The following is a 288,358-nucleotide window of genomic DNA, read 5'->3' as shown; positions in this document are numbered from 1 at the left end:
AGCCCTGCCTTATTCCATTCTCTTCCACAGGTGGTGAACTCACAAACACTTTGGAGTACACTTTTAGCCTGCTTATCTCTGGATCAGGATCAACTGCCTGAAGTACCTAAACTGTGACATATCCTTTAAACTTATATACAGATATTCTTTTGTAAAGCTGACTGGATTACTCACTTTCTGAACCCTCACATTCCTCAATCCTGACATGCTGTGTGCTAAGTTGCTTCTGTCACATCCAACTCTTGCAACCCTATGTACTGTAGCCTGCCAGGCTCCTATGTCCATGGGATTCTCCAGGCAAGAATGCTGGAATGGGTTGCTATTTCCTCCTCCAGGGTATCTTCCTGATGTGGGGATCAAACCCACATCTCTTACATCTCTTGCATTGTCAGGTAGATTATTCTTCACTATTGCCACCTACAATGCCTACCTAATAAATACTAATTGGTAAGAAAATCAGACATATTTCAAACCATCCTCCTACATATGGAAAATGATATTTATGACTAAATTATGACATTTTTACAAAAGTAAATAATTACAGGCCATATTCAAATAAAGTCCCTGTTTTAGTTAGGCTATCCAAATCTTATTATAGAAAGATTATGATTTCTATACAGGCATTCTTGCTAATATACTTCAAGAACTATTGTTCTCAAAGTGTAAAGAAGCTGACATTTCTACCAATTAATTGACAATGGAAGTATCCTCAAGAAAAGATGCTTAACAATCTGTGATTTACATTTCTCAGTGGAAACCAATATAATGTTTATATTATAGCACAGATAACATTATTAGTAAAATAATTGAGCCAAATGAATCATGACTGAAAATCTGATTACCAGAAGGCACCATGCTGATATCATAGACCTCACATGCTTTCTTCTTTCATCTTGTTGCAATATTAGATTTCTACTGCTATTTAGTAGGTAGGCTTTGATTTTTCATAACTATTGCTTTGATATTATAATACATTTCTTGTGAATGATGACCCTTAAATTAATTTACTCTTTCAAAGCAGAATCTACAAACAAGGACAACTGTTTCTAATAAATTTATTTACCACTAACTAATGTGCAATTTGTTGATTGTCAAAACATTGGAAATTATGTTCTTGTTTCATACAAAATATAATTAGCCAGTACTTTCAGTAGACTGTGCAAGAGAGGAAGTGTTACAAAATTGGAATTACATACTTTGAGTTTATTCTGTCTTTGATTTTAAAAAGAATTAAATAAACTCTATCTTCTATTCAAATGAAATCAAATAAAATAATTTAGCACATTCTCCTTATATCTTGCTGTATCATTTCTGATTTGATGACAAGCAATGCAAATAAAATGAGGGCTTCCCCAGTGGCTCAGTGGTAAGCAATCTGCCTGCCAATACAGGAGATATGGATTCAATCCCTGGTCTGCAAAGATCCCCTAGAGAAGGAAATGGCAACCCACTGCAGTATACTTGCCTGGGAAATCCATGGAGATGAACATGGTGGGCTACAGTCCACGGGATCACAAAAGAGTCAGACACTACTTGAGACTAAACAGCAACCAGTGCAAATAAAGTATGTAAAAGGAACTTTCTTAGACTCTACTAATAAACCGTGATAAATACACTGATATCCATGTATATAGACATACTCTGGCCCAAACTCTAATTACTTTTACAAAACAAAAGTCTTATTTTAGCATATTTTTGTATAATGAAACTAAAAGTTAAAGAAAGAAAAGTAAACATATTCTAAAATCTTAGAGTGCAGGTCTTTACTTACATGCATGTGTGCATCATGCTAAGTCACTTCAGGCATGTTCTAAGACTTGGTGACCCTATGGACTGTAACCCACCAGGTACTTTTTTCCATGGGATTCTCCAGGCAAGAATAATTGAGAGGGCTCTAGGCACCTGTAGGATGGAGGTGGAGGCAGCTTACTGCTGGGGCAGCCCAAGGAGTTGCTGGACTCAGCCAAAGATGTGAGGTCAGGTTGCTTTTGCTTTGAGAGCCCTAGGCAGCACTTGGAAAGGTGAGCTGAAACCTTGCATGTTCCTTTCTGAACATTTAGACCCTGGACCCCTGAGGGATCTGAAGGAAGAATACTCCATGACTTCTCAGAGGCAAAGCCACAAATGGAAGGAGACTGGATCCTACCCAATTAATATCAGAATTAGTTTCAGCAGAAAGGTACAGGTATTGGCTATTCCATCTTGGTTGAAAGAGGTTAAACCCTGAGGCTTTTGAGTGAGAGCACTAATTCCAAAGCCTTGGATTACCAGAGAACTAATCCTAGGGAGTATCAAATAGTGGAGAACTTACACAAAGTAAACCACTTGAATACAAAACCCACATCACCCAACCACCAGTAGCACCCTGTGCAGGACATGTCATCTAAATAACAAGCAAAACAAAAACACAAACCCAATCATCAGCATACAGGATTAACACCTCACTCAGCCTTGAACATCAGAAGAAAAACAAACAAACAAACAAAAACTCAGCACAAATCTCACCCTATATGAAGCTTATACATAACACTGGACCAAGCTCAGGAGGGCAGAAACCAAGAAGGAAAAAATTCAACCTTGAAGACTGGGAAAAGGAGACCTCAAACATCATAAGTTAAAATAATAATAATAATGAAAAGACAGAGAAATACTACACTAATGAAGGAACAAACTAAAATCACGGAAGTCCAAATAAATGAAGGGGAAATAGGCAAACTACCTGAAAAAGAATTCAGAATGATAGTAAAGATGATCAAAACACTGAAAACAAAATGGAGAAAATGCAAGAATCAATTAAAAGACCTAGAAGAATTAAAGAATAAACATACAGAGATAAACAACACAGTTATGGAAATAAAAAAAAATACTCTAGAAGGAATCAATAGCAGAATATCTGAAGCGGAAGAAGGAATCAGTGAGCTGGAAGATAAAATGGTAGAAATAATTTCTAAAGAGCAGAATAAATTAAAAAGGATGAAAAGAACTGAGGATAGTCTCAGAGTCCTCTGGGACAATATCAAGCACACCAGCATTTGAATTATAGGGGTGGCAGAAGAAGAAGAGAAAAAGAAAGGGTATGAGAAAATTTTTGAAGCGATTGTAGCTGAAAATTTCCCCAACATGCAAAAGGAAATAGTCAAGTCCAAGAGGCAAAAAGAGTCCCATACAGGATAAATACAAGGAGAAAAATGCTAAGACACATACTAATCAAACTAACAAAGCCTAAACACAAAGAAAGAATATTAAAAGCAGCAAGGGAGAAGCAACAAGTAACATGCAAGGGAAACCTCTTATGCTTAACAGCTGATCTTTCAGCAGGACTCTGCAGGCCAGGAGGGAATGGCAAGACATATTTAAAGTACTGAAAGGGAAAAATCTACAACCAAGACTACTGTACCTGGCAAGGATCTCATTCAAAATTGATGGAGAAATCAAAAGTTTTTTAGACAAACAAAAGTTAAGAGAATCCAGTACCACCAAAGCAGCTTTACAACAAATGTTAAAGGGACTTATATAGTCAAGAAATACAAGAGAATACAAAAGATCTACAAAATCAACCCCAAACAATTAAGAAAATGACAACAGGAACATATATATCAATAACTATTTTAAATGTAAATGGATTAAATCCTCCAACCAAAAGACACAGACTGGCTAAATGGATACAAAAACAAGACCTGTATATATGCTGCCTACAAGTAACCCATCTGAGACCTCAAGACACATATAGACTAAAAGTGAGAGGATAGAAAAATAAATTTGATGCAAATAGGAATGAAAAGAAAGCTGGAGTAGCAATCCTCATGTCACACAAAATAGACCTTAAAATAAATACAAGATATTTATTCCTTACAAAAGATAAGAAAGGACACTACATAATGAGTAAGGGATCAATCCTAAAAGAAGACATAACAATTGTAAATATCTATGCACTCAATATGGAGAAGACAATGGCACCCGACTCCAGTGTTCTTGCCTGGAGAATCCCAGGGATGGGGGAGCCTGGTGGGCTGCCGTCTATGGGGTCACACAGAGTCGGACATGACTGAAGCGACTTAGCAGCAGCAGCAGCATGCACTCAATATAGGAGCAACTCAATACACAAGACAAGCACTAACAGACATAAAAGGAGAAACTGACAGTAACACAATAATAGTAGAAGACTTTGACACCCCACCCACACCAACAGATGGATCATCAAAACAGAAAATTAATAAGGAAACACAAGTCTTAAATAATATATTAGAGAAGATGGATCTCATTGATATCTTCAGGACATTCCATCCAAATGCAGAAGAATGCACCTTCTTTTCCAAATACACATGGAACATTCCCCAGGATAGACCACATCTTGGGTCACAAGCCAAATCTCAGTAAATTTAAAAAAAAATGAAATCATATCAAGCATCTTCTCTGACAACAATGCTATGAGACTAGATACCAATTACAAGAAGGAAAAAAAAAACTGTAAGAAATACAAATGCATGGAGATTAAAAAAGATGTTTCTAAATGACCAACATGTTTACTGATGAAATCAAAAAGGAAATCAAATAATTTCTATAATGAAAACACAACTGAAAACCTATGGGATGCACCCAAAGCATTTCTAAGAGGGAAGTTTATAGCAATACAATCCTACCTCAAAAAAAAAAAAAAAAAAAAAAACAAGAAAAAACATCGAATAGACAACTTAACTTTACACCTAAAACAGCTGGAAAAAGAATAAAAAAAAAAATAGCAGAAGGAGTGAAATAAGAAAGATCCCAGGAGAAACAAATGTAAAAAGAAATGAAAGAAACAATAGTAGTAAAGATTAATAAAACTAAAAACAGGTTTTGTGAGAAGATAAACAAAATTGACAAACCTTTAGCCAGACTTATCAAGAAAAAAAGGAGAAGAATCAAATCAACAAAATTAGAAATGAAATAAGAGAGGTTACAACAGACAATGCAGAAATACAAAGGATTATAATAGACTATTATGAACAACTATATGGCAATAAAAGAGATAACCTGGAAGAAATGGACAGATGCTTAGACAAGTTCAATCTTTCAAGACTGAACCAGGAAGATGTAGAAATTATGAACAACCCAGTTACAAGCATTGAAATTGAAGCTGTGATTAAAAAACAAAAAAACAAAACATAAAACAAAAGCTAAGGACAAGATGGTTGCACAAAGAATTCTATCAAACACTTAGAGAAAAGCTAATGCCTATCATTCTAAAACTCTTTCAAAAAATTACAGAAGAAGGAACACTTCCAAATTCATTCTACAAGGCCACCATCACCCTGATACCAAAACCAGACAAAAAACGAAAACTGCAGGTCAGTATCACTGATGAAGATAGATGCAAAAGTCCTCAATGAAATGTTAGTGAACAAAATTCAGTAAAACTTCAAAAAGTTCATACACCATGATCCTGATGGGTTTATTCCAGAAATGCAAGGATTCTTCAATATATGCAAATCAATGTGATACACATATTAATAAAATGAAAGGTAAAAACCTTATGATAATCTCAATAGATGCAGAAAAAGCCATTGACAAAGCTCAGCACCTATTTATAATTAAAACTCTTCAAAAAATTGGCATAGAAGGAACCTACCTCAACATAGTAAAGGCCATATGTGATAAACCTACAGCAAACATTATTCTCAATAGTGAAAACCTGAAAGCATTCCCCTAAGATCAGGAACAAGACCAGGGTGTCCACTTCCACCACTATTATTCAACATAGCTCTGGAAGTCCTAGCTTCAGCAATCAGAGAAGAAAAAGTAATAAAAGGAATCCAGCTCAGACAAGAAGGAGTAAAACTCTCACTGTTTGGAGATGACATGGTACTGTACACAGAAAATCCTAAAGATAGGGTCAGAAAATTACTAGAGTTAATCAGTAAATTTAGCAAAGTTGCAGGATACAAAATCAATACACAGAAATCACATACATTTCTATATACTAACAATGAAAATTCAGAGAAATTAAGGAATCAATCCCACTCACCAGTGCAATAAAAAGAATTAAATAATAAACTTACCTAAGGAGATAAAAGAACTGTACACAGAAACTTATAAGACACTGATGAAAGAAATCGAAGATGACATAAACATATGGAGAGATATTCCATGTTCCTTTGTAGGAAGAATCAATATTGTGAAAATGACTATACTACCAAATGCAGTCTACATATTCAATGCAATCCCTATCAAATTACCTATGGCATTTTTCACAGAACTAGAACCAAAATTTCAGAATTCATAGGGAAACACAAAAGACCCCAAATAGCCAATGCAGTCTTAAGAAAGAAGAATGGAGCTGGAGGAATCAAGCTTCTTGACTTTAGACTATATGACAAAACGACAGTCATCAAGACAGTATGGTACCAGCACAAAAACAGAAGTATAGACCAATGGAACAAGATAGAAAGCCCAGAAATAAACCCATACACCTAAAGGTATCTTATTTTTGACAAGGGAGGCAAGAATATACAATGGGGCAAAGACAACCTCTTCAATAAATAGTGCTGGGAAAACTGGACAACTACATAGAAAAGAATGAAATTAGAAAACTTCCAGACACCATAACAAAGATAAACTCAAAATGGATTAAAGACCTAAATGTAAGACCAGAAACTATAAAAATCTTAGAGGAAAATATAAGCAGAACACTGCATGACAAAAATCAAAGTAGTATCCTCTATGGACCCACCTCCTAGAGAAATGGAAATAAAGCCAAAAGTAAACAAGTAAGACCTGTTGAAACTTAAAAACTTTTATACAGCAAAGGAAACTATAAGCAAAGTGAAAAGACAACCCTCGGAATGGGAAAAAATAATAGCAAATGAGCAACTGACAAAGGATTAATTTCCAAAATATACAAGCAGCTCATACAACTTAATGCCAGAAAAACAAACAACCCAATCAAAGAGTGGGAAAAAGACCTAAACAGACATTTCTCCCAAGAAGACATACAGATGGCTAGCAAACACATGGAAAGATGCTCAACATCATTCATTATTATAGAAATGCAAATCAAAACCACAATGAGATATCACCTGACTCAGGTCAGAATGGCCATCATCAAAAAATCTACAAACAATAAATGTTGGAGATGGTGTAGAGAAAAGGGAATGCTCTTGCACTGTTGGTGGGATTGCAAATTGATACAACCACTATGGAAGATGGTATGGAGATTCCTTAAAATAGTAGGAATGAAACCACCAGCAACCCAACCCTAGGCATATACCCTGAGGAAACCAAAATTGAAAAAGACACATGTATACCATTGTTCACTGCAGCACTATTTAAAATAGCTAGAACATGGAAACAACCCAGATGTCCATCAACAGATGAATGGATAAAGAAGTTGTGGTACATATACAAAACAGAATATTACTCAGCCATCAAAAGGAATGCATTTGAGTCAGTTCTGATAAGGTGGATGAATCTAGAACCTATTTTATAAAGTGAAATGAGTCAGAAAGAAAAATATAAATATCATATTCTAACACACATATCTAGAAAAATAGTACTGAGGAATTTATTTACAGGGCAACAGTGGGGAAATAGACTAGAGAACAGACTTATGGACACAGGGAAAGTGGAGGAGAGGGTGAGAGGTATGGAAAGAGTAACATGGAAACGTATATCACCATATGTGGAATAGATAGCTAATGGGAATTTGCTCTATGGTTTTGGTAACTCAAAGAGGGGCTCTGTATCAACCTAGAGGGGTGGGAAATGGCGGGAGATGTGAGGGGGTTTCAGAAGGGAGGGCATATATGTATACTTATGGCTGATTCATGTTGAGGTTTAACAGAAAACAGCAAAATTCTGTAAAGCAATTATCCTTCAATTAAAAAAAGAAAATACTGGAGAGGGTTCCCTTGGAAGAGGGGCTCTTCCTGACTCAGGGATTGAGCCTGTGTCTGTTATACACATACATGATTTTGTATATAACCTTTGCTGCTTAATTCCTTTTCCTTTTTACTATTTCAGTTCTCCCTTATTTACAGTCTTCCTTTGATAAACAATGGGAAGTATGAACTGTCTGTGTAGAAATACACTTCCAAATCATATAAAAACTGCCCAAAGATTATCAAAGTTTGGACTAGCATTGTCAATTACCATTTATTAAGCATTCAAAATGATCTATGTATCATTCAATCACCCAGATTGTCTTCTAGACATAATATCTGCCCAGAGATTACCCATAGGTCATAAAGGAACTATTCTATAAATAAACACACTCAACCAATTTTACAATTAAAAAATCATTTTAGCATGGAGTAGACAGATAATTTGTTTCTGTAGTGCAGAGTGAACAGGGAAACTTTGCAATAACTTAGAACTAGTTCTCTTCTGCATACACAGTTTCCATTCTTTATTGAGCTGATGGTTGTGGTTTAGTCACTTAGTCATGTCCAACTGTGTCCATGGGATTTCCCTGGCAAGAATTCTGAAGTGGGTTATCATTTCCTTCTCCAGGGGATCTTCTCTACCCAGACATCAAATCTGGGGCTCCCACATTGCAGCTGGATTCTTAGCCAACTGAGCCACCAGAAAAGCCCACTTAATGAGCTGAAATTTCAGGCAATTTCAATGCCCTCTAGTCCATGGTAGGACCTTGACCTACCTTTCAGTTCCTTTGGGTTCCTTCCCCTACTCTGTAATTTTCTCCATACATGTGAAACAGTTCCTCTCTCTTTTCTCTTCTTTCTGTTAATGTTCTTCCTTCCATCTCTGTTATGCCTCCATCATTCTGCATGTTTCTTAGGCAACATGACTTCAGACTTTAGCAAAAGTCAGCCAAACCCTGATAAATAATTCATTTAAATTTAATCAATAAAATTGAGGCACTTCCAATAGCACTGCCCATTTTGTGGCCTACTTCTTCAAGCTTAGAGAGACAACCATTGGACATATGCATGAGGAGGAGAAAAGAAAAGCCATCTTTGACAGTGAATTTCAAGTAACAATACATTTCAGTCTTTAATTTATTAGTAACAGATTTCACATGTTTCTTTACATTGCCCTTTCAGTCAGAGTGCAAATGGTTATGCATATCTCTATAATCCTGTGATAAGCCCAGAGTCTCAAAAGGAATTTGAGGGTTAAAAATAAGCCACATGTCTGAATGCACCTGAAAAAATTTTCTACCTACTCCTCCATATGCAAAAGCTGCTTACTCAGACTATCAGATAATCATTAAAAAAAATACTCTTGGAAAGGATTACTGAAGTCAGGGTCAAAAGTCTCTGAAAGGGAGGCACCAGAGCTCTAAGTATAGAGAGTCTGACTCTGCAGATTCACTAACACCAGAGGAACAAAAAGGGAAGATGAAGGAAAAGTTCCCTACTAGGAGCAAAGTGTTCTCCCTTCTAATGGGAAGCGAGGTGAGCAGCCTGAGATATTTAGAGGACATTCTATTAAACAATCCAGAAGACCTACAGGTCTGTGATCAATGATTTAAGAAATAATATTAAGGAACCATTAATTCATAGTCCTGTGTCCCTTTCTCAGAGTCTATATACATCTCTAATTGTGGCAGTGCTTAAAAAGTCTGGAATATTAAATTTGTGTCAGTTAAAGAATGCTGAACAAAGAACAATATGTTTTCAAATAAAAAAGAATAGCAATTTTGAATTGCCTAGTAGAGAGACAGAGCTATTAAAAAGAAAGAAATTAAGAAAGACATAGATACTAGTAACATTTATTGGTCTTCCCCAATGGCTCAGCTGGTGAAGAATCTGCCTGCAATGCAGGAGACACAGGAGACAAAGGTTTGATCCCTGGGTCAGGAAGATCCCCTGGAGTACAAAATGGCAACTCACCTCAGTATTCTGAAAAATCCCATGGACAGAGGAGTCTGGCGGGTTACAGTCCATGGGGTCACAAAGAATAGGATACAACTAAATGATGGAGAAGGCAATGGCAACCCACTCCAGTGTTCTTGCCTGGAAAATCCCATGGACGGAGGAGCCTGGTGGGCTGCAGTCCATGGGGTCTCTAAGAGTCGAACACGACTGAGCGACTTCACTTTCACTTTTCACTTTCATGCATTGAAGAAGGAAATGGCAACCCACTCCAGTGTTCTTGCCTGGAGAATCCCAGGGAAGGCGGAGCCTGGTGGGCTGCTGTCTGTGGGGTCGCACAGAGTCGGACACGACTGAAGCGACTTAGTAGTAGTAGAAATGACTGAACACAGGCAGACTAGTCTCTATCATGGAGAAGGATAAGGGGAAATGGGCCTTCAGTATTTGTCCCCAGTAGGGTCATAATGTTTGAGAAAGTGTTTTGGGTCATCTGAGGGAGGGCATCACCTCCTCATCTGACAGTAGAGGAATGAGGTATTTGAAAGCACTGAATGTGGACAATGCTATGTTTGAGAGGACTTTGGAGAAACATAATAAAACTGCTTACAGTAACTGTGAATCTTAGAGGTAGGATTGAAACTCTCATTGGACTAGGGCCCGTGTTTTCTCAGTTAAGGATATAGAACATATCGCCTTCATCAAGCAATGAATAGCAGGTCCAAAATGTTGTAAATTTTTACCAACTGATCTCATCCTATCAACCTCATAACATTGGGTTGACTGATATGAAGAAAAATGAAGGGAATGGATGGTGAATAATGTGTGGTTTGGAATATAGGTGCTATAGAAAATACCATGGTCAGGGAAAGTTTTATTGAGGAGATTACATTTAAAACAGACACTTGAAAGTGGTGATGGATTGAACCATTGAGATTTGGGGAGGAAGAGCAAACTGGACTCAGAGAACAGCAAATGCAACATAGGAAGATTCTTACAGCAAGGAGATCAGGTGACTTTATAAATGATTATTCCTGTAAAAACAAACCTTATTAATGTGGTTTAAATATAACCATTCAGCTCTCAATCAGCAAGGGATAGCCAGGAGTTTCAGTGGTGAATGAGATGTCTCCAATCTATAGCAGTGATTGGTGACAAATAGGGAAGCTTATATATACCATTCAGAATTCGGGAAGGTCATCTAGATAACATTTATGTATTAAATATTGTGGATGGCAACAAGACTTTTAAACTTCATAAAAATGCAATTTTGGAAGCACTTATACTTAAGTGCTTTCTGGGGAAAGACATCAGTGACCTTTGCAAGTTGGAGTTTATCAGAGCTGAAGGCATAGTACCCTATTCTTATATACAAATATATGATTCTGAAATGACTGTGATGGGAAAGTGATAGGTGTGAATTGATATGAGTATAAATACTATCAGACTACACAGTGTGGCACCTTTACCCAGAAATAGAAAAATATATATAAATCATAGCTCACAGAGTACATTGCTATTATTATTTAATGACTATAATAAGAACAAGTTATAATAAGAAGAGATGAAGGTTTTCTCTGAACACAGAGCTTAAGCTAATTAAGCAGTTACAGAGCTTCCTAGAAATAGTAATGTCTAAAGAATTACCTGAATCACAGGCACTCTTATTCTACATTTATCCTGGTTTATTTCCATTATTTCTTCAATTCTAAATTCAAGTGCCACTTTTTCAGATGCTGTTTTGTATTTTCTTATAGCATAAATTATTTACCTCTTGCTATTTTATTTCATTGGACCTATTTTTAAAATAATATTTGTCATAAATTATAATTTCATATCTAATTTCATATTTTCTTTTGTCTTCTACTTTATGTCTTCACAACTAAACTGCAAATTCTGAAGATTATATACTAATTCTATCTTGATCAAAATAGCCCTTACTGAATATTAGCTCAATGTATTAAGTAAGCATGAACTTGGGCAAGACTTGAAGGCAAACATGAAAAAGGAAATTATCAGGAAGAAGGCATGAAAAGCCACAAAAGAGAGATAGTGTTTATTGCATTCATGAAACTAAAAAACATTGCATTTGAGTGAGGTGAAATGTAGAAGCATTGAAGTGCTGGGAACAAGGCTCAGCAGGCAATCACACAGGGTGTGAGGTAATGTTTGCTTATGCATTAGAAAACCAGAACAAATTCCAAGTATCAAAGTGAAATGAACAGATCACTCAGTTTGAATCATAGAAAGTGGATTGATAAGAGGCAAAAGTGGAATGGAGAGAATGAGGTAACTCATGCAATAATTTACAGAATCAAGGTTGACAAAATGCTCTCAGGACAGAGGATGGAGAGAAGTAAATGTTCTCAACAAACTCAAGAGGCATAATCAGCAACACTAAGTAAGAATTAAGCCAAAAAAACTGAAGAGAAAATTAAATTTCTATATATTACAAATGGAAACATGAAAATTTATACTGATAGAAAATATCAAAAAGAAAAATATTGCCAAATTTTACTATTAGTGACTCAGATGGTAAAAGCATCTGCCTGTGATGCAGGAGACCGGAGCTCGATTCCTGGGTCAGGAAGATCCCCTGGGGAAGGAAATGGCATTCCACTCCAGCACTCTTGCCTGGAAAATCCCATGGACAGAGGAACCTGATGGGCTACAGTCCATGGGGTCGCAAAGAGTCGGATATGACTGAGCAACTTCACAATTTAAAACAAGTTATATTTTACATGTTTCAATTATGTAAAGTTTAAAAATAAAATAAAATTTTTAAAAAAATTAAAATAAATAAATAAATAAAACAAGTTATAAAAAGGCCAACAAAATTCAGAAAAAAACAGAAAAGGAAGTTAATTACTTTATAATATAAAAATGTCATATATATTTTACATGAATCAGTAGAACAAATTAATAAACAGGTGAATGAGAGACAGAATTTTGCCAAAGAGGAGCTAAAAATATCTGATAAACCTGAACAGCTATTCAACATGAGTTATTATCAAAAACACATCTAAAATCACAGCAAAATGTGTCTACTATATTTTTGAAATCATCAACCATTAATGCAATGAAAATTTTACCAAATCACAAAAGTGGGAAGGATTTATTGCTTGTATCATACTGTATAAAATACTGATGAGATCAAAGCATCCTACATTACTGTGTATTATAAATACAATTCATTTTCAGAAAACCCATGCTGATTCCTAGTGGTTTGTTTATTCCTATTCTATTTTCCCATAAACATAATACCATTATAATAGTGTTCTTATAAGTAGCCATGATATTCATTTGAGCTATTCTACCCCTCCTTTTATCCTTCATTTCTTTATGATGATGATGGTGAAGTATTTCAGACATATAAAAAAGTATACAGCCCTTTTTTTTCAAGCACTTATTCCTCATAGACAGTAATAATATACATATTTGTATCTGTAGTTTTACTCATGTTTCATCCGATTTTCATAAAACATAGTATTTGTAAATTAATTGGCTAAACGGGCCTGTAGCCTATCAATCTCCTACATCCATGGAATTTTACAGAAAAGAGTACTAGAGTGGGCTGTTATTTCTTTCTCCAGGGGATCTTCCCAACCCGGGGATCGAACCCTCGTGTCCCACACTGCAGGCAGATGCTTTACCCTCTGAGCCATCAGGAAAGCCCAAAGCAAAATATAAATTACCAAATAATTTCTCATGTTCATAATGAGCATTTAAGAAAATTTGAGTATTGAAGAGCATTTTCTTTCAACATAGATTATAAAAATAAAAGTACTTTTGCTTAGTTAAATGGCATTCCTTTCATTATGCTACTTTTACCTGAGATTTAAAGTTTAGTCAATGAAACCCAACCTTTAATTACTATTTAATTAAAATGTCAAATTAAACACATATAACTGTTTGGATTCCCCATAAATCTCTTGAGTGCAGCAGGTGATAAGTGTTTTGCAGATGTTTACCAAGAGTAAATATTAGAACAATTGTCATCCATAAATAATCAGAACTACTCTAAAGAGGGCATTTTATTGGTGCATGAGTAAGATAGACAAAATAGGACCATTTTTTTTTTTTAAGGAAAAACTATTCTTTTCTATGAGTTTCTTGCAGAGTCTTTTTAATTCCTTATATTTTAGTAACAATAGAATCATCAGAATGGAGTTTTTCAATTAATAAAAGTTGACAATCAGTCACCCTTATACCACCAATTTCTGCTTCACTTAGCCTATGAAGAGTTAGATTGTATCATCTTCCTCATCACAAATCATCATATGGACAATCAAGGACTTAATTTTGTGTGACACCAAAGCTAAGAAGACACAAAGTCCCAAGTACTGACCCTTACATACAGTCCTCTTTGGCTAGCCCAGCCAAAACACTGGACAGTTAACTCCTGTGGTTAACCTTCTCTTAAATATATGTATATATGTATGCATGCATATATATATATACACACATATATATATATGCATGTTGTGTATGCATATGTCTGCTTGCATAGGTGTGTTTATTTAAGAAAAAAAGATTCTACAGTCTCTGAGAGTATAAGAAACAGTGTTGATGATGAAATATCATAAGAAATGTCTTAGTAAGTAGGAAAGAATTATACTTCAAAATGATCTAAACAGTGAGAAACTGCAGGATGGCAAATACATTGCAGTAAAATATAACAAGCTAAACCTACAGATCAGGCATGCATTGAAGTGTTGAAATCCTAAGAAAGCTAATATAAAATTTCTTTGCACCAGTGGATATCATTCAGTCCAACAAAAGCAATCTTCTGAATAATGGGAATAACATCAAGGAAAAGCTGTAAGTACATGGATGGATAGCTCACACTACAAATCCTACAGGGCCACCTAGTTCTTCTGTGATGCATATTATATGTACTATGGGAGAATGCCTTTCTAACAAATAAATATACAGCCAAAGTGCAGAAAAAAGAGACCACAATGCAACAGCATTGAAATATTTAGTCCCTCACTGCTCAGTGTCTGGAAAGTGACTCGGATGCTTCAGGCAGCATTGAATAATGGTAGGAGGTGGCAGTGGGTGAATGTGCCTTTGTTTAACTCATTTAATATGGTAATGAGAAACATACTGCTAGAAATAACATCTGTGAATTAGTATTAAAGGCCACAAAATGGCAAAAACAATGACAAAAACTAGATTTATTCTTATTCCAAAATGATAAACATACTATTAAGCAGCTCCTTGTTCCCTCTTTTCTAAAACCAGTTTGAACATCTGGAAGTTCACAGTTCACGTATTGCTGAAGCCTGTCTTGGAGAATTTTGAGCATTACTTTACTAGCATGTGAGATGAGTGCAATTGTGCGGTAGTTTGAGCATTCTTTGGCATTGCCATTCTTTGGGATTGGAATGAAAACTTTTCCAGTCCTGTGGCCACTGCTGAGTTTTCCAAATTTGCTGGCATATTGAGTGCAGCACTTTCACAACATCATCTTTGAGGATTTGAAATACTTCAACTGTAATTCCATCACCTCCACCAGCTTTGTATGTAGCGATGCTTTCTAAGTCCCATTTGACTTCACATTCCAGGATGTCTGGCTCTAGGTGAGTGATCACACCATCGTGATTATCTGGGTCATGATGATCTTTTTTGAACAGTTCTTCTGTGTATTCTTGGAGAAAGCAATGGCAACCCACTCCAGAACTCTTGCCTGGAGAATCCCATGGACAGAGGAGCCTGGTGGGCTGCAGTCCATGGGGTCCTGAAGAGTCGGACACGACTGAGCGACTTCACTTTCACTTCTCACTTTCACGCATTGGAGAAGGAAATGGCAACCATCTTCTGTGCTCTTGCCTGGAGAATACCATTCTTGCCACCTCTTCTTAATATCTTCTGCTTCTGTTAGGTCCATACCATTTCTGTCCTTTATCGAGCCCATCTTTGCATGAAATGTTCCCTTGGTATCTCTAATTTTCTTGAAGAGATCTCTAGTCTTTCCCATTCTGTTGTTTCCCTCTATTTATTTGCATTGATCGCTGAGGAAGACTTTCTTATCTCTCCTTGCTATTCTTTGGAACTCTGCATTCAGCTGCTTATATCTTACCTTTTCTCCTTTGCTTTTTGCTTCTCTTCTTTTCACAGCTATTTGTAAGGCCTCCCCAGACAGCTATTTTGCTTTTTTTGCATTTTTTTTTCATGGAAATGGTCTTGATCCCTGTCTTCTGTACAATGTCATGAATCTCATTCCATAGTTCATCAGGCACTCTATCTATCAGATCTAGTCCCTTAAATCTATTTCTCACTTCCACTGTATAATCATAAGGGATTTGATTTAGGTCATATCTGAATGGTCTAGTGGTTTTCCCTACTTTCTTCAATTTAAGTCTGAATTTGGAAATAAAGAGTTCATGATCTGAGCCACAGTCACCTCCTGGTCTTGTTATTGTTGACTATATAGAGCTTCTCCATCTTTGGCTGTAGAGAATATAATCAATCTGATTTCAGTGTTGACCAAAGACAGAGGAACCAGAGATCAAATTGCCAACATCCTCTGGATCATCAAAAAAGCAAGAGAGTTACAGAAAAACATCTATTTCTGCTTTATTGACTATGCCAAAGCCTTTGACTGTGTGGATCACAATAAACTGTGAAAAATTCTTCAAGAGATGGGTATACCAGACTACCTGACCTGCCTCTTGAGAAACCTGTATGCAGGTCAGGAAGCAACAGTTAGAATTGGACATGGAATAATATACTGGTTCCAAATAGGAAAAGGAGTATGTCAAGGCTGTATATTGTCACCCTGCTTATTTAGCTTCTATGCAGAGTACGTCCTGAGAAACTCTGGGCTGGAAGAAGCACAAGCTAGAATCAAGATTGCTGGGAGAAATATCAATAACCTCAGATATGCAGGTTATTGACACCACCTATATGGCAGAAAGTGAAGAGGAACTAAAAAGCCTCTTGATGAAAGTTAAAGAGGAGAGTGTGAAAGTTGGCTTAAAGCTCAACATTCAGAAAACGAAGATCATGGCATCTGGTCCCATCACTTCATGGGAAATAGATGGGGAAACAGTGGAAACAGTGGATGACTTTATTTTTGGGGGGCTCCAAATTCACTGCAGATGGTGATTTCAGTCATGAAATTAAAAGATGCTTACTCCTTGGAAGGAAAGTTATGACCAACCTAGATAGCATATTCAAAAGCAGAGATATTACTTTGCCAACAAAGGTCTGTCTATTCAAGGCTACGGTTTTTCCAGTAGTCATGTATCGATGTGAGAGTTGGACTGTGAAGAAAGCTGAGTGCTGAAGAATTGATGCTTTTGAACTGTGGTGTTGGAGAAGACTCTTGAGAGTTCCTTGGACAGCAAGGAGATCCAACCAGTCCATTCTAAAGGAGATTAGTCCTGGGTGTTCTTTGGAAATAATGATGCTAAAGCTGAAACTCCAATACTTTGGCCACCTCATGCGAAGAGTTGATTCATTGGAAAAGACCCTGATGCTGGCAGGGATTGGAGGAAGGAGGAGAAGGGGACGGTAGAGGATGAGATGGCTGGATGGCATCACTGATTCGATGGACATGAGTTTGAGTGAACTCTGGGAGTTAGGGATGGACAGGGAGGCCTGACGTACTTCGATTCATGGGCTCGCAAAGAGTCGGACACAACTGAGCAACTGAACTGAACTGAGCTGACTGAATATCTATTCACTAGTATTGTTATATGTGCTTCTACTTTACTGAATAGCCTGCTTACCAAATTAGCTCAATTTTCTATTGCAGTGTCTCAATGGGTAAAGAATCCACCTGCAATGCAGGAGACACAGGAGACTCAAGTTTGATCCCTGGGTCGGGAAAATCCCCTGAAGGAGGGCATGGCAACCCACTCCAGTATTCTTGCCTGGAGAATCCCATGGGCAGAATCTATAAGGTTGCAATGAGTCATACACGACTGAACTGACTGAGTACACACACATTTGTTTTTTCAACGACCTTTCAAGGTCTGTCAGGTGTGAAGTATTCAGCTGTATCCTCTGCCCCTGTTACACGTGTGAGGAGATAAAAAGTAGCAGTGATGTGATCATGAATTTAATAAAATTTAAACTCACTTAAGCAACTAGCATTCACATTATGGCACTTCAAAATATTCAGTGGTAATCTGGAGAAAAATATGATTTTATTTGTAATGTGTCAGGAAAAATAAGAAAATTTTCAATTTGAAATGCTGTATAGTCAATCTCTTTGATTTAAAACGTGTTTTATAATACTGCCTAGAAGTGCAAATCTCTTCCAAAATGAATGTATTGCCTTGTTCACTAAGTGGTATTTAAAGTAACTACCCAGAAAGAATAGAACTGTCATATAGTGAATGGTATACCATATAGCAACTGTACTTAGTGTTATCTATTTTTATACTACTTTTTTCCATGGTGCACTGTTTTTTTCCTTCTGTAATTGTTCAGCATTTCAGCATGGAAGTCTGAAGTGTGGGCAAATGTTAGAGGGTGAAAATATGGCTGTCTCTGTACATTCGAAGTCTGCGTTTATTACTCTTATGTTAACCATGCTATCATCCCACAAGGACATACCAACTGCAAACTTCCCTATGTCTTAGTTTTTATGTAAGAAATGTATAATGCAAAGTGATAAATTAGCAGCCAAGAGTTAAATGCTGCTAAATGTCACTCGATATCATGAGCCCTTGCACATGGGAAACTATACATTTTCCCACATAGCAGTGTATTAACTGCAAGAATATCTTTCTGTGCTCTGATGTCTTGGAAGCAAGATTCTTTAGCAGAACAAAAATTGACTGCATGCAAATTTTTCTCACACTAGTTAGGGAAAGTTGTCTACATTTTAATAATATAATCCAGGGTTGTTACTAAATCATCACATTTATACATTTTGGAAGAAGCATTATATATAGAAGAAAGTACTAAATGTCTCATAAAAATATTAAACTGTGATAATCACTGTGAGAGATTAAAGACAAATATATGATTTCTGCCCATAAAAAATGTTCAGTTAAACAAGTGAAAAATGCATGAATAAATATGCTTTTTAAATAATTATAAAAATCCCAATCTAATAATCAGCCACATTTCCATTTCAGTTCTTTGGGGATTTCAGTTTTGTCTAATTTAGAAATGCTTATAACATGCTAAGTAATATACAAGATACATTATAAAAGAATTATTCACCAATGATAAATTTATCATAAAATCAGTCTCTTGGACTGCAAGGAGATCAAATCAGTCAATCCTAAAGGAAACCAATCCTGAATATTCATTGGAAGGGCTGATTCTGAAGCTGAAGCTTCAATATTTGGACCACCTGATGCAAAGAACAAACTCATTGGAAAAGGCTCTGATGCTGGGAAAGATTGAGGGCAGGAGGAGAAGGCGACAACAGAGGATGAGATAGCTGAATGGCATCACCAATGCAATGGATATGAGTCTGAGTAAACTCTGGGAGTTGATGAACAGGGAAGCCTGGCATGCTGCAGTCCTTGAGGTTGCAGAGTCAGACATGACTGCGTGACTCAACAACAACAACACTTATGCAAGCTGAGATCTTTTTCTGTATTTTCACTTTAGTTTTATTACCATGGTTGTGTTTTATAGTGCTAGTATCATACTCTCCTAAATTATTTAAAGTTTAGAATACATTTAATTATCTGGCCTTACAGTTCTCCATTAACTTTCTTTTACAATATTTTTTTTTTAATTTGGATTTCACTTTTTTTCCCATGTGAGATATTTCTATCAGTTAAAAAATAGAACTTGGGTTTTATTGAAATTGCATGAAAAGGTGATATTCATCCAAAGAGAATTTTGTTCTAGTTATCAATTAGTGTATAACTAACTACCTCCAACCTTAGTGGCCTAAAGTGACATACATCTTATCATATCCTATGATGGACATGGGGGATCAAAAATTTGTGCCAGTCTTGGCTAGTCAATTCTGCGCCACACAGTTTCAGTTAGGGTCACTTGGTGATATTCCAGTCTGACTGAGCTGGTCTGAAGTTTCCAAGACAGTTTCATTTGCATATCTAATACCTAACAATTCACATACATAATAATTCCCTTGCCCATAATTCTAACATGGAGAGCTGGAAAGGTCCCCTTCCATCTAATCTCAGGGCTTCTCCACATGGTTTCCTTAGCAGTTTTTGAATTTCATGCATGTCATCTCAGGGTTCAAGAAATTAAGGCGTAAGCTTCCAGCTTCTTAACGGCTTGGTTTAGGAAAGCCATTTTTGCTATGCTCTACTGGTCAAAGCCATGACAGGCAGTCAAGATTCAAGGGGAAGATTACTAGATTCCGCTGCATGAAAGAAAAGGGGCAAAGCACCTAAGTCTATTTTTAATTCATCAGAGTTGGCCCTCTTCCCACAAATCATTTACATTCTTCTAACACATCAAATACAATTACCCATTCTTAGTTTTTCAAACTCTTGGTTCTGTTATAGTTCCAGATCAAAATAATGAAAACAGGGAAGTTTCCCTAAGATATAGGCTGTAACAACAACAACAACAAACACTGGTAACTGTCCAGCTGAACAATTTCTGGCTGGTTGAACTGTTTCCAGGGCATAGGTATGCATCCCAGGACTTCTCCTGGACCAGATTTCTCAAGCAAAAGAGAAACTAGGCATTCCTTAGCTTATATTGGGCTGCTAACTTACAAATATGTAACGTGATGTTGGGAGATTTTCCTGCTCTTTCCCATGGTGTGCTTTGGTCCCATGCCTAACTTTTGAGTTGAGGCTGGCTCCACTCTGCTGAAACCTTGGTGATGATATATAGCAAACAGTACCATGTCTCTCCATAGAAAAGTTGACAATTTAGAGGACAGTAGGTTTTCTCTTCCTTCTCTGCATGTAAATTATCCACACCCAAAATGGAAGCAGCAGTATATACCAGTGAGCCCCTTCCACCATTATGCAGCATTATCATTCAATGAAAATGGATTACCAATGTGCTGTCATTTTTGGATCCATTTAAAATAATTTGTTTTATCTGAAAATTGAAGAAATAGCAGGTTACATGAAAATCTAAAATTTATGGATTCGAGCAGAAATAATGCATTTGCTCTACCAGTTCTTTCACAAAACTTCAGACTTTGCAAAATTCACTGGTTTTCATTAAAATTTTTTAAAAAATCAATCAAATCAATAATGCAAATTGCTTACCAGGAAATACTGCATTAAGTCTGTAACAAAATAATTTTTCAACTGAATTTATTTTCACAGCATCTGCATAAAACCACAGATAGGGATAAAGAGCACTTTTGAAAATATGCATTTATAATCTTATCAACTTAACTACAACTTTTTTTTTAGCATTCCTGCTTCAGTCTATATATCTGGAGTTTCTCTAGTCAAAAACTCAAAGTCTATGTCCCTGGAAATGTATGGCATTTTTGGCCAATTTGAGGTAGCTTCTGACAGTGCCATTTACAATTCCTTAATTACAACCCACACAGCCTATATCATTATGTGAATTGTGCTGAAAAGACTTACCACCTGCTCATCTGTACAGAGCAGATCATATCCATGTGATTCACTGAGAACTTCATTATTGTTCCATTATTGCAATCTTAGCACTTCAAAAATGAACCATCTTTGAAAAACACCATTTAGAAAAGCTTCCAGTGCCTGAATCCTACTGGAATTTAGATTTCTGGCTAAACACTTTTTAAATTTATATTTTTGGTTAATTATGAAAAGGGGCTCCTATTCTACTTAACAAATTATTGTCGAATATGGGAAGAATCATTGCTTTTTAAAATTCTCATTTTAAAGCAGTCTTATTAATTAATCTATTATTATTTCTGAGACCATTTGAATCAATATTTTTGCCTTTTCTAGAGGGAACATTTATTTTTAAAATAAAAAGTGTTAAACACTTTTTTAAACAATAGATGTATTATTTTATTCCATGGGATGAAAATTCAAGATTAATGCCATGGAACAACAGACTGGTTCCAAATAGGAAAAGGAGTATGTCAAGGCTGTATATTGTCACCCTGTTTATTTAACTTATATGCAGAGTACATCATGAGAAATGCTGGACTGGAAGAAACACAAGCTGGAATCAAGATTGCCAGGAGAAATATCAATAACCTCAGATATGCAGATGACACCACCCTTATGGCAGAAAGTGAAGAGGAACTCAAAAGCCTCTTGATGAAAGTGAAAGTGGAGAGTGAAAAAGTTGGCTTAAAGCTCAACATTCAGAAAATGAAGATCATGGCATCTGGTCCCATCACTTCATGGGAAATAGATGGGGAAACAGGGAAAGCGTGTCAAATTTTATTTTGGGGGGGCTCCAAAATCACTGCAGATGGTGACTGCAGCCATGAAATTAAAAGACGCTTACACCTTGGAAGGAAACTTATGACCAACCTAGATAGCATATTCAAAAGCAGAGACATTGCTTTGCCAACAAAGGTCTGTCTAGTCAAGGCTATGGTTTTTCCTGTGGTCATGTATGGATGTGAGAGTTGGACTGAGAAGAAGGCTGAGCGCTGAAGAATTGATGCTTTTGAACTGTGGTGTTGGAGAAGACTCTTGAAAGTCCCTTGGTCTGCAAGGAGATCCAACCAGTCCATTCTGAAGGAGATCAGCCCTGGGTGTTCTTTGGAAGGAATGATGCTAACGCTGAAACTCCAGTACTTTGGCCACCTCATGCAAAGAGTTGACTCATTGGAAAAGACTCTGATGCTGGGACGGATTGGGGGCAAGAGAAGAAGGGGACAACAGAGGATGAGATGGCTGGATGGCATCACTGACTCGATGGACGTGAGTCTGAGTGAAGTCCGGGAGTTGGTGATGGACAGAGAGGCCTGGCATGTTGTGATTCATGGGGTCGCAAAGAGTCAGACACGACTGAGCGACTGATCTAATCTGATCTGATTAATAACTACACTTATGATATACAAAATAATACCCTTCTGTTCCTATTCCATTAACAAATGTTATCAATGTTATCTATTTAATTTTATCCAATTTGTATCTACCACATAGTTATATTTTTCCCTTTGACCTATGATTAAATGAATTATATTAATACATTGGAACATTAGTAGACTGATTGTATTATCCTTTCTAAGAACTCCCAGAAAATAATCCTGCTTGATTGTTTTGCTAGTTTTGTTTTGTTAGTTTACACACATATCAAACTAAGATGTTCACTTCATTTTTCAAACATGGAATGTATCTTTAATACTCTTTCTTGTACTATTTTCGTCTTGTTTTGGTAACAGAGGTTTCCTAGCCTCATAAAATAATTCAGAAATCTGGTATCCTTTTTTTTTACGTTTGAACTCCTTGAAGATATATGTTTAAAAAAATTCACAGCAAATTTTAAATTTATCTTAAAAATATATATATGATCTTGGTGTTTTCTATTTAAGATAGGTATTGGGCATGTTATTTCATTACATCCTTGCTGTCAGTCTAACTTTAATCTCTGCTTCTTCTTTAAGACCTACTGATCTTTATATATTCTAAAAAACCTTCTATTCTATTCTGATTTTTTCAGTGTTTTCTGAAACTATATTTACTAAATAGTTCAGTTATAAATATATAAAACTTTTACTTAATTGTGTAGCTTTAACTGTTATCCTCAAATTAACTAGGAATTTGTCTTTTAATGATTTTTTAAAAACTTTTAACTGTGCTATTTAATTTCCTAATGTTTTATTTTATCTTTATCCTTCTTATTTCTTATTTTTATTTTATGTTGTCTGTCTTATACTGCATTCATCCTCTGTGGATGCTTAATTTTTGGTGCTGTTTTCATTATTTGAGTCTTTTAGTACTTCGTTACATGGTTAAGTATATGGCAGAAGACTTTTTGAATCATTCACATTTTAAAATCTCTTTACCACTGTCCTACTACCACAGTGCCTATGAGAAGAGCAAATTGCCTAGTATTTATTTGTTCAGTTATACATTTCCATCTTAAGTTCTTTAGTTTAGCCTATTTATCTATTAATGTGTGGGAAATTTTTAGTTCAATCAGTTCAGTTCAGTCACTCAGATATGTCTGACTATTTGTGATCCCATGGACAGCAGCACGTCAGGCCTCCCTGTCCATCACCAACTTCCAGAGTTTACTCAAACTCATATCCATTCAGTCGGTGATGTCATCCAACCATCTCATCCTCTGTCGTTCCTTTCTCCTCCCACCTTCAATCTTTGCCAGCATCAGGGTCTTTTCCAATGAGACAGTTCTTCATATCAGGTGGCCAAAGTAGTTGAGTTTCAGCTTCACCATCAGTCCTTCCAATGGATATTCAGGACTGATTTCCTTTAGGATGGACTGGTTGGATCTCCTTGCAGTCCAACGGACTCTCAAGAGTCTTCTCCAACACCACAGTTCAAAAGCATCAATTCTTCAGTGCTCAGCTTTCTTTATAGTCCAACTTTCACATCTATAAATGACTACTGGAAAAACCATAGCTTTGATTAGACGGAACTTTGTTGGCAAAGTAATGTCTCTGCTTTTTAATATGCTGTCTAGGTTGGTCATAACTTTTCTTCCAAGGAGCAAGCATCTTTTAATTTCATGGCTGCAGTCACCATCTTCAGTGATTTTAGAGCCTAAGAAAATAAAGTCTGTCGTTGTTTCCATTGTTTCCCCATCTATTTGCCGTGAAGTGAAGTGATGGGACTGGATGCCATGATCTTCGTTTTCTGAACGTTGAGTTTTAAGCCAACTTTTGAACTCTCCTCTTTCACTTTCATTAAGAGCCTCTTTAGATCTTTTTCACTGTCTGCCATAAGGGTGGTGTAATCTGAATATGTGAGGTTATTGATGTTTCTCCCAACAATCTTGATTCCAGCTTGTGCTTCAACCAGCCCAGTGTTTCACATGATGTACTCTGCATAGGAATTAATGATTTATTTTCAAATAATTTTCTTCCACACAACAAATCTAGATTTATGAAAAATCTTAATGTAGAAAATTCTTTTTTTTCCCATTGTATCTTTGAGTGTTTATGCCCAGGTTTCCCTTTCTATCTCCTTCTATTCTCCAGAATAAAAATTTCTCATATTTTCTTATTTTTACAGCACTCATTCATTTTTCTGCATTATTCACAATGATTTTAACTCTGATGCGGCATTTTGTTTCCATTATTACTCACTTGTTGTTTTTGTTATTTGTCTCAAGGAGACAATTAGTTCAGTTCACTTGCTCAGTCATGTCCGACTCTTTGTGACCCCATGAATCGCAGCACGCCAAGCCTCCCCGTCCATCACCAACTCCCGGAGTTCACCGAAACTCACGTCCATTGAGTCAGTAATGCCATCCAGCCATCTCATCCTCTGTCGGCCCCTTCTCCTCCTGCCCCCAATCCGTCCCAGCATCAGAGTCTTTTCCAATGAGTCAACACGTCACATGAGGTGGCCAAAGTACTGGAGTTTCAGCTTCAGCATAATTTCTTCCAAAGAAATCTCAGGGCTGATCTCCTTCAGAATGGACTAGTTGGATCTCCTTGCAGTCCAAGAGACTCTTCTCCAACACCACAGTTCAAAAGCATCAGTTCTTCGGCACTCAGCCTTCTTCACAGTCCATCTGTCACATCCATACATGACCACAGGAAAAACCACAGCCTTGACTAGACAAACATTTTTTGGCAAAGTAATGTCTCTGCTTTTGAATATGCTATCTAGGTTGTCCATAACTTTCCTTCCAAGGAGTAAGCGTCTTTTAATTTCATGGTTTCAGTCACCATCTGCAGTGGTTTTGGAGCCCAGAAAAATAAAGTCTGACACTGTTTCCACTGTTTCCCCATCTATTTCCCATGAAGTGATGGGACTAGATGCCATGACCTTCGTTTTCTGAATGTTGAGCTTTAAGGCAACTTTTTCACTCTCCACTTTCACTTTCATCGAGACTTTTTAGTTCCTCTTCACTTTCTGCCATAAGGGTGGTGTCATCTGCATATCTGAGATTATTGATATTTCTCCCAGCAATCTTGATTCCAGCTTGTGCTTCTTCCAGTCCAGCGTTTCTCATGATGTACTCTGCATAGAAATTAAATAAGCAGGGTTACAATATACAGCCTTGATATACTCCTTTTCCTATTTGGAACCAGTCTGTTGTTCCATGTCCAGTTCTAACTGTTGCTTCATTACCTGCATACAAATTTCTCAAGAGGCAGATCAGGTGGTCTGGTATTCCCATGCCTTTCAGAGTTTTCCACAGTTTATTGTGATCCACACAGTCAAAGGCATTGGCATAGTCAATAAAGTAGAAATAGATGCTTTTCTGGAACTCTCTTGCTTTTTTGATGATCCAGAGGATGTTGGCAATTTGTCCCTGGTTCCTCTGCCTTTTCTAAAACCAGCTTGAACATCTGGAAGTTCACGATTCACATATTGTTGAAGCCTGGCTTGGAGAATTTTGAGCATTACTTTAAGCGTGTGAGATGAGTGCAATTGTGCGGTAGATTGAGCATTATTTGGCGTTGTTTTTCTTTGGGATTGGAATGAAAACTGACTTTTTCCAGTCCTTTGGCCACTGCTGAGTTTTCCAACTTTGCTGGCATATTGAGTGCAGCACTTTCATAGCATCATCTTTCAGGATTTGAAATAGCTCAACTGGAATTCCATCACCTCCACTAGCTTTTTTCTTAGTGATGCTTTCTAAGGTCCACTTGACTTCACATTCCAGGATGTCTGGCTAGATGAATGATCATACCATCGTGATTATCTGGGTCATGAAGATCTTTTTTGTACAGTTCTTCTGTGTATTCTTGCCATCTCTTCTTAATATCTATTAGGTCCATACCATTTCTGTCCTTTATTGTGCCCATCTTTGCATGAAATATTCCCTTGGTATCTCAAATTTTCTTGAAGAGATCTCTCGTCTTTCCCATTCTGTTGTTTTCCTCTATGTCTTTGCATTGATCACTGAGGAAGGCTTTCTTATCTCTTCTTGCTATTCTTTGGAACTCTGCATTCAGATGCTTATATCTTTCCTTTGCTCCTTTGCTTTTCACTTCTCTTCTTTTCACAGCTATTTGTAAGGCCTCCCCAGACAGCCATTTTGCTTCTTTGCATTTCTTTTCCACGGGGATGGTCTTGACCCCTGTCCGTGTATAATGTCATGAACCTCATTTCATAGTTCATCAGGCACTCTATCTATCATATCTAGGCCCTTAAATCTATTTCTCACGTCCACTGTATAATCATAAGGGATTTGATTTAGGTCATACCTGTATGGTCTAGTGGTTTTCCCTATTTTCTTCAATTTCAGTCTGAATTTGGCAATAAGGAGTTTGATCTGAGCCACAGTCAACTCCCAGTCTTGTTTTTGCTGACTGTATAGAGCTTCTCCATTTTGTCTGCAAAGAATATAATCAGTCTGATTTCAGTGTTGACCATCTAGTAATGTCCATGTGTAGAGTCTTCTCTTGTGTTGTTGGAAGAGGGTGTTTGCTATGACCAGTGCATTTTCTTGGCAAAACTCTATTAGTCTTTGCCCTGCTTCATTCCGTATTCCAAGGCCAGATTTGCCTGTTACTCCAGGTGTTTCTTGACTTCCTGCTTTTGCATTCCAGCCTCCTATAATGAAAAGGACATCATTTTTGGGTGTTAGTTCTAAAAGGTCTTGTAGGTCTTCATAGAACCATTCAACTTCAGCTTCTTCAGCATTATTGGTTGGGGCATAGACTTGGATTACTGTGATATTGAATGGTTTGCCTTGGAAACGAACAGAGATCATTCTATCGTTTTTGAGATTGCATCCAAGTACTGCATTTCAGACTCTTGTTGACCATGATAACTTCTTCATTTATTCTAAGGGATTCCTGCCCACAGTAGTAGATATAATGGTCATCTGAGTTAAATTCACCCATTTCAGTTCGTTGATTCCTAGGATGTTAACATTCACTCTTGCCATTTCTTGTTTGACCACTTCCAATTTGCCTTGATTCATGGACCTGACATTCCAGGTTCCTATGCAATATTGCTCTTTATAGCATGGGACCTTGCTTCCCTCACCAGTCATATCCACAGCTGGGTATTGTTTTTGCTTTGGCTCCATCCCTTCATTCTTTCTAGAGTTATTTCTCCACTGATCTCCAGTAGCATATTGGGCACCTATGACCTGGGGAGTTTCTCTTTCAGTATCCTATCATTTTGCCTTTTCATACTGTTCATGGGGTTCTCAAGGCAAGAATACTGAAGTGGTTTGCCATTCTCTTCTTCAGTGGACTGCATTCTGTCAGATCTCTCCACCATGACCTGCCCATCTTGGGTTGCCCCAGAGGCATGGCTTAGTTTCACTGAGTTAGACAAGGCTGTGGTCCTAGTGTGATTAGATTGACTAGTTTTCTGTGAGTATGGTTTCAGTGTGTCTGCCCTCTGATGTCCTCTTGCAACACCTACCATCTTACTTGGGTTTCTCTTACCTTGGGCGTGGGGTATCTCTTTTCGGCTACTCCAGCAAAGCACAGCCAGTGCTCCTTACCTTGGACGAGGGGTATCTCCTCACTGCCTCCCTTCCTGACCTTCAACGTGGGATAGCTCCTCTAGGCCCTCCTGCGCCCGTGTAGCCACGGCTCCTTGGACGTGGGGTTGGTCCTCCCGGCCGCTGTCCCTGACCTCAGACGCAGGGTAACTCCTCTCATCACCGCCCCTGACCTTGGACGCGGGGTAGTTCCTCTCAGCCATTTCTGCACCGTAGCAGCCTGGCACTCTCGGCTGCTGCCCCTTACCTCGGACTTGGGTTAACTCCTCTTGGCGGCCGTCCTTCGGGCATGGGGTCCTCCTGGCTTCTGCCCCTGACCTCAGACGTGGGGTAGCTCCTCTCGGCAGTGCTTAGTGCACTGGTCATTGCAACCCCAAGGAGACAATTAGTAATTCAATTTATTGTTTTACTAGTTCTTTCTGTTACATCTTTTTCTTCCTCCCCCTGCCCCAACAGAATCAGTTCAGTTCAGTTCAGTTGCTCAGTCATATCTGACTCTTTTCGACCCTATGTATTGCAGCACACCAGGCCTCCCTGTCCATCACCAACTACAGGAGTTTACTCAAACTCATGTCCATTGAGTCAGTGATGACATCCGGACATCTCATCCTCTGCCTTCCCCTTCTCCTCTTTCCCCCAAGCCCTCCCAGCATCAGAGTCTTTTCCAATGAATAAACTCTTCACATGAGGTGGCCAAAGTATTATAGAGTTTCAGCTTTAGCATCAGTCCTTCCAAAGAACACCCAGAACTGATCTCCTTTAAAATGCTCTGGTTGGATCTCATTGCAGTCCAAGGGACTCTCAAGAGTTGTCTCCAACACCACAGTTCAAAAGCATCAATTCTTCAGCGCTCAGCTCTCTTCACAGTCCAACTCTCACATCCATACATGACCACAGGAAAAACCATAGCCTTGACTAGACGAACCTTTGTTAACAAAGTAATGTCTTTGCTTTTGAATATGCTATCTAGGTTGGTCATAGCTTTCCTTCCAAGGAGTAAGCGTCTTTTAGTTTCATGGCTGCAATCACCATCTGCTGTGATTTTGGAGCCCAAAAAAGAAAAGTCTGACACTGTTTCCACTGTTTCCCCAGCTATTTCTCATGAAGTGATGGGATCCCAACAGAATACATGTACTTAAATATTACTGGTAACAAAAAGCATATTTCTAACATATATTTCTCTTGTAAATTCCTCCCCCTCACCCCAGAGCATCTCCTGATCCTTAGATGTTTTATGTGTTATTTAGTTTTGTATTATTATTGGACAGAATAGTTGTGTGTCTGAGGAGTATTCACGTTTAGAGAACAATTTTGAAGACAAGTAGCAGGGCAATGTTTTAGAGTTTTAGTCTTCTTGGGCTTCCATAACAAAATGCCATAGACAAAATGCTACATATAAATAGCTTTCACTATTTATTGTGTGTGTGTGTGTGTGTGTGTGTGTGTGCCAAGTAATGCCCAATTATTTGCAACCCCATAGACTACAGCTCTCCAGACTCTTCTGCCTGGAGAATTTTCCAGGCAAGAATACTGGAGTGGATTATATTTCCTCATCCAGGAGATCATTCTAATACAGACAGCAAACCCCCATGTCTTGCATCTCCTGCATTGGCAAGTAGGATTCTTTACCATTGCACAACCTGGGAAGCCTCGCATATAGTATATATATGTATGCATCTCAAAATTCTAGAGACTGGAGTTCTAGATCAGGATACCAGCATTGTTGGATTCTAGTGAAGGTCTTCATCATGGCTTGCATATGGTTACATGGCAACACGTGCTCTCGCATGTCCTCACAAGGCAGAGAGAGCAAACTCCCTTCTCTTCCTCTTCTACGTACACTAATCTCATCATGGGGATCCCATCTCTATGACTTCATTCAAGCCTAATTACCTCAAAAACGCCCCATCTACAAATACCATCACATTTGGAGTTAATGATTCACTATATATATTTGGAGGATGTATAAAAACGCAATCCAAAACATTCTACCTAGACCCCCAAAATGTCTGTTTTTCTCACAGGCAAAATATATTCATTACATTCCCAACACCCAAAAAGGAGGTTAACTCATTCCAGCATCAACCCTAAAGTCTATCATCCAAAGTCATGATATAAGGGTGATGCCAGCAAAATGATGGCATTGGCATTTCTACCTCTCTTGGTGCACCCCAAGTAGCATCAATTTAAACAACTATCTGCACTTTCATAAGAGCCAGGGTGAAAGGCAGAAATAAGAAAGGACATATTGAGGAAGGTAGGAAAGATAGATCCACACCACTTCTATTATCCCTCTCTCAAGCCTGTGAAGTCTAGCTGAAGAGAGACACCTTCCCCACAGGAGAGTAAAGTGAACCTGGCTTCATGGCAGACTCCAGGGCTAGCCAACCTGGGCACCAGGCAGAAACCCAAGGCCTTAGATGGCTCCCCGATGAGCTCCCACCAATCCATGTTCCTTCTCACACTGGCCCTTGTAGACAGTCTGAAGGTTCTTCAAAATGTTTTAAATAGAAATATATAAGATTCAACAATTCTACTTCTGGAGAGTGAAAACACTGTTTGCAAGACATATCTGTACCCCCATGCTTATTACAGTATTCTTAGCAACAGTCAAGACATAGAAACAATGTATGTGTCCATCAATAGATGAATGGCTAAAGAAATGTGGTACACACACACACACACACATACATGCAATGACATATTATTCAACCATAAAAAAGGTAAATTCTGCTTTTTGCAACAACACCGATGGGCCTTGAAGGCATTATGCAAAATGAAGTAAAAATACAGTATATTCTCACTTTTATGCAGAATCTAAAATCCTGAACTCATAGAAATAGAGTAGAATGACAGTTGTCAAGGGATAGGGAAGTGGAGGAAATAGGAAGATATTGGCCAGTGGGTACAGACTCCCAGATTTAAGATGAGTAAGTTGGGGGGCTTAAATGTACAGCATGGAGACTATAACATAATGATGCTAATATAAATGTTAATTAAATGTCACCACCCAAAAATGTGTATATATTTATATATACATATGTATATATGCAGGAGTTTCCCTGGAAGCTCAGGGGTAAAGAATCCACCTGCCAAAGCAGTAGTCATGGGTTCAATGCCTGGGTTGGGAAGATCCCCTGGAGAAAGAAATGGCAACTGACTGAAGTATTCTTACCTGGAAAATCCCATGGACAAAGGAACCTGGCAGGTTATCGTCCATACGGTCGCAAAAGAGTTAGGCACAACTTAACAACTAAAACAACAAACAACATACATGTTATATATCTTTATGTATATATATATTTATTGGAGAAGGCAATGGTACCCCACTCCAGTACTCTTGCCTGGAAAATCCCATGGACAGAGAAACCTGGTGGGCTGCAGTCCATGGGATTGCGAAAAGTCGGACACAACTGAGCGACTTCACTTTCACTTTTCACTTTCATTCATTGGAGAAGGAAATGGCAACCCATTCCAGTGTTCTTGCCTGTAGAATCCCAGAGACAGTGGGAGCCTGCTGGGCTGCCATCTATCGGGTCGCACAAAGTCAGACACGACCGAAGTGACTTACCAGCAGCAGCAGCATATATATATTTATAAAGTATAAGTATAAATATGAGTGTATTTATAAATATGTATATGAATGGAGGTGTTATTGTTTTGCAATATATATGTGTAACAAGTAATCATATTGTACAACTTGCAGTTACATATGTATGCTATATGTCAATAATATAGCAATAAGTAGAGAAAAATATTTTTAAATAATGTTCAATGTCTTTTCTAAAACATCATCTAAATCAGATATGGTTAGAATTTGAGATATGATTTGTCCTGAGGCAAAATTCCTCTCTAACTGTGAACATGTGAAACCAGACAATTTTATGTTTCCAAAATATGCTAGAATAGCATAAGATATAAGACATAAGATAGACATTCCTGTTCTAAAAAGAGACATCACAATGACAGGGAAAGATGGTCCTCCAACTCAGTACATTTCAGTTGCTCAGTCATGTCCAACTCTTGCAACCCCATGGGCTGCAGCATGCCAGACTTCCCTGTCCATCACCAATTCCCAAAGCTTGCTCAAACTCATGTTCATCGAGTTGGTGATGCCATTAAACCATCTCATCCTCTTTCATACTCTTCTCCCGCCTTCAATCTTTCCCAGCATCAGGATATTTTCCAATCAATCAGTTCTCTGCATCTGATTTGTGTCCAAAGTATGGGGTCCACTGGAGAAGGAAATGGCAAACCACTTCAGTATTCTTGCTTTGAGAACCTCATGAACAGTAAGAAGTGGCAATAAGATATGATGGGTCCTAAGAGAGTTCAAAACCTAGCAAGAAAAATACTATTAAGAATAATCCTTTTTGATTTGAGGCTCTGTCTTATTGACCTACAGGGATGGCAGCTCCATTTTTCAGACCCAGTGGGTCTATCATACTATGCTTGCACCTCTTCTAGGCAGGATTGGTAGCCCCAAGACTCTAGGACACACTTTTCCCACAGCTCAGTTGGCCCTGTTCTATGATTCCAGATAGCCATCATCTGGTCTGCTGAAACTGGGGAAATGGACCCCCATCTCCACCTTTAAAACCACAGAGGCAGCCCTGAAGATCTCTGAATAATGTTCAGGGTCATTCCTCCTTGTATTAAAGAATAAGGCACATTTGTGGCTGAAAGTGTTGATGATATGGTCTGGTATAGTCTAAGAAATCTGACAGTCTTCCTTCATTTTGTTTTTATTGTTTAGTTCACTAAGTCAGGCCTAATTCTGTTGAAACCCAATGGACTATAGCCCACTAGACTCCTCTGTCTGTGGGATTTCCCAGGCAAGTATACTGGAGTGTGTTGCCATTTCCTTCTTCATGGGATCTTCCTGACCCAGGGATGGAACACACATCCCATTCATTGGCAGACAGATTTTTTACCCCTGAGCCACCAGGGAAACCCCTCCATTTTTCTCCTCTCTGTTCCCTTCAGTTCATACTGCAGTTTTGTTGTTTTGTCTTTTCCTTGAAAGGCTGATTCAGTCCAGTATTCACACCCGCACTTCTTTCCTTCTCTTATGACTGTGTAGTCAACACTTAGCACTCTCTTCTGAACAGGCTTTCTCATTTTTTGAAACAAGAATAGGCTGAAAGTTTGTAAACCTCCAAGTTATGTTTCCTTTTTTGCTTAACAATTCCATCTTTAGTTTCACTCTCTACTGTCACATTTGATTATAAGGTGTCAGGAGGAGCCAAGACTATCCTTCAAAATTTTGTTTAGAAATCTCCTCAGCTACACATATAAAATTTTTGCTTTCAAGTTCTACCTTTCGCAAAAACACTAGAACACTGTCCAGCCAAGAGTTTGCAACATTTTAACAAGAATTACCTTTCCTCCAGTTCCCGATAACATCATTCTCATTTCCATCTGAGATCTCATCACAATCATCATTAACATGTATATATCTACCAACATTCTATTCATGACTATTTATGGAAGCTCTTTCTATAACTCTCTTCTTTCCTTCTTGAGCCTTCACCGGAAACAGTTAATAGTCGCTTCATAGAAAAGTAAGGCTTTTGTACCTCAAAACTCTTTCAACCTCTACTCATTACCTAATCCCAAAGCTGTTTTCACATTTTTAGATATTTGTTACAGCAACACCTCACTTCCAGTTGCCAAAATGTGTCTTAGTCAGTTTAGTTTTCCATAACAAAAGGGCTAAAACACAGAAATCTATATTTTCATAAATCTAGGGGCTAGAAGTCCAAAATGAGGGTGCCAGCAGGGTCATATTCTGATGAGAATTTTCTTCCTGACTTGTAGATGGCCACCTTCTTGCTATGTCCTCACATGGCAGAGAGCCATGATCTCGTCTTCTTATTATAAGGACACAAATACTATCACAGGGGTTCACTTTCATGACTCAGTTTAAACTTAATTACCTCCCTGAGGCCCTACCTACGAACTCCTTCAAATTGGGGTTCAGTTCAGTTCAGTCGCTCAGTCATGTCCGACTCTTTGAGACCCCATGAATCGCAGCACTCCAGGCCTCCCTGTCCATTGCCAACTCCCAGAGTTCACTGAGACTCACGTCCATTGAGTCAGTGATGCCATCCAGCCATCTCATGCTCTGTCGCCCCCTTCTCCTCCTGCCCCCAATCCCTCCCAGCATCAGAGTCTTTTCCAATGAGTCAACTCTTCGCATGAGGTGCCCAAAGTACTGGAGTTTCAGCTTTAGCATCATTCCTTCCAAAGAAATCCCAGGGCTGATCTTTAGAATGGGCTGATTGGATCTCTTTGCAGTCTAAGGGACTCTCAAGAGCCTTCTCCAACACCGCAGTTCAAAAGCATCAATTCTTCGGTGCTCAGCCTTCTTCACATTAGGGTTAGGGCATCAATATATGAATTCAAGGGATACACAAACATTCAGTCCCCAAAAAGTAAGGTTATTCTGTCCCTTGGTTGGGGTCAACATTCTCCTTTCCTGTTTTAAGCTCCTATGGCTGGGAGATATATATAAATAAATAAATAAATAAATATAAATATATATATATATATATATTTCAGTGATTATTGTCATTAAATAAATTAAAGGTGCTTCATGACAAAACCCTCTTCTATGGACCCTTTATATCAGTCAATGGAATTCCACTGAATTCTTGGCACATATATAAGTAATCTGTTTGCTTTACTGAAAAACTGATGCAGTGATCCCTAAAGATGAAGTAATAATAAAAATTCTTACCTCACATTCTCCACACACAAACACACACACATATATATCAAAGTTTCTGATTTGAATTTATACAGCTCTATTTAGCACGTACTGTTGTGTGTAAATTTATGACTTTTCCTAAGATCTTTTTTCCCCCAAATGTCTTAAGTCCAAATTCTTGGAATAACTCTCTTATATACTCACCACCTAAAAGGTAATCACACAAATTTTCACAAAAATATATTATTGTACACCAGAAAACTAAAATATAAAGAATATAATTTTAAATGTATTAAAATATAATATAAAACATGAAAAAGTAACACAATTGTGTTAGATTTTTTTCTATCAATACACTACTTGTGTAATAGAACTGTTTTACCCCCAAATGAGCAAACACTGCCACAGTTAACAAGGTTCTTTTTGGAAAATGTTAATATCTTTCTTAATGCAGCCTTCCAAGTTTCAAATTTTTGGCTAATCTCCAGTACCTATATAGTCTGGTATTTAATATCTCTATGTTTTGTAGTCCCATCTTTCTACTTGTCTAGTCACTAATTTTCAGTCCAATTACTGCTAATATGAAAAACCTTGTTTCAGTATACATTTTACTGTTTCAGCATTTTTGTCTTTGAAGCAAATTGCTCATAATCCAATTTGTTTATGTCTAGACTTTATATATATATATATATATATATATATATATATATATACACACACATACACACATATATGTATATATACATATATACACATATATACTTTTCTGTAGGTCTTTGCTGGTATCTCAGATGGTAAAGAATCTGCCTGCAAGGTGAGAGACCTGGATTCAATCCCTGGGTCAGGAAGATCAGCTGGACAAGAGAATGGCAATCCACTCCAGTATTCTTGTCTGGAGAATTCCATGGACAGAGGAGCCTGGCAGGCTACAGTCCATGGCTCGCAAAGAGTCAGACATGGTTGAGTAACTAATACTAACATGCTTTGCTATAAGTATCATTTCCAAAATATTTTCAGTCTAAATTCACAATTTTTTATTTTATTTCTCATTATTTTCCCAACATTCTTGCTATCATCACTCAGGTAGACCAGTATACCTGTAGGGTCACCGTTGTATTATTTATATGAAATTTACTTGCATGTTTTATCTCTCCAGTATTTTGTGGATAGGGATCACATCTCACTCATGTGTTTGCCATTTGGTGCATGGTTTGCCACTGAAAATTTTCAAATGATCTAGAAAGCTTCATGAAACATACACTACAGGCTATAGGTCCTTTATAATCGTGAACCTAGGGCTATTTGTGGAAAGAATTTATTTCAGTCCCTCAGCAGTAAGTGACAACTTGCAGCAAGCCCCAGCAAGCAATAGCTTGAAGCAAAGTTTTCTGGACCAGGGGACCTAAGCACTGGACCACAGGAGCCAGCAGTTAGGGATAGAGTCCCCAATTCTTACCTCTTTAGTCAAGAATGAATTCATGTGAGGAAGCAGAAGGTAAAATAAGTAAATAAGTAAAGTAAGAAATTTATTGAAAAGAAAAGTACATGCAGAGAGGCGCATAGGTGAGCTCAGACAGAGAGTTGTGCCTTTGGGAAGTTAAAATCCTTTATAAAGGGGCAGTTTTCTGGGTCTTTGTCTTTTCTCAAGCCAATCATTTTGCTTTTCACCCCTCCCCCTTTTCCTGGTTAATGTGTATTATGACTCTCCCCTGGGGTGTGCATACACCCCTCAGCCAAGATGAATCTTGAAGTGAAGGCTTTTGGGAGGAACAAGATTCATTATGGCCTCAAATTATCCTCTAATTTTGACTCCAAGGAGTCTTTCTGTGTAGTGTAGTCTTTCTGTGTAGCATGTGTAGTGTCTCCCTTATCCTAAAAATGGGGGAGTGGAGATTCCTTAATCCTTTACTCAAAGAGAGTTTTGCCTCTCCATCCCTGCCATGATTATTTCCTTAAGATGTTTACAAGAGACAAAGACTGGGCATTTACCCAGTCTTTCTGTTTCTGTTGTTACTTCCATTTTGGAGGGTAAAGAGGAGGCTGATTGTAAATTCCAAAACTGGAGCCCACCTATTTCTTGTCTCAAGAAATGTAAAGAGGAGGTTGGCTGATTGTAAATGTCCAACCTGAAGCCCATCTATCTCCTACCTTAGAATCAGTGATAAAGATCTGGTTCATGGGGTCGCAAAGAGTCGGACACGACTGAGCTACTGAACTGAACTGAACTGAACTGAAAAGACAAAGAAAGGAAAAAAACCATGAAAATGGAATAAAGGAAGGTCCAAGGACCAGAGTGAGAACCTCAGGTAAAACAAACAGCCCTCCTGGCCATCCCAATTTACATAAGGCAGGCTTAGGGGGAGGAGAAAAAGACATAAAAAGAGGAGCCAAAACTGAGCCATGGGCTTCTCTTCTCTTAAAGTTTTTTGGACTGGCCTGCCCTCACACTGAGTTAAAACACTGGTCCATCCATCACTTTACCTTTTTCTGTGGTGAGACAGAACCAAGGAAATTACACACTCCCCAGACATTACTATTTGGGTGTGTCAATTAGATAGTAAGCAGCATTCTGAAGGGCAGAATTAATATTAGCAGAATTACTTTGCAAAGAGTTATGGTCAAAATGAAGTTAAATATTTTAGCTATTAGACACTGAATTCTAGTAATTAACTTTAAGTGGGGTTTAGGAAAAGATCAGTGGTAGATTTATATGACCCAGCCATAAGGAAGATTTGAAACTGTGTTTTTAGTGCAAAAACTCAATAGCTCATGTGAGTGTTACTGAGTCTGAGCTTGCTCTACTTGCTGTGCAAGAGGACAATGAATGCAAGAGATGAGGTGTTAAGGCAAGCATTAAGACTTTATTCTGAAAGTAGGCTGACAGAGAAGATGGCAGACTAACGTCTCAAAATAACCATTTTGTAGGTGTCTGGATGCTAGGTTCTTTAATGATTCAGGAAAGGGGAAATGTGGGGGAAACAAAGTAAAAAGGCCACTTAATCTTGCAAATATCTCCTAAAATCGCAAGCCTCAGGCAGGGGGATGTGCTAATTTTGTCTTTCTTGCCATCCACAGGTGACAGGGTGCTGAACAAAGGCACTTTAGCTTAACAGCCAGGCAGAGGGGCAGGATTCTCTGAGGCAGGCCATTATGTGCAATTATAATAGCAAAAGATGCCAAAAACACACCTCTAGAGTGGAAGAGTCAACACTGACTCTGGTTACAAAAGCTCATTAGCAAGTCCACATATTTGTAAGGAGACTATGGCAATCTGGATATCTATCACTCTATCAATGTTTACTGCCCTATTTTGTGCATTCTCTCTGGGCTATCACTTTATATTTAAATCTTTCATACTGGGCACATATACATGTGGATGAATGGATGTGCTTCTGTTCCATTATTTACAAAAACAGGAATTGGGTTATAGTTTCTCAAGCCCTATTTTAATATTTGGGTTAAAAAAGTTTTTAAGTATCACCAAATGTTACCAAGGAAGTATTATGTGGAAAACAATTTGAAAACATTAACTTAAATCTTTACTTCATCCTCCTTTTGTACCTATCTTAACCTATCCATAACCAATGTAGTGGCTGGACCAGCCCTTGTGGGTCTTACTATGATTGGATGATACCTTCAGCAATAAAATCAGTGAATTTTAGGGAAGAAAAAGAACAAGATTTTATTAAAACTCCTGGAGGGTATAGGGCACAGGTGGAGTTACACAGTAAGGTGACAGGTAGCTTGTGTTAAGTCTCTTTAGTTGTGTTGAATCTTTGCCAGTCTCCTTTGTCCATGGAATTCTCCAAGCAAATGTTGACTAAAAAAATGTGCTCAACCTAAAAGTTGAGAGTTAGGTTTTGTTTTGTGGGAATGTTAGGACTTGAGCATGGGAAACAGCATCTCAGGTGACCCCAAGGGAGCAGACTCCAAGGCGGCAGGGGAGGAGCCAGGCTAGATACAAGTTTGTAGAAGTTCAGCTCAGTTCAGTCGCTCAGTAGTGTCTCACTCCTTGTGACCCCATTGACTGCAGCACTCTAGGTTTCCCTGTCCATCACCAATTCCCAGGTTACTCAAACTCATGTCCATCAAGTCCATGATGCCATCCAACCATTTCATCCTTTGTTGTCCCCTTCTTCTCCCACTTTCAATCTTTCCCAACATCAGGGTCTTTTCCAATGAGTCAATTCTTCAGATCAAGTGGCCAAAGTACAGGAGCTTCAGCTTCAGCATCAGTCCTTCCAATGAGTATTCAGGACTGATTTCCTTTAGAATGGAGTGGTTGGATCTCCTTGCAGTCCAAGGGACCCTCAAGAGTTTTCTCCAACACCACAATTCAAAAGCATCAATTATTTGGCACTCAGCTTTCTTTATAGTCCAACTCTCACATCCATACATGACTACTGGAAAAAAACATAGCTTAGATGAGATGGACCTTTTTTGGCAAAGTAATGTCTCTACTTTTTAGTATGCTGTCTGTGTTGGTCATAAATGTGCTTCCAAGGAACAAATGCATGGCTGCAGTCACCATCTGTAATGATGGTGAAGCCCCCCAAAATAAGGTCTCTCACTGTTTCCACTGTTTCCCCATCTATTTGCTATGAAGTGATGGGACCAGATGCCATGTTTTGGATTTCAATGCCATGGAAACCACGTAAACCATGGTTTAGTAACCCATGCCATGCTTAATTTTCTGAATGTTGAGTCTTAAGCCAGTTTTTTCACTCTCTTATTTCACTTTCATAAAGAGGCTCTTTCGTTCTTCTTTGCTTTCTGCCGGAAGGGTTGTATCATTGGCATGTCTGAGGTTATTGATATTTCTCCCAGCAATCTTGTTTCCAGCTTGTGCTTCATCCAGCCCAGAATTTCAAATGATGTACTCTGCATATAAGTTAAATAAGCAGGGTGACAATATACAGCCTTGACGTACTCCTTTCCTGATTTGGAACCAGTCTGTTGATCCATGTCCAGTTCTAACTGTTGTTTCCTGACCTGCATGCAGATTTCTCAGTAGGCAGGTCAGGTGTTCTGGTATTCCCATCTCATGAAGAATTTTCCACAGTTTGTTATGACTCACACAGTCAAAGTCTTTGATGTAGTCAAGAAAGCAGAAACAGATGCTTTTCTGGAACTCTCTTGCTTTTTTGATGATTCAACGGATGTTGGAATTTGATCTCTTGTTCCTCTGCCTTTTGTAAATCCAGCTTGAACATCTGAATGTTCACGGTTCATGTATTGTTAAAGCATGGCTTGGAGAATTTTGAGCATTACTTTGCTATCATGCGTGATGAGTGCAATTGTGCAGTAGTTTGAACATTCTTTGGTGATGTTTGCAGTAAGGGACAAGTAATCTGAATATGAAAATATTTTTGTTGATTAAAAGAAAGTTAAATCTCTCACCTGAAGAGATTTAGTGATCTTCTATGTATGGAAAGTTGTTAAAGAGATGGAATACCAGATCACATTACCTGCCTCCTGAGAAATCCATATGAAGGTCAAGAAGCAACAGTTAGAACAGGATATGGAACAACAGACTGGTTCCGAATCAGGAAAGGAGTATGTCAAGGCTGTATATTATCACCCTGCTTATTTAACTTATATGCAGAGTACATCATGCAAAATGTCAGACTGGATGAAGCATAAGCTGGAATCCAGATTGCAGGGAAAAACATCAATAAACTCAGATATGCAGATGACATCACCCTTATGGCAGAATGCGAAAGAAGAACTAAAGAGTCTCTTGATGAGTGTGAAAGAAGAGAGTGAAAAAACTGGCTTAAAACTCAACATTCAGAAAACTAAGATCATGGCATCTGGTCCCATCACATCATGGCAAATAGATGAGGAAACAGTGGAAACAAAGAGAGACTTTATTTTTGGGGGGGCTCCAAAATTGCTGCAGATGGTACTGCAACCATGAAATTAAAATATGCTTGCTCCTTGGATGCAAAGCTATGACCAACCTAGATAGCATACTTTAAAGCAGAGACATTATTTGCCAACAAAGGTCCATCTAGTCAAACCTGTGTTTTTTTCCAGTAGTCATATGGATGTGAGAGTTGGACTATAAAGAAAGCTGAGCACTGAAGGATGGTTTTGAACTGTGGTGTTGGAGAAGGTTCTTGAGAGTTCCTTGGACCACAATGAGATCAAACCAGTCCATCCTAAAGGCAATCAGTCCTGAATATTCATTGGAAGGACTGATGCTGAAGATGAAACTCCAATAATTTGGCCACCTGATAGGAAGAATTGATTCATCAGAAAAGACCCTGATGCTGAGAAAGATTGAAGGCAAGAGGAGAAGAGGATAACAGAGGATGAGATGATCAGATGACATCACTGACTTGATGGACATGAGTTTGAGGAAGCTCTGGGAATTGGTGATGTACAGGGAAGCCTGGAATGCTGCAGTCCATGGAGTCACAAATAGTCGGACACAACTGAGCAACTGAACTGAACTGAACTGAACTGGTGTATGGGAAAATTCAAGTTTCTGGGCCTGCAAAAATTCTTTCTTTCATATGCATTTAGGTCTCTGGGGCCAATCCTGCTTTCTTTATTGTTCACATACTAATTCCTTGTTTACCATAAGAGATGGTGAATTTGGGGATGGCTGTCCCTCACATCTTCTCAGTTCCTCATGCTTACCAGGGAGAAAGTAGCCAATGGCTTCCAAATAGCTGGGTTTGTTTTCCCTGGTTTCAGAAATTTGCATTTGGAAAAGGCTTGTTTACTGATAGAATGTACAGCAGAAAATATTTCATTTCACACAAGAATACTGGAATGGATTGTCATGCCCTCCTCCAGGGAATCTTTCTCCCTGACACCCCCCACCCCCACCCCCAGAGATTAGATTCACATCTCTTATGTTTCCTGCATTGGCATGCAGGTACTTTACCACTAGCACCCCCTGGGAAGCCCCTTAAAAGCACAGGTAGAGAGAGAGAGAGAGAAAATTAGGGGATCTAGAATTCTGTTTTTACTGACCTACTGTGGAAGCCTAGGTTTTCTAGAATTGACTCTACTGGTGAATTTGAAACAAAAGAGTGAGAATTAAATCTCTGGAACTGAAAAAATAAAATCAGGGCTACTAACTGGTCATTTATTGAAATCATCCAAGATCTCTAAAACAATGGAGGCTGGGGGGCTGACTCTTTACCTAGTCAGACATGTGAAAATGTGTTTATTAGAGATAGCTGCCTTTGAAGTTGATGCCTCTTTGAAGTGAATTCTTAGGCAATCAAAGCTTAAGTCAGGCACTTGCATTACAAAGAAGAAAAATCAACTGTCAAGGCTTACACTATAATCCTTTACAATATTTTTTTGCAGCCTTCCACCTCCATCAAGCCAAGAAAATTATTTTCTCAAGAAAGAGGGGGATGTTATCTTGTGTAACAAAAAAGTGAGTAAGCTAAATTTCATTATCATTCTCTCTCTCTTTTTTTAATCAGCTAATGATTTCAACTGGCAAATTTGATAATAAACTTTTAGATAAGGGAAGACCTAATCAGGCCAGAAGTAGAAAACAGAAAAGCAGATCACTTCCAATTCTTAAGGATTGTGTTAAAAATAGAGGAGAGAGAGTATGTTTCTATATTTCATGACAAAAAGAAAAAAAGAGGGTGAGAGAGAAGAGAGAAATAGAAGTGTAAATTCCTCAGAACGTATCCATCACACCTTCAGAAAAAAATGAAAGAAACCTGTACATTTCTTTAGACTCTAGGATTCCATAGGGATGTTGTGCTGAAGACAAAGGTTACTGTCTACCACTTATGTATGGGATGAGTGATCACCTTCTAGGCTATACCCTCACACCATCTCAGAGGATAGCCTCATCACAATACAGTTCTGTGTTGGCTGGAAAAATAAAATAAAAAGCACAACTTAAAAGTTGAGAATTGTGGTTTACTTGACAGGGTTACTGAAAACTATAGCTATAGACATAGCCTCTCAATTAGCTCTGAGGGACTGTTTCAAAGAGTAAAGGAGAATCCAGGATATATATATAAGAGTTTTTTCTGGGAAAAAAAATATATATAGTTGAACATCAAAAAATTAAAGCTAATTACAAAAAGCAGACATCTCAAGTTAATGACTTTCCATGCATGTTAACAAAAGGGTTAACATGTTACTTTTCCATGCATGTTAACGAAAGAGTTTCCAGGTGGCACAGTGATAAAGAATCCACCTGCCAAGGCAGGAGACCTGGGATCCATCCCTGGTTTGGGAAGATCCTCTGTAGGAGGAAATGGCAACCCATTTTAGTATTCTTGCTGGAGAATCCCATGGGTGGAGAAGCCTGGCTGGCAACAGTCCACAGTGTTGCAAGGAATTGGACATGACTTAGTGATTGAGCAAATATGCATGTGTGGTAATGATCTCAGTTGGCCTCAGCCTGCAGTGGCTTGAAGCAGGGTTTGAGTTCCAGTCCAGAGACAGAGGTTGGCTGGAGCAGTGAGAAAGTTGAATCTTAGCCACTGGTCAGTCACAAGGCCCTGTCCCTTCAGCTTTGAGAAAAAGTATTCCTACAAGGACAGAAAGTACTGAAAACAAGTGAAGTGTTTGTTAGGTTGAAAAGGAATACAGTATGAATAAACACACAGGTGGATTCAGAGAGAGAGTTGCACTCTTGTGTTAGTTTAAATCAGTTATATGTGGCATTTCTTCCAGGCTTCTTTGGTCAGTCATATTGATTATTTGGTATATTTCAGGATCTTGTGACATGTGTGCATGCAGCTCTCACCCAAGATGGATTCCAATGAAGACGTCTATGGATAGTTTTGACATCACTCCCATTTTACCTCCAAGGATCTTTCTAGTCAGGGAAGTTTCCTTGACTTCAAGAGTGAGAAACACGTGGTCTCTTATCTTTTATTTGGGAAAGCCCAGCCTCCTCTCTGGATTGAGCTTCTACTGATAGTTTGGAGTTTCTTTCCTCAATGAATGAACTCAAATTGCTTTCCCTGGGTGTCTGGGTGTGGGGGTAAGTGGGCATCTGATTCAAAAATATGCTAGAATCTGGACTTATTGGAATTATTCCTTTGATATGCATCTTAAATATCTAGGAACAATATCCTGCTTTTCTCCATCCTGAGTTCTCCTCAGTGTACACTCTTGGGGGTTACTGCAGTGACTGATGGCTATAGCCCAACATCCTTTGTTTACTGAAATGGCAGGAGACATATTTTGTCCACAGCTATAGGCATTATGGTTACTTGAAATCCAGTTTTGACTTTACCAAATGCCTAGTACTGACAAGCAGCCATTAGTCTGCAGAACCTTCTGGTGCTGCATAGAGGAGACTGAGAAAGAAGTTGATGTCAAGGCTGGCAGTCTACAGGATGTCTACTATTTCAAAGGGAAACTTTACCCAGAAGTTGAGACTGCATGGTACACAGATGAGTCCAGGATTCAGAAGGAAAAGATGGGAGACACCCTGAGAAGCTATTATGTGAGTCAGGAAAGGAGGAGCTGAGCCAATCAGGAACCACCACCAGTACCTGGACAAGGGACTGAACAAGAGTTACTAGAAAGAGTATAGCAGAGACCACTAGATCAGCAAGGTTACACCTAGAGCTCACTAGATTATCCCAGGGCTGATCTCATTCAGAATGGACTGGTTGGATCTCCTTGCAGTCCAACGGACTCTCAAGAGTCTTCTTCAACACCACAGTTCAAAAGCATCAATTCTTCGGCACTCAGCCTTCTTCACAGTCCAACTCTCACATCCATACATGACCACAGGAAAAACCATAGCCTTGACTAGACGAACCTTTGTTGGCAAAGTAATGTCTCTGCTTTTGAATATGCTATCTAGGTTGATCATAACTTTCCTTCCAAGGAGTAAGCGTCTTTTAATTTCATGGCTTCAGTCACCATCTGCAGTGATTTTGGAGCCCAGAAAAATAAAGTCTGACACTGTATCCACTGTTTCCCCGTCTATTTCCCATGAAGTGGTGGGACCGGATGCCATGATCTTCATTTTCTGAATGTTGAGCTTTAAGCCAACTTTTTCACTCTCCACTTTCACTTTCATCAAGAAGCTTTTGGGTTCCTCTTCACTTTCTGCCATAAGGGTGGTGTCATGTGCATATCTGAGGTTATTGATATTTCTCCCAGCAATCTTGATTCCAGCTTGTGTTTCTTCCAGTCCAGCGTTTCTCATGATGTACTCTGCATATAAGTTAAATAAGCATGGTGACAATATACAGCCTTGACGTACTCCTTTTCCTATTTGGAACCAGTCTGTTGTTCCATGTCCAGTTCTAACTGTTGCTTCCTGACCTGCATACAGATTTCTCAAGAGGCAGATCAGGTGGTCTGGTATTCCCATCTCTTTCAGAATTTTCCACAGTTTATTGTGATCCACACAGTCAAAGGCTTTGGCATAGTCAATAAAGCAGAAATAGATGTTTTTCTGAATAAAAACATAGATGTTTTCTGAATAAAACTAGCTTTTTTAAATTACACATTAGGTATAAGGGCGTATTTATAAAACTGAATAAAGAACAAGTGCATAAACTCAATTTTCTTTGCACATTTGAGTGGTTTCTATATAGTGTAATTATTATACAATTCTGATTTTAGAAAGCTAACCCTGAAGGAAGTAAAAACAAAAAGTGAGGCAGGGGAGAGACAAAAAGGGAAAAGTTTCTAAGGCAGGAAGAACAATGAGAAGATTTGGTACATTATGATGAGATTTACAAAAAAATACAGTAAAACAGATGAAAAACAGATGGATTGAAATTGGATTCTAACATTTTATTATTTTTTAAATTGTATGGGTTTATGATTTAATGTAATATCATAAAAATAAGTTACTGTGTGATTAGTGAAATATTTTTATCTAACCTCATGCTCATTCTTTAAAAGACAGATACAAAAGTATCACGGAACTTTTTCCGAGTTTGTTTTTCTCTTTTCATTTTTTTCCTTGACTATATGTTCCAAAGTGTAAGTTGAAGTCAGTGTCTTGACAATGTCTAGATAACAAATTTAGACTTTAGGAAAACAAAACTTGCCACCCCAAAATGTGTATCTTTCTCTTGAGAATTATTTGGGGCTGATTGTTTTTATGAAGCAAAGGGCTCAGGTAAAGCATTTACCTCCTCTCCTTAACTGCCTAAAATAATTTAGATACAGGGCTTGTTCCACCAAAACTATCATCATAAATAACTAACATATAATGAACTAGGTGACGTGGACTTAGGGAAATTTAGCAAGGTCTGGTTGACCAAAGTCCTGCCTGTGTCCATTTGTCTCTGCATGGACCAGCAAACACTTTTTTTTACCAAATATTTGCTATTTTTGATCTTCCAGAAAATTGTATTCCTACCCTTTGAAGTCCCGACCTCCTGCCTTCACCTTTTTTTTCAATGACATGTGAGCTTCAATTGCTTAACTTGTCCTTGGGCTTCCTTATCTTATGGAACCCCAAGAAGTATAAAATTATATTTTATTTTCTCCTGTTAACCTGTATCATGTCAATTTAATTATGAGATCAACCAGAAGAAAGATAACATATTTTTCTTCCCCCCACAAAGCTATATCCTAAAATTATTTAACTGAGAAAATAGTAAAAGACATTGATAGTGGATATTGAGGAAAAGAAATCAGTTGAGGTTGACTTTAGTGTTTCTTATTTGTAAAATTCAGTAAATGATGATACCAATAAGCAATCGCATAGGAGGAGTAAGACTTGGAAGTAGAGGCTAATGACTATAGACTGAATTATGTCAACTTGAAATTACCTATTACATACACAGAAGATAGTGGATCTTGGAACAGAGGAAATGTATAGATGTGGCAATGATCCATAGACTGAAAGTCAGAAAAACAGATGATTCCGAAAATAATTTCACTCTTAAACAGCATCTGGGGCAAAAGGCAGGCCAACGTCTAACAGAGAGTGCTGAGACCTATTGTGTGTACAAGGACAGGGGTCTATTCAGAGCCACAGCTACACTGAGCATAGGAGGAGACCCCAGGGGGGTAAGCTCGTGAGATGCAAGGGGGAGGGGGAAAAGGTTCAAAAATACAGCTGAGTGGACAGAAATGTCAAAACATAACAGTAGATCACAGTAAATGAAAATTTGAGAGTTGCTTTTCTTTCGATGATTTCAGTAGCAATAGAAATTTGGAATGTAGATCAAAAGCTGTGGCTGAGATATGAATTGATTTGAGAAAATGGAAAACTTCATTCTTATTTTGGGTTATTTTCATTGAGTCTAGAAATGAAGAGAAATCAAGAGAAACAATACAATAGGGAGGGTGACTGAGGCAAAAGGAATGAAGGAAGGATTCAGATACAGAGAAGTATATTATCATGGCACTGAAGGAAGCTAACACTTTAGCCACGAATTTGTTCTGTCTATTTGCTCCAGAACAGATTGAGTAAGGAGAATATGGAGACTAAAACTTTGGAATAGTTGCTATAGGAAATATGAAAAAGTTTGACCATGGGCAGGTATATATGTGGCAAGTTTGCACTGGTATTGTAGTGATATCTAGAAATCACGCTGTTATAATCATTCCATTCTGCATTACTAATTTATTATCACCCTAGTAGCCTGTCAAATTTAAAAACTAGTCACAACTGAGAACCTTAGAGTTATACTTTATTTGGTGGGAATTTTTAGAAATTCAAACCTGAGAGACAGCATCTCAGGTGACCCTGAGAGAACTATTCCTTGAAGCCGGTGGCAAGGGGAGGGTGTATCAAGCAGTCAGGTTATATAAAACTTTGCAACATGGGGAAAATGACAAGTCTGAATATCAAAAAGACTGTTAATTAAGGAAAACCAGTTATCTCAAATTAAGGAATTCAGTGCTTTTCTATGTATGGGGAAATGCAAGAGTCGGCTTACTTAAATTATTATTTTCATATGCATCTCAGCTATCTTGGGCCACCATCCTGAAATTTGAATTTTCACATCCTTAGTTCCTCACTCACCATAAGGAGTTGTTCAGTCACTCAACCACGTCCGACTCTTTGTGACCCTCAAGAGGTCTCTCAATACCACAGTTCAGTTCAGTTCAGCCACTGAGTTGTGTCCAGGTCTTTGTGACGCCATGGACTGCAACACACCAGGTTTCCCTGTCCTTCACCAACTCCTGGAGGTTGCTCAAACTCATGTTCATCGAGTCCATGATGCTATCCAACCAACTTATCCTCTGTTGTCCCCTCTCCTCCTGCCTTCAAGCTTTCCCAGCATCAGGGTCTTTTCCAATGAGTCAGTTCTTCACATCAGGTGGCCAAAGTACTGGAGTTTCAGCTTCAGCATCAGTCCTTCCAATGGATATTCAGGACTGATTTCCTTTAGGATTGACTGGTTTGATCTCCTTGCTGTCCAAGGGACTCTTAAGAGGCTTCTCCAACATAACAGTTCAAAACATCAATTCTTCTGTCCTCAGCTTTCCTTATAGTCCAACTCTCACATCCATACATGACCACTGGAAAAGCCATAGCTTTGACTAGATGCACCTTTGTAGGCAAAGTGATGTCTCTGATTTTTAATATCTGTCTAGGTTGGTCATAGCTTTTCTTATAAGGAGCAAACATCTTTTAGTGTCATGGCTGCCGTCACCATCTGCAGTGATTTTTGAGCCCAAGAAAATAAAGTCTGTCACTGTTTCCATTGTTTCCCCATCTATTTGCACCAGAGTTTAAGAGTGTCAGTTCTTCGGTGCTGTCTTCTTTGTGGTCCAACTCTGCCATCCATACACGACCACTGGAAAAACCATAGCCTTGATCACAGGGAGCGCCTCCAGTCTGGTAGCTGCCGGATGGAAGCCTTGTTCTTCCAGGGCACCCTCCAGTCCCAGCAATTCAAATTTGGAGAGCCAGAATAGCTGATGTATGTGACATCCTTTTTTATTGATATGGCCACTTCACAAGCCTAAAAAAGAAAAATTTCATTTTAAGAATCCAAAAGTAAGAAAAAAAATCTATAGAATTGTTCTTGAATTGATCTCATTTGTTTATAAAAGAAATAGTTCACTGAAATGTTTATTAGCAAGCACTTATGAAAAATCATGCTTTGTGAAAGGCTTTATCATAAAGAACAAAAGTTGTATCAAGGATTTGACAAGCTTCAGCAAAATTAGTATAAAACCAGCTTTATTATTTAGCTAAATTTAAATTAGTTCAAAGCATCTTAGAATTCAAACAAATATTTTTAATCAAGTATGTCTTATAAAACTGGAAGATACATATATGTATATGTATTATTTATTTATTTATTTATATATATTTATATATTTGCCACATGTAGATTTAGATCTCTTGAAATATTACTCTTGATAAGGAACAGGAAGACTTTAATTTAGGAATACTTGAAACCAAAATTGGATGATATACAATGTAGCTACATTATTATTCTTTATTTTAATTTGTATTATGAAATATCAGCACAATACAGCTTTTAATGTTGGATTTAGCATGAGAAGATCAGGGTTTAAATTATGGTTCAGCTCCCATTGTACTTTTTTTTTTTTTTTTAACTTGCAGCCACTTCAGTAGTCGAAATCAATTATTAGCATGGTTCTGTCCACATCAGACCTTAACTAAGGCAATGGGTTTGGTTTTGCTTTTATTTCTGTTTGAATGAACTACAGTATGAAGGAATTGGTAAGCTATGTTTTGAAACTAGCTGCAGGTGAAAACTGGCACTTATTTTATTATTATTATTTTTTTCTTGTACACAATTTTCTACTAAAGGTTAAGACCTCTGTATGCACACAAATCTGTATTTCCCAAGATTTAAGTTTATGGTGAAGCTTTGTCATAAAATAAAAAATAATAATTACCCCCTTATAGCCCTATATTGATTTATGAAAGAATCCACATATAATGTTTATGATCTATTTAACTGATCAGCTAATGTAAAAAATCTGTGAATTTACTCTTGTGAAAACAATGAGCCCCATTTTGCTTCTAAGAAATTAAGAAAATCACAGGATTTACCAAAGAGAGTGGTGTTATAGAAAGAGTAATAACATTAGGAAATTGCATATCTTTAGCAAATGTTTCACAGAGAAGGCCCTGGCACCCCACTCCAATACTCTTGTCTGGAAACTCTCATGGATGGAGGAGCCTGGTAGGCTGCATGCAGTCCATGGGATCACGAAGAGTCAGACACAACTGAGCGACTTCACTTTCACTTTTCACTTTCATGCATTGGAGAAGGAAATGGCAACCCACTCCAGTGTTCTTGCCTGGAGAATCCCAGGGACGGCGGAGCCTAGTGGGCGGCCGTCTGTAGGGTTGCACAGAGTCGGACACGACTGAAGTGACTTAGCAGTAGCAGCAAATGTTTCAAAGCGTTTCCAAACTACACACAAGCTTTTCTTTACTCAGAACAAATGCATTAAAATTAAATGAAAAAATAAACCATACAAACTTACTTTTCATGTAGAGTTGTTATACCTAAAGAGGATATGATATGACAATAGTAATATGATAATTTATTATATTATGATGACTGCAGCCATGAAATTAAAAGATGCTTACTCCTTGGAAGGCAAGTTATGACCAACCTAGATAGCATATTCAAAAGCAGAGACATTACTTTGCCAACAAAGGTCCGTCTAGTCAAGGCTATGGTTTTTTCAGTGGTCATGTATGGATGTGAGAGCTGGACTGTGAAGAAAGCTGAGTGCCGAAGAATTGATGCTTTTGAACTGTGGTGTTGGAGAAGACTCTTGAGAGTCCCTTGGAGATCCAACCAGTCCATTTTAAAGGATATCAGCTGTGGATGATTTTGGAAGGACTGATGCTAAAGCTGAAACTCCAGTGCTTTGGCCACCTCACGCAAAGAGTTGACTCATTGGAAAAGACCCTATGCTGGGAGGGATTGGGGGCAGGAGGAGAAGGGGACGACAGAGGATGAGATGGCTGGATGGCATCACCGACTCAATGGACGTGAGTCTGAGTGAACTCCGGGAGTTGGTGATGGACAGGGAGGCCTGACGTGCTGCGATTCATGGGGTCGCAAAGAGTCGGACATGACTGAGCAACTGAACTGAACTGAACTGAACTGAAGCTCTTTGTTTAAAACAAACTTTTTTTTTTTTTTTGACAAAATATACTGTTTTTAACATGATTTTCTCAAATGCAAGAACAATGAGATATCTACATGAGATTCTCTTTATATTATATTGAAACATAAAGTACCAAACACACAGACACATACACACACGCATACACCACTTTAGAGTGATATATATTAAATTTCATTTTTGGAACAAAATATAGTTGAGAGCTCTGTAAAAGTAATATTGCAGTTGCAGTTTGTGTTCAAACCACAACAAGGGAATTCTAATTCTCAATATAGATGGTTATATGGCTGGTAGTACAGATGTTATCCTCTAGTTAGTGGTTCTTACAAAAGTTTCTCCCAATATATCTCCTACCTCCCCTAAAGGAAATAGCAGCAGAAATTACAACAAAAACTGGCTGTGGACTGGAAAACAAAGCAATTTCACGTACTTGTGGATAGACCAGTGCCCCAGAGTAGATTGCTTGTTGCAGAAATTTCAAGATGCTGTGTCAAAAACACTGTTGTAAAGTGGATGCGGCAATTCAAAGCAATGCTTCTCTGTTGATTTTGCACTGTTATATATGTGGAATGCCTAGTATAAACACCATGGAAACCTTGCAGTATTTTAGGAGACATAGTATTAATCAACCACTGGGGAGCTTACCCCATATCAGACCCCCTGAGGATTCTGAAAGTATTTTCAGCAGAGCAATTCCAAAGCCTCTGGCAAAGGAAGGGTTTTGGTATATTAAACTCAACTGCAATTTTCATTGAGTGCAGATAGGATGCTCTGGAATGCTTAATGTTTCAGCATGTAGCTGCTAAAAAGGTGTGTATTCTGTTGTTTATTCTTACATTTATCTTACCTGACAGAATCCTACTTATGTCCTAGGGTTTTAAAGTCATGAAATGCAAAGAGTGTCTGCTTTTTGGCAGTTGGGCAGAATGCATATTTACAAATAGAACTGAAAACAAAGCACAACCAAAAGATGTCACAAGTTCTCAAATTCTTTTGTAGTAAACTGGTTTTGAACTTTGTCTAATGTTAAGTGACCATGAAATGATTGGATTATGATTTTCCTTCTATTATCAAACACCTGTTGGATTTCTTGAAACAGTTTTTCCATTTTAATAATACTAACTGTCTTCATTACTCCAAACTACCATTTAACTAGGCATATATATTTTTCAAAAATCACTTATTTCCTTTATTTGGCTTTTGTACTGGTCTTTTCCACCTAAAGTTAATCTTTAATGTGTACAAATCTTTTTCACCTACCTCTATTCAACTTTGCATATCTATTCTTCCTTTCCTTTCCTCTCAACATATTTGTTAGTTTTGTTTTCATTGCTTTGTTTCCCACCTGGCACCTAGCTTCAGTTTTGTTTTCTATTGTGCTTTAGTTGTTTTGTTCTTAACTGATATCACTTCAGTTCAGTTCAGTTGCTCAGTCATGTCCGACTCTTTGCGACCCCATGAGTCACAGCACGTCAAGCCTCCCTGTCCATCACCAACTCCCAGAGTTCACTCAGACTCACATCCATCGAGTCAGTGATGCCATCCAGCCATCTCATCCTCCGTCGTCCCCTTCTCCTCCTGCCCCCAATCCCTCCCAGCATCAGGGTCTTTTCCAATGAGTCAACTCTTCACATGAGGTGGCCAAAGCACTGGAGTTTCAGCTTTAGCATCATTACTTTCAAAGAAATCCCAGGGCTGATATCATTCAGAATGGACTGGTTGGATCTCCTTGCAGTCCAAGGGACTCTCAAGAGTCTTCTCCAACACCACAGTTCAAAAGCATCAATTCTTCGGCACTCAGCTTTCTTCACAGTCCAGCTCTCACATCCATACATGACCACTGAAAAAACCATAGCCTTGACTAGACGGACCTTTGTTGGCAAAGTAATGTCTCTGCTTTTGAATATGCTATCTAGGTTGGTTATAACTTTCCTTCCAAGGAGTAAGCTATTGTTTGATTTCCTGTGTTCGCCAGGTCAATCTACTGTACTTTATTTTTGTTGGATTGTTTTGACTTTGCTCATGTGTGTGTATGTGTGTGTGTGTGTGTATTCCATTATTTTAATTATTATTTGCCAGATTTTGTAACTCCCATTTGCCGGGAGTTTATGTTTGATCTCTCATTTTTGGATATTTGTTTAAATCTCACTTAATGCCATAACAAACCACTTGTGGAATCTTCATTCCTAAACAGAGATCAAGCCCTGAGCCTTTGGAGTGGGAGTACTGACTAAAGACTCTAGACTATCAGAGAATTAACCCTGCTGCTGCTGCTGCTGCTAAGATGCTTCAGTCGTGTCTGACTCTGTGCGACCCCATAGACGGCAGCCCACGAGGCTCCCCCGTCCCTGGGATTCTCCAGGCAAGAACACTGGAGTGGGTTACCATTTCCTTCTGCAATGCATGAAAGTGAAAAGTGAAAGTGAAGTCGCTGAGTCTTGTCCAACTCTTAGCAGCCCCATGGGCTGCGGCCCACCAGGCTTCTCTGTCCATGGGATTTTCCAGGCAAGAGTGCCCTAATGGGTTTCCATTGTCTTCTCCGAGAATTAACCCTAGAGAGTATCAAATACTGAGAACTCACACAAAGGAAACCATTTGAATACAAGACCCAGGATCACAAAACCACCAGTAGAACCCTATGCAGGATGACTCACCTAAACAACAAACAAAACAAAAATACAAACCCAATAATTGTCAGACAGGATTACCACCCCACTTAGCCTTGCCCATCAGAGGAAAAACAAACAAAAAAAAATCAGGACAAATTTCATCCCATACGAAGCTTACACAAACCAAAGGAGCAACATTAGAAGGGAAGAAGTCAAAAGGAAGAAAAAATTCAATCTTCTTCAGGGCAAGAATTCAACTTTCCTTGAAGCCCAAGAAAAAGAGACCTCAAATAGAGTAAGTTAAAAAAGAAATAATAATAATGAAAAAGCACAGAAATACTACACAAATGAAGGAACAAACTACAAACACAGAAGTTCAAATAAATGAAGAGAAAATAGGCAAACTACCTGAAAAAGAATTCAGAAAAATTATAGTAAAGATCATCAAAACCTTTAAAACAAAATGGAGAAAATATTAACAAAGATGTAGAAGAATTAATAAATAAATTTAAATTAAAAATAAATAAAAATACTCTAGAAGGAATCAATAGCAGAATATCTGAAGGAGAAAAACGAATCAGTGAGCTGGAAGATAAAGTGATGGAAATAACTTCTGAAGAGCAGAATAAAGTAAAATGAATGAAAAGAAATGAGGATAGTCTCAGAGACCTCTGCATGTCACCCTGTTTATTTAACTTATATGCAGAGTACATCATGAGAAATGCTGGACTGGAGGAAACACAAGCTGGAATCAAAATTGCCGGGAGAAGTATCAATAACCTCAGATATGCAGATGACACCACCCTTATGGCAAAAAGTGAAGAGGAACTACAAAGCCTCTTGATAAAGGTGAAAGTGGAGAGTGAAAAAGTTGGCTTAAAGCTCAACATTCAGAAAACGAAGATCATGGCATCTGGTCCTGTCACTTCATGGGAAATAGATGGGGAAACAGTGGAAACAGTGTCAGACTTTATTTTTCTGGGCTCCAAAATCACTACAGATGGTGACTGCAGCCATGAAATTAAAGGACGCTTACTCCTTGGAAGGAAAGTTATGACCAACCTAGATAGCATATTCAAAAGCAGAGACATTACTTTGCCAACAAAGGTTCGTCTAGTCAAGGTTATGGTTTTTTCTGTGGTCATGTATGGATGTGAGAGTTGGACTGTGAAGAAGGCTGAGCGCCAAAGAATTGATGCTTTTGAACTGTGGTGTTGGAGAAGACTCTTTTTTTTTTTTCCTCTTTCTCTTGAGAGTCCCTTGGACTGCAAGGAGATCCAACCAGTCCATTCTGAAGGAGATCAGCCCTGAGATTTCTTTGGAGGGAATGATGCTGAAGCTGAAAGTCCAGTACTTTGGCCACCTCATGCAAAGAGTTGACTCATTGGAAAAGACTCTGATGCTGGGAAGGATTGGGGGCAAGAGGAGAAGGGGTTGACAGAGAATGAGATGGCTGGATGGCATCACTGACTCAATGGACATGAGTCTGAGTGAACTCCGGGAGTTGGTGATGGACAGGGAGGCCTGGTGTGCTGAGATTCATGGGGTCGCAAAGAGTCAGACACGACTGAGCGACTGATCTGATCTGATCTGAAGAAGAGAAAAAGAAAGAGTATGAGAAAATTTTTGAAGAGATTAGAGTTGAAAATTAGCCCAACATGGAAAAGGAAATAGTCAATCAATCCCAAGAAGCACAGAGACCCATACAGGATAAACACAAGACACATACTAATCAAGCTAACAAAGAATAAACAACATAAAGAATATTAAAAGCAGCAAGGGAAAAGTAACAAGTAACATACAAGGGAAATCCCATATGCTTAACAGCTGATCTTTCAGCAGAAACTCTAGAGGCCAGAAGGGAATGGCAGGACATATTTAAAGTAGTGAAAAGGAAAAATCTACAACAAAGATTACTGTACCTGGCAAGGATTTCATTCAAAATTGATGGAGAAATCAAAAGCTTTTCAGACAAGCAAAAGTTAAGAGAATTCAGTACCAACAAACCAGCTTTACAGCAAATGTTAAAAGGACTTATATAGTCAAGAAATACAAGAGAAGACAAAAGATCTACAAAATCAACCCCAAACAATTAAGAAAATGCTAATTTGAACATATATATCAATAATTACTTTAAATGTAAATGGATTAAATGATGTATCTAAAAGACACAGACTGGCTAAATTGATACAGCAACAAGAAGACCCATTATATGCTGTCTACAAGAAACCCAGTTCAGACCTGCTGCTAAGTCACTTCAGTCGTGTCTGACTCTGTGCGACCCCATAGACGGCAGCCCACGAGGCTCCCCCGTCCCTGGGATTCTCCAGGCAAGAACACTGGAGTGGGTTGCCATTTCCTTCTCCAATGCATGAAAGTGAAAAGCGAAAGTGAAGTCGCTCAGTCGTGTCTGACTCTTAGCGACCCCATGGACTGCAGCCTACTAGGCTCCTCCATCCATGGGATTTTCCAGGCAAGAGTACTGGAGTGGGGTGCCATTGCCTTCTCCACAGTTCAGACCTAAAGACACATATAGAATGAAAGTAAGAGGATGGAAATATATATTCCATTCAAGTGGGAAGCGAAAAAAAGCTGAAGTAGTAATCCTCATGGCACACAAAATAGACCTTAAAATAAAGAGATAAGGAAGTACACTGCATAATGATCAAGGCATAAATCCAAGAGGAAGACGAAACAATTGTAAATATCTATGCACCCAACATAGGAGCACCTCAATACATAAGACAAACACTAGCAGACATAAAAGGGGAAACTGACAGTAGCACAATAATAGTAGGAGATTTTAACACCTCACTCACACCAATGGACAGATCATCAAAACAGAAAACTAATAAGGGAACACAAGTCTTAAATGATACATTAGATGAGATGGATCTCATTGATATCCTCAGGATATCACATCCAAATGCATAAGAATATGCCTTCTCAAGTGCACATGGAACATTCTCCAGGAGGCACCACATCTTGGGTCACAAATCAAACCTCAGTAAATTTAAGAAAACTGAAATAATATCAAGCATCTTCTCTGACAACAATGCTATGAGACTAGATAATAATTACAAGAAAACAACTGTAAGAAAAACAATCACATGGAGATTTAACAACACGTTTATAAACAACCAACAGGTTACTGAAGAAATCAAAAGGTAAATAAAAACATTTCTAGAAAAAAATGGCACTGAAACATGACAACTCAAAATCTATGGGATGCAGCAAAAGCAGTTCTAAGATGGAAGTTTATAGCAATAAAATCCTACCTCAAGAAACAAGAAATGCATTGAATAGACACCCTAACTTTACACCTAAAACAACTGAATAAAGAACACACCCCCAAAATTAGTATAAGGAAATAAATAATAAATATCCATACAAAAAGAAATGAAAGATCCAATAATAAAAATTAATAAAACTAAAAACCGGTTTTCTGAGTAGATAAACAAAGTTGACAAACCTGTAGCTAGACTCATCAAGAATAAAAGAGAGAAGAATAAAATCAACAAAATTAGAAATGAAAAAGGAAAGATTACAACAGACAATGCAGAAATACAAAGGATTATAAGAGACTATTATGAATAACTATATGTCAATAAATTAGATAACCTGGAAGAAATGGACAGATTCTTAGAAAAGTTCAATCTTCCAATACTTAACCAGGAAGAAATAGAAATTATGAACATCCCAGATACAAGCACTGAACTTGAAGCTGTGATCAAAATCTCCAAAAAAACGAAAAGCCCAGAACCAGATGGCTTCACAGGAGAATTCTATCAAATATTTAGAAAAGAGCTAATGCCTATTTTTCTAAAACTCTTTCAAAAAATTGCAGAGGAAGGGACACTTCAAAACTCATTCATGAGGCCACATCACCCTGATACCAAAATCAGATGAAGACAACACAAAAAAATGAAAACTACAGGCCAATATCACTGATGAATATAGATGCAAAATTCCTCAACAAAACTTTAGCAAACAAAATTCAGTGAGACACCAAAAAGCTCATACACCATGATCAAGTTGGGTTTATCCCAGGGATGCAAGGATTCTTCAATATATGCAAATCAATCAATGTGATACAGCATATTAACATATTGAAAGATAAAAACCATATCATCATCTCAATAGATGCAGAAAAAACCTTTGACAAAATTCAGCACCCATTTATAATTCAGTTCAGTTCAGTTCAGTCACTCAGTCGTGTCTGACTGTTTGAGACCGCATGAATCACAGCACGCCAGGCCTCCCTGTCCATCACCATCTCCCGGCGTTCACTCAGACTCACGTCAATAGAGTCAGTGATGCCATCCAGCCATCTCATCCTCTGTCGTCCCCTTCTCCTCCTGCCCCCAACCCCTCCCAACTCTTTTCCAATGAGTCAACTCTTCACATGAGGTGGCCAAAGTACTGGAGTTTCAGCTTCAGCATCATTCCTTCCAAAGAAATCCCAGGGCTGATCTCCTTCAGAATGGACTGGTTGGACCTCCTTGCAGTTATGATTAAAACTCTTCAAAAAATGGGCATAGAAGGCACCTACCTCAACATAGTAAAGGCCATATATGATAAGTCCAGAGCAAACCTTATTCTCAAAGGTGAAAAACTGAAAGCATTCCCCCTAAGATCAGAAACAAGACATAGATGTGCACTTTTGACACCATTATTCAATTGTCAATATTCTGGAAATTCCAGCTTCTGAAATCAGAGAAGAAAAAGAAATAAAAGAAATCCAGATTAGAAAAGAAGTAAAGCTCTCACTGTTTGAAGATGGCATGATACTGTAAGTAGAAAACCCTAAAGATAGTATCAGAATAGTACTAGAGCCAATCAGTGAATTTAGCAAATCACAGGATGCAAAATTAATACGCAGAAATCACTTGCATTTCTATATACTAAAAATGAAAAATCAGAAAGAAATTACAGAATCAATACCATTAACCATTGCAACCAAAATAATTAAATATCTAGGGATAAACTTACCTAAGGAGACAAAAGAACTGTACATAGAAAATTTTAAGGCACTGATGAAAGAAATCAAAGACGACATAAACAGATGGAGAGATATTCCATGTTCCTGAGTTGGAAGAATCAATATTGTGAAAATGACTATACTACCAAAAGCAATCTACAGATTCAATGCGATCCCTATCAAATTACTAATGACATTTTTCACAGAACTAGAACAAAAATTGCAGAATTCTTCGGGAAACACAAAAGACCCCGAATAGCCAAAGCAGTCTTAAGAAACAAGAATGGAGCTGGACGAATCAATCTTCCTGACTTCAGATTATACTAAAAAGCTACAGTCATCAAGACAGTGTGGTACTTGCATAAAAACAGAAATATAGACCAATGGAAAAAGATAGAAATCCCAGAAATAACCCCATGCACCTATGGGTATCTTATTTTTGACAAAGGAGACAAGAATATACAATGGGGCAAAAATAGCCTCTTCAATAAAATGATGCTGGGAAAATTGGACAGCTACATGTAAAAGAATGAAATTAGAACACTTTCTAACACCATACACAAAGATAAACTCAAAATGGATTAAAGACCTAAACAAAGACCAAAAAGTATGAAACTCTTAGAGGAAAACATAACCAGAACACCTGTTGACATAAATCAAAGCAAGATCCTCTATGACCCATCTCCTACTGTAGTGGAAATAAAAACAAAAGTAAATAAGTGGGACCTGATTAAACTTAAAAGCTTTTGCACAGCACAGGAAACTATAAGCAAGGTGAAAAGACAACCCTCAGAATGGGAGACAATAATAGCAAATGAAACAACTGACAAAGGATTAATTTCCAAAATATACAAGCAACTCATAAATCTCAATATTAGGGAAAAAAAACAACCTGATCAAAAAGTGGGGAAAAGACCTAAACAGTCATTTATTCAAAGACATACAGATGGCTAACAAACACATGAAAAGCTGTTCCAGCATTGCTCATTATTAGAGAAATGCAAATCAAAGCTACAATTATATATCACCTCACACCAGTCAGAATGGCCATCATCAAAAAGTCTACAAACTATAAATGCTGAAAGTGCTGTGGAGAAAAAGGAACACTTGTGCACTGATGGTGGGAATATAAATTGATACAGCCAGTATGGAAGATGGTGTGGAGATTCTTTAAAAAACTAGGAATGAAACCACCATATGAGCCAGCAATCCCACGCCTAGGCATATACCCTGAGGAAACCAAAATCGAAAAAGACACATGTATCCAATTGTTCATTGCAGCACTATTTACAATAGCTAGAACATGGAAGCAACCTAGATGTCCATCGACAGAGGAATGGATAAAGAAGTTGTGGTACTATACACAACAGAATATTACTCACCCATAGAAAGGAACACATTTGAGTTAGTTATGATGAGATGGATGAACCTCCGTTCAGTTCAGTTGCTCAGTCATGTCTGACTCTTTGTGACCCCATGAACTGCAGCACACCAGGCCTCCCTGCCCACCACCAACTCCCGGGGTCTACCCAAACTCATGCCCATTGAGTCAGGATGAACCTATAACCTGTTATACTGAATGAAGTAAGTCAGGAAGAGAAAGATAAATATCGTATTCTAACAATGCATATATACATAATTTAGAAAAATGGTACTGAAGAAATTTTGTACAGGGCAACAATAGAGAAACAGACACAGAGAATAGACTTATGGACATGGGGAAAGGGGAGGAGATGGTGTATGGAAAGAGTAACATGGCAACTTACATTACCATATGTGAAATAGATAGCCAACAGGAATTTGCTGTATGGCTCAGGAAACTCAAACAGGGGCTCTGTATCAACCTAAAGGTGTGGGATGGGGAGGAAGATGGGAGGGAGGTTCAAAAGGGAAGGGTGATATGTATACTTATGGATGATTCATGTTGAGGTTTGACAGGAAATAACAAAATTCTGTAAAGCAATTATCCTTCATTAAAAAATAAATAATTTTTTAAAAAGATTTAAAAATGCAAAAAAAAAGTCACTGATTAACAGCTGACAACTGAAATAGAATGATAATTTGATCTTGAGTATCTGCATTGAATTTGGAGAGTTAAAAGTAATTAAGATAATTAAGATGCTAGAAATATGATAAATGAATATATAATAGACGAATAGTTGGTTCATTTTCTACCCACTTTTTCAAATACTAGGCTCTCATTATCTAATTTTAACCTAATTCAGAATTTGAAGATAGGGCTAAGGAAAAGGAATGGGAGTAAAAGGGAAAGCAGAAAGAAAAGATGTTTCTCATTTATAGAGAAAGCAAGTATAATGGAATGAAAATACACCAGAGTTAAACCACCTACCAATTTAGCTCTTTCCAGTTCCTACTCATCAAAGTCTTTAAAATCAATATCCTGAGAAATGTAGAAATGGTATAGTCATGTATAGAATATTTAACACAGAGAATAAATATTTATTAGGTGATATTGTGTTTGATTATATAAAAAACACAAGTAAAATTCAGGAAGTCTAATATGAACATTTAGAAGACCTACCGTTCCTAATTAACACCATCTTAATTGAAGTAATAGTAGAAAATTGTATTTGTATAGCTGAATATGAAGTAGTTTTATGTTTGTATTTTCTATAAACACTGCATCAGTGTGTCATGTTACTAATGCTCATAGGTCAATTTTCAGTTATAATTACAATGTACATGTATAGAATTTGCAGCATTGTGTTATATTAGTTATTGCAGATCCAGGTGGTATGCTTGGTCCCAGATGGGATTAGGCTCATTACTAAACTGTGCTCATACTCAGAAAATGTCTTCTATCCCTCTTCCATTCTAAATCCAATGCTCCTTACTTCCATTTGTTCGCATTTGTATTTCTTAATAAAATTTTAATATTGTATTTAATCATTAGATGCTATTCAATGTTGCTGCTGTTGTTGATTTTAGGATGTTACTAAACTCATCCTCTCCTTATTGAAGGATCACTTTAAGACATTTGTCTTTGCCCACTTTGCAGGACAGGTTGGAATTCAGCTGCTTTTAGACAAATTTTTCTAAAGATTACTAAACCTTACTATAATTTTTGATATTTCTTATAGATCCTTTTGGGCTTCCCTAATGGTCAAAACAGTAAAGAATCAGCTTTCAAAGTAGGAGATGCAGGAGATGCAAGTTTGATCCCTGGGTCAGAAAGACACTCTGGAGGAGGAAATGGCAACCCACTCTGGTATTCTTGCCTGGAAAATCCCATGGACAGAGGAGCTTGGTGAACTACAAAGCATAGAGTCAAAAACAGTTGGACCTGACTGAGCATGTGATGAATAGATGGACAGGTCCTTTTATTGCACAAACAGAAAATATTCTAAGTATTTGTTGATAAACAATCAATAATTTTATAAATTTTTATGTTCTAAAAAAATCACATTTTACCCTCAGATACAACTACTGCTGATGCATAATCTGATGTCATTCTTAATTTTTTTTGTATTGTACATAATCTTGCTTTTATTTCTGAATATTTTTAGAATTTTTCAATCTCCTCAGTGTTCTGAAATTCGACTCATTTAAGAATGAGTCTTGAAAATTTGTCTTATGTTATTCAGTGGAGACTTTCAGTATAAAGACCCATATATATTTTTCCACACAGAAAACTTTTAGTATTGTTTTTCTTATTAAATCAATAATGAACCTAGTTGGTTTCTTCTCTCTCTCTCTCTTTCCATATATATATATATATATATATAGTATTTTTAATTCAGCATTTTTCTTTCTTTTGTATTTTTAAAACTTTACAACTTGGCTTTAAGCGTTCGGATAGTCTCTTAACTTTGTCTGTAAGATTACCCAAGCACAATTGGAAGGCATATGGTTTTGTCACAGAACCTATTCAGAATGTGTGTACTAGCACGATATTCTTACTAGATGAACGGACTTAAGCTAGTCAGCTTCTTTCTGCCTCAATTTCCTCATTTGTAAACTGGAGATAATAAGAGTATAAGATAGATTTGTTGTGAGAATGAGATGAGCTAAAACTATATCAAGTTTACTGAAGAGTACCTAGTCTATTATAACCACTAAATAAACTTGGCTACATATTTTAACAAGAAGTTGGTTTTTAGCCTTCAGATCAGATCAGATCAGTAGCTCAGTCGTGTCCGACTCTTTGCAACCCCATGAATCGCAGCACGCCAGGCCTCCCTGTCCATCACCAACTCCTGGACTTCACTCAGACTCACGTCCATCAAGTCAGTGATGCCATCCAGCCTTCTCATCCTCTGTCGTCCCCTTCTCCTCTTGCCCCCAATCCCTCCCACCATCAGAGTCTTTTCCAATGAGTCAACTCTTCGCATGAGGTGGCCAAAGTACTGGACTTTCAGCTTCAGCATCATTCCTTCCAAAGAAATCCCAGGGCTGATATCATTCAAAAGGGACTCTCAAGAGTCTTCTCCAAAACCACAGTTCAAAAGCATCAATTCTTTGGTGCTCAGCCTTCTTCACAGTCCAACTCTCACATCCATACATGACCACAGGAAAAACCATAGCCTTGACTAGACGAACCTTTGTTGGCAAAGTAATGTCTCTGTTCTTGAATATGCTATCTAGGTTGGTCATAACTTTCCTTCCAAGGAGTAAGTGTCTTTTAATTTCATGGCTGCAGTCACCATCTGTAGTGATTTTGGAGCCCAGAAAAATAAAGTCTGACACTGTTTCCACTGTTTCCCCATCTATTTCCCATGAAGTGATGGGACCGGATGCCATGATCTCTGTTTTCTGAATGTTGAGCTTTAAGCCAACTGTTTCACTCTCCACTTTCACTTTCATCAAGAGGCTTTTGAGTTCCTCTTCACTTTTTGCCATAAGGGTGGTGTCATCTGCATATCTGAGGTTATTGATATTTCTCCTGGCAATCTTGATTCCAGCTTGTGTTTCTTCCAGTCCAGCATTTCTTATGATGTACTCATGTGTTATTCATACTGTTCATGGGGTTCTCAAGGCAAGAATACTGAAGTGGTTTGCCATTCCTTCTCCAGTGGACCACATTCTGTCAGATCTCTCCACCATGACCCGCCCATCTTGGGTTGCCCCACAGGCATGGCTTAGTTTCATTGAGTTAGACAAGGCTGAGGTCCTAGTGTGATTAGATTGACTAGTTTTCTGTGAGTATGATTTCAGTGTGTCTGCCCTCTGATGCCCTCTTGCAACACCTACCATCTTACTTGGGTTTCTCTTACCTTGGGTGGGAGGTACTCTTCACGGCTACTCCAGCAAAGCGCATCCAGTGCTCCTTACCTTGGATGAGGGGTATCTCCTCACCACAGCCCTTTCTGACATTCAATGTGGGAGAGCTCCTCTATGCCCTCCTCTGCACGCGCAGCCACTGCTCCTTGGACATGGGGTTGGTCATCCCGGCTGCCACCCCTGATTCGGATGCGGGTTAACTCCTCTCGGCCACTGCCCCAACCTCAGTTGTGGGGTAGCTCCTCCCGGCCACCCCCCCAACCTTGGACTTGGATAGCTCTTCTCGGCCATTCCTGCGCCATTGCAGCCTGGCACTCTTGGCTGCTGCCCTGACCTCGGACGTGGGATAACTTCTCTTGGTCACAGCCCTTTGGGCATGGGGTCCTCCCGGCTTCTGCCCCTGACTTCGGACATGGGGTAGCTCCACTCGGTCGTGCTTAGTGCACCGGTCACAGCTGCTGCCGCACTTAGTGCACCGGTCAAGGCATATGAAAAGGCAAAAGGATAGGATACTGAAAGAAAAACTCCCCAGGACAGTAGGGGCCCAAGATGGTACCGGAGATCAGTGGAGAAATAACTCCAGAAAGAATGAAACGATGGAGCCAAAGAAAAAACAATACACAGCTGTGGATGTGACTGGTGATAGAAGCAAGGTACCATGCTGTAAAGAGCAATATTGCATAGGAACCTGGAATGTCAGGTCCATGAATCAAGGCAAATAGAAAGTGGTCAAACAAGAGATGGCAAGAGTGAATGTAGACATTCTAGGAATCAGCAAACTAAAATGGACTGGAATGGGTGAATTTAAATCAGATGACCATTTTATCTACTACTGTGGGCAGGAATCCCTCAGAAGAAATGGAGTAGTCATCATGGTGAACTAAAGAGTCCGAAATGCAGTACTTGGATGCAATCTTAAAACGACAGAAAGATCTCTGTTCGTTTCCAAGGCAAATCATTCAATATCACAGTAATGCAAGTCTATGCCCCAACCAGTAATGCTGAAGAAGCTGAAGTTGAATGGTTCTATGAAGACCTACAAGACCTTTTAAAACTAACACCCAAAAAAGATGTCCTTTTCATTATAGGGGACTGGAATGCAAAAGTAGGAAGTCAAGAAACACTGGGGTAACAGGCAAATCTGGCCTTAAATATGGAATGAAGCAGGGCAAAGACTAATAGAGTTTTTGCCAAGAAAACGCACTGGTCATAGCAAGCACCCTCTTCCAACAACACAAGAGAAGACTCTACACATGGACATCACCAGATGGTCAACACCAAAATCAGATTGATTATATTCTTTGCAGCCAAAGATGGAAAAGCTCTATACAGTCAACAAAAACAAGATCAGGAGCTGACTGTGGCTCAGATCATGAACTCCTTATTGCCAAATTCAGACTGAAATTGAAGAAAGTAGGGAAAACCACTAGACCATTCAGGTATGACCTAAATCAAATCCCTTATGATTATACAGTGAAAGTGAGAAATAGATTTAAGGGACTAGATCTGATAGATAGAGTGCCTGATTAACTATGGAAAGAGCTTCATGACATTGTACAGGAGACAGGGATCAAGACCATCCCATGGAAAAGAAATGCAAAAAAGCAAAATGGCTGTCTGAGAATGCCTTACAAACTGCTGTGAAAAGAAGAGAAGCAAAAGCAAAGGAGAAAAGGAAAGAAATAAACATCTGAATGCAGAATTCCAAAGAATAGCAAGAAGATATAAGAAAGCCTTCCTCAGTGATCAATGCAAAGAAATAGAGGAAAACAACAGAATGGGAAAGACTAGAGATCTCTTCAAGAAAATTAGAGATACCAAGGGAACATTTCATGCAAAGATGGGCTCGATAAAGGACAGAAATGGTATGGATCTAACAGAAGCAGAAGAAATTAAGAAGAGGTGGCAAGAATACAGAGAAGAACTGTACAAAAAAGATCTTCACCACCCAGATAATTATGATGGTGTCATCACTGATCTAGAGCCAGACATCCTGGAATGTGAAGTCAAGGCATATGTGGGCCTTAGAAAGCATCACTAGGAACAAAGCTAGTGGAGGTGATGGAATTCCAGTTGAGCTCTTTCAAATCCTGAAAGATGATGCTGTGAAAGTGCTACACTCAATATGCCAGCACATTTGGAAAACTCAGAAGTGGCCATAGGACTAGAAAAGGTCAGTTTTCATTCCAATCCCAAAGAAAGGCAATGCCAAAGAATGCTCAAACTACTGCACAATTGCACTCATCTCACATGCTAGTAAAGTAATGCTCAAAATTCTTCAAGCCAGGCCTCAGAAGTACGTGAACCACGAACTTCCTGATGTTCAAGCTGGTTTTAGAAAAGGCAGAGAAACCAGAGATCAAATTGCCAACATCCGCTGGATCATGGAAAAAGCAAGAGAGTTCCAGAAAAACATCTATTTCTGCTTTTGCCTATGTCAAAGCCTTTGACTGTGTGGATCATAATAAACCTTGGAAAATTCTGAAAGAGATGGGAATACCAGACCACTTGACCTGCCTCTTGAGAAATTTGTATGCAGGTCAGGAAGCAACAGTTAGAACTGAAAATGGAACAACAGACTGGTTCCAAATAGGAAAAGGAGTACATCAAGGCTGTATATTGTCACTCTGCTTATTTAACTTCTATGCAGAGTACACCATGAGAAATGCTGAGCTGGAAGAAGCACCAGCTGGAATTAAGATTGCCAGGAGAAATATCAATAACCTCAGATATGCAGATGACACCACCCTTATGGCAGAAAGTGAACAGGAAATAAAAAGCCTCTTGATGAAAGTGAAAGTGGAGAGTGAAACAGTTGGCTTAAAGCTCAACATTCAGAAAACGAGGATCATGGTATCCGGTCCCGTCACTTCAAGGGAAATAGATGGGGAAATAGTGGAAACAGTGTCAGACTTTATTTTTTGCGGCTCCAAAATCACTGCAGATGGTGATTGCAGCCATGAAATTAAAAGACGCTTACTCCTTGGAAGGAAAGTCATGACCAACCTAGATAGCCTTTACAAAAACAGAGACATTGCTTTGCCAACAAAGGTTCATCTAGTCAAGGCTATGGTTTTTCCTGTGGTCATATATGGATGTGAGAGTTGGACTGTGAAGAAGGCTGAGCGCCGAAGAATTGATGCTTTTAAACTGTGGTGTTGGAGAAGACTCTTGAGAGTCCCTTGGACTGCAAGGGGATCCAACCAGTTCATTCTGAAGAAGATCAGCCCCAGGATTTCTTTGGAGGGAATGATGCTGAAGCTGAAACTCCAGTACTTTGGCCACCTCATGCGAAGTGTTGACTCATTGGAAAAGGCTCTGATGCTGGGACTGACTGGGGGCAAGAGAAGGGGCCGACAGAGGATGAGATGGCTGGATGGCATCACTGACTCGATGGACGTTAGTCTGAGTGAAGTCCGGGAGTTGGTGATGGACAGGGAGGCCTGGCGTGCTGCGATTCATGGGGTTGGGAAGAGTCGGACACAACTGAGCGACTGAACTGAACTGAACTGTACTAATATGTTATTCAGTTTACTTAAAAATTTCTTTTTCAAAAATCAAGAAAGTTTTACTTGCTCCCTTTGTTTTTTACATTGTTACAGAGATTTCTGTTTTTAAATCTGTATTTTAGACCAACCTAATCTTTAAACAGAAGAGCCTGGAGGGCTACAGTCCATAGAGTTGCAAAAGTCAGACATGACTGCACCACTAACAGCAATATTCTTTCCATAGACGTGTATTAGAGAGTAGTTGTATGATTGTGGTATGGTTGTTACTTTTAATGTTTTTGTCCTGAATTACCTAGTCTTTTTTCATGTCCTTGTTGTTTTATGTACGTAAAAATTTTTGTATGGATGTTTCAATTTTATTAAAAAGACCATGTCATTTAATATCAGGTATTGACACAGGTTTGGCTCTTTAAGTCTGTTTCCTCAAGAAGTGATTTCTTGTAGAGAAGACTAAGACTGATGAGCTTCTTCACCTAAGAGGTTGGTTGTGGGCAGGACACTATCCTGCAGAGTGCCTGAACATAGCATGACTGCCAGAGTTCAGAAACTCTGCTCTTTGATTGGGGGAAGGCAATGGAACCCCACTCCAGTACTGTTGCCCGGAAAATCCCATGGATGGAGGAGCCTGGTGGGCTGCAGTCCATGGGGTTGCTAAGAGTCAGACACGACTGAGTGACTTCACTTTCACTTTCCACTTTCATGCATTGGAGAAGGAAATGGCAACCCACTCCAGTGTTCTTGCCTGGAGAATCCCATGGACAGAGAAGCCTGGTAGGCTGCAGTCCATGGGGTCTCACAGAGTCAGACATGACTGAAGCGACTTGGCAGCAGCACCAGCAGCAGCTCTTTGATCACAAATGAAGTCAAGGTGGTCTTATATGTTTCTAAACTTTTCCTCTCAGAAGCTATGATTTCTTGGTCTTGGGCTCCAGCACCCACACTTGAAGCTACCCATGACCTATCTGTCAAGTAATTTAAGGAGTGGGTCTTAGTTATAAATCTGGGCATGAGAGTGCTCCCTGAGCTTTGTATGTAGGGTAAGAGGATGAAAGAAAGGAAGTTCAGGCCAACTGAGATGTTTTCATTAAAGTGAGGCAAAAAATTACCTAGACAATACTTTATTCTCATCTTTCACTCTTTAAATTTATTGATCCTAAACTTAAGGCTTGTTTGAGGTTGCTTGGGAAGAAAATTTTATGTCTGTTGTTTGCAGGTGCTGGTTGCTTTCCTCTTTTATCTTCCTAAATCCAACACAAGCTATTTTTCTATATTCAAGGAATTTTCTGATCTAATGTTATATAATTTTTTGGCATATAATGATTGCACTATTTTATTATTTTAATATAAGAACTCATTATCTGAGGATAATCAGTTCCAGGAAAAAAAGTCACTCAAAGTAAATCCAACTAAAGCAAAGATTAAAATCTTATATGAAGGGAAAACCTTCACATAAGGCTTAGAAGATTTACTTAAAAATAAATAAATAAATCTTGTCAAGATCCCTTGTAATTTTTTAATGGTCGTTATCATTTTCTTATTACCTGTTTTGTATTATTTTGCATTTGATTCTAGCAGTTGCAGTTCTCTGACATCACTCCCATTTCTTTCATGAATTCTTGCATCTTTCTTCAGATTTCAGCTTTGATTGTTAAAAACATGCATTTTTATTATATTGTGGGATGTTTGAAATAAAGAATTTTGAAGAAGAAAATAGCTGGAGCAATTTTGATGTGATAGAGAACACATCAAAATTGTGTAAAGATAAAGAACAGCTGCTACTAAATAGGAAGAAATATCCATGATCATACTATAAGCGATCCTTTTGTAATGACAATTTTAGTTTCCATATGCAGCCTCATGGGGTCTCCACCACCTGAATACTCTGAGAAAAAGAATACTGCCATATATACTCTATCAATTCAACAGAATGAATAAAAAGGCTTTTGCAATTTTTGTTGTCCATTTTATTTTTTGTTTTGAATTTTTGAACTTTTACTCTTTTCTATAGAACAAACTCTGCTTTCTGGATTCTGTAAAAATCAGTATCTCAAATATTTACTAGCTAAATTGCTAATTATATTTAAATCTTAATAAGTATTCTTTGCTTATTATCCTTTTTTAATACTATTTCAACTTAAATAAATAATAAGTGTTCAATATAAGAATTTGGAGGTAAATTCTTAAGACAGTAGTTTGTAAATTTAATGAGGTAATCAAACATTAATGTTCACTCTATTAATATGTAATTTCTATCTATTACTGATAAATATACATACACATTTTTTATGCTCACTGTCTTCACTGGCAGAAGGAAAAACACTAAGATGCTGTTTTTTGAAAAAGAATCCAGGGTATTTCCTCAACGTGAGCTCTTTTTAATAGAGTAAGGCTTGAATGGGGAAATAGTGGAAACAGTGATAGATTTCATTTTCTTGGGCTTCAAAATCACTGCAGATGGTACTGCAGCCATGAAATTAAAAGACGCTTACTCCTTGGAAGAAAAGTCATGATCAACCTAGACAGCATATTAAAAAGCAGAGCCATTATTTTGCCAACAAATGTCTAGTCAATACTATGGTTTTTCCAGTAGTCATGTATGGATGTGAGAGTTGGACTATAAAGAAAGCTGAGCACTGAAGAATTGACACTTTTCAACTGTGGTGTTGGAGAAGACTTTTGAGAGCCCCCTGGACTCCAAGGAGACCCAATCAGTCCATCCTAAAGGAAATTAGTCCTGAATATTCATTGGAAGGACTGATGCCGAAGCTGAAACTTCAATACTTTGGCCACTTGATGTGAAGAACTGACTCACTGGAAAAAACCCTGATGCTGGGAAAGATTGAAGGCAGGAGGAGAAGGGGATGACAGAGAATGAGATGGTTGAATGGTATCACCAATTCAATGGATGTGAGTGTGAGTAAACTCCGGGAGTTGGTGATGGACAGGGAGGCCTGACGTGCTGCTGTCCATGGGGGTCGCAAAGAGTCAGATATGACTGAGTGACTGAACCGAACTGAAGGCCTGAATTATTGATCCTTTCTACACAAAACCCATTATAAAACTTTCTAATTTTTGTGCTGGTTGTTGGGTATTTTCAGGAGATGTGGGACAAAACTGCACTATCTCTTTTTGTTAAACTCTTTTTAGTTATTTCTTGAATAACTAAATAACTAAATAAGTTATGATTGAAATATATCTTGTTCCTATCTACAGGTGTTCTCTGCTTACATATTTGTAAGAGTGCAGTAAAGATCTTAGTTTAGCTACTGTATTTTTAAAAGCTATAATACTTTTACATAGATGAAATTTTATCATATATAATCCAGGGTCTTTCCTGGTATAAACCCATAGTCAACTGATACCAAATATTATTCTTTCATGGTGCAATACACAGTAAAATTTCTCTGATACCTACAGTATATTTAAAACTTGATAAATTACCTCTGTTATTCATGAAACAAACTTATCCTATTAATAAAATATCTGTAAATGATTTAAACTAAAATATTTTATCATATTAACAGTTTCAGTGATTATTACCAAAGACTGACTAGAAGTAAAATATAATTTGAGTTTGAATCTTCATTAATCTACTTAATATTATTCACAAGTAATTCTCACCTATGAGCAGTGTATATAGATATGGAGTATAAATGTTCAGTTCAGTTCAGTTGCTCAGTCGTCTCTGACTCTTTGGGACCCCATGAACCACAGCATGCCAGGCCTCCCTGTCCATCACCAACTCCCAGAGTCCACCCAAACCCATGTCCATTGAGTCAGTGATTCCAACCAACCATTTCATTCTCTGTATAAATGTTAAGTCTCCTCATTTCCTATAAAATTCCAGTTTGACTGTGTTCATCCTTGCAATAGAGAAGAAACTGAAGTAATAGTCTTATTCATTAACTTAGATGAGAAAATGATTGATTGATTGCTTAATATTTAAGCTGTTCTTCCATGTGCATTGAATTAAATCCTCTACTGATAGGGTAACTGTCACGCATAATGCTTAGACAGCTTAAATAACAAATTATTTCATTAAAAGAACTGCAGTATCATCATTGTTATTTGTTATTCATACAAATTATGCTAATGATTACCGTGTCATATTTTAAGATGTTTAAATGGAATCCTTTAAAATTAAGCAATAATTTTAGGACTATAAAGTAATGTACTAAGATATCCCACTTGCAAAATACTGATTATATGAGCTATGATTTTAGAAAATGACCTTTAATGATAACTGTATGTCTCAATTGTTTATGTGTCTTAGATATTTTATTATGTACATACATCAAATATTTATATAAATAAATATATGCTTGGATACTAAATATATCCATATCTATTTGATGTCATTTATTTTTGATGATTCATAAATGATAAGGCTTTCATCCTTTTTTCTTTCTTAATTTATAGGCTCAATTGTTAACCATACTAAGTGTTGTTCAGATCCAGACTAGCAGAAGTCAGTGGAGAGGCAGAAATTTCATAGTTCTTGTATTTATTGTGTACTAAGATAAGTGAAAACTCATATTCTTGAATTTCCAGGTGTTCAGTTAATTTTCTGTCAAAAGGAATATAACAAGTTTACAGGCACTATTAGACAAGAGCAGACTAATTCATTTCAACTTTTGTTCAAGGGATGCTTTTTGCAAAACACTGTATGAGACACTGTGGGGTACACAGGAAATGGAAACCTATCATTCTTCTCTAGGTCTTTATTATTTCAGATGGAGAGAATGATACAGTAATTAAGCAGAGAATAATTCAGAACAAAATAAAATATGTATCATAAAAGTTATATATAAATCATCATAACAGCTTTAAAAGGAGGAATCATAGTCTATTGTAAGGAATCAAGAGAGTATTCACAAAGATGTGGGTTTTTAAGAGGAACTTAAAGGATATTAAATGATGACCTTATAGAATATCAATGTAAAGGACTGATTTTGACAGAAACAGTTTCTCCAGAGTCCATACTCATATTACTAAGCCAAGGGGAGAAAATGGCAAAGGAAACTGGAAAGGATAGGGAATAGTAATTTATAATGTTTAAAACATACATCACCAAACTGTATTTATGAACAGAGAAAGAAACACCAACTAGTCTGTTATTATCATAGTACATTTGTGGAAACCAGTTTTGAAGTAAAAATTAATGTATGTAGCAAGGTTCTGTATCAGCAAAAACACATATTAGAAAGTATCCAATAATACAACAGAAGGATCATGGAGCAAAGATTTAGAAGATGATGTTTCTCTTCTATTCCTCAATGACAACCTCTGTAGGTTGGAAGAGACTAGAAAAAGTCATGTAGACTAGCTACAGCTACCACAGTTTTACATACACCTTTTTAAATAACTATTCTGAGACAACCATTTAAGTAGTGTTTTTTTCTATATCATGAGTCAACATCTTCTGAACAAAGTGTTTAAATGTCTGCCATCATAAAGATATTCAAGAAGTTGTTCTTAAATTATAGCTTATTGTGCACACTTTCAGGTAATTAATATTCAAAACATTATAATTTAGTTAATTATTTCTGAAAACAGCACATATTAATGTATAACATAATCTTGTATGTTCTTGAAGTCAAAGAACACTACAAAATAATGTTACTGACTTTTTAGAGTAGTTTTAAGAACAATCAGATTGAAAAGAAAAAAAATCTGGGACTCAGAGTAAAATAATGTTTTATACAGGATATGTTTGCTCTACTACTATTCCAATTCTTGGTCCTACTATTCTTGGATGTCATGACCCTTTTATTTCCTATTCACCGCATGCATTATATTTAATATGCTACATTGTGACTTTATTTGAATTCATTAAACCATACAATTAACTGCATATGTTAATACTTTTGCCTGCCTTTTTTCCCAAAATGATTCTCAAGAGATTTACATGTTAAAAGCAAATGAAGTGTCCTTGAGAAAGTTTCAGTACCTGGGCCTTAGTAAATATTATAAAAACAATAATTTCTTCATAAGTATGGGGAACCAGTTCCAAAAAAGCCTGAAGAATATGAATTAAATGTTCTCTGGGAAAAATGGAGAAGGTTAAAATTCATCATTTTAACTGATATCCTTTCTACAGGAAAATAAGCAATGCAAGGAATACCAGTTTTAATTTTGTATGTCTTTTAGGAGGAAAATCATTTAATTCTTTCAATTGCAAATAAATTTACTATAATAATTATTGATTTTATATTTAATTGCCCTTAATGAGATATATTTGAGTTTAAAAAACATTAAATGAAAATAATTTATCATCTTTCTTTTAAACACAGTGCAACCCATGAATTACAATTTTAACTATATCATATCGGATGTGCTAAAACTCATATTTTGATTAGGCTTGAGCCTGTCTTTCAGGAGTACAAGGAATAGAATTTACTTCAATCACAAACTCAAAATATCAGAGTGAAGTAAGCCAGAAAGAAAAACACCAATACAGTATACTGATGCATATATATGGAATTTAGAAAGATAGTAACAATAACCCTGTGTACGAGACAGCAAAAGAGACACTGATGTATAGAACAGTCTTATGGACTCTGTTGGAGAGGGAGAGGGTGGGAAGATTTGGGAGAATGGCATTGAAACATGTATAATATCATGTATGAAACGAGTTGCCAGTCCAGGTTCGATGCAGGATACTGGATGCTTGGGGCTGGTGCACTGGGATGACCCAGAGGGATGGTATTGGGAGGGAGGAGGGTTCAGGATGGGGAACACATGTATACCTGTGGCAGATTCATTTCAATATTTGGCAAAACTAATACAATATTGTAAAGTTTAAAAATAAAATAAAATTAAAAAAATATATCAATGTTCTCTCGGGAGTATGAAGTCAGGTTTTTGTTGTTGTTGTTGTTTAACTTCAATTATTCTTATCTTTTAGCTACCTGGTGGGTTACAGTCCATGGCGTTGCAAAAAATCAGACAAGACTGAGCCACTGACCACACACAAAGTCAAAGAAAGTTTAAGGTCATCATCATTCTGCTAGTTGCTTAGGAAAAAAAAAAAAGAGAGAGAGAGAGAGACAAAAATAGTTATAGTAAAGTATGACACCAAGATAAAAAATTTTTCTTAGGTTCCAACTTTCGTCTGACTAATGCGATGCCAAAGATTGTTCCTGTAAGAGAGTAGCTCTGGCTTTATTCCTTTTACTTAGAAGAGAAATAAAATTGTCCTCACCCAGAGACTAAATATTGCACTGCAGACCAAGAGAAGTCCAAGAATCGGTATACTGAATGGGCATTTTTGTTGTATTTGCTCGTCTTGTTGCTTAGTTTCTCAGTGTAGTCACCAAAGGGCTCTTGGGGAGGCCCATGAGCTGTGATTCTAGAATAAAAGAACATACATTTTCTGAAAATAGCTATTAAAATGTATGTGACCTTAAGGGGTATTAATGTAAAATCTTTGATTTTGTTTAAATATGGGGGGTTTGCTTTGGGAGCTTGTAAGACCTGGAAGAGGAATCTAGACAGCAGGGCTGATGTAAGGGCCCAAGGATACAGAATCCCCTTCGCATCAGTTAACCAAACTGAGTTGTAGGATTATTTAAGGGTGAAAGAAAAACTGGAGGCTTGGTTTTTCCTGAAGTATCTTTGTGTATGTGAGTGAGAGAAAGAGAGAATTGAGAGAACATCCTTATTCTGATACTTGGCCAAAAACCAAATTGGGTCCCAAGGGCTAAGGTTGGCTAGGAAGTACTGAAGCAAAGGTTGGGCTGCACAGATGCTCAGGAGAAGAATCCTCGGTTTTACTTGTGGACCTTCAGTGTAAAAACATTCCCAATGCCTATTTTATCCCCACATTTCTTCATCTTTCCCAGTATTTTTCTATCTAGCCTTTCATATCTTCTGTGATACCTCAAAATTTATGAGAAATGGAATCGACATATTAAAATACCAAATGGAGCATCTAAACCTAATCTTTTTCTAATCTTAGTTTTAAACCTTAGACTTATTTTCCAGATATGACTATGATTTAAATACTAATTAGTCCATTATGAACCGTGTCATACTGTGAAGTTTTTTAGCCTCTCTGATTTTCTCATTTGTAAAATGAGCATGATCATCCATCAAAATGTTATTGGAATGATTTAGTAACACATAATAAACTACCTAAAGTCAGAAATTAGGCTTCCCAAGTGGTGCTAGTGGTAAAGAACCCACCTACTAATGCAGGAGACAGGAGAGATTCAGGTTGGATCCTTGCATCCTCTGGAGGAGGACATGGCAACCCACTCCAGTGTTCCTGCCTGGAGAATCCCCATGGATAGAGGAGCCAGGTGGGCTACAATCCATATGGTTGCAAAGAGTTGGACATGACTGAAGCAACTTGGCAGCACACACGCAAGGTCAGAAATAAATGAATAATTATTATCAACAAATGTAAAGCTTCAGCCATATTCTCTTAATCTTGCACTTCTTTAATTCTGCAGCTTGCTAGGAAACCCCACTGTATATTCTCAGTTGTAGTGATGTTTGGAGTGTATAACCATGGCACAGCCCATTTTTATGTTTATCTTAGAAAATTTGGCACTGTAGCTGCTGCCCTTTGCTGTGGGGCCAGATAATTTTATTCCAGTGCTGGGGAACAGAGAAGTGGGGGTCAATAAAATCTTCTTACCTCTCTCAAACTACTTACCATTATGAGCAATTATTACTCCTGGAAGTTTTCATATTAAGTTTCCACTGGACATGAAATGGCATAAAATATGATGTTTTAGCTAATAAGAAGTCTAAATAAATATACATCAGGCAACATATATTAGCTCCTCCTATAAACTTATATTTATAATTTTTATTTTATTAGAAATTGAAGTGGCCTCAGTTACTGATATTATTTAAAGTAATTTTTGCTATTGTGAGAGATTATTATCTTAAAGATACTTAAGTACAATTATATTATATATATTTTAGCAAATTAGCTTTTACACTTAATCTAATAAAGGGAAAATTAATCATTATATGTTTGGTACTCAGTAGTGCATATCCTAGGCCTTTCCCTGGTGGCTCAGAGGGTAAAGCGTCTGCCTGCAATGCAGGAGACCTGGGTTCAATCCCTGGGTCAGGAAGATCCCCTGGAGAAGGAAATGGCAACCCACTCCAGTATTCTTGCCTGGAAAATCCCATGGACAGAGAAGCCTGGTAGACTACAGTCCATGGGATCGCAAAGAGTCAGACACAACTGAATGGACACTAGGACTGATATCCTAGTGCATATCCTTTGGTCATTATTCTTTGTTCAGTTGCTAAATCCTATCCAATTCTTTGCGACTCCATGGACTACAGCATGCCAGGCTTCCCTGTTCTTCACTATCTCCCAGAGCCTGCTCAAACTCATGTCCATTGAGTCAGTGATGCCATCCAACCATCTCATCCTCTGTCATCCCCTTCTCCTCCTGCCCTCAATCTTTCCCAGCATCAGGGTCTTTTCAAATGAGTCAGCTCTTCACATCAGGTGGCCAAAGTATTGGAGCTTCAGTTTCAGCATCAGTCCTTCCAATGAATATTCAGGGTGATTTCCTGGTTTGATCTCCCTGCTGTCCAAGGGACTCTCCTTTGTTCATACAACCATTATTTTCAAAGTTCTTTTTGTTGTTGTTGTTATCACTGTATCTATTTAACTCAGTTGATTAGCACATGCTGCTAATGAAGTTGAGGGCATGAGTGACATGTGCGTTCAGGCCGGTTAGTTTTACTCTATCCACAGAACATAATCCTAACCTAAGGCAAAATGTACTAAAATTGAATGTTCTCCAATACAAGGCAGTCAGCCCACGGATATATGTGATTTTTTATCCAAACTGGAAAAATAATTTAGTTTCTATGTCTGAACAAGTTAAATCACTGTAGTCATACATAAACATACCACATTGTTATTTTCTTAAATTACATATTCATGTATAAATTCTTCTCAGATTCTTTTGAAACAAATAGTTCACTGATATATGCATGCTTTTTTTAAAAAATTATCCCTTTCATATGTTATACTCTGAATCACAGAGAGATGAATAGTAGTTCCCACTCTGAGTATCCTAGTTGCCATTACAATTATCATTTTACAAAAATAATTTCAACTTTCATGTTATTCTCCATGAGTCCACAAATATTATTTGACCACTCTGTTTTAGCATTAATTTTGATTGATGACTTTATCATTGCAGTTATTTTATTTTTAGCCAGATTTATGAATCTGGCTAAAGTGTCTTGAGTCTTTAGAACTGCTCATATACATAGTGCCATTCAGTCAGTTCAGTTCAGTCACTCAGTCGTGTCCAACTCCTTCCGACCCCAAGAATCACTGCACGCCAGGCCTCCCTGTCCACCACCAACTCCCGGAGTTCACTCAAACTCAAGTTCATCAAGTGGGTGATGCCATCCAGCCATCTCATCCTCTGTCGTCCCCTTCTCCTCCTGCCCTCAATCCCTCCCAGCATAAGGGTCTTTTCCAGTGAGTAAACTCTTCGCATGAGGTGACCAAAGTATTGGAGTTTCAGTTTCAGCATAAGTCGTTCCAAAGAATACCCAGGGCTGATCTCCATTAAGATGGACTGGTTGGATCTCCTTGCAGTCCAAGGGACTCTCAAGAGTCTTCTCCAACACCACAGTTCAAAAGCATCAATTCTTTGGCACTCAGCTGTCTTCACAGTCCAACTCTCACATCCATACATGACCACTGGAAAAACCATAGCCTTGACTAGACAAACCTTTGTTGGCAAAGTAATGTCTCTGCTTTTCAATATACTATCTAGATTGGTCATAACTTTCCTTCCAAGGAGTAAGCATCTTTTAATTTAATGACTGCAGTCACCATCTGCAGTGAGTTTGGAGCCCAAAAAAATAAATTCTGACACTGTTTCCACTGTTTCCCCATCTATTTCCCATGAAGTGATGGGACCAGATGCCGTAGTCTTAGTTTTCTGAATGGTGAGCTTTAAGACAACTTTTACAATCTCTTCTTCCACTTTCATCAACAGGTTTTTTAGTTCCTCTTCACTTTCTGCCATAAGAGTGGTGTCATCTGCATATCTGAGGTTATTGATGTTTCTCCTGGCAATCTTAATTCCAGCTTGTGCTTCCTCCAGCCCAGTGTTTCTCATGATGTAGTCTGCATATAAGTTAAATAAGCAGGGTGACAATATACAGCCTTGACGTACTCCTTTTCCTATTTGGAACCAGTCTGTTGTTTCATGTCCAGTTCTAACTGTTGCTTCCTGACCTGCATACAGGTTTCTCAAGAGGCAGGTCAAGTGGTGTGCTATTCCCATCTCTTGAAGGATTTTCCACAGTTTATTCTGATCAACACAGTCAAAGGCATTGGCATAGTCAATAAAGCAGAAATAGATGTTTTTCTGGAACTCTCTTGCTTTTTCGATGATCCAGTGGATGTTGGCAATTTGGTCTCTGGTTCCTCTGACTTTTCTAAAACCAGCTTGAACATCTGGAAGTTCACAGTTCACATACTGCTGAAGCCTGCCTTGGAGAATTTTGAGCATTACTTTACTAGTGTGTGAGATGAGTGCCATTGTGTGGTAGTTTGAGCATGCTTTGGCATTGCCTTTCTTTGGGATTGGAATGAAAACTGACCTTTTCCAGTCCTGTGGCAACTGCTGAGTTTTCCAAATCTGCTGGCATATTGAGTGCAGCACTTTCACAGCATCATCTTTCAGGATTTGAAAGAGCTCAACTGGAATTCCATCACCTCCACTAGCTTTGTTCCTAGTAATGCTTTCTAAGGCCCACTTGACTTCACATCCCAGGATGTCTGGCTCTAGGTGAGTGATCACACCATCATGATTATCTGGGTTGTGAAGATGTTTTTTGTACAGTTCTCCTATGTATTCTTGCCACCTCTTCTTAATATCTTCTGCTTCTGTTAGGTCCATACCATTTCTGTCCTTTATCGAGTCCATCTTTGCATGAAATGTTCCCTTGGTATCTCTAATTTTCTTGAAGAGATCTCTAGTCTTTCCCATTCTGTTGTTTTCCTCTATATCTTTGCATTGATCACTGAGGAAGGCTTTCTTATCTCTCCTTGCTATTCTTTGGAACTCTGCATTCAGATGCTTATATCTGTCCTTTTCTCCTTTGCTTTTCTCTTCTCTTCTTTTCAAAGCTATTTGTAAGACCTCCTCAGACAGCCATTTTGCTTTTTTGCAGTTTTTTTTGTTTTCCCATGGGGATGGTCTTGATCCCTGACTCCTGTACGATGTCACGAACCTCTGTCCATAGTTCATCAGGCACCCTGTCTATCAGATCTAGTCCCTTAAATCTATTTCTCACTTCCACTGTATAATCATAAGGGCTTGGTTTAGGTCATACCTGAATGGTCTAGTAGTTTTCCCCACTTTCTTCCATTTAAGTCTGAATTTGGCAATAAGGAGTTCATGATCTGAGCCACAGTCAGCTCCTGGTCTTGTTTTTTGCTGACTGTATACAGCTTCTCCATCTTTGGCTGCAAAGAATATAATCAATCTGATTTCAATGTTGGCCAGCTGGTGATGTCCATGTGTAGAGTCTTCTTTTGTGTTGTTGGAAGAGGGTGTTTTCTATGACCAGTGCATTCATAGTCTTGGATTACCGTGATATTGAATGGTTTGCCTTGGAAATGAACAGAGATCATTCCATTATTTTTGAGATTTCATCCAGTACTGCATTTTGGACTCTTTTGTTGACCATGATGGCTACTCCATTTCTTCTAAGGGATTCCTGCCCACAGTAGTAGATATAATGGTCATCTGATTTAAATTCATCCATTCCAGTCCATTTTAGTTCGCTGATTCCTAGAATGTTGACGTTCACTCTTGCCATCTCCTGTTTGACCACATCCAATTTGCCTTGATTCATGGACCTAACATTCCAGGCTCCTGTGCAATATTGTTCTTTACAGCATTGGAGCTTGCTTCTATCACCAGTCACATCCACAACTGGGTATTGTTTTTGCCTTGGCTCCATCCCTTCATTCTTTCTAGAGTTACTTCTCCACTGATCTCCAGTAGCATATTGGGCACCTACTGACCCAGGGAGTTCCCTTTTCCGTATCTTATCATTCTGCCTTTTCATACTGTTCATGGGATTCTCAAGGCAAGAATACTGAAGTGGTTTGCCATTCCCTTCTCCAGTGGACCACATTCTGTCAGACCTCTCCACCATGACCCTCCCGTCTTGGGTTGCCCCACATGGCATGGCTTAGTTTGATTGAGTTAGACAAGGCTGTGGTCCATGTGATCAGATTGGCTAGTTTTCAGTGATTATGGTTTCAGTGTGTCTGCCGCTTGATGCCCTCTCACAACACCTACCATCTTACTTGGTTAAATAAGTAATCCTACCATTAGTTAGTCCCTAAAAATGTAGCTGAACATTTTAAAACAGCTTATAAATCATTACAATTAACAACTTTCAAACTGCCCATCTAAAGCAACTCGCTTGATATGCTATCTGTTATTTTTTCTTTAAAACCCTCTAGTCTGTTTATCTAAGGCAGCCATTTAACATTTAAAATGATGTTCTTTTTTAAGGTATGTGATGGGCTGCTGAAGACAAGCTTTTGTTTTAATTATCAACAATTTCTGTGATACGATATAATTTTTGCAGTGCTCAGGGCCTTTTACAAATCAAAAGGAATTCAACTAAAACAGTAATTAATGTCAAATGACTAGTCACAAAAGGCCCTATTTAATTAAAAAGTTCTAATCTTTGATTAAACCTCATCACATATTCTCTTGATTGCAAACTGTTGTCTGAAAAAGGAATGTAATTGGGTACATAGTCTATTGTCATTCTAAAATGACACCTGCAAATTATATGTGCATGGCTTGTTTAAAATTTGAAAATGATTCTTAAGTTATATTTTTATATTGACTGCTTTTCTCCTTTTGCCACTATAATGAAGCCTCCTCTTTTGTTAAATACATCAGCTAAAAAATAAATCAAGTAAATTTATGTATGATTTTTTTTAAAATCAGTTAAGAATATTTTGGACATTTTTCTTTTGAAGTTCAAATTAAAATAAACTTTATTCTTATAAAATCAATAGAAAAGTGAGAAAATGTAATTTTGGGTCAAATAATTATGATATATTTTGTGCTTACATTTAGAAATATTTAAAAAAGTTCCCATATTTTTTAGTACTTCTCATATTCTATTTTCTGTTTTATTACATATTGAAATCACTGGTTACTAATTCAGATTTATATATTGCTTTTCATTACATTTATTTATTTTGTGATCATACTGTTAGATTTAATCCAGTTCAGTTCAGTCACTCAGTCTTGTCCCACTCTTTGCGACCCCATGGACTGCAGCACACCAGGCCTCCCTGTCCATCACCAACTCCCAGAATTTACTCAAACTCATGTCTATTGAGTCAGTGATGCCATCTAACCATCTCATTCTCTGTTGTTCCCTTATAGATTTAATTATTATATAGATTTAATTATAGAACTATAGATTTAATTATCATTCTCCTATTCTGGGTTTGATCCCTTGACTGGGAAGATTACCTGGAGAAGAGAATGGCTCCCCACTCAAGTATTCCTGCCTGGAGAATTCCATGGACAGAGGAACCTAGCAGGCTACAGTCCATGGGGTTGCAAAGAGTCAGACAAGACTGAGCAACTTTCACTTGTTCACTTATTTGGAATAGAAAATGTACTATGTTAATTAGATCATTAAAAAAAAATAAGGATAGGGGATTTCCTGGTGGTTCAGCAGTTAGAACTTGGTGCTTTCACTGTTGGGCCCAGGCTTTATTCCTGGGTTCAATCCCTGGCCAGGGAACTAAGAATCACAAGACATGTGGTGTGGCAAAAAAAACAAAAAAAAAAAAAAAAAATCAATGATTTTGGTAAAGTTTCAGGACACAAAATTAATGCACAAAATTATCTTATATTTCTATATACTAACAGCAAAAGGTCAGAAAGAGAAATCAAGGAAACAACCCCATTACTATTTCATCAAAAGAATAAAATTCCTAGGAATAAACCTACCTAACAAGGCAAAAGACCTGTACTCAGAAAACTAAAAGATACTGATGAAAGAAATCAAAGGTGACACAGTTAGAGATATATACCATGTGGAAGAACCAATACTGTGAAAATGACTATACTATCCAAAGCAATCTACAGAATCAGTGCAGTATCTATCAAATTACCAATGGCATTTATGATAGAATTATAAAATAATGGTTTAATCACAATTAATATTATTCCCTGTGATATACAGTCAGACATTGTTGTTTATCTATCCTATATATAATATTTTGCATATGCTAATCCTAAATCCCAGTTTGCTTCTCCCCAACCCTCCTCACTCTTGACAATCACAAATCTGTTCTCTGAATCTGTGAGTTTATTTCTGTTTCATAGATATGTTCATTTGTGTCATAGTTTCGATTCCACATACAAGTGGCATGATATGATATTTGCCTTTCTGACTTACTTCATTTAGTATGATAATATCGAGGCCTACTCATATTTCATTACTTTATTCTTTTTAATGATGGAGTAATATTTTATTATATATATATATACACACATATATATGTGTGTATATACATATATATATATGCACAAAAATTTCACTATATACAAATCTTCAAGTTGCAAACTCAAAGATGCAAATGTGCATTTGCATGCCCAATCCCATAAATTAGTTCATGTATCTGGTGTACATTGTAATGCGCATGTATCCTCTACAAGTGACCATGCTTTTGTCTGTAGTGTTGTATGGAGCAGCAATCCCCAAACTTCTTAGCTCCAGGGACCAGTTTCATGGAAGACAATTTTTCTACAGGATGGTGAGGGGATGGTTCATGTGGGAAACTTCACTGGACCATCTAACTCCTGCTGTGCACCCTGGTTCCTAACCAGCTGTGGGGTTTGGGGGCACTGGTAGGGAGTGCAGTAGTACAGTTGTTTTTTTTTTTTTTTTTTTCAAGTCCAGGATGTCTGGAAGCAAATATAAAAGCAACAGTGATGTAGCTATTACTGCTAAGAAGTGCCAAGGGATAACAATGGAAACAAAGGTGAAAATGAGTGGAACAAGGTGAAAAGGTAGTAGATGTCACTTGGCCTTATAACATGAATCATTCAACCAATGTCAGGATTCCAAAGAACAAGGACAAAATCATTGTGTCAGTGACGTTGACGATAATATTGAAGAAGCATGGGAAAGTGACGTAGGAGATGGAGAAACTTCTCAATGTGTCGATGCAGGATCAGCATCCAGTCACACTTAGTTTAATGCTAATTCAAGAGAAAACTAAAAATCTATATGAAGACTTGAAGAAGAAACACAGGACAGAATCAGAAGGTTTATCTTTTAATGCTAGCCATGATTGATTTCACTGGTTCAAGACTAGAGCCAATCTTCATAATATTAGAGTATTGATAGGTAGTGAGGCAGCAATTTAAGATATGGTAACTGCCTGGGAATTTACTGAAACACTTTGACCAATTATTGATGAAGGTGCATCTTTACCCAGGGAGGTTTTTAATGTGGATAAGACAAGACTGTACTAGAAGAGGATACCAGACCAAAGTTACATCACTGCAGTTCAGTTCAGTTCAGTTGCTCAGTCGTGTCCGACCTTTTGCGATCCCATGAATTGCAGCATGCCAGGACTCCTTGTCCATCACCAACTCCAGGAGTTCACTCAAACTCATGTCCATCGAATTGGTGATGCCATCCAGCCATCTCATCCTCTGTCGTCCCCTTCTCCTCCTGCCCCCAATCCCTCCCAGCATAGGGTCTTTTCCAATGAGTCAACTCTTCACATGAGGTGGTCAAAGTACTGGAGTTTCAGCTTTAGCATCATTCCTTCCAAAGAAATCCCAGGGCTGATCTTCAGAATGGACTGATTGGATCTTCTTGCAGTCCAAGGGACTCTTAAGAGTCTTCTCCAACACCACAGTTCAAAACCATCAATTCTTTGGTGCTCAGCCTTCTTCACAGTCCAACTCTCACATCCATACATGACCACTGGAAAAACCATAGCCTTGACTAGACGGACCTTTGTTGGTAAAGTAATGTCTCTGCTTTTGAATATGCTATCTAGGTTGGTCATAACTTTCCTTCCAAGGAGTAAGCGTCTTTTAATTTCATGGCTGCAGTCACCATCTGCAGTGATTTTGGAGCCCAGAAAAATAAAGTCTGACACTGTTTCCACTGTTTCCCCATCTATTTCCCATTAAGTGATGAGAACAGATGCCATGATCTTAGTTTTCTGAATGGTGAGCTTTAAGCCAACTTTTTCACTCTCCTCTTTCACTTTCATCAAGACGCTCTTTAGTTCCTCTTCACTTTCTGTCATAAGGGTGGTGTCATGTGCATATCTGAGGTTCTTGATATTTCTCCTGGCAATCTTAATTCCAGCTTGTGCTTCTTCCAGCCCAGCATTTCTCATGATGTATACTGCATATAAGTTAAATAAGCAGGGTGACAATATACAGCCTTGACGTACTCCTTTTCCTATTTGTAACCAGTCTGGTGTTCCATGTCCAGTTCTAACTGTTGCTTCCTGACCTGCATATAGGTTTCTCAGGAGGCAGGTCAGGTGGTCTGGTATTTCCATCCCTTTCAGAATTTTCCACAGTTTATTGTGATCCACACAATCAAAGGCATTGGCATAGTCAATAAAGCAAAAATAAATGTTTTTCTGGAACTCTCTTGCTTTTTTGATGATCCAGCAGATGTTGGCAATTTGGTCTCTGGTTCCTCTGACTTTTCTAAAACCAGCTTGAACATCTGGAAGCTCATGGTTCCCATGTTGCTGAAGCCTGGCTTGGAGAATTTTGAGCATTACTTTCAGTAAGAAGGAAAAGATGCCATGTTATAAATTAGCAAAGGATAGACTAACTCTGTTGCTTGATGGCAATACTTCCAACAATATGAAGCAGAAGACTGTCTTAGTTTATCATTCAGAGAACCCAAGAACCCTTAAAAACATAGTTAATGGCTCTCTTCTTCTTATGTGGAAGAGCAACTCCAAAACCTGGGTTATGCAAGCTATTTTCCAGGACTGATTTTTTTCACCACTTTATCCTGGAGGTAGATAAATATTGCCTGGAGAAAGAGGTCCCATTCAAAATTCTTTGCTGCTCCATAATGCTTTGAATCACCCCCTATTCCTGGATGACTTTCATCTCAAGTTAAAGTAGTACATCTGCCACTGAATACCACATTGTTCATCTAACCTATGGACCAGGGAGTTATAGCGACTCTCAAGAAATATTATTAACATCACAATTTTCATCAGATGGTAAAGGTGAGTGATGAATCAAGAACAACCTTGTGACAATTTTGAAAGAACTATAGCATCTACAAGGCCATAAAGACACTGACTTTGCTTGGCATGAGGTTGTAGCTGTCTCCATTAGTGGGGTTTGGAAGAACATTTACTCTCCCATTTGTTCATGACTTTTGTGGCTTTGAGACAGTGGAAGAGGAGTCCAAAGAGGTCTTCAGCAACTTGGTAACCTTCATGACAAGCTGGAGTAGGATCTGCAAGAGGTCAACATCATTGAACTCCTTGTTGTACAACACTAGGAGCTTACTAATGAAGACATGATGGAACTGGGGGCCCAGAGAAAGGACAAAGAGAGGCAAGAGGAAGAAGTAAACTGAAGAACCTAAGAGATTCATATCACAGGAAATGGAGAAGGAGACACTTATTCAAGATGATGCTATTAGTTTTTGAAGCACAGGAACCTAATATAGAATTGTACACAGAGGCTGCAGCAGCCATTCAGAATGCAATCCAGTACTACAGTGCCATCTATGATGAGAAAAAAATAAAAATAAATTTTAAAGCTACTACCCAGACATCACTGGATCATTTTTTCAAAAGGGTAGATAGAACTGAATCCAGCAAGGAATCAGAACCTGTGCCATCAACATCAGACATGAGTGAAATCGCAGCTTGCCCTCCATCTCCTTTTGCTAATGATCCTTCAGCTCTACCATCTTCCACTTCCTTTCCCTCCTCCAGTCCATAACTCTTCTTGCTAGCCTCTGTATGCCAGCTGTTCTACTGTACTATCATACTTTTCAAGGCACTGTACTGTGAGATTTAAAATGTTTGCTTTATTTTTTGCTTGCTTTGTTATGTATTATTTTTGTGAAAAAAATATTATAAACCTACTACACTGCAGTATTATAGAGCCAATCTGGGCTTTCCAGGTGGCACTAGCGGTAAAGAATCCACTTGCTAATGCAGGAGATTCAAGAAACAGGGGTTTGATCCTTGGGTGGGGAAGATCCCCTGGGGTAGGGAATGTCAACCCACTCCAGTATTCTTGTCCGGAAAATCCCATCGATAGAGGAGCCTAGAGGGCTACAGTCCATGGGGCTGCAAATGTCGAACATGCCTGAGTGATTGAGCATAACACAAATAGCTGATTGTGTTAGTTGGGTACCTAGGCTAACTTTGTTGGCTGTAGGAAAAATTTGGACTTATGAACACGCTCTGGGAAGGGAACTCATTCATATGTAGGAGACTTACTGTCCCACATCTTTATCTCTTCATCTGTCACTGGACACTTAAGTTGTTTTTGTGTGTTGGTTATTGCAAATAGTGCTGCTATGAATATAGAGGAAGCATGTACCTTTTAAAATTATAGTTTCATCTGGATATATACCCAGGAATGGGGTTGTTGGATCATACAGCAACTCTATTTTCAGTGTTTTGAGGGACCTACACACTGTTCTCCATACTAGATGCATCAATTTACATTCCCATTAACAATATAGGTGGGTTCCCTTTTCTCCACACCCTCTCCAGCATTTGTTATTTGTAGGTTTTCTAAAGTATGGCCATTCTGTCAGGTGTGAGTGATATTTCATTGTAGTTTTGATTTGCATTTCTCTAATAACTTATGACATCTACACTTTAAATTAAAAAAACTTATTTTGTATACTTATCACATGAAATATGTATAAAATTAGAATATATAAATATTTTTATTATATTGATTAACACTATATATTAATAAATTGTAACTGAAACTTTAACAGCAAGCTGTTGTATTTATGACAATTTGTTATCTCATAAATTATTTTTAATTCTAAGATCAAGCTAATGAGTAAAGAAATAGAAATGCTTTCTTGAGTCTTCATCTTAAAGTAGAATTAAGCTCTTTTGATTAATTACCATAACAGGTTTTAAACTATAGCATCAAGTCAATTATATGCATGACACATATGAGTGAAGCAGTTTGCTAAAATTTGTGGATTTGACACATCAGTAAAAAATGAAATTAACTTCATAAGGATAATTGAAACAATAAAGCAAGTTAAAAGACATATTATAAAATGATTCAAAAATTAATCCTGTCAAGTATTTAACATGGTGTTAAAATTGATAACTATCTATGGAAAATGAAAATATAAATATAAATTCTTATTGAATTTTTATGACTTTCTTCTCTGAAAACTTAACAGACTACTATAATTCTTTATACATAATAATGTAATAAATTCTCTAACTCTGGAGACAGTTCCTGTGATAAAAAAAAAAAAAAAATTCTACCAGTTAAACAGTCAATGAGACTTCATCAAAGACCATTGCAATAAGGGAGAAAGACTGAACTCAACTTCACAGAGAAAAAAAAAAAAAAAGCAAGAGAGTTTTTAAATGCTGGGATGAGTTGGTACAAAAGGACTAGAGAACATTAGTGGGGAGGTTTGGTCACTGAGGTTATCTGTGTTTGCTAATTATCACTATAGAAGTTAGCCAGAAGATTGGGGGATAATTACATTTCAAAGGTATGACTCTCAGGTATTCCACAAATACATTCCTTTGTTGTCAAAGATTTACATCTCAAAGAGGCAGAGAAAGAATTTGCAATTGCAAGTTTGCTAAGTAAATACCTTATGAAAAGTCAGAAGCCTGGAGTCAGGCCAAAGCCTGTCTGTAGTGAAGATAGGCAAAAAGTGAAGGCCTTCTTGGTAAGATGAATTTTCTTGTCACGTTTTACTTAAAGTGAGCATTTTGTGAAGAGTGGAGATGACACTAATAATAGTTTGTCAATTTTTCTATTGCTTACTTTGGACTCCAATGAGTCCTTGTTAATTAATATATCTTAAATATGAGGATTTAAAAATATATATATTAGGATTCTTCCAAATGTGATATCAATGACACCAGCACTGACGTGATGTGTTATTTCATTTGCCATTGAAATTTAATCTCATCATATCACCCTAAAGCAGACACTTCTATTATCTCCATGTTATCATTGAGGAAATGGAAGTATAGAAACGTTAAAGTAACTTACCCAAGGTCAGACATCTAACATTTGCTTGGGCTGAGATACAAACACAGGTAGAGTTATCTGAAAAACTGGTTCACCTTTTGATGGAAGTTAAAGTCACAAGCAAGGCAAAGAGTAGGATACCTGAAGCAAATAAGAACACCTGGGATCCTTCCGTTGCTGCTGCTGTTTCTGCGTCAGTCGTGTCCGACTCTGTGCGATCCCATAGACAGAAGCCCACCAGGCTCCTCTGTCCCTGGGATTCTCCAGACAAGAACACTGGAGTGGGTTGCCATTTCCTTCTCCAATGCATGAAAGTGAAAAGTGAAAGTGAAGTCGCTCAGTCATGTCTGACTCTTAGCGACCCCATGGACTCTAGCCTACGAGGCTCCTCCATCCATGGGGTTGTCAAGACAAGAGTACGGGAGTGGGGTGCCATTGCCTTCTCCAGGGATCCTTCTGTTAGGTAGGTAGAATAGGGAAAAGGAGTCCAAAATGGCGGTGGCTAAAAGACAAGGAAGGGAAAAGCCCACGAAAATAGAACAAAAGAAAGTCTGAGGACTGGAGTGAGGACCTCAGGTAAAACAGACAACATTCCTGGCTGGCCCAATTTACATAGGACAGGCCCAGGGAGAGATAAACATATAAATAGAGGAGCCAAATCTAGCTCTCTCTCTCCCACGCACTGGGACACTCTTCTCCTCGTGTCTTTGGATCGACGTGCCCTCACACCTTGAAGATGGATTTTCCTGCTATCTTCTAAATAAAATAGAGCTGTAACACTGAGCTGTAATACTGATTTGTCTAAGAGCTATAACATGGTCCATTCAAGACCTGAGAGCTATAACACGGTCTATCCAAGACCTGAGAGCTGTTACGCGCCAAGGGGGCTTTAATGTCTGTCACTCCAAATATTTGTTGTGACGAGACAAAGAGCCAAGGAACATACACTCGCATGACACTTCCCAAAGCAGTGTCTCCCTGAACAGCAAAATTAGGGAAGTTTTAAGCCAAAGGTACATATGTATTTGTCAGGGGAGTGTGTAATTTCCTTGGTTCTGTCTCATCACAACAAAAATTTGAAGCTGCAGACCAGTGTTACAACCCTCAGATGGACCAGTGTTATAGCCCTTGAATAGACTGGTGTTACAGCTTCATGGTTGGCTGTAGTTTTATACATTCTTTTTTAACTGGCACTGCATTTTGTAGTTTGTTGACCTGGGCAGAGACAAAATGTATTAGACAATCAATAAAACATGCAACAATCATAAGCAGCATCAATATCATGATAACAAGACTAGTAGGGGCATTAGCCAACTCCAAATTCCCATCACCAGGAATATTCCCCAAATAGAGATTGTCCCACCCCAAGACCTCTTCATCTCATTCTTTGAGATCCTGTAGGGTCTGAATGTTTTTCTTGAGGACTGTGAGACTTTCTTTAACTTAGCTGGAGATATTTACCCAGAAACAACATGTCTCATTCAAGATGACTCAAGTCTCTCCTTGTTCAGGGATCAGGAGATCTATCTCCTGTCTGTTTTGGAATACAACCCCTGCCAAGCTGCATTGGCTCTTGAGAGCTGTCCTGAGAAATCTTATCCCCAGAAACTAGATTTTGGGGGTGTTCATTAGAATGGCACTCATTTGCAGTTCTGAATACGTATCTGAGATCTCCCAGGGGCTCACAGGTGTATTGAGTGTCCTCTTCTGTTTTCTTCCATGGCTTGACTCATGGTAGTGAATCCGGGAGTCATGTCCTGGTGCCTTAACTGCTCTGGGGGTAGAAAGTATTACAGGGTAGGGGACCTTCCATGTGGGCTGGAGTTGGGACTTTGGGGACCCACCTTTCCAGACTTTAATTAGGACTTGAGTCCTTGGAGCATATAGTGGAGAGACTTTAGAATCTTTTGGGTCCTGGTTGACACACAACAAGCATATATCCTGTTGGAATTGCCTGGTGGCCATGGTATAAGACCAGAGAGTCTGAGCCTCTGGATCAAGGAAGAGGCCATTGACATAAACAAAAGGTCTCCCATATAGCGTCTCATAAGGACTAAGACCAACCTGTGCCTTAGAGGCAATACGGGTGCAGAGGAGAGCTATTGGTAAACCCTCCTTTCATCCCAGGGAGGTCTCCTGAGTTATCTTTGTTATCACTGATTTTAAGAATTGATTGACTCTTTCTACATTTCCTGAAGACTGAGGCCTCCAGGCGCAATGGAGATAATAAGTAATGACCAATGCATTTGTAGCAAGCCGTTTTAGAAGACCTGTCATGGTTTGGACACTCTTTGGCCCAATGCCCTGCCTGTCTACAGATTAGGCATTCGCCTCATGCCTTGTCTTTCAAGGATTCAGGGTTTGCCATAGAGCTTCCTTGGAGGGTGGCTAGCAACTGGGTATGCCTTGTCTCTTCCTTTTCTCCCTTTCCTGGGTCTTGGCTTCCTTCTCTTGTTCTCTGTTATAAAAGATATTGGTGGTTGTCTGGACCATCTCATCCAAAGAGGCTGCAGGGTCCTGCTGTTATAGCTGTTGTAACTATCCTAATGTCTAATGCATACTGGGGCAGGATTTTTTCCTTTAAAATCACCTGTCCCTCGTAACAGTCTTAGTCTAGATTGGTAAACTTTTGGAGGGCCTCTTTTAGCCTTTCCCGAAAGGCAATGGTGTTCTCGTTGGGCTCCTGATTTATTACTGAGACCAGGGCATAGCTGATTACATTTTGCTGGGCTGCTTTCAGTCCTTCCTTTACACAGATTAGAAAATGATCCTTTTCCCAGATGTGCTCAGGGTCATTATAATTCCAATTAGGATCTGAAGAGGGGACTGCAGTTTCCCCTACTGGGTATTTATTATTTGACATGTGAAGCCTTATAGCATACCTTCAGGCTTGCTTTAAGACCCTAGTATGCTCACAGTCAGATAAAGTTTGACTAAATATGACCATGATATCCTTCCACGTCAAGTCAAATGCCAAGGTAATGTGTTGGAATGTATCTATATATTTGCCTAGGTCATTTGTATAGCTTACCAGGTCTTGTTTGATCTGTCTTGGTTCTAAGAGGGAGAAGGGCTTATGGACCTGGGTTGGTCCAGATTCTTCTCTAGTTTCAACTAAGGGACATACTTGAGCTGGCTTTTGTGGAGGGGGTGCTCCCAGATATGGGGGCATGTTTTGATACAAAGAAGGAGCACCAGGCAACTCGGGAGCTGTGGAAGTTGAACCTTCACAGCGGGGTTCCTTCTCTTGGTTGTCTGGGCCAAACACCATTTGCCTAATAGGCTCACTTTTAGGGCATACAACAATCCCATACTTAAGACAGAGTTCCTTCATATCTCTTAGTTGGAAGAAAATTTGGATATAGGGGATCTCTATCCATTTCCGTTGTCTTTTGCAGAATATATATAGCTGCAGGATGGTATTGTAATTTAAAATCCTATCCTTGGGCCAGTGCTCCTTGTCCTCCAGAGGATAGCATGGCCACGCAGTGGCACAAAAGGATTTTAAGTGACTTCTTAGAGTTAGAGGATCAAACAGCTTCCAGTTATCAAGGATGCATCTAAAGGGTGTCTGTTGGGAAGTGGATTAGTTATTTCCCATCTGAAAGACAGTGATGACAGGAAGGAAAAGAAAAAAGAAAAAAGTAATAAGCCTCCTTCAATTTCCTTGGGTGGACTTCCTTTTTGAGGGGTGAGTCTTTTTGAGACTTATCCTACCCAGTACTGTTGAAACCTGAGACCCAGGCATCCCCAGGTCAAGGAGAAGATCCCCAGGCAGGCTGAGGCATGACAGCCTCCTGGAGATGGAAAGGTTGAGGCATGTTGGCCTCCAGAGAATTGGGTCCCTGGGCAGGTCGAGACGTGTCGACCTCCTGGGACCTCTGGACTGGTGGATCCCCGAGCAGGTTGAGGCGTGACAACCTTTTGAGGGCCAGATCCCTAGGCAAGTCGAGGCAGGTCAACCTCCTGGGATCCCTGGACTAGAGTTGGGCGTCCCCAAGGTCTCCAGTGTGGCCAGTGTTAGGTAGGATTAAGGGGTTGCAATTTTAACTCATTGCCAGTTTGTTCACCACAAATGGGAATAGACAACATGATGTAAAGCAGTCCAAGCATATGCCCTGAGACTGGGAACCTAGTGAAAGAGATATAAGCCTTATCCTCTTACTTCTCTAAGGGAAGGTAGTCACTGATTTCCTCCCCTAGTCCTCCATAAGAGCAGCTTAGGGTATTTCCAATGGTAAACACTTCATTAGCACAATCCCTGAGTCTGGAAGATCCCCTGGAGAAGGAAACGGCAACCCACTCCAGTATTCTTGCCTGGAGAATCCCATGAATGGAGAAGCCTGGTGGGTTACAGTCCACGGGGTTGCAAAGAGTCAGACATGACCCAATGACTTCACTTTCACTTTCTTTCACTTTAGGTAATAACAGAAGTAATGGCAAAGGAGTGGGTTATTTGGCCCTGTTAGGGGCATTAAGAGTATTTTAATAATAAGCAGGGTGGAGCAATGTTGCCTACAAGGGGGCAGGGTCCTGGTTATAGGAGTTAGTAAGTGGCTTAAGAACAAATTGATAAGAGGCAAAAGACCAGATATTCCATAAAAGTGGAGTGGAGATGTGATCCTGGGATATGTTTGTAACTTTAGGAGAAGGGTGGTAAGGCTTTGGCCCAAATGGCCTGCAGGTCTAACTCCCAAAGTGGCAAACATTATCCCTGGAAGCCCAGTTGCCTTTTAAGGGATGCCAACAGATGGACTTCTAGCAGGCACTGTGTGCCTGTCTCCTGCCCTAGCGAATTCACTGAGAGATGCTGATGTTGCACATGTTGTAGGAAACATGGAGGATGAAGGCCTGAATATCTAGAGGGATTGGATATCATACAGTATTTCCCTCCCAAGGGCCAACTATTTTCTGATTGTCCCTCCAGAAGATTGTAGAGGTAACACTGTGGGCCTGGATGGGGCTCAGGAAAAGAACATGAAACAGGAGGGAAGGGGGCAGGGCACAACTTTTGAAAGAATGACATAGGGCAAGGGCATAACATAAACTGATTAAAATCAAATGGGTCCAAGATAACAAGTCAAATTCAACTAAACCTTGGTCCCCAAACTGCAAGCTAATGACACATCCAGGTGGCAGGACAGTTCCAAGTCTCAAAGATGGAGGAGTGGGTGGTTCCCCAATGGTTGGAATGATCCCCCCACTCATTAGCATATGAATTCACCTAGCTGGAAAAAACTAGCCACATCACATTCTTTAGCCAAAGCACTTGCCCTCTGCAATGGAATACACCCTGCAGAGTGTGCTTCTCTCTATATCAGAACAAATCCACGTCTTACTTATCACTGTGTCTCTAACTGAATTTCTGCAATGAGACATCAGAGCCTGAGCTTCATTAGGTCCTGAAGCCAGATACCTTGGGTTTGGCCAGTCTCAAGTCCTGGGAGAGAGGACAGAAGGAAAAAGTAGTGGGAAAAATGTGCCAAGGAATCCCCTTCATAAACTGCTGGAAAATCTGCTAAATACCTGACATGTGCTCACAGTTTTCATTGACCTGATCCCTGGCAGAAAGAAGATTAAGGACAGATGAACCCCCACTGGCTTAGGTAATAGCTACTGGGGCCCAGCAGATAGTGGAGTCTTTGGGACAAACTGAGGAGTAGGCCCTGCCAGAGTCCCGCAATTGCACCCACAGCTGCTCGCCTGTTCACGGGGGGTTCAAGGAAACAAGAAAAAAGAGATTGTAAAGGAATTAAGATTTTGTTAGGCATGTGTCCTTCCATCTATAGGAGCAAGGACATCCTACCTTAACTGGAGGTCTTCTAGAATCTGAGACTGAGGCGCATGAGCTTTCTGCTGAGTTCATTTTTTGCTCTCCTGGTTTCCAGCACGCTGGGCTTCTTGTCACTTCCCCTGTGCTGGGTTTTCTTCACGTTCAGCTTCTACCGCGGGAGGTTTGTTGAGTTGGGCTCCTGCTGTTCTTGGCCTTCTCCTTGCAGGGGCCACGCCGAGGTTGTTTCAGTCAGGTTAAATATGAGTGTATAATTTCCTCAGTTCTGTCTCGTTACAACAAAAATTTTAAGAGACAGTTGGACCTGTGTTACAGCTCCACGTTACAGCTCAGTTTTATTTAGAAAGTAAAGGAAAATACATCCTCCAGGTCTGAGGACGTGCTGACCCAAAAGATGTGAAGAGAAGAGAGTTGCCCACCCAATTTTTGCTCCTCTTTTCATATGATTTTTCTCCTCCCCCTGGTCCTGCCCTATGTAAATTGGGCTAGCCAGGAGTGCTGTTTGTTTTACCTGAGATCCTCACTCCAGTCCTTGGACCTTCCTTTGTTCTATTTTCTCGGACTTTTCCCTTCCTTGTCTTTTAGCCACTGCCATTTCTGAACACCTTTTTCCTATTTTAACTACCTAACATACTCATAGAGGAACTTGAACAGAGGAGAATTCAGCATAGAATTGGGGCAAATGTCAAGAGTCCAAGCTTTAGCTAATTGAAATCATATCCATGGATTCACATCCATGGATACAACCAACTGAGAATGGAAAACATTACCAAAAAAAATGCCAAAAAAAATTGCAAACTGAAAAACTTGAATTTACTGCATGCCAGGAACTATTTACATGACATTTATATTGTGTTTGCAACTATCTACATAGCATTTACATTGTACTAAGTATTATAATTTCTCACTTCCACTGTATAATCATAAGGGATTTGATTTAGGTCATACCTGAATGGTCTAGTTGTTTTCTCTACTTTCCTCAATTTAAGTCTGAATTTGGCAATAAAGAGTTCATTAGCTGACCCACAGTCAGCTCCCAGTCTTGTTTTTTCTGACTGTTTAGAGCTTCTCCATCTTTGGCTGCAAAGAATATAATCAATCTGATTTCAGTGTTGACCATCTGGTGATGTCCATGTGTAGAGTCTTATCTCGTACTGTTGAAACAGGGTATTTGCTATGACCAGTGCGTTCTCCTGGCAAAACTCTATTAGCCTTTGCCCTGCTTCATTCCATATTCCAAGGCCAGATTTGCCTGTTACTCCAGGCATTTCTTGACTTCCTACTTTTGCATTCCAGTTCCCTTAATGAAAAGGACATTTTTGGGGGGTGTTAGTTCTAAAAGGTCTTGTAGGTCTTCATAGAACCATTCAACTTCAGCTTCTTCAGCATTACTGGTTGGGGCATAGGCTTGAATTATTGTGATATTGAATGGTTTGCCCTGGAAAAGAATAGAGATCATTCCATTATTTTTGAGATTTCATCCAGTACTGCATTTTGGACTCTTTTATTGAGCATGATGGCTACTTCATTTCTTTTAAGGGATTCCTGCCCACAGTAGTAGATATAATGGTCATCTGAGTTAAATTCACCCATTCCAGTCCATTTGAGTTCACTGATTCCTAGAATGTCGACATTCATTCTTGCCATCTCCTGTTTGACCACTTCCAATCTTGATTCATGGACCTAACATTTCAGGTTCCTATGCAATATTGCTCTTTACAGCATCGGACTTTGCTTCTATCACCAGTCACATCCACAACTGGGTATTGTTTCTGCTTTGGCTCCATTATTCTTTCTGGAGTTATTTTTCCACTGATCTCCAGTACCATATTGGGCACCTACTGAGATGGGGAGTTCCTCTTTCAGTATCCTATAATTTTGCTTTTTCATACTGTTCATGGGGTTCTTGAGGCAAGAATACTGAAACAGTTTGCCATTCCGTTCTCCAGTGGACCACATTCTGTCAGACCTCTCCACCATGACCCTCCCATATTGGGTGGCCCCACATAGCGTGGCTTAGTTTCATTGAGTTAGACAAGGCTGTGGTCCATGTGATTAGATTGACTAGTTTTCTGTGATTATGATTTGTGTGTCTGCGCTCTGATGCCTCTCGTAACACCTGCCATCTTACTTGGGTTTCTCTTACCTTGGACGAGGGGTATCTCCTCATGGCCGCCCCTCCTGACCTTGAACGTGGAGTAGCTCCTCTTGGCCCTCCTGGGCCCGTGCAGCTGCCACTCTTTGGACGTGGGGTAGCTCCTCTTGGCCACCACCCCGACTTTGGGTGAGGGGTAGCTCCTCTCAGCCATGCTTCTCCGTGGTACATCACAGCCGGCATGTTTCTGGAAGTGAGGAATAGATGTAAGGGACTAGATTTGATAGATAGAGTGCCTGATGAACTATGGACAGAGATTCGTGACATTGTACAAGAGAAAAGCATCAAGACCATCCCCATGGAAAAGAAATGCAAAAAAGCAAAATGGCTGTCTGAGGAGGCCTTACAAATAGCTGTGAAAAGAAGAGAAGTGAAAAGCAAAGGAGAAAAGGAAAGATAGAAGCATCTGAATGCAGAGTTCCAAAGAACAGCAAGAAGAGATAAGAAAGCCTTCCTCAGCGATCAATGCAAAGAAATAGAGGAAAACAACAGAATGGAAAAGACTAGAGATCTCTTCAAGAAAATTAGAGATACCAAGGGAACATTTCATGCAAAGATGGGCTCGATAAAGGACAGAAACAGTATGGACCTAACAGAAGCAGAAGGTATTAAGAAGAGGTGGCAAGAATACATAGGAGAACTGTACAAAAAAGAGCTTCATGACCCAGATAATCATGATGGTGTGATCACTCACCTAGAGCCAGATATCCTGGGATGTGAAGTCAAGTGGGCCTTAGAAAGCATCACTACAAACAAAGCTAGTGGAGGTGATGAAATTCCAGTTGAGCTATTTCAAATCCTGAAAGATGATGCTGTGAAAGTGCTACACTAAATATTCCAGCAAATTTGGAAAACTCAGCAGTGGCCACAGGACTGGAAAAGGTCAGTTTTCATTCCAATCCCAAAGAAAGGCAATGCCAAAGAATGCTCAAACTACTGCACAATGGAACTCACCTCACACACTAGTAAAGTCATGCTCTAAATTCTCAAGGCCAGGCTTCTGCAGTACATGAACTGTGAACTTCCAGATGTTCAAGCTGGTTTTAGAAAAGGCAGAGGAACCAGAGATCAAATTGCCAACATCTGCTGGATCATCAAAAAAGCAAGAGAGTTCCAGAAAAACATCTATGTCTGCTTTATTGACTATGCCAATGCCTTTGACTGTGTGGATCACAATAAACTGTGGAAAATTCTGAAAGAGATGGGAATACCAGACCACCTGACCTGCCTCTTGAGAAATCTCTATGCAAGACAGGAAGCAACAGTTAGAACTGGACATGGAACACCAGACTGGTTCCAAATAGGAAAAGGAGTGTGTCAAGGCTGTATATTGTCACCCTGCTTATTTAACTTATATGCAGACTACATCATGAGAAACGCTGGGCTGGAAGAAGCAGAAGCCATACCAAGGGACAATTTTACAAGAAAACCAATACTTTTCCCAGTCTTAATTTTAAAAACATCATTCAAAAGATGAAATGAACTCATATGAAAGGAATTGGGAACTAATTCAATTTAGGTTTTGCACTGCAAAGAAAACAGTGACATAATGAAAAGACAACCTACTGACTAGGAGAAAATATTCTGAAATGATATGACTGACAAGGGCTTAACAACCAAATTATATGAACAGCTTATATAATTCGATATCATAGAAACAAAGAAGTCAATTAAAATATGGGTGCAAAATCTGAATAGATGTTATCATAAAGATGATATGCAGATGGCCAACATGCACATGAATATTGCTGATCAGCAGAGAGATGCAAATCCAAACCACAATGAGCTACTTCTATGCACCTAAAATGGCTATCATCAAAAAGTCTACAAATAATAAATGTTGGGAGGATGTGGAGAAAAGGGAATACAAGTACCTGTTGGTGGGACTATAAATTGGAGCAGCCACTATTGAAAGCAGTATGGAGGTTCCTCAAAATACTGAAAATATAACTACTATATGATCCAACAATTCCACTGCTGGGTATATACCTGAAGAAAATGAAAAAATCTAATCCAAAAAGATAAATGCACCCCAATGTTCATAGTAGCATTGTTTACAACAGCCAAGATATGGAAGCAACGCTAGTGTCCATCAATGGGTGATGAATAAAGATGTGGTATATATACACAAAGGAATATTACTGAGCCATAAAAATAATGAAATTCTACAATTTTCAACAACATGAATGGACTAGAGAATGCTATGCTCTGTTAAATAATGCAGATGGAGAAAGACAATTACTTTATGTTATCGTTCATATATGGAATCTAAAAACATAACAAATGAATGTACATAACAAAACAGTAACAGACTCATCTTTAACTCCTTTTCCAATTTTGAACACTTTGGTACGAATTGGTAAAGGAGTATGTCAAGGCTGTGTATTGTCACCCTACTTATTTACTTACACACAGAGTACATCATGCAAAATGCCAGGCTGCATGAATCACAAACTGAAGTCAAGATTGAATCACAAGCTGAAATCAAAACTCAACTTTCAAAAAACAAAGATCATGGCATTTGGTCCTATCACTTTATGGAAAATAGATATGGAAAATGTGGAAACACAGTAAGATTTCATTTTGGGGGGCTCCAAAATCACTGCAGACAGTGACTGCAGTCCCGAAATTAAGACATTTGCTCCTTGAATGGCTATGACAAACCTGCTGCTGCTGCTAAGTCACTTCAGTCATGTCCGACTCTGTGCGACCCCATGGACTGCAGCCTACCACGCTTCTCCGTCCATGAGATTCTCCAGGCAAGAACACTGGAGTGGGTTGCCATTTCCTTCTCCAATGCATGAAAGTGGAAAGTGAAAGTGAACTCACTCAGTCGTGTCTGACTCTTAGCGACCCCTGGACTGCAGCCTACCAGGCTCCTCCATACATGGGATTTTCTGGGCAACAATACTGGAGTGGGGTGCCATTGCCTTCTTCCATGACAAACCCAGACAGTGTATCAAAAAGCTCTACTGACAAAGGTCTGTGTAGTCAAAGTTATGGTTTTTCCAGTAGTCCTATACGGATATGAGAGTTGGACCATAAACAAGGCTGAGTAGTGAAGAATTGAAGCTTTAGAACTGTAGTGTTGGAAAAGATTCTTGAGGGTCCCTTGGACAGCAAGGAGATCCAACCAGTCAATCCAAAGGAAATCAGTCCTGAATATTCATTGGAAGGAATGGCACTGAAACTGAAGCTCCAATACTTTGGTCGCCTGATGCGAGGAGCAACTCATTGGAAAAGACTCTGATGCTGGGAAATATTGAGGGCAAGAGAAGGGGGAGACAGAGAATGAAGTGGTTGGATGGCATCACTGACTCAGTGGACAAAGTTTGAGTTTGCACAAACTTTGGGAGACAGTGAAGGACAGGGAAGCCTGGCGTGTTGCAGTTCATGGGGTCCAAAAGAGTCAGACACGACTTAGTGACTAAACAACTGATTCATAGAGAAAAATTGGAGGTTACTAACAGGTAGCAGGTAATGGGAAGGGATGAGATAGGAGTTTGGGACTGAGACATAAACTACAATGTACAAAGTAAACAAGATAATAGGTGTCTATTTTACAACACAAGAAACAATAGTCATTATTTTATAACTTTAAATGAAATATAATCTATAAAATATTATATCACTATGTAGTACACCTGAAACTAATATAATACTCTAAAGCAACTATATATCAATTTTAAAAAGTAGGGCTTTTGTTTATGTGCATTCAAAAAGAGAAAATAGAAAAATCTATATAGCACTTTTTGAGTTTAAATTTTTCCTTTGTATTGATTTGACATATTACATTAGGCCACATCATGTACCTTTTCCTTGTAGGATGATAATGATAATGATGATGATGATGATGATGATGATGATAAATACTGAACTTTATTATTACAGCTTCTGAGCTAGGTAATTTGCATTCAGTAGCTGATTTAACACTGATATATCATGAGCTGTTTTTTTTTTAATAGTGTTGATTTATTTTATTAGATCAATACCACTTACTTTTATTTCATAGAGGGTTCAGGATGGGTAACACATGTATACCTGTGGAGGATTCATTTTGATATTTGGCAAAACTAATACAATTATGTAAAGTTTAAAAATAAAATAAAAAAACAAAAAACAAACAAAAAATAATAATAAAAACATTTATTTCTCACATTACTTGTCAGGACTTGCATCAAGGTTTTCATATCTGATAGATCATTAGCTAAGGAACACACAGGCACAGACAGCACAAGAAAGTGGCCTGCAGTAACAGAGCAAGTGAATGGTGAGTACAGGGTTCACATAGGGGAAAACTGGCCTCATAACCTTCAGCCTGAAGCATAAGATCAGCTGCCTCATCCAGCATACCCCCTGTTACATTATTAACATAAAGTAGGGAAATATAAAGGGCTTCCTAGGTGGCTCAGCAGGAAAGAACCTGCTGCCAATGCAGAAGAGGTGAGTTCGATCCCTGGGTTAGGAAGATCCCCTGGAAAAGGAAATGGCAAGTCACTCCAGTATTCTTGCCTGGGAAATCCCATGGATGGTGGGCTACAATCCATGGAGTCTCAAAGAGTTGGACATGATTTAGCGACTAAACAACAACAAAACAGCAACCACAAAAAAGGAAAAATTATAAAATAGATTCAGAAAGTCATGAATCCTTTGGTTATACATCTGATAGCTCTGTGACACTGGGAAAGTTATTTGATCTCTCTGATCCTCAGTTTCCTCTTTGAAAAATGAGAATAATAATTTCTGATATATCTATTTCAGACAAGTATTGCATAATTAACATAAGTATAAAGTGTTTTGTAAACTGATAGAATACAAGTTCTAGTTAATATCATATTTACCATTACCACCCCTCCAAATGTAAACACATAAATAAAAGTAAAAATTAGTCCAATAGGCCCAGAAAGTTACAACCTAATCCCTCAATTTTCAGTGGAGGAAGAAATGCTTCATTTTGGCCTTAAAAAGTGAATAAGTGCATTTAAATATATATTTAAGGTAAAAAAAAAAAACCTATTTTTGAATGATTTAAAATTTTCCTACATTTATTTCAGGTTTTTAAGCTCAATAAATTTATTTAATTCAATACATTTATTATTGTATAAGCAGAGCATGTGATTTAAGCAGTGTTTTGCTTCTTTGGGCTTCCCTGATGACTCAGTCAGTAAAGCGTCTGCCTGCAATGTGGGAGATCTGAGTTTGATCTCTGGATCAGGAAGATTTAAATCTTCTTGATAAAGATTTGTGGCTTTATCAAGGTACTCAGACAAAAGTTTTTACTGAAAAAAGACAAGTCAAGCATATAATTTATATTTAGAAATGCATGTATTTATCATTCGTTGTTGTTCAGTTGCTCAGATGTGTCGGACTCTGCGATCCCAACTATCACAGTGCCCAGGGCTTCCCTGTCCCTCACTGTCTCCTGGAGCTTTCTCAAACTCAAGTCAATTGAGTCAGTGATGCCAGTGAACCATTTCATCTTCTGTCTTCTTCTCCTGCCTTCAGTCTTTCCCAGCATTAGGGTTTTATCTAATGAATTGGCTTTTCGCATCAGGTGACAAAGAATTGCAGTTTCAGCTTCAGCATCAGCCATTCCAGTGAATACTCAGGACTGATTTCCTTTAGCATTGACTGGTTTGATCTCTTTGTAGTCCAAGGGACTCTCAAAAAAGTATCAATTCTTCTGCACTCAGCCTTCTATATGGACTCTCACATCCATACACAACTACTAGAAAATTAATTCCCTTTTATGCCTTTGAAGAAAATTATTTAGGTCTTCAAGATTTACACAAGGTATGCAGTTAGACCAATACTTAACATGGATCAAAAGATTACAAGATGGAGGGTAAGTCGTAAGAGTAACTAGAAACTCAGATTTTCACAGCAGAAAGGGAGATGATGGCTCAAAAGTAGAGGGTGTTAACTCCTACTGTAGCATCAGCAAGATATTAAGGGGATTTTTAATTTACAGGGGTCATGGTCTGCCATAGTGTAGGGTCCATGTTACAGTATGTCCTATTCCTTTATAGTTCTGTGCCACATTCCACATCATTATGACTGTTTTCTTAACCATCCCCTTCCCTGTCCAGGATAAAAGCCTACTGATATCTCAGCCTCTCATTTTGCCTTTCTGTAAACCTCATAGCTGCTAGGGGTGGTCTTTTTTAAAATGTGGACTTACAAAGCACATCCCTATACAATATGCTTTATCATTCAACACCTTGGAATGGTACAGCAAATTTTTCACAAGATTCTCCTTATTTTATTGGTCTCATCTTTTACTGTTTCCTTTCTCTCATGCATGATCTAACCATTCCAACTACCTCTGCATGAATCAGAACATTTTATCAACACAGGTCCTTCTCTTCTAGACCTACAAAATTGCCCTCTTCTGGGTAGCTTCCCAAAATGAATATGTCTTCTCATAGATCTTGTGCCTTGTTACCCTGAATGTCTCCAGGTGGGAATGGCTTCTCAGCACAAAGTCTGAGCCCTCCTTCACTGGGCTGACAAGCAACCTTAAAGGGATAAATTGGAAAAGTCACAACTCATGGGACTACAAAATCCCAGCTTCCCTTGTGGCTCAGCTGGTAAAGAATCACCTTCAATGCGGGAGAATTGGGTTTGAGCCCTGGGTTTGGAAGATCCCTTGGAGAAGGAAAAGGCTACCCACTCCAGCATTCTGGCCTGGAGTATTCCATGGACTGTATAGTCCATGGGGTTGCAAAGAGTCAGACATGAACTGAGCGACCTTCACTTTCACTTTCAAACCAACAAATGTATCAGCAAATTCACTGGCAGTATTTTCTGTTGTCGAGTTTCTCCTTGATCCCATTCTGTTCTTAGTCATTCTATATTGAATTCAAATTAATAATTTATATCTTTGCAATGAACCACATTTAAAGAAACTTCTATTTTGAAAACTGATTAATTTTCATCTTTAAAAGATGTTGCATTTGCATTTAGTTAAAGTGATGAATGCTTCATAGGTGGCTCAGTGGTAAAGAACTTGCCCGGCTTGTGATCCTGTTCCTCCCTGTTTGAAGTCAGCAACATTGGGCTAAGTCTTCTTACACATTGATGCCTCTATGATTCTCTCTCTGTTGACTCCTTTTTTTCACTTACAAGAACGTTTATGATTACCTCATAACCACTGAAATAATCCAGGATAATCTATTTTAAGGTCATCTGATTAGCAACCTTTGTTCCATTTGTAAACTTAATTTTCCTTTGCCATATAGCCAAAAATATTGACATTCTAGGGATATGGACATTATCCCTTTTACCACAGCCTCTCATTTTGAGTTTTTCCAGTGTTTTCTTGAGTATTTTCAGTAGGGATATCACGTATGCTGCTTCATTTTATTGCACATCAATGCACAGCACACAATATCTATTTGTTCCTTTATTAGTAGTGTTAATATTAATCATTTGCTGATAATAGATCAGCAACTGTAATGTTAATAGATTTTGTTAATGTTAGTGATTTTGTTAATAGATAACATTAATGCTGATAATAGAGTTTGCCATTGTAATGTTACTTATTAACAGTAGGAACTACCTTTATGAGATTATGTTATATCCCTTCTCCAGGGGATTTTCCTGATCCAGGGATTGAACCCAGGTCTCCTGAATTGCAGGAGGATTCTTTACTGCCTGAGCCACCAGGCAAGGCCAGTCTTTATAATCTACTACTAACATTATTTTGATACTCTAACCTATAAGTTTTTATTTCTTTTTTTACTATATCACTATCATTCCTTGGTCATTTCTTTACTTTCTTACAAAACAAAATTTTTCAGACTTTTGTCTCTACCCCAGACCTAGAATCAGCCCTTTCTTCAATGATTTCTTAATTGGAGAGTGATACCTGAAGAACAAGTAGGAACTAGAAGAGCTCATTGATACTGGAGTGTCATATGCCCCAGGCTCTTTTGATGGAAAATCAGAAAATGAATATGTATCTATGCATATATGCTGATAACCATGAAATCAGTACTTACAATTTCACTGCAAAACTACAGAGGTCACACTGCCTTTACCCACTTCCAAATTTATGGTTTCCTTGCTGGACTGAGAAATAGAACTCCCGTTATTTCAATCCTCTTGAGTGCAGCCAATCTTTCACTGATGCCGGGCTCCAACACCTCGCAAGGGTGGCTCCTATGCTGACTTAAGCCTGCCTTGCCCAGGGTTGCCTACTTCACCCAGCGCTGCCTACCTTATTTGAGTTTGCATCAGGGAATGTTGACAATGGAAGAAAGGAGGGAAGCAAGGAGAGAGGAAGATAGAATGATGTAAGTGGTAAATGCTGTTTAAAGAGAAGGAGGGGGAATAAAAGAGGAACAAGAACAATCAGTCTTGCTTTTGGGAGAGCTGTTTGTAAATGTCTATTGATATTTATAAATGTTTACTTAGAAATAATTTCAAACTTACAGAAATATTGCAACAATAACAGTAGTACAAAGAATACTTATATATCATTTACTAGATTTACCTTTTATAAATATTTTACAATATTTGTTTTCTTATCTTCTTTATATGGCACATGAGTGCAAACAAATTCATCTATATAAGCATATATGTATTTTATATACACATTTGTATACAATCTGTGTACACACACACACTTTTTCTAAATCATTTGAAAGTTTTATATACCATAGACATTTATTTTCTGAATATTTGAATGTATATTTTCTCAAAATAAGAATATTGCCTTACATAACCCTAGTACAGTTATTGGTATGAAAAAAATCTAACATTGATACCTTTTTGTCTAATTGACTATGTGTACTCCAGATTTGTCACTTTGTCCAATAATACCTTTTATAACATTTTTAAAATTCAGTACAGAATCAGAATTCTGTCTAGAATCAGAATCAGGTATTACAATTAATTGTCATGTCTCTTTAGTCTCCTTTAATCTGAATTATTTCCAAAGCCTTTCTCTGTCATTTGACATTGACATTTGCGAAGAATATAGTTCTCCTAACTTTTTAGCGTGCGTGCTTAGTTGCAGAGTCTTATCTGACTCTTTGTGATCCCATGGACTGTAGCCTGCCAGGCTTCCCTGTTCAAGGAATTTTCCAGGCAAGAATACTGGAATGAATTGCCATTTCCTTATCTAGGGGATCTTTCTGACCAAGGATTGAACCTGTAGTTCTGCATTTCCTGCATTTGTAGGCGAATTCTTTACCACCGTGCCACCTGGAAAGCCACCTATCTTTCTAGTGCATTATATTTTTTTATTAAAATATACATCCCTTTAGACATAGCTAATTAACTTCTCATAAATATATTTTGTGTGAAAATATTTCCACATGTATAGAAAAATATATTAATAATTGTGTAAATTTCAATACTTTAAAACATCAAAACAATCTTATATCTACTAAGAATTAGTTATACTCTAATAACACATGATGATGTGTCACACAATAAAACTCAATGTTTTGCTATGGAAAGATGTGCCTGATTTATCATTACTGAGAGAAAAATAAGTGATATAAAAGTGTGATTAGTACTGTAATCACATACCTACCCTACCTATTATTTGAAAAGGCCCTGATGTTCAACTTCCCTGGTGGCTCAGACGGTAAAGCGTCTGTCTACAATGCGGGAGACCTGAGTTTGATCCCTGGGTCAGGAAGATCCTCTGGAGAATGAAATGGCAATCCATTCCAGTACTATTGCCTGGAAAATCCCATGGACAGAGGAGCCTGGTAGGCTACAGTCCATGGGGTCGCAAAGAGTCGGACATGACTGAGCGATTTCACTTTCACTTTCTGATGTTCATTAGAGAAAATGAAAAGACTCATTTGAAAAGACCCTGATACTGAGAAAGATTGAAGACGGAAGGAGAAGGGGATGACAGAGGACGAGATGGTTGGATGGCATAAGTTTGAGGAAGCTCTGGGAGATAGTGAAGGAGAGGGAAGCTTAGCGTGCTGCAGTCCAGGGTCGCAAAGAGTCCGACATGACTGACTGACTGAACAACAACCCTGTCTATGTGGTATATCTTACCAATGTAGTATGGTGTTGGCTGCTTTTATAAATACTATGACTGAACTACATTTCAAAAAATTTTATATTAGTATTATTTTGTTCTAAATACTATTTCATATCAAACACACAAATGTAGAATATTTTTAAAATTACATTTTAATTCCAATCTAATTAAAACTTCCCATTAAAAACTTTAGAAATGTTACTACTTAGCAGTTTTCTGACATTAGACACCTCTAAGAATTTTAGTGACATCTAAAAATATTAATATTATCATAACCTCAAGTATTTCATTCAACATAGGATTTCTGATAGTAATTCTTCTTACAAATTCAGAAAAAAAAATTGTATTCACTAGTGTTTTGGAATATGTAAGGTTATTATTAATTAATCTGATAATTTTTGATAACATGTCCAATATATAGTGCAAATTGCATGCTGAAGATAAATGTCTATGTGCTAAATGTTAAAACAATATGTAAAAGTTATCTTTTGAATCAACTTGCAGATATTCAGCAAAGAAAGCCCCATGTAGAAATGCCCTCTATATAATCAAGAAACACGTCAATCCCCACCCCCCCAGAAAGAGTCATGCAATAGGCAGCAGAATATTGTTGCTAATTGGTGTATGTTTTTCTTCTCAAAGTGAAAATTCTAACCTTTTACTTGACAGATGTTTGGGTAAAATGCCATGTAACATTTTGAGAGCTTATCTGTGCTCTTTACAGTTGTGTTTATGCTTCTACACATGCAGGAGCAAACAATGAAAAAGTAACCAAAAGTAAGACTGTGACCTACTTAGCTCTCTACAGATAATCATAAATCAAAAGCCAGTTACTTTCAAATATGTAAAATATTTAGTAGTAATCTAATAAAATATTGACCTAGAAAGCACATTTCTAAACATTTGGAGCACTTGAGAACAAATGACCTGTAGGATGATCAGAAAATTAGTAATTATAAACAAATACAATTCTAGATTATTACAAGCAACTGTATGCCAATAAAATGGAAAACTTGGAAGAAATGGACAAATTCTTAGAACTAGGAAGAAATAGGAAAAAAAAAAAAAAAAAGCACAGATCAGTCACAAGTACTGAAGCCAAAACCATGATTAGAAAATTGTCAAAACCAGAAGTCTAGGAGCAGATGTCTTCACAGGTGAATTCTATCAAATATTTAGAGAAGAACCAACACCTATCCACTTTAAACTGTTCCAAATGATTTCAGAGAAAGAAACACTCCCACAATCATTCTATGAGGCCAACATTACCCTATACTCAAACCAGACAAAGATACCACAAAAAAAGAAAATTACAGTCCAATAACACTGATGGACAGAGACACAAAATCCTCAACAAAATATTGGCAATCCTAATCCATCATATACCATGATTATACACCATGATAAAGTAGGATTTATCCCAGTGATGCAAGGATTTTTAATATCTGGAAATCAATCAATGTGATACATCACATAAACAAATTAAACAATAAAAATCATATGATGATCTCAACAGATGCAGAAAAAGATTTTTACAAAGTTCAATACCCATTTATGAGCAAAGCTCTCCAGATTGGGCATAGAGGGAACATGCTGCTACTGCTGCTAAGTCGCTTCAGTTGTGTCCGACTCTGTGTGACTCCATAGACGGCAGCCCACCAGGCTCCCCCGTCCCTGGGATTCTCCAGGCATGAGCACTGGAACGGGTTGCCATTTCCTTCTCCAATGCATGAAAGTGAAAAGTGAAAGTGAAGTTGCTCAGTCTCAACCTACTCTTAGCAACCCCATGGACTGCAGCCCATGAGGCTCCTCTGTCCATGGGATTTTCCAGGCAAGAGTACTGGAGTGGGGTGCCATTGCCTTCTCTGAGAGGGAACATATCTCAACATAATAAAGGCCATATACAACAAGCATACAGCTAACATACTTAACAGTGAAAAGCCAAAAGCAATTCCTCTAAGATCAGGAACAAATCAAGGATGTCCACTGTTATTACTTATTCAACATAGTTTTGGAATTCCTAGCTATGGCAATCAGAAATGAAAAATAAATAGTAGGAATCCAAATTGGAAAAGAAGAAGTTAAACTGTCACTGTTTTCAGATAACATACTATACATCAAAAATCCTAAAGGTGTTACCAAAACACCACTAGGGCTCATCAATGAATTTGATAGTTTCAAGTTACAAAATTAATACACAGAAATCTATTGGATTTCTATACTCACAACAAAAGATCAAAAGATAAGTATAAGAAACAACCCCATTTACCATCACATCAAAAAACAAAACAAACAAACAAACAAAAAAAACCTAGAAATAAAGCTTTCAAAGGCATGGTGATGAAGGAAATCAAAGACAACATAAACAGATGGAAAGATATGTTCTTGGATTGGAAGAATAAATACTGTCAAAATAACTACTATATAAGGCAATCTTAGGTACAGACTCAATGCCATCCCTATCAAATTTCCAATGGCATTTTTCACAAAACTAGAACAAAAAAATCTTAAAATGTGTATGAAGGCACAAAAGACTCTGAATAATCAAAGCAATTGAAAAAGAAAATGGAACTGGAGAAATCAGGCTCACAGATTTCAGACTATATTACAAAGCTATAGTAATCAAAACAGTATGGCACTGGCACAAAAATAGAAATATAGAACAATGAAACAGGACCAAAAGCCCAGAAATAAACTCACATACCTATGGTCAATTAACCTATGACAAAGTAATAAAGACTATAAAATGGAGGAAAGACAGTCTCTTCAACAAATAGTGCTGGGGAAACTGGACAGCTACACATAAAAATGAAATTAGAACATTCTTTAACACCATACACACAAAAATGAGCTCAAAATGAATTAAAGACCTAACTAGAAGACCAGATACTATAAAACTTTTAGAGGAAAACAGAGGCAGAACTCTCTTTGACATAAATAACAACAATATCTTTTTCAATCGGGCTCCTAGAGTAATGGAAATAAATGGGAACTGATTCAACTCAAAAGCTTTTGCACAATTAAACAAAACACCAACAAAACTAAAAAACAGCCCACCAAATGGGAGAAAGTCTTTGCAAATGTCGTGACTAACAAGGATTAGTCTCCAGAATTTACAAACAGCTCATGCAGCTCTATATCACCAAAAGAAACAATTAAAATTAAAAGATGGGCAGAAGACCTAAATAGACATTTCTTCAAAGAAGAATACAGATGGCTAAGAAGCACATGAAAAGATGTTCAGCATTGTTAATTATTAGAGAATTACAAATCAAAACTGCAGTCAGATATTACCTTACACCAGTCAGAATGGCTATAATCAAAAAATCTACAAACATTAAATGCTAGAGAGGGTGTGGGGAGAAGAGAACCCTTTTATATGGTTGGTGGGAATGTAAATTGGTGACACCACTATGGAAAACAATATGGAAGTTCCTCAAGAAACTAAAAGTAGAGCTACGTATGATCCTGCAATCTGACTTCTGGGCATATAGTCAGAGAGAAAAGCATGGTCTAAAAGGATACATGCACTCCAGTGTTCATTGCAGCACTGCTTACAGTAGCCAAGATGTGGAAGCAACCTAAATGTCCATTGACAGAGAATAAATAAAGAAGATATAGTACATATTCAGGGCTTCCCCGGTGGCTCAGTGGTTAAAGACTCTGACTGCAATGTGGGAGATGCTGGAGATACAGGTGTGATTCCTGGGTTGGGAAGATCCCCTGGAGGAAGACATGGCAACCCAATCCAATACTCTTGCCTGGAGAATCCCATGGACAGAGGAGTCTGGCGGCTACAGTCCAGAGGTTGCAGAGTCAGACATGACTGAAGACACTGAGCACAACACAAAAAAGCATATATACACAATGGAATATTACACAGCCATTAAAAAGAATGAAATAATGCCATGTTCAGTGACACGGGTGGATTTAGAGATTGTTATATTGAGTTACCGCACAATTGCACTCATCTCACATGCTAGTAAAGTAATGCTCAAAATTCTCCAAGCCAGGCTTCAGCAATACGTGAACTGTGAACTTCCAGATGTTCAAGCTGGTTTTAGAAAAGGCAGAGGAACCAGAGATCAAATTGCCAACATCCGCTGGATCATCGAAAAAACAAGAGAGTTCCAGAAAAACATCTATTTCTGCTTTATTGACTATGCCAATGCCTTTGACTGTGGATCACAATAAACAGTGAAAAATTCTGAAAGAGATGGGAATACCAGACCACCTGACCTGCCTCTTGAGAAATCTGTATGCAGGTCAGGAAGCAACAGTTAGAACTGGACATGAAACAACAGACTGGTTCCAAATAGGAAAAGGAGTACATCAAGGCTGTATATTGTCACCCTGCTTATTTAACTTATATGCAGAGTACATCATGAGAAATGCTGGACTGGAAGAAACACAAGCTGGAATTAAGATTGCCAGGAGAAATATCAATAACCTCAGATATGCAGATGACACCACCCTTATGGCAGAAAGTGAAGAGGAACTAGAAAGCCTCTTGATAAAAGTGAAAGTGGAGAGTGAAAAATCTGGCTTAAAGCTCAGGGATAGTGAATGAATTTGAGACTGACATTTACACATTGGTATGGCCAACAAGGGCCTACTGCATAATACATGGAGCTCTGCTCAATACTATGTAACAACTGGGAAAATAATTTGAAAAAGAATAGATACATGAAGATGTATAACTGAGGCACTTTACTGTACACCTGAAACTAATACAATATTGTTAAATCAACTCTGCTGCTGCTGCTAAGTGGCTTCAGTCGTGTCCGACTCTGTGCGACCTCAACTATACTGTTATACAAAATAATAATAAATTTTAAAAATACAATTCTGTATTTTTAACAGAATATCAAATATCTGGTCCCCAAAAATTTTGGAAGAAGGAACATCAGATACTTTATTAGTATTTCTGAGATGATAAAATTTAGTCTCTGAGAAGTTAACTGATTTGCTTACTGGACCAGATGAAACTAGTCTCCCAGTAACATTTTCAATATCATTAGTGAAGCAGTCTATGCTGAACAGTTCACCCGACCCCACACCAATGCTGTTAGAAACTTTTAGGCACAGTTAAGACTGCCAATGACTCTGTGTAATTTATTATTAAATATGGTTATATTTATGAATGAGTGTTTTGCTGAATAAATTTATTGATTACAGCTTTTGTTGAAAATGCTCACTAAGACCACATCAAGTAATTATTGTTGTTTAATTCTTGTGTCATAAATACCTTAAGCCCAACAAGATGAATAAGTGTATTCAACAAGAATGAAATGCAGATAACTGGATATTAATGATTTAATTCTCACTTTTTTAAGAAAAATAATTTATTAATGTGGCACTCATCTAATTGATTCATTAAAAGAAATCTATCAAATCTTGGACCTTACACAAATAGCAATATTAAGTTATAGAAAGTAGGATGCCTTATTTGAAAACTTAAGCTACATAAATAACAGTGAAAAGTATTGATGTTTTTTCACTTTGAAATCTTATGTTACAGTATACCAAATCAAGGGTTCTTATTTCATGTTCATATATATTAATTCTTCTCTTTAACATTGACTGGTTTCCCAACAATGCACTAAAATAAAACAGAATATTAGTCAAGAGCCTACCCCAAGGATGCTGCTTTTCTACTTAGAGAAAAAATTATTTATGATGAATGCAACAATAGAAAACAAGAGATAGTAATTACTAGCAGTCAGTTGTTTCCTGTAGAATTCTAGTGTTTCAGGAAACTGAATCATTTATGCAAGGAAAAGACTTGTCAGGTGAGAAGAACAAAAGCAAACATGGTAATTAACATTGCTTATATGAACAAGGGTACATGCTCAGTCACTTCAGTTTTGTCTGACTCTTTGCCACCCTATGGACTATAGCCCACCAGACTTCTCCATCCATGGGATTCTCCAGGTTAGAATGCCGGAGTGGGTTGCCATACTCTCCTCCAGGGGATCTTCCTAACCCAAGAACCAAACTCTTGTCTCCTGCAGATTCTTGACCCCTGAGTTGATCATTGGTGATGGACAGGGAGGCCTGGCTTGCTGTGATTCATGGGGTCGCAACGAGTCGGACACGACTGAGCGACTGAACTGAACTAATGTATATACAAGTTTTGAGAAAGTTGTAATATTGTATATACTGCTTTATTAAATGCTGTTTAATGTAAATTTCTGAGCTGTTGCATTTCATTACTTTTTCTTATATTAACTTTGGAGTAGAATGCTAACATACAGCTGTTCTGTAACTTATTTATCCAACCTCTTTGTGTAAAGCCCTGTGGCAAAATGCCCCTCCCAAAGATGTCCACATTCTAATCCCTGGATTCTGCAAATATGTTGCAGCATATGGAAAGGGGGACTTCACTGGTGTAAATAAGGTTGTGCTTAGTTGCTCCGTTGTGTCTGACTCTTTGCAACCCTTTGGACTGTAGCCCGCCAGGCTCCTCTGTCCATGGAATTCTCCAGGCAAGAATACTGGAATGGGTTGACATTCCCTTCTCCAGGGGATCTTCCAGACCCAATGATCGAACCCTGGTCTCCTGCATTGTAGACGGATTGTTTACCGTCTGAACCATCAGGGAGGCCCATAAATAAGGTTACAGACTTCCATTTGGGGAGATTGCCTGAGTTATTTGAGTGGACTAAATCTAACAGCATGAACCCTTAGAAGCAGAGGATTTTCTCCAGTTGGAGGCAAAGAGATGTACAGATAGGGAAGTCGGAGAGGTTCAAAGCCTGAGAAGAAACGGGCTCTGCTGCTTTGAAGATGGAGAGGACAATGTGACGAGCGATGCAGACAGTCTTAGGGGACTGAGGGAGACTCCTGGCCGAAAAGCGGAAATCTCATTCTTCTGGTCACATAGATGTGAATTTGGCCAATAATACTGAATCACAGACAGACGAATTTTCTTGTCTGCGTTGTTAACTATTATAATTCCAGGACCTAAAATGTACATCTCCTTTACTAAATCGGTGAATGAATTATATTTCTGCATGTGTGTCACTTGTACAGGTGTTTTGTTTTTTTTTTTTTCTTTTTTTTGGTCTCATGTGATGATTCCATTTTTCTTGATTTGAAGGAGCCAGTTCTGTATTAAATGTGTAGTATTGTTAGGATGAGAAATTTAGAAGAAAAATCTATCTTGTAGGAGAAAAAAAAATGCACTAAAGTTAGTTACTAGAAATAATTAAAAAAAAATCATTTGGTAAAATCAGGAAACAAATTGTTCAGCTAACCTCAAATAAAGAGAAACAAAATAGGGAGAAGAAATGTGCATAACTGTGGACATTGCACTTTTACTCTAATACAGGAGAAAAGAAAAGAGAAGGTAGGACTCTGAGTATATGGAGTCAAGGTTTATTTAAGACTGAAATGTCATTGGCTGGCTACAGGGAGGAATGTAGAATGAGTCTACGTAATAAAGGCAGTCATGAGAGGAGAAATGTGCATTAGTTATAAAAATCTTAAATTGAGTCCAAATGCTAAGGAGCTTCTGGGATAATGTAGAGCTCTGTTTTCTACTATGGTTTAGCTCTGATATTTGCCTACGGGTCAAGGAATTCAACTTCCATGTTGTCTTGCTCCTCCTCCCATCAGCTTGCTCTCTGAAAATGTCACTTATCCTACATAGTAGAAACCCACCCCTGGGACCAGTGGGCTTGGGACTTGAACAAATGTAGCAACTGCTGCTCATTTGCTCCCTCTGCCCACAGGGTGGAGCCCACACAGAGCTGCACTGAGGGGCATCACTTGGAGATAACACAACAATAATTCTTACCATCTTTGAAATTCAAAAATTAAAGGACTATTTCTGACTTGACTTTTACAGTTCACCTGGTAGTCAATAAAACATTTCAATTAATAAAACTGGTTACTTGTTTAGCCCCAAAACCTTTTCCCTCATATTTTCAAGGTTATTGATCTTCCTCATTTTCCCATTCTATTCTTTATCTCTTTTACAATTTCTGTTATTTACTATTGTGTTTTGTTAATGGATACCCTTCACCTGTCATTGTATTTGTTTTTTCTCTGAGTTAATTTCTCTACATTGGCTTCTTTCCTCTGAGTTACAGAAAAAAAAAAAGAAAAAAAAGCTGATGTTTTTCATATAGTTCTGTACTTTTTTTTTTTTTCCAGTATTCTTTCTGCTGTTGACCAAACCTACTGTAGTTTTACAAATTGCAGTCATGACTTTTCAAATGTTGTACTATTTCCTTTACATGGCTTCTTCTTCAAATATCTTGGATTCACTATAACCAAAAATATTTTTGAGAATATGAACCAAAATTTTGGAAAGACTTTCTGCATTAATTCCACTTCACAAGAGAATATATGCTTCCTGAATGTGGTTATGAAACTCCCCTCTGCACCTATCTTTAAGAATGATACATTTACCTGGTTGATCTTCACGGAGAGTAAAGACAGGTAGACAGCTCCCTAAGAGACTGTGCGGATTTTGATCAGATCCAGACAAAAGCAAAGGCTCAGTCATCTGCTGCAATTCTCAGAACTACTGATAAAATATGCAACCACTCTCTCCCCACCACCTGCTCTTTCAGCTTTTTCTCTCCAGTGGGCATGATATTTATATTTTTCCAAATCTCTGCCTCTTACACCCAGGTAAGTGACTCTGGGAAGCTAAGATTTCAGAAGTTTCCTTCCATCTAGTTCCATCTCAACTGTATCCACAAAACATTCTTTGTTATTCAATTATGTCATTGTTGCCTTTTTCACAAGATGCACACTTTTATTTTTCCCTTATTTTTCTGATGATATTGTCAATCATAATTTAGCAAGATTTGAGGCAAGGGAGGAATAGGTGACATCCACACATGTCATCAATTCACTTTGAAACTAATACTTCCAATTAAACAAAATTTTAGACTTGGATTAATCAGAAATATTTCCCCCTCTGAATGTATGCATGTATCTCAAAGTACTTTGACTTTCTTTTCTCAAACGCTTTCAGTCTTGACTGAAACAACTTGGAGGGATACACTATACTGTCCACAGTGCTCAAGAGTCTTCTAATCTGGAGTCCATGGAGCACAAGGAATTCTACGGGTTGCATCTTTATAAATGCTCCCTTACAAACTATGTACTATTTTCTATGTATGTTTTTATATGAAATGTGTTGGAAATTGGTTCTAAAGCATTCAGCAAATTCCTGAAAAGGTCCATAACTTAACAATCTAGTGACCACTTTTAGCATATTGCTAATTCATATTTGTTGAAATGGCTGAGTCATAAAATAAACATTTAAATCCTCACCATGAGTATGTCCTTCTCCAATTGCTTTTGTCTGTTCACAGTAACAGGGCCCTTTATATCTAACTAGGCAGAATTATATGTCCATCTTTCAGCGGTCAGAGTGAGGAAGATTTCTATATCTTAACGGTCTTTTGGCTGCTAAACCTGAGTACTAAAATGAAGAGGCTGCTCCCTGGGTAATCTTTTACTTCCTTGCCGCTTGTGAGGATCCTTTGTAGCACAATAGTTACAATCAATTAAGCTTTCCACTGTATGTGAGGTTTCTGATCAAAGTACAGGAAGCTTTTTCTTTTAAAAAGCTGATTTTTCAATTATTAAAATATATCTCATAAAGTGCAGTGCATCACACAAATTCCTCTCATTTCTCTTAAAATTTTAATATTAGCAGAGCAAAGCTGCTTTTGTAACATCTTCTAAAAGAGTTATTTCAATATTTGTACACAGTTAGTATGCTAATGAAGTATATACAATTCCTAAAAGTATTGTGAAAATATTTGTACAAACTGAATTTATAGATCACCATCAGATTTATTGGAAAGGGGTTCTGCAGCATTTAGCAGATTCTCAAAAGGATCCTTGTCACGAAAGAGTTTAATTAAAACTATATGTTATTGATATACTTTCAGAATATTGTTCATTGATATTTGTATAAATGACTGAACAATGCAATAATTTTAAATTCTTTTTTATGCTTTCCTCTGGTTCATATGCCTCAATCAAATCATTTAGAATAAAAACAAAGATAATCCTAACTCATCTACTTAATATAGCCAATACATTTCGGGATTTAATTTGTCCATTTTCGAAGTTGAGCAGGCCAATATTTAAACAAGTACACAAGCCTTAAAATTTCTTTTGTTTAATATTATATTTATGGTTGTCACATATCAAACTTACACTGCAGTAACTAATTTTTGTGAGAAATAAAGACACATTGCTCTTTTACCACCAAAGTTGGATTTAAGTTTTTCAGTATTTAATTAAAATACAATACGTCATTATATTTCTGTTTTAGTATTGGTAATTTATAAGTGACCATGGCCTTTTTTCTCTCATCTTTTCTAGAAACAGTTAACACTGACTTGGAAAGACGTGGACACTCTCTGAGATGCTGATGTTAGAAATTAGGTTTCAGCAGCTCTAAAAATCCTTCCAGCCATAGTATTTTTAAAGATGATTCATTCCAGTGATTCCATTTATTTAACATTTAACATGATTTAAAAAACATCACTTCATCACTTGAGAGCAGAAGTAATGTTATTAGATGTGTACTTGTTTGTGTACATTTAGAAGGGAAAAGCTAAACAAAGTTTCTCTACCTAAAACAAAAGTCTGCTATTTCCAGGGTGACAGACAATAGCTGTTTAACAGTGCTTGGTTTTGAATTGAACTGCTCCGAATTTTTAAAAGATAAGAGGAAATAATATGTTTAGCTCACTGAAAAGAGGAATTTACATAAGTAGGACATAATTATTCAAGTAAGACCTTGTCACTGAGACTTGGGAGGGTTAATGATTATGATGATAAATAAAATGCAGAGGATTTGTAGAGTACTTATTTGCTTTCTGAAGAGCTCAGTGTACTTCTTATATATTCTATTCTTTTCATTGATCTCTGTGCGATAGCTATACGAAAGGATGTTTAAATACTTCAGAATAATGGAAAAAAACATCTGACCTGTTATTAATAATAAGTGATTATAAGCTTTTGGGTTTTGCCTTACCTGAAAGGCAGGACCTCCAATGACATAGCTTTTTGAAACATCATTTCAGGTCATCATAACAAAACTGACTCTGAGGAAAGAGTGCCACCTACTGAATCAAATTGCTCTGGTTCCCTCCAAGGGCTGGTCTCTCAGTTTTAGAATTCTCCTGACATGCTTAACTATAAGGTTTAAAATTGTCCTAACATGCTTAACTTAGCATGGGATTGTTGAACCATTCATGAAATCATTATTTTTGTTTCCAGCTTCAGTCATTTTATCTTAACAAATCATCAGTTACATCTGTAAATTAACCTTTTCATTCAAAAACTTTTTATTTGTTTTGAAAATTAGTATACAAAGAATGATTGAAGAAATCTATATTCTTTAACACAGGGAATTTCCTAAACAAATGCCTGTCTTTTTTATAGTCAACGTGGCCACAAGGGGGAGCTAGCATGCAATTTCTTATGGGGCAGGAGAGGGGCGGTTTCACAATTAACTGAACTCTTATTTCTGGCTAAGGCATAAGAAGATCTAAATAATGCCATTAGAAATTTATGAAGTTCAAGATAACTTTTCTCACACTTACATTTTACACAATGTAATCCAACTCCCCTTTTTAATGTATGTTAATTAATACATTAGACACACTGTAACATATTAGGGTGATGATTCCTATTTTCTGTATGAGCTCTCTCTCAGGTATTCTACACACAAGTACATGCACACATTTTGTTAAAACCACTTCAAATAGTTTGCAACTGTAAAACTTATATATAAAAAGTTTAATTACCTCTTAAATTTAAGTCTCAATATTTTAAAATAAACAGACTAAAATGTATTCAAAAGTTGATCACTGGTGACTAATTTATGAATGTCCACTTCTGATTTATATGTATATAAAATAATGCATATATGTATATAAAATATGTAGCACCAGTTGGAAATTTACTTTATTATTGTGTGAATTTCAAATTACTAGAAATTCCAAGTTTTTGTAAGGTTAATCCTGTAATTTTAATTTGACTGCTCTTTGGGAACTTACTTTCTGTGTACAAGAAAAGGGTACTGTATGTGACTATATTATATTGTAACATAACATACATATCATATAGAATGGATTCAATATATATCATTTCCTGACAAATTTTTTATAGCAAGATTTAATCACTTTAATTAAAATGAGAAAAAAGTTAACATTCAATTTATCATACTGTTTATAGATATGCTTTACTGTTTTCTAATTTATTATAGAGGAGCAATTTAGTAATCAAACTGTTTTAATTATAAAATGTTTCTCTTGAAACTTAAAAATTATACTTAATATGTATTATTTTATTAAAATCATATTTTACTTATCTTTATTCACATTCATAAAGGAGAAAGATGTTTTAGTCATTGTTATTCTAGTAGGATAAATTTGTTATTTATTAAAAGGGGAAGCTTTGATTAAAAGTTAGCAATTGATCAATGGCTGTATGTAGAGGTGAACCTCAAGTATGTCTAACAGACAATGGGAACTGGAGCTAGTTATAAATAAAAAATTCACTTGTAAATTTAAATATGATATGGAAATTTTTGATACTTGTTAAATCTAAAACAGTTTAGCTATTAAAGTCATTTTTGAAAATTCTCTGTTAAATAAAAATATATGAAATCAAGTAATGAAATAATGGTAAAAATGGCAGAAAAGGAAATAGTGGGAAGAGAATTTTTCAGTCATATAAACATTTGAAAATATCAGCAGCAAAGATTTCTCTTAAGAACTGTATTTTATTGAATTCAAGAATGAAGCAAATAGGACAAGTTTTGGAAGAATTTTATAATTGCTGCCATTTTGACAACATGCATAAACTCTTGGAACTATAGCTATAGCTAGTCAATATAAACATTAAAGAGTCTCTTGGAGGCAAAATTAAATATCTTTTGTAATTAAAAATCATGAATAATGATATTTAATTATTGATTTAACATAGCAGTATTAATCACCCTTTATCAGCCTATAAAAATAGACCTTAATATTTGTTTGAAGCTTTCCAACCTAATCAATTTATTTTAAAACTCACCTACAATACATTATCTTATTAATTAAATAATGCTATGTCTATGTGAGTATTTCTCAGTACTCTTTCTTAATGAGGCATCATGCATATATATTTTGTTTGAATCACACAAAAACTTTGGATGTTCAATATATGTGATAATAAAAGAAGAGTACATGGGGCTTCCCCGGTGGCTCAGCAGTAAGGAATCAGCCTGCAATGGAGAAGATGCAGGTTCGATCCCTGGGTCAGGAAGATACCCTGGAGAAGGAAATGGCAACCCACTCCAGTAGTCTTGCCAGGAAAAATCCATGGATAGAGGAGCCTGGCGGGCTATACAGTCCACGGGGTCACAAAAGAGTCAGACATGACTTAAGGATTAAACAACAACAAAAGAATAATATGATTTTGATTTAAGGTTAAGACTATCAATTGTAATTTCAAATCATGATTATCAACCAGTCTTTTCTTGAGAAATATGAGATTCTAGATATCATGAGTTATGCTCAACTTTATAATCCTCTGGATTTCTTATTAAATCTCATATGTTCATAGCCTCCTATGGTATAAAAACCAATAGGATCTTTGAAATGTTAACAATACTTACATAATCTATTTTTGTTTAAATTGAACTCAATATTTTAAGAATAGTTAAAAAGAAATTATTCAAAACGATATTCAAAACAGAAAAAAAAAAAGGTTTAAGAAAAATAGAATTTGTGTTACAAATTAGGAGAGGAAATGGCAACCCAGTCGAGTATTCTTGCCTGGAGAATCCCCATGGACGGAGGAGCCTGGTTGGGCTACAGTCCACCGGGTCGCAAAGAGTCGGACACGACGGAGCGACTTCACTCACTCATAGTTTTAAAAATTGTATCTGGTTAAAGGGAAGTCAAACAATGGGAAATATCATTTGATTCAATTTCCTATAAAAATGAAATAGCGATGAGACAAAGATTAGACTTAAGGGCTCCCCTAGTGGCTCAGCGGTAAAGAACTTAGCAACTAAAACAAAAAGAAGATACCTGATACGCAGTAGTTTTGTTTTGCTACCCTTGACTAAAACCCTGGGGTAGTCACCATAAGCATGGTAGTTCTCTTTCCATACACTAGGGGGAGGTGTGATACAATTACTCTGGAGGGGTGATGGGCAAATTGGTGTCCATGAGGATGTGCTGGTCTTTCTGAGACATTGTGGGTTTCCCCTCATTTGGATAATAAAACATCAAATTAAGAATAATCAATAAATCATATTACCATTTCCTAGGAAGTTTTTCATTCTCTTGTGTTTGCTTTATTGTAAACCTCAAGTAAGAATATTTCATGAGTTTCCTTGAATGAGTAAGCAATGCAAAAAAAAAAAAAAAAAAAAAAAACAGATTTTTCATATTTTAAAAAAGTAATGATTAATAAAGGAATGTGTAACCTCTACTCTTGACGTAAGTTAGTGGCTGCTTTTAAAGCCTCTACACCTCAGATTTCAAGACACACACGTTAGGATAGAGGTACTAACCCCTGCTTGAGAAATGTTTCACAGGGCAGTGTGGTTAGGCACCCACTTCGCAAAATAACCTAGCTTTCAACAAAGCTCTAGCTCTCCTGTCTAGCAAACGAATGTGCATGACAAACATTTTAGGATTTGAAGGACTGGCTGTAAAGAATTCCTTTTTGCATTTTTAAACTCTTAAAGATAGTCTTTTAAAGAACTGGTGAACTTTGGATCCAATCATCTGCAAATTCATACTATAGGTTATCTCATTGAATCTTCTGAGAAATAATAGCTCCTTTACCTGAATCTTTAAGCAATTATCCCAAAAACAGTCATCAGAACTTTCTTGTAATTGGTCTGGATTTGATTTCTTTGAATCTTGAATGATTCATGTTACAGACTTGTGTGTTAGTCATTCACAATTTATAAATGGCAACTTTACTTTAGTATTTATGAATTGTGATCAATACTTTAGCAATCAAAACACTCACCTTTTCTATTTCAATACTTCAATTTTCTTTTGCATTCTTAACTCTTTCCCAGAATGACTGGATCATGAACAAAGAAGTCCTCCCTTATGGATGTTTGTGATAATAGTTTGGGGAGAAAGAATCTCTGAGATTAGGAAGTAAAGCTGTAGAAAAAGTAGATGAATCAGGAGTGTATTTGTGTGTGTGTTTGTTTATGCATGTGTGTGTGTGTGTAGTGGTGGTGGTGGTGGTGGTGGTGGTGGTGGTGTTACTTACAAAGTACGAATCTTACCAGATTTCCCACTGATCTGTCTTCATGTTTATGTTTCAGTTTCTTTGGCAAATACGGTCATCAACACCTACTTGGTCTTAAGGATACAGCATTCAAATTTCCACATGGAACTTCAATAACACGATCACGGTAAACAGAATACCTTGAAAATTATTATGCGTGAGTATATGGATGTCCGCTTTACTTTGAATCTGGGTTGAGATGCTGGCTACTGAAAAGGGTAAAGCTCTAAGTATTATTTAGCCAGATTTGGGTTTTAACAAGCTCCAGGCTTGAATTGCCCGTGAGCCTTTCTCCTTAAAGGAGAGGCGCTTTTTCCTCTGGGGAGACATGGCCTCTCTTTCGTTCTGCTTTTCTTCTGAAGCACTTTCATAATCAAGTGACTTTCCTTGCCAGGGTACCTGGGGACCGCTGATATTTCTGAGGATGCAGAAAGTTACATATTGATTGCTGTTGCTCGAGGTTTGTTTGCAGCGGCGCGCGCAGAAGCGGGCGCGCCAGCACCCTCGCATTTACACACACACTGAAATACACAACACACACACCCTGCCTGAGAAACAAGTACACACCCCTCTGCACCTCATTTAGATGGGTACACGCGCAGCCGGAAGATCTACGGCTCCCTTGGTATGGGTGAATGTACGGTGCGTGCGTTCGTGTGTGTGTGTGTGTGTGTGTGTGTGTGTGTGTGTGAGAGAGAGAGAGAGAGAGAGAGAGACAGAGAGAGAGAGAGAGAGAGAGAGCAGAAGCCCAACAGGAAGACCGCAGCTATCTTATTCTGCAAGCACTCTGCGATTCCGGGTTCCGCGTACATCGGATAAAACAATAAATAAATTGCTGTCAAACTTTTTTTTTTCAGATTCTCTTTTTTTCCAGAGGAAGACGGAGGAGGCGTTTCTCCCGGCAGTTTAAGACTCGGGGGACCCTGCGGCGAGGCCCGGGGCGCCCCCCGCCGCAGCGAGCGCGGGGCTGGGCCAGCACGGCCGGGCCCCGTCTCGCGGCTCTGATCAATGGCTCTGAGGCGCCGGGGCCACAGGCCCCGCCCCAGTCGCCTGTCCGGCGCTCCCATTGGACGCGGGCAGAGGAGGCCGGGCCTGGCGCCTCGCGCTTATTGGCTGGCGGGGAATCAGTATCAATGTTTAAGCGGCGGCGTGAGGTGAATAGAGTCAGTCAGCGAGAGGCGCTGGGGAGAGAGCGGGGACTGAGAGCCTGGCGGTTGCGGCAGCGGAGGGCGGCCGGGGGGACGCCGCTCCAACTGTTGAATTTTTACCTTTCCTTTCCATCGGTGCTGTGCCTGCGGACATGGATTTATTTGCTTTGAAATCCGCACGTCTTTCCCAGGCTGTGAGCTGATCCTGTCAGGCACCAGATTGAAAGAGACCACCCGTGACAGAAAAGGAGGAAAAAAAAAAAAAAAGCCTCCACAACGGACTGCACAATTAACTACGCACACCAGTCCTGGACTTTGTGAATAGAAAACACTGACAGGAAAATCGTGAACTGTGATGCGGAGCTAAGCTGTGAACAGTCTCTCTAATCCAGATTTTTTTCTCTTTTTTTCTCACCCAAGATTGAAAGATTTGGGGGTTCCTTTACGCCTTTATTTTTAAAATAAAAACACCTAGCAAAACAGACGCCTTGCTTTCCAGAGCCTCGGACTCCGGCAGAAAGAGGTAGAGTAAAAGTGCTGCTGGATTCAGCTTCACCTCCCTCCTCCCCTCCCTGCCTTTCTCTCGCTTTTTCTTTTTTTTTCCCCAAAATATGAATCTGGCTTTTCTTTCTGTAGAGTGAGTCAGAGAAAGCGTTAGGAAGAAGCCACAACTAATGTCTGTGAAGGGAGGACCATGAGGCGAGAGTGAATTCGATTCGTTCCGCTCTTTCTGACTCATCCGGCAGATCGGAACACCTGCATTTCTGGATGTGTCATTCCCGTTTGTCGAGGCGCCTCGAGAATCCGAGATAATGTGTAGACAGACCCGTGCCTAGCATCCCCTGGGCGGTAGCTCCCCGGGGCGGGTGCCCCGGCTGGACCGCCGCGGCCGCAGCTCTTAGTCCGCTGCCCTCGCGACTCGCCCAGAGAGACTGCGAGAGCGAGACTGCAGAATGCATCACGCCAAACCTTGATGTGTTCCTTTCATCCAACCCACTCCTACTATAGGAAAAAAAAAAAATTGAAGAAAAAAGAAAAAGCCCGCACTTTATTCGCTTCAAATATTCACCACTTTTATTCCTCGCCAAGGTTTTCCTTTCTAGATGAAGAGGACTGGGAGGCAGGGCCATTGGAAGGAGATGCTGAATAGAAAGAAAAGAGAGGCACTTGACAGCCCAACCCTCTGAATGCAGAGACTGTTTCCCTTCTAGCGAGAGACAGGGAGAGTGTGTGTGCGAGGACTGGGAGGGTGGCTCCCCCTTCCTTTTTATTCCGCCTCTCCCTCCCCCTTCAAATCTGCACATCCAACCATGAGTTGCCTGTTGATTTCCTTTCGCCTGGGAAGAAAAGCAAACTGGAATTAAACTGCAGAGAGAGAAGTCCTTGCTCGCGGGCAGAGAATGGGATGGTAGCGGCGGCTACTGGCTGAGCGTAGAGAAATCAGAGTGCGTTCTACCAACAGAGGCGGAGATACATCTCTACATTTTCCTCCTCCCAACAGACTCAAACCGCAAACGCAGATCAGGCTGTGGCTTCCTCGACTTTGGTGAGAGCCTTTTGCGAGGAAGAGAGGGAGGAGCCTCGTGGAGGGAGGAAACTACAAATCCGGACACTAGTTCTTTGCGCTGCATTTCCTCCCCTCCCTTCGGCTGTTCGGAACGGAGAGAGAGAAGGAGGAAAAAAAAAATAAAGAAAGAAACACCCTTGGCTTGGAGATGCAGTCTGCCGCCACCGCTGCCTCGGCCGCCAATGCGAGATTAGATCTCTAAATGCAGCAAAACACTGCCTGAAAACAGACCAACCCGCGAAGCAAGCAGACATTTCACAAGGCTTCGGGGAAGCTTCAATATATCTGACTCTCTCTCTCTTCGTTGTTCCTCATTCCCATCAATTTCATCACTGGAGAAGAGAAAAAAGTAAGGATTTCACTTTCTGATCTGCCTAGAGACACACCTCCCAGCTCCCTCCCCCACCCGATGTGAAGAGTATTCCGGAGGCAAAAAGCTGGAGTGGATTTGCAGCGCCCTAGCGGGAGTGAGGAAAACCTACGGATTCTTCAGCTCATTACCATCCTCCCCAGACGCGATTTCCTTCTTATCGCTGCTCTCATCGCTCAAGTTTGAGTCGCCCGAAGTCCAGGAGGGAGAGACAAAGCCCCGGGCTCGCCCCCAGCCGCAGGGAGCCTCCGCCTTGCTCAGTGTCCCTGCAGCTCCGCTGCACCGCTGCTCCCAGCCCAGTGCGGATGCTGTAGATCAACAGGTTCGGGGAACTTGAGCGGAATAAGGAGAGACCGCCGGGTGCCGCATCCCGGGAGCGGAAGGAAGAGAGGATACAGAGACTTGTGGCTCGCGTCGGGCGCGGAAGCTGCGCCCGGAGCCCCAAGCTGGCGCGCACCCATCCGCTAGCCCTTCCAGTCCGGCTGCTTCTGCCAACACCCCGCCGGTCTGGGATGTATCTATCCATCTGTTGCTGTTTCCTCCTATGGGCTCCTGCCCTGACGCTCAAAAACCTGAATTACTCAGTGCCGGAGGAGCAAGGGGCCGGCACGGTGATCGGCAACATCGGCAAGGATGCTCGACTGCAGCCCGGGCTTCCGCCCTCAGAGCGAGGCGGCGGTGGTGGCGGGCGAAGCAAGTCTAGCAGCTATCGGGTGCTGGAGAACTCGGCGCCGCACCTGCTGGACGTGGAAGCGGACAGCGGGCTCCTCTACACCAAGCAGCGCATTGACCGCGAGTCTCTGTGCCGCCACAACGCCAAGTGCCAGCTGTCCCTCGAGGTGTTCGCCAATGACAAGGAGATCTGTATGATCAAGGTAGAGATTCAGGACATCAACGACAACGCTCCCTCCTTCCCCTCGGACCAGATTGAGATGGACATCTCAGAGAACGCGGCCCCGGGCACCCGCTTCCCGCTCACCAGTGCACACGACCCCGACGCCGGCGAGAACGGGCTCCGCACCTACCTGCTGACGCGCGATGACCACGGCCTGTTCGCGCTGGACGTCAAGTCCCGCGGCGACGGCTCCAAGTTCCCAGAGCTGGTTATCCAGAAGGCGCTAGACCGCGAGCAGCAGAACCATCACACTCTGGTGCTGACCGCCCTGGACGGCGGCGAGCCGCCTCGCTCCGCCACGGTGCAAATCAACGTGAAGGTGATTGACTCGAACGACAACAGCCCCGTCTTCGAGGCGCCCTCCTACCTGGTGGAGCTGCCCGAAAACGCCCCGCTGGGCACCGTGGTCATTGATCTGAACGCCACCGACGCCGACGAGGGTCCCAATGGCGAAGTGCTCTACTCTTTCAGCAGCTACGTGCCCGACCGCGTGCGGGAGCTCTTCTCCATCGACCCTAAGACCGGCCTGATCCGGGTCAAGGGCAACCTGGACTATGAGGAGAACGGGATGCTGGAGATCGACGTGCAGGCCCGAGACCTGGGTCCCAACCCTATTCCGGCCCACTGCAAGGTCACGGTCAAGCTCATCGACCGCAACGACAACGCGCCGTCCATCGGTTTCGTCTCCGTGCGCCAGGGGGCGCTGAGCGAGGCGGCCCCGCCCGGCACCGTCATCGCCCTAGTGCGGGTCACCGACCGAGACTCGGGCAAGAACGGGCAGCTGCAGTGCCGAGTCCTGGGAGGAGGCGGGCCGGGCGGCGGCGGCGGCCTTGGCGGCCCGGGAGGCTCCGTGCCCTTCAAGTTGGAGGAGAACTACGACAACTTCTTCACGGTGGTGACCGACCGCCCTCTAGACCGCGAGACCCAGGACGAGTACAACGTGACGATCGTGGCGCGGGACGGGGGCTCGCCCCCACTCAACTCCACCAAGTCGTTCGCCGTCAAGATTCTGGACGAGAATGACAACCCGCCTCGTTTCACGAAGGGGCTCTACGTGCTGCAGGTGCACGAAAACAACATCCCAGGAGAGTATCTGGGCTCGGTGCTGGCCCAGGACCCCGACCTGGGCCAAAACGGCACGGTGTCCTATTCCATCCTGCCCTCGCACATTGGCGACGTGTCCATCTACACCTACGTCTCCGTGAACCCCACCAACGGGGCCATCTACGCCCTGCGCTCCTTTAACTATGAGCAGACCAAGGCGTTTGAGTTCAAGGTGCTTGCTAAGGACTCCGGGGCGCCCGCGCACTTGGAGAGCAACGCCACGGTGAGGGTGACGGTGCTAGACGTGAATGACAACGCTCCGGTAATCGTGCTGCCCACGCTGCAGAACGACACGGCCGAGCTGCAGGTGCCGCGCAACGCCGGTCTGGGCTACCTGGTGAGCACCGTGCGCGCCCTCGACAGCGATTTCGGCGAGAGCGGGCGCCTCACCTACGAGATCGTGGACGGGAACGACGACCACCTGTTTGAAATCGACCCATCCAGCGGCGAGATCCGCACGCTGCACCCCTTCTGGGAGGACGTGACGCCAGTGGTGGAGCTGGTCGTGAAGGTGACGGACCACGGCAAGCCCACCCTGTCCGCGGTGGCCAAGCTCATCATCCGTTCGGTGAGCGGCTCCTTGCCCGAGGGCGTTCCCCGGGTGAACGGTGAGCAGCGCCACTGGGACATGTCGCTGCCGCTCATCGTGACCCTGAGCACCATCTCCATCATCCTCCTAGCGGCCATGATCACCATCGCTGTTAAGTGCAAGCGCGAGAACAAGGAGATTCGCACTTACAACTGCCGCATCGCCGAGTACAGCCACCCGCAGCTGGGCGGGGGCAAGGGCAAGAAGAAGAAGATCAACAAAAACGATATAATGCTGGTGCAGAGCGAGGTGGAGGAGAGGAACGCCATGAACGTCATGAATGTGGTGAGCAGCCCCTCCCTGGCCACTTCCCCCATGTACTTCGACTACCAGACGCGCCTGCCGCTCAGCTCGCCCCGGTCAGAGGTGATGTATCTCAAACCGGCCTCCAACAACCTGACTGTTCCCCAGGGCCACGCGGGCTGCCACACCAGCTTTACCGGACAAGGGACTAACGCGAGCGAGACCCCAGCCACGCGGATGTCCATAATTCAGGTAGGAGACTTTTAGCATCACTGGGACTTCGCTTTCTTGCTGGCTTGGGGAGCTCTCCTGAAACCTTTGAAACAGGAAGAGCCACACTGCCAGCAGCTGTGAGAGGGGCACTTACGGAAAAGGATTTCCACTTTGGCCACTGCCTGCACAGCATAGTCTACACATAACCCCTCCCATGTGAATAGTCGAAAATTTATAAGATGTAAAATGTCTTACTTTTGTTGCATTTTAAACGTTTATTTTTTTTTTATAGGTTTTAAAATGTTACCCGGGTTCAGTGTTCACAGTTTATTTTACTTTGCTGGTCTGCATTTCTCTCCACAACAGAGGATTACTAGAGTAGAACATTTTTTTCAGTTAATTCACTTAAAATTTTTGTATTTCATTAAAAAAATCTGATGGCAAAAGAAAGAAATGTATTCGCCAGTATTAAGTAGCTAATTACTTTTTAAAAGAAGCTAACTACTTAAGTACAGCATATCAACCAACAAGCCGTAAAGAATTTTCAGAGCCTGAATCAATACCAGTTTTTACCACCACCCCCAAATCAGTGTTTCTATTTAAAAAGTATTCTAAAGGGCACAAATCTTATTAATTCTTCAGCTGAAACTGCAGACAGTGCATTAGTGTAGCTTAAGCTTGGAAATGTGAATTATATTCTGAAGATCTTTGAGAAACTTGAAAAAGTATAGGCTCTAGATATGACTTATATATATCTATGAAAAGTTTATATTTATTTTGTCCTGTGGTTTTCCTGATCTGTTTCCTTAAAGTCATTGAGAGATGAACAGAGTACATTAGAGGGCTGGTCTCATTCTCTGCTGTGAAAACAGGAGGCAAAGTTGCACTAAAGCCACCTGTACCAAAAAGAATTCCAGGATGCATTTAGTTTGCATACTGCATATTTTCAGTATATCTAAGTGATATTTAATATATATCAGATAGTAGATTCACATTATTGGTATATGAAAAAAACTAACTGACCCAGCATGGGCTCTAGACTAACAAAAGCAGTTGATTGTACTGTGTTTAGTTATTGCCTAGTTTCTTTATCTACTATTGGGTTGTGTCACAAAAACAAACTTAATTTTTGCTTATCAATGTGTGTTGCTAAAGATTACTCTGGATGAGCAATACTTGCAATTTGAAATTGAGTTTACTGAAAGTGACATTTTGGGAGGAAAATTAGTTTGGGGCAAATGAAAATAATTTACTCAGAATTTTGTGCTTTGGAAAAACAAATACCTTTTAGTGACACTTGACTCAGTAATGTTTTTATTATTAAAAACATTTATTATTATAAAACAGAGTAGTAGAATTTCATAATCTTATTATTTTAAACAGAAGTGTAACAGATAGTAAAACTCAGCAAAACAGTGTCTTATAATATTTTAATATCCTTGTAAATCAGACTCATACTGAACACTACTGAATACCAGAGTACCCATTGTAGTTTTAAATCCCATTTTTTACAATGTTTGCTATACACTAGTAATCATGATTTTTGGAGATCTCTATAAAACTGAACAAGAAATTTCTCCCATAAAAATTATAGTTTCTATGAAAGTCTGTGTAAAACTGGTATTTATGATAATTTCTATAAATACACTTGTTATATACTTTCTTATAGTTTACCATTGACAGTTAAAAAGATATCACAGAGGGTTAATGCTTAAACTTCCTCTTCAAGTACTATGAGTTGAATTCTTATTTAGTGTCCAATAAGAATGAAGTTTGTGCAGTGAAATCCTCAGCAAGCCTGATTCCTGATCAGTTTAGGGTGGAAGTACCCAGGAGGCTTTGATGGACAGGGGTCCTTGTGCAGTGTTTACACCATACTGTTCTTGAATCTGGCCATTGCCCGAGGGACAGATGATGATGATTCCTCTCATTAGCAGTAAAACTCAAGCCAGGGCAAATCTCACACACACACACACACACACACACACACACGCTGGGGAGAGAGAGTTTAAACAGAAAACAAAGGAGGCAAACTTCCTTGTTTTCCTGCTATTCCCTTTCTTCCAGAATCTTACTTCATGACATAAAGACACAGGATAAGTTTAAGTTCTTGAAATGGTTTCCAACCTGGCTCAGTTGCCCATATTGTTTCTACACTGGGAGTTTTTGCAGTCTTATAAGGGATGCCTTTTAAGTTCCTAATATGTTAATTTCCTTGTAACTGTGTCAAGTTTTTCTCAATGCCTATTATGGGGAACAGAGTAAATCGAGTACAGTGACCTTGCTTTTTTGCTTTCTTTTTTAAACTAGTGTGCTGCAAACACTTTGTGCAGAACTGACAAGCTCAAATTAAAGTGTTCAGGCATCCCATATTCTTGTTTCAAGTTCATTTATTAATGTGTGTTTATTAAACACAACCTGCTGAGGAAACATACTATTAAACCCGTGTCTTTCTGAAGGAAGAATTTTTTTTTAAGAATTTATTTATTTATTTTTAATTTTATTTTATTTTTAAACTTTACATAATTGTATTAGTTTTGCCAAACATCAAAATGAATCCGCCACAGGTTTTTAATCCACAGAATACAGATGGAGAAGGAGCTATTGGATCTGGTTTATCTTTATTTTCCAGCATCTTGGGTGCTGTTTAGAATATTCTCAGAGTATAAAATGAAAAAAAAATCATACTGTTTTGAGATACACTGTTAAAGGGTGGTGAAATGAAATTTAGGAACTTTGGGATTATAAGACTCATGTTACAACGCAAATTAAAATTTTTCAAAAGATTTTATGTGAGTTGCAGGCTCTAAAATTTTAGGATTAATATCTATAGATTTTTCGGCATGAATTTTTATTGAGAATAGATGCCAAAAAATCATGTAAGTTGGTGTAAAAACAGTGGTTTGTGAAAAAGTATTTTATTGAAGATTTTCTTCAAGTTTCTCAGCCCATTTAAAGTCAATCTATAGAGTGTTCAAACAATTGACTAGTGATTAAAACATCCTCAGTAGTGTGAATCATAATACAATATTATTATAGTGAAATATCTTATTAACTTTAAAGCCACAAAAGTAATTTGGAATAAAACAGGAACACAGATTTTGTGGTCAGTTAGACAAATAGATTATTACACAAATTTATAAAAGCACTCTTCATCGGAGCAGTTTTCATGTGAATTATTTCATAGTTTAGTATGAGAATCTAAAATCAAGTGGAGGTCATTACAAATTGTCACGAGTTACTGCTAATCGTGACTTATCAAGAATAACTAGGTAGCGGGGTAAATTTTCCACAGGTGTTTTCAATGATGGCCTGGTTGCGAAGAGGAAGGAGGCTGGGGACTTCTCACTGGTGGGAGAATTTCCAGTTTTGTTTGAACTTCTGTGTTTTCAGTTTTGTTTTGTTTTTTTTTTTTTGTAGCACATAAAATGTAGTCATCTTAATATGCTGTCATAGAAGAAAATATGTTGAGCCAACAGAATAAGATATACTAAAATAAATTTTTGAAAGGAATACATTCTTACACAGTGTTTTACAGTTCAATTTTAAAAGATTCACATTCTGGTTGACTTTAGACTTTTTATCCTGGAAGAGGAAATCCTTTTGATATACCTGAATGGCCTTTTCAATAAAAGTGAATTAAACATATGAAAATACCTTCAGTCAATCCAAATATATAAAAATGAGATTGAGGCATAGAGGACTCTAGTATCATAATGCAGATAATAAAGTCAGTATCTTAGAATGAAAGGGTAAAAGACAAAATACATCTTTCCTAGCAACATTAACTGTTGTCTGTCTTATTGCTACTTCTCTAATACAAGAGATTTGGGCTTGGGGCCCAGATGAGTTCTCAAGACCACAATTTTCAAAACTTCATATTCTGGTATGGTAGGCATTTCAGTAACAAGCACAAAGTATGTGAATAACTTTTTTTCCATTCATGATTTTAAAGAATCTTTTGCAGTGTTATTCCAAGATGAAACCATTTTATTAATTACATGCACTTATTTCCATAAACTTGATATACATCTCTATTTCTAGGGTTTGTGATGGGCTGAATAGGAAGGGAATATCCCTATCTTACTGCATGCCTCTAGAATTATCTTGTCCAGTTTAAAAGGTAGGTTTCAGTTCTACTTCAAATTCACGTGAATACACAATCATAAAACATATCTTTCTGTTTTTTAAGTTTAAGTGTTAGTCACTCCGTCATGTCTGACTCTGCAACCCCACGGATTATAGCTCACCAGACTCCTCTGTCCATGGAATTCTCCAGGCAAGAATACTGGAGTGGGTAGCCATTCCCTTCTCCAGGGGATCTTCCCAAACCAGAGTTTGAACCTGGGTCTTCTGCATTATAGGCAGATTCTTTACCATCTGAGCCACCAGGGAAGCTGGCTTCCTGTTTTTACTATATATTAAAAATAGTACGAATAAAGTAGGAATAAACTTTAAAAGTTACTCAGCAGTTAAGGTGGATGCTCAGCAGTTTGAGTTTCTTTGGAGAAGAGTTTAAAATTCAAATTATTATCATTCTTAATATGTTATTATTTTTATTCTTAGTTTTGTGTTTGCTTTTGAAAATCTCAGCTGCAGTGTAAATCTCTGTGCATTTCTCTATTTTATAATAAATAAAAAAACAAAAGTCATAACATTTTTACTATATGAACTAGAACCCCGAGGCTCACTTTTAGTATCAGCTGATCTAACTGCTCATGAGGTAATAGTTTCTTTAACCAATATTTTTTAGTTTTCAAGAAAATTTTCAAAATAGTAGCTAGATAGTACTTTATTATCTTTAAGGTCTTATTCTTACATCTTTATCAGTCTTTTAAAATGTAAGAGTAAGATGATTTTTAATTTTAAGTTCTTTGAGTGACTTCTATAATTTTTCTTGAATTCTATGAGTGAATTTTGTAATATCAATAAATACTATTATATAGAAGTCTGGACGGAGGATTTTATTCTTGGCATCATCTTGCTATTTAAGGCTGTGTACAATCAGGCCATAGAAAAGCATGCTCTAAAATTCCTATTTCAACTGCTTGAACATATTTTTATTCAAGAAAATAAATTTACATGTTCTAAAGCATTACCTGTTGCCTGTCACTATATTGATCAAGTCAAACTCAAAAAATAAAATAAGAACACCAAAAAACTTTTATTTATAAAAGTTGCTCTTATAGTACATTTTATTCACTTTTTTATGATGCATAGATATACATTTATATGAGGTTAAAATAAATGTTATTTTTAAAATAATCCCAAACATTATCTCTTAAAAGACTAAGAAATATACATATTTAAATCTGTAGATAAATATTTAATATTGTTGAAAACAATAATATTTATACTTCATCATGTTTCACTACTATTTTCCAGTTTCAAATTTTTCACTGTTAGTGCTGCTTATGTAATAAATGCAGTGGAAATACATCTATATAAGTAAGAGATGTAAATTAAGAAAATATTTTTAAAAGTTTAAGGTTAATAAAGGTTTACATGCCTTAATTCAGTGAAGGCTGGCTCTGCCCATATTTATGAAAATGTGAACAATCAAACTTCCTGGAAAAATTAATGTATTCATGTACATGTGTATATGTCTTTACGTTTTCAGTATAATGTACGTAAAGGTCAAGCACAAATATTAGCCCATTTTTATACTTTTTTATTTCAAAGGTAGTTTTCTTTTCTAGGATGAACTCAAACCTTGCTTTTTCCTTGAAAATATTTTTAAACTTGATAATCTCACTGTTTCAAGCTTCAAACATTTTGAAGTTCCTTAAAATAGAGGCGGTTATTCCAGAGTAGTTCAGGAACAACTGGCTTTCAGTGGACAGTAGGTTGGAGTTTATGTAGATTGGGGCTTCCCTGGTGGCTCAGATGGTAAAGAATCTGCCTGCAATGCAGGAAACCCAAGTTTTCTGATTCTCTAGGTAGTGTGGTGGGGTGTCTAGAGGCACTGTGAGAGTATATGCTGGGAGCCTGCTGATGAAACCAGAGGGGGAAGGTGAAGCCACTGGAACTGGTCTCATGCTAGTTAGGAAGTGAAACTTAACTCCCCTATGCTGAGAAGTCTTGCAATACACTCAATAGTGGGTAAATTCTTACAAATGCACCTGCTAATTGTGATTTTAGTCATTGCTTCAGAATGTATTCCCCTCAGTGATGCTTCTGTTTAATAAATCCCGTTGGGCATTATCTTAAAGCCATCTTTTAGTAAAGTCATTAGGGAGAGGGTGTTTTTTTTTTTTTTTTTTTTTTTTCCTATTGAATTCCTTCAACCAATGACTGTCTGTTTGTTAGAGACTAACATAATGGTCATCTTGCCTATCAATTTGAAGATAGTGTTGACTTCTGACACCCATCTACGAAATGCTTTTAAATCTTCATTGGACCTACACTAACCTATTGTCAACCTGTTTTAGCAAAGGAGACGTTGACAAGAATTCCCTTCAAAGGCACACAGTGTTTTACAGTTAGTCATAGCTTTCACCACTAGCTTTGACAGTGATGTATTGCTATCCTTTGGTCTCCTGAAATAAATTATCTTATAATAAAGAAGTTCTTAATGGCATCAACATTCTGTCCTGTGACTAAGCAGAAGCCTGTTATTGCGTCCTTGCTACTGCAGAAGTATAAATTCAATATTTTTAAGGTAAAGCCAAAAAAAAAAAAAAGATGTAGCAAAATACAGATGCCAAGTTGTGGAGTGTGGGTGGCACTTTTCACTCTTGTGCACTGTGTTCTTCCAGTGATAGACTGTAAAATTGGTTTCAGACAGTGTTTGAGAGAATCTATTGATATACATGTGGCACATTTCTATTTGTCTGTTCTGATCCTAGTGACATTCTGATTACTGGTATTTGTAGGCTCTGCCCTGGATCTATTCCAAGGAGTTTTATTGTAGTGAAATGACTCTTACAGTTCATTGAGCATCTAGCATAACTGTGCTAAATATGATTGGCACGTTTGCATATATTTATTCAAAAAATAAGGCAGTTAAACAGCATAATTATGGGAAAATGAATCATAACAATAAAAGACCATTTAAGTTAACAAGCTTTGTGATCAAAGGATAAATACAGGTTGGATAAATTAGACTTTAGATGTAACTAATCTACATAAATAGACTTTGTTCTGATTAGGGGAATGGAATATATTAAAATAATTTAATGGTATAAGAAATGCATTTTATTTCATACATTATGAAATATTTAAAGATTTGAGTTATTTTCTATATATTTCTATTCTCTGAAATGGTCGTGAACCATATTTGTGTTGAATGAAAAACAAGCAAGGTAAAGATGGTTATCATCTTGAAACTTATTTGGTAGAATACACGCTGTAAGAAAAATATTTATTTTTTAGGCTTGTAATAGTTTTGATTGATTTTTAATTAATGAAACATATTAAAGGGACCATTTAAAGGAAAATTTCTTGTTTACTTCTTCTATCAACTAGAAGCAGCCTTTGTAGAATATGAAAGTGTGAACATTAAAGCTCTATTTCATGTTTTCAAAGCTATATACTCATAATCATTTTGTAGATATATGCTGTTTTCAAGAAACACCGGATACATGTTTGTAAATTATATTAATATGGATATATATAATATGGATAATGACTATATTCTCAACTTTTCTAATGCTATTTTGATGGCATATTTATTTTTAAGTGATAGGTTTAACTTACATGACTCAACTAATTTCTTTCCAGCAACTGTGGTGCTTAGGTATGTTTTCTTAAGCTCCACTTGGTGGTAACTTTAAAAATGTAATTTAAGCATAAGTCATCAACTGGTATACTTTTACAATATTTCTACCTGAATCAGTAATCATTGTTAAGCAATGATTGAATTATACTTATACCTAGAATTTTAGTGTCCTCCAATTCAGTAAAAACCTTTGCTAAAAGCTCTTCATTTTATTTTGCACACAGTATCTTTTAACAGAATATACTGAGATTATTTTAGGACTGAATGTTTGATAGATTTTTGCTCTTTTTCCACAACACCAGAGCAACTGCATATGAAGAACTGATATATATATATATATATAAACAACTCACTTATAATTGCCACGAGAAGGATTATCCATCCACAGTATGAGGTTACCAAAATGCACTTTTACTGATGTCCCTATTTCAGTAGATGAGGTAACAGTAAGAAGTTAGAATGTTTGAGAAATAATATGTTTAAAATCTTAGAAAAACTTGCTAGAAAAAATGTTATCCCTTAGTATTTTTGAGAAAAAAAAAAGACTTAGCTTCAAAAAGGAAATATTTTCCATTTCAAATTTGGCAATTGCTTAGTTATACATCTTTATATAAATATTAGGTATAAAAATTTCTGGGCAACTTGAAAAATAATTAGTTTTGATTTCAATAGTTTTATCAGCAAAAACCCAGGAAATTGCTTGATATTGGTGACTTCTATTACTGTGTCTTCTTAAGACACAAAATTTCTATTTTGCTTTGGCAGTTTTGCATCTGTTTTAAAATAGTTTATCCCAAATCAACTTAATGCACTGAGAATATGAATAAGAGGAGATATAAACCATGCAAAATGAAAGATAAATCAGCCATCTATCATTACAAGCATTCCCATTAAGATAGAATTAAAGATTCTGTGCAATTTTGCCTTCACATAGTTTTAAGGCAAGACACTTGATTGCTTTATGTTTATTATTTTAGCTTTGGATGACCTTGTGTAACATTAATGAATTGTGTTTTTTCTTTTTGTTTTAAACCAACCCTTATTCTCTTTAATCTTGATTGATTAAATAGGAAATTTCTGATTAATGAGAAATGTTTGGAGATATAGGTGACTCTTACTTGGTATGGCATAGGCACAAAGTGCATTTGTAATTTTAGGAGCAATGAAAATATATTGGTGCTAATGCATGAATTTAAATGTAGGATAAAGACAATTTATTGAGAGAAGATATTATATGAAAAATAGGAAATATTTTGATACAATACATAGGTTGAAAAAAAATAGTTTATAACCTTATACTTTAAGTGTTGGCAGATGCACGGATAATAATTATTAGATAAATTTCCAGATCCTGACCTTCTAGGAAGGCTAGTATTTATTCTTAGATGATAATAAGGCTGAAAATAAGGGAACTATCTTAATAAACAAATCCCACTCCCAGTCAAGATAAGGTTACTGACAAGAGTAACCTTGCAGTGTGGCCCTCACATCAGCTGTGCCAATACCAACAAATGAAGCAAAATGACTAAGCTGGGAGAAACAAGACAGGGAATACATTTAAGGAGACTTTTTTTTTTTTTTTCTGATTTTGAGCAATAGGTTTTCCATGATTTTTTTTTTTTTTTTAATAATTGAGACAATTACATAGTAATTTGGGTTAGAATGCATGCCCAGTTCCCCGTTTCAAAACCCAATTTGTTACCACCTGTGGCTATTTCTATTAAAAAAAAAAAGAAACATAATTACTATGAGTCTCAGCAGTCTTAGAGTAAATTTTGCAATTACAATGCTTCCCTTGGGCAGATGTGTGAAAATGGCAGATTAATTCCTGCCAGGATCTTTCTGTTCCTTGTGCATTTTTAGTTTTGGTGTTGCCTGCTTATTAGAGTGGCTCTGTTTGCTCTGGTTAAAGGTTATGTCAGTGTTTCCATAATAAATCTCTAGAAATGAAGATTCACAAGTCAGCCATTAAATTTGGCCTTAGGTGAAAAGTTGACATGTAACGTCTCAGCAAAGGAGTAGTTATTATTTTCCATCACACTCCGTTGTTGGGTTAAGTTTGAAGTAAATGGTAGCAGGACCATTTGGCAGTGTTGAAAAAGTAGGACTTAGACTAGCAGGCAAAAAGAAAAGTGCAGTCTTTTGAACTATGAAATAATATCTAATCAACAGAAGCTGATAAAAGTATTTTAATTCTGTGCTTCATCTCTAGCTACTTAATGCATAAGATTTTTAAACAGTCACAATAAAAATATTGAGGCTGGATAGCTAACAAGAGATTTAATACTCCATCAGTTTCCGTTCATTCCTTCTTTTCATTATGATGTGTAAAGTGAAAGTGTTAGGCACTCAGTCATGTCCAGCTCTGCAACCCCATGGACTATAGTAGCCCACCAGTCTCTGTTTGTGGAATTCTCCAGGCAAGAAGACTGGAATGGGTTGCTGTTCCCTTCTCCAAGGGATCTTCCCTACCCAGGGATCAAATCCTGGACTCCTACATTGCAAGCAGTTTCTATACTATCTGATTCACCAGGGAAGCCCTGAGATGTATAAACTATATTCTTAATAAAGATCTAATTGATTTACACTCAAAATAACTAAAGTTTTTAAGTTTGAATAGTTTTGAATCTCTGGCTCAGTGTTATAACTCTATTCATAAAGTTAATTTATCACAAAGTGGTCTAGATAGGAGAATGGTTGAAGAGAGTGATCACATCCATCTTGTCTTTGTAGTTGACAGAACTTAACATAGTTTAATACATAGTAGGCACTTAAAATATGACTTATTTGTGATGTCATATGATTACTGATCAGATGTGAGCTGGGGCTCAGATTCAAACCTAGAAGCTATTCAGGTTAAAGCTAAGGTTGTTTATAGAAACATGTTGAAATATTGATCTGTTGGTAAATAATGTATTTGAAGGTGGCCTATTTGATCATTTTTGCTCATAGTTATTACATTCTTAATAACTGCAATGAAAATTTCTATGTTATACTGATAATATTGCCACTCCATGGGAAAAAAACAGGTGGTCAGTGTTCACAATTTCCACAATATGTTTATATTGATGTGTGTAGATACATTAATATGGACTTCCCAGGTGGCACTAATGGTAAAGAACCCACTTGCCAATAAAGGAGATAAGAGATGAAAGTTCAATTCCTGGGTCGGGAAGATCTCCTGGAGGAAGGCATGGCAACCCACTCCAGTGTTCTTGCCTGGAGAATCCCATGGACAGAGGAGCCTGGTGGGCTACAGTCCATAGAGTGGCAAAGAGTCAGACATGACTGGAGTGACTTAGTATGCAGGCATATATAAATATAAATATATATGTATGTTACCTCTAATTTACATCACATCAACAGAAACAGTGTTGGTCAGAATATCTTCCTTTTATTCTATTACTTGGTATGGTTTATAAAATATTGAAACAATTCAATTCAGATGTTATATGTTATATATTTTAAGGCTTTGAAAACCCCACAGCTGTAGTAAACTAAGAAAGTAGAGATTTTCCTGGCAGTACAGTGGTGAAGAATCCACGCTATAATGTAGGGGACGCAGGTTCTATCCCTAGTTGAGAAACTAAGGTCCTGCATACTATTGAGCAGCTAAGCCTGTGTACCACACCAGATAAATAAACTCAATAAAGACTAAAAAAGAAACTAATGTGATCCTTTTTTCTGTTTTAATTTTAAGATAATTATATGTATAGAGACTCCATAAAATGTACTTATTTTCTAAATTAATTTTTAATAAAATGAAATGATAAATAGTAACTAGTAAATTTTGATTAAATTTATTTGTATTTATTGACATCTAATTTTATGAGTTAATCATTTTCATAACAGCCATTTGCCATTTATAAATGGGAGAAGAAAATCACTATGGGCAATTATCAAATTCATGTAGTAATAACCCAATTTACAAAAACTTTTCTTAAAATTTCAGAATCTATCTTATTTAGGTGATATGATATTTCAGTTCACATATTGGGGGAACATAAATTACACATTCATGTAAACAATATTTTCCCATTTCAATAGTGTTGTTTAAAATGCATCCACACTCTTCAGAGTTGTTCAAGCCATATTCATTAATTCAAGAGTAAGTCATGAAATATTTTAAAGAGCTCTTAATTGAAATACTTTACTGCCAGTGCAGGAGATACAAGAGATGCAGGTTTAATCCCTGTGTTGGGAAGATCCCTTGGAGTAGAAAATGGCAACCCATTCCACTATTCTTGCCTGGAAAATCCATGGACAGAAGAGCCTGGCAGGTTACAGTCCGTAGGGCTGCAAAGAGTCAGATAGACTAAATGCACACATGCATATACACATTGCTTTTAAACTACTACAGGACTTAATTACTATTTATCTGAATTTTAAATTTTGATGGAAAATTCAGGTCAAACAATAAGGAGGCTTGGTGGAACAAAGGCTTCAAGCAGAATGAGCTTTCACACCATATTACAAATTTAATTATCCTCATTTCACAGAAGAGTCGAGATTCAAAGTGATGGAAAAAAACAATGGAAAGCAGCATAGAAATAAACATTTAGGAAGTTCAAAATTCATTGTCAACTCCCATTTATGAAAAAGCAAAAGACTTTCATAAAGAGTAAACTAAGAGTGTCAAATATTACATCAATTAGCCTATGAATAATAAGTTCTCAATGGCGATATTTATATTCACAATTATATAAACATTATAGTTCAAGTCCATCTGTAAATTCACCCTGGATTATTTGCTATTTGGGGGGAAGAGGGCCCATCAACAGTCAGCGCTGTTCTGTCCAGATGAGCAGTCAGGCTGGGTCTTGATTCATGGAACTATTAGATACCAAAGGCCCGTGTATCCAGGGCAGACATACCCCTACACAGTGGATCCAAGCTGGACCTGAAATATTAATATTTCATAATCTGTCTGAATTTTACTTCTTTCCAGAATGTGCTTGTTCTTGAACTATCATATGTGCTTTTTTTTTTTTTTTTTTTTTTTTAAAGAATACAGCTGAGAAATCTTCTGGAAAGGTGACTTCCAAATAATGTTGGTAGAATGTGAATGATTTGCAAATATACTATTTTTCATGAGTTTAATTTCTTTTCACATAAAACCAAATAATCTAAACACATGTGTCATCTATTTATAAATTTCTCAAAAAGTTGTTTAAATAACTGAAAAACATCATCCAAACACATAATTTGAGTGAAGCAAATGGAAAGAAATTATTGTTTATATTTTATACTGATCTGTTCTAATTTTTTTCTTCCTATCTTTGCCCTCTGGTATCTTTTCTGTGATATCCATTCAGAAAACATATTTTTACGTAGATAGCTTCTACATTTATGTATAACTTAACTATTTTTAAATATGTATATATATTTAAAAGAATATATATATATGCTATGCTAAGTCACTTCAGTCATGTCCGACTCTGTGCGACCCCATAGACGGGAGCCCACCAGGCTCCGCCGTCCCTGGGATTCTCCAGGCAAGAATACTGGAGTGGGTTGCCATTTCCTTCTCTGATGCATGAAAGTGAAAAGTGAAAGTAAAGTCATTCAGTCGTGTCCGACTCTTAGAGACCCCATGGACTGCAGCGTACCAGGCTCCTCCATCCATGCGACTTTCCAGGCAAGAGTACTGGAGTAGGGTGCCATTGCCTTCTCTGATATATATATATATATATATATATATATATATAATCAATCTATATACATATATATATATGTATATAGATTGATGAGACCGTGGTGGTATTTCTCACCAAATTACTACTTAACTGTACAGTTGCCTGTCAGTATCTGTGGGGGATATATTCTAGGACACCCTGAATTCCAAAATCTAAAGATGCTCAAGTCCCATATATAAAATGGTGTAGTAATTACACGTAGCCTACACATATCCTTCCATGTACTTTAAATTATCTCTAGATTACTCACAATACCAAAGGCAATGTAAATGCTATGAAAATAGTTGTAAATATAATGTAAATGCTAGGTTAATAGTTGCAACTTACAGCAAATTCAGGTTTTGCCTTTTGGAACTTACTGGAATTTTTTTCCCCCAAATGATTTTTGTTTGAGATTGGTTGAATCTGGGGATGTGTGACCTGGGGATATGGAGAGCTGACCATATGTACATTTGGACTTAAGATCATGTAGTTGATTTCACATAGTGGAGCTGTACAGGGGTACGTTGAATTTCAGATGGGTTGGATTCAAAGTACTATGTTTGGCATTATTAAAATGCACCTAATAGACAAGATACATTTATTTAGTTAAAACTAAAAAGCTTCTTATTTCCTTTAATCTAGACTTGAGTGTATATTTTAAGAAGTAAAGTGTTGATATTCTTTTTATATAAAAATGATAAAATGAACCTCTCCACATGACTCCCTCATTTTGTTCTTCAGGCAAGAGTGTGCTCTATTGAGATATAGTAGAGAAAGGATTCTCCATCTGCCACTCCTGAAAATAGAATGCTTAGCTTTTTACCTCTTGATAAATCTTCTTTATTTATTTATGTCTATGCAAGTCAGAGAAATATACTAACATATCAGTTCCTAACATAAGGAAAGGAAATTTATAGTTAAACTTGGTCAACAAATTCTTTAAAGTTATTTTCATTTGAAATTTCCGGTTAAGCTTCAGTGAACTGCTTTATTTAAATAGTCATCATTTAACTAGAGAAATTTAATCTCCAAGGACACATCTGTTACTTAATGATATTATAGGTTGGGTTTTGTTTGGTGGAAGTGTGGGATGCAAAGGTGCTAGGGGTTAGAAAAGGAAAGGGGCTCTAATTCAGTATCCCCAGGTAATATGATATAAATAATTGGAAAATGGAGATATCATTTCAGTTGGTTAATTGTAATAAACCTATTATCTTGTTAGAGGATTAAGGTAGAATCAACATGTTGGGAAATAGATAAAAGGTGCATGAAAGCATTTAAAATTCAATCATTAGGTTTTATTGCACCCATCTGCTCCCAGGAAATATAATTGGAAATTTGATTCATTGACCTTTAGCTGCCATTTTGGATCATAGTTCCAAAGTCTATGTTTTCAAGTTGGATATTTGAAGTTAATTTGATCAGAACCATACTCAGTACATTTTTAACTCAATTACCTTTTTGAACAGAATTTCAAAAAATAAAATCAGGCTTAATGGGCTGGTGTGTATTTGACAATAGCATCAGCATAGTTATTTAATTCTGGATCTGGTTAAAGCAACTAATGTTCAACTTGATTAAGGTTTCTATTAACTGAAAAGACTGGCAAACTTTTTATGTTGCTTTATTCACAAACTCCTACTTCTCATTAATTATTCTCTGGATCTATATTACACTAATTTATAGTTACAACATCCAATTACACTAAAATTACCTACCATGACATATGAAAAAAACAGTATTTAGTATTACAGGTGATTATCCTTAATTAAAAAAAAAAATTGGCACTCCTCAAGCCCCTTATGCCAACATAAATATGATGCTACAGAACCCTCCTAAAATATTTCTTACACTTCACTCAGAAGAGTGAAATGTAATAAAATTATATGCCTAACAGAAGAAATAATTATGTAAATTGATCATGATTTCTTGTCAGTGTTTGTCAGAGCTCTGTTCACTGAAGTTCATGTAACTTGGGAAAGAATCACGATTAAACAGGTGTTTCTTCAGCCTTTGAGATCAAATTTCTGAAATATTTATATAGTGATGAGCCAGATGTACAAAGCTTAACCTTATAATCCCATTTTGCAGCTTTTCCAAATAATTGGAAACTTGTTAAGTATGAAGCTGATTATTTTGGCAGCATAGTTCCATTAATAGGATTCAGATCTCCCTTATTTACAAGCGAGTGCTGTTAATGTAATCTAGTATATTAAATCGACATGGAAACTGAAAAAGAATCCATTTAAGGGTTCACTGACAGGGAAGGGTTTCTCTAAAGCTCTTTTTATTGTTTTTTTTTTTTTTTTATTGACTTCTTTTAGAAAACACATGGTGCAGGTGAATGATGTAAGTGTTTTAGGTACTATACTACTACCACTTTGGTGTGAAGCAACTATAACTAATTTCTCATACGTTTATCATAATGTTGATATATACCATATATGACAATGCATCTGCCCTTTACAAATATCCCCTTCAGCATCATCTCAGTTGCAAGGCCTTGCATGTCATTTGACATGTGAAATTATTTTAAATGCACTTATCCTTTTTTTTAATGAATAGAGGCAATACAGAGTAATATAATAATGTGTCATGATTTTCATTTTGCTTATTTATTGGTTCTGCAATAATAGATGGAGAACTTATTGTTATGCTTTCAGTTTGAGCTGTTTATTAACCATGCTACTAGGTGCACCATTTCATATTTGTGACATTCTGTCCTCTCAAGAAAAAAGAGTATCAAGATTCTTAAATCAAATTAGACTAGGAAGAGTTTTATACTTTGTCTTTTTTTTATATTAAGTGCATAGCTATTATCAGCTTTTACCTGACTCTGCTTGAATAATAAACCCATGCTCCTTCAGAGAGAGGAAAAACCTGTTTTTCAAACTATATGTGACCTCTCCATTCCCTATTTCATAAAGTAGGAAAAAGCAAACAGACCGTCAGTGACTAGAACAATTCTTCTGCTTTTTATCTCTCTTGGGATATTTATCTACTTTGCGTCTTATATTTATAAAAAAATGTGTCTAATGGACCAAAAATAAAGAGACATAATATTTTTAACATTGCTAATCATCAAGGAAAGGCAAATCAAAACCCCTCACTTCACAGCTGTCAGAATGGCTGCCATCAAAAAGAACACAAATAACACGTTTGCAAGAATGTGGAGAAAAGGGAACCCTATACGCGGTGGATGTGAATGTAAACTGGTGCAGCCATTTACATGTTACTCCATACTATGAAAGGCAGTATGGAGGGTTCACAAAAACTAAGACTAGAACTACCATATGACCTAGCAATTCCACTCCTGGATGTATATCTGCAAAAACATTTTTAAAAAACCCACTAATTTGAAAATATATATATACAGCCCAGTGTTCCTAGATCATAGCAGCATTATTTAAAATTGCTAAGATATGAAAGCAACCTAAGTGTCTATCAACATATGAATGAATAAAGATGTATAACATGTATTGTATATATACACAATGGAATACTACTTAGCCATACAAATGAATGAAATTTTGCAATTTGCAGCAACATGGGTGAACTTGGAAGGCATTATACTAAATGAAATAAGTCAAAGAAATAGAAACTTTGTATGATAGTACTTATATGTGGAATCTTACAAATATAGCAAACTAGTGAAAATAACAACAACAACAAAAAGAAGTAGATTTGTAGATACAGAGGGCAAATTAGTAGTTACCAGTGGGAAGAGGGTCAAGATAGGTGTGGGAGTACAATCTGCTGGGTGTAAGAGATGTTCAAAGATGTATTACACAAGATGGGAAATAGTGCATTTATTGTAAATGAAAAGTGACCTTTAAAAGTTTTCTTAAAAAATTCTTACAGCTCTAAAAACAATCAAAATTTCTTGGAAAAAAGGAAAATATCTATTTTTAAAAGGAGAGGCACCTAGCTATCCTTCATGGTCAAAGATATTAAAAGCTAATTTCCATATTAATTGGCATAGGTCTGAAAACAGATTTTTTTGAAAAGCTAAGTATTTGCAAGTAAACTAGAGAATATTTGTCCAGAAGACCTGGCATACCCAGAAAATATTCAGATAATGACTTTAAATAAAGTTTCAAGAATAATTACACATTTTAATAAAATAAGTGTGCAAATACTGACCAAAAATCCCATATAAAATTAGGTAACCTATAAAGAAGAATTCATCAAGGACAATGGATATGTAAATACATGTTGAGTAATAAAATCTTTGGACCATTATTTTTTGAGTGTGACATATTAAAAAATAAGTTTCTCTGTTGAGACTGTGCCTCTATATCTGTGTGGTTAAGACCCAGGCACTGCTGGTCAAGTGCCTTTTGGATTTCAACTGCTCTAGAAATGATGCTTTTGAACTGTGGTGTTGGAAAAGACTCTTGAGAGTCCCGTGGACTGCAAGGAGATCCAACCAGTCCATCCTAAATGAAATGAGTCCTGAATATTCATTAGAAGGACTGATGTTGAAGCTGAAACTCCAATACTTTGGCCACCTGATGTGCAGAACTGATTCATTTGAAAAGACCCTAGTGCTGGGAAAGATTGAAGGCAGGAGGAGAAGGGGACGACAGAGGATGAGATGGTTGGATGGCATTACTCAATGGACATGAGTTTGAGTAAACTCCAGGAGTTGGTGATAGACAGGGATGCCTGGTGTGCTGCGGTCCATAGGGTCGCAAAGAGTTGGACAAGACTGAGCGACTGAACTGAACTGAACTGATCATCAAACTGGGAATTTGTAGTCATCCTCCAGGGACTACATTTGACCATAGGAAAAGTTACTCCCTTCCTGTTTGATTTTTAGCAAGTCACTAGTCTCCATAAGAAGACAGTTGGGAACAACAACTATTACAAAACCCTGATATTCAAAAATTCAAAGAAATATTAATATGTTTAATTTTGAGTTGTTGTACCAGTCCCTGCTAGGATGGGCAATACATGACATACATACACACACACATATGCACACACACACACACACACACAACTAGATTTTTACTGTATAATATTATAGGCAGCTGTATTTCAATTTAAAAATCTGATATATTCAAAACAATATATTAAAGCTGCTTTTACTCAAATTTATATAATATAGCATAGATATCTTTCTATGTCCATGATGTATTTTCATATAAATGATGGAATTCTTGGCCAATTATGAACATGTTACAATTCATTTAATTTTACTCTCATTGACAGACTCTTTTTTTATCCAAATTAGTTTTTATTTATTTATTTTTAGTTTGTATTTATTTATTTATTTATTGACATATAATTGCTTTGCAATGTTGTGTTAGTTCCTGCTGTACAACAAAGTGAGTCAGCTATATGTATACATATGTCTCCCTTTCTTGGGCCTCCCCATGTCACTCCTCTGTCTCACTCTAGGTCACCCCTATCCCCCCACCTCACTCATGGAGGTCACTGCAGAGCTGAGCTCCTTGGGCTATATAGTCGCTTCCCACTAGATATCCATTTTACACATGGTGTTGTATATGCATCAGTGCTATTCTCTCAGTTCATTCCACTCTCCCCATATCCACATGATTGGCAGATTCCTTACAGTGAGATTCTATTTTCAAGGCCTTGTCTTTTAAAAGCAAATAAAACTTGCTTTTCAGTCCAGAGCAAGTTGCATAACTTCTTTGTGCCTGTTTTCTTACCAGGAGTAATAATAATATTTGTTACTCATAATGCTGTCATAAGTGTTAAGAATGAAATATGATTGTTCTGAAAAATAATATTAATGATACTAAATTCCAAATAAATGTTAACCATATTAGTATTTTTGTTAACAGCAAAAGACAGAAAACATTCTGGAGAAGTTAAACTTTGGGCTTCTAATATGTAGACATATTTCCTGAAAAAACAAAATTTCAGTAGGCCTCAATCCTAAATTATTTATGATTGAGTGAAGTCGCTCAGTTGTGTCTGACTCTTTGCGACCCTGTGGACTGTAGCCCCCCAGGCTCCTCCTTCCATGGGATTCTTCAGGCAAGAATACTGGAGTGGGTTGCCATTTCCTTCTCCAAATTTATGATTATAAAAATGTAATTTTACTGGAATGCAAATTTGTTTTACTTTAAATTTCTATTTTGATCTCTTAAACTAAGAGTGATCACTTTTGTTTTAATATTAGACATTTTAAAACGTGATTGATTTTTGATAGAATTTGTCTTGTGAAAATTTGTTTCTAGATGTCTAAAACTTCTTAAACCACCAAATTAAACTCTGAAGGGGAGAGATGTTATTAAGTCTTCCTTAGAATTGTGCTTGTTATTCAGGGAGACCTTGTGAGAAATAAAGCTCACATGGGGTAGAAAGTGAAGAGAAGTTTCCATGAAAGAATTGTAGGCAATGAACATTAGAAAGTTAGAGACATATGACAGCATCTGATTTCATTTGCACTTCTTCTCATGTGAGAAAATCGAAGCACAGAAATGTTACCACAGCTTGCCAGGAATAGAGAACTAATGTCATCTGACTCAGAGTTTAGGGTGTTTACTCCTATACCAGTTGGGATATCATATTTGACATGCATTTCTATTGAGGTATCTGTAGAGCATGAGAACATCTTATAGCATGAAAATTGCTGCTATGAAGTAATACAACTTACTTCCTAAACTGCAGGTCAATTTAAAAGATAATTATTTAAGGCTTCCACATAGGTTAAAGCATCTGCCTGGAATGCGGGAGACCAGAGTTCAATCCCTGCATCGGCAAGATCCCCTGGAGAAGGAAATGGCACCACTCCAGTACTCTTGCCTGGAGAATCCCATGGAGGGAGGAGCCTGGTAGGCTACAGTCCATAGGCTGGCAAAGAGTCAGACACGACTGAGCGACTTCACTTTCACTTTCTTTCACTTTCCACATAGTAAACGTCAAACACTCCACCAGGGCCTATGTACAGCATGTTGTTACAGAGTCTCTCAATGAGAAACCAGCAGTAGTGTCAAGAGGCTCTCTACTTATTCCTAAATACTGAAAATACTTTCAAATTTTGGAGACTCTAGAAGCAGCCCTGGAATCTCATATTTAATCATAGAACTGGCTTTGATTCTTTTATTCTCATCAAAAATTATCTAGTAAACGTCATTATTTTTATCTGTGTTTGATTTCAGGGCTGACTAATTATAGGAATAAAGCCATTCAAGTGGGTGTGACCTGGTATTAGAAGTCTGTAGAGTGTTGGTTAACAAGCATGCTTAGAATGAAAATAATCTGTGAGATGCATCAGACAATGATAAGTAGAATAGAAAAGAAAGAAAGGATAATACACACAAAAGCAAGATGAATCATATAGCACTTGCAGGTTTTTTATTTGAAAGAGTGTAACATTTTGAGTCAAAAGAACTTCTTCATATTACTTACTCATATTGGAACCTCTGGCTAGTCTTTCATGAAGTCCACAGGCATCAGTTTCTCCATCCATAAGACAGAAATAATTATAATAGCAGCAGTCAGTCAGGCTGAAAGGAAATAATAGACTTGAAAGAGTTGAAATACTGTGATGACATCAACCTCTAAAATGTAAAGAAATAAGCACAGGAGACAAAGTTCAGCAAACTGAAAAATTCTTTTCTTTGGGAAGGAATGGGTTACTGTTATCCTTAAGAACACTCTAGAAGAACTTTCAATACAGTTCAGGAAACTTCATGTGTCTAAGTGAATTTTGCTTTCAAGTGTTCGCATGATGGTACTGTTTCTGCAGTTTTAAATTGTTTGGAATTGAATATAAACATGCTATAAATCACCTAAGGCCTAAATCCACTTAAAAATATGATTTGTTTTTCAATCAGATACCTTCTAAATGCATACGCTGTGAGAAAGTCTATGTCTCACAGAGGATGAAAATGACGAGTTTTTTCTAAATCATGACCTGATGGCTCAGCAGATAAAGAATCCACGTGCAATGTAGGAGACAAAGGAGACACAATTTGATCCATGGGTCAGGAATCCCCTGGAGAAGGGGATGGCTACCTACTCCAGTATTCATGCCTGAAAAATCCCCTGGACAGAGGAGCCGGGTGGACCACAGTCCAAAGGGTTGCAAAGAGTCAGACATGACTAAGCAACTAATCACATATGTGAAAATGCCTCGTTACTATTGATATTTTATATACAGAAGTGAGTAGAGTAAAAAATGTTAATTATATGTTAAGAACTGAGACTTAGTCTTTCTAAGTCAGGAGCCTGCAACTTTTTTTTTATGAAGGGACAGATAGTATCTACTCTAAAGTTCAGGGGCAGTATGGTCTCTGTCACAACTACTCAACTTTGCCATTGAAGGGTGGAAGCAGCCAAAGACAACATATAAGTGAAAGGGCATGGTTGAGTTTCAATAAAACTTTATTTTCAAAAACAGAGAATGAGTCCCATAACCGCTCAGAGTTCACCAACCAATTTTGTAAGTCATTCCTGTTAATAATATTTCTTATTTTTTTCTATTTGAGTGTCTGTTAAACAACTGCACTATTTAGACTTTAAATTGTTGTTATTGTAGTCACCAAGTCATGTCTAACTCTTTCGCCACACCATGGACTGTAGCCTACTAGACTCTTCTGTCCATGGAATTCCCAGGCAAGAATACTGGATTCAGTTGCCATTTCCTTCTCCAGGGGATCTTCCTAACCCGGTGATAGAACCTGAGTTTTACTCCTTTGACAGGCAGGTTCTTTACTACTGAGCTACCAGGGAAGCCCAGACTTTAAATGGTTTCTAACAAAATAAAAATGACTGTTACTTCAAAACTAGATATTTGATATATTGGAAGAATGCTTTCTTATTGTCTCATGAAGTGATTCTCTAGGAAAGAGTACTAGAGAAGAAAAATTCTAAGAATTAAAGTCTTCAAGCAAAAAAAGAATGGGGGGGGGGTGCTTGAATTAGGAATTAAGTGACAACCTGATAAAGAGTAGAGATATTTCATTTCATTTTGTGCTAATGTTTAATTAAAAATATGTTAACGTTAGTAAAGACACTTAACTTTATTTTAATTTCAGGTAAGAACACTAACCTAAAATAGACTATTTCCTTTGACTCATGCATTTTAAATGTGATACTTATTCTTATATTTCAGAGGGAAATGAAAAATATTCTAGTAATCTAATACTCATAAATTTGATTAATAATTAATTTTTCCTCAAATATAGGAATGCCTTTTTCTTGGTAATGTTCATTTCTGAGGACAAGTCTTCCAGATTCCTGTATGTTATCTTCTAATTTCCATAACTGTGCTTTCAAATTACTCTTTTGTTTTTAAACCAGAAATTCAAATCCAATGGGTATTTTTTAATTTACATTTTTATATAATTTTTGTTCTTTGGAAGGAATTAGTAAGTTATCTTTAAATCCTTGCAAAATGTTGAGGACTCAGAATTCCTCAAAAGTATGTACTAATTACTGTAAAATACATTGTCTGTTCAGCTGGTTGGCTGAATCATTACTTAATAAAGAGTTAAAAATTCTCTATGCCTATCAAGTGTTAGAGGAAGGAAATGTGAGAAAGGTACTACACCATTTAATTTCATCTTGAATTCCTCCTACTTTTTTCTTCTCTTAAGAATTGGAATGTACCTATACAGCCGATGACTTGAAAGGCTGATGCAAAATCATATCAGAAACTGATCTTGTTGATAAATTTTTCTTGCATTTGTGAATATAATCATTTTAAAAATAATTGACTGTCAATATTTTGAGGTGCAAGACTGGTGAATTGTGCTTACCAAATCATTGCATGCATAAAGTTTTAAATTTTAGTGTATTGTGAAAAACTAATGAAACAGATAACAGCCATACAGATTGGTTTACTTTTTAGGTTAGTTATTTGCTTTTTAGGAATTTTACCTAGTGATTGACTAAATGTAATACCTTAAATTTGCACTTTAAAAGGTAAGTATTCAGAAGTGCCTATTTTGACAATGATAATATATGACTATAATGATGGTAATTATACAGTTAAGCTTACTGTATGCACTACATATTTGATAATAGATGCCATTATTACCTTTTTAGGGCTTCCCTGGTGGCTCAGATGGTAAAGAATCTGCCTGCAGTGCAGGATACCTGGGCTTGAACCCTGGATCGGAAATATCCCCTGGAGAAGGAAATGGCAACCCACTCCAGTATTCTTGTCTGGAGAATTCCATAGACAGAGGAGCCTGTCAGGCTACACAGTCCATGGGGTCACAAAGAGTCAGATATGACTGAGTGACTGGAAAAATCTAGTCATTAGAATTAAATATAATATTAAGCATATTAAAATAATTTAATATGAAAGTATAAAAAGAAAAGTACAAATGCCCAAAGAGCCATCTTGTTATCAGGGGTAATAGTAGTATTATTTTGTTTAGTATGTAACAATAATTTTTAAGATCATTTCAAGGCAATTCACATTAATGTCTCATTAAGTTATTTCTGAAAGTATTGGAGGATGAAGAATTATTTTTCTCTATTTCTCAGAGAGGCAGTGCATCAACTGACGGTTCCTGGCAGTCTTTGGCAAGTGTTACTGTTGTACAATGAATTAGGGACATGACAAGTGACCCTATGAAAGTCAGCTGTAGTTTCTCTGTTTAAAAAAAAAAAATGTGTACAGTGACTGTTTTGGGTCTCCTAGGGCAACTGAAGAGAATGAATAGTAAATATCAATAATACTGTTTTGTAGATCCTAATGTAGGGCAGCATACTGCAGATCTCCAAGTATAGAATAGTGATAATGGCACTGTGATACCATTTACATGCATTTAGATGCAGTGAGGTAGAGTTTCAAAGCATTTCCATATTAGCTAAGTTAATTGGACTAAAAGCTGGTTTGAATCAAATAATTCAATTTTTTAAAATTTCCATTTGGTTATGAGCAAGTTTCTCAAAATTAATAAAATTAGATTTTAAAGAAATGTATTTTGTAGAAAGACAGCATTCATAGTGATAAGAAGTCAAATAATGTGTCACTAATTTTTCTCCCTCCCTTTTTGTTATTTCTCTTCTTATGTGGAGCATTCTAGAAGTTCAGGCTTATAATGAATTTCTGTTGGTGATGTATATTTGTGTTGTTAGTTTCTTGGAGGCCCAATTGCAGAGAATTTAGTTTCATATATTCCCTCCGGGGGAAAGATTCTTCTATATTCTTCATAGAGATGGAAAAAGAGTACAATAGAAGGAAAGCAGAGGAGAGTTTCTTAAGACTAAATGTCTGATAAAGAGTTAAAAAGTAAACAAAAGACATCAAACTTCCTCTGCTACTTGGAAGAAAAAGGGAACTGCATATTACATAGGGCTGAGATGGAGATGCTTAGCATCCTGAAGAGTATAGATTAATTAGGAATGTTAAAGTTAGCAATCTTTCAGTAAACTGGTTTGGATTCCTTTCCTAAGACATCAACTCATGGCCTAATGTGCTGCCCTTGCCAGTGGGATAGCACAGTTAGCATTTGGTGGATCCCGGTGGCCTCTGGGCTCCAACTTTCAGCAAATATATAAAGAAAATGTGCATTTTTCTCTATTTTGTGTGCTTTTCCAGGTAACAAATAGCTCTCATTTTACCTTTTGAGTATTTCAATTTTCTTCTTTCTTGTCAAAGATGACTTTAAGATCACAAATTGCATAATTAAATTCTGGCATACCAGCTATTATTAAAGTTATCAGCGCCATTTATAAAAGGGTTAACATTTTCAAGAGTTTTTCAGATATAGCCACATCACTTCAAAAATTCATCTAAGTCATCCGAGTTGAATAGTGGGCTTAGAGTTCTCACTTACAGGATATAGCTTGTCCTCCCATTTTTTAATTTAAAGTAATGTTAGTTTTTGCTCAATGTGGTAAGAATTTCTGGTGTTTTTTTTTTTCCCTTGTGCTTTTAGTAATGTAACACAAGTGTGGACCACACTATATTTGTATAAAATGTATTATTTTGGAAATCATTGATAAATACAGTTATTGCCATACCTCATGCACTTTAGAAATTTCAAAGCCATAGGTGCTGTCAGATAACTTTATATGTGGTGGCTTAAAATGTTGTTGCCTACTTCAGCAATGTGTAGAGAACCACACCATATATTCTGTTGAAGGCAGAGCTATCAGAAGCAATGTCAGTATGAAAAGGCTTCAAGTGAATTATTCACCTCTTAACACTCCCTTGTGTTCAGACTGCTGCAAAGAGAATGCTTGTTATCAATGTGAAAAGCAGTGCCTTTGAATTAAGGGAAAAGTTCAACTTGTTTCATTTTGTTTGCAACCCAGTGGCATCAATACATACTATCAATCTTCTGTCCTTAATTCAAAGGTACTTTTAAAATTTCACTCCCCTGTTCCTCTGAATTAGGAAAACACTGATCATCTAAGTATAACTGAAACTATAACTACCCATCCAACTGCACATTCATTTGTGAGAAGTTTTCTCTTAATGATGACTTCAAAGAGTCAAGTACACACTTTCGTTTTTCTTCAATAATTCCAATTCTAGATCAATAACACTAGAATGAAAGTTTTCTTCGTATTTGTATTGCAGCCTTTGAAAGAACCTTTTTGTATTTGACATATCTGTCTGCTCTCATATGTTACAAAATTATAAACAGGCTGCTGGCACAGATATATAAAGTTTATTCAGATAAACATAAAACATTTATATTATATACACATATATATGTATGTGTATATATATAATTGGTGAGGTAGATGCGTCTAGAACTTGGTGCAAAATGCTACATCTTTTGTCCTTCATTGTCTAATCTGTTGTCAGTATTATTTATTGTATCTTTATTTTCAAATATTATAGTTTTGAATTTTAGTTTTAATTTTTCAATTTTAGAACTTTAATTTTCACTCTATTTCTTGTCTTTAGGCCCAAGACGAGGATACTGCAAGAGAGGTTCTTAGGGCTCAAAACTTGAGGCACTTACTCTCAGGGTCATGCTTTTACATTCCTGGTCATTCTTCCAATATTCTAAGAGACTTTAAGGTCCTTGTTGGTTAATTCTGTCATCTTTTTCATGCCAGAGTCTCTTTTTATTGATTGATCTTTCTGCTAGGTATGGTTTATATTTTTATGGTTTATTGCATGCCTTGTAATTCTTGATTGAATCTCAGATATTGCAAATTTTACATTGTTGAATGCTAGATTTTTATATTGTGCATAATTTGAGCTAAACGAATGCTTGTGGAATGAGTTTACCTACTGAACCTCTGTCCCAAAGGCCTCCTCTTTGGTAAGAAACAGACAAATAAACACAAAATAATATCAAAAAAATGCCAGCAGTTTTTAAACCACTGTCTTCTGTGTTTCCACAACAACGATTCTGGAAATGCCAGAGCTGTTCGGTTTGTCAAAATTGATCTCTTATAGGAAGTTTCCTGACTGCCTCATGACTCTATAACGGGAAATGTAAGATATTGCTAGTAAATTAGCACCAAGGTATTGTGTATATATTTATCGTATAGTTATTGCACTAATCATAGATTGAGTTCTAGCGTCATTTACTTAAATAGTATCTATGATGGTGAAAAATAACTCTAGATAAGAGTCTGCTTTCCTAATGCTCACAATGTTTTTCTCTCTTCCTTTTGTAGGGATACAATAGGAGAATAGTATTCTGATTTTTTCTTAAAATTCTTTTGAAATGAGACTCAAAATGATGAGGATTTTATTTTTCTCATTCCACCATTTTCTCATTTTCTAGAAATTCGGTAGTGTTTTACAGTTTACCGGACTTTCATCCAGTTATCATCATTTCGAGATTATTACAGTGCTGCTTATAGGATTAAAAAATTTTAAAAGTGGGAATTCCCTAGTGGTCCAGTGGTTAGGATTCTGCACTTCCACTGCAGGGAGCCTGGGTTCAGTTCCTGGTTGGGGAACTAAGATCCTGTAAGCTGTGAAGTACAGTCAAAAAATAAAAAGTTAAAAAGTTATAACAGGAAAGCTATTATACAACTAAGAAATTTTCACATATTATCTCATATAAAATATAAAACCACACATTTTAGATCGTCTTATCCTTTGATACTGTCAAAGTTGTAAAATTATTTTGATAATTTTTCATACACTTTGGGGCATCTTAGATGCTAATAATTTCATATTCAGTGTCTTTAGTCTTTACAAAGATTCACTTATTTACAAATATAGAGTGACTTTCATGAGATATTTTCTAAATTAAAAGACTAACCATTTCTAAGGCTGGTTCCTATTTCTTCATGATATAGCTACATTTTTTCATGCATTGAAAGGAAAAGCTTCTTTGCCACAAATGCAGTCTGAAATCTTTATTTACTTAAAGTATGTATTTTATGGCTGGGTAAACAAGAACTACACACAAGAAAATGATCTTTTAAAAAAATGAAAATTAAGCTAAATAATTCATATTTAAGATGACTGTCTTATAGAGTGTTGCTTGGGTTTGTTAGTGTGGGTATATAGAGTTTTATATGTCAAATCTCTTTGTAGCCTGTCCAAATAAACATGGGATCTCTACATAGGGTTTTGAAAGTTAACTGTATACATTTTAAAGACAAAGTTCAGAAGTACTCTTTATTGAGACTGTTTAATGAAAACAATTTTAGTTTTATAATTCTCTGTGAGACAGAAGTATCTTCAGTGTGTATGAGATGCAGATGATTACCATATACATTTATATTTAGAATTACCTGTTATTAGCATCCAGTAAAATGAACCTTTTATGAATGTGTGTGTGTGTGTGTGTTTTCATGTATAACTTCATGAAACTGACACCACAGTCAGCATACTAAGGAGTTCTGTCACCCTAAAAAGCTTCCTTATGCTCTATCTCTATAGTCAATCTTAACCCTGGCATCCACTGATTTATTCTTTGTCATAACAGTTTTTGCTTTTTTACAAAGTCTTACAAATAGAATCATACAATGTACAATTCTTTTGAGATTGGTTTCCTTCACTCAACATGATGCTTTTGCAATTCATCCAGGTTGTTGGATCAACTGTTCATTTTTGTTGTTGTTGTTTATAGTTTTCATTCTATATATATACCACAGTCTGTTCACCTGTTGAAAGTTATCTGAGCTGATTCCAGTTTTGGCAAAGAGAGCTCTTGAAAAATGTACAGATATCTGTGTGATCATAGTTTTCATTTATTTAAGGTAAATACCAAGTTATTGAGTTAATTTTGGTCTTTTCTCTCCCCAATGGATCATATTTTCGTTATTATGTCAAAGAATTCTGCCTAACACCAGGTCACATAGATTTTCTGCAGCGCTTTCTTCTTAAGTTTTATATTTTCATTTAGATCTGTGATCAATTTCAAGTTTTTAAAGTTTTTTTGTTTTGTTTTAATAAGTTTTTTATTTCTATTGACTTGCCTTTTGCAACCTGGTAGAAAATCAGTTGAATATCTCTGTTGGTTACTTCTGAATAGTCTCCTCTGTCACATTGATCTATGTGTCTTTTCCATTGACAATACTACACTGTCTTCATTAGTGTAGCTTCATAGTATCTCTTAAAATAGGGTAATGTGATTCCTTCAAATTTAATCTTTTTTTTCCAAAAATATTTTGAATATTATAGTTCTTTTTGTTTTAAATTCTAGAATCCTCTTGTCTATAGCTACAGAAAGTCATGCAAAGAATATGAATGGAATTATATTACATGTATAGATTATTTGAGGAACATTGATGTTTTGACTATGTTGAATTTTTAATACATAAACATTATATATCTTTCCATTTATTTAGGCCTTCTTTGACTTATTCCATCACTTTTTGTAATGTGCAACTTACAGATTCTGTACTTGTTTTTATTTTTTATTTTTGTAAATTATCTGTTTAAGTATTTGATTCTCAGGAAAATATTATAAATTCTATTGCTTCAGATATTTAAGTTTCCAAATAGTTCATTGCTATAATATAGAAATATGATTGATTTTTGTGTGGTGACCTTGAATATGGCAACATTGCTTAATTTATTTGTTGGTTTTGAGAAGTTTTGTTTGTTTTCATCTGTCCTGATTCTTATTTTCTGCTTGAACAATACTATTACCTGAGTATACAACAACACTGTAAGAAAAAATTTTCCTCCTTTTCCAATTTGTGTGTCCTTCTTTTATTTTTCTTGCCTTATTGACCATACTATGGCTTTCGTGCATTGGAGAAGGAAATGGCAACCCACTCCAGTGTTCTTGCCTGGAGAATCCCAGACAGAGACAGGGGAGCCTGGTGGGCTGTCATCTATGGGGTTGCACAGAGTCAGACACGACTGAAGCGACTTGGCAGCAGCAGCAGCAGCATGGCTTTCGTGCAGTGGTGAATAGAAGTGGTGAATGATTTCAGTCTTTCACGTGTGATGTTTATATGTTCAAGTCTCTAAGTCATGTTCAATTCATCGCAGTCCTGTGAACTGCAGCATTCCAGGCTTCCCTATCCTCCACTATCTAAAATTCATGTCTATTGTGTCCGTGGTGGTATCTAACCATCTCATCTTCTGCTGCCCCCTTCTCCTGTTGTCTGCAATCTTTCCTGTCATCAGGGTCTTTCCCAATGAGTCAGTTCTTCATATCAGGTGGCCAAAGTATTGGAGCTTCAGCTTCAGCATCAGTCCTTCAATGAATATTCAGGGTTGATTTCTTTTTCTTTCATTCTTTCTTTTTTTTTTTTTTTAAGCCATACAAAATGATTTATTATGCTATAGATCAGAAGTCTGACATGGGCTAAAATCAAGGTGTTGGCAGTGTCCACTTCATTGACTGGTTTGATTTCCTTGCAGTCCAAGGGACTCTCAGGAGTCTTCTGTAGCACCTCAATTCAAAGGCATCAATTCTTCAGTGCTCAACCTTTGTGGTCCAACTCTCACATCCATACATGACTACTGGAAAAACCATAGCTTTGACTAGACGGACCTTTGTCAGCAAAGTGATGTTTTTGCTCTTTAATATGCTGTCTAAGTTTCTCACAGTCGTGTTAGTTATACTCTTTTTTGATAGATGCTGTTTATACAACTGAAGAAGTTTGTTTCTATTCCTATTTGCTGAGAATTTTTATCATTAATATAGATGTTAAGTTGTGTCAAATGTTGGACATATTTTTAAAATTTCTATCTGTATGCTTCTAATAGTTTTTAAAAAAATCTATTTTGACTCCTTTTGCTATTTTCAGCTCAACTTTTTTATGTACATATAAGTGGTCATATCAAATTAATCTACTTCCACAAATAAAAAGTTTTCCCAGTTTCAGGCAACATGGTTCAGCTTTAGTAGGTGCTTTCTTTTCTTTATTCAGAGATACTAATTTTTAAAATTGGTATTTTATAGATTTATTTTTAGAGTTCTAACTGATGAGCAAGTAGTAGAAAATAGTATATCTTAGGAATAGTTAATTACCACCTACTGCTAATAAAAATTATGATTTCAAGTATCATTTATAATTTACGACAGTTTGCTGAGCACTAGAAGAAAATGCATAAAGGAAAATATCAAAGAAACCATTTGTATCATACAGACTTTATCTACTTTGTTTACTTGATTTTTTATTTGTTTATGTTTTCTATAAAAAAGAATCAAAAAATATCTAAATTTTTATCTTCATCAAAAATCAATACAACAAACCAGAAAAATCAAATTAGTTTTATAAATTAGTTTAGATTTCTTTTAAGTAATCATTCTGAGCAAATGATCATTTAAAAAAAAAGTACCAAATATTTGCCATTTTATTTCTGAGTGAAATAGTTTAAAATGATCATATCCTACAGTTTAATTCAAAATGTTTACTTTAGAACTTTTCTGTTACTACTCATCAATTCTATGGATCCGTTTTTTAACAATAAACAAATTATATGCTTTAAAAATAAATGGTAAAACTTGCTGTGTTCAAGTTGCATTTGAAGGGAAAACATTCTAGTGATTCATTTTTATGGAAAAGAATGAAGTTTTCAAGAGTTAAATATATTCATAATTTAATTACTCTGCTGAGACCTAAAAGTCTATGTCTTTGACTTCAAATTTTACTTTCTTTCTAGACTTAAAATTTAAGAATTTTAAATGTAAAATGTGGAACTCAATTTTTAGAATACACTGTTGGAAAATAGCTAAAAGCCCTTCTATTTCTAAATTTAGCACTTGATATATATGGCTTTTTGTCTTTTTTTTGTTTTACTCTGTAAATACTGTTATTTTATATTCGGATTATTTTTAATGAGTTTTCAGATACCCTTGGAAACTGGATAATGAAAATGTTATTTTCTATATTAAAATCAGTGTGGTTTTTATAGTGCATTAGTCATAAGTTTGTTAAAGGCTAAATGGCTATTTCATTATGGTAATTATAAACACACACTATCTCTCACATTCCTACCTATTTTAATGGAAAAATGCAGATAGACATTATTAGTCAACTTCTGATACTCTGCTACTATTAAGTTTCAGACTTCTAAAATTGTACTTTGAGAAATTCCATAATAATAAGCCAACATTTTTTTGCCTTTTTTTTTAAACTACCCTCATTTCTTCTCCTGTATGTATCTTTCTATTTTACTCTTCCTCCTCTGTCTATTTTCCTCTTGCCTTTCTCCCTGCCTTTATTTTTTTCTCTTTCTTTCCTTTCCAAAATTCTTTCTTTTCTGACTGTCTGTTGTTTGTTTTTATTTTCATCAAAACAATATTTGGTAGCATTACCATTGCCCAGTGGTCACAAACACTCTGAGACATACATAGAAACCTACAAAGACACGTCTGCACACACACTAGCACATAATTTAAAATAACCCTTCACTTAATTAGAAAATGTATTTTATTTCTTAGTTTAAGTCTATTAGAATTGCTTAGAACGTTGATATTATGCAAACGTTTTTAGTTACTGTCTCTATTACATCAGGGGAAGAAAAGCTTTCCTAGTCTATCTCCCTGTGTCTAACTGAATAGGGATCCATATTGTATGAAGTTCCACATAACCAAAGCCATTAACATTACAAGATTAGCTGTAATAGCCCTGATATAGCAAATATCAGGGTTTTCCACTTTTCACTTTACATTTTACTCTTTCCGTAATGGGCTTCCCCGATGGCTGAGTGGTAAAGAATCTGCCTATAATGTAGGAAACCCAGGAAACCCAGGAGATGTGGGTTTGATCACTGGATCAGGAAGATCCCCTGAAGAAGGAAATGGCAACCCACTCCAATATTCTTGCCTGGAATCCCATGGATGAAACAGCCTGACTGGCTGTGGTCCATAGGGTCACACAGAGTCAGACAGAACTGGGCACACACTCTCCCTAATACCCTGGATTCTGTTTCTGATCTAAATACTCAGGCTTAGCTTTTAGCTGACAAGAAAAATGGGTTGATTCATGTTTTCAGCCAATTAAAAAAAATGAACTAGATGATTTTAAGTTTATATGTGGAGTTTCTAAGTAATTTTAGTTTTTAAAATTGCAAAATTCTTTTGCAAACATTTTTGCTCTTGGTGTTGGTTTCCATTACTACTTTAATGGAAGATATTTATCTTTTAACAATGGATAGGTAGTTATGGAAGCAATTAAGGTGCTTCACAGAATCTGGAAATTTGTAAAACATATTAATAAAATATATCTGCTACCAACTAGTAGTTAAAATAGATTAGGAGTGAGAAATTAATCTACCTTGTTTACCGTCATCTTTGCATTTATCTTGACAAAAGGTCATTAGAACCACAGCAAGAAACAGATTAAGAAATTTGTGGAAGTTTTTCCTGTCCCCCAACTTCTAGCAGACAGTGAACCTTAGAGAGTACTTTAAGCTATTACTCTCAACATTTTTTTCCAGTAATAGTTTAAAAAGCCAAATAAATTATTAACATGGGACAAGAAAAGAGTCTTATTAGTTTAAATTAGCCTTATTTATAAGGAAAACACATATTGCTCTACATTAAGCCTTACCTTGGGTCCCCTGCTTCATGAATTATGCGCTTCTGTGTCACGGATACTTGCACGCTTGATGATCTTGTAGGAACCCATAGCTGCTTCAGAGCACAATGGTGTGATATGAAGTGAGGCAGAAAACAGGAGAACCTTTGTCGCTGAGTCAGCTGCAAGAAGAAGTAATGTGTATGAATGTACAGTATAGGGAGATCTATGAAAGATCTACTCTCTTTCTCCCAAAAGACTCTGTTCCATGGTACAAGGAGAATTCAGTTCTATTTGGCAGACCTCCATGTCAGTTTGGAAGCAGTAAAAACAACCACAAAAACAAGTCTCATTTCTCAGTGTCTTTAATTCTCCATGTTTTAAGTAACATTTTAATTCTCATTTTGATTTCACTTTGTTTTAATAATCAAGAGCTAACACCCCTCTCCCGTGTATTGAGTACAATTTCCAGTGTAAGGATGCAGCTAAGAATGAATTACAGAGATGAGTCCAGTCATAGGTGCTATGCTTGTGTTTGTCACTGGTACAATTTGAAGGAAAGGCTCTATATCTCTTAATTGAGGCGGGGATGACTTTAATACATCAAGGAGGGCAAAGAACCCCAGCAGATGATGCAAATTTGTTTCAAAATGAGTATTATTAAATAATTCATGTTTTTAATATGGAGAAATTAGGTCATTTTTCCATGCCTCCCACAAATGTTCAATCTTAATATCTAAGTAATGAAACAACACAGAGAGTGTTATCCATCCTGGTACTAACAGAGAATGCCAGTTATGACAGGCTCATTGTTTACTTTAACAGGTAATTTGTGGACTGGAATCATTTAATTGTTCTGAGTACATAATTACATGTCAGCAATTTCCAATTTAATTAAAATGTACAAATCTGAAGATTAAGGGAATTTTTGAATTATTAATCATTTTTCCACTAGGAAATCTTGTTGCTCTGCAGGAGATTTGTCCAGTGTACAACTATACGTATTTTTTTCCTTCTTTTTCGCAGACAGACAATTTTCCCGCAGAGCCCAATTACATGGGCAGCAGGCAGCAGTTTGTTCAAAGGTAAGGCCTATTAAATAACTTTCTCGGCTTCCCCATTTGCATTCGTGTCAAAATTGCTTTGCAAGAGTCTACACTTCAGGTTCAAACTTGTAGAGACAATACTTTCTCTTTTTTTTCTTTATATGTATTTCAGTAGCTCCACGTTTAAGGACCCAGAAAGAGCCAGCCTGAGAGACAGTGGGCACGGGGACAGTGATCAGGCTGACAGTGACCAAGACACTAACAAAGGCTCCTGCTGTGACATGTCTGTTAGGGAGGCGCTCAAGATGAAAACGACTTCAACTAAAAGCCAACCACTTGAACAAGGTGAGTGACGCCTTCCAATGCTTACCAAGTATAAAACTTAAGCAATATTAAACCTCAGAATACTAGTTGTAGTTTATCACCTTGGAATGGAGCTTTTATTATATAGCAAAATAAACATCAATACTTCAGTAACCACAGAAAAATGAAGTTCATGGATTCTAGCCTGAAATCTTCCTAAAATGAGAACTTTTCCAAAGTCACTAGATTATACTTATTTTTATGAACATTTACTAACCTTTGCTGTTTTGCATTTTAGTAAAGGAAAATATGATATATGTTAACTAGATATGCACATTTTACTATATTAATATAAAGATTAAATGAATAAATTTAACATTTTTAGGTGAAATGAAAACTTGATTGAAATTGTATAGCTCTTAGCAGGGTTGGTATTATTTTTAGTGTGGGTTTTAGCTCCAAAGTCATTTTTCAAGAGTCAAATAACAGCTAAGCCAGAGTTCTGGCTCCTTCTTTTGATTTACATCTAAGTCTTCCTGGATATCAAATAAACATGAACTTGTTTACTCTGATAGAGGTAAAAAAGAAATGCTTCTTCATGAATACATATGTCTTTTCTAAAAGTCTAACTTCAATTTATTAGCTCGATATATCTTTTTATTAATTGTGATATTTTTTATTGTTTTAAACACAGTACAATGTTTAGTAATGATTCACCCAAAGAGAATTAAGCTACTCTTTTGTATAAGACTTAGATGTTGTGAAAAAGCTTTTTAATATCCAATTATAAAAAGTAAAAAGAACTGTTGCATAAGTTGAATTTCAGAGTTACAAATGCATATTATATTAAGTTAATATTAGTTTTCAAAATATTGATGATATGCAAGTATGTTTGATATTTAAGTTTTGAGGAGCTATATTTAAACTATTTGAACTTATTTATCTTTCTAAGTCATTTAATGATAGATGATTCATAGAAAGTAAATTTTTGCCTCTAGTGTAATCTCTCCTATCACATATATATCAGCAGATAGAATGCTTTTTAATTTATCTAATCATGTTGAAATTTCAATTCAAATATGCACATACACACATATATATACATTCAATACAGAAATTAATTAATATATATGTTTCTGCAATCAATATAATTATGCTGGCCTTATTTTAAGAATGACCCTCTCCAAAGCCTTGTTTTCTAAGTAATAAGTGCCAGATATATTGTAGCAAGTTTTTGCATAACAAGGCAATATTGTTTTTAAAATTACTTTAAACAAAATTACTTTAAACAAAAGTTATTTGAATACTTACCTAATATTCACAGTTCTTGCAAATTTGAATGATTATTTGATGTGACATATGTGGTCTTTATGTGTTTGACTATGCAAAATCATATAAATATTTTAGGCACATTTTAGGTAATGAATTTTTGGATTTTGGTATGTGAATACATAGCCTAACAGACTCATCTACGTCTGTAATAAAGTGGTTTGCATGTAATTCATTGGCTACTATTTGTAAAGCTTCATAGAGTAAGTAAAGCGTTTACATTTACTGTCATATCTTTATGAGAAAATTTGTTAATTAAAACCAGCCTGCTGCTCACTGCTACTACTGCTAACTCACTTCAGTTGTGTCCGACTCTGTGTGACCCCATAGACAGCAGCCCACCAGGCTCCCCTGTCCCTGGGATTCTCCAGGCAAGAACACTGGAGTGGGTTGCCATTTCCTTCTCCAATGCATGAAAGTGAAAAGTGAAAGGGAAGTCACTCAGTCGTGTCTGATCCTCAGTGACCCCATGGACTGCAGCCTACGAGGCTCCTCCATCCATGGGATTTTCCAGGCAAGAGTACTGGAGTGGGGTGCCATTGCCTTCTCCCCTGATGCTCACTATGAACTTCTTAATTCCTTTCCATACACTGAATGAGCAATGTAATTGATAAGAATGAAAAAAAAAAACCCTATAAGTAAAGGACATTTATGTCTGAAAATGTAGTTTATATTGAAAACCTGTTATTTTTTCCTATTTTGGCATCAAAAAGTAATATCTTAGAAGGGTAGCTATTAAAAGAACATATAGTTGATGTATATTTTAATTAATATTACACATAAAATAACTTCTAGTCTATGAGTAAGAATGCTAATAGAGATATCTCCTGTAAAAAAAGTAGTTTTCATGTATTAACAAACATGAGAAAATTATGAATCTGAAGGCCACACTTAGAAGATAATCTCTGAATTACATAGGAGACTGACTTGTACTTTAAAACATGATTTTTGAAGGATTAACTAAAAGAGTATTTGATTGATGGATGGATTTGGCTCATTAATTCATTTATTTAATAAATATCTATTAGATGCTTTCAATAGTAAGGAAAATTAGATACTTTTGGGACATCAGAAATAAATTTGATTTGGATCCTGCCTTCAAGAAACTGTTGGAGAAGGAAATGGCAACCCACTCCAGTATTCTTGCCTGGAAAATCCCACAGACAGGGGAGCCTGGCAGGTTATAGTCCATGGGGTCGCAAAAGAGTCAAACACAACTGACCGACTTCACACTTCAAGAAACTGTATGTAACTGTGGTAGAGATGGGAGACTCTCTCTGTGTCTCTCTCTCCTATCTCCTCTCTCATTTACCTGTATCTCTTATTTGTCTCCCTACCTCTCTCTCTGTCTACCTCCAATCTGTCTTTTTCTGTCCATCACCTAGATCATCTTTTTGTCTCCCTGGCTCCTTTCCCTTATGTTTTGTCTTTTTCCTATCTATGTATCTTATGTGTACATCTATCTACCTACCTATCTAGATGCAGAGGAGGCTAGTATCTATTGTTTTTACTACTTACCATAAACTATGCTAACTTCATTTTAACATTAGCTTATTTAACCTGAAAACTCTAAAATAGTTAGCATTTGTATCTTACATATAAAAAAACTGAACTTATGGGGAACTTGTTAACTTGCAGAGCAGGTTGGAATTTTATCTTAGATCTGGATATGACCAAAATTTATATCTTTTCTATAGAACTTTATCTCCAAATAGTCAAATTTACTCAAATATACATTCTGATTCATTGCTATGACTAGATATCAAGTAAACATTGAAGGTTAAGTTAAAACTTGAGTTCATGTATATGAACCTTGGGGGAAAATATCAAAATGACTTATATGCATGGAATTATTAGTGACTAAAACATAATATTCTTTTTGGTGTTCATTGCATTTATAAATAGATGAATATAGTTCCTCTCACATTTATAGATGTTAAGAAACTTTGTCAGTGTTCCATGCTGTAAGTAGTGAAGTCAGCATCAGAAATAAAATAGCATGCCTCCAGGGTTTGTCCTCTTAACCAATGCTTTATACTATTCATATAATGAATGGTTTACTCAGAAAAATAAACAAATAAATAAATGTTTGACGAAGCAATCAGCCATTGTCTTGGTCATTGTACTCTGTTAATTTATTTGAAAAGCATCGTAAGCGCCAATGCTAAATTAATTTAATGTACACCTATAAAGAGTAATTTCCTTTACAGATGAAAGAAGATGACAGCAGTATTCAAATAATTATCTCATGTCCAAGTTTCATATGTTAAACACTAATTTTTTTTAAATTTTATTTTATTTTTAAACTTTACATAACTGTATTAGTTTTGCCAAATATCAAAATGAATCCGCCACACTAATTTTTAACATCTTAAAAAAACTCATAAAAAATAGAAATAAATTTCCTTAAAACAAAAACGAAACAAAAAGAAATCTATTTATCACTTTTGCTCATTCTAAAATATTTATAGTAGTGTCTTAATAGTTTTTAAAAAGTTGTAGCATGTTATATTTCATATTTTTATATTCATTTAGTTGGCTTCTTTCCCTGTTTAAATTATCTCTATTAATAAAAATAATGTTCTATTTCTAAATTAAAATACTATTTTAACTTAGAAATTAAAATCAATTTAAAAAATAATCTTTATATTTTCAATGGACGTTTTCTACGCTAATAATAATTTCCCTTTGCAAATAGGTTAGTACATTTGAAATTTTATTTCATTAACTCAACTGTTGCTATTTTATTTTCTCTTTTGTACCATTAGATTTTTTCCATTTGTTTTATTCCTGTTATTTGTGTACTTTTGCTACCATCATTTTAAGCATCCCAGATATAGAGCGCTAGTATGTGTTGCCCATTATTTTAGAAAAAAAAATTGAAAGGATTCAGTAGCTAATTGATGGTATGCACTACAGCTGAAGATAGCTTTAAGGATTTTATGTTAATAAACCCTCTAATAGAAAGCAGTTATTTTAGTTTCTCTTAGTGTGATTTAAAAAAAAAAAAAACACCTCTCAAAGAATGTACTTAGTTTCTTACTATTTGAGTTCAGTTTTCTGTCTGCCTCTCTGTCAATTAGATTTTTCTGCATATATTCTCCATCAAATATTAAATGTAGATAGGTAGGTTAGTTGGTAGATAGAAAGAGGAGGGAGATAATAGTAAAACAATCTGAATGTTTTGGAATTCATATGGTGCCCATAGTAGCACATTCACACACACACACACACACACACACATATTATTTAATAAGTCATTGTTTATCGGAATGACACAGAAAATTGACTAAAATACATTTGATCTTATTCTGCTGATTTTATATTTTGGAATGAGAAAAGCTAATTTATATCAAGAACTAATAAAAATGCATAATGTTACTTCTGTAAACAAGAGTCACAATTTTACAAAGAAGAAAAACTCTCAAAAATTTGTGAAGGTAATTTACAACTTATACCTCAGAATACCATTTATACTTTGACTTCAAGGAAATACGGTACCCTTGAATTTCTATCCATCGAAGACCTGTAAAGTATTTTGATTTTTAGCAATAATTGCTTTAAAAAAAAAAAAAAGATGTAATAAGCTTTCCTTAAAATTCAGTAGTCACTATTGATTACCAAATAATAAATGTGCAGTTATCATAAATGCTGACCAGCAATTTCTCTGAGCTTCTTATTGATAGCTCAGTGACTGTTCTCAATTTTTCAAGGATTATCTGTCTTCTGATATCTTTATGGGTCACTGAAACCAACTCCTTGAATTGAAGTCTAACGCTAGTGGAGTAGCATTGTTCATCCTGAGTACTGATGGCCTGGCTTGTGCTAGAGACTGCAATGGAACACCACTCACATGGAATGTAATACCCTGTGGAGGCCAGATTGTTGGTGCCCTCCCTGGTGACTGGACTCCAGGACATTTCTGAGCCTCAGGTGTTGTTCCTTTCACATTCTTTTTTGTTTCTCATTTTATTTAATTGCCTTATGATTTCTTTTATTCTATTCAAGTCTGTGTCTCCCCTGTTCTCTCTACTGCCAGAAAAATCTGACTTCTTAAATTATGTTTTGAATTCAAAACATTTCACAATGGAATCCCTGATTATAATCTAATAAAAATATAGTCAGTAGAAAGTTGAGAATAAATGAAATATCAAATAAAATAGGTTTGCTCCAGTGAATTCAGTTTTAAAACTAATTGCACTCTTAAGGGTTGCCTTTCCTCTTTCCAGAGGACATTCTAGAAAACTACAAAACTAAAGTTAAGAGATTTTTTTTTTTTTTTGTAGCTGTTCCTTTTTTTCTTTAAGTTAGTATTTAAATGTTGCTTCTGGACCCCATATTTCATAGCAGGTTTATACTAGTTTCAATGACTGCAGTATTTGTTATATGATTTCAGAGTTTGGTGAGACTCTGAGGTCCACTCCTTTTAATCTCCCTCCCTAATTCACTGCATAATGATTGCAATGGCACCATATTTCTAATTATGTCTGGAAAGGAAACAGTTTCCACAGCCTCTGCTTTACCACAAAGGAGCTATTTCAGAAAGCAGTAGTAGGGAAACAGGGGAGTAGAGGTTGAGATCCTTGTTCATGTGAGTGAATGGGGAGCAATGCATTCAGGATCTGGGGAGAGCTTATTGAGACAGAGGGTTGGGAGGCCAGACACAAATGTGACCTACGTTACAATTTCCCCTAGAACTGACCCTGATTAAAAAAGTGCTACATAGTACTTCTATATTCTCAAGCTTCTGTTCTGTTTTCTCTTCTGCATTATGGTTACCTTCGAATCAAGCAGTGCATTTTCCCAGGCCTACCCATAACAGGCAACAGCAAATCTACTTCTACAGAAGTAAGAACATGAAGATGGTGACTGTGTCCATCTTCTCAGCAGCCATCTGGCAGTCTCTGAAAATAATTTTTAAAAGAAATGTTGCTATAAACAATAGGAAATTTGTCTTAGGAAGGGAATGGAAAATTACAGCCATATATAGGGGACGGGAAGGAACTGTTAAATATTTAATGCCAGAGAGAAATAATTTACGAAATTTTAGAGGAACTTCTGCTTTATGATTTGCATATATGGTGTTTAAGAAATTGTATTATTTGCCAAGAATTCATATTATTTTCAAGCCCTGTGAGTTTTTATTAGGCTGCATCTATCCAAGAGCACTGTAATATCATTTTCGCCACCTCCCTGTACTGTCTTTTAGGACCTTCCAAATTCATCTGGCTTTACATTTTACTAGATAAAATATTTTTCAAACTGTGAGCAGCTTCACTTTATTTTTGCTTACCAGGCTTTGCAACTGTCCCATAGTTCACCTAACTTTAAAAGTTTCAATGACATCTCTTTTTCTCATGTGCAAACATCTGCTTCTAGAATTCAGCATCTGGTATCATGAAAATAGAGAGATTTTATCACTCTCACATTTGTTGCTCATCGTAAAGCCTTTCTAACAAGTGTTGCATGATTTACTATAGACTCAATGTGATTTTGAGATTCTCTTGCTTTTAATAAGCACAGCAATGACTTTTGCTGAAACATCCCAATTAGGAAATGTTGGGAGAGTATTTCCCAAACTTTTGAAACTAGTTTTGCTGTATACGTGGGGCAGTGGAACCCTCCCCAGCCTTAGAATTACAGACTCTCAAATATTCCCAATCAACTAGAGGATTTTAAATTTTTAAATAATATTTATAAATAATCACAATGTATTTTTTAATTTTTATAAGTAAAATTCTGTACTAGTCATATGCATTTATATGAAAGCAGGAGTGTGCCCATAAATGCTAAAAATATAAAATGGTTATCAGCTCCTTTGTTAATTAAGAACTGCAAGAAAATCATGTCATTTGGTCTAAAACCTCCCAGTAATTTCCTGTTATTTCACTTTAATAACATGTTCTAATATTGCAGGTTCTCTATTCTTTTGAAAGCCATATTACAGAACTTCATGGTAAGAATCCTTGAAGTATAACTCCTCTATTGTGTATATAGGAAAACAGATTGACTTCCATGGGGTCTTCAAGCTAGCCGAAGAGGTAGTACTCATTCCAGGTTTATAATTTTCTGTCTAGAGCCCTTTCCATCCTTCTGTGTCATTCCTGTCTCTCATTAATAGACACCTCAAAATCTCTGAAGAGGCACTTCAGATTCATCATCATACTTCTTTTCCTTATTAATCTGAAGAAGTCAATTGCCATGCTCCAGAGCTTGATTCTTTCATACATATTGAATAAATACTTCACATAGTCATATATCTTATATATATTGAATAAAGATATTGAATTAAAGTTCCAAAAGGTCAATTAAATGTATCATTCCTTAAGCTATACACTGATGCTTCTGGATTATTTGTCACCAGGCATTCTGAAATAAATATTCTTCTCAATCTGGATACATTACCTATACCTCTCCTAACTGTGGGTCCTTGATACCTTCTTAGCATGCTAAGGAATGGTGGTGCCAAAAGAGATTTTCATTCATTCATTCAATATTTTAATAAATGATTGTGTCAAGGGTACAAAGATATATGAAAACACAGGCTGGGTCCTCAAGAAGTTCACAATGTATTAAGGGAATTTGACACACAATCATGAGATTGGTGCATTGAGAGGTTTGCCCTGAGTATCAATGGAGTCAGGAGAATGGAAACCCTGCTCGGATTTGGAGGATCAAAGAACATTCCTGGAGAAGAAGACATCAGAGCTGACTCTTCAGCATATGTTTAGCTCATTTGGCAGAGTGAAGTTGCAGTGGGTGGGAACATGACAGGCACTCAGAAACACAGGAAAGGAAGCAGAGTTTGGCAAGCTGCTTAGAGGCATGTGAGCAGAGATGTGTGAGAATAGGAATGCAGAATAGAGCCTGGGGAGGTGAGTAGAAGCCCAATGATGGGACCACTGAAACACAGCCCTGGGAGGTAACGGTTCAAACTTCTTCTTAAAGGTATGATAGTTATGGCAGTGTTTGGGGAAATAGGAATACAATTAGAAAGCTGGGCAAGTAACACAAGGCAAGACAGTATGAACCCTAGAGTGGTAAAGAAAGGAATGGAACAAAGTGGAAGATTCAAAAGTTTTAGAATTGCTTAGTAGTCACTTGAAATTGATTTTGATATAAGGATTTCTAAAGGAAAAAATGACTCTGTTCGTTTCCAAGACAAATCATTCAAAATCACAGTAATCCTAGTCTATGCCCCAATCATTAACGCTGAAGAAGCTGAACGGTTCTATGAAGACCTAAAAGACCTTTTACAACTAACACCCAAAAAAGATGTCCTTTTCATTATAGGGGAATGGAATGCAAAAGTAGGAAGTCAAGAAACACCTGGAGTAACAGGCAAATTTGGCCTTGGAATATGGAATGAAGCAGGTCAAAGGCTAAAAGAGTTTTGCCAAGAGAACGCACTGGTCATAGCAAACATGCTCTTCCAACAACATAAGAGAAGACTGTACACATGGACATCACCAGATGGTCAACACTGAAATCAGATTGATTTTATTTGCAGCCAAAGATGGAGAAGCTCTTTGGTATATACAGTCAGCAAAAACAAGACCGAGAACTGACTGTGGCTCAGATCATGAACTCTTTATTGCCAAATTCAGACTTAAGTTGAAGAAAGTAGGGAAAACCACTAGACCATTCAGATATGACCTAAATCAAATCCCTTATGATTATACAGTGGAAGTGAGAAATAGGTTTAAGGGACTAGAAATGCTTGACAGAGTGCCTGATGAACTATGGACTGAGGTTCGTGACATTGTACAGGAAACAGGGATCAAGACCATCCCCATGGAAAAGAAATGCAAAAAAACAAAATGGCTCTCTGGGGAGGCCTTACAAATAGCTGTGAAAAGAAGAGAAGAGAAAAGCAAAGGAGAAAAGGACAGATATAAGCATCTGAATGCAGAGTTCCAAAGACTAGCAAGAAGAAATAAGAAAGCCTTCCTCAGCGATCAATGCAAAGAAATAGAGGAAAACAACAGAATGGGAAAAATTAGAGATCTCTTCAAGAAAATTAGAGATACCAAGGGAATATTTCATGCAAAGATGGGCTCGATAAAGACCAGAAATGCTTTGGACCTAACAGAAGCAGAAGATATTAAGAAGAGGTGGCAAGAATACACAGAAGAACTCTACAAAAAAGATCTTCATGACCCAGATAATCACGATGGTGTGATCACTCACCTAGAGCCAGACATCCTGGAAGGTGAAGTCAAGTGGGCCTTAGAAAGCATCATTATGAACAAAGCTAGTAGAGGTGATGGAATTCCAGTTGAGCTATTTCAAATCCTGAAAGATGATGCTGTTAAAATGCTGAAGTCAATATGCCAGCAAATTTGGAAAACTCAGCAGTGGCCACAGGACTGGAAAAGGTCAGTTTTCATTCCAATCCCAAAGAAAGGCAATGCCAAAGAATGCTCAAACTACCGCACAATTGCACTCATCTCACACGCTAGTAAAGTACTGCTCAAAATTCTCCAAGCCAGGCTTCTGCAGTACATGAACCATGAAATTCCAGATGTTCAAGCTGGTTTTAGAAAAGGCAGAGGAACCAGAGATCAAATTGCCTACATCTGCTGAATCATGGAAAAAGCAAGAGAGTTCCAGAAAAACATCTATTTCTGATTTATTGACTATGCCAAAGCCTTTGACTGTGTGGATCACAATAAAATGTGGACAATTCTGAAAGGGATGGAAATACCAGACCACCTGACCTGCCTCTTGAGAAACCTATATGCAGGTCAGGAAGCAACAGTTAGAACTGGACATGGAACAACAGACTGGTTCCAAATAGGAAAAGGAGTACGTCAAGGCTGTATATTGTCACCCTGCTTATTTAACTTCTATGCAGAGTACATCATGAGAAACGCTGGACTGGAAGAAGCACAAGCTGGAATCAAGATTGCCAGGAAAAATATCAATAACCTCAGATATGCAGATGACACCACCCTTATGGCAGAAAGTGAGGAAGAAGTAAAGAGCCTCTTGATGAAAGTGAAAGAGGAAAGTGAAAAAGTTGGCTTAAGTCTAGTCAAGGCTATGGTTTTTCCAGTGGTCATGTATGGATGTGAGAGTTGGACTGTGAAGAAAGAATTGTGAAGTGCCAAAGAGTTGATGCTTTTGAACTGTGGTGTTGGAGAAGACTCCTGAGAGTCCCTTGGACTGCAAGGAGATCCAACCAGTCCATTCTAAAGGAGATCAGCCCTGGGTGTTCTTTCGAAGAAATGATGCTAAAGCTGAAACTCCAGTACTTTGGCCACCTCATGTGAAGAGTTGACTCATTGGAAAAGACTCTGATGCTGGGAGGGATTGGGAGCAGGAGGAAAAGGGGACAACAAAGGATGAGATGGCTGGATGGCATCACTGACTCAATGAACGTGAGTTTGAGTGAACTCCGGGAGTTGGTGATGGACAGGGAGGCCTGGTGTGCTGTGATTCATGAGATCGCAAAGAGTCAGACACGACTGAGTGACTGAACTTAACTGAACTGAAAGGAAAAAATAATTTGATGCTCAAGTAAATGGAATATCACTTGAATTATTTAGTGCATTTTAATGCATTTAAGTAAGTCTTATGTAGTATATACCACACATAGTAAATTAACACATAAATATTTGAGATGTTAGCTTTTTCTCTGAAAGATCAATGTTTATTTGTACATAGGAATCAATTTAATAAACAAATTTACCATTCAAGAATGCTAGAGAGAAAAACAAACAAGGAGAAACTTCAGTTTGATAGATCTTTGAGAAAAGTTTCAGAAAGCAGTGAGGTAGTATACAACTTGGTGTGCTAATGATTCAGGATTGTGACTTGGGTAACTGAGTTTTAGTAAAGTGGTAGACACAGTGTGATAGTATCATGGGGACAGCATTTGGAAAGTCAAAGCCATTTAGAAGATTAACAGAGAGACAACTTAAAATTACCATTTGGTAACGAGAGGAAAAGACCGTGATGCTGGGAAAGATTAGGGGCGGGGGGAGAAGCGGAAGGCAGAGAATGAGATGGCTGGATGGCATCACTGACTCTATGCACATGAGTTTGAATAATCTCAGGTAGCCGATGATGGACAGGGAAACCTGGCGTGCTGTGGTCCATGGGGTCTCAAAGAGTCGGACATGACTGAGAGACTGAACTGAGCTGAATGAGAGGAGAGGTTGGCGATATAAGCTAGAAACCATTGACATAGTATCATACTTAAAGTAAACCGATGACAGGGATTATTGAGAGAAAAGGCAATAGGATCCATGCCAGAATCTGGCTAAAAACAACAGTAAGAAGTTGGGAAAAAGTAAAGTTCAACAATTGTTCAATCAGCAAAGAGACAAGGCATAATCGGTATGTTCTATGACAAGGCAAAATCTGGAGGACAGCTACATGAATTATTTGACTGAAGCCAAGAGTGTTTAGATTTCATTTCCAGCAATTATAATCAAGAGCCAAATTAAATCAATTCATTAAGCCAATCTAGACAAGTCCATTTTTATTTAATTTTATTATTTTTTTAAATAATCAGGTTTGGTTTTATTTTTTCTGTTCTTTAATGTAGTAAAATATGCATAACATGATATTTATCATTTTAACCACTTGTGAGTATGCAATTCAGTTTATTTCTGGGCTTTCTATATTATTCTCTTGGTTTATGTGTGTCTTTAGGTCAGTTACATACTTAAAATTTTTTAAATAGTGTTTAAATATGTATAACATAAAATATTTTGCCATCTAACCATTTTTTTAACATACAGTTCAATAGTGTTATATACACGTCACATCTGTGCAACCAATCTCTAGAAATATGTTTGTTTTGTAAAAATAAAACTCCAACTTCTATTTTCCACTTCCCCCTGGCAGCCATTCTTCTACTTTAGGTCTCTATGAATTTATTAGCTTTTTTTGTTAACTGGCTTATTTTACTTAGCAGTGGTCCTCAAAGTTCATTCACATTTGAGCATATGTCAAAATTTCCATCTTTTCTAAAGCTGAATAATATTACATTTTATATATAAAACTTCCCTGGTGGCTCAGACAGATGTAAAGTGTCTGTCTACAACGCGGGAGACCGGGGTTCGATCCCTGGGTTGGGAAGATCTATTGGAGAAGGAAATGGCAATCCACTCCAGTACTATTGCCAGGAAAATCCCATGGACAGAAAAGCCTGGTAGGCTACAGTCCATGGGGTCGCAAAGAGTCGAACACGACTGAGAGATTTCACTTCACTTCACTTCATATATATATATAATATATCATATGGATATTGTGTTTATTCATTTATCTGTCTTTGAATACTTGGATTGCTTCTAACTTTTGACTTTTGTGATTAATTCTGCTATGAATATAAGTGTACAAATAAGACCCTGCCTTCAGTTTGTTAGAGTATATATATCCAGAATTGGATGTGCTGGGTCATATGGCAATTCTGTTTTTTAATTTTTTAGAACTTATGTCCTCTTTTCCATATTTATTACACTATTTTACATTTCCCCAACAGTAGAAGAAGGAAATGGCAACCCACTCCAGTGTTCTTGCCTGGAGAATCCCAGGGACAGGGGAGCCTGGTGGGTTGCCGTCTATGGGATCGCACAGAGTCGGACACGACTGAAGCAACTTAGCAGCAGTAGCAGCAACAGTACACCAGTTTTCAGTCAGTTCAGTTCAGTCACTCAGTCGTGTCCGACTCTTTGCGACCCCATGAATCACAGCATGCCAGGCCTCCCTGTCCATCACCACCTCCCAGAGTTCACTCAAACTCACGTCCATCGAGTCGGTGATGCCATCCAGCCATCTCATCCTCTGGCGTCCCCTTTGCCTCCTGCCCCCAATCCCTCCCAGCATCAGAGTCTTTTCCAATGAGTCAACTCTTTGCATGAGGTGACCAAAGTACTGGAGTTTCAGCTTTAGCATCATTCCTTCCAAAGAACACCCAGGGCTGATCTCCTTTAGAATGGACTGATTTGATCTCCTTGCAGTCCAAGGGACTCTCAGGAGTCTTCTCCAACACCACAGTTCAAAAGCATCAATTCTTCGGCGCTTCACAATTCTTCACAGTCCAACTCTCACATCCATACATGACCACAGGAAAAACCATAGCCTTGACTAGACAGACCTTTGTTGGCAAAGTAATGTCTCTGTTTTTCAATATGCTATCTAGGTTGGTCATAATTTTTCTTCCAAGGAGTAAGTGTCTTTTAATTTTATGGCTGCAGTCACCATCTGCAGTGATTTTGGAGCCCCCAAAAACGAAGTCTGACATTGTTTCCACTGTTTCCCCATCTATTTCCCATGAAGTGATGGGACCAGATGCCATGATCTTCACTGAATGTTGAGTTTTAAGCCAACTTTTACACGAGTTTTAGTATCTCCAAATCCTCATCATCACTAGGCTTTTGGTGTTGCTTTTTTGATAGCAGCCATCCTAATGGGTATAAGGTGGTATCTCATTGTGGTTTTGGTTTACATTTCCTTAGTAATTAGTGATATTGAGCATCTTTTCATCTGCTTATTAGCTATTTGCATATCTTCTTTGGGCAAATGTCTATTCAAATCCTTTGCTCATTTTTTTAATTTAAATTTATTTATTTTAATTGGAGGCGAATTACTTTACAATATTGTATTGGTTTTGCCATATATCAACATGAATCCGCCACGGGTGTACACGTGTTCCCCGTCCCAAACCCCCCTCCCACCTCCCTCCCTGTACCATTCCTCTAGGTCATCCCAGTGCACCAGCCCCAAGCATCCTGTATCCTGCATCGAATTTGGACTGGCAATTCATTTCTTATATGATATTATACATGTTTCAATGTCATTCTCCCAAATCATCCCACCTTCTCCCTCTCCCACAGAGTCCAAAAGACTGTTCTATACATCTGTATCTCTTTTGCTGTCTCGCATACAGGGTTATCGTTACCATCTTTCTAAATTCCATATATATGTGTTAGTATACTGTATTGGTGATAAAAAAAAGTATGTTTTTATTCAAAACAAAATCTGAGGATAGTTCTGAATACATGATCTCACATCACTGGCATAAATGTATGATTCCAGAACTCACCACTTAAAAAAAGGAACATTTACCTGAAATCATATATTTTGAATTTTTACTGTAACTCAGTAATTTTTTGTGTAGTATTTATTGTGTATATTTATTATGCATTTCTTATTTATTATGTGTATGTGTAAAGTATATGGGGAGATCCCCTGGAGAAAGGCATGGCCACCCACTCCAGTATTCTTACTTGGAGAATCCCATGGACAGAAGAGCCTGGTGGATTACAGTCCATGGGGTTGCAGAGTTGGACATGACTGCAGTGACTTAGTATATATAGTATATGACACTGTCTTAGATGCTCTGCTGAATATTTATTCAACAAATATTTGTTAGGTTTTTGGTATGTGTCAGGTACTTCTCCAAGTGCTGAGGATGGAGTAATAAGAATAAATATTCTGGTTCACATGAACCTTACATTTGAATGAGAATGTGATTCTCAAATGAACCCTCTTCAAAGTCATGAACCCCATTCTCACAGAACTTATATTCAGAAAATATAAAAGGTATAAAGTAACATGCTATTGATTAGGTATAAATAAAAGTGTGAGAGTTTCAAAAGGAGGGATAGAATATTGATCATTATTCCAGGAAGACTTCATACATAAGATGAAATTTGAGCTAGGGCTTAAGGAATGAACAAAGTTTTTACTCTGAGATAGAAGAAATAGAACAAATCCATAAAATAACCATAGGATACAAAAGTAATATTTAGGGGATAATGAATAGTTCAGTGTGTCTAGAGGAAAACCTATAGAAGGAAGAAAATATACAAATAGAAACAGGAAAAAGCGGTCAGTAAAGAAGAGGAAATAGGCAGTGATAGTGTCACAGTGGTCAAAGAGAGACAAGAAGCATGTTGACTCTGTTGCTGCTGCTGCTGCTTCTAAGTTGCTTCAGTTGTGTCCGACTCTGTGCGACCCCATAGATGGCAGCCCACCAGGCTTCCCCGTCCCTGGGATTCTCCAGGCAAGAACACTGGAGTGGTTTGCCATTTCCTTCTCCGATGCATGAAAGTGAAAAGTGAAAGGGAAGTTGCTCAGTCGTGTCCGACCCTCAGCGATCCATGGACTGCAGCCTTCCAGGTTCCTCCATCCATGGGATTTTCCAGGCAAGAGTACTGGGGTGGGGTGCCATCTCCTTCTCCGGTGTTGACTCTAGAGGAATTAAAAAAAATACACAAAAAACCGAGGCTCACAGACACCTATTCAATCTGATTACTACAGGTGTATCTTGGTTTCCATGAGAGAAGTTACGATGGAGTAATGAAAAAGGGAAACAGATTTTTAAAGGTTATACCACTGAAGCATCGTCAGGAAATGGAAATAGACATTTTTCTTATTCCAAGATAATAATGGAATAAGAGAAAGAAAGGGGGGAAAATAGCTAAAGAAGGTGGTATGATAGATGGAAATTGCTTTAATTATTCAAGGTAACTGAGTATCAATATACTGAATAATATACTAAATAATCCACCTAGAAGGAATTATTGAAGAATTGAATTAAATAGATATTATTTGAGCATAAAAGTGGAGGCTAGCTTTAAAGTGAAGATAAACTCTTTTTCTGTAAGGGAAAGAAAACAGAAGATTTGAAAAGATAAACAAGGATGTAGAGGCAAAAGTAAAGTAACTGTTGGTTCCAATCTTCTCTATAAAGTGGAAAGCAGATATCATTAAGCTCATTATTTCACAGAAACACTTGTATAATATAAATGACACTTGGATTTGTAAAAAGCTAGAGGAGTTCAGACAATTACCAAGATAATCTATTGCAAAATGAACATCTGTCAAAAACAGATACTGCTATTATTTCATATTTATAATTGTTGAAAAAATAAGAACATATTATACCAACCTGAAGATATAACCATATTTAAATTAGCTCCTCATGTACTTTTCAATTTTATAGCTTGCTCGGAGTTTTCCAAAAAGATGTTTTGATGTGTAAGCCTACAGTCTAGATTTTTATAGAATTATATTGTTTCAAATTCTATTTAGAAAGATGATAGCTGGCATATACCATATATTATGTTTTAGCCCCACTGGGATCTGTGCCAGTACTTGCAATTAAACACATTATCAGTTTTGCAGTGAAAAGTCTTAAGTATTCACACTAAATGGAATAAATGAATAATATAGATAGCCTATGTCAATTCAAGTTAGTTTCCTCCACCAAATGAGTAGCAAAATAACATCCAGACCTGAAATGTTTTTTTTATTTCAAAATGGGCAAGAAATTGTAGACTTGTACTCAATTTGCATATTGGAGCTTTCATTCCTTAAACTCTTGATAACTAATAGTATTGCTAATGATCCCAGTAGTAACATGATAAATATATATATATACGCACACACATATTAACAAGAGAAACTATTTAATCGAGTTTCTTATTAAGTCATAACAGAAATCTGCAATGGGGGGGGTCTTAAGATCATATAGGGATGAAAATATTCTATAATAATTTTAATGTGATAAATACTTACTTTGGGAAGGACACTTAAATGTTTAATCATATCATAAGAAGATTTTGAGTAGTACTTTTAGGATTTGTAGACAGATAACAAATGTCCTCCTACCTCTGATACAGGATATATTTTTGAAGCAAAATACATATTTCATAGAGATTGATTCCTCTGCCCTGGATTTTTTTTTTTTTTGAGGTTTTGAAAATTCATACTGAGAGATGAAACTCTGTTTTGTTTTTGCCCTGAGTCATTTCCTTCCTAATTTTAATTACTGTGTTTATTACATAATATCCTTTTATAGCCATCTGAGCTTTTACCTCTAAAAGCTGACATTTTAAAGATATTTAAAAGAAGGATGGTAAGAAAACTTCAGAAAATTTTAATACATGAAGAATGCCTTCATGACGTGTGTTCCTCTACACGGTTGGAAAACAATAGACAGCATATTGAATCTTAAGTAAATATACCTGATAATTTTATTTTTCACTCTTTGAGTTGTGACTCCTGTTCAGAAATGACTCTCATTAGCATTAATATATGAATGAATTAATTCCATACATTTTATTTCAGTACCCATGTATATGACTCTACCTTCAAGGTGTTTAGTTTTTGAAGTTGTCATTTCTCTGTCCATCTAGGTATAGTTCCATTTGTTAAATACTGTAATATATATATAATAAGTAAAAATAAAATTAATTCTGCTGGAGAAATGAATGGAGAATTACTTTATGAATTAGATGAGCCTCTAATAGTGTCGTGTAAGTAGAGTAGGATTGCAGGATACAGGTGAATTGAATGAAAATGGGATAATAGCAAGATCCAAGATCATGCTAGAAATGTCACAAGTCATAGCATGATCCAGGCTTCCCTGGTGGCTCAGACGGTAAAGCTTCTGTCTGCAATGCAGGAGACCTGGGTTCGATCCCTGGGTTGGGAAGATTCCCTGAAGAAGGAAATGGCAGTGCACTCCAGTATTCTTGGGTGGAGAATCCCATGGACGAAGAAGCCTGGTGGGCTACTGTCCAAGGGGTTGCAAAGAATCGGACATGACTGAGTGACTTCCCTTTCAATTTCTTTCATAGCACGATCCAGGAGTGGCAGATAAATAGGGATATTTTTATTGGAGTTTGGTGTATAGTTATAACGGAGAGTAGTTGGACCAAATTAATGGACTAGGGTCAGATTATGAACACCTTAAATGCTGTACTAAGAATTTTGAATCCAGTTATATAGGCCATTAAAACTTTGAGTAGAGTTGATCAGAATTTTGTTGTAGATGATTCAATTAATATTATACCAGAGAAGGGTTGGAAATCAAAGGAGATCAAAGGCCAAGACTAATCATCCATCAAATTTCCAAAGGGACAGTAGCATGTTTAATATTTTCTAATTTTTGTGTATCATAATGTAATTTAATTGCTGAGCCCAAGAGTTTTCATTGAAATCATTCTGAGCAATAACTGTAACTCAAAATACAGATTATTCACTTCAAAGGACCATCTATTTGTGTCTGTCAGTTATGAACAAAGTTGATTTTTCTCTTTCATTTTTATTTATAGCAGAGCTGAACACTCTACCTTAAATATCAATCTTAATGAAACCCTTGCTGCTGCTGCTAAGTTGCTTCAGTCGTGTTCGACTCTGTGCGACCCCATAGACAGCAGCCCACCAGGCTCCCCCGTCCCTGGGATTCTCCAGGCAAGAACACTGGAGTGGGTTGCCATTTCCTTCTCCAATGCATGAAAGTGAAAAGTGAAAGTGAAGACGCTCAGTCGTGCCTGACTCTTGGCAACCCCATGGACTGCAGCCCACCAGGCTCCTCTGTCCATGGGATTTTCCAGGCAAGAGTACTGGAGTGGGGTGCCATTGAAAGATTATAAATGTATAACAAACTGTATGGACTTATCCAATCAGATAACAAAAGAACAGCTAATAGTTACAGGTCACCAAAAAGAAAATGAACAGCTGCTATATGTCAAGGACTGCACCAAGCACCTTCAAGGAAGTTTGTCCTCATGGCAAGCTGGTGAAATGGCTGTTCTCTCTAATAGGTGAAAAACCTGAACATATGCAGAGATTTCTGTAAAGCAAGATATCAGTTACCTAGGACAGGATAGGTAGAAATTATCCTAGGAAGAAGTTGAGAGGGATTCTGGATTGTAGTAACATTTAATTTCCTAATATATGTGATTATTACCTATGTTTACTATAAAATTCTAGTCTATTTTTCTTTTTATTTTGTGATAGCTATTGAAATGCTTATTATGTTCTATTCACCAAGATATATAGTTATTATTTGTGAATATTTTTTATATTCATGTGAAATATCAATAGAACATTTACTTTAAAAATAAAATAACAATAAAAAAAAAAAAAACCTGAACATAAAGGACTGAAGTAGCTTGCCCATGGTTGATGCCCCCAGCTGTGTAGCACTTGTCGCCCTGATGTCATGTGTGAGCTCTCTTCATTCTGGTTCTTTTTGCTTATTTATAGTCTTCAATAACAATGTGAAAAGGAGAGTTCACAAGGAAGTTATACTAGTATTTCTAAATTGAAAATAGGGTATCTTACTTTTGAAAGTAGAGTTGAATCTGATGTATGTCTAAGTATACAGAGATATGAGCAGCTCTTCAGTACCACATATAATCATCTCATTGCCATCATTTTATTATTATCATCATTATGACTTCCTCTGCAGTGGTATCTGATAGTGAGATGATTGTTCTTTCATCCTTATATAGACTGTTTGTCTTTACCCCAAATAACATTTATTTCAGTGCTACAGATCCTGCAGTTAACCTAGTCATTAGACAGAAGACACAATACTTGCCATCAAAATACTTAGCAACAAAATGCTAACATTTTGATACTATTTGGAAAATACTTTGCATATACTTAGAAAAATCACATTCATATGTGAGGGCTATTTTTTATCAATGTGTAATCCCTGTTAAACAAAGAATATAATAACATAGTTCCAGATATGTGTTCTCCCTTCCCATTCATTTCCATTGTTTGATAAAAAAGATACTTTTACTATTTTTGAGTAATAAACAAAATACATTTTGTTTTTAAAGTGCTATCTGTATCAAGCTCTAGCATTAGTTTACTTTTAAGCCTATGACACACTACTTAAGTTATCTATTATAGACACAAATTTAATTCCACTTTATTCACAATCCATAATTTGTAAAACACTGTAGTCCATATATATTCTTAAGAAATGTCACAGTTGTCTAGATATTTGATCAAAGTTTTTGTTCAATTAAAATGGAGCAAAAATGGAGCAAATTCTATTTATTTCATTTTTCTACCCCCGACACATTTTTTCCTACCTTCCCAGGCTCCCCCAACTAGCTCCCTTCTAATCCCAGTTACTGGTACCACCATCTGTCTAGTCACTCCAGTCAGAAACACAGGGACTCCCTATTTCCCATCTCTCCCTCATCTCAGCTGTGTCATTAAGTCCTATTGTTACCATGAGCCAGTTCTACTTCTTCAGTTCAATTACCTTTGATGCATTTTATCCATCAGAGGCTACCTCTTTTTCTCACCACCATACCTTCCCAGGGTAGGTGGTCACCTGCTTCCCTGGCTGTCTTGTTTGAGATATAAGTTCAAACTTATCTTTTGTTTGACATAGAACTTCAGCTTTCACTCCAATTAAGACTCTTTAATGGCTTCCGCAGAGTACTTGAAAAATGTTAGGTTCTGACACCGACCCTGTGAATCCTCCCATCTTGTGCCTTTCCTAATAGCTCACTGTACAAGAACCCTGGAGCGCTTCCTGCAGTTTCTTCTTTTCTCACTCAAGAGAGAGGCTTCAGGTGCAGAAACCTTTCTTAGCATGAACTTGTCTCTCTCAGGGATCTGCATATTCTGTGCGCAAAGTAGATACATTTGTTCTCCAATGTAGTCCCAATGTTTAGTTTTTTAAAAATGGGTTATTGTGGATAAAACTGCAGATTAAGAATAAGATTTTAGGGAACTCGAAGTCCTTGAATAAACGTTAAAGGGTCTTGATGGAGTAAATAGCATGATATTGAATTAAGCTTTAGAGAAGCAGTTCTATAGTTAACAAATCCAACAAACATTTAATTACTTCCAATAACTTAATTGAATTATCTCATTTACTCTATACAGTTTTTAATAGCTTTATAAGGTAAGCAAAATAGTTTTATAGGTAGTTTTTTAAGGGCTTCCCTGATAGCTCAGTTAGTAAAGAATCTGCCTGCAATGTGGGAGACCTGCGTTCAGTCCCTGGGTTGGGAAAATCTCCTGGAGAAAGGAAAGGCTACCCACTCCATTGTCCTGGCCTGGAGAATTCCAGTGGACTGTATAGTCCATGGAGTTGCAAAGAGTCGGACATGACTGAGCAACTTTCACTTTCAAGATAGGCACTGCCATTTCCTTTCAAATAGAGGAAATGACAAATCTAAGATCATCAAACTTTTATGTGACTGAGTCAGAATTTTAGACTAGGGATCTGATTCCAATTTCATGGGTCTTTTAATTATTTCAGAATAGCAGTGGCCACATGAGAAACAACAAAGTTCTAACCAGTCTAAATGATAGTGGAAATAAGGGAGTCATTGGAATGACAATATTTGGAGAATAAAGACCTTAACATATGGGTAGGGAGTAAGAGACAGTCATCAAATTCTGCAATATTAAAAACTTCCACCAAGTCGAAACAATATGGTTGGATTACTTAATAGTATTGACTGGCTAAAGCACCTTGCAAAGAAAAGTACATAGTATAATAGGATTGGGTGAGAAGAGAAGTGGATGATGTGAAGAGTACAATCTGTTTGAAATATATGGTTTCTGTATTTGAAATATGTTAATGAAGGCATTCAAAATATACTGCACTATTGAGGAAAAAGTGGATAAATTTGGGTTAGCTTTTGAGTGTCTCATTAATATTGGACTATATGATATATACAAAAATTAGAGCAAGTAGATAAGCTGACATGTTAAGGAAAATAGTAAATCAGGTTGCTTCTATGAAATACTGGAGACAAATTAGCAAAATGAAAGCTTATCTTATGAGTGGGTTCAGCAACCAGACCAGGGTTGGGCAGGTAAAGATTCCATAGGGCTTAGAAGTGCTCCTTCATATCACTGGGCCCAGAGCTACATTTGCAGTAAAATAATTAGATTTTAATCCTGACAGGTAGTGAATTTATTTGTGAAATACTGATGTGTGCATGCATGCATAGATGCTTAGTCATATCCCTCTCTTTGCGACCCCATGGATTATATCCTGCCTGATATTGTTGGTGAAATACATGTACTGATTTTTAAGTGTCAGTTTATATAAATCCGCCTAAAGTAATAGAGATGTGGTAAAAATAATAGTGGAAATGAAGGCTTTGCCAAAAGTGATAATAGATGATACTAAGAAAAGGCATAAAAGTACTCATACATTGAATAGTTAATAAAAAGAAGAGCAAGTGTAGTTCTTCAGGGCATGATGTGAGATCCCCTTGAATTCATACAAGAACATATATTTAAAATAATAAAGGTTAAAGAAACAGCACTCTAAAAGCCAAAGTTTTCTAGATTTCTTTCTTGCATTTTACTGAGAACACTGGTAGAATGTTTTTGCTCTCTCTTTGCTTCTATAAAATATTGAGATTTTAAAAAACTAGGCTACATAAAACTCCAGAGGTTAGGAAATACACTTCCTACTAGATTTTTTTTATGGGATATAACTGTGACTTTCTATCTTTTGATTACTAAATTCATTTTCTGTTTTATACCCACACATATTTGTATGAAAATATAGGTGAGTTTGTGTTCACCTATATTTATCTTCAATATTTGAATGACCAAAACTTATTTTTTTTTAAATTACACTTAGCCTATATCCATGAGAATATCATTAACTTCTCCAATGTATTGTAATTGTGCTTGGAAATTATATCAGGTTACTAGAGACTTGGCCTTGAAATTACAAAATGTATGAACAATATATAATGTGTCTTCAAATAGATTTATTAGCACAAGAGTATTCAAAACCCATTAACAACCTAATTATTTCTGTGTCCACATGACAATATTTTATTAACCATCATTTACAAAATTTTGAATGTGGAAAAGAATAAAAAGAGAAGCTTTTTAAAAAGCCATAGGGCAATTTACCGGAGAAGGCAATGGCACCCCACTCCAGTACTCTTGCCTGGAAAATCCCATGGACGGAGGAGCCTGGTAGGCTGCAGTCCATGGGATCTCTAAGAGTCGGACACGACTGAGCGACTTCACTTTGACTTCTCACTTTCATGAATTGGAGAAGGAAATGGCAACTCACTCCAGTGTTCTTGCCTGGAGAATCCCAGGGATGGTGGAGCCTGTTGGGCTGCCATCTATGGGGTTGCACAGAGTCGGACACGACTGAAGCGACTTAGCAGCAGCAACAGCAGGGCAATTTACTGATTTTTAAGTTTTGAATGTGCATAGTTGCTCAGTCATGTCGGACTCTTTGTGACCCCATAGACTATAGCCTGCCAGGCTCCTCTGTCCATGGGAGTTTTTCAGGCAAGAATACTTAAAGTGAGTTACCATTTTCTTCCTGCAGTGTATATTCCCATCCTGGGGATCAAACCCACATCTCCTGTGTCTCCTATATTGCAGGCAGATTCTTTACCTTCTGAGACAACAGAGAGGCCCTTTTACGTTTTGAGTAATATGTTTTTATGAATAGACGTTGCATGTTTTCCTTAATTTGCTTTTGGAATTGTATTTTGAATATAAATATGTACATTCATTTCAGTATATTTATTACATCAGTTAATTTGAACACTCTGGATACTTTTATTAATACCATTAAATCAGCGGTTGAGTGATTTGCTGTCATTTCCTTCAGATATAACCAATTTTTCTCTGGTATTAATTCAGTAATGTTAAACTACTCAATTTCACTTTAATAATAACACAGTACAGTCAGTTATTCTATATGGAGGGGAACCTATCTGTATCATGAATTACTTTAAAAGAAGATAGATTTCTATCTTGTTTTAATTCAAAGATGTACTGAAATTCAAATGAGTCAATAGTATGTTGCTATATAAATCCTTATTAACATCTTCAAAGATAAGTAGATGTGATAGATAGTAATTAGTGTGTTATCTATAATTTGCCTCCAATTTATTTAAGGGAGACTAAAAGTAGTTTGTTCCTTTGGAACTGTAAGTACACTTTTATAGTTCTGCTTCTGTTCTTAATGTTCAATATCCATTAAAATATTCAAAAAGGTAAATAAACCTACTTAGTAATAATTATATTGATGTATACTTGGTAATAATTATACTGATGTATAAATTAAACTGACACCTCAAAGTGATGCATATTTTTTCTATCTTCTCAAATATAGTTTATATTAAAGGATTAAACATTTATTTGTTCCAGAAACCATACATGGCACTAGGGAAAGACATTATACACAAAACAAACCTAAGTCCTGATCTTTTGTTGCTCACCTCAGTAGATGTTTGTGTTATTAAAAGTTCTTGGAACATCTAATTTGACTATTTGTTACTGAGACATACCAGTCTGAATACACAACTTAGATCTACCATGTGAAAAATCAGCAGCTATGTGGAAATAAGCTTTAAAACTTAGGTGAGATAAAAGTATATCTTACCTATACCTGTGAAAGTTGTAGGATGGAATTTATATTCCCTTAATACCGATAAAAATATTGAGGAATGATATCCTGCATGGAATCCTTGAAGAGAAAAATGGCATGAGGTAAAATCTGAATAAAGTATGGATATTATTTTATCAATATTGGTTCACTCATTGTAACAAATGTACTATATGAATGTAGGATGTTAAGATAGGCCCATTTTGTGAGAGATCCATGCAACTCTCTAGTATCCTCTCCATTGTTCTGTAAATCTAAAACTATTCTAAAATTTTGAAATTATTTTAAAAATTACTAACTTTGGAAGAGAAAAAAATGAGGATACCAAATTGTGTGGAACTTTAGATATTAACTGAAGTATTTTAGCATTTTTAATGACAAGTAGGGGGCCATTGAAATGTGTGGGCAGGAGACTAGTATAATTAATGCAATCACTTAGGACACCATTTCCTACTATTGCACAGACAAATTGTAGGAGAGGAGTGGTGATTTCCAAAAGATCAATCTAATTCAGCAATTTCGATATAAAGTGATAAAGGCAAAATTAATGTGGTAGTCAGTATGACTGGAAAGATAAAGATTTGACACAGTACAATCAAGTAATTAACAGTATTTGTCAATTTATTAGATATGAAACCTATCAGAGAAATACAGTGTGGGTGATTTAGAGGAGAGATGTATGACATAATAAACTGCATATAGAATAAAAATAAAACGTAATTTTAGATCTAGAAATTACAATTGCTGATAGTGTTATATTAGTTAGGGTAAAGGGAGATAAATTTGAGTTCCCAAGGTTAAATGAAAATTTAATCATTTCCTTCAGGAATATCCTTTGGTTAAATAATTTGAAATCTCTTGAGCAATGAACAAAGAAAGTTTGGAAATTTTGAGCCCAGAGTGTCACTGTGGTCTGTTTTACAACATTTTTTGTTATGATAATGATTGCTCTTTTATTTTAAATATTCATATTTTCTCATAAGTGCATCATGAATCATACCTCTTAATGCATAAACTAAGAATGAGGAGTAAAATAGGAAAATTTCCAGTTGCCAGACATCTCTTAATCAGTAATCTCTAATACATATTCAGAATATTAATTAACTGTTATAATAGAAGTCTAAGAATGGCACACTGCTCCAATTCCAAATTCATTTGATGAAATGAAATTTTAGGTAGTTAACTTTTATTTTATTCTCATTTACATTTCTACCTTTGATTATTAAAAGTAATTTTATATTCTTATTTCACAAGTGGAAAATAAATTACTTCTGAAACTTTTAAAGAAAGGAAAATGATTTGGAATTATCGAATTTGAAATTGACCCACAAAACACCAGTAATGACTTGACAGAGGGCACTGAAACTTATATTCCTATTGTTTGAAACGGTCCCTTTGATGTCTACCAAGTTTCCCAGAATGTTTTTGTAGACCATTTAAAGTCTTCAAGTTAGAAATAAATTTCGATTAAATACAGTCTCAACTGGGTTTAAATTTGCATTTTATAGACTTGACTGGCTCTTTAGGGTCATTCTTATGAAAGAAACCAACTCTTCGTTAACAAAAATTCTAAAGTTGCATCACCAAAAGAATAGCTATAAAATGATTCTCTGAATAATAAAGCAAATGGAGCAAATTGTTAAAACTGGGAAATACAGTGAAGGACATGTGGGAGTTCTTTGTGCTATTTTTAAAATCATTCTGTAATTTTGAAAGAATTTAATGATAATTTTTAAACAACCACCACATAACAATGGGAGCTTTTTTGTTTGTTTCATTTTGGTTTTTGCCTATGACATAGATTCCAAATGCTAGCTAATATTAAGAATTGTGTGAAAAGCCTAAATGTAAGTTCTCAGGCCTGGCTCCAATCTACTGAACTAGAATCTTCAGAGAATGGTCTGGAAATCTCAGGTGTTATGATGTTTGGAAAACATTACCTGATGACTTTGACAATAATTTTTTTTTTTTTTAAGAATTAATGCAATAAAACAAAATGAGTAAAAATAAAATAAAATTTACAAACAAAACAAAATGATGGTCTGGGTGGGAGAAAGAGCCTCACATTCATTGTTGATCTATATCATTTCAGTTCAGTTCAGTTCAGTCGCTCAGTCGTCCGACTCTTCGCGACCCCATGAACCACAGCACTCCAGGCCTCACTGTCCATCACCAAACTGCCAGAGTCTAGACAAACTCATGTCCATTGAGTCAGTGATGCCATCCAACCATCTCATCCTCTGTCATCCCCTTCTCCTCTTGCCCTCAATCTTTCCCAGCATCAGGGTCTTTTCAAATGAGTCAGCTCTTTGAATCAGGTGGCCAAAGTATTGGAGTTTCAGCTTCAACACCAGTCCTTCCAATGAACATGCAGGACTGATCTCCTTTAGGATGGACTATTTAGATCTCCTTGCAGTCCAAGGGACTCTCAAGAGTCTTCTCCAACACCACAGTTCAAAAGCATCAATTCTTCGCCACTCAGCTTTCTTTATAGTCCAGCTCTCATATCCATACATGACTCCTGGAAAAACCATAGCCTTGACTAGATGGACCTTTGTCAGCAATCTAATGTCTCTCCTTTTTAATATGCTGTCAAGGTTGGTATTAACTTTCCTTCTAAGGAGTAAGCATGTTTTAATTTCATGGCTACAGGCACCATCTGCAGTGATTTTGAAGCCCCCCAAAAATAAAGTCAGCCACTCTTTCCACTGTTTCCCCATCTATTTGCCATGAAGTGATAGGACTGGATGCCATGATCTTCATTTTATGAATGTTGAGATTTCAGCCAACTTTTTCACTCTCCTCTTTCACTTTCATCAAGAGGCTCTTTATTTCTTCTTTATTTTCTGCCTTAAAGGTGGTGTCATCTGCATATCTGAGGTTATTGATATTTCTTCTGACAATCTTGATTCCAGCTTGTGCTTCCTTCAGCTCAACGTTTCTCATGATGTCCTCTGCATAGAAGTTAAATAAGCAGGGTGACAATATACAGCCTTGACGTACTCCTTTTCCTATTTGGAACCAGTCTGGTGTTCCATGTGCAGTTCTAACTGTTGCTTCCTGACCTGCATACAGGTTTATCAAGAGGCAGGTTAGGTGGTCTGGTATTCCCATCTCTTTCAGAATTTTCCACAGTTTATTGTGACCCACACCGTCAAAGGCTTTGGCATTGTCAATAAAGCAGAAATAGATGTTTTTCTGGAACTCTCTTGCTTTTTCGACGATCCAGCGGATGTTGGCAATTTGATATCTGGTTCCTCTGCCTTTTCTAAAACCAGCTTGAACATCTGAAAGTTCATGGTTCATGTATTGCTGAAGCCTGGCTTGGAGAATTTTAAGCATTACTTTGCTAGCATGTGAGATGAGTGCAATTGTGTGGTAGTTTGAGCATTCTTTGGCATTGCCTTTCTTTGGGACTGGAGTGAAAACTGACCTTTTCCAGTCCTGTGGCCACTGCTGAGTTTTCCAAATTTGCTGGCATATTGACTTCAGCATTTTCACAGCATCATTTTTCAGAATTTGAAATATCTCCACTGGAATTCCATCACCTCCACTAGCTTTGTTCGTAGTGATGCTTTCTAAGGCCCACTTGACTTCACATTCCAGGATGTCTGGCTCTAGGTGAGTGAGCACATCATCATGATTATCTGGGTCATGAAGTTCTTTTTTGTATAGTTCTTCTATGTATTCTTGCCACCTCTTCTTAATATCTTCTGCTTCTGTCAGGTCCATACCATTTCTGTCCTTTATTGAGCCCATCTTTGCATGAAATGTTCCCTTGGTATCTCTAATTTTCTTGAAGATATCTCTGGTCTTTCCCATTCTATTATTTTCCTCTATTTCTTTGCACTGGTTACTGAGAAAGTCTTTCTTATCTCTCCCTGCTAATCTTTGGAACTCTGAATTCAAATGGGTATATCTATCCTTTTCTGCTTGCCTTTAGCATCTCCTCTTTTCACAGCTATTTGTAAGGCCTCCTCAGACAGCCATTTTGCTTTTATGCATTTCTTTTTCCTGGGATGGTCTTGATCCCTGCCTCCTATACAATGTCACGAGCCTCCATCCATAGTTCATCAGGCACTCTGTCTATCAGATCTAGTCCCTTAAATCTATTTCTCACTTCCACTGTATAATCATAAGGGATTTGATTTAGGTCTTACCCAAATGGTCTAGTGGTTCTCCCTACTTTCTTCAGTTTATGTCTGAATTTGGCAATAAGGAGTTCATGATCTGAGCCACAGTCAGCTCCCCGTCTTATTTTTGCTGACTGTATAGAGCTCCTCCATCATTGGCTGCAAAGAATATAATCAATCTGATTTTGTTGTTGGCCATCTGGTGATGTTGATCTGTATAGTGCTTTACATTTAAATTCAGAAAAATGTGGCATAATTTTATGATTGAAATGGATAAAAGATGTATACTTTTGGACACTAATTTAACCATGAATACATGAAAAGAATAATGGAACTTTTGTTCACACAAGAAGATGATTTACAGATAACAAAGCTGTGGAGGGCACTCTCTTGTGCAGGAGGTGATCCTGAGGTATTCTAGATTATTTTCCCTAATCAGATGCAATCCCCAATCAGAATGGTTGGAATCTTGTGAGAGCACTTGTTCAGGATAAGCTATGTAGAGAGAGATTGTTCATTTAAATCACTTAGAAAGAAGTGGGTTCCAAACAGCTTGGAAATGTTTCCTTTGCTGAAAAAACTTAGTTCATTCACCACCACTCTTTCCATTTACTCTGAAATCATTAGAGGTCATGGACTTATCCTTCTTCACAGTTAGGTAGTTAGCACATTTAAAAATTATATGGGGAAAATTGTATTTTATACAGCAAGTATAATAAAATTTCCATTTTTGTACTAGGCAACACATACTAACTCTTCGTAGTTATCTTTTTTGTTGTTGTTGTTGAGTAAAAACAAGGTTATTGACTATTATATCTGAAACTGATCTTTCTGTTTAACTCAAAATTCATTTTTGTAGTTTGCAAATATATATTGATATTTAGTTATAAGCTACAGTTGCCTAAGTATTTGCAGAAATGCTATATACTAAATAATGTTGTTTTATTTTATCATCAAATACACAGAAGATGACTTGAAACTTTTAAAAACATTGTAATGAATGTTAGATCAGGAATCAGTAGACTTCAGTTCTAGTACTGGTTCAGTAGTAATACTAGTTGCATATCTGTGTCTTGATCTATGACCTTAACTTAAGAGTAAAAATGAATGTCACTCAGTCATGTCTGACTCTTTGCTACCCCATGGACAGTCCATGGAATTCTCTAAGCCAGAATACTGAAGTGGGTAGACTTTCCTTTCTCCAGTGGATCTTCCCAACCCAGGGATAAAACCGAGGGTCTCCCACATTGCAGGTGGATTCTTTACCAGCTGAGCCACAAGGGAAGCCCAAGATTTCTGAAGTGGGTAGCCTATCCCTTCTTACCACCTTACAATGCTGTATTACATACCAACATAGAAAACTGAAAAGCAATGACAGCTCTACTTGAAATCTGCTGATTATTTTCTCAATGCAGAAATATGATTAATTCTACATAAGTAATAGCAATAAGCATCCATTAGAGAGGGAACTCATTTGTACCATCCAAATTTTCAAAAACCTATTGCTGCTAATGATAAGGATGATAATATATTAATAAATATTTCTAGGCAGTAAGGTTCATTTTCTTAGGCTCCAAAATCACTGCAGATGGTGACTGTAGCCGTGAAATTAAAGGATGCTTGATTCTTGGAAGAAAAGCTATGACCAACCTAGACAGCATATTCAAAAGCAGAGACATTACTTTGCCAACAAAGGTCTGTCTAGTCAAAGCTATGGTTTTTCCAGTGATCATGTATGGATGTGAGAGTTGGACTGTAAAAAATACTGAGTGCCGAAGAATTGATGCTTTTGAACTGTGGTGTTGGAGAAGACTCTTCAGAGTCCCTTGGACAGCAAGGAGATCCAACCAGTCCATCCTAAAGGAAATCAGTGCTGAATATTCATTGGAAGAACTGATGCTAAAGCTGAATACTTTGGCCACCTCTTGCAAAGAACTGACTGATTGGAAAAGATCCTGATGGTGGGAAAGATTGAAGGCAGGAGAAGAAGAGGACGACAGAGGATGAGATGGTTGGATGGCATCACCGACTCAATGGACGTGAGTTTGAGCAAGCTCCGGGAGTTGATGAAGGACAGGGAAGCCTGTCCATGGGGTGGCAAAGAGTTGGATATGACTGAGCAACTGAACTGAACTGAAGGTTCATGCATGTAGCATGTTTTTACTGTGTGTCTACAATAAGCCAGGTACATTTTAGAAAGAGCAGACATAAGTCCTCATGGAAAATATGGCTTTCTAGCCACCATATGGAAGGAATAGGGCAATAGAGCCATGAAGGAAGTGATACGGCCAGGTGGCTCTCTAGAGAAGAGCTCCAAGCAGAGAGTGACCTGTGCAGTTCCTGTTAGCCTGGTGTATGGAATAAAAAGCACCACGTCCAACGTTGCTGGGGCAGAGGAGGTGACTTTGAGGCAAAGGTGGTGTCAGGTGAGGAGGAGAGAAAGTGGTAAATAGTAATATTAGGGCCTTAGGGAAAAGACACAATTCATGCTTATTTATCTTACTGATGATGCTTATGACCTGTTTATTGATAGAATCATTGAAATAGTGTTCTCTTATATTAAAATATAAGATTTTTGTGAAGATTATAGAGTAAATAAAACTTGCCTGGACCTATTTGCATAGTTTCTCGATAGGTGTCTTTGAATGTATCTATCTATATCTCTGTGTCTAATCTATAATTGTATACATCACAATTGGATTCATCCAATATATAATTTGTACGTTCCCTTTAACACTTAGCAATATGTCTTGAACAAATTCCTGATCCCTTAATTTCTTCCAAAGTAGTAGTCTAATTCATCTCCATATTTAAAGTCAAAATTCAAACCTTTGATTGAACAATTCTTTACTGAAGCACAATTCTATTTGGTAAATTGTATATAATACATATACTTTATAATTATTTTGATATTTAATGCACTATTCTAATTACTCTTACAGGCATTGTACTGTTGAAGATATCTTTTACAATAATATATTTCATTATTTTCCTAAGAAGTGGTTCTAGGAGCAAATTACTGTTTCAAAGAACAAAACTTTTCTTAAAGTTTCTTGATTAAAAACTAAAACTTCATAGAATTTAAAATAAAATAAATAAGCTATAGATTTCTCAAATTTTTCACATTCAAAACCATCCCATTGTCCATTATGTCCACAGAGGAAATATTCTGGAGGAAATATAATTAGTTTGTCATATTTTGTATTTAACTAGACTTCAAAAATCATGTATGAAAAAATAATTATTTGAATTTTTAAACCAGCACCTTAACTGTATTCATGCTGAGTTTTTATTATATTGTTGGTCGTATTGGGGCAAAATGTTTTCACAAATTAGTTTTAATTTATTACTGTATGCCAGCTTAATGTAATAGAGTTGTGTTCAAAGGCTCTTTATACTATTAGAATGAAAAGATATCATTTAATGAAAAAAAGGACTTTTGTTTTTAGATACTGCAGTTTAGAAAACTTAAACATATTGCCATAATATTCATGAAGGAATATACCTTATTTTATCAAATTATTTATCTGAAGTCAAATGAAAAAGATGAAGATTACTAAAATCATGAATTTTTAGTAGGTGAAAAATATATTTAGTATATATCATTTATCAGAGAATTTGACTTCTGAATAAAACTGAAAATCTTCATGGGTGAGCAAAAAATGATTCAATACATGAGTCATAGTACAAATATTTATAATACGTGTCCAGATAGCATCATTTATGTGAGATGATGTGTAATTTATAAAATGTAACGTTGTTACCTCTTGCCAGGTACAAATTTCAAAATAATCTAACCAGAGCATGTTCACTAATTGAATTACTATTATATGTCCTTCATCACACAGTGTAGCTATATAACCTTTGAAAATCGTGTCTCCTGTGATTCTTAAATGCAGAATCATTTCATAGACATTTAAGTTAAATTCATTTGAGTTAAAAACTATAGTTTCTGAAAAATGTCTACAATATACTTTTAATTTCTGTCTTTCCTTTATTTGAATAATAATAAATTAATCATTTTTTGTGGCTATTTGCCAAGTCATTAATCAAAAATGTTTCCTAAATTGAATACTAACAATTATGGGCAAATATCTAAATTCTATTAAATGAAAAAATGGAAAGAAAATGAAACAAACATTTTTTTCATTTGAAATTAACTTCATTCATTCATTGATTCATGGCAGAATTTAATGGGATGACTATACTATATATTATCCAAAATGGTTCATTTTTTTAGGATGCAAGGGGCTTTTTATTACTTCAATTGAAGTCGATTTTTTAAGATAAATCTGAATTTATAGGAGTGATATACAGGAATTTTTGCTTAAATAATGGGATAAAAAGTGATTGTGCAGGAAAATCAAAATATAAGTAGAATGGAGAGATTAAAAAATGTGAAGTAAAGATTGATAGTTTTCTATTTGGCTGCCCTATGATGATTTTTTTAAGTGTTAAAGTTTTCAACATTTGAATTTTAATTGTTAAAAAGAATGCTAGCTTTTTTGTTACTTTTAGATGTAGAATGTGTACACATCAAAAAACTTTACCCATTTCCCTGTGTGTTTAGAAGTGAAAATAGGTGATTTGAAAGGAATCCATGAGAAAAAAAAATTTTTTTTAATTTAATTTGTAGATAAAACAGCATGTCTAGAATAAATTTATTTGCTACCAAAGTGAAAGTGTATTGTCCTTACATATGTTGCCTTTGCCTAAATCAATAAATATATTAATATTATGGCAACTAATAAAGGTAATTTATTTTTGAATTAAAGGCAAATCCTAATATGAATGCATATTAGACTGTGTCTTTCTTTGAATATATACTAGAGTTTATTAATTTTTAATACAGAAAAACCTATTTAAGGTGACTTATGGTTTAATAAATGCCAGTGCGAACAGGAAGTTTAAAGGCATATAAAATTCAGGAAGATAATTTCAACTTGATAATGTTTCACAAGGAAGACTGGTACAACTTTCTGTTATCATTCATTCACTATTTCCTGGTGTACAGACATTGATATTTAGCATTTTCATGCTTTGAGAAACAGTTCTATACTTATTGTTAAGTTGTCTGCAATTTTGTGAATAAATAAATGAGAGTTCCTCCATTTCTCAGCCATATCCAGGAAGCATGCTGGCAGTTTTCACTTCCATACATCAACTGAATGCTGCTTTAACTAGCTTCTCTCTTGGTTTATCAGCAATTAAATTTATCTGTGTCAGTTTACTTTTGCTTTTTGCATTTTTAATATTGTAATATCTTTTGAGGTTAGCTAGGCTGATATGTGGTAATCTTATAAGTCTTATATTAAAATGAGTTAAAATAAACCATAAACTGATTTAGCTACCTCTGTAGTAGCTTACATATTTTACTTCATATAGAAAATTTACTTCTGGGCATTCTAAAATGATGTATGTATTTCACATATCTTTGGGACATTTCTAAAAGTAGCAGTATTAAATGAACTAATCTAGATGGTGGGAAAGAACACAGAATAATGTGTATTTTAAAATTCATTAATTCTAGATTATTATTTTTCTTTCTGTTTTTTTTTTCCTATTTTAGATTCCTATTCAAAGAAGATGAAAAATCTGTTTAATTTTTTTGAATTTTGATTATAAAAGTAAATGTCACTTTCAAAATGAGTTTCAAATTAAAAATATGTGTACACACATATTTATATAAATGTATATATTTGGCAGTAATATAATCTGTGTGATGCAGTCTGGATTATATGAGTTTATTTTACAATCAAATTATTTTGTGTTAATTTCTCACATGCATATACTTTTAGGAACTTTAAGGATTTCTTCAATTGAAGAAATAGTGACATTCGGATTCATAGCTTTCCCAGATAAAAAGAAATCCATGGCGCAGCTTGGATTGGAGGCTACAGCTTCCAATGCTTCATCTTAAGGGATGTATCTGTTGTTAGCACTTCCACTTTAAGATACTTTCACAATTTTCAGATACCAAGAAAGCTAGTGTTCTTAAAGTAGTAAGGGTCAACAATGGAATACAGATCAACATTTTTTTCTATTTCAATAATTCATTGAGAATTGAAATATTCAAAGTAAATTTTTAAAAAGGAAACATGCATTCACTTTCATATTTTCTCAAATAATGCTCTAATTTCAAGATTCAGATCTACTAAAATTTTTGTTTTGCTTTTTCATGGTTCATTTTTTAAAGCTTCAGCATATTATTAGAAGAACTACAGGTAGATCAGAGTGGAAGTAGATTATGTGTATTTTATTTGGTAATAGTGAATGAAATAAAATTGCATAAAATCACTTGTATTTATTACTTTAAATATTATAATAATTCAGCATTGGTAAGTGCCTTAGTTTTAAGTTTTCAGCTACAAAGAAATATATTTAAAGAAGGGTTAAACTATTACATAGCATGTTACTCCAAATAGCACTTTTTTTAAATTATATTACGTTCTTTATGTTGCTTTTTTCACATTTTATCATCTCTTTATTGTTTTTGGAGAGTGTACATGTTGTCAGAGACAAACTAATACAGTTTTATAAATCCCTGATTTAAGAAGAAAATAAAAAACAGTGTATTGAGTTTTTGCAGGTTTATATCCTATATTCTTTTATAACAAACAATTCAAATCATGTCTTCAGAATCCAGTTAAAGTAAAAATAGTTTGTAAGAATGCTTCCAATGTATAAACTGTAGATGAATAAATTATAGAGGTCATATTACAGCATTCAGTGGTTTTCTTAAGGCAATTTACATAAAGAATGGCATATCAAGGAGGCCCAGATAATTGATGGCAGTAGGTTGTGGATATTTCATACACAAGTTTTATGGGTCTTTTCCAGATCAAGGTAGATGCAAAATGAAATCAAGCCTACCTTGATGTGGCAAAAGTTGGCTCAATTATTGAGATAGGAATGCTATAAGCAGGTAAACCAGCCTATGTATATAAGTTGTATGCTGTGTTTTTTTCAGCAAAAGGTGTTCGTTAGTAAAAATGCCTGATGGAGAGGGGTTGTCTCTGCAGTAGATTTTAGGGCACATTCTAATTGCTACATTATAAGAGCTACCTTTTTATCTGTGGAATTATGTCAGCAATGCCTTGCATTCTCACCATAGAGAGCAATTGTTAGTTTCCAGTAAGTAATGAATATGAAAAAGATTCAATGAGAATGAGGGACTTTTTTTCCTGTTCAGTCTTGCTCTTATATGCTGGGCTTTATCCTGTGAAAAGGAGCAAGTTTAGCATTAGGAAAAGTGTTATGAAGCATTAGCTAACTCAGAAGTGAGAAACAAATGTTTAATATTCCAAAATAACATCTGTGTGAGTTCATTTGTTGTTGAATAAACACACTTAATACTAGTTTCACTACCTAAAATCAATATCATGAAAATTTTTATGTTTATTTTTACACATCCTAGATTGAAATCTCTCCTCTTGAAATCAGCATTTGATTATTAAAAAAAATAACCTTTTGTTTAGAAAAATTTACCACAAATTGTAAAACAGTAGCAATATATGGTAGTATAATTGTTCCATTTTAATAGTGTCTATTTTTTCCCCCAGTCCTCAGAGAAATCCTATGTAGGCCATTGCCAGATGCATCATTCTAGAGTATATTAATCAAGGATCTGAATCAGATGGCAACTCCTGTGTGTCCAAAGAGCTGGGTCAGGATGTTTCTATAACTCCCTGATGAGGAGTAGAAAGATATTGGCCTTTTGTGCTATATAGACTTCAGTGTTTTCTATTTTATTAACCGCTTGATTACTGCTCGGTGTACCTGCTAAGTAGGACACACTTTTGTTCCAGTAAGTGAAAGTCATATTGTATGGTTGAATGTACTGGCTGCAAGAAATGAAATAAACTATGTTTTCCCTTTCCAAATAAATTAAAATCAAGGGTATGGAAGAGAAGGGAAATTTGAGTGGGTTTTTCTCTATCATAGAATATCTGGATATCTGCTATAAAACAATGGCTCCAAGTATATTGATAATTTGCATCTTAAAAAACAAATTCATAAAAAACAGGGACATGATCACATTTAGTTTGTAAATCAGCCTCTCATTTAGGAATTCCAGCCTAATTCCGTGGCTATGACGTGCTGCCAGAAACAGGGTTTTTATGTAAAAACATACAAGATAGGTTGAGATTACAAATGAAAACAAAGAAAAGAAAGAAAAAGAAAGGAAGGAAGGAAGGAAATAGAAAGGGGAAAGGAAGGGTGAAGATTGGTTTCTAAAAGTAAATTATGTCTTCAGGTGAAATTACATACACTGAAATGATTTTGATGAAAATAACCCATTTTTTAAGTTATAATATGTTATTTCTCCCATCAAAATAATCTTGTCTGCAGCATGGTAAATTTTGGTTAGAAAAGTGAGGTTGGATTAAAAATTATGGACCAATGCAGTGGAGCACATATCTGCCATTTACCACTTTCTCTACTTTGTATCCAACCCTTTATATACGTCAGCACTGTCTTCACAGAAAAAAGCTCTGTAATTTAAGTTGGTAGCAGGTTACCAAAGAAGAGATTATGAATCAGCAAATATTCTTGTAGTTAAGACTGCTCAAATTATTTTCATTGTTTCCTGAAGAAATGGACATGAAGCAGAAAGCCCAGGTGCTGGTTTATTTCTGCCCCTTGTCCCTTTAACTCTGGATTGTCTTTTGACATTCTCCTTTAAAGATGAAGTTAAGTGTACTGATATATGTAAGCACGGTTTAAACTCTCTCTATATACAATGTTATTGTAACAGCTGTTCTTAGTAGGAAATAGGAATAGGTTGGTCTTCATATTTTATTTGTAATTATTATTTTGGTTTTCCAGACCAGTCAGCATTTTATGAAAATACTATCTTGATCCTAGAATGCAAAAAGCAGATCAGATTGTATAAAATTATTTAAATCTTCAGTTTTAGTCAAATTGTCCTTATTTTACATCTTAAAAAACTAATTCATAAAAAAGAGGGACACGTCGCATTTAATTTGTTTGTAAATCGTAGCCTCTCCTTTAGCAACTCTATCCTAATTCCCTGGCTATGACATGCTGCCAGAAACAGGGCTTTTATGTAAAAACATACAAGATAAGTCACTTTAAAAAAAGTGGACTTGCAATTTTATATAAACTAATTGTATTTAGTCCTAAAATTTTAAGAAATAAACCAAACAAATGATAAACATATTAAAATAGAATATCAATAAAAATGTCAGGGTTACTTTAAATAGATTATTTTAACAAAGGAAAACATACATAATACTTTTTGCAAGGAACATGAAAATAATTATTTATAGTTTTAAACTATAGTTTTAAACTGTGTCCAGCAAAATGTACTATATATTTCAAAGCATTAATAGTGACATTTAAATTTATTTTTATCATTTATACTGGAAAATGGAAGTTAGTAGTTCTCTATTACAAACAAAATAGGATTTTACACATTTTAAGCATTAGCAATAAAAATTAGGTAGGTTTTTTCATGATGAGAAAAAAATATTTTCCTTCTGAGTAGTAATGAAACTGCTAAAGTTTTTGAATTTGTTAATATGAGAAAGGAATCATGTATGAATGTTGGCAATATTTTTATCCACTTAAATTCCTCCCACATTCACAGTTGATTGATGCTCTCAACAAACTGATAATAGCCCACTTGATTTGTTTAAATAATTCTTAATTTTTTTTGAATTTTCAAGTAGACTTGAAGAAATCATTAGGAAATACTTGCATCAAGGATAATCATTTGTCTATGATCTTATTTATTTATTTATTAGCATTTTACTTTTTTAGAGCAATGATTTGCTGTTTTATTCTAAAGTGAGGAAATCCATCTTATAAGGAGACATCCTTATAGTTTTTTAGGCACCTGCTTATATTTTCAGATGATTCTCTCTCCATTGAGCTCTATGTACTTATATTTATTAAGTGAAAACCCTATGAATACAGAATGGTTTTCCACTCTTTCTAGAACCTTATGCTATACAGAATAGTTCTTATTTATTCATGAAATAAAATGTTTTTTATGCATATTAGCCATGTTGCAGAACTGCAATTTAGCAAATTTTTGCATGAGTGTTTTGTGCTAGAAATCTAAAATACTTTATCCTTGACAAGATGGTAGGTTTTTTTAACCCAACATTACATTTGTGTTGGTTAATGTATTTAACATCCACTGTGTACAACTCACACAGAAACAAAATGCAAATATCTTGCCAAATAAGCAAAATAGGAAATTATGTTAAAAAGCTAGCGTCCCTTATATCCAACATGAATAGCTCAGTTATATTCTTCTCTGTTATTTATTTAGGTTTATTATGACATGTTTCTACTAAAAGTGAACTATAAAAAAGTTGTTACCAAACTGCAAGATGAGAGGAGAATGATTGTCTTTATATCCTCTTATATAGTATTAAAAGTCAAATATTCTAGAAAGTTGGGTTTTTAAAAAAATCAAAATGAGCTTCCCAGGTGGCTCAGTGGTAAAGAATCTGCCTGCCAATGCAGGAGATGCAAAAGATGTGGTTCAATCCCTGGGTTGGGAAGATCCTCTGGAGAAGGAAATGGCTACCCACTCCAGTATTCTTGCCTTGTATTCTCTTGACAGAGAAGACTGATGGGTTGCATTCCAAGCGATTGCAGAGTCAGACAAAACTAAGCAACTGAACACTGAGAATACTAATAATGTAATGAAACCCTGAACCCTGGAGTTTATATGCTTATTAGCATCCTTATCCTGTAATGCATAATGAAAGTAAATTTTGTTGTTGTTAATCTACAAAGAAAGTTGGAAAAGGGGTCAGAATCAAAACGAACAAGACTTCAATTCTGGAGTACTTTACATTAAATGAATTTAAAATATGTTTGTTATATAAAATCATATAGATCTTAATTCTATTTTGGGTTTTCGTCATTCTTTTAAAAGTTTTAAAATATAGTATGCATGTGGGTGCAGACTCAGTTGTGTCCGACTCTTTGTGACCCCATGGATTGCAGCCTGCCAGGTTCCTCTGTCCATGTAATTTTTCAGTCAGGAATACTGGAGTGGGTTGACACTTCCTTCTCTAGGGGGTCATCCCAATCCAGGAATTGAACCTGTGGCTCTTGTGTCTCCTGCATTGACAGGAGGAATCTTTACCACTAGTGCCACCTGGGAAGTTCAAAAAGTATAGCATAGTATCCCAGATATTCTTGGTTCCTTACATGTATAAACAAGTCATAGCAACGGGGCATCTAAATTTAATGACACTAAACATCTGTAATCTTGGTAAAGGAGTAAAATGTAGATTTGGGGGTAAAAGTGTACACATAGATTTCATCAAGTGGATTTTTACCTTGACCTGATGTTTTTTGTGACATCATAGACCAATAAATGTTCTGGATTGAATTATTGCTTTTCAGTATATAAATATGGGGAGAATGTATAGAGGAATACATATAAAAAGAGGAGAGGATGCTTTGTTTATTTTTTAATAACAGAAGATTCTTTGTTCATGCACCTATTTTCAGTGCCTTTACTGGAAGATAGATTCTTATGGGAACCAAGTTTTTTTACTGACCTGATAGAGAAATTGAAGCTACACAGCATATGTATAGAGTCACAGTTTTGACACAGTTTTGAAATAAAATCAAAGTTGAAATGTTGGTCTTTATGGCAAAACCAATACAATATTGTAAAGTTAAAAAATAAAATAAAAAATAAAATTAGCATAAAAAAACGTTGGTCTTTAATAGTTCATATATATCCTACTTCTTTCTCGTTACTTTTATTGATAAACAGATGCTGATTACAGGGTTCTGGTAATTATTCCTCCTCATGAAATTGGAAATACTGACAGAGTGTTATGTTTTGCATAATTTCGTTTTGTAATTTTGACCACTGTGTAGTGAATTGAATTTATCTAGTGTACAGAAATCTTTAAGTAATATGACGCTCTTGAAAAATATTACATATTGTCTTTCATTCTGAAGCTGATTCTTTCAGGCCATAGAGATAAAATTATCAGAGATGTTTACTTGTAGAAATGCCTTGAACACCACCAAACCCAACTTTCAGAGCTAGAGAACTCAAATGAAGGTTCACCCTCACATTACAGAGAATATATTTCTGAGGAAAAACAATGACCTTTGGCACCTTGTAGAAAATCAATATGAGATATACCAGCTAACCATTTTTTTGCCAACAATTGAAAGGAAAAAAATTAATTTAAAAAGGCTTGACATCTTTGTCCCCCACTCTGATTCATTTATATGTAAACAGAGCCCCATTTTGACAACTGTTTAGCTCAAGGCACAGATTTGAGCATTAGAGATAATGGTAGATTTATTAGATTAACTTTTGCCGGCATCTCTTAGTGTCCTAGATAATTACTGGCCATGGTACATCTGAATGGTTTCAGCTTGTATGATTGTAATGCATGCATTCCCTTGCAGGCATTGAAGTTGTGTCAAAAGAGATATTAGAGTTCTATATTTAGTTATGTTTCATTGATTTGTGTTTTGAAAATGTGTGTGTGTGAAATAATTCATATCTCTGGCTTGTTTCATCCCCAAATTAATAAAAAATGTCAAAATTTTCTTTCTATTAATTTTCTGAATTTTTAAGAAACTATTCTCTTAGCTGTCTTTCTAATTTCATTATTGATCTGTCATTCTTTTATTACTCAAGTGAGCACCATCAGAATTCCTTCATCAAATTTGTACATTACATATCTTTATTTATATGATTAGTTGATGCCTTCTCTTTACATACTTACATTTTTCTTCTGTATCTAATGCCTTTTCATCCTTTTATGTTTATATGCTGTACTTTACTTCTACTTTCTCTATTAGATTTTTTACAAGACATTTTTATTACTACTTTTTATAGCTTTTAATTATTTGAAGTTTTTTGATTAGGTTAATATTTTATATGATTTTATCAACCATTCCCCTATGTTTGTTCATGCTGGTGCCTATTGTTTCTCAAAAAAGCAGTAAATATTTCCTTACTGCATTTTTCTGTGTATATGGATGAAACATATTTTAATGCAGCCAATAAACATACAATTATTTTCCAATTTTAAAAGATAAAGATTTATATTATTTTCTAGATAAAATGTGGATCCCAAATGAAATTTTTGTTTTATTTTTAAATGATCTTGGACCAAATCAAAGATTTCTAAACTTGTTCTTTATGTAAACTCTGGGTAGGTCATGGTTTCCTCAAAAAAAATCTCGGTCTATACCTATTGTCCAGGCATAATTATTAATAGTGGCCTCTATCACTTTCAAAACCACTCTTGTTTGGATAACAGATTATGTGGTGGCCCTAGTATAGATGACTACAGTAAAACAAGAAGAAAAATACTTAGATATAGAAATATGGGGAAATAACTCTCCTTGGGATCAGGAGAATAATTTTTGTTTTGCCACTGTCTACTCTGAAACTGTTTTCCTGCCTATAAAATGAAGACTTTTTTTTTTCTTGAATGAGCTCTAGCATCCCTCTTATTCCTAAAATATAAATTATCACACCTAATTACACCTCTTTTGAGATTTAAACTGCACAAAGATGGAGTATACATATAAAAATAGGTATAAGGAATGAAGCTTAGATGAATGTGTTTAAGAGATGACCTGATTATAGGAGTGAATATTTGCTTTCTTTTACTTAAACCTTTGTTGATATTGCCCAAATACCTTTGGAAAATATAAAACAAATTTATTTAATAATGTAACCATCATTCTGTATGTGAGCAGTCATACACAAGGAAATCTGAACTAGACCCAAGAAAAAGTTCAGGCCAAGCAATTCTATAAAGACAGTTATTTCTACAATGTTCAATAAGAGTTAAATAGGATGTACTTTTCCTGTGTCATCATTTCTTTGAATGGCAATAAACCAGAGATCCAACCAGTCCATTCTAAAGGAGATCCGTCCTGGGTGTTCTTTGGAAGGAATGATGCTAAAGCTGAAACTCAGTACTTTGGCCACCTCATGCGAAGAGTTGACTCATTGGAAAAGACTCTGATGCTGGGAGGGATTGGGGGCAGGAGAAGGGGACCACAGAGGATGAGATGGCTGGATGGCATCATCAACTGGATGGACGTGAGTCTGAGTGAACTCCGGGAGATGGTGATGGACAGGGAGGCCTGGCGTGCTGCGATTCATGGAGTCTCAAAGAGTTGGACAGACTGAGTGACTGAACTGAATTGAACTGAAACCATAAGTAAATAATGAATAGAAGGCCCAACTAAAAATAAACCTTCCTTATTGTTTTCTTCTAATAGTAAAGATATAATGGAAAAGAATTATTAAAATGAAATTTAGTTTACTAAAAATATCAAAGAAAGCAAAAATTAGCATCACTTTTTCTGTAGTTTATCAAATTACCATATCCCAGTATTGCTTTATCTCTTTTGACTCTCTGATTTTTGTCACATAAATTGTAAAAGTGGAGGGTGGGGAAAAAAACCTATATTGTAGATGTGGGACATTCCATCTGACCTCCAGAAGGTCTGCTTCTAATTTGCATGTGGCCTATGTCAAATTCTTCACCTTTCTGGTATTTCTCAGATAGTTCCACTAAAAGATAGTAAATGTATGATTATGAGTCATCAAATGACTATTAGAGGTGTTTGATTCTCATGTTCTAATTTTAAAATACCCATAATTTTGCTGTTTTATGACAATATTTTTTTTACAGAGCAGTCATGATTTAAATTATTTTCCATCTATTAATATTTTTCTTTGGGAACATGTATCTTGCCTATTTCTGCTTTTGTGTATTTGAACACACTTTTCTGTTAGAGAAGCATAGAGATACAGCTCTGGGATTCTGATTCCATCATTTCAAAAATCATTAGGAGCAAAAGAGTACTGTGCATTTAAGATCTTTTCACGTCAACTATAAACTACTATCACCCTCAGAAGACTAGGGGCTTCCCTGATAGCTCAATTGGTAAAGAATCTTCCTGCAGTGCAGGAGACCCTGGTTCAATTCCTGGGTTGGGAAGATCCGCTGGAGAAGGGATAGGTTACTCACTCTAGTATTCTTGGGCTTCCCTTGTGGTTCAGCTGGTAAAGGATCTGCCTGCAGTGTGGGAGAGTCTGAGTTTGATCCCTGGGTTGGGAAGATCCCCTGGAGAAGGGAAAGGCTACTCCAGTATTCTGGCCTAGAGAATTTCATGGACTGTATAGTCCATGGGCTCATAAATAGTTAGACATGACTGATCGATTTTCACTTTCACTTCTCAGAAGATTATGTGTTCTGTTTATTCAATGCTTAAATTGAGATGGTAAGTAATATTATAGTGAACATATTAAAAGCACCAGTTATATGTTTTGCTTTGTGATTCTAAAAGAGTCGAAAAATAAGTAGCTCTTACCTGAAAGAGGCTCTGCCTTCAAACTTAGGTGTCCAAATTGTGCTATACTTTCCTTGACTTGCTGATCCTGCCATAGTGTTATAACCTAATCCTAGTGTTCATTCAGTGGTTCTGTGAACTAAGTGCTTTGCCTGTATCTGCTCATTTAACCCCACAATAATCCTATGAGGATATCCCCATTTTATAGATGAGAAAGTGAAAGAGTAGAGAATTTAAGGGATTTGACCCAGAATACATGTAGTAAATTTTCAGATCCAGCTACTGAGTTTGCCAAATTCAAGTTCTGCCCTTCCTTAATAGTCCAGTTGCTAATCACAATTGACACTTGTAAGAATCCATCTCTAGAGACTGAAATTTTCATGGCCCTCAGGGATGGTGTGAGTATTCCCTCATGGCCTCAGTTATGCTCTCCGAGTACTGAATGGGCTCAGTAGTGCATATGCAGTTGTGTATAGCAAGACAGACCTTCTCTGACCTATACATTTCCCCATAGAAGGACACTCTCCCTTCCTCTATGTCTTTGTCACATTCTGAACCCCTGCTGCTGACTGCATTCAGAGAGCCATAAAAGGAAATAGGTGTGGCTGTGAATGCCAGCAGGCTCTCATGTGACATTGCTTTCCTGTGTCTCTGCAAAACTGCATGTGCATGTGTGTGCAAGTGCACATGTGAATTTGTCTAGTCTGTCTTTATTTTGTTTTTATATCATCAATTTACTTTTATGAATATTCCACAATTGAGACATTTAGCACAGTTTTATAAGTGTTCCCATTTTTATAAAGATGTGATCTCTTTGGCCAGGAAGCTACTAAAGAGTTCGGTAAAAAACCCCCTCTTTTTTCCCCCTAAATTTTGAGAGAATTAGCAGTTAAGTCAAATGAATTTGGATATATTTAATCAGATTGCTTTTAGGTATAACATATGCCAGGTATCAACTGCTTGGCATGAAAGAAAGTTCTCTTGAGAAAGGAAAAATCTATAGGTAATGTCGGGGAGTAGTGAACTTATGGGGAGAGTAAATTGGCCAAGGTGATACTCGCAATTGGGAAAATGAAGGAAGTCAAATAAATTTAGGGATAAGAGAAAGTGTGTTAAATGGAGAAAAGATAAGGAAAGGTGAATAAATGCAGCTTGCTTCATTTATCTTCACAGAATCACTTCTGTGTCTTCAAAGGAGGGAATTAGGTGTTCTTTCTCCACTTCTTGTTATATTCTATTGCTCCCTATTGCTAGAACTTCAAATTAAAGCCAAGGTTAGTAGTCAGGGTATTATTGTCCAACCACACTGTAACTTTAGCAGTTTTAGTTTTTGTAAACTAAACCAAAAATCTATTTTATTATAAATTTTGAACATAATAAAGTATATTTTGAATTCCCAAGTAAGGATAATGAATAAATTTTCAGAATATAGCTCATTAGCAATTGTGGAATATATATGTGCATGTGTGTGTGTCTGTGTATACTCTCAGTATTTTCAATTGCATGGATGTTCACTAGTGATGCTTGCCTTCTGTCATAAGAATGCTGACTCATCTTGTTCTTTTTACTGTTATTATTATTGTTTTAATGTTATCATTATTGTCTCCACTGGAGAAGGGAATGGCAAACCACTTCAGTATTCTTGCCTTGAGAACCCCATGAGCAGTATGAAAAGGCAAAAAAGATAGGACACTGAAAGATGAACTCCCCAGATCAGTAGATGCCCAAAATGTGGAGAAATAACTCCAGAAAGAATGAAAATATGGAGCCAAAGCAAAACAACACCCAGTTGTGGATATGACTGGTGATGCAAGCAAGGTCCAATGCTGTAAAGAGCAATATTGCAAAGGGACCAGGAATGTTAGGTCCACGAATCAAGGCAAATTGGAAGTGGTCAAACAGGAGATGGCAGGAGTGAACCTCGACATTTTAGGAATCAGCGAACTAAAATGGACTGGAAAGGGTGAATTTAACACAGTTGATCATTATACCTGTACATGATATAGAACTGTACAAAAAAGATCTTCACAACCCAGATGGTGTGATCACTGACCTAGATCTAGACATCCTGGAATGTGAAGTCAAGTGGGCCTTAGAAAGCATCACTATGAACAAAGCTAGTGGAGGTGATGGAATTCCAGTGGAGCTATTTCATATCCTGAAAGATGATGCTGTGAAAGTGCTGCACTCAATATGCCAGCAAATTTGGAAAACTCAGCAGTGGAAACAGGACTGGAAAAGGTCAGTTTTCATTCCAATCCCAAAGAAAGGCAATGCCAAAGAATGCTCAAACTACCGCACAATTGCACTCATCTCACATGCTAGTAAAGTAATGCTCAAAATTCTCAGAGCCAGGCTTCAGCAATATGTGAACCGTGAACTTCCAGATGTTCAAGCTGGTTTTAGAAAAGGCAGAGGAACCAGAGATCAAATTGCCAACATCTGCTGGATCATGGAAAAAGCAAGAGAGTTCCGAAAAACATCTATTTCTGCTTTATTGATTATGCCAAAGCCTTTGACTGTGTGGATCACAATAAACTGTGGAAAATTCTGAAAGAGATGGGAATACCACACCACCTGACCTGACTCTTGAGAAACCTGTATGCAGGTCAGGAAGCAACAGTTAGAACTGGACATGGAACAACAGACTGGTTCCAAATAGGAAAAGGAGTGTGTCAAGGCTGTATATTGTCACCCTGCTTATTTAACTTATATGCAGAGTACATCATGAGAAACGATGGACTGGAAGAAACACAAGCTGGAATCAAGATTGCCCGGAGAAATATCAATAACCTCAGATATGCAGATGACACCACCCTTATGGCAGAAAGTGAAGAGGAACACAAAAGCCTCTTGATGAAAGTGAAAGAGGAGAGTGAAAAAGTTGGCTTAAAGCTCAACATTCAGAAAACGAAGGTCATGGCATCCGGTCCCATCACTTCATGGGAAATAGATGGGGAAACAGTGTCAGACTTTATTTTTTGGGGGCTCCAAAATCACTGCAGATGGTGATTGCAGCCATGAAACTAAAAGATTCTTACTCCTTGGAAGGAAAGTTATGACCAACCTAGATAGCATATTCAAAAGCAGAGACATTACTTTGCCAACAAAGGTTCGGCTAGTCAAGGCTATGGTTTTTCCTGTGGTCATGTATGCATGTGAGAGTTGGACTGTGAAGAAGGCTGAGCACTGAAGAATTGATGCTTTTGAACTGTGGTGTTGGAGAAGACTCTTGAGAGTCCCTTGGACTGCGAGGAGATCCAACCAGTCCATTCTGAAGGAGATCAGCCCTGGGATTTCTTTGGAAGGAATGATGCTAAAGCTGAAACTCCAGTACTTTGGCCACCTCAGGTGAAGAGTTGACTCATTGGAAAAGACTCTGATGCTTGGAGGGATTGGGAGCAGGAGGAGAAGGGGACGACAGAGGATGAGATGGCTGGATGGCATCACTGACTCGATGGACGTGAGTCTGAGTGAACTCTGGGAGATTGTGATGGACAGGGAGGCCTGGCGTGCTGCGATTCATGGGGTCGCAGAGTCGGTACGACTGAGCGACTGAACTGAACTGAACTGTGGGCAGGAATCCCTTAGAAGAAATGGAGTAGCCATCATAGTCAACAAAAGAGTCTGAAAGGTACTTGGATGCAATCTCAAAAATGAAAGAATGGTCTCTGTTCATTTCCAAGACAAACCATTCAGTATCACAGTAATCCAAGTTTATGCCCCAACCAGTAACTCTGAAGAAGCTGAGGTTGAACGGTTCTATGAAGACCTACAAGACCTTTTAGAACTAACACCCAAAAAAGATGTCCTTTTCATTATAGGGGACTGGAAGGCAAAAGTAGGAAGTCAAGAAATACCTGGAGTAACAAGCAAATTTGGCCTTGGAGTACAGAAGCAGGGCAAAGGCTAGTATAATTTTGCCACAGGAACGCACTGGTCATAGCAAACACCCTCTTCTAACAACACAAGAGAAGACTCTACCCATGGACATCACCAGATGGTCAATACCAAAATCAAATTGATTATATTCTTTGCAGCCAAAGATAGAGAAGCTCTCTACAGTCAGCAAAAACAAGACCAGGACTTGACTGTGGCTCAGATTATGAACTCTTTTTGGCCAAATTCAGATTTAAGTTGAAGAATGTAAGGAAAACCAAATAGACCATTCAGGTATGACCTCAATCAAATCTCTTACGATTATACAGTGGAAGTGAGAAATAGATTCAAGGGATTAGATCTGATAGACAGAGTGCCTGATGAACTATGGATGGAGGTTCGTGAGATTGTACAGGAGGCACATATATGAAAAAGAAATGCAACAAGGCAAAATGGTTGTCTGAGGAGGCCTTACAAATACTGTGAAAAGAAGAGAAGGTAAAGGCAAAGCAGAAAGGGAAAGATATACCCATTTGAATGCAGAGTTCCAAAGAATAGCAAGGAGAGATAAGAAAGCCTTCTTCAGTGATCAGTGCAAAGAAATAGAGGAAAATAATAGAGTGGGAAAGACTAGAGATCTCTTTAAGAAATTTAGAGAAACCAAAGGAACATTTCATGAAAAGATGGGCAAAAGAAAGGACAGAAATGGTATGGACCTAACAGAAGCAGAAGATATAAACAAGATGTGGCAAGAATACACAGAAGAACTGTACACAAAAGATCTTCGTGACCCAGATAATCATGATGGTATGATCACTCACCTAGAGCCAGACATCCTGAAATACAAAGTCAAGTGGGCCTTAGGAAGCATCACTATGAACAAAGCTAGTGGAGGTGATGGAATTCCAGTTGAGCTATTTCAAATCCTGAAAGATGATGCTGTGAAAGTGCTGCACTCAATATTCCAGTATATTTGGGAAACTCAGCAATGGCCATAGGACTGGAAAAGGTCAGTTTTCATTCCAATCCCAAAGAAAGGCAATGCCAAAGAATGTTCAAACTACTGCACAATTGCACTCATCTCACACGCTAGCGAAGTAACGCTCAAAATTCTCCAAGCCTGCCTTCAACAGTATATGAACTGTGAACTTCCGGTTGTTCAAGCTGGATTTAGAAACGGCAGAGGAACCAGAGATAAAATTGCATTGGATCATGGAAAAGGCAAGAAAGTTTCAGAAAAACATCTATTTCTGCTTTATTGATAACGCCAAAGCCTTTGACTGTGTGGATCACAGTGAACTGTGGAAAATTCTTCAAGAGGTGGGAATACCAAACCACCTGACCTGACTCTTAAGAAATCTGTATGCAGATCAGGAAGTAACAGTTAGAACTGGTCAGGGAACAACAGACTATTTCCAAATAGGAAAAGGAGTACGTCAAAGCTGCATATTGTCACCCTGCTTATTTAATGTATATGCAGTGTATATCATGAGAAACGCTGGGCTGGATGAAGCACAAGCTGAAATCAAGATTGCTGGGAGAAATATCAATAACCTCAGATGTGCAGATGACACCACCCTTATGGCAGAAAGTGCCCCTTGATGAAAGTGAAAGAGAAGAGTGAAAAAAGTGTCTTAAAAGTCAACTCTCAGAAAGTTAAGATCATAGCATCTTGTCCCATTACTTCATGGCAAATAGATGGGGAAACAGTGGAAACAGTGACAGACTTTATTTTGGGGGGCTCTAAAATCACTGCAGATGGTGATTGCAGCCATGAAATTAAAAGATGCTTGCTCCTTGGTAAAAAAAAGTTATGACCAAACTAGACAGCATATTGAAAAGCAGAGACATTATTTTGACAACAAAGGTCCATCTAGTCAAGGCTGTGGTTTTTCCAGTGGTCATGTATGGATGTTAGATTTGGACTATAAAGAAGTCTGAGAGCCAAAGAATTGATGCTTTTGAACTGTGGTATTGGAGGACTCTTGAGAGTCCCTTGGACTACAAGGATATCAAACCAGTCCATCCTAAAGGAAATCAATCCTGAGTATTCATTGGAAGGACTGATGCTGAAGCTGAAACCCCAGTACCATGGCCATCTGATGTGAAGAACTGACTCACAGGAAAAGACTCTGATGGTCAGAAAGATTGAAGTTGGGAGGAGAAGGGAACGACAGAGGATGAGATGATTGAATAGCATCACCTACTCAATGGACCTAAGTTTGAGTAAACTCCTGGAGTTGGTGACGGACAGGGAGGCCTACTGTGCTGCAGTCCATGGGGTCGCAGAGTCAGACACAACTGAGAGACTGAACTGAACTGATTGTTTTTGAGTGGAGGAAATTCACAGAGAAACTTTCAGATAAGATCTATTCTGTTTTAGTTGGATGTTTGAATGGTTTTAGATACCTGTCTTCTAATTTCAATACTAAAAGAATGAGAATTCAGTCATGCAGTTTTGTGGTCTTTGTGATTTAATCACAACTCAGCCTGTAACTGTTCTTGTGCCATTTTGTTTTATCATCAAAGCAATATGAATTAAATGCACTCCCTCTTTCCTGTAGCATTTGTCAAGGGTAATTAAGATAGTATGGCTATTATGCCCTCCTGACATTTTGGTAGGCATTACAGATTACAAAATTTACTCACTGGAGCTTTCCAGGAGTCAGCAGAAATTCTGTAGAAAACCCAAAGTGTATTGAGAGTTTTTCTCCTTTGATTACTATTCTGATAATATAAATCTGCTTTTAAAAACTAATTTTATATCATATTTCCATATCTGTATAATAATTGAAAACCAAATATCAGGATAAAATTTAATTGAATAGCTGTTTCCTATTGTAAAGCCTGGCTCAGTGACTAAAGTTTCTACCAAGAACCCACTGAAACCTAAATGTGGACATGGTACTTGAAAGACATTATTTGAAACAAAATGACAGGGGGTAATTTGCTATGCTACAAAAAAACATGCATTGATTTTCATTTAAAGAAACTGAAATAACACAGCAGAAGGATTCTACTGTGAAAAATATCAGAAAACAGTAAGATATATTTTCTTGCATTGTGTGTAATATACCAATGTCACTTTTTAACACATCCTTAGCAGCAGTAGCAGCAGATTCAGCCACTGTTAGAGAACTTATATAACTTGGATGGATTGATACTTAGGCTTTGAAATTGCAAAGTGAAGTGAAGTGAAGTCGCTCAGTGGTGTCCGACTCTTTGCTACCCCATGGACTGTAGCCCACCAGACTCCTCCCTCCATGGGGATTCTCCAGGCAAGAGTACTGGAGTGGGTTGCCATTTCCTGCTCCAGGGGATCTTCCTGACCCAGGAATCGAACCCGTGTTTAAAATTGCAAAGGGCACCATAAATCCCAGTAATTAACATATATATGTATTTGTGTATATGTACATATGTGTGTGAAGGCTTCTGTGGTGGCTGAGATGGTTAAGAATCTGCCTGCCATGCAGGAGACCTGGGTTTGATCCCAGGGTTGGGAAGATGCCCTGGAGGAGGGCATGGAAACACACTCCAGTATTCTTGCCTGAAGTATCCCATGGACAGAGGAGCCTGGTGGTTTACTGTTCATGGGGCTGCAAAGATTCAGACATGACTGAGCTACTAATACAACATACAAAAATGTATCATTTTTATTATTATTATTTATTAGTTCCACAACAGATCAATTGAAAAATATATTCAATTTCTTTTTAGATCTATGACTTTCAGTCTTCTCCCCTCCCACAATATTGATTTTATTTCATGAAGTAGAATGCTGCTCTGTACTGAAGGGTTTGTTTGTATCCTACTGCCAAATTCTTTCTTTGAAACCTAATCCCCAAGCTAATGGTATTTCGAGGTGAGGCCTTTGGGAGGTGTTAGGTCATGAGGGTGGAGCCCTCATGAATGGGATTAATGCTCTTGTTATGGAGGACTCCTTCCTCCATGTGAGGACACAGAGGAAAAAAACAGCCTTCCCTGAACCAAAAGCTGGATCCTCTCCAGACTCTGAATCTGCAGGTGCCTTGATCTTAGACGTTTTCTAAGCTTCCACCTCATGCGAAGAGTTGACTCGTTGGAAAAGACTCTGATGCTGGGAGGAATTGGGGGCAGGAGGAGAAGGGGACGCAGAGGAAGAGATGGCTGGATGGCATCACTGACTCGATGAACGTGAGTTTGAGTGAACTCCGGGAGTTGGTGATGGACAGAGAGGCCTGGAGTGCTGCGATTCATGGGGTCGCAAAGAGTCGGACATGACTGAGTGACAGAACTGAACTGAAGCTTCCAGAACTGTGATAAATAAGTTTCTATTGCTTATTAGCTTCCAGTCTGTAGCAGTTTGTTATAGCAGCCCAAACAGACTAGGACAAGTGCCTTATACAAACGATTTATTTATTTATTTTTAAGTCTTTTTGGGGGGGGCATGCCGTGCTGCTTGCGTAATCTTAGTTCACTGAACAGGGATTGCAGCTTAGTTCCCTATGGCAGTGAAAGTGCTAAGTCCTAACCACTGGATCACCAGGGAATTCCCCAAAAAAATGAGTTAATTTTAATATATTAAGACATAAAGCCCTAAAGAAACACAATGTGCATGTGTATACTGAAGTTACTTTAAAAATGCCTTTGCTAACAATGCATATACCTATTGCTAATGTACAGTATATTTTAGTGAAATTCAGTATCATATTTCTTAAAGGAAATATATGTCTGCCTTATTTTTTCTATTTGCGTGAAAAATGTAGTCAACTGCCTTTTGATCCATGTATAAAAACTGAATATTTAATGTTAATACATTCATTTTCTAAAGGTGTAGGAAATTTATTAATACATGGTTTGAGATAATGCTGAATATCTGTGGATTTGAATCTTATATTCCAGCTATCTATAGTAAAAATATTCTCACTAAAAAGATGCATGTGTTTGAAGCTACATTTACACATATGGAGATATACTTTCTTGTAAGAGACTATTTCTTTTTTCATTGATAATCCAAATACTCATGTACATAAGTGAACATTTTTTAATAGTCCCCTAGTATACATGGGAATTTTAAGCAAATTTGCCATGCAGATGACATTAAAATATGATTATCATACATAAAAAGTTGAAAGTAATATAAGTTGAAAAGCTAGCAATCTGAGGAAATAAGGACAAAGAGTTACTATTTAGCAAGCATTACAAAAAATTCTATTTCACAGTTTTTGGTAACATTTAGAACAATCTTGGAGAAGGCAATGGCACCCCACCCCAGTACTCTTGCCTGGAAAATCCCATGGACAGAAGAGCCTGGTAGGCTGCAGTACATGAGGTCGCTAAGAGTTGGACACGACTGAGTGACTTCACTTTCAGTTTTCACTTTCATGCCTTGGAGAAGGAAATGGCAACTCACTCCAGTGTTCTTGCCTGGAGAATCCCAGGGATGGAGGAGCCTGATGGGAAGCCATCTATGGGGTTGCACAGTCGGACACGACTGAAGCGACTTAGCAGCAGCAGCAGCAGAACAATCTTAAACACATATTTTTCCTGGGTAATTTCAGTGTAGACTTCTACTCCTGGTATCAGTTTTAGTGATTTATGTACTAATCTCTGACACTAAGTTTAGCTTATTTATAAGCCATAGTATTGAAGACATTTTAATTTATTCATATCAATCTTGTTTCACTTTTCTAGAATCTACATTTTATTTTCCCTATTGTCACTCTGGACAGGTATCTGAGTATTCCATATTTTTTAAGTTTATAGGCTTTTTTTTTTTTTTTTTTGACATTATGTATTAGTTTCCTAGGGTAAATGTAACAAAGTGCTACTGATTGGGTGGCTTCAAACAGATTATTTCTTGTACAGTTCTGGAGACCAGAAGTCCACACTCGAGGTAGCAGGGCCATGCTTTCAGAGTCCTAGGGCAGGACCACACCTTGCCTCTTCCTGGCTTCTGGTGCCTGCTAGCAAACCCAGAGGCATCAGTCCTGTGTCTGCCTCCATGGTCATATTGTGTTCCCCTTGTATGACTGTCTCTGTTTCTCTCTCTCTCTCTCTCTTTTTTTTTTTTTTCTATAAGGACACAAGTCATTAGATTAGGGCCATTCCTAATATTAATGGACATCATCTTAAGTAATAATGTCTGCAAAGATTCTGTTTCTAAATTAGGTCACATTCTGAGTTTTTAGGTGGACATGAATTTGGGAAGATGCTAATTAAGCCCAGTCTACCCTCTGGCCCCCAATTCATGTCTATCCAGTGTGAAAATCCATTACCCTCTTTCAACTTCACCCCACTGTCATAACCCTATCCAGCATGAACTCTAAGTCCTTAATCTCTTCTAGATATCAACTTGAGAAGTCCAAATATCAGCATCTAAATCAGGCGTGGCATGGTCCATCCTGAGGCAATATTTACTTCTTGCCACATACCTAAAAAACTAGAAAACAAGTTGTCTGCTTCTAAAATAGTGGTGGAAGAAGCGTAGGCTAGACATTCTCATTCTGAAAGAGAAATTGGAAAGAATAAGGCATTACTAATCTAAAGGATCTGTGTGGATCACAACAAACTGTAGAAAATTCTTCAAGAGATGGGGATCCCAGAACACCTTACCTACATCCTGAGAAATCTGTGTGCAGATCAAGAAGCAACAGTTAGAACTGGACATGGAACAACAGACCGGTTCCAAATTGGGAAAGGAGTATGTCAAGGCTGTATATTGTCACCCTGCTTATTTAACTCATATGCAGTGTATATCGTGCAAAATGCCAGGCTGGATGAAGCACAAACTGGAATCAAGATTACCAGGAGAAATATCAATAACCTTAGATATGCAGATGACACCACCCTTTATGGCAGAATGTGAAGAAGAACTGAAGAGCCTCTTGATGAAAGTGAAAGAGGAGAGTGAAAAAGTTGGCTTAAAGCTCAACATTCAGAAAACTAAGATCATGGCATCTGGTCCCATCACTTCAAGGCAAATATTTGGGGAAACAATGAAAACAGTGACAGACTTTATTTTCTTGGTCTCCAAAATCACTGCAGATTTTGACCACAGCCATGAAATTAAAAGACATTTGCTTCTTGGAAGAAAAGCTATGACCAACCTAGACAGCATATTAAAAAGCAGAGACATTACTTTGCTGACAGATATCCATCTGGTCAAAGCTATGGTTTCTCCAGTAGTCATGTATAGATGTAAGAGGTGGATGATAAAGAAAGCTGAGCACTGAAGAATTGATGCTTTTGAACTGTGGTGCTGGAGAAGACTCTTAAGAGTCCCTTGGACTTCAAAGAGATCCAACCAGTCCATCCTAAAGGAAATCAGTCCCGAATATTTATTGGAAGGACTGATGCTGAAGCTGAAACTCCAATACTTTGGTCATCTGATGTGAAGAACTGACTCATTGATAAAGACCCTGATGCTGGGCAAGATTGAAGGCAGGAGGAGAAGGGGACAACAGAGGATTAGGTAGTTGGATGGCATCACTGACTCGATGGACATGAGTTTGTGCAAGTTCTGGGAGCTGGTGATGGACAGGGAGGCCTGGTGTGCTGCAGTCCATGGGGTTACAAAGAGTCAGACAGACTGAATGACTGAACAAAATCTAAAGGAAGCTGACAACACAGCAGGGGAATTTCCATTAGCTTTCAAGGCCTGAAAGTAATCATCTGTGTTTTTAGTGTGTCTTAATGCTTTGTCCTGACCCTCTGCACTTAGCTCACCCTTCCTGGTCCCCACATCTGTATCCTCAGACACCCTGTCCCTGCATTTTATCTCATATCTGTCCCCTTCAGTTCAAATTGCAGTGTTTCTAGTGGAATGTAATTGTCAAAAATATTTGTCTTCTGTGGATGTTGAGGGGATCCATGCCATTAGATACACATCCATAGATTATTCCTTGATAATCCCATTCCTAATTCTGACTTCTCTTGAGATGATTGAGTGGATCCATCACTTATATGCCAAATATCTGTAGCAAATGACTGTCCACCATTGTCCTTATTTTCAGAGCATGCTATCTGGATGAACAGAGACTTTTCCAAATCAAGTGGTGGTTTCTTTTTGCTTGAAAGTCCATTCCTGTTAATCTCTTTCACATTGCACTATAACCAGCAAGGAGAAACCAGACCACACCTAATGCATTTTGCTAGGAAATCTCCTCAGCTAAATATCCAAGTTCATTGATAATACATTCTACTTTGCACAGAATAATTTGGCCAGGTTTTCTGCCACTTATAACAACAATTGCCTTCCAGAGTCCAGTAACATTCCCGTATGAGCTCTCACAAGAAGCAACTGTACTGTTTGTACTTCTATCTACATTCTGTTCGTGATAACCACATAGGTTTCCGCTAAGATGACAGATGCTTTCTGTACAGCTCTCCTTGGCTTCTTCCTGAGCTCTCGGCAAAATCACCTTTAATGTCCATATTTCTTCCAGTAGCTTCCTTAAGGCAAGTTAAGCTTTTTAAAAAACATAAATTTCAAAACCTTGCATCTTCTATCCGTCACCCAGTTCCAAAGTCACTTTTACATTTTTAGGTTATGTGTTAAGAGTAACACCTCACTTCTGGTACCAAAATCATTATTAGTTACATAAAGCTGCCATAACAAAATACCATAAACTATGTGGCTTAAAATAATAAAAATTTATTCTCTCCCATTTCTGGAGATAGTGGTCCCAGATCAAGGTATCTGAAGAAGGAAATGGCAATCCACTCCAGTGTTCTTGCCTGGAAAATCCCATGGACAGTGGAGCCTGGCTCTCTACAGTCTGTGGGGTCGCAAAGAGTGAGACGTGACTGAGCAACTAATCCAACTAAACCAACCAACCAATTATGGTATCATCAGGGCTCTGCTCCCTGATGGCTCTGGAGGTGGACTCTGTCTCTAGCTAGCTTCTGGTGATCACCAGCAATCTTAGACGCAGTACTCCAAACTTAACTTCTGTTTTCACCTGGTGTGCCCCCTGTGTGACTGTCTCTGTGTCTTTTTTTTTTTTTTTTTCCCTAAAAGGACAGCAGAGTTTGGAGTGGAGTAGGGCCAACTATCATCCAGTATGACCTCATCTGTAATTACATCTTCAAGTACCCTGTTTCCAAAGGTCATAGATTCTGGGTGATAATGAATATTTGGAGTACAATATCCAACCCTGTGCATAACCTTTAGCTTCTTTATCTCTAATTTGGATGTGGTGCATTTTTCTGAATAAAAAGTCTACACTTTATGTGACTTTGGTTATACTATTTTAAAAATATGAGGTGTTTTGACTATATCTGAAAATTGTTAGATGTTGATTTTTTTTTGGATTAAATATTATAGTGCCTTTTATATAGTAAAATGGTCAGTGGATAGAAAAAAGTTAAGTTTGTGGTAGGACTGAAAATTTAAGAGAATCATGTCAAATTTATAAAAGACAAATGAACCTGGTAACAAAGTAAGAATAAATGAAGGTTGTAGACTGTAACTTTTTCTCATCTATCTTCAGCAAGAACTTAATTGTCTTTTCAGAATTTTCAGTTGAGTACATAACAAGATGACTTACAGATTAATTCTTCTTCTTCCCCTAAACAAATACTCTATGTGTTCTGTATTCTCTTTACTGTGCTAAAAGTCACAATAGGCATTATTTAAACACGTGCATGAGGCAGACTTATTTTCAGGTGTTTCCATCTGTTGTGGGAATATACTTTAAGAAGAAGAGAGAAACATACACAAATTAAACACGAAGACAGAAGGGAAAAAAAAAAATGAAACATCTGTAGGGCAACAGGGCAAAAAAAATGTTTGAGCTGCCCATTATTAACTACTCAGTCTGTTTCACATTGGATTCTGAATAATTACATTGCAGGGGAGGGGCAAACAACAGATGTTGAATAAAGGTTGAAATAAGAAAATGAGACTATTTAGAAAATAAAGCTACTTTGGTCACCAGCAGGCATTTTTTTTTTTTTTGGCAGAACTTTTAGGCAGCAATCAGTTTCATATATTAACTGCACATTTCAATAACATTAATGCAAATGAAATGTTCTTTTTTTAGTCTAAGTTGATCAATATATACCTAAGTTAGGTAGAAGTTCAGAAAAAGCAAACAAAAACCCCAAAAGCCACATTGCCTTAATTTTATATTTAATAATTTATTTTATGGTGTGTGGAAAAAGAGTAGAAAATGTTACGGAAATGCATATGTTCATCATTAGTACTGTCAGTACATTCTAAAAATCAAAAGTTTCTAGGCAAATGAGTAAAGTGTTAAATATATTACACATAGTCTGTTGTTTCAAGTACCAAACAACATGTATTGTGTAACTAACATTAAGAAAAAAAAATGCAATTAAAACTATTAAAGCCTTACTCTCTAGGGATATTGGACAGTTTGCAAGTTTAATTTTGATCCTGCTTTTTACATCTTCTTTATTGAAGAAAAGTTTTTATTTTATTTAGGAAAAATGACTCTATCAGCATCACAAGATTATTTTCCCTATTGTCCTAGGCATTCATATAATTTTGCATGTTTCTATCTCATCTAAACTGCAATACTCCAAACAAGTAATTTCCTTCCAATAAGACTGTCTTTTGTATTTGGGGAAATGCCAATAACCATGTCCATAAAGACTGATCCATCTAGAGAATTGTAATATAAAATTTGAAGTCAGTAGAGAAGGATTCGTGATTCTATCGGCCCTATTTTCCAGCTTGGCTTTTCTATTTGTTAACTAAAAATATTTTATTTTTCAAGCATTCCCGACTTTGCTTTCCTTTGCTATCCTCACCCTACACACCATCACAAGTAGACTTCAGTCTGTTGATCTGCCTCCTCCAGGTGAGCAATTTCTTCATCTGCTAGCTTTCTTTCTGTAATCCGAATTTTACTTGTTAAATGATGGCAGTCAGAGGACTAGACACACATACATTATATATACATATATATACACATATATGCTTACACATATATGTATATATATCCAGGCAGAACTTGTAGACTATTTTTAAAGGAAAATAGCATAGTAAATAAGTAATTTATCCAGTGATATCTGCATTGGTGCTCTTAGTATACCAGGAGAATCTATCTAATATTAAGGATTGAAAAGAGAATATAAATATTTGTTTATATTGTTGTTCATATTTATTATTCTTATGTGAGTTTAAGTGGCTCAATTCTTAATTATTTAATATAAAAAAATCTACTTGCACTAATTTCACTCAGGAAAGCCTGTAGGTAGGAAAAGCAAAGTAAGAAATTGATGGAATGAAAAGTAGATTGGGACAAGAAAAGGGAACTGATTATTTTCTTTGGATGTTATATGTGGGTATAGAGCAAACTTTCACTGTTTGGCACTGAAGAATTATGCTTTACCTGAGAAACTGGATCCCCAAATTCTTGTTTCCTTTTGGAAAGACAATTTCATTTTGTATTAGATAAGTGTTATTTTGTAGAAATGCTTTAAAGGCTTCTTTACATCTTACCTTGTAAAATGTTTACACATCACACTAATACAGATTTTTATACATATATATATATTTCTGTGCTTGAAAAATATACGTCTATGTGATAGCAGTATAACTACCACTGTTGTATTTATTTGTGTAGCTTTACTGATGCCAGAAAAAGATTGCATCATTTTTGCATGGAAATGAATGGAGTTTGGAGAGAAAATTTAAAAAAAGGCCTTCTTCACAGAACTATAGAGTCAAAAAGTTATATTTGTTCCTGATTTTGGAGGGTGAACTGGAAAGTTTGACAATGTGGATGTGCAGACATACTCTCTCTCTCACACACACACACATACACACATCTATAAAAAGTCTTTTTTATAGCCCTTAAATAGTTGTGATTTCACATTCATTAAATTGCTATCCACTTGGGTAAAAGAGTTTTATTTTCCAGTTCTGTGAAAATTGAATCAAAGATAATATTTATATCCATAGAGCAGTTCAGTTTGTAAAATGTACATTTCTGTTTGTCATTTTGTGTATTCTTAAAATTCTTTCTCTCTCAGTCTGAGACCCACTTTCTGTTCATGTACGTGGGTGTGCTCCCCGTGACTGTGTGTGTGGGTACACACCTGTGCTTTCCATGGCCAGCTTCCAGCTGGAAACATGGAGCCATCTGGGCACTGTGACTGAACACCAGGAAAACCAGTAGGTGATGTTACGTGGATTAGACCGTTTTTGTTTAATATTCACTAAATGGTTCTTAAAGATTTGTGCCCTTAAGCAAGGCTCCTTCCATTCATTTCCATCTGGTACAGGAATGCATTCCTTTATCATGTGTACAAAGGGTGCATGCATAATGATATGCACAGTTGCTTTTCAGTTGTATTTATTTGTTGATTATTATCGGACATATTGGGGTTATCTTACTATTTCTAACTTATATAGTTCTTTTAGAGTATCAAAATAGTGAAGCTAGTATAAAATTCTTCAATTTAGAACTCAACTATTGGAGCTCACTGAATGCAATCTTTTCTACTTTTATATACAATATATATATTTCCTTTATTATTCTACTACAATTATTATATGTAATACAATCATCATATATATGTAAGTTATTCAGTAATCAGAATAACTCTCTTTTTGTTTAAATCACTACCTCCAAAATGTGTGGTTTCTCTCTTTCTTAAAAATATTTACTTATTTGGCTGTGTCAGATCTCAGTTGTGTCATGAGGGACCTTTTGTTGCGACTCACGGACTCTCTGGTTACAGTGCACGGACTTATTTGCTCTCTGGCATGTGGGATCCTACTTCCCCAACCAGGAATCGAACCTGCATCCCTTGCATAGCAAGGCAGATTTTTAACCACTGAACCACTGGGAAAGCACTAAAAGTGTGTGGTTTCTATAGCTACAGCTCTTATGTTTACGCATAATAAGTAGTTCAGTGACCTAACATTAGACTGCATACTTTTAAAAGAAATGCTTAATCTCAAAACACATCATTTATATTTGAAATTTTATGCAAAATTATTTACAGATATATGTTATTAATAGTAAAATGACCACCTAATAGGTAGGAAAGTTCTATTTTTCTGCTTACTCCTAATTTAGAAGTTTCCCAGTGCATAACAGTACTTAATACTGTAATCATATTTATAATAATTACCTAGATAATTTTATTTCTGTGATCATGTATATTTTTATTGATTCAATTAATAAACATTAAAACATTTTATTAGAAATTTGCCAAGTTAAATAGTAAAATTTAATTTTAATTTAGCCTGGACCTTGTATTTTAATACTAGGTAATATTAGGTTGAGAAACATACTCATCTGAACCTCAAAAATGAAAATAAGTCACCTAAAAATTTAAGTCACCTTATAGCAGAAAGTGAAGAAGAACTAAAGAGTTTCTTGATGAAAGTGTAAAAGGACAGTGAAAAATTTGGCTTAAAACTCCACATTCAGAAAACTAAGATCATGGCATCTGGGCCCATCACTTCATGGCAAATAGATGGGGAAACAGTGGAAACAGTGTCAGACTTTATTTTGTGGGGCTCCAAAATCACTGCAGATGGTGACTGCAGCCATGAAATTAAGACACTTGCTCCTTGGAAGGAAAGTTATGACCAACCTAGACAGCTTATTAAAAAACAGAGACATTACTTTGCCAGCAAAGGTCTGTCTAGTCAAAGCCATGGTTTTTCCAGTAGTCATGTATGGATGTGAGAGTTGGACCATAAAGAAAGCTGAGCTCTGAAGAATTGATGCTTTTGAACTGTGGTGTTGGAGAAGACTCTTGAGTGCCTTGGACAGCAAGGAGATCTAACCAGTCCGTCCTAAAGGAAATCAGTCCTGAGTGTTCATTGGAAGGACTGATGCTGAAGTGGTAGCTCCAATACTTAGGCCATGTGATGTGAAGAGCTGACTCATTGGAAAAGACTCTGATGCTGGGAAAGATGCTGGGAGGAGAAGGGGACGACGGAGGATGAGATGGTTGGATGACATCACCGACTCAAAGGACATGAGTTTGAATAAACTCCGTGAGTTGGTGATGGACAGGAAGACCTGGTGTACTGCAGTCCATGGGGTTGCAAAGAGTAGAAATCGACTGAGCGACTTAACTGAACTGAAAAATTTAAGATTAGAGTCATACTTTCTCAATTCAAGTTTTCTCTCCTTTGAGCAGACAGTTTATATTCCTGACTATGTGTCAGTGACAGATTGTATTAATACATTCTCCAACTGACTTAAATACTATAATGCTCTAAAGGAATGTTAGAGTTCCGTTACAAAATCGCTGCCATTTCCTAAAGATTACAGAGATTTGCTGAAAAAGAATGTGTACAGATTAGATTTGTTAGAATTTGTTTGTTGGTGGTGGTGGTATTATTGCTTGTTGTTCTTTTTTTTGTTTTTCTTTTTTTTTTTTTTATGATAGAATTGTCTAGTAAGTGTATTTAGGCCAGATTAAGGAGGGCTTTGAACAACAAACTGAGTAGTTCAGATTATGACTATTTTTTTTTTCATTATGATCATGGAATTGTTAAGCAGCTACTCAAAAATGACTTTGACAGTACAAAGGATCACTTCTTTCTGAGACTGAGCATATATATTTTTAAAGGGAAAAGCTCAAATACAGTATGCTCAATTTAAAAAAGACTGTCTCTATGAATTTCTCCTGTGATTTCAATATGGATTTCCTTTTAGATTAGTTTAGATTGCGAGTCTGAAAATAAAATAAGTTCTCATATACTTACAGTTATTTCCCTGTTATTATTACTCAGGCACTTCATGTTTATCATCTCTTCTATGCTTTGGGTTTAGTTGATTATTAATTAAACATCAGAAAATGCTCTCCAAGATAAGAAAGTACTTAAAACACCACTGTAGGCACTTTTTGATGTTTATACTGCATTATGTGTGCATATGTTTCATATCCTTTTAAAACACGTTTTAATCTTTGCTCTGATTCAAGAATAGCTTTTTCCAATAGTGTTTTGATGCTCGGTTTGATTACACATCAGGGTGACCCAGAAGGCCCTGTATCCTCTCTTTCTGTATGTGAGTTTCATACTTTTTTCCCCAATATCTTTTAAAGCAAAGTCTGTTTTAATGATTACAAAATGTTAAAGCTATTACTAGAAAAATGGCCTGTTATTGTCAGTAAAACCCATGATAACAAGCATTTATGTATATTTACTCTAGAACATGGATATTGAGTATATTGACTTTGCCTATATATTCATTCTTGGGGTTACCTACTCTTACAGAGTAAAAAACACCAGCTTTGTAAACTTGCAGTTATAGTAAATGTAATAAGAACTAACTTAATGATTTTAGAGATGTAATTCCGAGAACAGGCTTTATTTAAAATGTCAATTAAAATGTCACTGTCTCTTTTCCTAGTGTTTATATATTTTGAACTATAATAATAGTAGCAATGATAGAGGTAGTATTAGCAACTTTGTGGTAGGAGTTGTTTTAGTATGATGAGGGCCCAGTTGTTTCGGTTCAAAAGACCTGTTTGTTTTTCTGAATCTACCTTGACTCTTTATCAAGTTTAATAGTTCTCTCAGAAAGATTTCTCTAACATGATGCATTTTTGGTGAAAATACATATTTATTGTCATTTGTGCATATGGATACATTCAATATTGAAGATATTTAGATTCAATTTATTTTAAATGATTGTAATAAGTAATTTTATAGGAATTGTATATATTGATAATCATAGTTTCATCTATTTTCACCAGTTTTAAATCTTAAAAGAAAACATGTTTTGTATTAGTTATTTATTTTTAAAAATTACATTAAAAAAAATACTGACCTGAACAAGACACTCATCTGTTCTTTTGAAACTATGTCCACCTAATTGAAGGTAACCAAACTGAAACTTTAGTTCTACCTCTAGAGTAGAGTTCTATGAATTTAATGAATACCTTTTGGAGATCAGAATGTCATTAAAATTTAACAGTATTAAAATCTTTTTTAAAAAATCCACCGTCTGGGGCTCCCAAATCCTACTGTCAGGCATTGATTACTAAATAATAAGTAGGAGAGATTAGTTGCATCTGAGTTAACTGTTTTCTGAGAATGCTAAAAATGATACCAATTCTGTTTATTTGTCTCTAGCAATTAAAAACAAACCAATGATAGAAACAAATGAACAGTGAGACTTACACTGGTAAATAGATGTCCATCTGAACAGAAATCAGATAGCAGACAGGACAGAAAAACACTAAAAAGACGATCTTGCTTGCTTCTTACAAAGCGTTTGGCTTAACATGCGTGTTTTCATTGACCTTCTTTGCAGAATTACCACTTTGCTAGGAGAATGACTTGAATTTTAGATGTATTCATCCATGTCATCAACAGTGGTGTCATTATCAGAGATACGGTTAGTTACACAGGTGATAAAACAGAAGGAAAATGTCTCTTCCATAGTAGTATATTTGAATAGTCTTGGGCCTGAAATTCACAGTATTATTTAAGTTGCTAGAAATTTAAATTTGTCCTTGTAAACCAAACAGCTTTTACTAACTACTGCAGGCCAGAGTGTAGGTTTCTCACTGCATATAAATCAGGAATTTTGGAAGTTGCATTAACCCTTTTAAGAATCTAATATTACAAAGACTTATTAGTTAATTCATATTGATGGAAGCTAGCAGATACACCATAAAACACTGAGGCAGCTACCTTAAATCAAAAGAGAGAAACTGGTACATTTGACCCAACCATGCAGTAGGAATAAAAAAAAAAGACAGAAGGAGAACCTAGGAGAGAAGAAAAAAACTTATAGATGCTGACATGTAGGTTTTTGTAGAATACTCACTGTTTTTGTAATTTAAAATTATAAAGAGATGATTATTTAAATATAGATTTTAATGTCAATAACAGTATCACTAGTTTAAAAAATTATTAAGTGGAAAATATTCTGACTTCCATGTTTCAGTGTATATATGTCAGGTAGGATTTGTTTGTGTTATTGAAAATGGTGCCAATAATAATAAGATAATTCTCAATAATAAACAGATAACTTTGGAATTTTATATATAGTATTTAACAGATCTGATGTTACTTTAGGTACTCTGTATCTCATAGCAAAAGAGAGCTATTATATATAATTTTGTTAGGTCCTGGGATCGTTCTGAAAACTGACATTACGTTCTCATAAATGAGCTGAGTAATTTGTAAGGAGTGGTCATCTATATTATAGATAGCCAATAGTATTTGATAATTTTTCAATTTAATCTTCCTTTATATCCATGGTAGCATTCTGTTCAAATTCAGAAGTGAGACTGCTGAATGTGTTCTCAAAGAATAGAGCATGAAAAAATATACCAGGACCTCAGAGTCTTGATCCTCAATGAGGCAAATAGATTAAAATATAAGAGGCATGGAGTAATGCTTAAAAACTAATACAATAGGAAAATTGAGGCATTATCTTTGTCCAAAATAGAAATGTATTTTGGAAAATATTTTCAGGAATTTTCATTTATTTTTCTAAGTAGCCAGAATAAATTTTGAAATGTTTCTGAGATTTAATATCTGCTTCCTTTGAAACATTTTCCTTGCCTTGTCAGAGTATCATTACTTCTCTCCTAGATACCTATCGGAGAAGGCAATGGCACCCCACTCCAGTACTCTTGACTGGAAAATCCCATGGACAGAGGAGCCTGGTGGGCTGCAGTCCATGGGGTCGCTAAGAGTCGGACACGACTGAGCAACTTCATTTTCACTTTTCGCTTTTATGCATTGGAGAAGGAAATGGCAACCCACTCCAGTGTTCTTACCTGGAAAATCCCAGGGAGGGGATAGCCTGGTGGGCTGCTGTCTATGGGGTCGCACAGAGTCGGACAGGACTGAAGCGACTTAGCAGCAGCAGATACCTATAATGATCTTATTTCTTCTAGCCCTTCCGTCTTCTGACCTTCCAGAATATTTAATCTTCCTGATATGGGATCATATGCCATCTTATGGTTGGTTAATAAATAGCAGTTAGAACTGAACATGGAACAACAGACTGGTTCCAAATTGGGAAAGGAGTACATCAAGGCTGTATATTGTCACCCTGCTTATTTAACTTATATGCAGAGTACATCATGTAAAATGCCAGGCTGGATGAAGCACAAGCTGGAATCAAGATTGCCGGGAGAAATATCAATAACCTCAGATATGCAGATGACACCACCCTTATGGCAGAAAGTGAAGAGGAACTAAACAGCCTCTTGATGAAAGTGGAAGAGGAGAGTGAAAAAGTTGGCTTAAAACTCAACATTCAGAAAACTAAGATGATGGCAACCAGTCCTACCACATCATGGCAAATAAATGGGGAAACTATGGAAACAGTGACAGATTTAATATTTTTGGTCTCCAAAATCACTGCAAATGGTAACTGCAGCCATGAAATTAAAAGACACTTGCTCCTTGGAAGAAAAGCTATGACCATCCTAGACAACATATTAAAAAGCAGAGACATTACTTTACCAACAAAGGTCCATCTATTCAAAGCTATGGTTTTTCCAATAGTCATATATGGATGTGAGAGCTGGACTGTGAAGAAAGCTGAGTGCCGAAGAATTGATGCTTTTGAACTGTGGTGTTGGAGAAGACTCTTGAGAGTCCCTAGGACTGCAAGGAGATCACCAGTCAATCCTAAAGGAAATCAATCCTGAATATTCATTGGAAGGACTGATGCTGAAGCTGAAACTCCAATACTTTGGCCACCTGGTGAGAAAAACCAACTCATTGGAAAAGATTATGATGCTGGGAAAGATTGAAGGTGGGAGGAGAAGGTGATGACAGAGGATGAGATGGTTGGATGGCATCACCGACTCAATGGGCATGAATTTGAGTAAACTCCAGGAGCTGGTGATGGATAGGGAGGCCTGGCGTGCTGCAGTCTAGGGGATCACCAAGTCAGACATGACTGAGCGAATGAACTGAACTAAATAATAACAGCAAATTTGAGAAAGCAGGAAGAGAGATAAAGTAGATGTAGGAAGAAAAAGATATTTTCTAATTCAGAATTATGAAATGCAGGATTTATATTGTTAATATAAATATCTGTTGACTCATCACACATTAAGGCTTTCTTTAGTTTAGAAGTGGGATGTAAGCAGATTGGGGTAGCCCTGGAGTTGGAATGATGGTGCCAGAGTCATGCCAGGTCCTTGGTGCTCTGTTGGAAACATATCCTGGTTGCAGCCAAAACGCTATATATTTGTTTCCAGAAGTAGTGTTGATTTGAATACTACTTGCCCTGTGGCCATCCCAATTTTTTATATTCATAACTGTTGCCAAGGAGTGTTCCAATAGAGCTCCTAGAAATCTGATCCATACAGTAAACTGCTCGGATACTTACATTAGGCTCCATGGCCTGCTGCACTAAATTTGGTCCTTTATTCACAGCTTTGCCACTTTCTTTTAAATTCTAGCCAATTTTTCCTATGTAATTTTATTTTTGGTATTACAATCTATGTCCTTCCACCTATGCAGCTGGTCTCTCATTATCCCATGAAGCTCACATTTCTCTGTGGTGACTGTTGCATGTTTTGCTCTCTTTACCTAGATCACCCTCTCCCTGTTCTCCACCATCTGTTGAAACCATGATCATCTTTTGAGTTGCACATCAAGTACTATCTCTTGTACAAAGCCTTTCACAATATTACAATCTATGCTTTTCTCTGCATTTCTGTCGTTTGTTTTGCTATCAGTTCAGTCAGTTCAGTCGCTCAGTCATGTCCGACTCTGAGACCCCATGAACTGCAGCACGCTAGGCCTCCCTGTCCATCACCAATTCCTGGAGTTTACCCAAACTCAGGTCCATTGAGTTGGTGATGCCTTCCAACCATCTCATCCTCTGTTATCCCTTTCTCCTCCTGCCCCCATTCCCTCCCAGCATCAGGGTCTTTTCCAATGAGTCAGCTCTTCTCATCAGGTGGTCAAAGTATTGGAGTTGGCTTCAGCGTCAGTCCTTCCAATGAACACCCAGAACTGATCTCCTTTAGGATGGACTGGTTGGATCTCCTTGCAGTCCAAGGGACTCTCAAGAGTCTTGTCTTCCCATAACATATATGTCTTCCTATAACATAGTTTAAATTATAATTGCTCATGAATTATTTTCCCTATCCTAATTTCAAATCAAGTTTCTAGCTTCCAGTCAAAGTGTAAACTCCTTGGTGAAAAGATACAGCCTTCCAGACTGGTGAATTTTAGAGGTGGATAAATATGAGTTCATTTAGCACACAGCTTTACTTGACGTAACACCTATTCCACAAAATTCTATCGAAGATGCCTTTGCTTAAAAGCTTCCAATGCACAAAGCTGGTGTTTAGTTCATTCTTACCTTATGAATGATTGAATATACTTTTTTTTTTTTTTGACTGCTGAATCACACACATCTACTACTCTCTCTGAATTTGAGCTGTCTTTAATCTGGTGGAGCATTTGAGTTATATTGTTTCCCTTGAGAGGTCATGTCAGAGTCCTTTATTCGAAAAACAAAAGTAAAAACAAACAAACAAACAAACAAAAAGCCTTGTTCCTGTTACTATAGAATCGAGCTTCAGAGTCAGTTCTCCTCAGGGTACCTGTTAAGAAAAAGATGGCCCCATTTATCTGTAACTTCACTTCCAGGGTTCTGCTTCTGCCCCAGGTGATGACTGCATCTCCAGTATGGGATCAGGGGAGGGGAGCAGCTATGTTTTGAAAGATAATTCAGAACAGTGTGCCACAAGACACAGTTACATTTGTGCCACAGGTTCCCAATGCATGGTCCAGACCTTCATTTTTTGCTTTTTAATTTCTGGTGCTTCCATATCAGATTTCCTATAAGGAAATAAAATCCTTTTGCTCTTATCCCTTAATATATGTTCCCCTTTAATTTCTTTTTTCTTCATCTCAGAGCATTATCTGTGATTGTCAACATTTATACCAGAAAATTCATTCTGGGAGACCTATTATTATGTCCAAAGGGTCACAAACACTCGAGACCATCCCTGAAGCTGTCCAGGTGCATTGAATAGTAATACGAATGCTCCAGGCACTCCAGATACCCAGTTGCAATTGCATTCAGTTGAATGTGATATAGATCAGTGGTTTCTGGTGTCTGAATGCAGCTGGGACAATACATTCTGAAACATTGTATGATGCAAGTGCTCACCAGAGGACTGGTACTTCAAAGCTGCAGCGGTTTTGACTATTTGATAGCATTATACCAACTTCCTCTTCAAAATGTGCTCTCTGCCTATCAAAAGCAGATGAATGGCATTTCACAACTGAGGTCAAATCTGGAAGCCAAATTGGCAGTACACCCACCTAAAATATATACGTTTATCTCATAGTATTTTTATTTTACGACCTATGTTCCTAAATCCAGGAAACAATTTAATTCCTGGTGTCTATACACAATGTTATATAATGATATATCACTGGCAAAATGTAACAAGCATCCTCAGGAAATGAGCAAACAAGCATGTTGTAATGATACATGATCTTACATTAAAAAGCAAAAGAAGCAAAAACACATCCCACATCTATGCATTTGTATATCAGTTATTTGATGAGTAGAACAACCTAGATCACTGTGCACAAGTGAGAAACACGGGAAATACAAGGCAATAGATGAAAGATCACTTAGCTGAAGAAAAGTGACTGTTCTCTGATGCCACATTTTTCCCCTTTTCTTCCCTGAATAAGGGATACACCAAGCGTATTAAAAATTGTGCTAAAATTAATCCTGGCAGTCATGTGAACACTAGCAGAAAAAAAAAGTGTGATAAAATTATTAGGATACTCCTTTTTTTCCCCTGACACAGAGAAAGATATTTTGAAACAACTTTCCAACAGTGCCTTGAGAAATAATATTGAAACTGGAATTTTTAGCCCCTTCATAGTTAGAGGGAAATCAGAAGGTTTATTTTTAACTAATGTGCTAGTAAATGGAACATAGAAATCATAAATGAAAATAATTGAGTAAATAGATTGTTAAAGTGCTGTTTATATGGAATGACTCACCCTATCATCGTAACAAGTGTAAGGAGTTTACAGGATGGTAAAGGGAAATAAAGATTGCCGGGAGAAATATCAATAACCTCAGATATGCAGATGACACCACCCTTATGGCAGAAAGTGAAGAGGAACTAAAAAGCCTCTTGATGAAAGTGAAAATGGAGAATGAAAAGGTTGGCTTAAAGCTCAACATTAAGAAAACAAAGATCATGGCATCCAGTCCCATCACTTCATGGGAAATAGATAGGGAAACAGTGGAAACAGTGTCAGACTTTATTTTTTTGGGCTCCAAAATCACTGCAGATGGCGACTGCAGCCATGAAATTAAAAGACGCTTACTCCTTGGAAGGAAAGTTATGACCAACCTAGATAGTATATTCAGAAGCAGAGACATTACTTTGCCAACAAATGTTCGTCTAGTCAAGGCTATGGTTTTTCCTGTGGTCATGTATGGATGTGAGAGTTGGACTGTGAAGAAAGCTGAGCGCCGAAGAATTGATGCTTTTGAACTGTGGTGTTGGAGAAGACTCTTGAGAGTCTCTTGGACTGCAAGGAGATCCAACCAGTCCATTCTAAAGGAGATCAGCCCTGGGATTTCTTTGGAAGGAATGATGCTAAAGCTGAAACTCCAGTACTTTGGCCACCTCATGTGACGAGTTGACTCATTGAAAAGACTCTGATGCTGGGAGGGATTGGGGGCAGGAGGAGAAGGAGATGACAGAGGATGAGATGGCTGGATGGCATCACTGACTCAATGGACGTGAGTCTCAGTGAACTCCGGGAGTTGGTGATGGACAGGGAGGCCTGGTGGGCTGCGATTCATGGGGTCGCAAAGAGTTGGACACGACTGAGCAACTGAACTGAACTGAACTGAACTGAAAGGGAAATAAGTGAATAATCATCAACATTGTCAAAAAAGGAGAGAATGGTTTATGGTAGAAAGCTGTCGGTTCATAGGATGTTATGAATTGTGTCAATTTACTGAAAGATACATTTTATTTGAGGTTATTGAACTGTATTCTGACTAGAATTTTAGTTAGTTTTGGTGTTTTGTATTAGTATTTAGTACTTGTATTTTAGTGTTGGTGTTTTTTCTGTTGGAATGTATTTGGATTAATTGTAATTTGTTGTGTTCATAGAGAAGTGTGCATGCTTGTGTGAAATTGTGCATGTGTGTGTGTGTGTGTTTGTGCTGAAGAAAGAAAAAAACAGCAAAGCAAGATGTGGTTACATCATTAAAAACTTGCAGTAGAAAACTGGTATATATGAACTGTCTGTCTAAGGTTCTGGTTTGTCATTGTTTACTGGCAGATAATCTGTGAGAGGGGTCAATTTAGATTCTGCAGAGTTCATCTCCAGAACACTTGGGCCAGCCACGAATATAGTTGGGTGCCAGCTCCCTGCTTTCCCAGACAGCTAATTAGGTGTTATGAAAGCCCACATTGGTGAAAGAAGGTCAAGTGAGAAGTGAAGTCGCTCAGTCCTGTCCAGTTCTTTGCGACCCCTTGGACTGTAGCCCACCAGGCTCCTCCATCCATGGGATTTTCCAGGCAAGAATAGTGGAGTGGGTTGCCATTTCCTTCTCCAGGGGATCTTCCTGACCCAGGGGTCGAACCTAGGTCACCCGCATTGCAGGCAGACTTGCAGGCAGACGCTTTACCATCTGAATCACCAGGGAAGCTCGAAAGAAGGTAAACTAGAAATAAAAAAGAAAACTGAGAACAAATGAAAAATGAACTTCCATTTATAGAGTTGTCTACTTGGAAACAATTCTAATTTTAAGATGCTGTTAGAAACAGGAGCAACCACGACACTAACAGAGGAGCACTTTTCCTATTTAAAGCTATTTACAAAACAGAAATAAAACTATTCTGTTGACAGTTATGAAGCACAGAAAACTCTCTCAAATGGCCTTCCCCCACAACCACAGCCCTTCAGAGCTTCCTTACTTAATGTTCTGATTTATGGATTTTGCTTTTCAGATTTCTGTGACAGAGACTTTATTTCATCATTATAAAAATTAAATCAGATGCGTATGTGAGACTCCTATTCCAGAAATAATATGCATGTTTTCAGATGTACAAATATGTGGGCTCCAGAGGCAGCAGGCAAAGCTGAAACTAAGGGGAGGAAACCCTTTTATGTTTTCTAATATTTCCCTAAGTGTTAACAAATTAGTTGCTAATATCTCTCTTTGGGCGGTGTGGTATAATGCTTTGAAGACAGGGAAAATAAGCTTATCTTATAATTAACTTCTTGAGTGATACAGATTAAAATAAAGAGATAGATTTATTCTGAAGTAAGAAATTTTATGGACTGGTTCCATATGTTTCCTTTGCGGTGAACACTACAGAGTCACAACACGCAAGGACTTTTTTCCTCTGACTTTTCCCAAAATAACTATATTCAACATATGCCCCTTAATCTTTAATAATCCTTGCTGGCTTAAATAGTGTTTTGACTTCAAATTTTAGTCTTATACATAGCGATTGTTGGCACCTCTTACCCATCTTGAAATGGCTGTGCACTCTTAATGATGTAGTGACATCACAGTGTTAAGATCACGTTATGAACATTAAGTTCTGGTAACCTTTGTGGAAGATTGCTAAAATCCAATACTTTGGGAACAGATAATTTCATGTATTACCTAAATCTTTTTTCCTCACACATATGTAATTTTCACAGTGACTGTTCCTTTGAAGGTATATTTTGGCAGAAAACGATTGCTTGCCTAATATCTTTAAGATTAAGTTGTTAAACAGCTTAGTCTAGGTTTAAAAAAAGATCGAAAGAGCTTTCAGATTTGTCAGCCAATATGAATATGCAAATTTCAAACATCTTTATTTCTAAATCAATTTGAATTATATAAAATTTTAAAATCAGTAGTCAAGTTGTTTATTCAGTCAGAGATTCACACTTAGTTGAAGGGAAAAGGAAAGATTAAAATGTTGTTTATTGTTGATTTTAAATAAAAATATTTATGCATGTAAATTATATTTGTAAATTATAAAAATGTTCATATATATATGCTTATAGACATATATCTTTTATATTACTAATATATAACTTTTATATTACTAATATGTAACTTTTATATTACTAACATACAACTGTTCTGTGCATTTTATTCATTCATCTGTATTTTTCTTATGGTAGTTACTGATTTTTAATTTTCAGGAATACACTGGAAATGAATTTGAGTTTTAAAATTTTGTTTGGACTATCTGCTGGAGTAAGCTAAATTTTATTACACACATACAAATAGAGATTTGTACATGTGTGTGTGTAGTTTATGGTGGCAGCTGAATTGCAAGTACTTCTAGTAATTTGAGTGACTATATCTTTTGAAAAAAAAATCAAATAAATTAAAATTGACCTAATAAAGATGTCTATGTTTAGATCCCTCCCCTTGGGATCTTAAATAATAGCAGATGTGACTATAGTCGTAAAGAAAGTGCTACTTGCTCAGCCATTTCCAACTCTTTGTGACCCCATGGACTGTAGCCCACTAGACTCCTCTGTGCATGGAATTCTCCAGGCAAGAATACTAAAGTGGGTAGCCTTTCCCTTCTCCAGGAGATCTTCACAACCCAGGGATTGAACCCAGTTCTCCTGCACTGCAGATAGATTCTTTACCATCTGAGCCACTAGAGAAGTCCATAGTAGTATAGGAAGTGATTCTTAATAGTAAACAAGAATTTAAATGTATGCAGGTGTCACATGGTCCTTCAGATAATTATTCATTTAAAAGATTAGGCACTGTTAACTTTCTCTATAGACAGAACTGCCCATATTTCCAACTGTTGGACTTCAGAGTGGTTTTCATTTTGCAATATAAACATGCTTACCTCTCAGTTACTCTCATTTGTATACCTTTTCGATTATCCGATCTTTCTTGGCAAAGGGTGATTTTGTGAAAGAGTTATCATTTTATATTAAGGAAAGGACAAAAAATAGGGTAAATTATTTCTTTGTAATACCAGATTGGCTCAGGAAAAAAAAGTGAATCTTGGGTCAAAGTTCTCTAAGTTTGTTTTCTGTCCAGGATCCCACATTTTTTTTTTTTTTTTTGATGCAAATATGTAAACTCTGTAAATAGTGGCTGTCTATATAACTTGCTTCTTTTTTCATTTTTATAGTTCATAATTCAACATATCTATTCTGGAATTCATTTCCCCAAGGTACAGAAGGAAGTTTGATCATCTACCTCTAAGGCTCTAGAGCTGGAGAAAATCCTCCACGTTATTATCCTTTATTATACACACTTAGTTTATTGAGGGGATTTTAAAAATTATAATAGAAGGTGTGCATAGCAAAAATACTCCCAATATGACTCCTCTTCCCTTAAGCCTCTAATTCCTCCCTCCATCCCTCTCTCCTCTCACTTAGCATTCCTTCTTCCCTCTCTATTTCTTTTTGTCTTGCTGGTCAGTTTTTTTTTTTTTTTTCCTTTTTTTTTGGTCTAGCTGGTCATTCTTTATTTACTACCAATGTCTCTTTTATGTACCAACCTAATCATCTATTTATTTATGTTACTTCAGAAATAATTTGACTTTCTCATAAATTATTTGACCCTTGTCAATTATAGTTTGCTTTATGCTCATAGTTTCTGCTGTTTATACAAAAGTGTCCATTTAATTTTCTTCACCATCTGTGAACTGCTGCTATCAAGTCCATTGCTCAGTCGTGTCCGAATCTTTGCGACCCCATGGACTATACAGCCCATGGAATTCTCCAGGCCAGAACACTGGAGTGGGTAGCGGTTCCCTTCTCCAGGGAATCTTCCCAATCCAGGGATTGAACCCAGGTCTCCTGCATAGAACACAGATTCTTTACCAGCTGAGCCACCAAGGAAGCCCAAAAGTGAAGCTGATTCCACCCAGTTTCCAACCAGAGACCTTGCACATGTTAGGGGAACATGATAACCACTAAACTGGGGAAACCACAGAGTTGTGGTTTCCTTAGTGTAGTGGCTGCTATCAAAATTAGAGTCTAATCCCAAGGTGAACAGCATGTATTGTATCATAATCAGTACTTGAAATTTTCTCCCTCAGTTGTGATATTAAGTTGAGTAGTAAAACTGCAGAGTTTATGTTGATGGTTTCAAATTCAAGGTCGATTTATACTTTCATACATCTGCATTATTCTATCTTTTTCACTCTCTTCTTAAATTCAAATTGAATTCATTCAGAGCTGGGCTATCCAAATTGCTGAAACTGAGACCATTCAATATTGAAAAATAAAACTATGTTAGTGTATTTCAAAGAGAGCATATGGGTTGTAAATGGTTTTCAAAAATCACAACTCTAAAAGATATAGAAATATTACCAAGTGAAATGGATGGTTAAGTTTTTCACTGGATCTTTGAAGAATAAAATTAGTTGAGTGAAATGATACATATGTTTTTTTTTTTTCTAAAACTTACTGACACAGGTATAATATTGATGATTTACTTTCAGAATACATAAACAGATACCTGATATTAAACATTTTTGATATCCTGTTGTTTAAACCTTACTCTACTTTAAATCTGCACAGGGAGGCTTTCCAGAAAATTTCCTAGCTTCTTCTGCTTCTGTTTGTGTCCATCTGTCTGACAACCTTTCAAATCATAGAAAGTATTTGAGTTTGTGAGTAGATAGTGGATAGTTTAGTTTGGAGACTACATTTTAGCATTCTTGACTGCGTTACATAATAAGCTTAACAAATTCTTTTCACTGCTTAGGTAAATGTATTTTAAGAAGAAAGACAATTAAAATAGGGAAAAGCCACCTAGATACTTCTTTTTAACATTTCATGTGTGCATGATACATGCTATGAAATATCATAGAATTTTTGTTCTGTCAAAACACCATTTTGATTCCTTTCTAAAAGTTTAGTTTCATAGAAAATTATTTTATCCTAAAATCTTTTGAGGTAAATTAAGTTGTGGTTTATATATTTTTTTCTTTTTGGATAAGGAATTATTTATGTGTTTTAAATATAAACAGATTTTGTATATGACTTTTAAATGTAACTGTATAAATTTATCAGTGCTATTAAATTTGCTGATTTTTCCCTTGCACATAGGACACTATATATTATAGAGATCCTCTTGCATCAATTAAATGGTAATCCCAAGAGTTCCCAAATGTGTAGGGAATTCTATTCCCATCACATGGAGTTAAATTGTAAATATCCTCTCCTGAAAAAAAATCCCTGTTTTAAAAAGGATCATTAAACATAAGGAGGACAATCATTTGCTGATGAAAGGGAAAACTGGGAAGATATAGTTCAAAGTTATAGCTTAAAATATTGAATTCATGGACTGTTGTCATAGTGAAGGAATTTGCTTTCATATTTTCTTGTTCAGCATCTTTGAAACACTGGTAATTAAAAGAATGGTTTATTTAGATTATCTACATGTTATCATGAAAGAGAAGTGAAATTCTCCCAGAGCATTACTGTTTATGAAATCAAGATTTGTCATTCATTCTGAACTATATCTGTTGACTAAATCCATTTTCACTTACTTACACCAAAAACAAAACAAACAAAAAAAATTGAAGTGAGGAAACCTGATTATGTGATTCATCTGCAAATCTACTACAATAGGACTATGTACATTTTTGACAAGGTTGTTTATAACACATTTGGATAGAAAATTCTATTTGCTACTCTCAGTAGAAAAGTAGGCTTTTAAAGGAAAAGTTTTATTTCATGACTGTTACCAAAATAACAATTACAAGCAAAATAGGGATAAAACATGGGAAAAAAAAAAAAAACAAAACAACAAACCAGGTTAGGACTTGGTATGGAAGTTTGCAGTTCAGTTTCTGTACTGTTATTTGATTTGAAAAATTAATCCTGGTAATCCTTCTTGAAGTTCCCTGTTTCCAGGATGGGTTATACAGAACAAAGACTAACTGATATCCCCAGGAGATTAGTTTACAGTGATGTTCTATTCTACTGAGAATGAGTCTCCAATGGCCACTTTTTACTTCTTTCCAGGCTATGGGAATTCGTTAATATCTAGAGAATAGACTTAAATAACACCATTGTCTCAACCAGCAGGTTTATGCAACCATCCTGAAATGTTTTAATTATTGTTTTCTTTTCTTTTTAATTAAGAGACTAGAGGTCAAGCAAACCCAGGGAGAGCGGATCACAGTCTCGGTAGCAAGATAAAGGCAACCCTAGTGACTGGCTTTGCTGTCTTTCTTTTGTTTTGCAGAACCGGAAGAGTGTGTTAATTGCACAGATGAATGCCGAGTGCTTGGTCATTCTGACAGGTGCTGGATGCCACAGTTCCCTGCAACCAATCAGGCTGAAAATGCAGATTACCGCACAAATCTCTTTGTACCCACAGTTGAAGCTAATGTTGAGACTGAGACTTACGAAACTGTGAATCCTACTGGGAAAAAGACTTTTTGTACATTTGGAAAAGACAAGCGAGAGCACACGATTCTCATTGCCAATGTGAAACCTTATTTAAAAGCCAAACGTGCCCTGAGCCCTCTCCTCCAAGAGGTCCCTTCAGCATCAAGCAGCCCGACCAAGGCATGTATCGAGCCTTGCGCTTCCACAAAAGGCTCCTTGGATGGTTGCGAAGCAAAGCCAGGAGCCCTGGCCGAGGCGAGCGGCCAGTACTTGCCCACTGACAGTCAGTATCTGTCCCCCAGCAAGCAACCAAGAGACCCTCCCTTCCTGGCTTCTGAGCAGATGGCAAGGGTCTTCGCAGACGTGCATTCAAGAGCCAGCCGGGATTCCAACGAGATGGGCACCGTCTTGGAGCAACTTGACCACCCCGGCCAGGATCTGGGCAGAGAGTCGGTGGATGCAGAGGAAGTCGTGAGGGAAATCGACAAGCTTCTGCAGGACTGCCGGGGAAATGACCCTGTGGCTGTGAGAAAGTGAAAAAGAACAAAAGGCATTGGCATCTTCCTGATTCTTCTTTTGATTGAAAAATGATCCCTCCTGGTGACAACCCCATTGTACAGGGATGAAGAAAGACCGATGCTGCTTTCAGGCTCTTAGTGAACATCTGAAGTGCCCATGAGTACATTCTTTTCACTGCTGTTTCTTTTTCAGAGATAACGATGGATTTTTCTGACCAGACTTATATTAGGACAGAATTAAGGATGCTCAAAGAGGAAAGACAAACAGAAAAGAAAAAGGAGAGGAGATAAAAGAGGATGATGAAGCAAGTTACCTTTTGACAATCTGTTAGGAAGGTATGCAGTGTGAGAATGGAAGAATTTTTCTGATTGCTCTAAGACTGTCCTCCATGGTTTATGCTGACTTAACTGTTTACCTATAAACCCCATACAAAGCAGGGTCATAATTTTTGATCTGTGGTAGAATTTCTAGCAGTCACCACAGGCTTCTACTGAACGTCCCGAAAAGACCTTGCAGTAGTCCAAGCTACACCAAACATTAACACATATTTGTGGTAAACATTTCTGTATAAAGTTACCTGCCACACATATAAACACAGAGAACATTCCATATCATTAGTCGAAAAAAAATTAAAAACTGGGTCATTTGTAAAACACCTCATGTCGTATAAAAGTTAAATGTAAAAAGATATATTCCATTTTGTCCTGCACACACATAGACTTATTCACTTCATGAAAGGAGAAGAAAATTTAAAGGTTTAAAATGCCTCTTTAGCATTTTAGTGTCCAACAAACATACACATAACAATGGATATGTTTTAAATTTGCTCTAGAAAAGATCTGAAAAATAGTTACCATTGAGCGCTGATATTCAGAGACAATTAACATGATTGATATGTTTTATTCATTTGTGGACACTAAAATAGCTCAGGAACGTGAAAATGTTTTAGACATACACAAATCACATGACCATTTAAATGTGCAAATGTAAGAAAATTAAATGTGTTTACATCAAATGACATATTTTTATTGATTTATTGCAGATTCAGTGCATATGAGCCAAATTGTTGAGTGTATAAGAGCTATATTGTGTATTTTATTAAATTAATATATAGTTGTGTTGCAAAAATATTTGGGCTTATATTGTAAATGGCAAGTGTTGCCTCGGTAGCTGTCGAACTCTATGAGTTTTGTTTTTTCCTGCTTCCTTTTCCCCATGGAGTGTTGGAAGCAGTGCCTCAGAGCAAAGTCTCTTGTTTAATGTATAGTCTACCAAGTACTACAGTACATAATCTGTTCAAAATGTGTTTGAGTGAGCTGATGGAGCTAACTGAAAGGTCAGAAAATACATCTGTCAGTCACGGTTATGTGCAAGTCCTTTGTGGAAGCTTTTATTAAAGTCATGCTAAATCACAAGAATTACATTTGTACCAATACCTGAAACTTCTTCATGTTTTTCAATAACTTCCAGCTTCTGCCTATGTAGATATCATACTGTTGATTGGTTCTCAAAAGTATCCTTAGTGGTTCAAGATGTGTGTTCCCATTATATTTCAAAACCATGCAAAATGCTTTAATGTATGTGTGGTACCAGCACTGGTTACTTGCATTGTGTAGCGTTTTACAAGAGGTCTCGGTCTTAACAAAAGGTTTGCCTTTTTTTTTTTTTTTCAGTGCTCTTCTGCCTGTTTTTATCGCTGTCCTTTGAGAACAATACACCTTCTATTCCTTCATTTTGTTGCACCTTTCCTTGTGACATTTAGCAAGTTTCAAACTTACTTCCATATGAGGCTAGGAAACCTCAAATTTCAGGAATTGGGAAAAAGTAAAATTAGCACTTGCAGAAGTAGCAGCAGATGGGAAAATGCCTTGATTGACATTTTCCTTCAGCGTTTAAAAATTTTGGCATTTTACAGCTTCATGACAAACAGTTTCCAGCCCATACCTTAGAATATGTGGTGCTGAGTTAAATAAAGGCTGTTTGTGCACTGGAGCAGAAAAATGCATTATTTGCAAACTGGTGGAGAATTCTGTGCCTTCTTTCCTGGCCACCAAGCCAGTGTAGTAACAGCGTAAATGTCATAAAATCCTTATATCAAAAACAAAAGCAAAAACAAACACCGAGGTGAATTCAGTTTTGTAATTTTAAACCTCAAAAAATCCAACTGAAAAGATTTCCATCCAATGCTGTCAAGATTTGAGACTGTACCAAGTTTGCAGAACTGCTTTGAAAGGGAAGAGTGGACACCTCCCATCAGCCTTATTCTCTTGAGAACTGTATTTGGTTCCTAGTAACAGCCTTTCCAAAGCTCTACTCTTGGTTTTTATTATTCATAAATGTTTAAATTAGAAAAGAAAGGATCTTGTACATGTGAAACTTAATTGACTCTCTATATTTTGGACAATTTATGTATCTGAAATGTGTCGTCTCTGTTATATGATGTTATTTTTTTGCCAGGAGACTACAGGTTGATTTAGCTTGATAGCTGCGATTTGATGGAAAACTGATTTCCATTTAGTCTTACCAAGTGTTGCCTCTCTCTTACTAGACAATAGCCAAGTAGTAAAATCTAAGGCAGTATGTAAATGAAATCAACAAAGAGAGTAGGGTTTATTTTTAAAATGTTCTTAATGGTGAGTAACCAGTTGTTCAATTTATTACAAGTGTCTGAAGACATTAAAACACTATCAGATCTTAAGAATTGGTTGTGCCAATGTGTGAGGGATTACCTTTAGGCTCTCTGTCACCAGTGATTTACTAGCGTTAGCTGTTTAACACATTATCTGTATTTAGTAGTGATTATTTATTTACCAGTTGGTGGTAATTCAGCAGTCAGGACTCTAAGCTTTTATAGTTAGATTGAAGGGAATCTTGCTTTTATTCATTTGGCTGGCAAATGCCTTTATCACAGACCTCTGGTGCTTGGCTTCCATGGAAGTCTCTGAGATGCCAAAATTACCCCTTTGGGGAGGGAGCAACTTGCTCCAAGGGGTGATGCAGTGATATTTCAAGGGGTTTTTGTCACAATTCAGAATGTGAAAAATTATCTTAATTCACATGCTCCAATTACTAGCCCCTCAAAAAAATCCCCCACATTCAAAATAAATAAAAATACTTTGTCTTTTAGGTCCTTGAATAACTGTATCAAGCACAGAAAAAGTATCTATAGAATTTTTCATAAGAAAGTCAAAGTTCTAAAAATTGTTTACTGATGAACTAAAAAAAGTACCAGTAACAAAGCAATGTTTCCATTAAATGTTAATGTGTTAATGATAAAAGATCTTTTCATCAAAATTAAAAGTAGTGAGAATCAGTGTTAGTTGTATCTATACCAAAGTAAACATAAAAAAGACGTATCACACAATTTCAAAGAATGCTTTCATTTTATTTCTTAACCTGACATACTTAATCCTTACTGCAGGCAATATGCAAATATTGGCTCACTACTCCATAAATTAGTTGAATTCCCGGTTGGGAAATTGACTTGTTTTGTTTTTCTAAATTAGCTGAGATCTTGTAAAACATGACTTCCCTTTAAAGGATCTAGGTACTGCTCAATTTAAAAAATGATACCATAAAAAAGAAAAAAAAGTAATGTCGTGATGGAGCAGTATGCTTTATTAGAACCAGGTTAAAAGCTGTTTGTTGCCTAATGGAGTAGAAGTTGCTGAGGTCAACAAGTAGACTGAGATTTGGCATAATATATGCCCACTCATTATTGTCTAATTATATTCTTTTGACAACACACAACACTTACCGGAGCATTAATTCAAATGAGGGTTTTGGCTATCAAGATGTGTTGATTCGAAATGTAATTGAATGAGACCTGAATAAAGTCTGACTTTCCTGGCTCCAGTGTTTCGTAGGTTGGCTATCCCCATTTATCAGCCCCATCGCTCCATAAGGTTCTTAGCTGCACCAAGTGATTGGTGAACAAGGACAACAACAAAGCAGCATACATTGTATGGATTTATCTCAACGCTGTTGTTTAATGGCTGTGTTTAATGTGACCTATCTGGAAAATGAGGACTCTGAATAAAAAGCTATTACTAATAGTGGTGTTGCCTTCCCTTGCATTCTCTAATACACTGTGTACCGCAGGGACCCCGATCATAATTATTTTGGAAAGCAATTGTGACATCACAAATGTTTGTGCTATTCCTTTATTTGCCAGTAAAATAAGCTTTTGGAAAACTTATTTAGCAATAATGACACTCAGTGGGAATTCATTACCAGGCTTTCAGAAAGCCCAATAAGCTGGATAGTCAAATACTTACCATGGAGTCATAGCCTTATGATACTAGTGGATTTTCATATTTATGATTGGTTTGAAGATACTTTGGTACAAGATCCTAAAGGACTTCAGAAAAGTCATTTTTATAAGACCTCTCATAAGCTTACATGACTGGTAAAACCACCTATTTATAAATGGTATTTTAAAGTTAGTACATGTTTATTGTAGCATCTTAAAATAATAAGCCTCTCTTTCTACTTACTAAACAAATGTTTACTGAATTCCTACTCTGTGTTTTCCTTGGACAATTATGCCCCAGGAGTAAACAGTAAAATCCGAATGGTGCCCTAGTCACAGTAGTCTGGTGGGAGAAACACAGAGGTAAGTTCAACTCTTTATGAACTAGATTTGCTTGTTTGCATTTTCCCTCAGCTAGACCACACATCCCATATCTCTGCCAGTTCACACCCAGTGAGTAGCATCTTCTAAATTACAAACCAACATAATGTTCTGCCCCTGTTGATTTTTTTCTTTTAATTTTACTTTTCTTCTGACAGTATAAATTACATCAAGTGTGCATTGCTTTTCCATATTTAAGATCTTTGTGGTTTAGACTTATTAGAATAGACTAAATGTCCTACCCATTATTTTGCTCATTTATTGGTTAACATGTCTGTTTCTTGTTCAATGAGCACCACTTAGGTGTCAGGTTCCATACAATGGTCCTAAGGTACAAAAAACTAAAATAATTACATTTTGCCATCAGAGTACTTATTCCTTGTACCTAGGTGGTATATGCAAACATAGAAATTGATCTTATATTGCCTTGAATTATATTGCCTCATAGAAACTGACCTTATATTACCTTTTATAATAAAAAATATTTGTGTGTTAAGTAGAGCAAAACCATATGGTTATCACGTCATTAATTGCTTTCAAGTGTGTTAATTGACTCACCTGAACCAGTTGACCAAGGCTGAAGGATTTGGAAGTCATTCAGATGAACAACTCTACCTGGCCAGGTTGCAATGAGAAGGAAGTCATGTGTGCAACATGTATCACAAGCTTCCGTCATGTCAGTGAGCTATTAAAGCTCCTCAGATTAGAGTAGTTTTTAAGTACATATGCCCCAAAGATACAATTATTTGACAATCAGAGAGCAATCATTTGTAGGATATAAAGAGAACAAATTCTTAAGCATTACTATAGCATCAATACAGCACAGAGAAATAGATCATCAAGTTAATGGACCATCTTCAAACTCTTTATTACATGCTTTTGTAGATGGTTGCACATGGTTCACCAAGGAAATATATCATTTTATGTTCATATTAGAAATTAATAATGCTGGATAATCCACTGTCCATTAGGATTTATAAAAGGGTACAACTTCTTTCCCTGTTCTCCCTTTTTAATAATTCAGAAAAAGTTGCCAAACAATAACTTAGTTTTTGAAGCTATTTTAAATGTTAATGAGTATCTTACATACAAATATCGATTAGAGAAGGAATATTTTTCTGTGTGTGTTTTTTTTTTCTTTTTTTTACAAATTTTGTATCACACAGACTGACTTCACCCATTAGATGTGTTCTATTTTTTATCTTACAAATGAAGCATTTCACTTTGAAAGGAAGAATTTATAAATGATCTATAGCATTCTAATGGACTAAATTTTGATTATTATTTATATTTCAAAATCTATTTTCCTGAAGGTACAATATTCAATCAAATTATTTCATAATATTTTTCAAAGATTGTTGTAAAACAGAAACAATATTGGAAGCTTTCTTTGTTATTGTTCAACTTACACAGTATATCATGATATTTTGTATAAAATATTGGTCAGCACCATTTATATGAAAATTGTGCTTATTTCCCTAAGGGTTTGTAGCATCAGGCAGGTCAAATGACAGTTACACAAGCCTTGTTAATATTGATAAATTCTATTTGTAAAGAATTTTCCAGTTCCCAGAGAATTTTTACAAGTTTAGAAGGCATTACAAAATTAGAAATTCTGAAGCTCAAGGAAGTAAATAAACTTAACCAAAGACATTGAGCTTGGAAGTCTTAAGACCACACTTGAACTTACTGAGCAGTTCCTCTGTTTGCAGCAGATTTTGTGGATTCCAAAATCTTGCCCTATTTAACATCTAACCTTTCTAGTCTCTTATTTATCATACTAAAACATTAAATTATGCCAGTAATATGCTTTTCACTTTAAGTTGACAATCACGTCATATAACCCAGATAGCCTCTATGTTAATAGTTCATAACAACATTAAATAATTTAAAAATAGAGAATAGGGATTATACTCTACAAGAAAAAGAAAAGACATCATAAGAATTGAGCCTCTCTTAAGATTGCCTTCAATTCTTTACTGTCGTTTATAAAATTGTTTCACAGCATTGATGGTATGATCTCCAAAATATTCTGAAACGTTATGGAAGATTTGCTTTTTCATGAACTTAACATATTCTCATGGAAGATATTCATAGATTTTATTTAATTCCTTTACATCATAAGGTTATGCATATGCTGAATTAATAAGATTACTAATTGACTTCTTAGAAATAATCACATAAACCAAAAATATTGAAAAGACATTTAAATACTGCATTCATATGCACATATGGAGGCATGAGAGTCAAGTTATTTCAAATGTCAGTATCACAAAATAAGAGAATTTAAGTAGTAGCAATATGGATAAAGGATGAACACACTTTTTTATTTATGACTTTCCTTATCCACATTTGATAAAATATTATATCATTGCTGTTTTCAGTAATCTGATGAAAAATAGAGATTACTATAGCTATCCAAGTCATTTTCAGTCTGGTTAATCAAAAGTGAAGTGTTCTGATTCTTCCTGAGTTTTGCTTATTCATTCATTTTTAAATATCTCTCTTTGCAATTTATAGAAAACCAACCTTATTCTCAAGAGGTCCAGAAATAAAATTTAATGTAATTTTAACACTGTTTTATATTTTAAAAATTTAAATTCACATAGATGGGATATGTTATTCATTCCTTCACTTTATTGATCAGCTGAATATCTCAACACTATCTCTTTGCCATCATATTTTGACATTATTCCTCCTTATTTTTGCAGTTGAAATATGTTTTCACTATGATAATTTGCTTTGATGTAATATTTTTGAATATTTATTCTATTTCTATTAAAAATCAGGTTTATTTATATAGATATCTTTATAGCATTAACTTTTATAGCATTATCTACTGTCTTGCATATAACCAGTCTCTTATTTTCATCTTAATTTCATAATTTTCTATCAAGTATTATATAGTCTTTCTCAGCTATTTATTTTTCCATTAGGTATATTCATATAAATATATTTCTATATGTCTTCTTATTCATGGATCAATTAGAGAGGTAGTGATGTACAATCCAATAGTTACAGCAAGTAGAAAATGTTCAAATTGCTTTTATTAACCTATAGGAAACAACAATTTCTTAGATGTAGCCTACATAGAGTGTTAAAATTGACAAAATGCTTAATAAAATATAACGGAGGTATAAAAGGTGGTAAATAAATACACAGGGTTTTTAGTTAAAATCTTTATGCAAGAGTGCCTCACTACTTCATTGAAAATTTGAAAATGTGATAGAAAATAAATCATCTTACTCTATTATTATTAGTGCCTCGGTTCAGTTCAGTTCATTCGCTCAGTCGTATCCAACTCTTTGCAACCCCATGAACTGCAGTACGCCAGGCCTCGCTGTCCATCACCAACTCCTGGAGTCCATTCAAACTCATGTCCATTTTCGGTGATGCCATCCAGCCATCTCATCTTCCGTGGTCCCCTTCTCCTCCTGCCCCCAATCCCTCCCAGCATCAGGGTCTTTTCAATGAGTCAACTCTTCACATGAGGTGGCCAAAGTATTGGAGTTTCAGCTTCAACATCAGTCCTTCCAATGAACACCCAGGACTGATCTCCTTTAGGATGGACTGGTTGGACTTCCTTGCAGTCCAAGGGACCTCTCAAGAGTCTTCTCCAACACCACAGTTCAAAAGCATCAATTCTTTGGCACTCAGCTTTCTTCACAGTTCAACTCTCACATCTATACATGACCACTGGGAAAACCATAGCCTTGACTAAACGGACCTTTGTTGGCAAAGTAATGTCTCTGCTTTTGAATATGCTATCTAGGTTGGTCATAACTTTCCTTCCAAGGAGTAAGCGTCTTTTAATTTCATGGCTGCAATCACCATCTGCAGTGATTTTGGAGCCCCTAAAGTCTGTCACTGTTTCCACTGTTTCCCCATCTATTTCCCATGAAGTGATGGGACCAGATGCCATGATCTTAGTTTTCTGAATGTTGAGTTTTACACCAACTTTTTCACTCACCTCTTTCACTTTATCAAGAGGCTCTTTAGTTCCTCTTCACTTTCTGCCATAAAGGTGGTGTCATCTGCATATTAGTGCCTACATGTTAAGAAATTCTCATTTTGAAAACTCATCATGTGAAATATTTGGATTTTACTGAAGATAAGACCCTTCCTTCTGAGATATGATTATGATTACTCAGTTTGCCTTTTCCCCTCAAACACCTCTAAAATTCAACTATTATACTTATTTCATCATTTCTCTCATTTTGGATAACTACTAAAATTTAATCTGTGTTCCTAATCCAAAGAAGAAAAGGAAATAAATGAATGGGTCAAAAGTGACTTCTCTGGTGATTTTGCTTCCCGAGAATGTGACATTTCACTTCAATTCAATATTAATTTATGGAGCATGCATTGTGTTTTTGAATACAATAGAGCATACAGATACTAACAAAATGCAGGTTCTGTCTCCATAGAATTTAAAATACACTGGGAAAGGAAGTTATTTACACAAATGCAGTTTGTAGTTGGTACTATGAAAGAAGTACAAGTTGCAGTGGGTAAAAAAAGAGACAGAGTACTTTCAGCTAAAGAGATGAGAGGTGGGGAGTGAAGGCAGCGTTTGAATTGAGCATTTAAGGTGGGACAGGGTTTTGGCAGCAGAGACGTACAGAAAATGCATTTTGGAAGCAGAGAGAGGCAGTGTGTGCAAAACATTTAAATAAAGTCAGAATATTCTCTAAACAGAAATCTACAAAGGTTTGGGAAGGTAGATTAGGTCAAGATGGGGATTGTACTGATGCTGACGTATCACATGAATTTCTCTTCCAGGGAAAAGAAACTCGAGGATACCTGAATTAGGCTCTCTAACTGGGAGAGCTCTGTGAACGTCTTGCCAAGCTGAATGTGAATTCAGGAAAATAACACTAGGACAGCTTGCTGCTGCCTGGTGATCCGTTCTTTATAAGATGCTGTCTAATAGCACCTTGTTCTTGGGTCAGGTCCAACTACCTAAAGGCAATGCCAACTTTGCTGAATCTTGCAATTCTCAGCTTCAAGCTCTCAACAGAGTATTTATGTGTATGTTTCCAGCTTCCCAGAAATGTCTTTCTTTGAAATTATAATCATGTTTGAAGCTTTAGGAGGCAGAGAGAAGAGAAAGGTAAAGACCAAGAGCATAGATGATTTTCATCTCATGGAAAATTGACTTTTTAACATTCCCAGATTTTCCAATCTGGTACCTGGGTGAGTACTGTTTGGCAGAATATTTCCATGTATATATTTTTTTGATTTATGTCCATTGACCCAGGGCCTTCCAGGCTGATATAGGTATATTATCTTAGTTCTTCTATAATATTCCATGCATATCAGAGAGGAGCTTTTAATTATTGATTATTTAGACATTAACATAAGAAATAATGGGTTTCCCTCATAATTCAGTTGGTAAAGAATCTGCCTGCAATGCAGACCAGGGTTTGATTCCTAAGTTGGGAAGATCCCCTGGAGAAGGAAATGGCAACCCACTCCAGTATTCTTGCCTGAAGAATACCATGAAAAGAGGAAAGTGGCAGGCTACAGTCCATGGAGTCACAAAAGTCGGACATGACTTAGCAACTAAACCACCACCACCACCATAAGAAATAATGCCTTAGCTTACTGGTTCCCAACTGGGGTCAGTTGTGCCCTCCCAGTAGTATTTCACAGAAACCAGAGGCCAAGTGCCACAGAATTGATGCCTCTGAACTGTGGTGCTGGAGAAGGCTCTTGAGAATCCCTTGGACAGCAAGGAGATCAAACCAATAAACTCTAAAGGAAATCAACCCCAAATATTCATTGGAAGAACTGATGCTGAAGCTGAAGCTCCAATATTTTGGCCACCTTATGTGAAGGGCCAACTCATTTGAAAAGACCCTGATGCTGGGAAAGATTGAAGGCAGGAAGAGAAGGGGGTGACAGAGGATGAGATGAGATGGTTGAATGGTATCAGTGACTTGGACACGAGTTTGAGCAAGCTCTGGGAGACAGTGAAGGACAGAGAAACCTGGCATGCTGCAGCCTATGGGGTCACAGAGTTGGTCACGACTGAGCAACCGAACAACAACAATTCCCCTCTAAACTCCCCTTGCATCCCAAATGCCACATAACATTAAGCAGAGTTCCATGTGCTATACAGTAGGTCCTTGTTGGTTATCCATCTCAAATACAGTAATGTATACATGTCCACCCCAAACTGAGAGACTGAACAACATATACAGGAAATGTGGATTGTTAAGAAGTGGAGGAATTGGGTTGCTATTGGCATCTAGTAGCTACTAAACATCCTGCAGGGATTTCCCTAGTGGTCCAGTGGTTAAGAATCTACCTGCCAATGCAGGAGACATGGGTTTGATCCCTGGCCTGGAAAATAAAATCCCACATACCACCTGTCAACTTAGCCCATGTACCACAACTACTGAGCCCACGTGTAGCAACTACTGAAGCCCGAGTTCCCTAGAGTCTGTGCTGCACAACAAAGAAGCTGTCACAGTGATAAGCCTGCTAACCACAGCTGAAGAGTATCCCCCACTCAACACAACTAGAGATTGCCCTCCAGCAGCAAGGAAGACCCAGAACAACCAAAAATAAATAAACAGACATTTATAAAGAAGAAAACATCCTGCAGCACACAATAGAGTGTTCCCCCACCTAACAAAACAAAATGTCACTAATGTCTGGTTGAGATATCCTTCCTTAGAAAGGACATATTTAGGAAAAGAGGGGTGAAATATATTAGGTTTTGGGAAACAATCATTGACTATTAAATAAATTGATATGTTTTCTTCCTGAGTTTTGAGAAGAGTTCTGGAAATTCTCCTAATTACTTAACATAAGGACTTATTTAAAATTTCTTACAGGTATATTCTGCTCTGGAGATTGGCAGGCCGGTGTGTCTTGCAATCGTGAGTGTAATCTCAGGTTCTGATCAGTACAGAGTCACTCCAAAATGGTGGAGTAGAAAGACATGCGCGTATCCCCTCCTGTGAGAATACCAAAATTGCAACTAGCTGCTGAACAACCACCTACAGGAGAATGAATGCTGGAACCTACCAAGAAAAGATACCCCATGGGGAAGGGCAAAGGAGAAGCCACCACAGGATGGTAGGAAGGGTGCCATCAGGTTTAAAATCAGTTGGATGGCATCACTGACTCAATGGAAGTGAGACTGAGCAAACTCTGGGAAATAGTGAAGGACAGCAAAGGCTGATGTGCTGCAATCAATGGGGTCACAAAGATTCAGACAGGCTGAACAACAGCAAATCAGTATCAACAACTCACTGGAAGAATCTCCATGGAAAGGTGCTGCTTGGAATGGCTCCTCCTGAAGCAGTCAAAAGCTGATCCCCTAAGAAGGGCAGGTAAAATGAAATTCCTCAGGTGTAAAAGGAGGGAAGAGTTTGCCTCTGAGAGTATCTCAAACGTCTGGTCTACTGCTGCCTTAGAGGTCAAATGACATGATTAATTTATGCTCCAAACTCAAGTCACTTGTCCTTAACGTGTATGTGGAATCTGTCACTCCCATGACACTGGGAGTTTGTGGGGCCAGGTATTAGAAAAAGTGATGGTGGTGGAAGGTGTCAGATCAAGAAAATGGCAATGCTTAAACAGAAGCTAGGGGATCGTAAATATGTCCAGATGCTATAGGATGAATGCTTCTATTGATTTCTTGGGCATCTTCCGACCTGACTTTAATTCTTTCAAAGTAATATGTGGAATGCCAAAAATGTCAGATTGACTTTCTAAATGAGGTGAGGGGAAGGTGAGTGCAAATGGTTTCTTAAAAGTTTTATTTCTTTTGACACATATTCTGTTTTACCCATCTGTAAAGCAGGGTGGGTGGTTCCAATGCACATTTTATGAATTTGAACTTGAAATGACTCTGGTTTAAAAATAATAATGGTAACGTGTTAAAAGGGTGACAGGAACTTCAGTGGCAAAGATGAAAGTCTGCACATTGACAGGCTAATTAATACAAATAGTAGTTACCATAGCCAATCCACATTTGGGATTTTATTTGGAACAACTCAGCTAAATATGCACTAAGTGAGTTAAAAGTAAAGTTAACATACACTGTAGTGAAGGCTGGTGTTACCAACAGACCAGGAACACATTGTGAAAGGGAAAACCATAGTCTGAACCTATGAGGTGTTCTTTCCAGAGAGACTCAGTCACCCTCCAGCACATGCACAAATTTGCTAGGTTTTATTTATGCTGGAATATTTCTATATTGAAAAGCAATGTAATTGCTGAAATACCACTACTGTTCAAGGTAATTTACTTCCTAATGGTTTATTTACATAGTGAAATTTGCATTTTATTTCACAGAAAATGTTGTGACTCCACCTGCCCTCAGTTCAGTTCAGTTCAGTCGCTCAGTCGTGTCCAACTCTTTGCAACCCCATGAACTGTAGCACTCCTGGCCTCCCTGTCCATCACCAACTCCCAGAGTTTATTCAAACTCATGTCCATTGAGTCGGTGATGCCATCCAACCATCTCATCCTCTGGCATCCCCTTCTCCTCATGCCTTCAATCTTTCCCAGCTTCAGGGTCTTTTCAAATGAGTCAGTTCTTCATGTCAGGTGGCCAAAGTATTGGAGTTTCAGCTTTAGCATCGGTCCTTCCAAAGAACACCCAAGACTGATCTCCTTTAGAATGGACTGGTTGGATCTCCTTGCTGTCCAAGGGACTCTCAAGAGTCTTCTCCAACACCACAGTTCAAAAGCATCAATTCTTCGGCACTCAGCTTTCTTATAGTCCAACTCTCACATCCATAAAGACAAACTCTTACATGCCACCTGCCCTATTTTAGATAAAACACCAAAGCAAAGAGAGAAATGGAAACAGTTAAAGAAGAGAATGAATATAAGAACCTTCTTACCCATTCATTCCCTCTTGGCAGCACTGAACCTGGAGTCTGGAGAGAGCATGAATAACCCTGGTGCTTTCTACCCTCAAGAATAGTGCACTGACTTTATGTTTCAATCTTCTCTTTCTTCATCTTTAGAGTGCTTGCAGTTCAATAAAGGTAATTTCCTCAGGTGATGTTGAGTCCTACAAAGTTCATTGTGAGGGTATGTTCATTTTAGGAAATGTAAAAGACAAGTGAGACATAGAATGTCTTGCCAAGTTTCAACATCACTCCTGCTTGTCTATTATTGGCCTCAGACAGATGGGGGTGCTAATTGTAGATCACAGCCTAATGTAACAAAGCACTGCTTTCTGACCTCCTGTGATCAAGAGCACGAAAATTGGTGCAATATACTTTCCCTTCTCACCGAAGCACACGCATCATTATATATGAGCATTTTCCTTGGGGTCTTCAAGGTTCAAATCCTAGGGTGACAACTGCCATTTTAAAGGTGACTCATTACAGTCATTTAGAGAGTCCCCTAACAGATGGATAGGACTTATTTCTCAGGGAACTCTGGCAGGTTACAATTCTCAACAGTGTTTAATCATTTCAACAAACTTACACACATCTGTCAATTACCCTATTTGGTAAAGTTAATAATGCAACAATCTGACGGTAACAAAGTGGTGTTTTTTTAAAAAACTATTCCATAACATTTTTGCATATAGAAAGAAAAATATAGGTCAAATAAATTCAAAAGTTTATTTTTTATTCATAAAAAAGACTCCTTTAATTTTCATAATAAATTTCATATTTAAGTTATTATTCAGAAGAATTCTTAGATGCTTCATATAAAAAGCACCAGGGACCAAACTATAAAAATATAAAGAAAAAAAATTTAAGCATAATTAAGCAAAGTTGTTTTCTCTTTGAAAGCTTTGATCATTATACAAAGTTTCCCAAATAAATGAAAATGGAAGTACTTCATTTACAAAGTTACAGCAAGGAAGTATAGTAGTGAAAAGTCATAGACTCTTACCTCAGAGACATAACTCTTATCTACCACTCTTTAGTGGTGTGACCTTATATCATGAGTGGGCAAACTATAGCTGTTGGGTCAAATCCAACCCCCAGCTTATTTTTGGGAATAAATATTTATTGGAAACCAGCCACACTTATTTATAGATTGTCTATCTGATTCTCTAGTACAACAGCAGAGTTGAATAGTTGGGACAAAAGTGTATGTCCCACAAAGTATATATACATATACATATATATACATATATATATATATATATATATATATGTATATATATAAAGGTTGTCTGGCCCTTTACAGAGGAAATTTACTTTGTAAATTTACATGAACTACTACACATGAGTGCATGCTAAGTTGCTACAGTCATGTCCAACTCTGTGTGACCAGCTCTGTGCCAGGCTCCTCTGTCATGGGATTGTCCAGGCAAGAACACTGGAGTGGGTTGCCATGCCAGCCTCTAGGGGATCTTTCCAGCCCAGAGACTGAACTCGCATCTCTTAGCCTCCTTTATAGGCAGATGAGTTCTTTACCACTTGCACCACCTGGGAAACCTGAAAGGGGACGCTATGGCTGCATGGACTGGAAATCCAACCCAGGCCTTCTGTCACTTCTGGCAGGCATGAATTCTACCACCGAACCACCCACACACCGTAACTACTAGATACTTCAGTTTTTCCATGTGTAAAATGTAAGAGTAACTAACTTCTAAAGTAATTGTAAGGAGTAAATGAGGTAAAACATAAAGAGCTTAGAAGCATTTTGAACACAAAGAAAACTCTCAATGAACACTATCAATTATCTCAAATAGACTCATCTTGGTAATTCAAATACAGCCGCACATGATCACAATATATCATTGCAAAATCTTGTTGAAGGTCTTAGATTATTCTAAACAAAGCAAAATAAAAAAAAAAGAACAATAATAATGAAATAGCCTGAAGTTCACTCTGTTTGTTATAATTTCCCAGTCATCCCCAAACAGTATTCCTTGCACGTTAGTAGCTAATAAGTCATTTAAGCACTTGCCACTATTTTACCAGCATCTGGGATACCTTTACCTTGTTTGCCACTAGCTGCGGAAGTCTGCAGTCCATGGTCAAATGCTTCTCAGTAAAGTTAAACAAGTGGCAGCTGGCACCATACAGCTCTGGTATAATGAAAACATGAGGTGGCTGCCATTACACAGTCCTGCACTAATGAGAACAGTAGGAGGCTAGCATTACAATGGTCTAATGAAAACAGGAAATGGCTGGCATTACATTGGTATAATAAAAACAGGAGGTGGCTAGCATTATGCTGGTCGAACAAATAAATTAAGATATGTCAAGCCTTCCCAATTTCATCTTTCTTATATATGACCGCCATACCCAAAATTTAGACGAGATCCATTCCAAGTCAACCAGTGTTGGATGAAAACAAGTTTTTTTCCCACTGCGCTTCAAAAGTTTGTCCTATTTCAACTTGTGTTTCCCTTAGGCCAAAGAAAGCAGGCTATAAAATAACAATATAATTTACACTAAACTCCTTTTCCCTTTAATTTCAAAAACAAAAACAAACAAGCAAACAAAATACCACAAGGTAACATTATTTCTGACTCCAGAAGATTGGCTGGAATAAGAGTTAACAATTTCAAAAACAATTTCTACTTTGGTCCTTGTCTTTTCCTCTCCTTTCTCTGTTAAGTATTCAATGGTGACTAAATACTCAGAGTGGCATAAAACAAAACAGAAAAGAAATAAAATGCTACAGAGAAAAAAATTAAGCACAAAATCAATCAATTAACTAAAAGACTTTTTCCTCTGAACAAAAGGGAAAGATTTCTCATATATTGTTTCTTTTTTCAAACTTATTAGTATAGGTAGAAGACTTGTGTATACCTCTCGACAATATATTTAAAGTATTACGTTTTATTGTAAATCACAGAGCCAGCTGTATATGATTAACCCTGATCTTTTTAATCTGGAGGAAAACAGAGAAAGTTGGCACAGTTCAAAATCACACATTAAGACAGTACATTAATCCTATCGCTCAATAGGTCCAACCTCCATTAAAAAAAATGCAATAGGAACTATTTTTTTACATTAAAATTCTTATTTATTTATTCGTTCATTCATTTATTTACAAATGATGTCAAAAAAGAACAATGGCAAAACCACTCCCATGGAAAGGGTCATGTTTCTAAAGGCTTACATACACTGATGGTTTTAGTTTTGCAATGTGGGGACCGGACAGGAACATTCTGGTGAGGTCATTAGGTGACAAAACAGCAGTATGATTCCAACATAGTGAAAATACTGATAATCAAATAAAACCATTTTTAATTCAGTTTTAGACATTGATATTTAATTTCTTTCACTCCAAAATTTGTATTAGTCTTCTCTAAGACTACTACTGAATTAGCTAATGAACAAATGCACATTCACGAATACATTTCTATCCAATATATACTAAAAAAGCATATAAGTGGAAGGGGAAAATTATCTTATGCTATTACTACCATATTTTTACATTTGTGTAAGACTAAATCTTTCTTCATGGATGTGCTTTTCTAAGAAATGATCAAAATTGGTAAAATTTTAAATAAGGAATCATGGACAAAAATTCAATTAAAATTCCTTATTGATTTTTTCAAAGAGGTGGAGTTTATTAATCTAAAAGAAGTGATTTCTTTTACATGTTTAAAGCCAGTATTAAATCTATGATGTGCTGAACGCTAATGCATGTGTTGCATAAAATCTGTTGCTGGTCTTGCATGGGATTCACAGACATGGCTTAATCGAGACACAAAGTGATGTGTGCCATGCATTCAAAATTAGCATCTGGCTGAGGGCCACTCAATTTGGCATCCTAAGAACTGATTTTATCCTCTGCCAAGTTTCTTCAGGGACTAGACTCACTGAATTCTGAATCACAGCCTCTAATTTCCCCTTCAACAGACTCTCTTTGAATTGAGGGACCAGAGAAACTTGCAAGTGAACATAAAAATTAAATGTGAAATATAGAACTCTCCAAAGAAGAATATTCTTGATACAAGATGCATATAAAACATGAAATATTTCCAATTAATCACTTGTAATGTGAACCGCTTACTAGCCAGCTCACTCTCCATTCAATTTATTTGTTTCTTACACAAACCAGAGAGCACACTATAGGCTGCCCATTCTGCCAAACTCCAAAGAAACACTTGAGAGCTTATGAATTTTGCATATTATCAATTCACTTGACAGGTCTCATCATATTGTAGGCAATATTTTTTAATAGCTAACTTTGTGGAAGAAATGGCATTTTGCCCTAGTATCACACTAACCAATTCTGTCATGGTTGGCATCTTTATTACATTATTAAATACATCAGTCAACACCAGCTGGTGTAATTGAGTCCTGTTTTGTAAAACAGATAGCTGCTAAAACTATGGATCTTTTATCAAAGTCAAGTCAACAGGCAGAAAAGATTATTGTTTAATGGAATTTTAGAAAAAATATATACATATCATTATTGCAAGTATTTCTGATTTAAAATAATGAATCGGCCTTTCCTCAGTTTATGTTCAGAATCATTTATAATTGTGTTTCACTGAAAGTTCTGCTTTAAGCATTTGATTACGGTAATCTTAGCTTTGTGTAGCATAGGGAAGGCATGAAACCAAACACCTGGAAATTACAAGGTGATCACAAATGTCTGAGAAGGCAACTGTGAGAAGAACTTGAAAAGACATGCTTAGAACTAAAAAGATAATTTATTAGAAGGAAAAAGTTGTCCTTTATTTTGAATTCTTAAAAAAAAATAGCTCCAAAGAAAAGGCTTAATAAGTTTTTTTGGAGATCAATAAAATTATTTTTAAATAAGTAGAAAAGATGCCAAAGCAGAGAAAATTCAAAGAAAAAAAAATTGTTAAGTGTTTAGCTTTCTTTTCTTGCAAAGCTCATCAAAACAACCTTTAATGTCTATATAAAATAATGACATAGGATTAAGTTAAATTTATATAAGCAAAGTCAGCATTATTTAAAAAAAAATCAGTATCTAATCTGGATAAAGCAACTTAATTTCTGATTCCCCTCAAATCCTAAAACCTAACACCTGTTCCACTGTGTTTTTTTCATAAGAAAGTAAAATATCCTTATAATGTTATCCAGAAAGAACAAAATTCCCATGAGAAATTTCTTGTATTTTTAGCATATCTGAACTTTTAGGATTCCACAGGAAGACATCGTGATAATAATCAACATAGGAACAATTTTTATGTGACTCATTTTAAATAAAAATGAAAAGTTAAATGAAAGATTATTTAAGTCAAATTGAAAATGTAATCTAACAACGTGCTTTCAATAGTATTTTACAAAAGTAGATCAAGTAGATCAAAAAATAACTTTCTGAAAATTTGAAATGTAATTTGTGCTTGAGATATGCATGTTTTTAGTAATACTTCTATTCAATAAAAGTATTCCTTTTAATTAATCTAAAGACTGAACTGTCCTTAAAAAATAAATGTTTCAGGGTAGATGTGCTTTCAAGGCCATCTCAAGATTAAAAAAAAAAAAAAAATGATCACCTAAGAAAACGAATAGTCCCAGAAATATTCCTCTTTAATTCTTACAATGCTTTCATCTCTGCCAACTGGAAAATATTTAGGCATTACTGAACACTGGAGAAGGGAAGAAGGGCGGGGGTCTCAAAATCAAATCAGATCTCCCACTTTACCTGACACAAAGGGACTCTGCATGTTATTGTACTTTTAAATGTCCACGATAAACTCAAGCAAATAATTTTCACAATCTATGAGTCATGTCCTACAAAATCCATATACTATCTATTATTAAACAATACATTCTTATGTGTTTTCCTCTCTTTCATTTCAGTATCTTGGCTTAGATTTTTCTCAAGAAACTATGCCTATTCAAGTGTCATTACTGTTTCATTTCAGAGATCTCAATAAGTAATAGCTAAATTTGATGTTCAGTTCAACTTAATATTAAATATTTGAGAACTTAATGAATCTAAGTGTGGAAGATTAGTTGAGGGTATAGATAGTACCTGGATCTCCCCGTGAGTAATCTGTGCCCATGTTCAGAACATCAGCAAAGTAGTGGTATAAAATTAGAAGTATGCTTTAAAGTGATTGTCATATTTGATATTTTTAAAGAATCAAATTGTTAATGGGTAGAATTAAATAAATGCTGGATTTCATAAATGTTTTATTTTCATAAAATTTTTATTTTGAATACTATATGGATTGCAATATTTAATTCTATATGTGGGGCTTCCCAGGTAGCTCAGTGGTAAAGAATCAGCCTGCCAATGTCACAGACACAGGATTGATCCCTGGGTGGGGAAGATCCCCTGGAATTGGAAAAGGCAATCCTTGCCAGTATTCTTGCCTGGAAAACCCCATAGATGAAAAAGCCTAGCAGGCTACTGTCCATGGGGTCCCAAAGAGTCAGGCATAACAATTCCATATAATATCTGTTTCTATTCATCTATCTATCTATGTCCTGTTAGTTCTGTTTCTCTAGAGAATCCCAATTAATACAAGTGATGTATCATGATATTGTCAGGAGTTTGAGTCAATTTGCTTAGTGGTCTTTTTGGTTAGGATAGTCAAAGGCCATGTTGAGAAATATAACCTGAATTAATTTCGTATCCAAGTCATGTATAAGTTGATTCTCCCGAACATCTTCATCAAAATTATTGCTGCATGAAGGAACTACCTTGCTGTTCTGAAGGTTAAGTGTATACAGTGAATGAAGGGATGGAGAAATTGATGAAAAGAATGGACTTTTAAGAAATGAAAGCAATGCATACAAAACCTGGATGCCCGAAAGATTTTGACTTGTTTAGAAAAATATATTAATAGAAAATTTTATACTAGAATGATTATTGTTGTCAAAGTAACAGCCCATAGAATGATTTCTTGGTAAGGTTGGTATAGACCAAGATTTCTCAATATCTCCTTGGAGCACTGCTACTTTCTTAAAAGAAAACGCATCTAAAAGTTCTCAGTTTATTAACAGATAGTTTGTATTATTATGTAAGATGACTGGGCACAAAATAAGCTAAATATGAATTCCATACATTGATATTTTTTAACTGAAAAAAAGGAAGTACAAATACATACAAACAAGAATACAAATTTAATAAAACTCAGATAAGCCACAATTAATGTAAGATAGTAGGATATTATTATATCTGTGAAATTAAACTGCCACTAGAAACATAAACATGATCATGGCACAACACGGTTTAGGGATGGCTGTGGTTGGTTGCAAGTTTGGCCTTGTTAAACTCCTGAGAATCTTGTAATGACAGAAATCTCCTACCACATATTTCTTTTTGACCTATTGTAAAACATTCATTAGTATACATATCTTGATATCTTCTGAATGAATGCGTTATTTACATATTACATCTCTATTCTTTTCTCTTTAGCCTACTGCAATAAATAAGTGTTGTTGATAGGTCTTAGTAATTAAAAGTTTCTATGATTTTTAAAATGAACATTTATACTTTGAAAACTGAGATAGAAAATAATTGTGACACTCAAGGATATGTCTGCATATTTCAGAGAACATATTGGCTCCGGTTGAGAGAAACTATTACAGAAAGATATTTTATGGTGATCATATATTAACCTGGGTTTATTTTATTTTTCTCCAAAATATTTTTGTTCTCCTTGTCCTATTCTCCAAGTTTTTTCTCCAGAATGCAAGCATTAAAGTGTGAGATGCATCAGAATGTACCATAGAAATATAGAGACATATGGTTCGGCTTTAGCAATTGCATTTGATTTTATGGCTCTAAATAAGAGTGTCTGGCTTCATCTACAACTGAGTTGAAAAAAGCAAATCAGTATCAAACCTTCACAACATGGGATCATGGTTAGGTGGAGTTATAATCTTCCAGACGAAGAAAGGTCAATGAGATAAGACACTGCTCAACAAGTCTTTATATTTCCCCACTTTGGCAAGGTTCCTAACAAAGAAGCAAGAAGTGGCATTGAAGTGTCTCATTCTCACCTTGGTGAACCCTTAAAATGCAATTTACTATTGCTCTCAATTACTGTACATTCCACAAGTGTTGACTATTTTTGACTTACAGCAGCCTCACAGTCAAATGATGATGAATGAACATAATGAAGTATTCCATTTTAACAGAAATTTAGTGCTAAAGCAAAAAAAAGACATTTTAGACTAATCTGAATGACTCCTACTTGAAGCTTTAATAAACTGACGAAACAATGTGTTAAAAGCTAGAGTGAAAGAGTTTTTCCATGAAGACAGATATTTTTTCCAAGGAAATAAGTAATTTCCTTCAAAAGGAAGAGATAATTTGGCATGTTTTCCCAGTGTGTTATTTGTATTAATTATCTAGATTCTAGAAGGTCTTACTTCATATTGCTAAGATACTTGGTAACTAGCAATGAATTAAAATATGTCAGTTTAGCAAGAATTGCTCAATTACATTTTAACGGAAAGTACTTTTTCTTGTTATGTCTTATGCACTGCTTATTTCTCATAATAAACGTGTATGTGTATATATTGGCAGTTTAAGGTCTACATGGTGGCTAAAAGCAAAACAACAAAACAAAGCAAAAACTGAGAAACATTGGCAGGGAAGATGATACATATGGATGTGGGTGGCAGTGTTTGAACAACAGATCTGGTTGTCCCTAAGGGAACATTTTAGGGGGAAAAAATATATCCAAGTGGTGCATTGTGTTACATTTAGTGAAGCTTTCTACCAAATATTTGTCTGTTATCAAAATTATAACCTTTGCTTGGCTTGGTGTTCTTGAATCTCATTTGTGAGAGAATTTTGGATAATGCCATGTTCTCTCTTTACCCTATGCATTTAAAATTTTGTCTTTCTTGTATAGATTAGTTTTAAAAGATTGAGTTGCATTACTTATCTACATTGCACAACATGAATATCTAAATATATTTATTTCACCATGTGCAAAACTTGGGCTAGAAGCAAACAAGAACAACTTATTTGAATTTCATTATGTGAGAAGTTCTACAAAGCTCACTTCTTTTTCTTTATTCTCATTCAAAAGTTTCTCTACTTCAAATTTGAAATATCCTTGATTAGATATCACTTATTGAGCACAGGCTTTGAAATCAGAAATAAATATATGCAAATCAACTTCAAACTCATGTAATCTGGGTGCATTTGGGTAATTTATAAATTATCTGAATTGTATTTCCTCATTTGTAGGATTATACCTAATTCATTAGGTTATTGTGAAGATAAGAGTGATAGTGTTTATGATACGAGATAAAAATTCTAGTTCCTGTGTACAATAAAAGATTACTAATGCAAAACAGTCTTAGATACATGAGTGAATGTGGGAGTATTAAGGAAGGTGGCAAGAGATACATACTCTTCCAATTAATTTGATATATTTTATCTATTTAATTTTAAAAATAAATGCTTTGTTACATATTTTTATTACTATCTCTCTTTTAATGCATAGGAAAACTGAAGTCTGACACAACCCATGCAGGATTTTAACCAAGTTTTGAAAGGTGTGCCTTTTCAACAACATATTTCATCTGGGTAAACTGCACCCAAGGGGCTGGAGAATACCTATATTTTGAAGGCATACTTCATTTTACTGTGTTTTGCCTCATTGTACTTAGAAAATATTATGACGACATGCTATTGTGGCTTTTTTTTTTTTTTTTAACAAATTTAAGGTTTGTTTTAACCTTGCATCAGGCAAGTCTATGTAAGTGCCATTTTTCTAACAGTATTTTTGCACTTTCTGTCTCAGCGTCACATCTGATAATTCTCACAAATCTTTCAAACCCTCCACTAACAAAAGTACTGAAATGCTAAAGGCTCAGTATATAATTAGTATATTTTACCAATAAAGTATTTTTTCATTAAAGCCTGGATATTTTTTAAAACATAATGCTATTGTGCTCTTAATAGACTGTAACACAGTATAAATATACCTTTTTCATGAACTGGGTAACTAAAAAGTTTGTTTGACCTGCTTATTGGGATATTCACTTTTTTGAGGTGTTCTGAAACTGTTCATGCAAAATACCAGGCTGGATGAAGCACAAGCTGGAATCAAAATTGCCAGGAGAAATCTCAATAACCTCAGAAATGCAGATGACACCACCTTTACAGCAGAAAGTAAAGAGGAAATAAACAGCCTCTTGATGAAAGTGGAAGAGGAGAGTGAAAAGCTGGTTTAAAACAACATTTAAAAACTGAATATCATGGCAGCGGGTCCCATTACTTCATGGCAAATACATTGGGAAACAGTGACAGACTTTATTTTCTTGGGCTCCAAAATCACGGCAGATGGTGACTGCAGCCATGAAATTAAAAGACACTTGCTCCTCAGAAGAAAAGCCATGACAAACCTAGACAGCATATTAAAAAGCAGAGACATGACTTTATGGACAAAGCTCCATCTAATCAAAGCTACAGTTTTTCCAGTAGTCATGTATGGATATGAGAGTTGGGCTATAAGGAAAGCTAAGCGCCAAAGAACTGATGCTTTTGAACTGTGGTGTTGGAGAATACTTTTGAGAGTCCCTTGGACTGCAAAAAGATCAAACCAGTCAATCCTAAAGGAAATCAGTCCTGAATATTCATTGGAAGGACTGATGATGAAGCTGAAACTCCAATACTTTGGCCACTGGTGTGAAGAACTGACTCCTTGGAAAAGACCCTGATGCTGGGAAAGATTGAAGGTAAGAAGGGGAGGGGATGACCGAGGATGAGATGGTTGGATGGCATCACCGACTCAATGGACTTGGTGATGGACAGGGAAGCCTGATGGGCTGAAGTCCATGGGGTTGCAAAGAGTTGGACATGACAGAACGAATGAACTGAACTGAACTGAAACTGAATCTCAATATCTCCAAGGAATGCCTGTACCACTCAAGCTAGACCTTTATGAAGTAGGAAGATTGAAAAGAATTTTGGGATAAGGGAACATCAAGAGCAAAGGTACATATGGCTGATATTTCATCCATCCTTTGGATATTGGGAAGCACATTCATGTGATTGGAGTATAGAATGGGAAAGAATGAACGAGAATGTGATTTTCAAAATGTTCTAGATTTAGAGGTCCTTGATTGCTACGAGTTTGTACTTCTTACCAACGATGATAATGAAAGGTTTTTGAAACTGCCCATCAAAAAAATAATGTATGGTATAGTTAAAAAAAAAAAAAAGTTAAAATGAATTGATGAGGCAATTTCCTGTTAGAAAATTATAATGACCTGAACAGTTCTTTACATATATCAACATACATTTTCAAACCTCACAATGTCTCTTCCAACTTCATGAGAAAACTGAAACAATCAAAAGAGAAAATAGCATATGCATCCACATCCTCTGCCTCCTCTAGAGACATCATGGATGACAGCTCTGTTCTCCCAAGCAAATCTGTTTCTCCATTTCTGTACCGATTTCCATCTTCTCAGAGACTACTCTAGGCATTTTCTTGCCACTTCTGAATTATAAATTAGTTGGTTTCTTTTGAGCATTGCAATTAGTAAACAAATGTGTTGTTGTTTATAAACACACATACACATGCATTTCTCTTGACCCACTTGCCTCACCTGCTATTACATATATTGCTGTTTTCCCATTTACAATGAAAGTCCTTGAATAAATTTTATATGCTATTGTCTTCAACTCTCCTTCTGTTCTCTCTGAAGTCCAGTCCAATTAGGCTTTTGTTCTCTTCTGTTATTCTCATGACTCTGCTCCTACCAAAATTACTGAAACCAAGGCTGACTTCCAGGTTATTGAATACAGTAGTCAATTGCACGAGCCTCTTTTCAAGGAGTTGATCGCTTCTCATTAATATAGGCTCCCTGGTGGCTCAGGTTGGTAAGACCTAGGTTTGATCCCACACTCCAGTATTCTTGCTTGAAGATTTCCATGGACAGAGGAGCCTGGCGGACTACAGTCTATGGGGTCACAAAGAGTCAGACATGACTGAGTGACTAACACTTTTCGCACTTTTCATATTAATATATATATATTTTTACTTGGATTACAGGACTGTCTTGGTTTTCTTTCTGAGAAGGATTGATTCTTCAGTATCCTAACTCTCTCTTTTCTTCATTAACTCTTAAATTGGAACACCTCAGAATTCAGTCTTTACATCACCTATATCTCTACTATTTATATGCATTCATTTTGTAGTCTTTACTGGTCTCATGGCTTTAATCATTGTGCCAACAATTCTTAAATTTATAGTTCTCATCTAGACCCCTTTTTCTAAAGGGGTCACCAATTCCATGCATCCAATTCCTTCCTTGATATTTCCATTTGCTACATCTAATTTAACATCTCAAAAAACTGACCTTTGATCTTCACAATTAAAATGAAATGAAACAAAAAAAGAAGCCACTCATAACCTTCTGAATCTTAGTTGATGTCATCTAAGCTTTCAGTTGCTTGGGTCCTAACCACAGAGGCCTCCTTTAACTTTTTTTTTCCCCAAATGCATTTAGATTGTCAGACAACTTGTTACTTCTTTCAAGATATGCATAAACCTTCCACTATCCATGGCTTCCACTAAACTACCACCCACCAACACCATTGTTTCTAGCCCAAGTTCCTTTATAATATCCTAACATGTCTTTCTGCTTCTAGCTTCGCATTTTTAACTGGTTATTCTCAAACTAAATGCATAGTGACCCTTTGAAATCATAATTGGCAAATAGTTCTCCATGTCCTTTAGAGAGGAAAAAATAGAAACAAGCAAAGACCTCATCAGGGCTCATGAGGGGAGTGTGCTCTTCACCAGCTCTGTTTTATGCACTGCTGCACCATCCCTTCACTTTGTGTCAGGAGCATTGGCCTCTTTCTTCTGGATGTCACTTTGGTTACAGCCTGCACACAAAGTCTTGACTGAATTCTCACTTGGTCACTGGTACTTACTCAGATCACTCTACTTAATATTGCATCATACTCACCCCCACCTACATCCTCTGGCAACCCAGGTCCCCTGTTCAGTTCAGTTCAGTTCAGTCGCTCAGTGGTGTCCGACTCTTTGCAACCTCATGAACCACAGCACGCCAGGACTCCCTGTCCATCACCAACTCCTGGAGTTCACCAAAACCCATGTCCATTGAGTTGGTGATGCCATCCAGCCATCTCATTCTCTGTCGTCCCCTTCTCTTCCTGCCCTCAGTCTTTCCCAGCATCAGGGTCTTTTCCAATGAGTCAGCTCTTCTAATCAGGTGGCCAAAGTATTGGAGTTTCAGCTTCAACATCAGTCCTTCCAATGAACACCCAGGACTGATCTCCTTTAGGATGAACTGGTTGGATCTCCTTGGAGTCCCAGGGTCTCCCAAGAGTCTTCTCCAACACCACAGTTCAAAAGCACCAATTCATCGGTGCTCAGCTTTCTTCACAGTCCAACTCTCACATCCATACATGACGACAGGAAAAACCATAGCCTTGACTAGATGGACCTTTGTTGACAAAGTGATGTCTCTGCTTTTTAATATGTTGTCTAGGTTGGTTATAATTTTCCTTCCAAGGAGTAAGTGTCTTTTAATTTCAAGGCTGCAATCACCATCCGCAGTGAGTTTGGAGCCCAGAATAATAAAGTCAGCTACTGTTTCCACTGTTTCCCCATCTATGTGCCATGAAGTGATGGGACTGGATCTTAGTTTCCTGAATGTTAAGCTTTAAGCCAACTTTTTCACTCACCTCTTTCACTTTCATCAGGAGACTCTTTAGTTCCTCTTCACTTTATGTCATAAGGGTGGTGTCATCTGCATATCTGATGTTTTTGATATTTCTCCCGGCAATCTTGATTCCAGCTTGTATTTTTTCCAGCCCAGCATTTCTCACGATGTACTCTGCATATAAATTAAATAAGCAGCGTGACAATATACAGCCTTGACATACTCCTTTTCCTATTTGGAACCAGTCTGTTGTTCCATGTCCAGTTCTAACTGTTGCTTCCTAACCTGGATACAGGTTTCCCAAGAGGCATGTCCCCTGTACATAAGCTTTCTTCTTTTCTTAACAATTGTAACTTTCTAAAAAAATAGTTTTCTCATGCTTATTGACTAATCTCATTACTAGAATATATGCTTTCTAAGGCAGAGGATCTATGTTCATCTTTTATATTATTTTCTTTGCTATTACGTTCCAAATAGCATGCTTTGAATATAACGGGCCTTCAGTAGATAGCAGTTGAACTAACTTGAATTTCAAAGCAACTGAATTTATTAAACAACCAGGAAAATTATGATTATAACTTAATGAAATAAATAGTTTAGATGGAAAAGTTGATTAGACTGCATCTACTCTGCTGTTTCATAAACCCACAGAAGGCAAGAAAATAGCAAAGTAACAAGTGAATTTTGACAAAAAGTGTAACATGGGTGTCTTTGTGATCATCAAAACTAGAATCAGGGAGTTTAACAGATAGATAAGGATGACACATTTTGCCTACTTGAGAACTGTAAGACTGAGAATTTCTCTTATCCTGAATTCCAATACACAGAAGGCTTAAGAAAATAAATAACTATCATTTTCTTAATTAAAAAATATTCATAGAGATAAATATGATATAATCCATAAATAGTCACAGTATTTACTGCCTAGAATTAAAATAGGTAGACATTTTTAGAGAATACCGTGTGCTAGGTTACTCTTTTCAGATTCCACTTTGGCATTTTTTCCTTTCAGTTTTTTAGCTTCTTATCCATTTTTGTTTGTGTCTTCACTTGGAAAGTCATGCATTTATCTAGTCATTGCTCACTTAGGCCTACTAATTGTCAGACAGTGTTACACATCTTTGGGATAAAATTCTGAACAGTACAGACACAGCCCTCTTGTCATGGAGCTGACATTTTAATATGTCCAGATAATTAAGTAAACAAATAAGATAATTTCAGATGTTGATATATGTCATGAAGGTAATAAAATGGGTGTTGTAATGGAGACTAATTGGCGGGTGAGTTACCATATTAAGACAGTTGACCAAGTAAAGATGTCAGAGAAGATAGTGTATGAGTTATAATTAGAAGAAAGAAAAAGAATCTAAGATAATTCAAAACAAGAATATTGAAAACAAGATTGGCAAAGTCAGAAAAAGTTAAATCAATGGGATAAATTTAATATTGAGTGTGAAACTCAAAAGTAACATACTGAAAATTTTTACTACTTGTGGCTAATCCTGTCCCCCTCCTTGTTTTCCCCACCGCAGAAAATATCACAGCTTACTCACTTATTCAACTAAAAACCTGAAAGTTATCCTTAAATTGTTTGTCTTCTTTCATGCTTTTGTTTTGCTTTCATTCAATCCACCAATCTATTCTATAATCAAAATAGATCCCAAACCTGTCCACATGTCTAAGCTGTGTTGACTTATCTCACACGCTAACAAAGTAATACTAAAAATTCTCCAAGCTAGGCTTCAACAGCATGTGAACTGAGAACTTTCGGATGTTCAAGCTGGATTCAGAAAAAGCAGATGAATCAGAGATCAAATTGTTAACATCTGTTGGATCATAGAAAAAGCAAGAGAATTTCAGAAAAGCATCTACTCCTTCATTGACTACACTAAAGCCTTTGACTGTGTGGATCACAACAAATAGTGGAAAATTCTTAAAGAGATGGAAATACCAGACCAACTTACCTGCATCCTGAGAAATCTCTACAGAGGTCAAGAAGAAACAGTTAGAACTGGGCATGGAGCAATGGACTGACTCCAAATTGGGAAAGGAGTATGTCAAGGCTGTATATTGTCATCCTGTTTATTTAACTTATATGCAGAGTACGTCATGAGAAATGCCAGACTGGATGAAGCACAAGCCAGAATAAAGATTGCTGAGAGAAATATCAGTAACCTCAGATATGCAGATGACACCACCCTTATGATAGAAAGCAAAGAGGAACTAAAGAGCCTCTTGATGAAAGTAAAAGAGGAGAGTGAAAAAGCCAGCTTAAAACTGCATTCAAAAAATGAGGATCATGGCATCCAGTCCCATCATTTCATGCTAATGGATGGGGAAACAATGGAAACAGTGAGAGACTTTATTTTCTTGGGCTCCAAAATCACTATAGGTGGTGACTGCAGCCATGAAATTAAAAGACACCTGCTCCTTGGAAGAAAAGTTATGACCAACCTAGACAGCATATTAAAAAGCAGAGACATTACTTTGCTGTCAAAAGTCCATCTAGTCAAAGCTATGGTTTTTTCAGTAGTCATTTATGGATGTGAGAGTTGGACCATAAAGAAAACTGAGCACTGAAGAATTGATGCTTTTGAACTATGGTGTTGGAGAAAACTCTTGAGGGTCTCTTGGACTGCAAGGAGATCCAATCAGTCCATCTTAAAGGAAATCAGTCCTGAATAATCATATAACATAAAGTAGAAAATACTGTGTAAAGGCTTACTAGGTGTTTATTAGGTACAGTTAAAAGTGTTTTATTGTTTTCACTTATTTATTCCTCACAATATTCCTGTGTAGTTATGTGTTATTGTTACTGTTACTCTAATTGTATCAATGAGTAAAACTAAAATTCAGAGTTTCCTACCTTGAACAAAGATACCCACATGGTAAGGGTGAAACTACAGTTCAAATCCATCCAGTGAAACTGTGGTGGTCAAATTTACTTGTTCCATATTACTATCTCTATGGAAAGAGAGGCAATATAAGATTAGCTTCATGATAACCAGTTTAGACTACTAGGCAAGTGAGACGAGAAATAATAAATAACATGACCTATTATGGCATTTTTAACAGATTCTGATTAGACTCTCTGCTTGAAAAGACAAAGCTGGAGAAGAGGATAAAAGCTTGATAATTAAATGAAGTAACTCCAGGATAGCATAACAGCCTCTGCACTCAAGGTGGAGAGCTGCAATGCCTGAATCACTTTTTAAATTTTGAGTGTGAATGGCCATCGTGTCACGTACACAAAAAAGTGTATTTTAATCAGGTCATTGCACATCAAAAGACTAAGATTGTCTGACCTTGGAGGCCTGAGGACCTTGAATTCAGCCTCTAAATTATTGGGGGAGGCGGTAGCAGCTTAAGTAGCAGCAGCAGGAGTTGAGATTACACAATTCAGGGGAATTATTTTGCATATGAAACAGATTTAGAGTTATATGATTTTACGATTAGTTGTAAAGTAGGGTTGGAAATACTCTTCATTTTATCTTTTGCTGAGATGAATATCACACATAATAAGGTTTCCTAAGGGTCAGTTAACAATTTTATGTCTTTTAATATTATGTCCTGGATGCAGAAAGCCTGTCTGAATAGTTCAGAATTATTGGGCTAACTTTCTTCAATAACAGAATGTGTGTTTGCTACTTATGATTGTGCAGTAATTATTGCATCTCCACTTTGTCTGTGTAGACACAGCCAGCCTTAACTTTTATGGGGTGTGAAATCAAGCAAACTGGAACTAATTGAAGTGTTAGTCAACACTGTACTGAAATTGAATAAAGTATGATTCATATGGCTCAGATAATAATTGAAATACACATCTCATTCCAGATAATCTTATTTTCAAAGTAATCAATGTGTGTTGTGTCATAAGAATGAGCAAGTATCTTTATGTGTGTGTATCTATCTATTCATCTCTCTATAGATATGGCTACACATGGGTGTAAACCTATTATCTAAGAGTCAGAATGTACCAGAAACGTACAACATTATAAATAAATAGGATAGCCTAATGTTAAATATGGGTCGGACAGATTTTGGTACAAATCTAACTGCAAGACTTTTGGTAATTCATTGTTTGCAAAATACAGATAACAATACCTATTTCAGAGTTTAAATAATTACTATAAATACAATGCCAGGACAGACTATGAACTAAACAAATGGTGCCACATTAAGAAAACAGAGCTGTGACTCAGGCCAATAAAACATGTAAGCCTATATTGATGACAGCATATTCAATTAGTCTTCTTGTCACAGCTCGTTTCCTCATTTCCTTGCAAGGGTGTCATCAGGTCAGTCTAGTTGCTCTTACTAGGGGACAATTTTGCCTTCCAAGTGACTTCTGGGAATGTCATTTTGGCTTACTGTGCCTTGAGGGAGAGTGGTTGCTACTTGGATCCAGTGGGCAGAGGCTGGAGATGATGCTAAATGTGCTGCAATGAACAGGAGGCCCGCACCCAGCAAGTAATCATCTGCTCCAGAATGTCAGTGCTTCAGACACTGGGAAACCCTGGACTAATCTTGCTGTATTTGAAGTTTATAATGACCATATTTAATCAAGAATTCCATAATTATTGTGCCTACTAATATGTCAGACTGAATATTATCAATACAAGGCTTAGAAGGTAGGGGCCTTTTCTTCATGGTGATTCCAGTGCCTGTCTGCTATCTTTTTCCTGTCCCTCTTCCATCCTCAAATATCCTTTCGCTCAGGGCATAGCCACCTTTTCAGAATTTCTAGGAAACCATTTGTGACCTCTCCAAGCTTTACTTATCTTCTCTTTTCCAAATGTCTGCCCTAGTAGTCTGTATCACACAATTATGGCACCCCACTCCAGTACTTTGCCTGGAAAATCCCATACATAGAAGAGGCTGGTAGATTGCAGGCCATGGGGTCGCTAAGAGTTGGACATGACTGAGTGACTTCACTTTCACTTTTCACTTTCATGCATTGGAGAAGGAAATGGCAACCCACTCCAGTATTCTCGTCTGGAGAATCCCAGGGACGGTGGAGCCTGGTGGCTGCCGTCTATGGGGTCGCACAGAGTCGGACACGACTGAAATGACTTAGCAGTAGCAGTATGTACCATCATGGATAGTTCACTAATTATTTTATGTACAGTAATACTATCGCCACAAAAGAACCTTAATTAGAAATCACAGCTATATTCCTAAATCCTTATTTATCGATATAAAGCAAGGATGAACTCTCCATTCAGGCTTATAGATGTGCAAAAAACTAACATTTTAAAAATATAACAAGTAAATTTTTATAGTGAGTCATTTTATCTGGCAGTGAAAAAAACTTAATGTTATCAATTCAGTATAAATTCAATTGCTTGAGAGTTTCCCAGTTGTTTCAGGATAAATTGATCAAAGGCAGCTCTGTATCTTCCAAACTTCTCCCTAGTAAGTCATCTGGCTTCTGTGATATTTATGTGACCTGGGGTGGGAGGCTGGAATGGGGTGGGTGCAGATATGTGAACAGCTCATGCTTTCCTCATCTCAGCTAAAATAATGTAGCCTGCTAGTTCAGGGCACATTCAGGTCTGAGAAAAGAAAGGTCTCTTCTCATCCTCATCAAGGAGCAGAGAGATTCCACGAGGCTGACGTATACCTCCTTTCTCTTATCTCTACCCTTTAGGCCGTGGTTGCCCCTTCCCTACGGAGGGTGGACATGTGGTCTCTTCACCAGCACACCCAGGATTGACCTACAGTGTTTTACTTTTCTCTTTAATTCTCTCTTTATTTGAAATGATTTTCATAGGGCCGGGGGTGTCCTATGTGTGTGTGTTTATGAAGGAGGGGGATAGAGAAAAGGAGATTTGCAGCAAATATTTGTTCTGCCTATTTTTTAGCCTTTCCCTGCATCCAGAATGTCACTTCTAAAACCCATGTCTTTTCCAACACTTAAAATACAAGTTTTGAAGTCTAACGTCCAAGCATAGTCACTTTAGGGTCTGCTTTGACTCCTGAGTCTAAGCAATGGAGAGAGCCCAGAGTGATCAGAAGTACAGGAAAAATCAGATCTACAAACTTTCCACAAAGCATTTTGCAGCATATGGTCACAGTGGACCAACTTTTCTATACCTCCTTCTATTGCTGGGTATTCACTGGAAGGACTGATGCTGAAGGTGCAACTCCAATACTTTGGCCACCTGATGTGAAGAGCTGACTCATTAGAAAAGACCCTGATGCTGGGAAAGAATGAAGGCAGGAGGAGAAGGGGAAGACAGAAGACAAGACGGTTGGATGGCATCACCGACTCAATGGACCTGAGTTTGGGCAAACTCTGGGAGATGGTGAAGGACAGGAAAGCCTGACATGATGCAGTCCATAGGGTCTCAAAGAGTCAAACACGATTGAGCGACTGAACAACAACAACTTACTGCCATTGCTCCTTCCTGATTACTTGTGCAATTTGTTTCTGGGTTTCACCTTAGGAGGTTTCCATATGTCTGAAATTGTCAGTTTGTCTTCTTCTCTGTAGACACACTCTTCCTTCAGACTTGCTTTAATGCACATTCCTATATGCAGGGAATTGTACATAAATTATTCCTTTTCTAATGAAACAATTGATAACTTTGTGAAAGCCTTATTTTGTTTTTTATTTTATTTTCTCAATTTTATTTCTAAAATCAGGGCTTTTTGTCTAACTGAACAGTGGCAGTTAGCACACTGTGGGAATATAATAATCAATTGCATTTATGGTTATATGTGTAATGCATACAAGCATTTGTACTTCTAATATTGTCTGTTAAGTGAAATAAAAAAAGCACTTGAATTAATTTAATACAAAAATTTAATACTGCTTGAGCAATGCTGTAGTTTCTTTGTAAATATCCAGTACAAAAAGAAAGCTGAATACAGAAGATTTATGATAACAACAGTTTTCTTATTTGAATATGTACGTTATGGGCTTTCCATATTCTGCATCCTCAATACATCCATTTAATGGTGTCATAAATATTTGAGTACTAATGTGAATCTGTTCATCCCTTTGTACAAGCAATTTCATTTTCTTTTGCTTCCTGGAATAGTACCAATTGCCCATCTCTGCACACCTCTAAACAAAAGCAATTCAATCTCCCACAATTTTTCACCTGATGCTAGTCATAAGCAGCCAGAAAAATGGAATCTTCTTGTTAATGTCATCATTTGCATAGTTATTAGTATTCCAGTGCATCATTGCTTCAGAGAATGAGAGAAAAGTGACATTATATTTTATTCAATCAAGAAACAATCAGTGTCAAAAGCCTGATGTCCAGACCTAACCTTTTAATTATAGTTTCCTTCCATATGGGACTGTTCTGTGAGGTGCAAAACCTTATCCTTCAATAAAAACAAAGAAAGCTTACATTTTACAGGAGAAATCCACAACAGGACTCCTTTTGAACACAAGCATAGAAATTACGTGTGTGTTTCTCCAGGGACACTGTTGGTCCCGCACACTCCTGAAATCCAATATTTTTATGGGTGTTCACTGATGATGTGATTGCCTGTTTGCCGCTTGATTAGGTCAGGCTGCTATTGCAGTCTGGTATCACTTTACCAGCAAGGCAATTTTACACAATTAATTTCCTTCTTTAAAGGAAGCAATAAAGGACAGGCAATTGGAAACCTCGCAACTTACAGCTTGCATCCTTTACTAACTAGTGCACACATCTGCAAATAGAAATATCTCCCTGCGTGTACACTAAGACACGTGCATTCAACTTTTAAATGATGATGGGGTTTTCACAGATCCATTATTAACCTCCTTGTAAGAAACAAACAACAAACAAAAGACAAGAGCTGTGAAAAGTAAAGAGCTCAGATTGACTCACATCTCAAACTCCTCTTAAGGTACTTTTGGATTCTTTGGGGATTTAAGAGTGTGGTTTTAATATGCAAAGGTGAAAAAAGAGGAGTAAAATACCGGAAAGTAACATAGTGTGAAGACAGAATCTCATATCTAATTCATGCCTTGGCAAATATTGTATGCATTGATTTCATAATTATTTTGTCTTTTTTTTTAAAGTTAAAAGGCCACTTATAGTGCTATAAAGAATAACATAAGCTCTTTTTTCTCTTATGTGGACATACTTTGCTTTTTGGACATTCTTTTACCGTCAATACTTACATCTGTTGTTTAAAAAGCTATTCGTGGTGCAATTGCTTTTTAAATGCAAACCCATATGTGTGATCTCTAGAGGAACTGGTAAATTTCACCAAATGGGCATTCCTAAATTACATGCCATCTGTAGCTAGTGAAGAGAGGACTAAACCTGCTCAGCTGTGATTTTGCACCAATGTTTCCATCATTTTGATTGGCTCTAGGGAAATCATCCGTTTCTGGCATGAACTTTTCTAACCCGAACAGGTTATTATGGTCTGCTTGAGTTGCATTGGCTCAAATAATATTAAATTTTGGCATTTGTTAGAACTCATTCTGGAGAAGGCAATGGCAACCCACTCCAGTACTCTTGTCTGGACAATCCCATGGGCGGAGGAGCCTGGTGGGCTGCAGTCCATGGGGTCGAACAGAGTCGGACACGACTGAAGCGACTTAGCAGCAGCAGTAGCAGATGTCATTCGGCTTTTGACGTTGGTTTCTTTACCACACCTTACCATTGTGACATAAAAATCCTGTTTTGTTTGATTTTTTAGGTTTCAAACCAGTGAAGAGATAGTAAAGGTAATTCCATTTCCTACACAGGGTAGTTTAAACTGTTGAAAAAAAAAAAAAACAAAAACAAGCCCCCAGACTATACATTCTAACAGCTGAATTACCTTAGTAAAAATTGCCACATTATACAACTGAAAGATCATGGCTAAGAGATCATGTTGGAAAAACAATGCAAGAGGGTAAATTTCTAATATACATTTTTTACCAGTGCTCCCTTGGAAATACAGAAGGAAGAATACTTCACTTTTTTCAGTTTAGAAATGTAATTTTTCACACTTTTTTTTTTTGCCAAAGGCCGTTTTAGGCCCATGCATTTTAACTGCAGATAAATTCTCAAAACATCAATGTACATTTAAACTCTGAACTGAAATTCTAGGTATTATTTCAATGGCTATTGTTGAATTTTTACATACAAAATAATTTGCAGTTGAAGAAAGAAGTCATTCTAATTAAATCACTTCCTCCCTCTTGCTTTTAATTCATCCTAACATTTTTTTGTAGAGATTTTGAAACATTAGCAAAGTCAGTATATTAGCAAGACAACTATTTTGACTTTAATATAACCATAAGTAGGGTGCTAATATACTTTTTTCCACTGCTTTCTATAATAACTCTGAAGTATCCTCCTTTGGCTTGAATCAGAGCAGATGGCTGGCTTGTGTATATATGAGAGCAAAGCGTTCTGTGGCCAGAGATACAGGAAGTAGGAAAGTCAGCATGGATCACAATGAGAAATGTCAACGCCAAGAGTGTAGAAAAGAAATGGATTGATTGAAACTTACACTTATAACCATCATGGCAGACAGCAGTAAAGAGGGAAGTAGAGAAGATAGAAAAAAAAAAAAAAGTATACCAAAAGTCAAATGAATAGTGCTTTGAAGGGCCAGGGGAAATGCAGGCATGCTATCCAACGCTGATTAGAAGCATATCATTTCCCTGAAGTCTTTCTGAAATTCTAGTTTCTAACCCTCCATTTTTTCAAAAGATATCTATCAGGGCCAGTGCAGAGAGCTGGCTCACTAGGACTACAACAGATCAATACAGTATGAAGGGAAAAAGTCTAGAATTAGACATTATAAAGTCTTTTAAAAAATAGCACAATTAATTGTGTCAGAAACATGTATCAAAATACACCCTGGATCTTTACATCTTTACTCTCATCTCTATACAGACCATCTTTACATGGCATCAGCATATGAAATAACATTGAGGTCATCTCTCATATGATTTAATTTATGGTATAAATTACCTTGAAATGTTTTGATGGAAATTTGGTTGAAAACTGGCAAGAAGAGCAAGTTAACATTTCCAGAATGTGTGGAAGATAAGGATTTGATCCATGATCTTTTTCTTAGGTACAAGCAATGATCAATGACATGTGATCATTCTCTAGTCAGTAAATCCTGGATTCACAACCTGTCAGAATTTGTGTTGGAAATTTAAGATCTTTTAGCAATAATTAACAAATCTTGCAATTTGGGATTCACACATGTATTTAATTTAGCTAAAGGAAAACTCACTTAATACTTTCTACTCATTACATAGAAAGCCTCATGTAGAAAAAGAACAAATGAATTTTCCAACTATTATCCTCAATTATCTCTCACATAACCTTATTAAGGGGACATTTGTCAGCCATTTCTCCTTATACACACACCCACACATAAGGGAAAGATTATGGTATCCTATCTGACAAATAGTGTTGAAGCTAGTATACATAGAAACCAGATATTCATGGCTAAATAGAAAACAGAATAAAGAAATACATACAGCAAAGGTGTAACTGTAGAGGAAAGAACTCCAAGGGGAAAATTCTGCAAAGATAGAAGTAGGACCTTAACCCTCATCATATATCATGTATCTGACCTCTTAGGAGCAGAGCCAAAGGGATGAGGAAGAGGAAAAGAGGATGATAATATTTTCTGATCTTTTGAAATATGATATTTGTATTCTGTAACATGAATTAATATTTTGTGTAGATCTGCTTCATAATCTCTGCTAAATCCATCATTCAAACGTAGCTTAATGTATCTAAGTAAGAAACAAGTGACAAAATTACCAGCTACAATAGAGGTGAAATGATCAATTTACTTACTTTTTTGCTTAAAGGAAATCACAAGTACAGTTGTGGTCATTTAAAATGTGTTTGGCCTTCTTTGGGAAGGATCTTGAAATATTCATATTTGAGAAAGTATTACTGAGAAAGAGGGATTCTATTCTTTTTTTTTTTTTTTTGTATTTTGCTGAACCTAGCTTCAGCTATGTCTTTGGTTTGATTATACAGCCACTGTTATTATTGTAAAGTCCCAGCTGTGAGAGAAAAGAGTGTGGTGTGCAATTTGTCTTAGGAAAAAAATGTGAATGTATACTTCTATTTGTGGAGGTGGAGGGTGGTGTGGTGTGTGTGTGTGTGTGTGTGTGTGTGTGTGTGTGTGTGTATTTGCATGTTGAACACTTAAAATACACTTAGATGATTAGCAGAAGACTATAAACAGATTGCTAGAAATTGTGTATAATAAATAAAAGTTCTTTTCTAGTCTCCAGTGGCAGTACCACACCTGGAAAATTATTTTCAGTTCTAGAAACAAACCAGTGAAATCACGATCACACCTTCGTTATTATTGGGTTGTGAAGATGTTTTTTGTACAGTTCTTCTGTGTATTCTTGCCACCTCTTCTTAATATCTTCTGCTTCTGTTAGATCCTTACCATTTCTGTCCTTTATTGTGCCCATCTTTTCAAGAAATGTTCCCTTGGTATCTCTAATTTTCTTGAAGAGATCTCTAGTCTTTCTCATTCTATTGTTTTCCTCTATTCTTTGCATTGATCACTGAGGAAGGCTTTCTTATCTCTCCTTGCTATTCTTTGGAACTCTGCATTCAGATGCTTATATCTTTCCTTTTCTCCTTTCCTTTTCTCTTCCCTTCTTTTCATAGCTATTTGTAAGGCTTCCTCAGACAGCCATTTTGCTTTTTTTTCCCTTGGGTATGGTCTTGATTCCTGTCTCCTGTACAATGTCATGAACCTCCATCCATAGTTCATCATGCATTCTGTCTAGCACATCTAGTTCCTTTAATCTATTTGTCACTTCAACTGTATAGTCATAAGGGATTTTATTTAGGTCATAACTGAATGGTCTAGTGGTTTTCCCTACTTTCTTCAATTTAAGTCTGAATTTGGCAATAAGGAGTTCATGATCCAAGTCACAGTCAGCTCCCGGTCTTGTTTTTCTGACCGTATAGAGCTTCTCCATCTTTGGCTGCAAAGAATAGAATCAATCTGATTTTGGTGTTTACCATCTGGTGATGTCCATGTATAGAGTCTTCTCTTGTGTTGTTGGAAGAAGGTGTTTGCTATGACCAGTGTGAACTCTATTAGCCTTTGTCCTGCTTCATTCTGTACTCCAAGTCCAAATTTGCCTGTTATTCCAGGTGTTTCTTGACTTCCTATTTTTGCATTCCAGTTCCCTAAAATGAAAAGGACACTTGTAGTGTTTTCCAAGGAAGAGGTAGGAGCTCATCCTTATCCTTCTTTAGCCTTGTTACTGCACTTACCCACATCCAAGGTAAGAGAAACCCAAGTAGGACTGCAAGCACTGAGAGAGGAGATCAGAGGGCAGACAGACGGAAAGTACAATAACAGACAACTAGCCAATCTGATCACATGGACCACAGCCTTGTCTAACTCAATGAAACAAAGCCATGCCATGTCAGGCCACCCAAGACGGGCGGGTCACGGTGGAGAGTCTGACAGAATGTAGTCCACTGGAAAAGGGAATGGCAAACCACTTCAGCATTCTTGCCTTGAGAATCCCATGAAAACTATGAAAAGGCAAAAAGATAGGACACTGAAAGATAAACTCCCCAGGTCGGTAGGTGCCCAATATGCTACTGGAGATCAGTTTAGTTCAGTTCAGTAGCTCAGTCGTGTCTGACTCTTTGTGACCCCATGAATTGCAGCACACCAGGCCTCCCTGTCCATCACCGACTCCCGGAGTTCACCCAAACTCATGACCATCAAGTAGGTGATGCCATCCAGCCATCTAATCCTCTGGCGTCCCCTTCTCCTCCTGCCCCCAATCCCTCCCAGCATCAGAGTCTTTTCCAATGGGTCAACTCTTCACATGAGGTGGCCAAAGTATTGGAGTTTCAGCTTTAGCATCAGTCCTTCCAAAGAACACCCAGGATTGATCTCCTTTAGAATGGACTGGTTGGATCTCCTTGCAGTCCAAGGGACTCTCAAGAGTCTTCTCCAACACCACAGTTCAAAAGCATCAATTCATTGGTGCTCAGCTTTCTTCACAGCCCAACTCTCACATCCATACATGACCACTGGAAAAACAATAGCCTTGACTAGACGGACCCTTGTTGGCAAAGCAATGTCTCTGCTTTTGAATATGCTATCTAGGTTGGTCATAACTTTCTTTCCAAGGAGTAAACGTCTTTTAATTTCAAGGCTGCAATCACCATCTGCAGTGATTTTGAAGCCCAAGAAAATACAGTCTGACACTGTTTCTACTGTTTCCCCATTTATTTCCCATGAAGTGATGGGACCAGATGCCATGATTTCGTTTTCTGAATGTTAAGTTTTAAGCCAACTTTTTCACTCTCCTCTTTCACTTTCATCAAGAGGCTTTTGAGTTCCTCTTCACTTTCTGCCATAAGGGTGGTGTCATCTGCATATCTGAGGTTATTGATATTTCTCCCAGCAATCTTGATTCCAGCTTGTGTTTCTTCCAGTCCAGCGTTTCTCATGATGTACTCTGCATAGAAGTTAAATAAGCAGGGTGACAATATACAGCCTTGACACACTCCTTTTCCTATTTGGAACCAGTCTGTTGTTCCATGTACAGTTCTAACTGTTGCTTCTTGACTTGCATATAGGTTTCTCAAGAGGCAAGTCAGGTGGTCTGGTATTCCCACCTCTTTCAGAATTTTCCACAGTTTATTGTGAACCACACAGTCAAAGGCTTTGGCATAGTCAATAAAGCAGAAATCGATGTTTTTCTGGAACTCTCTTGCTTTTTCAATGATCCAGCAGATGTTGGCAATTTGATCTCTGGTTCCTCTGCCTTTCCTAAAACCAGCTTGAACATCAGGAAGTTCACGGTTCACATATTGCTGAAGCCTGGCTTGGAGAATTTTGAGCATTACTTTACTAGTGTGTGAGATGAGTGCAATTGTGTGGTAGTTTGAGCCTTTTTTTGGCATTGCCTTTCTTTGGGATTGGAATGAAAACTGACCTTTTCCAGTCCTGTGGCCACTGCTGAGTTTTCCAAATTTGCTGGCATGTTGAGTGCAACACTTTCACAGCATCATCTTCCAGGATTTGAAATAGCTCAACTGGAATTCCATCACCTCCACTAGCTTTGTTCATAGTGATGCTTTCCAAGGCCCACTTGACTTCACATTCCAGGATGTCTGGCACTAGGTCAGTGATCACACCATCGTGATTATCTTGGTCATGAAGATCTTTTTTGTACAGTTCTTCTGTGTATTCTTGCCACCTCTTCTTAATATTTTTTGCTTCTGTTAGGTCCATACCATTTCTGTCCTTTATCGAGCCCATCTTTGCATGAAATGTTCCCTTGGTATCTCTAATTTTCCTGAAGAGATCTCTAGGGTTTCCTGTTCAGTTGTTTCCCTCTATTTCTTTGCATTGATCACTGAGGAAGGCTTTCTTATCTCTCCTTGTTATTCTTTGGAACTCTGCATTCAGATGCTTATAACTTTCCTTTTCCGCTTTGCTTTTCTCTTCTCTTCTTTTCACAGCTATTTGTAAGGCCTCCCCAGAAAGCCATTTTGCTTTTTTGTATTTCTTTTCCATGGGGATTGTCTTGATCCCTGTCTCCTGTACAATGTCATGAACCTCCGTCCATAGTTCATCAGGCGCTCTATATATCAGATCTATTCAATCCCTTATATCTATTTCTCACTTCCACTGTATAATCATAAGGAATTTTATTTAGGTCATACCTAAATGGTCTAGTGATTTTCCCTACTTTCTTCAATTTAAATCTGAGTTTTGCAATAAGGAGTTCATGATCTGAGCCACAGTCAGCTCCCAGTCTTGTTTTTTTCTGACTGTATAGAGCTTTTCCACCTTTGCCTACAAAGAATGCAATCAATCTGATTTTAGTATTGACCATCTGGTGATGTCCATGTGTAGAGTCTTCTCTTGTGTTGTTGGAAGAGGGTGTCTGCTATGACCAGTGCATTCTCTTGGCAAAATTCTATTAGCCTTTGCCCTGCTTCATTCTGTATTACAAGTCCAAATTTGCCTGTTACTCCAGGTGTTTCTTGGCTTCCTACTTTTGCATTCCAGTCCCCTATAATTAAAAGGACATCTTTTTTGGGTGTTAGTTCTAAAAGGTCTTGTAGGTCTTCATAGAACCGTTCAACTTCAGCTTCTTCAAGGTTACTGGTTGGGGCGTAGATGTGGATTATTGTGATATTGAATGGTTTGCCTTGGAAATGAACAGAGATCATTCTGTCATTTTTGAGATTGCATCCAAGTACTGCATTCCAGACTCTTTTGTTGACCATGATTGCTACTCCATTTCTTCTAAGGGATTCCTGCCCACAGTAGTAGATATAATGGTCATCTAAATTAAATTTACCCATTCCAGTCCATTTTAGCTCACTGACTCCTAGAATGTCGATGTTCATTCTTGCCATCTCCTGTTTGACCACTTCCAAGTTGCCTTGATTCATGGACCTGACATTCCAGGTTCCTATGCAATATTGCTGTTTATAGTATCAGACCTTTTTTTTTTTTTATCACCATTCACATCCACAACTGGGTATTGTTTTTGCTTTGGCTGCATCCCTTCTTTCTTTCTAGAGTTATTTCTCCACTGATCTCCAGTAGCATATTGGACACCTACCGACCTGGGGAGTTCCTCTTTCAGTATCCTATCATTTTGCCCTTTCATACTGTTCATAGGGTTCTCAAGGCAAGAATACTGAAGTGGTTTGCCATTCCCTTCTCCAGTGGACCACATTCTGTCATACCTGCCCACCATGACCCTCTCATCTTGGGTGGCCCCACATAGCATGGCTTAGTTTCATTGAGTTATACAAGGTTGTGGTCTGTGTGATTTGATTGACTAGTTTTCTGTGATTATGGTTTGTGTGTCTGCCTTCTGATGCCTCTTGCAACACCTGCCGTGTTACTTGGGTCTCTCTTACCTTTGACATTTGGTATCTCTGCATGGCTGCTCCAGCAAAGCGCAGCCACTGCTCCTTACATTGGATGAGGGATATCTCCTCACAGCTGCCCCTCCTGACCTTGAATGTGAAGTAGCTCCTCTTGGACCTCCTGCTCCTGGGCAGCCACCCTCCACTGGAGATCAGTGGAGAAATAACTCCAGAAAGAATGAAGGGATGGAGCCAAAGCAAAAAGAACACCCAGTTGTGAATAGGACTGGTGATGGAAGCAGGGTTCTATGCTGTAAAGAACAATATTGCATAGGAACCTGCACTGTTAGGTCCATGAATTGAGGCAAATTGGAAGTGGTCAAACAGGAGATGACAAGTGTGAACATCGACATTCTAGGAATCAGTGAGCTAAAATGGACTTGAATGGGCGAATTTAACTCAGATGACCATTATATCTACTACTGTGGGCAGAAATCTCTTAGAAAAGATGGAGTAGCCATCATAGTCAACAAAAGATTCCAAAATATAGTACTTGGATGCACTCTCAAAAACGACAGAATGAGCTCTGTTTGTTTCCAAGGCAAACCCTTCAATATCACGGTAATCCAAATCTATGCCCTGACCAGTAACTCTGAAGAAGCTGAAGTCGAACAGTTCTTTGAAGACCTACAAGACCTTCTAGAACTAACACCCCAAAAAGATGTCCTTTTCATTATCAGGGACTCGAATGCAAATTTTATCTAGGTCATTCTTAAATGTGTTGAGGAAAATTTCCTGGAATATCCCTACCTATCTGTTTCCATCATCATAGGCATTATGATTCTTATAGACTCTTCTTCTATTATTATTTTTATTAATTTTTTGAAGTATAGTTGCTTTTGGAGAAAGGCATGGCAAACCACTCCAGTATTCTTGCCTGCAAAACTCCGTGGAGAGAAAGCCTGGCAGGCTACAGTCCATAGGGGTCACAAAGAATCAGACACAACTGAGCACACACGCATACACACACACACACACAGTTGGTTTACAATATTGTATTAGTTTCTGCTGTACAACAAAGTAAAATAGATATATGAATGCATATATATACCCTCTTTTGTATTTTTAGATTTCTTTCCCATTTAGGTGTGTCCTATTATTTTCCCTTGTAATAGGAATAGTTATCTTTGATATCCAAGATACAGGATTTTTATTATCTGCAGTTGTAAGTTCCTAGTGATTGACATTTTAAAGGTATTATATAATACTAGCACTTAAAATATACTAAAGCTTACTTCAAAATTAAAAATATATTAGCTTAGAAATAGAAACTTTCAAAGTACTTATTGTAAAGTATATAAAAACAGATAATATTGTCTTGTAGAAAGTTCACACTTGCTTGGATCAGCTAGTGACCAGAACTGATTTTCTACATTTCCTCTCAACTGCATGTCCAGGGACATACTTTTTGTAGCTTAAAATCAGTCATTGTGGGAGTAGCTACACCATGGAAATTGGCAAATGTTATAAATAAGGGCTTTTCCCCCACTGAAAGCGAGTTACTAAACACTTACTGATGCACTGTTATGCTGATGCTTCAGTCATGTCTGGCTCTTTGTGACCCTATGGATTGTAACCTCCCAGAAGCCTCTTCCAAGGGATTCTCCAGGCAAGAGTCCTGGATGGATTGCCATTCCTTCCTCCAGGAGATCTTCTTAACTAGGGATTAAACCCGGGTCTCTTACGTCTCCTGAATCAGCAGATGGGTTCTTTACCTCTAGACATACTGCTGATAAAAATTATACCATGAAAGATGTTTATATGTATGAAGTTTAAATCCCAAGCAGGAATATTGTCATATTTTAATTATATGTCTACTTGTTATTTACATATTATCTATATGTATATAAAGCTGTTAAGTGACATTGGAATTTGTTAAGGAAACTTGCTTAGTCATTTTTTTTTATTTGCAAGGATTATATTCATAATGCTTATAAATTAAATATAATGCTACCAGAGAAAATAAATTAAATATAAGTTAGATAAACTAAATTAAAAATAAGTGCAGGTGAAAAATAAGATGACAAAATCAGTCTGTTCTGGTTACACTCACTAGATAGATTGCATTTCCCAGTGGAAAGAGTATATATGTGAATAGGGATAAATTGCCATATATTTATTTGAAAGCATGCTCATCATCTTTAAGAAATCAAACACCTCAGATATATATAGTATCGAATCCCAGCTGTGTCCACCAAAGCAAATCCACAGTGCTTACTCATGTCTTGAGGCTTTATGGAATAAGCCAACCAGAAGTAGTTTTGCATTTCTCTTACTTAGAAGATAAGTCTTCCTAAGAGAACGAGGTAAGGGAGAAAGGTGAGCAGAATAACAGAAATATTGTAATCAAAAAGGAGTGATTCTAAATTCCACATGACATATCTAGCATTCAAAATTGTCTCTGAGTCCACAGGTGGATCCATAAGTAAGACTGGAGAAAGCAACTGTCATTTGAATTCTAAAATAGTGGAGAAGAAACCAGGATAGCTTTAATGATCCTCTAACCAAAGGCAGAATAATAAAGAAAATGATTCAGCTTCTTCACCACAATAACTAAGCAAGTCTGGAATCATAAGGATACGCTCATGTGAAGCAGAGAGAGCATGGTGTGAATAGGAAAGAAGTAAATATAATTTCTTATGAGCACATTTAAACCTTTGCTCAATACCAGAAATCCTATGCATGATTTAAGAGAAGGTTAGGGTCCTGCAGGAATAAGTGGAGAACAATCACCAATAAAATAAGGGTTACACTGGCATAGCAATACATATTACTAGCTCAATGAAAATCAGGCAAAAATATTTGTTGGCTTTTTTCCCCCAATTTCCCAATTTATTGGCTAAGATCCTAGCTATATAACCAGCAACTTTCATTTTTATTTGGTTAAATCACTGAGTCAAAAAACTGGTAAATGAGATAAAAACAAAAGGTAAAAAAGAAATCAGAGGCAAAACATTGAATTTGCTCAATTTTTCAACTTTAACAACCAGGATGCTATAGCAAGCCAACAAATTAGGCAAATTCTAACTGTTCCCTTTTGATTAATCCACTACAGGCAAGAAGGCAGAAGCACAAAGAATGTCAACCTCTATACTTAATGTTGGAGCTTCAAATAAGCCAGTAGTTGTTTTTCTGTGATCTTGTGTGTGCTTGCAGGAATATCAGTGTCATAGATCCTTATGTGATTGATCTTCCATGTATGATTAATTACAGCAAACTCATAATCTTTGAAAATACATATCATGTATAAAGAAGAATTTAAAAGCCTTATTTTGTTATCTGGAAAATTGAAAAGATACCAGGCTGTAAGTGAAAGCAAAGAATATCAAGAACAATCATAATATGAAAGATTTAACAATTTGCTATCCCTTGGCTCCTTTACCTCTTATTTTTGTTTTACCAGTTTGTGTGTTGGGAGGGGGGTTGTTTGCTTGCTCTTGGGGTACACTGGGTAGAAATAGATCTGTACAACATCAAATGTACAAATGCAAAGATACTTATATTGAATATAAGTATTTCCTTCCTGCTTGTCATATGCTGAATAATAAAGGCTAGTCCTTGGAGGCTTTCTCTTATTTAGTTTCCTTATGTTAGTTGCTCAGTTGTGTCTGACTCTTTGCAACCCCATGAACTGTAGGGTGCCAGGCTTCTCTGTTTATGGGATTTCCCAGGCAAGGATATTGGAGTGGATTGCCATTTCCTTCTCTAGGAGATCTTCCCCAGGTCTCCTGCACTGCAGGGGGATTCTTTACCATTAATTTCCTTAGCCTTGGTGTCAAAAGCTATAATTTTTAAACATGATGCTGAATTTGAAATCTGTAACTCTACTGAATCTTGCTTTGTTCTCTTTGATGTTCAGAACCCGTGCAATGCTTCCAAGGAGATCTATGGCTTAAACCTTACCATGTGTCATACTCATTAAAGTATTACATATGTGGTTAAAATATACTTCATTTCATTTTTATTTCTTTCTTCTCCCTTTTTTCAGCTCTAGGATATCAAGTCATCTTTAATAAGTGACCCACATTTTATTCATCCTCAAATCAAAATAAGAAAGAAACCACATTTAAGAATATTTCATCACAGCACTGTTCATAATAGCCAGGACATGGAAGCAACCTAGATGTTTATCATCAGATGAATGGATAAGAAAGTTGTGGTACATATACACAATGGAGTATTACTCAGCCATTTAAAAGAATACATTTGAATCAGTTCTAATGAGGTGGATGAAACTGGAGCCTATTATACAGATTGAAGTAAGCTAGAAAGTAAAACACCAATACAGTATACTAACGCATATATATGGAATTTAGAAAGATGGTAACAATAACCCTGTATGCAAGACAGCAAAAGAGACACAGATGTATAGAACAGTCTTTTGGACTCTATGGGAGAGGGAGGGGGGGATGATTTGGGAGAATGGCATTGAAATGTGTATAATAAGAAATGAATCGCCAGTCCAGGTTCAATGCAGGATACAGGAAGCTTGGGGCTGGTGCACTGGGATGACCCAGAGGGATGGTATGGGGAGGGAAGAGGGAGGGGGCTTCAGGATTGGGAACACGTGTACACCCGTGGTGGATTCATGTTGATGTATGGCAAAACCCATACAATATTGTAAAGTAAAAAAATAAAAAATAATAAAGGCATATGGAATTGGAAAAAAAAAGAATATTTCAAGACAAGATGTTATTGAACATTTTGTTTTTACTTACAGGCATACCTCATTTAATGGCACTCTGCTTTATTGTACTATGCAGACATTATGGTTTTTACAAATTGAAGGTTGTGGCGACCCTGTAATGATCAAATCTATCAGTGCCATTTTTCTAACTGCATTGGCTTACTTTATGTCTATATGTCACATTTTGGTAATTCTCACAAATATTTCAAACATTTCATTATTATTATATTTGTTGTGGTGATTTTTGATCCGTGATTTTTAATGTTATAATTGCAAAAATGTTATGACTTG

General features: G+C 36.9%; 1 protein-coding gene across 4 annotated transcripts; it reads left to right on the top strand.

Moving 5' to 3' along the window:
* The first annotated feature begins 123,084 nt into the window (after positions 1-123,084).
* On the top strand, positions 123,085-244,620 carry PCDH17 (protocadherin 17). 4 transcript variants are annotated; one of them, XM_055541937.1, is made up of 5 exons: positions 123,085-123,598; positions 123,712-128,095; positions 162,332-162,390; positions 162,524-162,696; positions 239,661-244,620. In XM_055541937.1, exons 2-5 carry the CDS (start codon positions 125,525-125,527, stop codon positions 240,341-240,343), a joined length of 3,486 nt encoding a protein of 1,161 aa, XP_055397912.1. In that variant the 5' UTR covers positions 123,085-123,598; positions 123,712-125,524; the 3' UTR covers positions 240,344-244,620. The 4 variants fall into 4 exon arrangements, with proteins under 4 accessions (XP_055397912.1, XP_055397913.1, XP_055397915.1 ...); XM_055541938.1 differs by having other exon boundaries at positions 123,085-128,095; positions 162,527-162,696; XM_055541940.1 differs by lacking the exon at positions 239,661-244,620 and adding an exon at positions 181,065-181,833 and having other exon boundaries at positions 123,085-128,095.
* The last annotated feature ends 43,738 nt before the right edge of the window (positions 244,621-288,358 follow it).

The sequence above is a fragment of the Bubalus kerabau genome, chromosome 12 (assembly GCF_029407905.1).
Source record: "Bubalus kerabau isolate K-KA32 ecotype Philippines breed swamp buffalo chromosome 12, PCC_UOA_SB_1v2, whole genome shotgun sequence".
Taxonomy (NCBI): Eukaryota; Metazoa; Chordata; class Mammalia; order Artiodactyla; family Bovidae; genus Bubalus; species Bubalus kerabau.
The sequence above is the reverse complement of the archived record's forward strand: the minus strand, read 5'-3'. Positions and strand labels throughout refer to the sequence as shown.

What these genes read in the sequence shown, in the direction of transcription:
- PCDH17 (XM_055541937.1), top strand. Translation starts at nt 125,525, where the DNA reads ATGTATCTATCCATCTGTTGCTGTTTCCTCCTATGGGCTCCTGCCCTG. An exon ending in CGCGGATGTCCATAATTCAG is followed by an intron (nt 128,096 to 162,331) that starts GTAGGAGACTTT and finishes TCTTTTTCGCAG; the next exon opens with ACAGACAATTTTCCCGCAGA. An exon ending in AGGCAGCAGTTTGTTCAAAG is followed by an intron (nt 162,391 to 162,523) that starts GTAAGGCCTATT and finishes TATGTATTTCAG; the next exon opens with TAGCTCCACGTTTAAGGACC.